Genomic DNA, 269,807 nt, shown 5'->3' on the forward strand with positions numbered 1-269,807 from the left:
TCTCGAATACATTCAAAACATCCGTAAATGTATATCGTAGAACCTGAGAAAAAAAACGATAAACAGCTACCGCTGTTCAGTTGTTCATTACGCCCTTGTTGGTGCGTCGTTTACTCCCTGGCTCTCGGATTCAGGCACTTGCTGCACCATGGCGCAAATGACTCCTGGACGACCAGTAGTTGTAGTACCATTTTTACTGGTCCTCTTCTCGCCAGTTCCACCACTGCTCCACTCTCATTGCCTGCAAGAAAGGAAAGCACACAGTTTCCCTTTCCCACTACATTTATCCTTATTCAATTTATTCAAGAGCATCTCTTGTCGACGGCTTTCCAATGGTGTTTTGGGATGTTTACAAATATCCCGAAACACTACAGCCTCCAGCTTTTATTTTTCTAAGAATTAGGTATAAAGATTTCTTTTTAAAGGGTGTTCCTTCAGGAAGTCTTGCATTAACTAGCAGGACAGGTTGGATGTCCAGTGTACTTTTCAAGCAGTGTTTAGAGCACATAATTGACCATACGGTACCAAGTGCAGCAAGAGCCAACCTATACTGCCAATTTTGGATAATCCCGAGAGCCTTGTAGCAGTAGATATTATCATTACAGCAAAGGAAAATGGAGTTATTTTGTTAACCTTTCCACCACATTGTAGCCATCAACTTCAACCTCTTGATGTGTCAGTGTTTGCTCCATTTAAAAGCCATTACAACAGAATTTGTAATGACTGGTTACTAAATCACCCAGGAAAACTATTTCCATCTATTGCATAGGTGAGCTGGTTGGACAAGCATATCCTTTAGCTGTCACACAGAATACTATTCTTTCTGGCTTTAGGAAATTTGGCATATATCCATATAACAGTGAGCCCTTCACTGAGGCACTGATCGCCCTCTTCCATTTATGCGAGTTTCCCTCAAATAGCATGGACAAGAACCTACTGCATCTAAAGAATCCATTCAATCAAGTGTTTCTTCACAAGTTCCTTCTTTGTAGTTGAAAAAGAATACACAGTGGGCAAGCAATAAGTCTTGAACAGGTTCGTCCTTTCGGGAAAGCAGAACCACGAAAAGAAGCTAAAAGAGGAAGGAAGGAGGGTAAAAGTCAGATTTTAACTAGCACCCCGGAAAAGGCAGAGGCAGGAGGATTAGCATGAGAAAGGAAAACCAAGAAATCAGAAAAATCAAGTAGGCCTAGGCCTAAAGTGGCTAAAGTTGGAAGAAATCTTTCAAAAAAATAAGCACTTGATGACAATTCTGAATCATCAGAGGATGTCAAGCATGAAGACACTGATGATGATCTTTACAAGTTCCTGAGCTCTGAGGAAGATGAAATGGAAGAAATAGACTGGGAAGGCAATCCGATGAAGATTAAGGAAGAAGACTTAGTTCTCACAAAATTTTCTACAAAAAAGCCTGTGGTTTATTATGTTGGGAGAATAATTAAGTGTGATCCAACCGATGAAGTCGAAATTACATTCATGCGAAAAGAAAAGTGGAGTTTCCAAATTCTGTTTGCCAGTTGAAAAAGATGTGTGTTTTATGGAAAAAATGGACATTTTGATGAAGTTACCAGCATTATAATGTACAGTAGTGCTGTAGACCAATAATAGTTATATGTTCAACGGAATCTTGACAAACTAGCACTGTATGATATCATCCCATATCCCCCTTGTTCTGTCCCATTCCTCCCTCAAGTGTGGGGAGGTCTGGGACATTTGCACCAACTTACAGCACACTTCATAAATCATTGTTGAGGTGAATTATGCTGTCCATTATCTATCATCATCTTTGTTGTAGAGTCTATTGGAACTGAATGAGACTGAATAATTTAAATAATGTCCCATTCCTCCCCTACTTTTAAGGATCACTTCTGTTACACTTCTTGTGAATGGTTTTCAGCTGGGCCTTTTATTCAAAGGATCTGCAGTATATTTTGGTTAAGATAGAAACCAACTCAGCTGCATGTTCTGTATAGAATCTGACATTGGTCCCATCAGGCTCTGTAACTTTATTTAATTTCAGAAATTTAGGCTGTTTCTCTACGCCACTGAAGTTAACACCTACATCACTGACCTTTGCAATGGCATGAGAAGTAAACTGAAGCAACACATCTGTATCTTCCTTGCGAACGAACATTTGAAAATGGAGTTCAGTATTTTGTTTTTGCTTTGTTACAATCAGTTTCAGTTCCTGTGTCATCCAAAAGTGTCTGGACGCTAACTTTGTTGCCACTGACCAGAATTTCTTTCGGTATTGTGAGACATCTTTCAATTAGATTCTGCTACGGTGGTCACTGAAAACCTCACCCATTGCCCTCTTGATGGCGTTTCATTCGCTTTTCTCTATCTACAGCTCTGCTTTGTTTTACATCTATGGTGCAGATGTCGCTGTTTAGAAGTTTCTTCACAGTAATGCCCCTTCAATCACAAGTGTTCTGCTACATACGTATCTATTCAGTATATGGCCAACTATTCTTTTAAGCTTTAGCCAAGTTGTTCTGCTTGCTTCTGCCCAGAGATAAATGTTTTGAGTTATTCTTTGAGGTGTGACAGGACTGTTTTTTATCTGACTTACTAAATATGTAAGCTGTCCTTTGTACTTTATTAAATGTTGCTAGAGCTGCCTTATGGTCATTCATACCAGTTTCAATTTGGACATCCTCAAAGCGATCAGGTCTACTTCTTATTATTAAGTCTAATATATTTCCATCATGACTGGGCTTTCAAACTACCCAGGCTTTACCCAGGAAATTATTAGTCTTTAACAAAAGTAAGGAGAGGTAGCATAGAAGCCACCGTAGTGTTGCACTAACAGCGGCAGGTCATTAGCCACCAGTGTGGCAACATGGATCACAGTAACAGATGTGCCAGTGGACTGCGAAGCACAGCTAGTTGAACTGAGCCGTAAATGATACTACACAGCAGTAACCATGTTGCAGGTGGGGTGGTGTCACGACACTAGGGTGAGTCTCTTGTTACTGCAACGTGACTAGGTGCCAGGTCCTAGTAAAACAAATAAGCACCAGACACAAATAAATAAGTCTGGATTTTAATGCAGGGATCAGTTCTCATCGCCAGAAACAAATCAGCACCACGACAATGCCAGCGCGATGCCGGGCAGTGAAACAGCTAGGCTCTGCCAGCAGCACTCGTGTTCGAGACTGGGCTGCGCCAGCCTTCTGCATTTGGTGCCACAGCCCCACTGACCTGCTATCAGTGCCTCATACCACTGATGCTGAATTCCTAGAGGGACCTTGAGCCACAGCACCAGCCACAGTTCAACTGCTGTCTGTGGGCAGTGGTGCGAACCCTGTGCACAGCAGGCTCCACACGCCGCCACCACAGCTGCACGGGCACCCATTTCCCGAGTGGAACACCACAACAGCATGAAATGTAGTGCCACTAAAGCCAGTAGCCGGGGGCCCAAAAGGCTGACAGTCTCAGCAGCGCACAATGCTGGCTCAGCAGCTCCGGACAGAAGTTGCCACCTGTTCGTCAGCCCTAGCAAGAGACAATGAGGAGATGCATGCCTGCCTCTAGCTCATATAATGAAGTCAATAAATGTCATTTTTCAACTGTCAACTGTGTATGCTCTGGGCTCCATAGCCCGTCTCCACCACTCACACATTCCCACTCTTCTTCAGTAGAGAAGGCATTTAGTAATGTTTCATGGGATGTCTTGCCATGCCCTCCACTTATTAAATTGTAATTTTCCCAGTTGATTGATAGAATATTAAAATCCCCTCCAATAATAAAGAGACATACGTACAGGTGAAATGAGGTTCTCTCGATAGAAAGATCCATTCAAAGTCTGTGCTCACCCTTTGATATTGAGTCTTGCCCAAACATTATCACATATATCATCAATTTATAACACAAAGGATTTGAGTGTCATATCTACTGCGACAAATACACCACCACCGTTTCTCATTAGCTTCTCCTTGCAATGTACACCCCAAAAATCTCACTGCTGATTATCTTGGTTTTGAGTCAACCTGTACAAGTTGATGTAATAACTCCACTATTTTTTTGGACTGCTTCAAACTCTGGGACTTTGTTGCGAATGCTTTTGCAGCTGATCACTAGGATTTTAATCATTTTACCTGTGGGAGTAATTTCTTTGAATCGTACTTTGGGATCTACTACAGCTATCATTATCTGGAGTGGATGGAGTCATCTAAGCTAAATAGCCCTCGTGTGAATTCCACATATATTCAGCCACCCAAGTAGCACCCTCTGACATGTAGTGCACCTCTGACCCATTTAGGGAGTTTCTACAATTCTCAGTCCAATAGCGCAATTTCAAGAAGTCATAGCCCTGTTGTCACAAACTATTCAAAGTCTCTGTATCAAGCTTTTGAATCACCTCACAACTACCACTTACAGATAAGTTATGAGGACACTGCTGCAGATTGTGAGCTTCATTGAAAATTTGTAAGCACAACTGGTCTTCTAGCCCCCTCCCTTGCTGCCATTTCCCTGAGGGTACTATTATTCACCCTCTGTTTGTATTGCCCATCATTAACAGCCTCCTACACTTTTGTATTTCCCTATTCTTGACACATGACTTGGCAGGCTTCAAAACAGACGGCATGTGTCTGAGCACTTCAATTAAAGTGTCAGGGGAAGACAACATCTCAAACTTTTGCATGCCACTCATAGTCAAGTTCACGAGTGATGACAGTTCTGCACTTGCTGCAGAGGAAAAGTAGCCATTGGCGAGGATAGCACTTGAGATACCTTTGGTATCTCTAGTATACATCTCTCACCACTTGCCCAACTCTTCGATTCAAAGCTGCTTCAAATTACTTGACAGCAGTCAGAATTAAGTCAATTGTCCAAGTACAGCTTTACAGTATGTCTGCATTCTTACTGGTTTATCTGAACTTCATTAGTCTTGCTAATATTGTTATAATTTTAAGACCTATTATGTTGAAAGTATTACCAGTTCCCTTTAAGATCAGAAGCTACAAATCTAAGGAATTGGTTTACATAAATAATGAAAGAAAAGCCTGGGATAAAAGATACATTGTAACAAACTTTTTTTTGAGAATACGCTCACTAACAAACTCATGTCATGATTTCAAAAACAGTGTGATGGCTGAACATGACCAAAAGTGTCTTCAGCTATTAATGAACTGCAGCCAGCTGCTCCTGCATCCACACATCCTAGAACTACTAACTTAAGTATTAACTATAAAAGAACACAGAGAAAGCAAAATACATAACTTGCTGCTCTCCTCATGTACCAGCAACAGACTCTAGACTGCTTACTGAGCTGTGTAGCTGACCGTCAAAAGAAATGACAGCTGCACTGCAGACTGCACGAATCTGCACTTTTAGTTAGTGAAATGTGAGACTACATCTCTTAAATACAAATACATGCCAGAAATATAAGAATTAAACTACAGAAACACAGAGAAAAAATTAAATAAGCTATTTACTACTCTCCTGGTGTTTCAGAGGCAGCAGCTGGAGCTCGCATCGAGGGCATCCCATTCTCCTCTTCTTCCACCTGCTGGTTTTCAGTTAGTTTCCACGATTAAGTGTTTTCTGAGTATAGCAATTCCTTAAAGTACTCTGCCTGGCAATGTAATATTCCCTCCAGTGATGCTATTAGTTCATGACTTTTCCCTTTATGTTGTGTTGTTTCAGTTCGAAGTCTCTTCTAAGGTTATTGGCATTCCTATAGCATTTTCTGCTTTCATTAGTGTTATTCAGTTTCCTTCAACTGCCTTTTTAAAAAGCTTCTCTTCTTTGTCTTCAGAACTCAATTTCTTGCACTCTTCTTTCCTCATAGTCACCCACCAGCATTCTTGTTTTTCTCATCTCCATCTTTTTGTATGATTCAATGAAAATAATCAATTTTTTTAAACATAATGTAACTGGATAGATACCAATCTACTCACCAAGCGGAGGCATGAAAACACACATACAGAAGATATTACATATGCTTTTATGTGTGCATTTTCCTGCTGCCACTTGGTGAGTAGATCTTTATCTATCAAATTACATTATTTTAGTATGATTTGTTCATCCCTGTTACCTCCTCACACTCTTCACACCATTAATTTCTTCTTGTCTGTTGTTCCATACCAATCACTTCCTCTGCAGCAGTCTGTATTTCATGCCAGATTTTATTCCCTTGCTCATTTATGTCATGAGTATATTCCTAAAGGACTTGCATCAATCTATTTTCCAAATTAATAGCTAGGTGTTCAAGCCTTCCTTGGGCATATTATACTTATGTTGTCTTTCTCCATTAACTTTATGTACATTTGAAGTTCCTCTTATTTGTCACTGAATGTTGCTGTTGAAAGTACCCTTGGTCATCTTGGAGAAAATGTGCTTCAGGTATGGATGCCTGCAACATCTGTGTTGCTGGTGCTGGACTCGACTGTAATAGATGAACCTGATCTACTTTTTGCAAAGTCGCCTAACCTCAAACTTCCGGATCACTTTCAGTAAGGATACTTACAACTCGTTTATAACACCTACCTAGTAGATATGTGATTAGTTGCTAGAGTTGCACTCTTTTGGCTTTTTCATACTCACTATGTGTATTTGGGAGGCTGAAGAAGAATCTCGTTTCACACATTCTGCAAGGGGTGATGTTGGTGGTCACTATTGCTGCCAGATCATTGTAAATAAAACATGGCATGCATTGTCTCAGGCCTACAAATGATGATGTGTCGATTTACAATGTAAACACATATGTACCATTAATGCAATAACTTTTAAGTGCCTCAAATATCTCAGTATGTTTGTTACTGTTCATTCCATAGACACCCTTCACATACCTAATGGCATGCAGGACCTGCTTTTGCTACTATTATGACACTACTCTTTGGGGAAGACTTAACAATAACTACCGGTACACTTACAGTGCAATTTATAAACAGTCTTCCTCGAACAAAAATGCTATGGACTGATTTATGTAGCTTGCAACCAACATCAATTCATCCCAGAATAATTTGATAGGATTCTTATCACATATTCGAGCAGGCCACTGCACCAAATTTGCCTCAGTTTCTATTAAATACAATGCAACAGTCCTTGTTTTGTTGACACAAGCATTATCATGGAGATACTGGTAAGTCAAGCTCCAAGGAGTTCCCACAGTGTGGAAGTACAATTTTATCTAATATGGTTTCATAAATACCAGTAATCATTTCACCATCAAACAAAATAAACTGTCTGGCACTAAACCCAAAAAGATTGCCCTAGGCCACCAGCACTGTTGAATTTCACTGTTCCCACAATATTAAGACAAACAACATGTTTAAGGTATCCCCCACATCCACAAAACCCATCCATATAATGTAAAGTGGCACATCACCACCTTTCACTGCTGCACAGACCAATGACAGCTTTGATTCATGGCATAAATATTATGTGAGGTTAAACAGTTATTCTCACGTTCAGGTTTCTGAACAGCAGCACGTTCATGAAAATAATGTCCTTTAGCCTCTCTACAAATCATTCTGTAACTAACCTATGTGACAGATGCAACAGAAATCCTCCGCAATAGCTGATTACTCTGTCTTGACAAATGGCTCACATGTTATGCTTCAGAGTGAGACAATACACATTTAATTTCTTATGCTATTGCTGTATTGTCAATCACCAAGAAAACCTAAGGGGAATCATACAGTAAGCCATCTCTGTTACTGAATCAGAACAATATAGTGATGAAACCAACTATCAAAACCAATAGCAAATACACTTGCGTCTTTCAGGCACTACAAAACTCTGCAGTCACTGTGTGCAGACCTCTCAGATGTCCAAGTGATCATGCAAAATGATGAACATGAGAACATTTGCTAGTGTTATTGTGCTATTCAGTAATCTTCTCTTGCAATGGTAGCATCTATAGTGATCATTACTCTGTGATGGCTAGAATGCCTGGACTGTCTACTTCGAAAAGGACCACACTTCACACTCTGACAGTTACACACACCACACAAAATGTAGTTTATTGAGGAAAATATGTCCACCATGCGAGTACTGTAATACTTTGTATAGTTCTTTGGCAAGCTGCTACAGGCATGATCACACTTCCAGAACAATATGAGGTGAAACAACATAGTGTTATTGTGAGAGATACACAGGAGAGCGACTGTGCTGGAACTTACTTGAGTTCACTACTACTAGCGCCACGGCATTATAATGCACCTTTACTTAACATACAAAGAATTGCAACATAATGTAAGAGTGGAATTAAAATAACTTTTCCAAACCTTGTCAGTGTATGCTTCAGTACATTAATGTTAATATTGTTAAGTCTCAGAATGATAAAATAAATATGTTTCACTAAATATATTATTTTAAGAAGAAAAAATAAGTGGTGCTAAATAATGAAACTAGACTGCTAAAAGCTGTTCAGAATATGCAAATGTATGTCACAATTAAAAGTTACAAGTCTCAACTTCATCACAGCAGTATTTTGACCATTGGCATTTTCACAAAAAATTAAGGCACTAAATATTTAGACTCAGAAAGACGAAAATTTGTATGTAGCCTCAGATTGATCTTAAAATCTCGTATCTGTGACACCAATAAGCTACCCCCATTACTTTTCAAAACCAAATTTAGAATGAGAACATCCTCTTTCATGACAGATTACCATTTGTGTTTCTGACAGAAAGCTCTAATTACAGCACTTGATTACATTCATTAAATAATACAGCAGTACCAAGTTACAAGGTTTGATTGTAAATAACAATCATTACAAGGGATCTTAAAGAGGCAGTTCAGAGGTTTGATCTACTGTCAGATCTCTTCTAATTCTAGCTGGCAAACTTTAAATGCAGTTTGAACCACGATTTTTTCAGTAAATAAAGTCAAGTTAACTGTAATGATACAAAAATTAAAGAGATTGTAAATCATTAACTGACAGAGAGATTAATTAACATATGTCTGTAAAAGGGGCCATTTAGAGTCTGCTACCTGTGCCTCGAGTGGTAGATAGCAGATGTTCCGTTCAGTGGTCTGTTGCACCCATATATAAATAGAGCCAGAGAGGCGTGAGAAGAGACACTCCACACCGAGATATCAATCTGTTCGCATCAGTCAAATGCCTTGGATGACGTCAGCTAGGCACTTACCAAAAGCGTTCTCGATAAAGTAGGAAGGGAGCTCATGAGGACTGTAAACCATCCTGGATTGCTTAAATTTCACAGAAGTAACAGCTTGCGTGCTGCTCCTAATGTTGGCAAAACCACACGGCAAGCGGCAAGATTATTTTCCACTTTTAAGGCAAGCAATTAAATTCAGTGATTGCAAGTCAGGGCAATAGATCTATTTACTTGGAACTTCCTGTAGATGTTGCCTTTTAACTGTTAATGGAGCTGTTTCTGATTGGAATATTAGTTACAATAGAATATTTTGTGCTTGTGAACTTTTTACTGAATACATCAATCAGTTAAAAATCGAAACTTTTAATTACAGTCACTGTTCCTGATCCTGCTGAGTAAACAGCAAGTAGGAACTTTTTCTTTCATTGAGCACAATGAATAATGTGGAAATTATGGTCAGTATGTTCTCCATCTCTTTCTGGCTGACTGCAAAAATAGTTTTCAGGCTCTCGTAAACGGCGAAGGTAGGTGTAAAGCATACTCAGACAATTTAAGTAAGTTTTCATATTAGCGACATAACAAAATGCAAAGACCAATTACTTTGTTTACTTGACACCCCACAAGTATACTCACTGTAAATTGATTCCGTTTCCCAAGTGTGATTCTGTTTATTGTGATCTGTTCTGGATCTGCAGTCAGATGCATGATGCTTCACGCAATGCATTTAATGAGCAACAAAAGCCTTGCAATACACTGAGTTACAAATAACATGTAGCAGTCATTAATAAGCCAGCTACAGTTTTTTTTCTACTTGCCCTCAATGAGCTCATCTTAGCTATTCCTACTCGATGCACATTCTTATCAAAATTAATATAATATTACAGATCTTCGAGAGTGAATACTGCTTGGCTGTTTCCAGTTTTTCTATGAAATGCAACATGATGGTTTATTGAAATTAAGAATCATACAACTACCAAGATTTGTAGCTAATACAGGACTGAAATGGCACAATTTCAGAGACTTGTTACATACAGATATGATTTTATATATAGACTGAAGCAGTGAGTGAAAATCTGTACCAAAACACACACAAAATCGTATCTGTATGAGACTAGTGAAGTCTCTGAAACTGTGTCATTTCATTTGTATAAGTACCTCCACCTGGGTTTCAGGCTAGATCCCCCACTTACGTTTAATGCTGAGGTGCTACTCCAGAACATGGAGAGCCTCGGCAATTCTTTTGTGAGTAAGGGGGAACCTAATACACACTGGGGTGCCAGTCAGAACTGAGGAGGGAGGCATGCCAGGGTACTCCGTGCAGTTGTGTGAACCGCTGTGCCCAAGTGGCTTAGAGGCTAAAGCCCCTGCTCAGTAAGCAGGAGAGCCAGATTCGATTCCTGGCCTTGGTACAGATTTTCACTTGCCATTTCAACACATGACTAGCATGCAATTCCTTAGATATCGTTTCTTTTTCTTGTATATTTGTAAAGTTCTTTCTTTACACTTTAATATAATTTGTGAGTGTGTAAATAAAGTAAGAATTATGTATTATTTTCCCCTTTTCTACCACCATGTCAAGAGACTTGTTTCCAGAGCACACTTTGTTAAGTGGTTGCTTGATACTTTTCATCACTGATTACAAACCCATGTGCTACTGTTTCTTGAGCAGATAATCGATTTCTTTGAGCAGATAATCGATTTCTATCTTGTGTACAGCCATGGAAGGATAAGAAATCTTTTCAGCTAGTTTCCAGCTACAACAGTCCCATGGCATCACGCAGTGTTTAGACTCTGATCACAGACTGGACTGTGCCTACAACCTTTTGTAATTTATTATTTCACAACACAGCCTAGTGTAGTTTCAGTTACAACAAAGTTAAAATAATATTCATGGAATTCCAATGTGACATTAGTGAAAGGATAAACTAGTATTGAATTCATTGTTTTTTTCCTTTATGTCGTAGTTGCATTCCCGTCACACACAGCCCCCACAACAATGAGAAATTCATTACAATGAAGTATTTTGGACACATCTAAAAAACGACTTGTTCTAATATTTCTGACAGCATGGCAATCAAGATTTAAGCTTGGACACAAAATTGTAAAGCATTGAAAAAAAACTTAAAATATGAGGCAACTAGTGCATACAGACTCCAGTGTGGATAATGCAATCATTTTTGTGCTGGTCAAAAGAGATTGTAATATAAAGAACATATCAAGCACAATGGTATAGTGGCATCTGGTCAACATATACAAAGTACAGAACAGACAGTTGGTAGCATCAAAAACACTATTAATATTCTGCACGTTGGACCTAGGGGAATGTAATTGGACATGTTCGTGGAATGAGAGAGACTCAAATGTAAGATAAAGGAAACAGCAAATTAATCAATGAACATACTGAATTTAAATCCAGAAGCTTTTTTTCTCATTATTTAAATAAACAATAGCTTGATATATTATAGCACATTCAGCTGTTGACTTAAGTTGAAAGCAGCACACTGGAGGTTGTAAACACAACCATTACACATATACGAAAGTAACTCGTTACAGAATACGGTTTATAGACACAATTTTACAACTAATAAATACTGTCAAAACACTTTTATGAATTTTGTAATGTTTAAACAACCCAAGCTGTAACACATTCAAAAGAAATTGAACAGTAATTCTATTAACCTAAAGTTACACTCATGTACAGGCACACATTAGTTAATTAAATGAACTATTCAAACACACTAGGTATACAAATGAATTAAAGCTAGTCTCATAATGCTGTATTCACAAAAATTATGCTACAAAATGTCTTTTACACTATTGACAAATTATATACAAGGAAACATAATGTTATGAATTATACAATGACACTCAGGTAACTACGTTTTGCATCCTCAAATTATTCAGACAATATTAAGATGAATCAGCAAAAAACTTGTTCCCTACATCAAAACAAGTTTCTTTTTCATGTATCACAAGGCGGCTATTCCAATACATTCAATCCAATACATTCAATATATACTAAATATCACAAAGAAATAATGTTCTAAAAATCAAGCACACATTTTGTAAAGCAAATGTATTACCTAAGTCTTCACATTAGGTAAAGAACAAAAAATGGAGGACTAACACTCTGTTGATTATTATCTGAGTACAATATCCTTACTCCCTTCTTTAAAATTCTCAGGACTATATTTCAAGGCAAGAAAAATATTCAACCTTCAGTTCCTATTGCAACAATAATGTTTCAATTCAGTAGACCCAGAAAGCCTTCTACATTCTGAACCTTAATATGCCACAGTTTCCATTTTGTGTTCGATATGCTGTATACATGTTACCTGAAACAAAATTAATGGCATGCATTACACAGTGAGAAGCATTATTAAATATGGGTGTTAAATATCCAGCACTAATTCATTTAATTTTGAGGATAATCTCCAAAGGCATTTGGCAAATGGCATAATCAAAATATTTTACCCATGACAGTCTGTGTAGTGCTGCCGAGTGCCTTTTTGGCACATTTAACTAGCAAGTTTTGTGACACACTGCCTGCTTTGCTGTACCCAGGACTAATAGAGTTTCTTGAACTTCAATTAAAATCCAGCTGACAAGATCTACAAGTGTTTTTGAGTATCTGATAAACAAAACCTCAGTCAAGCAACAGAGAACAGTTTAAACTGGAAAGTCTGGTTTTCTAGGAACAAAACTATCACAAACTATCCACCAAAGCCAATACCAACCCCATAATCCAGTTAATAGGGGGAAGAGATTTAACATCTTCTCTCTTTAAGTAATATGGAGACAAACTCAGAGAGTGGTGGTGATATTATTTGTGATGCAGATAGCTTCACTTCAGTGGCTATGACCAGAGGTTGTGGCAAACACGTCATATGGTGAAGGTCACTGGCCTACAACAGGAAATAAATACTGGGCCCAAAGGGTGAACTGGCAATTTGTATCCTGTCACTGAAGACTTCATATTATGCTAACTCACGAATACAATTGTTACCTCCTCAAGTTACTGCATCTCGACTTTGATTTTGAGCTCTACTGATCACATGGTCTTCAAAACAATTCTGGCTTTGTTTATTGGGTCTGATTTTGTCTGATGTTACTTGCAACTGTAACATTCACTCTCTATGGTGTTTTCACCCAACAAATTATTGACAGTCGTCATATTCACACACAACGTGGCTCGTAGCAGCAACATTTTTTTCAGCATTTCTCTTTGATGCTCAGCATTTTATTAATTTTATCATAGACTGCTACATGGGCTTAATTTTCACCAGTATGGATTTAGAGGAGACACATCAACTGAAGGAGCTATAAATAAGGTGTTGGCAGACATTCATTCTATGTATGCTCTACCAATTACAATCGATATTACTGGCACTTTCGGTAACCTATGGCGGCCATCTCTCTTTGGACATCTTAGGAGTCAAAGTGTTCAGAGTCACCATACATCTAACTGAGAGACTTTTACCACAGGAGATACCTATCTTCAATATGCCTAGGAAAGGTAATAACAAACACCCTAATGAAAGGCTGTCCCCAGAGATCAGTGTGTGGTCCCTAGTTTTAGGATGTAGTGTTGGATCCCATATTACAGCAGTAACTTGAGAGCAGTAAAATAAGCAGACTGGTAGCATTTGCAGGCGACTTCTTGTTCACTATAAGTGGTGACTCGAGAAGAATTACATCAGACAAATGAAATGCTGGGCTGTATGAACTTGAAGGATGGTGCCAAAGCATCAAATTATCACTAGCACCTCACAAAACCACACACCTCCTCCTGAAAGGGAACTTAGTGAGAACCCTAAAATAACAGTACATGATGTAACAATTAGATGAAGTGTGGTAACGAGATGTCTAGGGAGTATTTCTGGATGAATGTCAATATTTCAAACATTACTTAGAGGAGGCAGGCAGAAAAGGCTCAAATGTGAAGCACAAATTACAACCATCACAAATAAGTAATTTAAAATTCTTGAAAAAAATTAGGGCATACCACTAATCTTCATTAGTGCCAGTTACAGGATGTAGTGCAGGTGTTGGGCTCATAGATTACAGCATGTCAAGCCAGTTTCCTTAGTCATAAAAGTGAAACAAGGCATGCTACTGAGACTAACAGGCACCTATTGTAGAATTCCAAATGATGCATTGTTGCCAATTCTAGAAATATCCCCACTGGAAGTGCAAGGAATACTTAGAACTGAGGCCAAGAGGAAGAGACTAAAAATGATATTTCCTCACCTGTCAAGTGGAGTGATACATTACCTGACAGGTCATGGCCAGTATGCAAAATAACTGCACAAAGTCAAAAGACAGATGAAAAATAGTTGAGTCTCAACAGTGTACGCACTCTACAACTCTACTGTGGTCTGGAATAACTAGTTGTTCCACCTTTTCCTCACAGTCAGATGAAAGATGTTCTTGTAAAACATTGTTTAGGTAGTTAGCATCTAGAGAATCTCCAATGTGCACACTCTGCATTGACGTATGTGCACAGATGATAAAGGAAGCATAGGCACAGGACATCGGCAAAGAGTGACAGTGATCTAGCATCCCCATCTGCTACGAGGGGGTCACTTATGCTTTGACATTGTGGCTTGGTGGCGTTTTGGAAGGCAGAGAGAAAGTGGTGTGCCTACAGTGTCAACATCCAGAAACAGATGAATGAAGCTGAAGAGAAATGTCTCTTCTGTGATGTTACAATATTCACTTTGAAAATGTTCTAGTTAATGATATCTGTTCATCGAATTTATATGAATGTTACACAAGTGCAACAAAATGTGGAAGAGTTCTTTAAAAGACAGCTACAATTTTTTATAGCTTGAAGATTACAGAGCTTCCTTACAGCCCTCAGCCCTCTGCAAATGGAAACAAAGTCACACAGCAAGAGTTGGTAGCACTGCAGAGCAGGTCCGCAGCATCAAGAAACTATGAGAAGGCGACCATAAGAAAATAGTCATGGTAAAAGCTCATGAACAACAATCAAGGAGACATATCATTAGTGAAGTATTTGATTCAGTTACAACACATAACTGGAGTCTTTCAGCACTTCAGTAGAACTATGCACATTACAAAATGTGACAGGTAATAGTGGTCAGGCATTAAGGACACAAGATACCAAGGCAACACTGAGGAACAAATCAACCTGGCGCATCTTGGCCAATACTGCAGCTGCCATATCCAGGAAGGCTAAGAAGGGAAGTGTATCGCTTTGGTGCAAATGATAACCAACAAGTGGATTCTAAGATGTTAGAGTGAATCATGGAATTAACTGTCACAGAGGGAACACTGCTGATGTGCTGCCCCATGCCCAAGAAATCCAGTAAATAACAGCTGCTGACCAGGGTAGTGTGAGGGTGGATGCAGCAGAGGAGACAATCTTCTAGTGTTTGGGTGTACCCTGAAGAATGAACAAAAAAAAGATAACTGTACCAATTTTATACATATAATCAGCAGCACCAAAAGTAGTATTAATAGTTGGGTAACTGGTTAAGGGGTTAATAGTAGTTTTGTACCAGTATAAAGTAATTTTTCTGTTTTTCCTTTTTTGCAGTATTAGTCTCTTTTGAGCAGGTAGTATTATTTTTTTCTCTTTTTTTAGTATTTGTAAGAAACTGGTAGGAATAATTATTACAAAAAAAAAAAGAGAGTTGTCTGGCCCACTTTAATTGTTCAGAGACCATGCTGTTTTTGTGAAGAATGAAGGAAGGAATGAATGAATAAACAAACAAAACTGTCCTTCCACAATGACTTTTTCTCTCCTCCATTACTGAAGAGCAAAAACTCTCCATCATTTGGAAGAGTACTACATTGCTTATTTTATGTTACCAAGATATCACGAGAATTCTTCTCCAACAACGTGCCTCAAAGTCTATATCCTTTTTTGTTCTTGATTCTCTGCAATCCATGTCTGAACCACAGAGGGTAACATTCCAAACTAAATATTTTCTTTGTGTTCAAACCAACATACTCCAATGTTTGTAGCAACTCCTTTTTGTAGCATGGTGTTTCAGCTTGTTCAACCATCACTGACTATTCTGCTACCAAGTTACTTAAAGCTTGTGGCCTCTTTCAGATTCTCTCCATCAAGATTTAAAAATGAACAATGGAAAATCCAAGATGGAATGTAACAATATGTTGAAAAGGATAGTTGCTACTCACCGAACAGCAGCGATGCTGAGTCACAGGTAATCACAACAGGAAGACTGTAAAAAAAAAAAAAACACACACACACACAGATGACGAGTTTCTGGCTGCTGAGGCGACACTGTGAACAGCAGTGCTTGATGGAGGAAGCAGCCGGGTGGTGCAGCTAAGGAGGAGGCTGGGGCAAGGAGAGGGAGAGATAAAGTAGGTGAGAGGGACAATAAAGAGCTGCTTGTGGGAGCATACAGGGATGACGTGCGGAGAGGATAAGGCAGCTAGCTGCTTTCAGGAGGTTAGACAGGGAGCAGGGGAATAGCAGAAAAGGAGAGAAATAAAAAGACTGAGTGTCTTGGCGGTACAGAGGGCTGTGTAGTGCTGGAATGGCGACGGGGAAGGAGCTAGATGGGTAAGGAAAATGACTAATGCAGGTTGAGGCCAGGAGGGTTATGGGAATGTAGGACACATTGCAGGGAGAGTTCCCACCTGTGCAATTTTGAAAAGCTGGCGCTGGTGGGAAGGAGCCAGGTGGCATAGGCTGTGAAGCATTCATTTAAATGAAGAATGTCCTGTAGGGTGGCGTGCTCAGCAATGGGGTGGTCCAGCTGTTTCTTGGCCACAGTTTGTCGGTGCTTATTCATGCGGCCAGACACCTAGTTGATCGTTATGCCCATGTAGAATGCAGCACAGTGGTTGCAGCATAGCTTGTAGATCACATGACTGGTTTCACAGGTAGCCCTGCCTTGGATGGGATAGATGAAGCTCGTGATCAGACTGATTAGATGGTGGTGGGAGGATGATATAGGACAGGTCTTGCATCTAAGTCTATTAGAGGGATATAAGCCACGGGGTTGGGAGCAGCAGTTTTGTAGGGATGGACAAGGATATCGTATAGGTTCAGTGGGCAGCGGACTACCACTGTGGGAAGGTTGGGAAGGACAGTGGGTAGGACATCCCGTACTTTAGGGCACAACAAGAGGCAGAGAGTGGTGAATTTGATTTAATTGCCCCAGTCCTGTGTGATACTGAGTCGCGAGGGACATGATCCTCTGTGGCCGGATGCTGGGACTTTGGGAGGTGGTGGGTGACTGGTGTCCCTCTGTCTAGCCACAGAGGAGCATTTCCCTCATGACTGAGTACCACACGGGACTGGAGCAACTGAATCACATTCTCCGCCAGGGTTTCAACTACCTCTTGCCATGCCCTGAAATGAGGAATGTCCTACACACTATCCTTCCTACCTCTCCCACAGTGGTATTCCACCACCCACTGAACCCACACAAATCCTCATCCATCCCTACACAACCCTTCTCCCAACCCGTTGCCTTGTGGTTCACATCCCTGTAATATACCTAGATGCAAGACCTGTCCAATACATCCTCCCAACACCACCTAATCCAGCCCGATCACAAGCACCACCTACCCACCAAAGGCAAGGCTACCTATGAAACCAGTCATCTGATCTACAAGCTAAGCTGCAACCATTGTGCTGCATTCTACGTGGGCATGACAACCAACAAGGTGTCTGTGCACATGCATGGACACCGACAATTTGTGGCCAAGAAACAGCTGGACCACCCCACTGTTAAGCACGCTGCCCAAAACAACGTTCCCCATTTCAATGACTGCTTCAGAGCCTGTGCCATCTGAATCTTTCTCACCATCGGCAGCTTTTCTGAATTGTGCAGGTGGGAACTCTCTCTGAAATATATGCTACATTCCCATAACCCTCCTGGCTTCAACCTCTGTTAGTCATTGTCCTTACTCATCTAGCCCCTTCCCAGCCTCCTCCTTACCATGTCCACCTGGCTGCTTCTCCCATAATGTGCTGCTGCTTGCAGTCTGGCCTCAGAAGCCAGAGACTGTTGTGTGTGTGTGTGTGTGTGTGTGTGTGTGTGTGTGTGTGTGTGTGTTGTCTATTTCCGATGAAGGCCTTTTCGGCTGAAAGCTCACTTTCTGACATTCTTTTTATTGTGCCTATCTGCGACTCAGCATCTCTGCTATATAATGAGTGGCAACTATCCTTTTCATCAGATTTAAATTAAGATTATTATTTGCACTTCCCTATTGCTTATTTACTCCCAAATTACATGTTTCTGAAAGAGTTTGTAGTTTATTTCTGTAGCCTTTTGAAGGGTGTGTTCAGGTTCAGCTGAACTGGTGGATCATTTGTAAATCTAAAGCATTGTTTTTTATTTTCTTTCCTTTGTATAAATATTCCCTCAATATATGTATCTTTACTATTGTTTATTGCATCTTCAATGCAAATATTGAACAGTAAGGAAAAAGGGCTGCTCTCTTGCTGAATATTTTTATTCACTCTTGTAAGTTTTCCTTCAATGCTGTTTTTGGCAACTGCTATCTGCTCCCTGTAAAGTTCGTGAACAGTTATCCTGTCTTGCTGATCTAACTTAATGTACCCAAGAATTTCTACCATTTAGGGTCAGTCTACAATGTAAAAAGCCTTTACCTAATATATTTTCTATTAATTCTGAGCATTTTTTACATAGTATCATTACACTACTTAGTGTTTCACTAGTTTTTCTATCCTTCCTAATTCCAAATTGCTCTTCCATGAGGTTTTGATTAATTTTGGTGGATTCTGTTGCTTATGACTTTTCTCAGAATCTTGGAGGCAATGGTCAGTAAACAGTTAGTGTACAATAGTCTTCCCATTTGTCTACTGTGATCTCTCTAGAGTCTAGATGTTGGTATGAGGGTTATTCTTTTGGAAAATGTTGGAGATTTCTCCTTTTTCATACACGTCACTGATGATATCATAGATAAATAGAGGGTGCTTGGGAAATAGGGATGAATATTAAAATGCTATAGAACGTACAAAATTTATTGAAAATGTATTTTTTTTTTTACAAACACATTAAGTAGCTTTTATGTATGAAAAATTATATCCTCCATATGACCACCCACGGCCACGCGGGAACTAACAATGCGTTCATTGACGTTCTCGATGTCGCACGCACAAATATCTGGTGGGTTGCCGTGAATAACCCCTCTTAATTTCATCCTTTAATTAATGTATTATTTGTGGTTTGTTCACATACACTTTTGATTTCACAAATCCCCAAAAAAAGTCTAGGCATAAGATTGCATGATCTGGCACACCGTTCCTGGTTACCACGTAAAGAGAGAAGTTTTTGAGGCAATTCTTTCACGGGATGTGTGACATGCTGCACCATCTTGTTGAAGCAAAAAATCATAATTTTCATCCATAAGAGGGAAAAACTAATCAGAAAGCATATTTCAGTAATGGTTGCTGTTCTCAGTAACAGCAGCTCCCTCATCATTTTCAAAAAGGTATGGGCCGATCACTACTCCTGACCAAAACACATACCACACTGTCATGCACTGTGAATGCATCTCATCTTCCACACTCACTTGGCAGATTTTTGCTATCCCAAATTCTGCTGTTCTGTTTATTGACATTCCCACTGAGGTGGAACACCTCATCTGAGAAAATTATTCTTTTTGTGAAGTTCTCATTCTTTGCTTGTCAATCCAAGACCCATTGAGCAAATCGATGTCTCTTTCCAAGATCTGCAACCTTCGCCTCTTATGTAAGTTGAATCATGCGCATGCATTTTCAGATCTTTTGAAAGGATGTCATGAAGTGAACTAGGTGATAAATTCAATTGTTGAGCTTATCAGAGAACCGATTTTCTGGGGCTTACAGTCACATTGTCATGCACAACAGCAATGCTTTCTTGTGTTCAAGTAGAAAGAGGTCATACTGTTTTCTTAACATTTGAAACAGAACCCGTGGTCTCAAACTTTTGAATCAACTTCTGAACTGATGATTTGGTTGTAGCAGCATTACCTCCGAGTGTCACACACAATTCACAAATGGTTGCCATGGGTCTCTCATTGCTTTTAATAACCTTTTTAACTTGGATATACTGCTAAGTTTCCATCTGCTCCATGATGAAAATAAACATCAAACAACAATGCTTACCACACTAAAGCTATCAGCTACTAATGGGAAGGATCACAGATAACAAACATGAAAAAACCACGGCTGCAAACGGTCACATGACAAAATGGCACAAAATTCAAATTTGTCTTAACTTCCTTCATTATTGTTTTGATATCACACGTAAATACTATTGTTTTATCATCTAATGCTTTGAACATTTCTCCAGTTATTTCATCGTGCCCAAGAGGCTGTTTAAAGTAATCGTTATTTAACCGCTTTATCAAACTCCTCTCCAAGTAATCAGCCCTGGATCTATGATATTTCGTAATTGGGGCAAAAACTTCATAGTGCCCCCCCCCCCCCCCCCCCACAAGCATTTGAGATAGGACCTAAAAAAAATTTAAAAATCAATTTTTCAAAAATATGTTTATTTTATACTGCATGTCTTTCTTAAGAGTTTGACATGTAAAACATGTTTGAGGAACTGTAAGACATGTTATTTGGTCTTAAGTGTGCCAAAGTGCAATGCCAAGCCTCTTCCCGCAGCATTCTTCTATCACACATCACTGTACTTTGCTCTGTAGAATTCAAATGTGTATTTTGTAATGGAAGCAATCAAACCTATATCCAGGACAGTGGAAATTAAAATGTCCTGTGATGCCTCTCTTGCTCCCAGTCAATAGGTTCAACATCCTACCCCCCCTCCCCCCTTAAAATAAACCCACAATTAATGCTGCATCTGTAACTGAGAGGATAAGAACTCTTCAGAAAATTTGCACTCTTTATTGCCTCTTAACTAATAACTTTCTCTTTTGTGTGACATAAAATTAAAAGTAGGAAACATAAAACCCGTAAAGACAAGAGAGAAGCAAGACAGTACACATTTTTTCAATCCTTAGGTTCCAGCATTTCTTTTTTCTCTAATCTTGCTACAGCTTTATATAGCGTGCTTTCCTTTCTGTGAAAGAATCTATTACCTCGTCAAACGTTTTGCTACATGTAAAATCAAAATGTCGTTGTCTAATACTGAAAATCCTGTTAACGTGTAGTATCCAAGACTGGTGTGGTTTCTCGATTTGATTATGTCTATTTCATCACTGTCTGCTAGATAAAACAAAATAGGCCTTTCTGATATTGCAGCAATTGTAACATTCGCCAAGTAAGCAAGACTGTTTTGTCACAAATGGTTATTTTTACCTACCTCATTTACATAAGTAAAATGAGAGAATATAATTCATCAAGTACTAATATGAAATGCTTATTAGGCCTACAACAAGAAAAACATTTTTGTTAGGAAATAGTAGAAACTTATTACTTCACTAACCCTGCCACAATCACCAGTTTAGTTTAGTTATCCCATGTTTATTCTCCAGTTAGGCACTATTAAGTGTTTGTACAATGCGTTTTCCATGCTGTTCCAAGAATAGAACTTAAGCAGCTGCTAACTGGGGACTGTACAACTGGCCCTTAGGTTTATTTTGCCCAGCTTGTGTAGCTCCATCCCCTTTCGTCTGCAGAAAATTTTTGTATTTCTAGATGCAATGGGGATTCCCCCGGCAGAGACATCATGTACACATTCAAAAATCAACTTATGATTCATTCAGAAATCAACTTAGAATGTGTTCAAAAATCAACAGGGATGCATTTCAAAATCATATGAATAATCATTAGACCAATGTGCGCTAGATGCTAGGCACTTTGTGAAACAAGGTTTTCTCCTTCAAGAACATGAATCTGGTGCCCCATGAAATTGATGAAATTGCTGCCCGGGTCATATATCCCCAGTTTGTTGCCCCCCCCCCCCCCCCCCCCATAGATCCAGGCCTGCAAGTAATGGTGGTCCATGGCCATCCTGTGCTACATCTGTTACATCTTCTATATATTCTTTTCAATAAACTGATAGTTCATTACTGTGAGGGATTAAACCTTATGAGGCTGGTCATATACATCTTTCACTATACACATACTGATTTGTTATTCCATTGTCTCTCTACCTCCTCAGCTTCATGACCGGCTTCTTAAACAAATAACCCCTCGTGCAGCAGACAAAAGTCAAACCAAATAATTTTCATTGACAATTATTCCCATTTCACAGAATTTTGGCAACACTAGAAATGATTCTAACTAGTGGGCCCATCTCTCATAGACACTACTGGAGGAGTCCGAGTCTTACATGGATCCACTTGGCAGAACAAACGACCTCCAGTATTAAGCAACTATGGTCTCATTATCTATGATAAATGCCACCAAGTAAACTTTGGTGAATTTTTCATTGCATTCTGTTGTCAGGAAATTCACATTGGAGCTACATAGAGCATTTCTGTGAGGGTTTACTTTTTTATGTTTATGTTTCTCAATATTATGCCACATATCAAAAGTTTTGATTTAGTTCCATATTAATGGATATCTATCATAAATACATCTTATTTCCTTTCCAAAATGACCGTAATGGTTGAATTTCATGACCAATGCTGAAGACCATCTCCCTTCCTCCCATGATAGCTGTTAAAGTAGCTTTTGGTGAAACACAGATATACTTTTAAATCTGTATTTTATTAATGGTCTCCTCTTTACATTCTGTTCAGGCCACTCAGCAGAAAAGGAATGAAGTCAAGTCTTATTCTACTGGCATTTTGTGAACTTGACAAGAGTTTCAATTGAGTACATCTTAAAATGCTACTTGGGAAACTAAAATGTTTATTATAATGGTAGCATCTCACATGTGTTGACTCTTATCTCTATAACTGAAAACTGAAACCCACACTCATGCCACAAGAATAAAATTAAATTCAAATGAGTTAGAACTGATTTAGCCATATCTCAATAAGAAATTGCCTAAAATACAAACTGAAATATTTATTAATAATGGAACCGGAACAACTTCTTTGGACTCACATTTGGGAGGATGAAGGTTCAAACCAGCGTCCGGCCATCCTGATTTAGGTTTTCCGCGATTTAAGGAAATCGCTTCAGGCAAATGCCAGATTGGTTCCTTTGCAAGGACATGGCCGACTTCCTTCCCCATCCTTCCCTAACACAATGGGACTGATGACCTCACTGTTTGGTCCCCTCCCCCCAAATCAACCAACCAATAACTTCTTTAAAGAGAGAATTCTGTATTGATGTTTACAACACTGCATATTAACAGGTTTGTTGCATTACCTTTTTGTTTTGCAAGCTTTTGTTGTCCTGTCCTGTCTGTACATGCAACATTGTTGTTCTTGAATTAGTTCAAGTCTGAGGGAGAAGAGGCAAGATTTAGCTGTGTTTTCAAAAGTGAGTACCATAAGCCTATGAAACCCTTTTTCTTTACAAACACAATACACTTTTGAAATCATATGCATTTCCACTGGTATGTATGTGTATTCTATGAGGTGCAGTTGCAAAGGTAATTTGTAAAAATCTACTAATTTCCCCTTGTGATTTCTTCAGGCAGAAGAAAAGTAACAACAAATGTGAGATACTCACAATTTTGCTCGTAGCAACTCTGTACCAAAAACACTCATGCGATTTTTCACTGGGTTTGGTGAGACAAGTTGACCTGAAAAAAGACAACAGCAAATATAATATACTTTGATATGCAACATTTCCAGTGCCTAAAAAAATTATAATATAACAGTACTATGAAGTAATTTGCAAATTTATCAAAAAATGTCACCAAGAGACATTGTTGCAGAAATGATGGGTTCTTGAGCAGAAAATTACTGATCAGCTAAAATAATTTATTTGATTACTCATACTTTCTTCAGAAAAAACAGCAACCATATCGTCATTTTTTTAATTATACATTTCAGCCTAAGGTCACACATCTGCTATCATTACCAGTTTCAACTTATCAAGTCATCATCAGACAATGGGAATACATTACATAGTAACTCATCAACTGAACGGGCTTGGAGAGGCACTCATAATTATTTTGGTAATAAGTTACACTGGTAATGAGACCACTCGTGTGACCTGAGACTGATATACACATAATTATATTAAAAATACCAACAAATATAAAATAATTTATCCTGGCTCATGTGACATGTCCCAAGTTTGAAGTTCATCGTACTTTTCATTTTTGCAATTATGAATTAACATCGTAACTAGTCAAAGACGATATCCACATGCAAAACAATCTTAACTGGATCTGACAATGGAAAATCAGGATGGAATGTAACAATATTATGAGAAGGAAAGTTGATACTCACCATACAGTGTGTGTGAGTTGCATTTGTGTGTGTGTGTGTGTGTGTGTGTGTGTGTGTGTGTGTGTGTGTGTGTGGGTGGCTGTGCGCGCACGCGCGCGCGCGCGTGTATGTGTGTCTATTGTTGACAAAGGCCATCGGCCAAAAGTTTTAAGTGTGGAAATCTTTTGTTGTGCCTATCTCCAACTCAGCACCTCCACTATATGGTGAGTGGCAACTTTCCTTCTCATAATATTGTAAATTGAATCTGAGTACTATATTATGAATAGTTTACCAGTTAAGTTCGACTGTAATAAAATGTTCTCCAAGTGATTTTCTCCCTTCCTCATCCATTTACACACAGGTGCCTGGAGCGATTTAGGGAAATCACGGAAAACCTAAATCAGGATGGTCGGACGCAGGATTGAACCGTCGTCCTCCCGAATGTGAGTCCAGTGTGCTAACACACTGCGCCACCTCAACAATGGGTACAGATATGCTAAACATATACATGTAGGACAGCACACAAAATCATCAAAAAGAACTAATTTTATTGCATGATGTTCCATTGTTGGTACTTGTGGGACTCTCAGTGTCACAAATTAAATAAATAAAAAACCATTTTGCAACTGAGACTGTCGATTCTTTCCTGAAATCAGTCATAAGTATTACGGTACACTAAAGTAGGCAGCCGGCATTGCTCATGAAGACAGTCAGCAGGCAGTGGCGGCATATTTAAGCCCCTGCACTTGTCTTTGAACTGATCCATGTAACTGTCTTCTGCGGGCATGAATGTGCAATGTGGGACCAACTGATAGACCAGCTAGTAGACTAGATTGTTTTTGCATTGTAGAAAAAGACTTACCATAGATCTTTCTGTTATGAACTGTTTCTCAAGTTCATTATTCACACAGGTATGTGCAAAGTACCAAACACATGTCTGACACAGTTATATGTTCAAGCACGTTGCAATCAGCAGTTGTTTTAAGTTGATATGTTCTATAATTACTGTGTCCATGGAAACCATTATCACTGACATTATAAAACCCAGAATCATTAACTTCAATACATTATCCTTTGAAATTATTGTCCCTTTTGAAACTCTTGTTAGTCTCAAAATATCACTCAATGAGAAAGAAATACTACCAAGTCTCTGCCACACATGAACTTCATCATATCTTCTGGGAAGTGAGCTTTATGTCTGTATTGGAAAGTAAGAAAATCATGGGTAGGTGGCACATTCTGCTAGGTAAGCAGTTTTTAAGAAGTGCACACCAATCACAGGATTGCCATCGCCGTACACTGCCTACTTTTGATATTACTGTTCACTACTGGCTGTTTTACAGTTTTTGTTTTCTTGTAGAGAAGATATAAAATGTAGATTGGCAATGGCAAGGAAAGTGTTTCTGAAGTAGAGAAATTTGTTAACATCGAGTATAGATTTAGGTGTCAGGAAATCGTTTCTGAAAGTATTTGTATGGACTGTAGCCACGTATGGAAGTGAAACATGGACGATAAATAGTTTGGACAAGAAGAGAAAAGAATCTTTCGAAATGTGGTGCTACAGAAGAATGCTGAAGATTAGATGGGTAGATCACATAACTAATGAGGAGATATCGAATAGAATTGGGAGGTGTTTGTGGCACAACTTGACAAGAAGAAGGGACCGGCTGGTAGGACATGTTCTGAGGCATCAAGGGATCACCAATTTAGCATTGGAGGGCAGTGTGGAGGGTAAAAATCGTAGAGGGAGACCAAGAGATGAATACACTAAACAGATTCAGAAGGATGTAGGTTGCAGTAAGTACTGGGAGATGAAGAAGCTTGCACAGGATAGGGTAGCATGGAGAGCTGCATCAAACCAGTCTCAGGACTGAAGACCACAGCAACAACAACAACAACAGTTTTGCCTCACTCTTAAAATACTATTTATCTCTTATGAATGTTAATTTCTTTTAAGTGTTGGTGTATTACTCTAATCATCCATTTTCCAAGATAGCATTAGGCACCCCCACCGCTTCCTTTCCCCTGCAAGAACCAGTATGTGTCCTTGTGTCTTGCTGATGCCCACTCACTCCAAAGTTCTTGATCTTCTGGATGTTCACTTCTGAGAATCTGCATGTCCAGACACTCACTCATGGATGACATAGGAACTGAAACTGAGGGGAGCAGTGCAAATGCACAAACACTGAATTCCGTTACAAAAGAAAATCCAGGAGTTCTGTGCAAGTTTAATTGTTATGCCACCATAACAATGAGTTACATGGATATTAGTGTCGTTAAGAGACAGCTGACACCATTAAAATTTAATAAAGCTCCAGGACTTATTGGAATACATATTAGAGTCTATACAGGATTTGCACTTGAGTTAGATCTTCATTTAACTATACTGTAGATCCCTCAAACAAAAAACTGTGCCCATTAGTTGGAAGAAAGCACAGTACACGTCTATTTGCACACAGAATAGCTGAAGTGATCCGCGAAACTACGATTCAGTATCTTACACATCAACTTTTCGTGGAATCTGAGAGCATACTTTGAACTCAAATATAATGAGATATCTCGAACAGAATGATCTCCCCTGTTGCAATCAACATAGATTCCAGAAACACTGGTAATGTGAACGCCAACTCACACTTTTCTCACTTGACATCATGAAAGTCATGGATCAAGGTAGTCTAGCTAGATGTAGTATTTCTTGACTTCCAAAAAGCATTTGACTAAAAATCACAACAACACTTATTAAAGAAACATAGGGTATCAAATGAAATTTGTGACCGGACTAGTTTCTTGGTAGGGTGGATGTTATCTTTGATTTAGATTCATTTATAGATGGGGAAGCAACTTCAGGCTTCTCCAGGAAAGTGTTTTCAGACTTTTCCTGTCCACATAGTATATTAATAACTTGGCACACAGTATTAGTACTAACCTCAGACTTTCAGTAGACAGTGAGAGATTTTGCAGTTTTCTTTAAATATTCAAAAATGAAAAATTCTATACTTCGAAAACCGAACAAACACAGTGTCCTATGACTACAAAATTTATGAGTCCTAACTGGAAGCAGTCAGCTCATAAATACCAGGGCCCAAAAATTGGTAGGGATATGAAATGGAATGATCAGATAGTCTCATTCATACACACAGCAGGTGGTAGACTTCCAGCTTTAAATGAGAAATCTAGTAATACACTACAACAACAAACAAATCACTCCTGCAGGACTAGTCAAGACAAAATTAGAGTAACTATAATGTGCACACAGGCCTTTGAGGAATCATTCTTGCAGCACTGCCTACGTGAATTGAACAGGAAGTAGTCCTAGCAACTGGTACAGAGGATAGTACTATCTGCCATGCACTTCACAGTGATTTTTAGAGTATGTATGAACATTTAGAATGTGTTGCCACAAGAACCAAACAATGAACAAACAACAAGGCATGCTCAATAGCAAAACGATGATGTGAAAACAGCAAGTGCGCCAAATAAACCAACTGATTTATCTTTTTGACATTCAATAATGTTGAAGAAATATGGGTAAAATTATGTGACTGATCTGAACACAACAACATATAATTTTGAAACATGGTAACTGAAAACTTTTTCAAGTCAAGTATCAGTCAACCTCAATATTATTATACCTTAGAGTGAGGGCACTTTGGTTGGCTTATTGTGAATTTTTATCGTCATATTTCACAAGAACATGTGGAACCAATTGTTAGTATATGAACAACTATCTTGAAATCATTCACTGTGTGACATGCTTTCCTTAGTCACCAATGCACTTGTTTCCAATCACAGCCATGGGAGGTCAAAGTGCGGTAATATCACGGCTCAGTGGTATGACAAAAAGACATTAGCACACATGTGGCTAGGTTGCAGAAATTATTTGTAAACCTAAATGAGGATTTAGTGAAACTAAAGAGAAAAAGTTCTCTGAAAAAAAACAGGAATTGGTCAAATTTTGTCCATGATCAGAAAGATGTGATAATTTTGAAGATTGTTGGAACAAATACCATGAGAAAATCAGAGTTTGAATTTAACAATACTGGGAAAATGATAAGAGTGCTCCTCACTGAAAAGATTACCCTTTGAGTTGTAGACGGAGCTGCCCATGGTAGCAGTCATGTGTGCACGAGGTGTGTTTTCTTTGGGGAAAAAGGCTTTGGCTGAAAGCTATAATTTGTAACAGCCTCTTCATTATGCCTGTCTGCAATGCAATGAGTAATCTTTACGGCGAGTAGCACTCTGTCCTTTGCCTAATATTGTTGATATACCAACGTGGAGTTTACATTGTTAGAGTTTGAATTTACTTACTGTAAAACACTGTACTATTGCAATGTGTGGAAAACAAGGGAAAAAACATTTGTAACATCTGACACATATAATAGGGAAAGTCAATTACAGATCTCAAATGAATGTAAAAAGAAAAACTTTCCTTATAATAAATCCAAATAAGTAGGTTACTGGGCAGTAGAGTATATTAATTTATAGCGAAAAAGTGTGGGCTCAAACACTGTATTAATTTCTTATATAATCAAGGATGGGATTACTAGAAATCACACTGACACAAATAAATGTTACTGACACACCAGTGTTACAAAGTATTCCATTCCAAATCAACAATACTTGCCATCAATAAAGAGTGTTGCAAGGTTTAATTTTGTGACAGCTGTGTTATGGGAAAAACACTTATAATGTCATTCAGATAATGAGTAAACCACTCTACAGATCAATCAATGCAGATATCAATGGACCAGTGAGCACAGAGTAGTTTGGAGGGAGTAGTCTGGAGATGCAAGAAGGTATGTATCTTTTCAAGATGGTTTCTGAAAATTTCATAGAATTTTCTTATTAAATTTGACGTATGTGATGCATTAAATAAAATTTAATTGAAACTCAAAACAATGTCATTAACCAACCAGAGGCATAGAATTTTAATACTAGATAGTCTATTAATTGCTCATAGGTAATGCAACAGACTTACTAATTCCTCCATCCTATACCCCTGAACAAAAAGGTTGTCATCTCAGGGTCTTTGGTTGACACTTGTTTGCTAATTTTTCTGCCATTTTGCCAGCACAAGTCACTGGCACTGTCAAAGATTCAACTTACACTGCTGGTCTGCCACCATTGTATTCTGTTTGCTGAGCCTGTTAATACCTGCATGAATAAGTTGTATTCGTCTCTCACTGTATCTGTTTATCTGTTTTGTTGTTGAGATCCACTGGTTGGCTTTTTCTGTCAGATATTGCAGGGGCCTTGAGTCCATTGCCCTCATAGTGTGAGGGATGATAGCAGCTGAAAGCATGCAGATAAAAATCAGCATGGGTGGCTTTCCTGTACATACCACAATGCTGTCTACTTTGTGCTCAACCAGGATATTCAGAAAGGGGATCTTGGTTAATTATTGGTGGAGTGCAGAGTTCATGTATTGGAGGAGCTACTAAAGCCTCTCATGCCCATGTGGCCCCACAAGAAATATGTCATCAATATATCTGAAGAAGCATGTGGTCTTCAACGAAGCTTTTTCCATATCTTTCTCATCGAAGTCCTCTATAAATAAGTTAATCAGTATGGGTGAGAGAGGGTACCCTTTGGCGATGCCGTATGTTTGTTAATAATAATTGCCATTGAATAGAAAGGATGCAGTCTTTGAATGAAATGTAGTGAGTTTCTGATGAAGCACTGACATTTACCAATGAAGGGACTTCATACTGCCATGAGGTATTTGGCCAGCTGGTATGCAGGTGTGCCTATGTTGCTTACAATAGGCCATCAAGGAATATTTTCTTTATATACTTTAGGTAGGCAATAGAGCCTTGGTTTCCTTCAGCAAGAGCTGGCACAAAAAGTCAATGGTCTTCCTTTTTACCCTGTTGGTCATTTCTTTTATTTTCCTGTACTCTGTATCACTGAGTAAGATCTATATTTTTCAATTTTACTCCGACGGTGGAAATAGCACAGTACAATTCCAGTTTTACACAGGCAAAATGACTATTTCAGGATTGTTCTGTTCTTCCCAAATGGCAGCTCTTTCTGCTGTTTGCCTAAGGTTGAATGGCTCTTATTTTCGTCAATGGCTGCTCGGAGGTGAACACCCAAGAGCAATACAAAAAGGGCCAAATTGTTTCTTAAGTATTGGAGTCACTGAAAAGGAAAATGGATGCCTGCTATTGGTGAAGTTAACTCAATTGCTAAAGAGGATACGTGCATATCCGATGAGTGTTCCATGAATGCTAAAGTACTGCATAAACACATAAGCAGTTGATCAAAACTCTTGTTTTAAAACATGGTTGGTTGCAAAAGGTCATATTTTAGAAGCAAGAATTGATTATAAATAACATGTAGTCCTGCTGCAAGTTGTGGTAACATCCAGTCTTTATTAACTGCAACTGCTTACCATAAGATGTTGGCAAAATAATTTTATGTGAAGACAGCTTTCTTGAATCGAATATGTGACGCAAGAGTACATCTGGAACAACCAGGATGTTCTGCAGACAATACAGATTGACTGTGTCTCTTAAAATTGAGTCTTTGTGGGCTCAAGGAAGTACTGCACTGTTGGAACAAATGTTCTAATTAAGTCATAAATAAGGCAACTGTGCAAAACAGTGTTCCAGATCTAAACACAATTAAAATATACTTGATATAGCCATATTTGACTGTTGGAAGTGACAAGGATGAAACTACTCTTTATCAGAGTACTTTACAACACGAGTTTGACAATAACAATAGATAATAAAGCGTTATGAAGATGGAATTGTTATGATAAGTTGAGACACGAAAGAAATATTGGAGTGATTTCTTATAGATAAATCCTGTATGACCTCAACTATCATTGAGCATCAAAAGAACGATCAAAAAGAAAACAGTTTCACCTTCTGTCCACTAAAGTAAGGCAACTGGATGTCTTATGTATCTTCCATTGTGAATAAATCTGCTTGAGCTGTGGAAAAATGAACTACTGGTTATTTGAATCCAGAGAAATGCATATTCTAGTACCTGAAATATTTGTGAATTTTCAGTGATGCTCATTTTGCCACTGACAACCACCATTGTGTCAAAGTATTTTGATGTGGCAATATAAATCAGTTGCAGGTGGTGGTAGCCACCTCGACTGATGTAGTAATAATTTCAACTTGTGAAGGACACAAGTAATTAATTTGGTTACAATGCTTACTATCTGAATTACCTGAAAAGCCAGAAGAGACTCAACACGGCAGACTGAGTGATACAAGATTAGTAGGAAACCTTGAATTTCATTAGTTGTCAAAACATACACAGGTCTAAAATTTCCACAAGCATTCAGGAAGTCTTGTAATAAAAGGACACTTGGTTAAAGATTTAGTGTAATCTGAGTTCTATTTCCATGTTATTCTGAAGTATCTGCTTATTTTATAAAAAATTTTGTAATTTAATTATGTTCCGTTTCCTTGCATCCACAATCCTCCAGTACTGTATTTAAGTAAGACATGTGCCAAATGGGGTATTATTAAATTTATTTATTTATGATCTTATTTTTGGCTGTTGTGCCATTTTCAAATAACAGCTCATCAACAAGGACACCAATGCATACCATACTCCAACTGTTAAGAGGAGAGTATCCTCGTGTCAAGCATATTTACATCATATGCATAAGAAAACAGGATTCCTCATGTATACCAAAGGCAATATCAATGGTGCACACACAGTGTATCCTTTCTTTCAGGAGTGCTAGTTCTGCAAGGTTCGCAGGAGAGCTTCTGTAAAGTTTGGAAGGTAGGAGACGAGGTACTGGCAGAAGTAAAGCTGTGAGTACCGGTCGTGAGTCGTGCTTCGGTAGCTCAGTTGGTAGAGCACTTGCCCGCGAAAGGCAAAGGTCCCGAGTTCGAGTCTCGGTCGGGCACACAGTTTTAATCTGCCAGGAAGTTTCATATCAGCGCACACTCCGCTGCAGAGTGAAAATCTCATTCTGGAAACATCCCCCAGGCTGTGGCTAAGCCATGTCTCCGCAATATCCTTTCTTTCAGGAGTGCTAGTTCTGCAAGGTTCGCAGGAGAGCTTCTGTAAAGTTTGGAAGGTAGAAGACGAGGTACTGGCAGAAGTAAAGCTGTGAGTACCGGTCGTGAGTCGTGCTTCGGTAGCTCAGTTGGTAGAGCACTTGCCCGCGAAAGGCAAAGGTCCCGAGTTCGAGTCTCGGTCGGGCACACAGTTTTAATCTGCCAGGAAGTTTCATATCAGCGCACACTCCGCTGCAGAGTGAAAATCTCATTCTGGAACAGTGCAGTATTTACTTGAATTCTGTAGAAATTACTATGTAACACCAGGATGGTGACTTTGCTCCACTGAAGATTTGCCTGAAATTTCCAGGTTTTTCAAATTCTAAATTCCGAATCAACCTACAACAATTTTTGCTGTATATGAAAGCAACTTTACTAGTTTTCACTGCCTCAAATGGTACTACTTTTTTTTTTTTGTCTAAGACTTAGTTTCATTGACAACTCTGTAAATTATAAGATCTTGGTGTCCCTTCAAATTTCTTTATCACTTGCGTTCATCACCATTCCAAGTCACTGCGCAATGATCTCAACCGCATGAGTAACACACCACAGCTGTTACTTCTGGAATGTAATATCGACAGCCATTATAGAAATAGTGCACAATGTTTCATAGCTCTTCATCTACATCTAAACTCTGCAAACTACTGTGAAGTGCATGGCAGATGTATGTCCTGTTCTATCAGTTATTAGGGTTTATTCCCATTCCATTCACATATGAAGTGACTATTTGAATATTATCCTCATGATCCCTATGTGAGTGATATGTAGGGGGTTGTAGTATATTCCTAGAGTCATAATTTAAAGCTGGCTCTTGGTACTTCATTAATAGACTTTCTCAGGACAGTTTATGTCTATCTTCAAGAGTCTTCCAGTTCTGTCCATTCAGTATCTCTGTCACACTCTCCCATGGATCAAACAAACCTGTGACCATTCACACTGCTCTTCTCTATACATGTACAATATTTCCTGTTAGTCCTACTTGGTACATATCCCACACACTTTAGAAATATTCTAGAATCAATCTTCTTTATAGACTGATTGCACTTCCCCAGTATTTTAGCAATAAACTAAAGTCTACCACCAGCCTTATCTACAACTGAGCCTATGTGTGAACATTCCGCTTCATATCCCTACAAAGTGTGACACCCAGGTATTTGTATATGCTAACCAATTCCAACAGTAACTCACCGATATTATAGAGATAGGATACTCAGTTTTTCGTTTTGTGAAGTGCACAATTTTAAATTTCCAAACATTTAAAGCAAGCTGCCAATTGTTGCACCACTTTGACATCTTATCAAAATCTGACTGAATATTTATGCAGTATCATTACTGATAACTGCATCATCTGTAAAAAGCCTAAGGTTACTATTAATATTGTCTGCCAGGTCATTAATATACAACATAAACAGTAAGGGTCCCAATACACTTACCTGGGTTACATCAGAAGTTACTTCTACATCCAAAATATATCACCCTCCCTATCAAGAAGTCCTCAATCCAATCACAAATTTCACTTGATACCCCATATGATCATTCTTTTTACAATAAGCTTATGTGTGGTAATGAGTCAAATGCTTTTCGGAAATCATGGTCACTAGTACCAGTTTCGATGTGTATATCCTCAAAGAGATCAGGCATATTTATTGCTATTATGTTTCCATTATGAGTGGGGTTCCTAACTATCTGCTCTAGATAGTTTTCATAGAAGGCATTTAGTAGAGGTTCACAGGATGTCTTCTCACACCCAGTTAATTGTAGTGACTAAAGTCTCCATTGACGATTATAGTATGATTGGGGAACTTACATACAAGTGAACTTATGTTTTCTATAAAGTTTTTGTTTGCATCGGAGATGCAATAGAAGGACCCATTTATCATTTTATGCCCAGCCCTGATACTGAGTCTTGCCCAAACAATCTCACATGCGGTTTCAATTTCCATCTTGATGGATATGAGTTTCTTATCTACTGTGACAAATACTCTACCTCCATTTCCCATTTGCCTATCCTCTCAATATACACTTAAAATTTCCCTAAAATCTCTCTGCTATAAATGTAACAATATTATGAATAGGAAGTTGCACTCACCATATAGCGGTGATGGTGAGTCACAGATAAGAACAACAAAAAGACTGTCACAAATAAGGGCTTTCGGCCAGTAAGGCCTTCGTCAAAAGTAGACAATACACACACACTACTGCAATCTCAGGTAACTATAAGCACCAGCAGCACCACCAGTGCATGATGGGAGTGGTGACTGGGTGGGAGTAAGGAGGAGGCTGGGACAGGGAGGTGGAATGATAGTAAGGTAGGGGTGGTAGACAGTGCAGTGCTGCTGGGAAGCATGCAGGGACGAGATGGAGAGAGGATAGGGCAGTTATGTGCAGTGGGAGGTTAGACGGAGGGCAGGGGAGAGGTGGGGGTGGGGGGGGGGGGGTGGGGGGGAGTGGACAAGGAGAGAAATAAAAAGACTGGATGCAATGGTGGAATGAGGGCATGAGGGCTGTGTAGTGCTGGAATGGGAACAGGGAAAGGGCTGGAGGTTTCAACCAGATTTCTGTACCTATTATTATGTGAGCTTCACAGCTTTTCAGGAGCACTTCAAACTCTGGCACTTGGTTGCAAATGCTTCGGCAGGTAACAATTAGGATTTTAATACTCTCATCTGTGGAGGCATGTCTTCGGATCTTATACTGATACTTCTAGGTGTCCTACAGCTATCATTACCTGAACTGGATGGAGAGTCACCTAATTTAAAAGACCCCTGTGTGCACCCCACACACAGTCAGCTACCTGATTAGCAGCCTCTGATATGTAGTGCACCTAGCTTGTCACAGAATCTTTGAAGTCTCTGGTTCAGTCTTTCCACTTGACTCAGAACCAAAGGGCCACAATCAGTTCTGGGGACAATTCTGCGAATTGTGAGCTTTGTTGAAACTCTGTGTGCAATGCTGGTTCTAAACATTCTCTGCCAGTTGCTGGAATGACCCAAAAAATACCTTGGAGCCAAGACGACAAACATCATTTGTTCCAAAGTGCACCACAATCTGCAGTTGCTTGCACCCTGTTCCCTCAATGGCTGCTGGAACAGCCTCTTCAACATGTTGAATGAGACCTCCAGGCATACACACTGAATGCACCTGGTGTCCCTTCCTGTCACTTGCTGCCATCTCCTTACAGAGTGTGATCATTCGCCGTATATTTGAACTGCGAATGATTAATGACCCTACCCTTGTGTGTTTGCTCCCTCTTCACACCAGACAAAACAAGTTCCCCCAAAACAGGAGAAGTAAGTCCCATTGGTTTGATTTCAGTTTCAGTGCAACTTGTTGGTTAGGAGGATTGCTACAACACCCTGAGTCTTACATGGTCCCCATTCAACCTGTATAGGACACACAGATCTACTATCGATACGCTTCTCGCAGTCAAGTGGACGAATAATGAAAGATTGTGTAGCTTCAACTAAGGAGACAGGATTCACAGGAGAGGATAGTACTTGAGGTAAATTTGGTACCAGTATCAAAGGTACACAGCTTTCGAGAGCTCTTCCAAGACACCAATTCACAGAAGCTGCCCATCATTTGACAGTAGTCATGGCAATTTCCAATGAACTTGTTCGAGAACAGTGTTCACTCTGGGACTGCAGTTTGGCTGGTGCAATGTATTACACGGCAGTGAACAAGTAACTTTAAATTAAGCCTGCTTATTACCTTTTAATCTCTTGAGCTTGGAAGCTGCTAATTCCTTATACAAATTGAAGTAAATACACAAAACAAGATTTCTATTGAGGCAATACAAAAACCTGTGACATAAATTACTAGTTTCCTAAAAGATTTTGAGGTTGATTGTAGTTGGTAGCAAATTTGAAAACGAAGTTAATTCACAATAAATGCCAATAATAAATAGGGCTACTCCTCTCTAAGGAGAAACTATCTGTAACACAATATGTTTTAATATTTGATACAGTAATTAAATCACAAACTCCTGTTTTCTACAGATTACTTGTAGATCATGCAAAGAATAATGGTAGCTTCCAAAAATTCTCAAAAATGCATGTTTATTTGTGTTGATATACAGTGAAATTTAAGGGTGATGTATTACTCTACAAATGACTGTTTCCAAATCATAATCTCAGAGCACTTCGTAACAAAATTACTCAGAATGTTTATTTACGTTACAATTCAACTCTCCTTGGAGTCTCTCAGAATTCCTTCAAAATTTTTGTTCACTAGATCCTCTAAATTCCTTCAAAATTTTTGTACACTAGATCAACTGCCATGTCTGAATTTAATTTTAAGAGCTGGAACTGAGAGCATGGTCGGAACGCAAAAAACATTGGATTATAAGAGGAACACTTTTATTGACTCGTAACATCACAATACAGTACAGTGAAACTGTACTAATTTTCAACTGGAAATACTGTCTGAAATATTGTTCCATGCTGAAGCAGAAACAAAATGAAAAGAAAACATCGATACACTAAAAAATCTTATACGAAAGTGTACTGTTGTGTTTGTACTCTAAAATATGTCTGTGTTGTACAGTAAGATATTGGTGCTGTGAGTGAAAGTTGTATGACTCCCCACAATAGGTCAGGTGTGCACTACACAGAGAAAGCAGCTATCCGGATAGCAGAGTACTTATGGAGTGCACATGAAGCTTTTTTAGGCTATGCAGTAGTTTTAGGTACCATGATGAACATTCACCAATCAATATGCAGCAAGGGAAGTCAGACCACATTCTGAATAAACACACATATGCTGTCAAAATTTTATCAGTAAATAGTCGAAGTATTTGTAACAAATTCCTGAATCTACTGCCCTCCAGGAAAATTCTCATGCTCAAATTATTCTCAGGACTGAGACCTGTCTGAAACCTGAAGTGGGAAGCTCTGAGATATTTAACAAATCATGGAATATATATCAGAAATGCAGGTTAGAGGCCATAGGAGGGGGAATGTTCATTGCAGTTGGCAAAAATGTTGTTTCTGTTGAGTTTGAAGTTGAGTGTGACAGTAGAGTTACCTGGTGACATATAACAGGTAGGCGATAAGTTAATTGTTGGACATTTTCACCAGCCACCAAAATCCACTGTGACAGTTCCAGAATAATTCAAAGAAAGTCTACAGTCAGTAGCATGTAATACCCAGATTATGCAATACTATTTGGAGGAGGCTGTAACCTATCAAGTATAGACTGGGATGTCTTTGGATTCATTGCAGAGAGACACTCATGCAAAGTACTTTTGAACACTTTTCATGAAGACTGTTCTGAGCAGTTAGTTTGGCAGTCCAGGTGCAATGGAAATATCTTAGACCTTGTAGCCACAAATAGGCCAGACCTTATCAACAACGTAAGTATAGAAATGGGGTTAGCACTCATGATGTCATTATAGCAGCTATGGTTATGAAAGTTAATAAATCAATTAAGAACAGTATGAGAATGTTTCTGATAGAAAGAGCAGATAAGCAGTTACTAGCATCTCACTTAGACAGTGAATTGACATCACTTAGTTCCAGTAAGGTAGACACAGAGAAATTAGGTCAAAGTTTAAGCAGATTGTAAATCATAGTCCTGAGAAGTATGTGCCTAGTAAAGTGGATTAAGGACAGGAAAGACCTACCATGGTTTAATAACAAGATTCAGAAAATTCTGTGGAAGTGGAGGTTATTGCACTCTCGGTTCAAAAGAGAAAGAGCAAAAGATGACAAGCAAAGGTCAATTGAGACCTGTGCGTCTGTAGAAAGATCTATGCACGAAGCATAGAACCACTGCCACCACCATGCCTTAGCAAAAGATCTGGCAAAGAAGCAGAGGAAATTCTGCTTCTATGTAAAATCCCTAAGTGGTTCTAAGGCTTCCATCCTGTCACTTGTTGACTTATCTGGAGTGGCAGTTGAAGAAAGCAAAACAAAAGCCAAAGTTTTAAATTTCCCATTCAAGAAATCATTCACACAAGAGAATCACACAAACATACTGTTGTTCAACAATCAAACAGACTCTCGTGTGGAAGACATAGCAATAAGCACCCCTGGCATAGAGAAACACCTGAAAGAATTGGAAACAAATAAGTCACCATGTCCGGATAGAATCCCAATTTGATTTTACAGAAAGTACTCTACAGCACTGACCCCTAACTTAGCTCGCATTTATTGTGAATCTCTTGCCCAGCAGAATTCCTGAACATATTCTCAGTTCGAGTCTAATGAATTTTCTTGAGACCAAGAAGCTTAATGTCCACAAATGAGCATAGTTTTAGAAAGTATTGGTCATGCAAAACTCGGTTTTCTCTTCTCTCACAAGATATACTGTGAACTATGGATGATGGGCAGACAGACAGATTCCATATTTCTAGACTTCCGGAAAGCATTTGACAAGGTGTCCCATTGCATGCTGTTAAAGAAGGTTCGAGCATATAGAATATGTTCACAGATATGTGAGTGGTTTGCAGACTTTTTAAGTTATAGAACCCAGGACTGTTGTCATTCTCTATACACGTAAATGATTTGGCGGGCAGAGTGCGTAGCAATCTGCGATTGTTTGCTCATGATGCTGTGGTTTATAGTAAGGTGTTGAAGTTGAGTGACTTTAGGAGGATACGAGATGACTTAGACAAAATTTCTAGTTGGTGTGATGTTCTAAATGTAGAAAAATGTAAGTTAATGGGGGTGAGTAGGAAAAACAAAGCCATAATGTTCTGATACAACATTAGTAGTGTCCTGCTTGACACTGTCACGTCATTTAAATATCTGGGCATAACATTGCAAAGTGATATGAAATGGAACAGACATCTGAGGATTGTGGTAGGGAAGATGGATAATTGACTTCAGTTTATCAGGAGAATTCTAAGAAAAAGTGGTTCATCTGTAAAGCAGACCACATATAGGATGCTACTGCAACTTATTCTTGACAACTGCTCAAGTGATTGGAATCCATACCAGGTCAGATTAAAGGAAGACATCAAAGCAATTCAGAGGCAGGCTGCTAGATTTGTTTCTAGTAGGTTCGAACAACACCCAAGTGTTATGGAGATGCTTCGGGAAGTCAAATGGGAATCCCTGTAGGGAAGGCAACATTATTTTCCAGGAACCCTATTGAGAAAATTTAGAGAACTGACATTTGAAGCTCATTGTAGAATGATTCTGCTGCCTCCAACAGATATTGTGCATACACACCACAAAGATAAGATACGAGTAATTAGGGCTCATACGGAGGCATATAGACAGTCATTTTTCCCTCGCTCTTTTTGTGAGTGAAACAGGAAAGGAAATGACTAGTACTGGTATGGGGGTACCCTCTGCCATGCACCACGTGGTGGATTGCAGAGTATCTATGTAGATGTATATGTATATGTAGGTCAGCTGTACATACCTTATTACAGTATTGCAGTGCCACAGAACTGATTTGCAATTAACTGTTTAAAACATGAGGTCACACAGTAAAAAAAATTTCTGTTCTTAAGGAGGATGAGAAAATCTGTATTGAGATTTTGCCCAGCAGCTAACCACCTTGATTTTGTCGTTATGTACTGCCATTATCTATCCACAATATGTCTTTTTGGGTAGACACAAAACTTTGTTATATGTATTAAAAGGCTACATGAAATGCATTTTCTCCATTTACATGGTGTACATAAAGTCTGGGAAAACTTTCAATTATTTATTGCACAAGAACCAAACATTGTACAGATGTCATACATATGTCATTTTGAAGAGAAACCCTGAAAGTTTTTTTTCCCCATGTATACCGCCACAGCGTAGTTTGGTAATTTGCCGATAGTCAGCGCTAGTCGCAAACGTGGCGAGTTCAGGAACGGAGTGAGCTTTCTGTGTGTTGTAGAGCACTTGTTTTTGTTGAACTCTAGCTGTTCAACGGATGTTTAGAACCAAGTATGGTAAGAAGCCAACAACAAGGAAAGCCATTTACCATTGGCACAACAAATTCGTTACAATGGGTTGCTTGTGCCCAGCAAAGGGAAGCAGACTTCTCAGTGCTGGTGAAGTGAATGTGGAGCATGTATGAGAGACATTCATAAGGAGTCCAAAGAAATTGGTGCATCATGTATCACGTGAACTCAAAATGGCTCCAATGCCTCTCCGTTCATCTTTCAGCAGGATGGGCCCACCCAGTTTTCATCGTGAAGTTCGTGGGTACCTGAACAGCTGCATCGATGGATCAGCTGTGCTACAGAAGGGGACTGCTGTTTCATGAAATGGCCTCCCTGATCACCAGATCTCACTCCGTGTGACTTTTTTCGATGGGGACACATTAAAGATCTGATGTATGCACCGCCTCTACCATGTGATGCAGCAGAGCTCTGGGGGAGAATATGGGAAGTGACTGCCACAGTCAACGATGCCATGCTGGGACAGGTATAGCAAGAATTCAATTACTGTATTGATGTCTGCTGGGTCACTCATGGTTAGCATATCGAATGTTTGTAAAAAAACTTTCAGAGTTTCTCTTCAAAATGCAATATGTACTGACATCTGTACAGTGTTTAGTTCTTGTGTAACAAATACTTGAAAGTGTTCCCGGACTTTATGTACATCCTGTCCCTGTGCTACTTGAGCTGCAGGTTCATTGTCTTTGTTGCCCATCATCACATTTCTCATTCTATCAGTTCCTTCACTTACAACATCAACAATTTGATCATCAGTTAATTCTTCTTCTATTGTGCAGTCAATGTCAGCCATACTGATCCACTTACAGATGTCACTGGGCTCAGTGTACGGTTTTAAGGTTTACAAATGCCTCAAAACTGCTGAAGTGTCTGTATCTTCACTTTCATCACTTGTCGCGTGGTCTGTTTCATCTTGATTCCTGTCACTTGTTTGTTTTGAGGTCTCATCTTTAGTCTCATTCATTTCTGGCCACAGTTTGTATCAAGAATTTTCAAGCATTTATGCAGACATTTCATCCCAAACTTTGGCAATTGTATAAAAACATTTTTTACATTTATTGGTTTCATCAGTTGAAGCAAGCTGTTGTCTTTTTGTGTCCTCTCCAATACCGATCAGAGTATTTTCGACAATATCACCTCAGCCACTCAATGAGCTCCTGGTCCATGGGCTGGGTTAGACATGTTGTGTCGGGAGGAAGACATACAGCTTTTATTTCACCATTTGAAGTTGTTCTTCAGATGGATGAGATGTCGCATTGTCGAGTATCAATATGGCATGTTTAGAGAGTTTCTCCCCCCCACCTTCCCTCTTAGGTATTTTGAATGGCAGTGACTAATTGGTCATGAAACCATTTGTTAAAGAGATTGGATTCCCACAAACATTGGCCATCTTCTGACTGCTATTAGCAGTACTACAGACAACAATAGTAATTCTATCTTTGGCAAGTTTTGTACCTGTTATAGACTGACTCTGCATTGCAAGAATTCCTGTACAGAGCATTTTGCAGTTTAAGAGACTGATCAATTTCATATGCCTGATCAGGCATCAGGTCAAGCTTTTTGACTATGCTTTCAAATTTCAGAATAAATTCATTGGCAGCTGTTTCATCAGCACACAGCTTCTCACCCAAAATGATTACATTTTGAATGGCGTGTAATTTTTTTCACTCACTGTGAACTTTCCATTTTCACATCATTTTTCATACAAAATCAGTGCCTTTTTTTTACTGACTGATCCACTCAACAGAGATCCTTTTCTCCTGTCCTGCTCAAACCACACACACAAAACAATGTCTAGAATTCTTCAAAATATTGCATATTTTCAGTCCTTTCACATCATCAATTGTCATTGTATGGCTTTCAAGAGTTTTCAACGAAAATAATCAATTATTGGTAACATAAAGTAAATGGATAGATAAAAAATCTACTCACCTAGGGACAGCAGGGGAACAGACACACAAAAGGCTTTAACTTTTACAAGCTTCTGGCAGAAGAGTTGAAAGGAGAGCAAGATGGGTGGAGGAAAAGGACTGGAGAGGTTCAGGGAAAGGGGTATGGTTCAGAAAAGTCACCCACAACCCTGGGTCAGGGAAGACTTACCACACGAGATGAGAAGGAAAGACTGATTCTTTCTTTCCTTCTCATCCTGTCCGGTAAGTCTCAACTGGCCTGGTTTCTGTGTGACTTTTCTGAACCATACCCCTTTCCCTGAACCTCTCCAGTCCTTTTGCTTCAACTCTCTTCCTTCCCCTTGAACTCTTCTGCTAGGAGGAGGAGGAGGAGGAGGAGGAGGAGGAGGAGTAGGAGAAGGAGGAGGAGGAGTGCACGCACGCACGGCTGCTTGAGTCCGCATCTGACATGAGCAGCAATCCGGGGTGGGAGGTGGAAGTAAGGAGGTGGCAACAGACAAGAAGAGGGGAAGATACAGGATAGGGTTGGAAGACGATGTGGTGTTGCAGTGGGGGCAAGCAGGCACGTGGTGGAGATAGGATAGGGCTGATAGGTGCAGAGTTGGAAGGCTGTGCTGGGGGGGAGGGCGGAAAGGAGGAGAGAGATATAGAGAAGGGGAAAAGACTATACTCTGATGGAAATTAGTTTGTGACTGACAGATTGCAGTGGCAGGCAATGGTGTTGCCAGCATACAGCCAGCCAAGCTTCAAGACGTGCTGAACATACCTACAAAACAAGCAGCACACAAGCACATTGAATTTCAGAAAGGATTGGACAACGGCTGGCCCCTAGCACTGGACTCACTGAAATCTAAATTACAAAGTAATTTTCATCAGAGTACTATAGGTACACTGGTGGAATAGAAGGTGCACATAGGACTGGAGTGAGAGGATGGAAGGTGGTAGAGGGCAGAAACCAGCAAAGGCTGAAGCCAAGGAGGTTATGAGAATGAAGGATACGTTGCGGGGAGAATTCCCACTTGCAAATTCAGGAAAGCTGGTGTTGGTAGGAAGGATACTGATGGCACATGCTGTGGAGCAGTCATTAAAATGAAGCAAATTGTGTTGGACAGCACATTCAGCAACTGGATGGTCCATCTGTCTCTTGGGCAATCTGGCAGAGGCCATTCATATGGATGGACAGCTTGTTAGTTATTATGCCCACATAGAAAGTAACGTAGTGGTTGCAATTTAGTTTGTAGATAACACAGCCACTTTCACAGGTAGCTCTGCCTTTGATGGGATGGGAGATGCCTGTGACAGGACTGGAGTAAGTGGTAGTGGACGAATGTACAAGATAGGTCGTACATCTAGGTCTGTTGCAGAGGTATTAGTAATGAGGGAAGGAGTTGAGAGCAGGGGTGGAGTAGGGATGGACAGGGATATTGTACTGGTTCGGTGTGCGGCAGAGAGGGGTGGTGAGGGTAGTGCGTAGGATATTCCTCATTTCAGGGCACGAAGAGAGGTAATTAAAATCCTGGCACAGAATGTGATTCAATTGCTCCTGCATTGGGTGGTACTGAGTCATAAGAGGAGTGCTCCTTTGTGACCAGACAGTGGGCATGTGGGAAATGGTAAGTGACTGGAGAGACAAGGGGCAGGATAATTTCGGTCTGCAAAGGCCTCAGTGAAATCTTACACAACCCGGGACAGGAACAATTGAATTACATTTTCCATTCTACTACCTCTCATCATGCCTGAAATGATGAATATCTTATCCACTATCCTCCCTACCTATCCCACAGTGGTATTCCGCCACCCACCAAACCTACACAATATCTTTGTCCATCCCTACTCTGTCCCTGCTCCCAGTCCCTTGGTTCAGGGCTCATATCCCTAAAAACTGACCTAGATGCAAAATATTATTAAAACAAAAGCTTTTTCGTTGCAGCGGACTCTTCTCAAGAAATTTCGGTCGTCAACTTTCTCCTCTGAATGCGAGAATATTTTGTTGATGCCAACCTAGATCACCGTAGAGAAATGATCACCATAATAAAATAAGGGAAATCAGAGCTCGCACCAAAAGATTCAGGTGTTCATTTTCTCTGTGCACTTACAAGATTGGAATAATAAAGAATTATTGAGAAGATGGTTTGATGAATCCTCTGCCAGGCACTTAAACAGGTTTTTTTTTTTTTTAATTTTTTTTTAGGGCGCAAAACTGCTATGGTCATTACCGCCCGGTCCGCGACAAGAAAAGGTAAAACATGAAAATGGAAACCAGCAGCAATGGGAACGAAACAAAAAATTGGAGAAACTAAAAGCAGAAGGAAAGCTTAAAAAACCACTACAGAAAGGGATTGGTTGTCCCCAAAAAAGCTTCAAATGACTGACGTCATCTCACTGTCACTAATAAAGTCGAGAACGCGAACGCCTGAGCGCGTGTCATCAGCTAAAATGGATGATATTTCAGGTGACAACTGTAGACGGGCGCGTAACGGAGTAAAATAGGGGCACTCAAGTAAAAGGTGTCTTAACGCCCACAGCTGAGAGCAGTGGGGACAGAGTGGGGGAGGATCGCTGCTTAAAAGATGTCGATGGCTAAAAAGACAGTGCCCTATCAGGAGTCTAGTTAAAATTACCTCCTCCCGACGATGCGTTCGAGAGGAAGAGGTCCAAGCACAGGGAAGAGCTTTCATGTCCCGCAATTTATTATGGGGAAGTGTCGACCAATGTGCATGCCATAAAAGAACAACACGACGACATAAAACACTCCGTGGATCGGCGAAGGGAATCGGGCAAATAGCTGGCCGAAGAAGAGAGACTGCAGCCTTGGCCGCTATATCGGCCGTCTCATTTCCACAGGTACCAACATGTCCTGGGATCCAGAGGAACACCACCGAGACGGCCCCCAAGTGGAGCAAGCGTAGGCAGTCCTGAATCCGGTGGACCAGAGGGTGGACAGGGTAGAGAGCTTGGAGACTGAGGAGAGAGCTGAGACAATCTGAACAGATGACATACTGTATCCGCTGATGAAGATGGATGTATTGGACAGCCTGGAGAACAGCGTAAAGCTCCTCAGTATAAACCGAACACTGGTCAGGAAGCCGAAATCGATTTGGGGCGTCGCCAACAATATAGGCACTCCCTACACCAAATGATGTTTTTCAGCCATCAGTGTAAATAAATGTGGCATCCTTCATTTGTGCGCACAGAGCAGAAAATGCCCGATGATAAACAAGTGAAGGGGTACCATCCTTGGGAAACTGACAAAGATCACAGAGCAGGCAGGTCCGGGGACGGAGCCAAGGTGGTGCTGTACCCCAAGTTGTCAAGAAAGTTTTAGGAAAGCGGAAGGAAAGAGAATGGAGCAGTTGACGGAAGCGGACTCCCAGTGGTAGTAGGGAGGAAGGGCGGCCTGCATACCCTAAATCCAAGGAGGCGTCGAAAAAAATGTCATGGGCCGGATTAGTGGGCATGGAAGACAAACGGCTAGCATAACGACTTAGAAGGACAGCTCGCCGATTGGACAGCGGAGGCTCAGCAGTCTCAGCATAAAGGCTTTCCACAGGGCTGGTGTAAAAAGCTCCAGACACTAAACGTAATCCACGATGGTGGATAGAGTCGAGGCGCCGAAGAATAGACGGTCGAGCAGAGGAGTAAACTATGCTTCCATAGTCCAATTTCGATCACACTAAGGCGCAATAGAGGCAGAGAAGGACCACTACTCGGTCCGCTCCCCAGGAGGTACCATTCAGGACACGGAGGGTGTTGAGGGATCGCAGACAGCGAGCTGAAAGATAGGAAACGTGGGAGGACCAGCACAGTTTTCTGTCAAACATAAGACCCAAGAATTTAGCGATGTCCGAAAACGGAAGGTTGACAGGTCCAAGATGTAAGGAAGGTGGAAGAAACTCCGTACGATGCCAAAAATTAACACAAATGGTCTTACTGGGAGAAAAGCGGAAGCCTGTTTCAATGCTCCAAGAGTGGAGGCGATCGAGACAGCCTTGAAGACGTCGTTTGAGAAGGCTGGTCCGTTGAGAGCTGTAGTAGATCGCAAAATCGTCCACAAAGATGGAGCCCGAGACATCAGGAAGGAGACAATCCATAATTGGATTTATGGCACTGGCAAACAGTACAACACTTAGCACAGAGCCCTGGGGTACCCCGTTTTCTTGGGAGAAAGTACGGGAGAGAGTAGTGTTCACCCGCACTCTAAATGTGCGCTGTGCCATAAATTTGCGAAGAAAAAGGGGCAACCGACCGCAAAAGCCCCAAGAGAACAGTGTACGGAGGATGCCTGTCCTCCAACAGGTATCGTATGCTCTCTACAGATCAAAAAATATTGCTACTGTTTGGCGTTTCCGGAGAAAATTGTTCATGATATAAGTGGAGAGAGCAACAAGATGATCAACTGCAGAACGATGCTTTTGGAAACCGCATTGGGCAGGTGTTAAAAGACTGCGGGACTCCAGCCACCAAGCTAAACGGCAATTCACCATACGCTCCAAAACTTTACATACACTACTCGTGAGAGAAATGGGGCGATAGCTAGAGGGGAGATGTTTGTCCTTTCCAGGTTTCAGAACAGGAACGACGATAGCTTCCTGCCATCGTCTGGGAAAAGTACTGTCGGTCCAAATTCGATTATAAAGGCGAAGGAGGTAACGCAGACTATGGTATGATAAATGCAGCAACATTTGGATGTGGATACCATCCGGTCCTGGGGCGGAGGAGCGAGAAGAAGAGAGTGCATGTTGAAGTTCCTGCATGGAGAAAACAGTATTGTAGCTTTCGCGGTTTTGAGAGGAGAAAGCAAGAGGTCGCACTTCCACTGCACGTTTCTTCGGGAGAAACGCTGGCAGGTAATTTGAAGAGCTCTAAATCTCAGCAAAGTGTTGACCCAGTGAGTTAGAAATTGCGACGGGGTCCACTAATGTATCGTATGCGACAGTGAGCCCAGAGAGCGGGGAGAAAGTAGGCGCGCCTGATAACTGTCGAATCCGACTCCAAACTTCCGAGGAGGGAGTGAAGGTGTTAAATGAGCTAGTAAAGAAGTCCCAGCTTGCCTTCTTGCTATCGCAGATGACGCGACGGCACCGCGCATGGAACTGCTTATAGCGGATACAGTTGACCAATGTAGGATGGTGTCTGAAAATGCGAAGAGCACGTAGCCTCTCACGTATTGCGTCACAGCATGCCTCATTCCACCAAGGAACTGGGGGTCGCCGGGGCAATTAGGAGGTGCGAGGTATTGAACATTCCGCAGCTGTAAGAATAACGTCTGTAATACGAGTGACCTCATCGTCGACGCTAGAAAAGTGACGGTCATCGAATGTCGCTAGAGACGAAAAAAGTGTCCAATCGGCTTGGGCAAACTTTCAGCATCTCGGGTGCATTTATGGCAGTTGTGGCTGAAATCTAAGGACACATGGAAAGTGGTCACTTGAGTGTGTATCAGCAAGGGCGAACCATTCGAAGCGCCGAGCTAGCGGAACAGTACCGACCAAAAGGTCCAAATGAGAGAAATTTGTCGTGGAGGCAGACAAAAATGTGGGGTCCCCAGTGCTGAGGCAAAAAAGATCCACTTGGTGGAAGACGTCTAGCAATAGTGAGCCACGCGGACAAGGATGTGGAGATCCCCAAAGCAGGTGGTGGGCATTGAAGTCCCCAACCAGCAAATAGGGGGGTGGAAGGTGACCAAGAAGTGACTGTGGACGTTGGAATGTATACAGTACAAAGAGAGAAGGTGTATCCAGAAAGGGAAAGATGGACAGCGACTGCTTGGAAGGAAGTGTTTAAGGGGATTGTGTGATAATGGAGAGTATTATGGAGGAGAATCATGAGTCCTCCATGGACTGGAGTGCCTTCAACAGAGGGGAGATCAAATCGGACTGACTGAAAATGGGGGAAAACAAAGCTGTCGTAGGGACGCAGCTTTGTTTCCTGAAGACAGAAGATGACCGGCGAGTAGGATCGTAAGAGGATCGTCAATTCATCCCGATTGGCTTGAATGCCGCGGATATTCCAATGGATAATGGACATAGGGTGGACAGAAAATGGAAGAATAGGACCAAGGTTGCTGTCAACTCAACGACTGATCAGAGCTTGCGACCGACAGCGTGGAACGTCACTCAGCCAAAGGCAGAAGATCCTGATCCATAGGTTGTTCAGGAGCAGCTCCTGCCACCAGTGATCGGCCGGTTGATCGGCCGCCAGCAGTGCGCCTCGGTGACACAGAAGACGGTCGAGGACGGTTACCACCAGGTGGTGCTGAAGATGAGACACGCGTGATGGAGAAGGAGAGGAACTGGGTTTCTTATTAGCCTTCTTGGAAACATGATGTTTAGATGAAGGAGGAACCGATGGTTGTAGAGTTGGGGTACGTAAAAAATCTTCACGAGTATGCTCTTTTTTGGAAGTCCGGGTGTCTGATTTTTGGGATCGAGATTTAGCAGAACCCGATGAAGGGTGAGCCATAGAGTGAGCAGGCGAAAGTGGGGAGGTGGAACGGGCGATCTTTGCGCTGGACGATCTGACGACCGTGTCACTAAAGGTGAGATCACAAGACTGCGTGGCCGCCTCCTTTGTTGGCCGAGGAGAGGCAAGGACAGTGCTGTATTTTCCTGTCTGAGGCACAGTGGGCTTTTGACTGGCGAATAATTTTCGAGCAGCAAAGGTAGACACCTTTTCCTTCACTCTGATTTCCTGAATGAGCTTTTCGTCTTTAAAAATGGGGCAATCTCGAGAGGAAGGAGTGTGGTCACCCATAGAGTTGATGCAACGAGGGGACGGAGGTGGACAAGCACCCTCATGGGCATCCTTACCACACGTAACACATTTGGCCGGGTTGGAACAGGACTGGCTGGTATGATTGAACCGCTGGCACTGATAGCAACGCGTAGGGTTTGGGACGTAGGGGTGAACGGAAATTATCTCATAGCCCGCTTTGTTTTTCGATGGGAGTTGAACTCTGTCAAATGTCAAGAAGACAGTACGGGTTGGAACGATGTTCGTGTCAGCCCTTTTCATAACTCTATGAACAGCCGTTACGCCCTGGTCAGACAGGTAGTGTTGAATTTCCTCGTCAGACAATCCGTCGAGGGAGCATGTATAAATGACTCCACGTGAGGAATTTAAAGTGCGGTGCGCTTCCACCCGGACAGGGAAGATGTGGAGCAGTGAAGTACACAGCAATTTTTGTGCCTGGAGGGCACTGACTGTTTCTAACAAGAAGGTGCCATTCCGTAATCTGGAACAAGACTTTACAGGACCTGCAATTGCATCGATACCTTACTGTATAATGAAAGGGTTGACCGCGGAGAAGTCGTGACCTTCGTCAGACCGAGAAACAAGGAACTGTGGCAACGATGGAAGAACTGTCTGTGGCTGAGACTCAGTGAACCTACACTTGTGAGCAGACATAGTGGAAGATGAGGAAACCATTGCGGAAGAATCCCCCATGATTACCGGCGTCTCCGGTGGCGCGCTCCTCCCTTGTGGGGGCCCTCTCTGAGGGCACTCCCGCCTTAGGTGATTGTTCACACCTCCCAAGAAACGGACGGAGGGACCAATCGTAAACATGATTTGCAGAGTATCCATGTAGACGTAGATGGACACCTGTCCCACACATCCTCCTACTACCATCTACTGTAGCTCCGTCACAGGCATCTCCTATCCCATCAACGGCAGTGCTACCTGTGAAAGCAACCAAGTAATCTACAAACTATGCTGCAACCATTGTGCTGCTTTCTAAGTCAGCATGACAACTAACAAGCTATCTGTCCATATGAATGGCCACCACCAAATTAGCCAAGTGACAGCTGGATCACCCAGATGATGAACATGCTGCCCGACAAGATGTGCTTCCTAAAGTGACTGCTTCACAGCCTGCACCATCTGAATCCTTCCTACCAACACCAACTTTTCTCTCCCTACAGCATATCCTTCATTCTCATAATACCCATGGCCTCAGTCTTTGCTAGTCACTGTCCAATCACCTTTCCCCTTTCCTGCTCCCACTTCAGCCCAACATAAGCCTTCTATTCCATTAGCACACCTACTACTAGGCGTTTCCCCTTGTCTTGTCCTCTCTCTCTCTCTCTCTCTCTCTAACCCAACCCTCTCCCTTCCCCCTCTCCCAGCACAGCCTGCTGACTCTGCACCTAGCTACTCTACCCTGTCTCCACCACATCCCTGCTCACTCACACTGCAGCACTTCATCTTCCCCACACCTACCCTGCTGTCCCTCCCGTTTCCCACCCTATGCCAACACCTTACCCTCACTACCTGAACATTGTTGCCCTACTCAGAAACAGGTGCACCCTGGAGTTGGGCCTGAGAGGCTGTAGCCAGTAGTCATGTGTGTGTGTGTGTGTGTGTGTGTGTGTGTGTGTGTGTGTGTGTGTGTGTGTGTGTGTGTGTGTGTTCAAAAGCTAAAAGTTTAGCAACGTTTTCATCATGTCTGACTTATTTTACTAATAATTTTTCAATGAAAAATGATATTCCCAAGCTGTTCATGTTTGTATTTTCAGTGACAATATCCTCTGATAATAAGCAATGTTATACATATTTCTTATTTTTTGAATTTATTCACTTAACTGGCACTGTTGCAGATAAAGTATAAAATTCACTCTGATTGATAAAATTTATAACTTGATTCATCACAGATTTGGGTGATTGTCAGGAGAGTGCCAAACCAACTATCGGTGGGGCAGTTTGTGTTAGGAAGCATCCATGTGATAATTGATGTGAGCAATAGGACTGTGGATTCATGATGAGACAATCGAAGAAATGACTGCTTCACAGTCGTAAATTCTTTTATAGTCGGTAACCTACTGGCTGGGGCTGTGACACTCCAATCTCTTTTCCATGCTGCTAAGGATCAGTGATGTAATGTCACCTGCCTGTCAGACTCCAGTATCTTTATTTCCAAGAGCATCATTTCCAGTAACCTCTTGGGGGGAAAAGATCCACAATTTCATTCTCCAGTACCCCAACATGACTGGGGAGCACTGGAATACTACCTTCTTCTCACTGCCATGAGGTTCTAGGAGGAGATTTTATATGTGTGTTATCAATAGACGTCAGAAATAGTAAAGGCCTATAGGCTGCTCATGGAGTCATGCTGATTAGGAAAAATTTGTGATTGGGTGTGGATGTAATGAAGAGCCTGCAAGATGGCCACCAATTCCACTGTAAAACAGTGCATGCACTAGACTAGGAGTGTCACTGCTCCTATTGTACATAAATACATAACCTGTCCGGTCTTCAATTCTTGAGCCAACCACATAAGTACACTACTGGCCTTCAAAATTGCTACACCAAGAAGAAATGCAGATGATAAAAGGGTATTCATTGGACAAATATATTATAGTAGAACTGACATGTGATTACATTTTCACGTAATTTGGGTCCATAGATCCTGAGAAATCAGTAGCCAGAACAACCACCTCCAGCCGTAATAACAGCCTTGATACGCCTGGGCATTGAGTCAAACAGAGCTTGGATGGCGTGTACAGGTACAGCTGCCCATGCAACTTCAACACGATACCACAGTTCATCCAGAGTAGTGACTGGCGTATTGTGAGGAGCCAGTTGCTCGGCCACCACTGACCAGACTTTTAATTGGTGAGAGATCCGGAGAATGTGCTGGCCAGGGCAGCAGTCGAACATTTTCCGTATCCACAAAGGTCCGTACAGGACCTGCAACATGCAGTTGTGCATTATCTTGCTGAAATGTAGGGTTTTGCAGGGATCGAATTAAGGGTAGAGCCACGGGTTGTAACACATCTGAAATGTAACACCCACTGTTCAAAGTGCCGTCAGTGAACAAGAGGTGACCGACACGTGTAACCAATGGCACCCCGTACCATCACGCCGGGTGACACACCAGTATGGCGATGACGAATACACGCTTCCAATGTGCGTTCACCGCGATGTTGCTGAACACGAATGCAACCATCATGATGCTATAAACAGAACCTGGATTCATCCGAAAAAAATGACGTTTTGCGATTCGTGCACCCAGGTTTGTTGTTGAGTACACCATCGCAGGCGCTCCTGTCTGTGATGCAGCGTCAAGGGTAACCGCAGCCATGGTCTCCGAGCCGATAGTCCATGCTGCTGCAAACATCGTCGAACTGTTCGTGCAGATGGTTGTTGCCTTGCAAACGTCCCCATCTGTTGACTCAGAGATCGAGACGTGGCAGTACGATCCGTTACATCGATGCGGATAAGATGCCTGTCATCTCGACTGCTAGTGATACGAGGCCGTTGGGATCCAGCACAGCTTTCCGTATTACCCTCCTGAACCCACCGATTCCATATTCTGCTAACAGTCATTGGATCTCGACCAACACGAGCAGCAATGTCGCGATACGATAAACCACGAGCAGCAATGTCGCGATACGATAAACCGCGAGCAGCAATGTCGCGATACGATAAACCGCGAGCAGCAATGTCGCGATACGATAAACCGCAATCACGATAGGCTACAATTCGACCTTTATCAAAGCCGGAAACGTGATGGTATGCATTTCTCCCCATTACATGAGGCATCACAACAACGTTTCACCAGGCAACGCCGGTCAACTGCTGTTTTTGTATGAGAAATCGGAGTGATCCTCTCTGCAACTGGCGCAGTAATACAGCTGTACACAGGAGTACCTGTGTGCAATGGTTGGTTGTAATATCCACAGGTCGATTCATGTCTACACCTAGACAAGATGGCCATATTTCACACACTTTAAACATTTCATGACAGGTGGCACAGAGTTTTCCATCACAACTGTAAACTATAACTCAACTTTATCTAGTAAAGTGACCCACAAATGCTTCAGTGTCTACTTTGTCTACCTGATGCCGCCCCCCCCCCCCCCCCCCCTCCAAATGGACTGGCTATGATGTTGGGAACTTAATGACCTACCTGCAGTCATTACTGCTCAAATTTTTGAAAATAAAGTGGAGGTCCAAGCCAGTATGCATGCCATTTGTGGATAAACCAAAAAGCGTGTAGGATTTAACAGAAAAACTGAAAGTGGAAATCAAAAGAATGACTGAGTCAACATCAACCAGGGCATCCACTGGAGGTGAAACCAAAGGGAAATAGTCAGAAAATAAATGCTGCAATGACTTGGGGACCCAAGCTCACCTCATAAGTACCCATAAATGAGTTGGGAGCTATAGAGAGTGAGGGGGAGGGGAGTAAAAGATGGGCAATGGCATCAAAGGAGACAATCAAGATTTTAAAAAAATGAAGTCTGTACCCATTTTCAATTTGCAAGAATAGCAGAAATTTTTGAAGAAAAATATATTTTGAGTGAGAATAAGTGTGAATAATTTTTGTACAAAAGTGCTAATACCTACAATTTCCTGTATTACTCTTCTTTATTACTTTATATTGGTGCTTGCTGCAGATGCTAAATATTATTGAAGTATGGACTTCAGTAACTGGAGAAAAAGTAAGATAAGACTGAAGGTGCCATAGTGATGTAGCTATTAGAGGCTGAGCACAGCTAGTAGAGACCGAGCACAAAGTCAGATTAGGGAAGGATATGGTAGGAAATAGGCCATATTTGTTTCACAGACATCACTCAGCATTTAAGAAAACAATATAAAACTTAATCTGAATGATCAGATGAAGATGGAGATTCCGCTGCCCTTCAGTAATTGGAAGCTAGCAACTGAAGTTGAATTTTCGAACAAAATCAATAAGCATTTTCCACATAACTGAGTGCAACATTGTTGACTATTATGTTGTTTATATTATTAGTCCTATGACTATGATTTTCATTTATCATTGATGTGCAACTGATAACATAAAACTATGCAAGCAGATGACTAAGAACAACAATGAGGGATAGGTAGATGACAGGTACACACTGCGACATGTAGAGTAACAGCCATGCCCAAGCACAACAAAATCATTTACGTGGTGGTAGCAATAATGAGGAGCTGTATTTAGCACAAATCAATTTCATCTTAAATTAATGATGAAGCTTTTCCTACTACATTATAAACTGACAATTTTTAAACGATTTTTTGAGACTAATTGTTGCAGAATTTTCCAATTGTGATTCCAGCATTTACCTTATTAATTTAAATGTTCTATAGGTCTTTTTACACAACAGATTGACTATTGAAAGTGCTTACCTAACTCATGTATAATACTTGACAATGTACTTTCATTCTTCTGATACTTTATTTCTTCGCTGCTAAAACAAATGAAAAAGAAATGTAGGTTAGTGGTTTTACAGGTGTAAACAAGGTAAGTGTTGTGTAAGTTTGGATCACACAAACCTCTTTAGTTTTGTCACTGCCTGAAGTAATACCAGTGATTTCAGTGCTGAAGCCAGCATATCTAATGAGAGAGAATAAGGGTGGCTAATTTCTCCTTTGAGTAGAAGTTCCTCCAGTTCCTTCTGAGCTTGTTGTAATAGCACTTTCTCTGTGCAGGGAACTGCAGCATGCTTGAAAACAGGAGTACATCTATTAATCACCGACAGTGACACCGTATGGTAAAGCACAACCATAGATAAAAATTTACTGTGCAGAAAAACTGAAAGTACATATCACACACCTAAGTATCCATCTGATCAAATATCACAAACATTGAATTGCCTTCCTTATTTTTTACAGAAACATTTTTTTAGCTTTTTGGCTGAAAATTTTACTGACTGTAATTGTCTGACAATTTTATTTCATGGGAATTTAACACCACTACTACTTCTAGTAAAAACACAAACATCACAACCGAAAAGTTTACCTATCAAAATATTCACTAATTATCATTCACAGGCAAATATCTGCAACATAGTCACACTCAGAATAAATTCTAAAACACACATATTCAAAAGTCTAAATACATCATATATTTAGAGACAGTACTGGAAAAATACTTTTCTTTTTTTCAAAACAGATAGAGATAATGAAAAATTAAAAACACTCAGTGAACTAACCTTTCGCACAACATGAAAAAATATGAAATACCCTTCAAGGAAAGGTTGCAGTAAATTGCAGAAGATCTCTCTCAGTTTACGATGATTACCCAGTGCCAAGTTTCCTAATGCCGATGTCTCAATAATATTCAGAAGATCTAGTTGTTTCAATGCGTCTTCAAATTCCTGAAAAACAGGCATTTAAATCATATGGTAAGGAAAGTCCTGACTGAATGTCAATAATTTAAGAGTAAGGGAGATAACTTACTCAATAGCAGAAGTATTGAGTCATCGACAGGGTGCACCCCCCCCCCCCCCCCCACACACACACACACAAGGGGAAGGGTAGCTGGTGGCTCAGTGGGGGACAGCAGGTACCTGGGATAGAAACGTGTGATGGAGAGAGAACAGGTGCAACAGATAGGAATGTGGCACAAGAGCCAAGGAGTTCATACAGCGCACAATGATGATGCTATGGAGGAGTGGATTGAGGGGTAGAGTTGACCATCCAGTGGTGCAATGTGTTGATAAGCACAACATGCTTGAGTTCGACGGCTGCATCACCACCCATGCCAGCTAGGTCTGCCTTCAGCAACAGCTTTTCTAACCTACATAGATTAGAGTTATCTTTGCAAAACATCCTTCATTCCTGTGGACCATCTGGCTTTAATCTTTGCTAAGTAACTGCACCCACACCCTCTACCCAAGTCTCCTCTTCCTCTGTCCTGTGACCACCTCAGAATCCTATGCAACAAGTCATCAGCAGCTTGTGCCACACAAACTCCACCAGCTTTGGTGCCTGTGTGCTGCATTTCTATCCCGCACACCTGCTGCCTCCTTCCAGATCATCAGCCACCTGTTCCCACCCCTCCTCCCACTCACCGACTATTTTCTACCTCTACCCACACACATGACAACCCCAGTCCCAGTGCAGCTGCCAGCACAATGTAGGTGCACATATGTTTGTGTATTCTAGTTTATTAAAGGACTGGTCCAAAACCTAGGAAAGTTTCCATTACTTTTTTTTGTGTGCCTGTTGATGACTCAACACTTGTACTACTATTTTTCTTCCCAACATTTAAACCCAATTTTTGGTACTCTTTCTTTTTAGAGGTTTCACTGTTGAGTGCCCATAAAGAAAAAGAAACAAAGAAAAATCTGTTGAAATTATCTACACAGGAGGCTATATCACTCTAAAGTCTTAACAGATACACGTAATACTGAATATCATCTAGAACACTAGTCTATGGCAACTTTGTTTACAAGCTAAGTTAATATAGAATATGTATGACCTACTTTTTACAGTAACAGTATACAGTCCTTTAAATTGTCTTTACAATGAGCATATACAGATATGAGATTATTAAAAGAAGCAACTGTGCATTTTGCATTACTGAGAGAACAGTGACCAACAACTGACAGTCTGTTAATGTTTTAAATAACTCTATATGAATCAAAAACAGGCCAAAATCCAATGAAAATTATTAACATGTACAGTATCAAGTATGTGGTATCAGAATATAATTCTGATTCACTGTCAGTGTGCAAGAAAAGTGTGAAAACTATCTCCTGCCATATCCCTGAACACTGACAATTATTCCTGGGACGGCCTGTATATATTCAACAATGACCACAAAAAACAGTAGTTAAGGATTGACTACATAGGAAGGGTTTCATATGGTTTTTAATTTTAATATGTCTGTCACAGGGAAGAAGTAAATATGTTCACACTCATGCTTGCGCGCGCGCGTGTGTGTGTGTGTGTGTGTGTGTGTGTGTGTGTGTGTGTGTGTGTGTGTATGGGAGGACGGGGGGGGGGGGGGGGGGGTGGGGGCACTAATAATTATTGACAGACTCCCTCTTTTTCTGTTAGACGCAATCTCTTGTTTTTCAACAGCTTTAGGAACATGGAAGATATATTCTTGGGCTCTCACTAATGAGTTACGATTTGCTGAAAAGACACAGAGGCAGACATCTACTTGATCAAAGCAACAGGTAAAATGTGCATATGTTTGAGAAATGACAAAGTCATCACTGAGATTCAAAATTCAGAACTCAGCGTGGTACCAATTTTGAGAGGGGGAAAATGCCAATCTCTATATGGCAATTCTGATTTACTAAATCACCACCCATTTTCTTTCCATCCTTGCACAGCCAAGTAAGTGCTCAGTCTTTAATGGTTATAAAACAAACAGGCTATAAACTTAACTTTTCTTTCTAACAGAATATCAACAACGAGCTGCCTGTAATCATCAGATTCAGGATGGAAACCAAGCTCAAAAGCAACCATAGAGTGCTAAAAATTAATATGTAAACTGGGGAAACAGGAGTAGCGCCGCAGGGAGAGGAGAGACAGAAACGGACAGAAACAACAGGAAAATTATAAGAAGGGACAAAGAGGTCGGTGTAGAGAGAGAGAGAGAGAGGGGGGGGGGGGGGGGGGGGGCAGCGCGGAGGGGGCGACGACGCGGAGGGGGGCGACGACGCGGAGGGGGGCGACGACGCGGAGGGGGCGACGACGCGGAGGGGGCGACGACGCGGAGGGGGCGACGACGCGGAGGGGGCGACGACGCGGAGGGGGCGACGACGCGGAGGGGGCGACGACGCGGAGGGGGCGACGACGCGGAGGGGGCGACGACGCGGAGGGGGCGACGACGCGGAGGGGGCGACGACGCGGAGGGGGCGACGACGCGGAGGGGGCGACGACGCGGAGGGGGAGACGACGCGGAGGGGGAGACGACGCGGAGGGGACACGGAGGGGGAGATGGGGAGGGGGGAGAGGGGGAGATGGGGAGGGGGAGATGGGGAGGGGGAGGGGGGAGAGGGGGAGATGGGGAGGGGGAGATGGGGAGGGGGAGGGGGAGGGGGGGGAGAGGGGGAGGGGGAGGAGGAGATGGGGAGGGGGAGTTAGTGAGGGGGAGGGAGGAGGGAGGGGGAGAGAGATTTTTAAATGAAGTAGAGAAATAATGAAGGTCGTGGAAGAGAACAAATAAAGATGAAAGTTGGCCAAGAAACTACCACAATGAAAATCAGACAAGTAGGAAAAGAAAAGTGGAGTGACAATGATTATCTGTATGGAAGATCTGGTGTTAAAAGTGTTCTCCAACTGGATCAAGCTTCTAAAACAAAATATCTGTTATGTTATGTGCACAGATCTCTTCTCTGTTATATGCATTCTGTGCTACGTGCCTTTGTGTATGCCTTTGTATACTGCTGGGAACGTGTTAAATAAACATAGTAAAATATATGTTCCTAAATCTGATAATGTTTCTCCATCAAAATTAGTTTACTGTGAAAATACATTGCCAGAGGAAAAAATTAGTGCACTCTTTTAGAGGTTTGCAGTTCATACAAGATCTATTGTTTCAACAGTGCATATGGAAAACATGAAACAATTACATTTACAGATCAACAGCACAAGTGTTTCTGAGGTACCACACGACGATCCATGCTGAAACATACATATTACAATAGGGTGTATCTTCCTTGGGCAGATGCAGGCAATGACTCTGGCAGCCAGTTGATTGTACAGATAGCGAGTACTGTCCTGGGATATGTTATGCCATGCCTGCTTGACCTGTTCATGCAATTCTGTAAGAGTTGTTGGTTGTCAAGCCACACAAGTCTCTTCTTCTCATATTATATCCCTCACTTGCTTGACTGAAGGCAAGTCCAGAGATCATGCTGGCCAGGGAAGTTTATGTATGTCTCACAGAGCATATGAGAGTTTCACAGGCAGTGTGTGGATGAGTATTATCCTGTTGGAACAACACATCACCTTCCTGTTGCAAGAACACCAAAAGAACAGGTCTAACAACATTCCGCACTCACTGAGTGTTGGTTAATGAGCCACCCAGAAACATCAAAGGTGAACAAGAGTTATAGCTCATCACATCCAAGACCATAAGGCCAGGGATGGAGCCAGTGTGTCTTGGATGAATGCACTCTGTGAGACAGCACTCAGCAGCTCTACATCACATGCGCAAACAACCATCACTTGCATGTAGGCAGAATCTGCTTCAATCGCTGAAGACAACAGTGCTTTGAAGTGATCCTCTGACCACACCAGTCAGGATGTGCACATCAATGCACTGGCATGTGTGGAAGAACACTAGAGCTGTGTGTGCCTGTTGTCCCATTGCTAATACCTGGTTTGCAACAATTTGTGTTGACATGTCCAGGCTCATAAGCTCTCTTATCTGTGCTGTGGCAGCTGTCCAATCTGCCATCGCTACCCTTATAATACCCCGATGCTGGCACGCTTCTGTGCTGTGTGGACATCCAGAAACTCATCTACTGGTGGGAGAATGTTCACATAACCACTGACATCAGCAATATTGCCCAACTGACACAGCACCTCCACGTTGTGTGGCAGTTCTCCAAAAGGACCATGTCGCCACTTCGAAGGCCACTGTTTGACCCCTTTTAAACTAGTTAAGCTGGCTGTAGGAAGCCCAACTGCATGTCTGTGGCATGGTTGTCTGCTTGCTTCAGTCCAGGGTTGCTCCAGGTTTCCCCAAGTGAAATTCATTGATATTTCCCTAATTTCGAGACAAGTTTTAGCATTTTACCCTGACAAACTTAGGGATCTCAAGGGTAAATTATGACGTAAGTTGACAATCTGTCATTGCTGCTACAGTGCAAAAAACAATAGTGCAAACAAATATCTAAAAAAACTTGCAAGCGGAAGGTGTTTCCTGATGTGAGCAAAAATCTTAAGTACTAATATCAACATCCTTTGTAATGAACCATTTTTAGATGGAGAAGGCACCCCAAATGGTAAGTGTGTTTCATTAAGACCACTGATATTTTATTTCAATAACACGAAACACATTTGATGATAAAAATATACATTTCCTTGAAGTCACATGACAGATTTAAAATACCTTCACTGAATTCAGAAATAACCTCAGAAGGAAGTAGGCCTCTTGAAAGATGTGTATAAGGCGGGGAAGAATTGACTGCCAATAAAATGTTGGTTCTATGTTCGTTATTGTTGGATATTACCTACTGTGTTATATCCATTGCAGCTGAGTGCATATGCTGCTTCCCTACTCTCTCATTAATACTGCTTCTCCCCATCCTACCACTCCCTTCAGCTTGCAGTCAGCGCTGGCACCAATTCTTGCTGCTAGCCTAGCAGCTGCCGACGAGAGATTAGGCAGGCATGAGGAGTGGTTTGTTTGGATCTGATTCTCAGAGACTTTAAACGCAATGGCCAGAGACAGTGGTCAAGTGTGCATAGGTTGTGTCTGAGTGATTATGTGAATGTGTGTGTACTCTTGTTTTCTGGCAAAAGCTATGGGTGAATATTTAGTTGTGAGAGTGTGGTTGTCTTTTCTAAGTGCCTGTCTGCGGCTCAGTAATCATCATTGGGGTGGGATGTCTCCTTACACATGTACAACTCCACATGAGCACACCAACGGTAAAATCTGTCCAATACACCCAACCAATTCCACAGACTGCTCCTACCTTGCCATTAGCGAAAGTGTAGGTCTATCAACTAAACTGCAAACTTTCTCCAGCATTTTAAATTGGTATGAGTCAAACCAAGCTTTTCATGAAAACGAATGGCAACAGAGAAATTGTTTACAACAGACCATTGGCTTTGTAGCCTAAATAAAAGCTAGTGTTGTTAGTATCATTCTCATCCCCATCCCTCATATTTGGAGCCACGAGTTTCTTCAGAAATAGAAACGAACCTGACAGCATACAACTTTTACATCTGCTCTGCCTTTATTTTATGACACTCTGCTTCCCCATTATCGTCCACTCCATCCCTTCCCTCCTTTCTCATTTACATCCTCTGTTTACTGCCACTGCCTTTCTACATGTTCAATAATTTCTTTTCATTCTTTATTTCTAGTTCTTCATTTTCTTCCCACTTCCTCATTTTCTTTACCTTTCTTTCCATTTGAATTTGATGGTTTTCTTTGAACCTAACACTTATCTTTATCAAACAATGGAAAATTCAGGATGGAATAACAAAATAGTGTGTGTGTGTGTGTGTGTGTGTGTGTGTGTGTGTGTGTGTGTGTGTGTGCGCGCGCGCGCGCGCACGTGCGGCATGCGCACACTTATTTGTGGATTATTACCAGTTCACAGTTATTGCCCTGGAATTCTAACCTCAAATGTGAACACAGTATTATTTCTACATCTATATTCTGAACTTCAGATTAAAACTAAAGAAACTGCAAGAGCATAGGAATTTAAGGAGATGGGACCTGGGTAAACTGAAAGAACCAGAGATTGTAGAGCATTTCAGAGAGGGCATTAGGGAATGACTGACAAGAACAGGGGAAGGAAATACAACAGAAGAAGAATAGGTAGCTTTGAGAGATGAAATGGTGAAGGCAGCAGAGGATCACCTAAGTAAAAACCATGAGGACTGGTAGAAATTCTTGGGTAACGGAAGAGACATTGAATTTAACTGATGAAAGGAGAAAATATTAAAATGCAGTAAACGAAGCAGTTGAAAGCAATATAAATGTCTAAAAAAATGAGATCGGCAGGAAGTGCAAAATGGCAAAGCAGGGCTGGCTAGAGGACGAATGTAAGGACGTAGAAGCATATATCACTAGGGGTAATATAGATACTGCCTACAGGAAAATTAAAGAGATCTATGGAGAAAAGAGAACCACATGTATATACATCAAGAGCTCAGATGGAAAACTCATCCTAAGCAAAGAAGGGAAAACAGAAAGGTGGAAGGAGCATACAGAGAGTCTATACAAGGGTGATGTACTTGAGGACAATATTATGGAAATGGAAGAGGATGTAGATGAAGATGAAATAGGAGATATGATACTGAGTGAAGAATTTGACAGGGTACTGAAATACCCAACTCGAAACAAGGTCCCAGGAGTAGACAACATTCCATTAGCACTATAGATAGCTATGGGAGAGACAGTCATGACAGAACTCTTCCATCTGGTGAGCAAGATGTTGAGACAGGCGAAATACTGCCAGACTTCAAGAATATAATAATTCCAATCCCAAAGAAAGCAGGTGTTCACATGTGTGAAAACTATCGGACTATCAGTTTAACATGAATTCTTTACAGATGAACAGAAAAACTGGTGGATGTCGACCTCAGGGAAGATCAGTTTGGATTCTGTAGAAATGTTGGGACACGCGAGGCCTTACTGACCCTACGACTTATCCTAGAAGATAGGTTAAAGAAAGGCAAACCTATGTTTCTAGCATTTGTAGACTTAGAGAAAGCCTTTGACAATGTTGACTGGAATATTCTCTTTCAAATTCTGATGGTGGCAGGGTAAAATACACGATAGAAGATGTAAATCAACAAAAGTGAAATGAGGATATGGAATGCAGTCGAATTAAATTAACTAAAGCTGAAGGTATTAGAATAGGAAATGAGACACTTAAAGTAGTAAATGAGTTTTGCTATTTGGGCAGCAAAACAACTGATGATGGTTGAAGTAGAGAGGATATAAAATGTAGACTGGCTATGGCAAAGAAAGCGTTTCTGAAGAAGAGAAATTTATTAACATCGAGTATAGATTTAAGTGTCAGGAACTCTTTTTCTGAAAATATTTGTAGGGAGTGTATGTAAGTGAAACATGGAAGATAAACAGTTTATACAAGAAGATAAAAGAAGCTTTCGACATGTGGCGCTACAGTATAATGGTGAAGATTAGATGAGGAGGTACTGAACAAAACTGCAAAACTGGGGAGAAGAGGAACTTGTGGTACAGCTTGACTAGAAGAAGGAATCAGTTGGTAGGACACATTCTGAGGTATCAAGGGACCACCAATTTAGTACTGGTGGGAAGTGTGGATGGTAAAAATCGCAGAGGCAGACCAAGAGATGAATACTCTAAGCAGATTCAGAAGGATGTAAGTTGCAATAGTTATTCAGAGATGAAAAGGCTTGCACAGAATAGAGTAGCATGGAGAGCTGCATCAAACCAGTCTCTGGACTGAAGACCACAACAACAACATTGTGGAAACCACCATGAAGTGCATGGTAATGGGTATTATTAGGGTTTCTTTCCATTCCATTCACATATGCAGTGCAGGAAGAATGATTGTTTGAACGCCTCTGTGCATCCAGTCGTCATTCTAATCTTATCCTCGTGATCCCTACGTGAGCAATATATACAGGTTGTAGTATATTCCTTGAGTGGTCATTTAAAGCCGGTTCTTCAAATTTTGTTAAAAGACTTTCTCAGTATAGTTTACATCATTCTTCAAGAGTCTTCCAATTCAGTTCCTTCAGTACCTCAGTCACTCTCTCCCATGGATTAAACAAACCTGTGACCATTTGTGCGTCCTTATCTGCATACGTTCAATATCCCCTGTTAGTCCTATCTGTTACGGGTTCCACACACTTGAGCAATATTTTAGAACCAGTCGCACAAGTGATTTATAAACAATCTCCTTTGTAGACTGATTACACTTCCCCTGGTATTCTACCAATCAGCTGAAGTCTGACACCTGCTTTATACACAACTGAGCCTATGTGAACATTCAATTTCCCATCCCTACAAAGTGTGACACAGAGGTATGAGTTGGCCGATTCCAACAGTAACTGAATGATATTATAGCCATAGGATACTATTTTTCTTTTCTTTTTGTGAAGTGCACAATTTTACATTTATGAGCATTTAAGGCAAACTGCCAATCTTTGCACCACTTTGAAGTCTCATCAAAATCTGACAAAATTTATGCAGTTTCTTTCAGACATACTTCATTGAAGATAACTGCATCATCTGCAAAAAAAGCCTTATTTTACTACTAACATTGTCTGCAAGGTCATTAATATACAACATGAACCACAAAGGTCCCAGCACACTTCCCTGGGGCACACCTGAAGTTACTTCTACATCCAAGGTAACATGCATCCTCTCTACCAAAAATACTCAATCCAATCACAAATTTCACTTCATACCCCATCTATGATCATACTTTTGACAAGAAGCACAGATTTTTAGAAATAAAGAAATACTCCATCAACCTGCCTGCCTCGATGCACAACTTTCAGTATGTAATGTGAGAAAAGTGCAGGCTGGGTTTCACGCAATCAATGTTTCTGGAATCCAAGCTGGTTGGCATAGAAGAGGTCATTCTGTTCAAGATATCTCATTATGTTTGAGCTCAGAATATGTTCTAACATTCCACAAGAAATCGATGTCAAGGATAATAGACATCAGTTTTGTGGATCACTTCTTGTCACTGGGCCTGACCTGTGCTTTTCTCCAAAAACTGAGGACAGATTTTTGTTCAATGGACTAACTCAGCCACAAATTAAGTATATAATCTGATAGGGATTCCATCAGGCCCTGGAGCTTTGTTCAATTTTAATGGTTTCTGTTCCCTTGTCAGAGCTTGTGTCAATCGACCTAGTGCTGGAACTACTTTTAATACCAATGATCAAACTCTGCCCTTCAACCTCTGATTCGAAAAAGTATACTGAGTAGTAGAGCAGTGTAATAACATGTCATGAGAAAAGGAAAAACACACACTGGGAATAAAGCCTAAAACATGTGCTAACATGTCTGGAATTAAAGTATAAATTGGTTTCAAACTTTCTGACTTGAGAATTCATTCATACCAGCAAAATATTGAAAAGGGACACTTGATAAGGGGAGTAAACTGCAATGGACTGTATAATATGGACACAAAGTGAGAGAAAGACAGTCCACTTCATCAAATGGAAATTACGAATTGTGTAGAACAGATGATATTTGAAAATACAAAACCAAACACTTACACGGAAAAACAAAAGAAGTCACATACAATGAAGGAGAGGAATGGGCTGGTGGTGGTGTGGAGGGGATTAGAACAGAGGAAGAGGTAAATAGGGAAGAAAACTGTGTGAATGTAGATTAATCAATCGATGGATCAAGCTCAAGTGCAAAATGGAGAGGAGAGAGGTGGAAGCAATGGCTCACAGAGATGGTGGTAGGGGTTGGACAGGAGCTAGTAGAATTTGAGGCCAGGAGGACTGCAGGATCATAGGATGTGTCATAAACACATTTCAATTTACACAGTTCAGACACACTTGTGGGATGGGCACATACGGCATGTGTAGTGCAGCAGCCACTGAAGTCATAACATGTTGTTCACAATGGCATGTTCTGCCCTCTTCTATTACCGTTTCTTCTATTTCATTCAAACCTGATCCAACTAATCATTTAATCATGCTCACACCATTATCTCTGTGATTTCCCTCACCCTGTGTTCTATCTTGTTCCCCACACACTTATCCACTTCACTTCACCAAGTGCCACAGACAGCTTCTCTTGCCTGTGCCACGGTGGGCTCACTGATGCCACATTCATATCTTGTTCCTCTCTCCCTCCCCAAATGGTATTCTCTCTTTCCTTCATTCCATCTCTTTCTCCTTATTCCTCTCAACCACTTCAACTGACATAATACAGGTGTGTGTGTGTGTGTGTGTGTGTGTGTGTGTGTGTGTGTGTGTGTGTGTGTGTGTGTGTCATACCATTCAACACTTCACATATATGGTGAGTAGTTACAACACCTCCTCCTATTGCTTTTATTCCCTCAGCACTCTCCAATATTGTATCAACATCAGAAAACAGACATAAACGTAGTTTTAACCAATACTTCTGCAGTGTACTGGACATATTGATAACTAACATAAGAAAGAATGCATAATCTTATTGCAGCACCAAACAGAAACCTAACATATGCTAATCAGCCAGAAAGATTTCATACTCAGTAACTTTTATTTACCTCTTATAGCACTAAACATAGCAAAAGTAGCTAATTCAGAAGCTGGCACACAATTAGTACCTCCATTTATTCACGAATTGTGTTTCTATTTTATAACTTCTAATAAAATAATTTTCAAAGACAAACGTGTCACTAATGATGATTATCTCTAGATCAAGTAAATGTTGTACAGTTAGCTAAACACCATGTACCAATGTTTAATAGCAAAAAGTACAAAAACGGTATTTTAATCAATGTGTGGGATAAAGTCAGCAATTATAGAAAAGTCAGGACAGAGAATGAACGGGAAATAGCCATATAGGCTGGTGTCAGATAAATGGTGTGGTCTAGAGATGACGCAGAAGCTCAAGGAAACCAAAAGTTCATGGTACATAGCAGCATACACACAGTAAAATCTCTTAGTGCCACAGAGCCTGTAGCAAACTGAGGCAGAGACAGCTGCTGGGTTGCCTTATATTAGGCCTTCTACAGACACTCAACGTGACCAGCCTGCAATACTGGCCTTGTTCCACTGCAGACACCCTTGCTGGACATGTGCAGTGTCACACATATCAATATGTTCATTTCTCCACCTGTACATCCAGCAGTGTCACTAAAGCGTCCCCCTAAAGTCATTTCGTTTAACGATATAAAAGTTAAATTGGAGAAGGCAAACAGGACTCGAATCTTCATTCTCCTGGCTCTTATAAAAAGTGTCACCTTCCTCAGAAAGACAGAAGGAAGAAAGATACATAAAGGAAAGCTATGCTGAAGTAGAATATGAGGAAAACATACCTTCCACTCTACTGCATTCTCAGTAGTGAGAAAACACTTTACTTAAATATGAACTTAATTACACCTAAACCACAAAGATAATTATAATTAATATGAACATAGTGGTTTCATATGTCCCACTATGCTAACAAAGAAATGACAATCTTCTAGTAATATAGTAAATTATTTATTCAGTCGATCCTATTAATGAATTACAAAATGGGCACTCCCATCTGTAAGTGAAATACTTACTCCAAAAATGTAAAGAGTAGGGGCGAAGGTGGTGGGAGGCAGGGGGAGACGGAGATGGGGACTGGGAGGGGCAGGAGAAAGAAGGCGAGGGGATAGAGAGCGGGAGGGTTTAGGGACAGAGGGAGGGTGTGGATACAGGGGGCAGAGGGGGCTAGGGGAGTGCGCGAGGCCGAGGAAAGGGGAGGGGAGGGGAGCGCGCGAGGCCGAGGAAAGGGGAGGGGAGGGGAGCGCGCGAGGCCGAGGAAAGGGGAGGGGAGGGGAGCGCGCGACGCCGAGGAGAGGGGAGGGGAGGGGAGCGCGCGACGCCGAGGAGAGGGGAGGGGTGGGGAGCGCGCGACGCCGAGGGGAGGGGAGGCGAGGGGAGCGCGCGAGCCCGAGGGGAGGGGAGGCGAGGGGAGCGCGCGAGGCCGAGGGGAGGGGAGGCGAGGCGAGGGGAGCGCGCGAGGCCGAGGGGAGGGGAGGCGAGGCGAGGGGAGCGCGCGAGGCCGAGGGGAGGGGAGGCGAGGCGAGGGGAGCGCGCGAGGCCGAGGGGAGGGGAGGCGAGGCGAGGGGAGCGCGCGAGGCCGAGGGGAGGGGAGGCGAGGCGAGGGGAGCGCGCGAGGCCGAGGGGAGGGGAGGCGAGGCGAGGGGAGCGCGCGAGGCCGAGGGGAGGGGAGGCGAGGCGAGGGGAGCGCGCGAGGCCGAGGGGAGGGGAGGCGAGGCGAGGGGAGCGCGCGAGGCCGAGGGGAGGGGAGGCGAGGCGAGGGGAGCGCGCGAGGCCGAGGGGAGGGGAGGCGAGGGGAGCGCGCGAGGCCGAGGGGAGGGGAGGCGAGGGGAGCGCGCGAGGCCGAGGGGAGGGGAGGCGAGGGGAGCGCGCGAGGCCGAGGGGAGGGGAGGCGAGGGGAGCGCGCGAGGCCGAGGGGAGGGGAGGCGAGGGGAGCGCGCGAGGCCGAGGGGAGGGGAGGCGAGGGGAGCGCGCGAGGCCGAGGGGAGGGGAGGCGAGGGGAGCGCGCGAGGCCGAGGGGAGGGGAGGGGAGGCGAGGGTAGCGCGCGAGGCCGAGGGGAGGGGAGGGGAGGCGAGGGGAGCGCGCGAGGCCGAGGGGAGGGGAGGCGAGGAGAGGAGAGCGCGCGAGGCCGAGGGGAGGGGAGGCGAGGAGAGGAGAGCGCGCGAGGCCGAGGGGAGGGGAGGCGAGGAGAGGAGAGCGCGCGAGGCCGAGGGGAGGGGAGGCGAGGAGAGGAGAGCGCGCGAGGCCGAGGGGAGGGGAGGCGAGGAGAGGAGAGCGCGCGAGGCCGAGGGGAGGGGAGGCGAGGAGAGGAGAGCGCGCGAGGCCGAGGGGAGGGGAGGCGAGGAGAGGAGAGCGCGCGAGGCCGAGGGGAGGGGAGGCGAGGAGAGGAGAGCGCGCGAGGCCGAGGGGAGGGGAGGCGAGGAGAGGAGAGCGCGCGAGGCCGAGGGGAGGGGAGGCGAGGAGAGGAGAGCGCGCGAGGCCGAGGGGAGGGGAGGCGAGGAGAGGAGAGCGCGCGACGCCGAGGGGAGGGGAGGCGAGGAGAGGAGAGCGCGCGACGCCGAGGGGAGGGGAGGCGAGGGGAACGCGCGACGCCGAGGGGAGGGGAGGCGAGGGGAACGCGCGACGCCGAGGGGAGGGGAGGCGAGGGGAGCGCGCGACGCCGAGGGGAGGGGAGGGGAGGCGAGGGGAGCGCGCGACGCCGAGGGGAGGGGAGGGGAGGCGAGGGGAGCGCGCGACGCCGAGGGGAGGGGAGGGGAGGCGAGGGGAGCGCGCGACGCCGAGGGGAGGGGAGGCGAGGCGAGGGGAGCGCGCGACGCCGAGGGGAGCGCGCGACGCCGAGGGGAGCGGAGGCGAGGGGAGGGGTGCGCCCGAGGTCGCGGCGAGGGGAGGGGTGCGCCCGAGGTCGCGGCGAGGGGAGGGGTGCGCCCGAGGTCGCGGCGAGGGGAGGGGTGCGCCCGAGGTCGCGGCGAGGGGAGGGGTGCGCCCGAGGTCGAGGGGAGGGGAGGGGTGCGCCCGAGGTCGAGGGGAGGGGAGGGGTGCGCCCGAGGTCGAGGGGAGGGGAGGGGTGCGCCCGAGGTCGAGGGGAGGGAAGGGGAGGGGTGCGCCCGAGGTCGACGGGAGCGCCCGAGGTCGACGGGAGCGCCCGAGGTCGACGGGAGCGCCCGAGGTCGAGGGGAGGGGAGCGCCCGAGGTCGAGGGGAGGGGAGGGGAGCGCCCGAGGTCGAGGGGTGGGGAGGGGAGCGCCCGAGGTCGAGGGGTGGGGAGGGGAGCGCGCTATGTCAAGGGGAGGGGAGCGCGCTATGTCAAGGGGAGGGGAGCGCGCGAGGTCGTGGGGAGGGGAGGGGATCGCCCGTGGTCGAGGGGAGGGGAGGGGATCGCCCGTGGTCGAGGGGAGGGGAGGGGAGCGCGCGAGGTCGTGGGGAGGGGAGGGGATCGCCCGTGGTCGAGGGGAGGGGAGGGGAGCGCGCGAGGTCGAGGGGAGGGGAGGCGAGCGCGCGAGGTCGAGGGGAGGGGAGGCGAGCGCGCGAGGTCGAGGGGAGGGGAGGCGAGCGCGCGAGGTCGAGGGGAGGGGAGGCGAGCGCGCGAGGTCGAGGGGAGGGGAGGCGAGCGCGCGAGGTCGAGGGGAGGGGAGGGTGCGCGCGAGGTCGAGGGGAGGGGAGGGTGCGCGCGAGGTCGAGGGGAGGGGAGGGTGCGCGCGAGGTCGAGGGGAGGGGAGGGGTGCGCGCGAGGTCGAGGGGACGGGAGTGCGGGAGGACGGGAGTGCGGGAGGACAGGAGTGCGGGAGGACGGGAGTGCGCGAGGTCGAGGGGACGGGAGTGCGGCAGGACGGGAGTGCGGGAGGTCGAGGGGACGGGAGTGCGGGAGGTCGAGGGGACGGGAGTGCGGGAGGTCGAGGGGACGGGAGTGCGGCAGGACGGGAGTGCGGGAGGTCGAGGGGACGGGAGTGCGGGAGGACGGGAGTGCGGGAGGTCGAGGGGACGGGAGGTCGAGGGGACGGGAGTGCGCGAGGTCGAGGGGACGGGAGTGCGGGAGTACGAGCGGAGGGGGAGTCGAGGGGAGGGGGAGACGAGGGGAGGGGGGGAGTCGAGGGGAGGGGGGGAGTCGAGGGGAGGGGGAGTCGAGGGGAGGGGGAGTCGAGGGGAGGGGGAGTCGAGGGGAGGGGGAGTCGAGGGGAGGGGGAGTCGAGGGGAGGGGGAGTCGAGGGGAGGGAGAGTCGAGGGGAGGGGGAGTCGAGGGGAGGGGGAGGTCGGGGGGATGGGAGTGGGGGAGGGAGAGGTCGGGGGGATGGGAGTGGGGGAGGGAGAGGTCGGGGGGATGGGAGTGGGGGAGGGAGAGGTCGGGGGGATGGGAGTGGGGGAGGGAGAGGTCGGGGGGATGGGAGTGGGGGAGGGAGAGGTCGGGGGGATGGGAGTGGGGGAGGGAGAGGTCGGGGGGATGGGAGTGGGGGAGGGAGATGTCGGGGGGATGGGAGTGGGGGAGGGAGATGTCGGGGGGATGGGAGTGGGGGAGGGAGATGTCGGGGGGATGGGAGTGGGGGAGGGAGATGTCGGGGGGATGGGAGTGGGGGAGGGAGATGTCGGGGGGATGGGAGTGGGGGAGGGAGATGTCGGGGGGATGGGAGTGGGGGAGGGAGATGTCGGGGGGATGGGAGTGGGGGAGGGAGATGTCGGGGGGATGGGAGTGGGGGAGGGAGATGTCGGGGGGATGGGAGTGGGGGAGGGAGATGTCGGGGGGATGGGAGTGGGGGAGGGAGATGTCGGGGGGATGGGAGTGGGGGAGGGAGATGTCGGGGGGATGGGAGTGGGGGAGGGAGATGTCGGGGGGAGGGAGAGGTCGGGGGGATGGGAGTGGGGGAGGGAGAGGTCGGGGGGATGGGAGTGGGGGAGGGAGAGGTCGGAGGATGGGAGTGGGGGAGGGAGAGGTCGGGGGATGGGAGTGGGGGAGGGAGAGGTCGGGGGAGGGAAGTGGGGGAGGGAGAGGTCGGGGGAGGGGAGTGGGGGAGGGAGAGGTCGGGGGGATTGGAGTCGGGGAGGGAGAGGTCGGGGGGATTGGAGTGGGGGAGGGAGAGGTCGGGGGGATTGGAGTGGGGGAGGGAGAGGTCGGGGGGATTGGAGTGGGGGAGGGAGAGGTCGGGGGGATTGGAGTGGGGGAGGGAGAGGTCGGGGGGATTGGACTGGGGGAGGGAGAGGTCGGGGGGATTGGAGTGAGGGAGGGAGAGGTCGGGGGGATTGGAGTGGGGGAGGGAGAGGTCGGGGGGATTGGACTGGGGGAGGGAGAGGTCGGGGGGATTGGAGTGAGGGAGGGAGAGGTCGGGGGGATTGGAGTGGGGGAGGGAGAGGTCGGGGGGATTGGAGTGGGGGAGGGAGAGGTCGGTGGTATGGGAGTGGGAGTGGGGGAGGTGGAGGGGAGGGGAGTGGGGGAGTTGGAGGGGAGGGGCGTGGGGAAGGTAGAGGGGGGAAGTGGGGGAGAGGGTAGAGGGTTGGTTGGTTTAAAATAGGGGGGAGGGGCCAAACTGCTAGGTCATCGGTCCCGATTAAAATAATTCCACTATAGTGATAGTAAAATAATCGAGACATACTAAACACAGCTCGAAGAAAGGAGAAAACCACACGAATGACAGAAGGACCACAAACTCTATAATGGACAAAATCAGACAAGATAACCACAGAGAGGTGCAAGAAACATGTAGAAGAGATCAATGGAAGAGAGCAGATTAGCGTGGCTGGCTGACCATGAGAATAAAAAGGAGAAGCCAGCCACTCTGCACTTGGGTGGAGGACGCCGAGGGAGAAAGGACATGTGCTAAAACTTAGATCAAAGGATAAAACCTACCCTCACGAATAAAATGTAAAACTAGAGCTGTTGTTGAGGCACTGTCACCCAACACCGAAGGTAAGGTGTTAGGAAAGTTAAAAGTAGGCAGTCCAGCAAGAGATGAGGACCGTCCTTTGTGAGTCACAGCGACACTGAGGTGGGTCCTCACGATGGAGGATGTAACCACGCGTTAGCCACATATGGCCAATGCAGAGCCAGCAGAGGACAACAGATTCCCTGTGAGAGGACCGCATGGAAGACTTCCACATATTCATATTCTCCTTAACGACACACAGTTTGTTGTGCCTACTGTTATGCCATTCCATCTCTCAAAGCCATAAAAACCTGCAGCATAAATCAGAAAGCAGGTCAGTTTCGAAAATGCATATCTCCAGAAGCGAATTCCGCTTAGCCTGTTTGGCCAGCCTGTCGGCTAATTCATTGCCTGGGATTCTGATGTGTCCTGGGGTCCACACAAATACCATTCCAGGGCGTAGATGGACTCCTGAATGGACGCTACCAAAGGATGACGAGGGTAGCACTGGTCAATAGCTCAAGGAGTCAGTACACAGGAAAAATGACTCGTCAGGGCATGAGTGGATGTGCTCAAGATCACGAGATATGGCCGCCAGCTCTGCAGTGAAAACACTGCAGCCATTTGGCAAGGAGTGCTGTTCAATATGGCCTCCAGCCAGCGAGCCACTAGAGTAAACCAATTCATGGCCACGGTAGATGTCGAGAATTGAGAGGAAGTGATAGCGGAGAGCCGCAGGGTTAACAGAGTCCTTAGGGCCATGCAAAAGGTCCAGAAGAATCTGCGGTCTAGGTGTATGTGAATGGACCTCGAGGAGAGGAGGTAACAGGAAGGACTCCAGTTCAGACAGAAGTGGCCAGGTGTGAACTGCAATCTTAAGCCCTGATCTGGGCCGCCAATGCGGGAGATGAAGCACCGTGATTGGGAAAAGGAGACGGTAATGTGGATGCGCAGGAGAACTACGAATGAGTGCAACGTAACTGGCAAGCAGTTGTGCATGTCTAACCTTCAATGGAGCGACTCTGGCCTCCACCAGGGCACTGGTCACTGGACTCATTCCAAAAGCTCCTGTCGCTAGGTGAACGCCACAGTGGTGCCCTGGGTTGAGTAAATGCAACATTGAGGGCACCGCCGAATGATAAACCGGACTCAAATAGTCAAGGCAGGATTGACCAAGATGGTGTTGCTCAGGCAGTGGAGGGCATTGAGGTGCTGATAGCACTTCTGCTTTAAGCTGACTAAGGTATGGTAACCAAGTCAATTGGGCATCAAAAACCAGTCCTAACAATCGATATGTCTCCACTACAGTGAGTGGATCGTCATTAAGGTAAAGTTCTGGTTCTGGATGAACGGTGTGACGCCGACATAAATGCATGACACACGACTTCACGGCTGAAAACTGGAAGCCGTGGGCTAGAGCCCATTACTGCGCCTTGTAAATGGCTCCCTGCAGGTGCCGCTCAGCAACACCAGTACTGGTGGAGCAGTACGAAATGCAGTAGTCATCCGCATACAGGGAAGGTGAGACCAACGGCCCTACAGCTGCTAATAGACCGTTAATATCCACTAAAAATAGAGACACACTCAATACGGAACCCTGCGGAATGCCATTTTCCTAAATACTGGGGGGGAGAGGGGGGGTGGGGGGGGGGTGGTACTATGGGAGGCATCAACTTGAACACGGAAAGTACGGAGTGACAGAAAGGTTTGGATGAAAATCGGGAGCGGGCCCCAGAGACCCCACTCATACAATACGGCAAGGATATGACCTCACCAGGTCGTGTCATATGCTTTATGTATGTCGGGGGAGAAGAGGAGGGGGCAAGAGATTTAATGTTAAGAAATGTAGTTACACCAAGGAAGTGCTGAAATGAGAAAAAGGCCTCACACACAATTGCAGTTTGGGGGGGGGGGGGGGGGGTAGGTCTTGCTGCTAGGAAGATGAGGTCAAAGGTTTTTGGTTTAACACAGGCCAGCAGCCATTGGTACAGCCATTCAAATATCTGTCTTACTGTAGCTATGTTACAGTATGTTAAGCAATGTCTGAGCAACAAACTGGAGCTGGCACCTTGGCAAATTGTGCAAATCAATTAATTCCTTTTGCAAAAGATTTTCATTGGGCTGAAATTAATGTTCATGTAATGGCACCATTCAGATTTTATGTGCAAAAACAGTCACCCTCAATCGTATTTTATGTGCCAAAACCATCACCCTTCAATAACTCTGGACTGGAATCAGACTGATGGTTCAAATTTGGCCCACTGCTGTGTCGGAGTTTGGTCTAAGGTCTTGCTTCGTTTGAATTTTACATGCACAAACACATTTTGCTGGGAGGTTTTTGAAGCACACACTCTATACCTGGGCAAATCAGTTCAAACTTTGCACAGAAAGATGAATGGATAAAGTCAAAACAATTTTTTAAATCCCATAATCTACATCCGTTGTTGAGATATGATGGTTGAAACTCAAGCCAAAGATAACATGTAAAATTCGTTCTTACATGAACTGAATACACAAAAACAGCTTAAAGTGAATCAAACAAACAAAAAATGCATTTTCACAATGAAATTGAAAACTTGCTTTCAAAAATCTAGCTTCATTTGGATTTTATGTGAAAAACATGTTTTTTTTTATACTTTTTACACATGCCACTTATATGTTTTGAACTTGGGTGAATCAGTTCAAATTTTCTAAGAAGGTAGGCAAATACATGTAATTAATGGTCATCCTGTTGTTCTGTGAAAGTTTTATCTTTTGCCATGATATAGCTGTCTACAGTTGCACATAAAATGCATGTAAAATCTAGTTTTATGCAAATCACATGGGCTGAGACAGTTTAAAGTGGCACAGATTGCAAAAAAAAAAAAAAAAAAAATTATATACAGTAGCTGTAGGAAGTACCTGTACAATTTTTTCATAATTTGGGTTTCATGTGCAAAAGATCATGCCTGCACATGAAACTGTCTCTCACAGAGTTGTTATCATGTGACCAGCTATTGTTTCTAAGTGAGTGTGTTTGAATATCCACGCAATTATTGGTGATTAAAGGTTATAACACTTTTTGGTAACGAGGTCGGATATTTTCACTGCGTTGTGGTTTTGTGTGATCGTGACGGGGCAGACATGGAACAGCTTATGCAAGCGCTCATTGAACAACAAACACAGCTGACGGTTGCTATTCAGGCGTTGTCGACGTTGCTTACTCATCGTCTGTCTTCCTCTTCTCTGCCTCCATTCCCTCCTTACGACGAGGCTGCTGAAGACTGGGAGGATTCTGAGAAGCATTTGCGGCAACACTTCTTGGCTTTCGGCGTTGTTGACGCTCCTATGTGTAAGTCGTTATTTTTATCTTGGATTTCCCCACGGATCTATCAGCTGCTATCTCAGTTAGCCCCTCTGCGGGAACCTGCCTCTCTGTCCTTCCAAGAAATGTGTGACTTATTGTCTAACTATTACCAAAAAAACACCCACGTCGTTGCTGCCCACGTGGCGTTCTACCGGTGTCATAAACAGCCCCATCAATCTTACCAGGCTTGGGCGGCGGAGCTACACGGTCGAGTAGGAAATGTCAGTTTGTAACGGACACTCATCATGAGTCTTATGCTGATTCAATGGTTAGGGATGCTATTCTACGGCTTGCTCCTGATAAAGAAGTTTGGCAACGTGCCCTACAACTGCCAAATCCGTCGTTGTCGGAAGCTATAAGCATCGCTCAATCCTTTGAAGTCTCACACACTGCTGGCTCGCAAATAGACGCGTGGTGTGATGTAGGCACTGTACAGTCAACTTTCGACACAGACAATTTGCCTGTTTCACAGGAGAACGAAGATGTGGCGGCGGTTCACTCGCGTAAACAACATCGCGTTGGGCCGCAACGCTCGCAGCGAAAACAGCAACCCCAGAAGCAGGTTCGTTCCGCACTTCCTTCGTGTCCACATTGTTTCGTACAGCATGACAGGGCCACGTGTCCAAAATGTTGGGCCACGTGTAATTTACGTAGGAAAAAAGGCCACATTGCTTCTGTGTGTCAGTCCCCTAAAGTTCCCGTCGACGAGGACGAGGCATCGGACATGGATGTTAACTGTGTGCTTTCTCAGCCAAATAAGTTGTTTGTTACTGTTCGTGTTCTGGATAAAGACATTCGCATGCAAGTGGACACTGGCTCTGCAGTAACTCTCATTAATTCTCGCACATATTTGGAGTTGGGCTCCCCTCCCTTGTCTCCAGTTACGCGACATCTGAGAACTTATAATAAACAGAAAATTCCTATCATTGGCCAGTTTGATGCTTCCACTGCCTACAAGTCTGTTGTTAGGCCCCTCACGTTTTATGTGGTGGATCATGCGGGCACTGAAAACCTGTTCGGTTATGATGCTTTCCAGTTGTTCGGGTTCTCCATTGATGATGATGTGCACCTCATATCTGAGGATATTCCGTATCAACAGCTGGATGGATTGTGTTCTGAATTTTCGTCCGTGTTCTCTGCTGGTCTGATATTCCGTATCAACAGCTGGATGGATTGTGTTCTGAATTTTCGTCCGTGTTCTCTGCTGGTCTGGGTCATGCCAAGGATTTTGAAGCCCACATTACTCTTAAACCTACAGCTCGCCCTAAGATTTTCCGGGTACGCCCTATTCCGGTGGTGTTGCGTGCACCTGTCAAGGCTGAGATAGGCAGGTTAATGGCTTCCGGGATTCTCCTTCCTGTTACCTCCAGCGAATGGGCATCGCCAATCGTGGTGGTTTCTAAACCAAATGGAAGTGTGTGGTGATTTTAAAGCCACTGTCAACGCTCAGAGCCTCATTGACACTTATCCTCTTCCCCGTCCTGAGGAGTTATTTACCAAGCTCGCTGGGGGCCAGTTCTTTTCCAAATTTGACTTATCGGAGGCGTACCATCAGTTGCCGTTGGATGCTTCTTCCAAGGAATTTCTCGTCATCAACACTCCTTGTGGGTTGTATCAGTACCAGCGGTTACCATTTGGCGTCGCTAGCGCGCCGGCCATTTTTCAGCGGTTTTTGGAACAGCTCACGGCTTCCGTTCCCGGCTGCATAAACTATCTGGATGACATTGTTGTCACGGGGGCCTCCACTGAGGAGCACCTTCGCAATTTGCGTTCACTGTTTCGGGTTTTGCATTCAGCTGGGTTGAGGTGCAATCTGGACAAGTCACAGTTCTTCCAACCCTTCATTGTGTATCTTGGTTTGCACTTGTGGTGGTGGTGGTGGTTAGTGTTTAACGTCCCGTCGACAACGAGGTCATTAGAGACGGAGCGCAAGCTCGGGTTAGGGAAGGATTGGGAAGGAAATCGGCCGTGCCCTTTCAAAGGAACCATCCCGGCATTTGCCTGAAACGATTTAGGGAAATCACGGAAAACCTAAATCAGGATGGCCGGAGACGGGATTGAACCGTCGTCCTCCCGAATGCGAGTCCAGTGTGCTAACCACTGCGCCACCTCGCTCGGTGGTTTCCACTTGTCCCGTGAGGGTATATGTCCTCTACGTCAGCACGTTGCGGCCATTAAGGCTCTACCCCAGCCGTCTACGGTCAAAGAACTTCAGGCGTTTCTAGGCAAGATTGTTTATTATCACAAATTCATTCCATCCACGGCAGCGGTAGCTCATCCTCTGCATCAGCTGTTATGCAAAAAAGTCCCTTTCTGTTGGTCCGACGAGTGTGAGCAGGCTTTTGTCCGCCTGAAGGCTCATTTGCAGTCGGCGCCTTGTCTTGCCACATTCCGTCCGGGTCAGCACTTGGTTCTGGCGACTGACGTGTCACAGTATGGCCTAGGGGCTGTTCTTGCCCATCGGTATGAGGATGGGTCGGAACGACCCATCTCCTATGCTTCCAAGACCCTCAACGATGCGCAACAGCGTTACTCTCAAATCGAAAAGGAGGCGCTTGCTATCATTTATGCTCTAAAAAAGTTCAGCGTTTTTTTTTGTATGGTTCTAAGTTTCACCTAATCACCGACCACAAGCTGCTGGTCTCTCTGTTCAGCCCATCGGATAAGGTAGTCCACCGCCTGCAACGTTGGGCCTTATACTTGTCTCGTTTTCACTATGAGATTCACTATCGCCCCACGGCCCAGCACGCCAACGCTGACGCATTGTCGTGATTGCCGTTGGGCCCCGACCCGGTTTTTGATCGTGATGAACTACTCTGTTTCCACATTGATGAGGAAGAACGTCGTGCAGTCGAGGGTTTTCCACTTACAGGTTGGCAGGTCGCATCGGCTACTGCGCGGGACCCGGTCCTGCGTCAGGTGATCGGTTTTGTTCAATGGGGTTGGCCGGACAGGACCAAGGGCCGGGCATCATATCCCCTTCGCAACTACCATGCCTTGCGCCTTCGTCTGTCTGTTCGTGATGGTGTTGTTCTTCTGGCCACGGATGGCGCATCTCCACGGGTCGTGGTGCCAGCCTCTCTTCGCAAAGATGTTCTCAAACTGTTGCATGAAGGCCATTGGGGTATTTCTCGGACAAAGTCCCTGGCCCGCAGGCACATTTATTGGCCGGGTATTGATTCGGACATCGCCCACATGGTTGTTGCGTGTGGTCAGTGTGCTCAACAACTGACTGCACCTCGTACAATGCCCTCTCCGTGGCCTGATCCGACGCAGCCATGGGAACAGGTGCACGCTGACTTTGCCGGCCCCTTCCTCGGTACTCATTGGCTACTGTTGATTGACGCCTTCTCGAAGTTTCTGTTTGTTGTTAGATGTCCGTCGCCCACCACTGCAGCGACGACACTGGCTTTGTCCAAAATCTTTGCACTAGAAGGTCTTCCATCCACGATCGTCACAGACAATGGTCCTCAGTTCTCTTCGCAGGCCTTCCATGATTTTTGTACTGGACAAGGGATTCATCATGTTACAGCACCGCCCTTCCATCCGCAATCGAATGGGGAGGTCGAGCGCCTTGTCCGCACTTTCAAAGGCCAGATGAAAAAATTCCTTAGTGATTTTTCCACAGATGACGCTCTGCTGCAATTTCTGAGTTCTTATCGCTTCACGCCTCTGGGTGATCGCAGCCCTGCTGAACTCTTGCATGGCCACCAACCGCGCACTCTACTGCACCTGCTTCACCCTGTCAGTCCTTGTGCTGTGTCCCCTAGTGCGGGAAAATACTCGATGGGCGCCGACATGTGGGCACGAGGGTATGGATCTCGCCCTAAATGGATTCCAGGGGTGGTCAAGGCTCTTCGCGGCCGCCGGCTTTGTGAAATACGTATGGACGACGGCATGGTTGTTCGCCGTTACGACCAGATGCGACCACGAGTGGTGGCCACGCCGGTGCCACCGCCCCTTCCTTCGCCTCCACCAACCCGAGAAGCCAGTCCTGTCGCTGCTGTCGATCTACTGTACGTGTTGATGCAGCCGGCATCGCTACCGCTTCCGAGTACGCCGGAACCGGCCCCAGTCGCGACGCCGCCTTCTCTAGGACCCATCTCGCTGGAGCACACCCCCAGGTCCACGACACCTATGGATGCTGCTCCGGAGTTTTCACCCATCATCTCGTCCAGGAGGCACGTTCCACGCACGAGCTTCCGTCCTGGACATTTTCGACCATACTCTCGTGACTCTCGTGTCTCTCCGCGGGACCTTCTCGGGGCCTCACAAGAGGCCATGGATGTCTCCGCACTGTCCATGTCTCCAAGGAAGTGAGTGTTTTTTTTTTTTTTCAAGGGAGGAAAAGTGTTGTGACAGTGCCACGACATTTAACAGTGCCGCCACGACAGTACGTGCAAATGGCGATAGAGGCACTCCGCAACTCGGCTGAGCACGGAAGCGCCACCTAGCTACGAACGGCGCCGGCCGCATGTCACGGCACGGCAGTTGAATAAGAGATACTGAGTTGTTATCATGTGACCAGCTATTGTTTCTAAGTGAGTGTGTTTGAATATCCACACAATTATTGGTGATTAAAGGTTATAACAATTACTAGGTGTATACTTCACTTAGTCATACTTTACAGGCTATACTGTACAGGTTTATTATTAAGCAGATCACCTGATTAGTGTCAGTAACATGCATCAGAAAAATTGACATAAAATTACATTTGTTTCATTGCTCATTGATGAATTTGTAATATTAATACACTATATATAATTTTCTGTAACACAGGGAAAAATAAGGAGATTCCACAACCCTGGAATCAGGCAAGCAAATGAGTATATTAACGGAATTATGAACATCTTTCTGTAGTCTTAAAAAAGAAACAATACATCACAGAATATGACCATGTGTTAGTCTTAGCACTAGATTAACATTAAAGCTGACAAAAATACTTTCCCAAAGCAAAGGAGGCAGACAAGCAGTATGAAAAAAACAAAAGTTGTTAATTACGCAATGCAACAGAAACACCGTATTATCTGAAGGGGGGAAAAAAAACCTGTAACAAGAAACTGCCCAGTACAGTCTTACTTGCACTTTGTACTTGACAAGTGTGTTGATTTAACATTCATCTGTTATTTCCCATTCAGATTGATCTTTATTCTGCACAAGCATTTCTCTAACATCATAGATTTTTTTAATAATATGATAGTATGAGTGGCAGCAATGTTATCATCAATCATTCACAATGTAGATTAAAGAGACCTCAAATCTACAATTATTGATCTTCTCTAAATCTGTTTATAAACACATGGTAAAGAATTCTATGCATCCCAGTGTAACTACTTAACAGATCTGCGAGCAAAACTGAATATCAGTATGTTTTTAACACTTTCTTTTCAATTTCTCAAGAAAAGTGAGACATACCAATATTGTATTAATTAGTGTCAAATCCCAAGATCTACTACTGGCAGAACATCTCATAACAGCTAAACTTCATGTGTCACATATATGAGAGAGAGAGAAGATGTCAGCATGCCAGTTCAAAGATTTAAACATTTTAACATCATATATTTTTGTCAATTTTAAGAATGGTACAGAAATCCAATTGTATTGATTGTTCCAAACTCACTCAAGTAAATTTAGATTATTTACTCTTATCTTAGATCCAACTGTGAAAAACACTTTTTCTCTGTATGACATCTGCTTCAAAGCCACAATCATATAGGAACAGTAAGAAAATAGACTTATCACATCCTTTTCTTCTGGTTGTGTAGATGATAGCCCATACAACAGATGTATTCTGTTATTAACTGATATATGATCATCAGCATCCTCGTCAGCAGAAGCAACAATTTTACATTAACTGCATGATAAAGGCCTCCTCCAGACTTCTCCATACCCTAATGGCTTCAGCTATATGCATTCATGTAGCTCCAGTATGATTTGTAATGACCTTAACAAATAGTTCATCTCAGTTCTGTCTTATTTCTTTCAGTCCAGCAAACAATCTCCTCAGTCCACCTACCAAGTGTTCACTGGGCAGTAAGTCGAACTCACTTTCATTTGATTTTCATGAGAGCCATAATTGCATCTTCCATTCCAGACTGTTTCCAGATAAATTTCTTTGTTTTGTTCTCTTAAAAAATCCTGATAAACATCTCTCCAGTGATCACTAAACAACCCTCAACATTTATATCGTTTTTTCATTGTAAGTCCACATTCACAACCTTAAGTCAAAACTGCTACTTCACTCTGACTGTAGACTTCCCTTGTAAGTGATAACAGAAACTTGCTTCAGGGCCCCTAATTAGTTTACCAAAAGCACGCCAGGCCAGTTTTACTCTGTCTTATTCTGCCCATCCAACTTTTGTTCCCAATAACCATAAATAAATAAACTCTACTGGTTCAGGGTCAACTTTCATATTTTCTTTTCTGTATGTTTCTGCGCATTATTTTAGCCTTATTACAACTACTTTTCAGGTCTGCCTCCACACTTACTCTATTGGATGGTTCAAGAAAGTTCCATTAATACACATTCCTTCTGTTTTACTGTCTTAAGGGTTCTCTAGTGTTGCAGAGAAAAGCCTTGGTTACACAAAATACCCTCCTCCCTGACTCCTCTTTCAATTGTACATTTCTTACTATCTTGATCAAATTTAAAGTACGCTGTAGCACTGATGAATTTATTTTATAGTATAGTAGCTCTGGTTCAATCGATATCTTGTTTCTGAATACTAGTGCAGATTTTCTTGGAACTTGTCAATAGACAAAATGGTAATTCACACTCATTGCTTTACACTATAATTTTGTTAGCAACATGCAAATAGTCCACTGTGCCACATCCCCTTTGAAAGCCAGCTCATTACTTTGCATGCTTAAAAAGCAATGGTTTTTCTATTTAGTAGGTTATAATTTTAGTGAATACATTACACAGGAATGTGAAAGATATGGTTCATTAAATGCTGTCTTTAAATATCTAACAATCATCTTTTTCTTTGTTTGCACCTATTTCTCATCTACATTCAGTCAGAGCAATGTCCTGAAAGCTCAAACATTTAGAAGTAGTTATCCACATCAGATAAATTTTTGCTCCTATAAGCTTGGCCAAAGTCTCTCCCTCCTCCCCTCCCCCTCCCCCAACATAGGTACTCTATCTGCAGGACAGTTTTACAAAAATGTTGCTGCAATACAGAACTTTATTTACCTTAACCAGAAATTGGTCTGCTACCAAATGTAGCAAGCATCTGCAAAAATTACTGCCAACAAATTCTAATTCATGGATATGAGGTTCAGATTATAAAAAGTTATTTTGACAATTATGTTCTTAGAATTGCGTATAATGCTCCTACAGTCGCGTTACCAATAACTTAATAAATTTATTAATAATCTGTGATACTATGTACAGATTGTACAGTTCCATCCATTTACATGTTAGCTACTGTTAGATTTAGTTACCACTTATCAAAACTACTACTACTGCTACTACTACTACTACTACTACTACTACTACTACAACAGTACAAGTAGCATGCACTCAATTAACAGGCTAAACAAATTCTGCAGTGCTAAGTTCTTTGTTCTAAGATATACAGCAAAACTTTCAAGAAGCAGTCAAGTGAAAATTCCAACATACCTTTACTTCCCATGCACCATTAAAGACAAAGTCATGTGACAGAAGTAACCGTATGAAGTGGTACTTCCTAAATAGTTTATCTGAAGAATAAAAACAAACAAATGTGCATTCTGCAGGCTATTGAAGACAAATGTTATAATCACACCTGAAAATAGTTCTTAATATTAAATTGCAAGAGATTTATGTACATTTATACACATAACTCAAAACAACTGCTCACTCCATGGTGAAATAGAAAACGCCAAGGATACTATAGCAATCACATAGTCTGCGTGGTAACACAAAAAGTTTAGTGTCAAAATTCAGACGGAAAAACTAAGTGTGTTGTTGTTGTTGTTGTTGTTGTTGTTGTTGTTATCACACATTACCCTATAATACTATTCAACAAAAATGCTTTCTGTAGTTTACAGACAAAATTTTCTCAATTGTCGAATACTTGGAATTATTAAGCATATCTTGACAATTTCAGTGCTCTTGATACATTTACCTGTCAATTAACATTTTATTAAAGTTAACTACATTTTCATTGGTACACAGATAAATGAAAACTTCTATATAGGATCAAGGGTCATGCAAATAAATTTATATGCATATGGCTGGGAAGTACATACAAGTAGTAAAAGAATTCTTAGTTCAAGCTAACAATATCTAGCATCATTTGAGACCAAGAGGCATCTTGCTTCGAAACAACAGAAATACTGAAAACTATAGCAACAAGACTTTTATGCATTATGACAGTCAAACACTGCGGCAGATTGATACAGGTTTTCAGAAATAACTGCAACCTTTTGCCTTTTGTGAGGGTTCAACTTTTATTTTACTATGATCAGCTTCAAGTAACCTAGGGCTCATCATCAGGCAGTATAAAGGCATCTTGAAACAAGTCATTGTAAAATAAAAATTGAGCCACCACAAAAGACGAGTGGTTGTAGTTATTTCTGAAAACCTTTAACCCCAGTAATGTTAATAGCCCCCCTCTCTCTCGCCCTCCCTCTCCCTCTCCTCCTCCCCCCCCCCCCTCCAAGGTGAAAGGAAAAGAGAAACTGGTGTTATATTTAAGAGCTTTCCCATTAACGTAAATGGGGGACAATTTCACACGCTGATGACCTATTGTGTTATTTCTTCTCTTTTCAACATGTTATTCATCAGTTGTGCCAGGAATAAAAAAGCTTAGGTTGTAGAAGCAGTTATTTCACTTGAACCCAGTGCCATCAGAGACATGTGTCACTTTTATTCATGTAGACACGAAGTGCAATTAGTTTAGATTTTAAATTGGCAGAATGTACTGGATGCACCTTACTTGCAAACAGTTTCATCCTCAGAATTTTGTTGACTGCTGATAGCAAAGCACAAGGGCACGCCTCTGAGTTACCATTTCCTTGCAGTAGTTACATTTTATACTGTAGAAACATGGTTCAGAAGAACTGCTTTTGGATCAGTGTTTTTCAACAAATGTCAAACAATTCCAGTCAGATAACCATCCAAAAGGTGTGTGTTCTGTGAATAAGTAAATGGGCATGATATGACATGCCAACCATATTTAGAGCCACATGAAAAAATTTCCTAAGCAGTCACCTACCCATCACTGCCTTATGGTAATCAGGGAAAGCAGCAGACAATTTCCATCACCTAAATAAAGTTATTAGAGGAAATTACAGGAGGGTGTTATTTAGTCAAGGCAAACCATGAGGTTGCAATGGTTTACCAAGAAGTATATGAAGAAGATGACAAACTCCTGCTCCACAAGATTATTGATGGCTTTTTCCCAAAAGAGAGAGATCACGAAAATGGTTACTTCCTTTGATAACTGCACTCATGTGCTTTCAATTATATTCACTTCACACAAAATATCTGAGAGTCACATATTGAATACCGAGTAACGTAATGCTCGGTTATTAGTGTTGACAGCTTTGATAATGATTTGCACTTAGATGAAAATGTTATGTCCAGCACTATCTTTGAGCACTCCTTTGCCAACCCACAGGGTCACTTTCTCGTCTCATTAGCTTACAGTCATTGCCACTGCAACAACATGATTGATAGGGGCACAACATTTTAACACTGGCTGGTATATATATATATATATATATATATATATATATATATATATATATATATATATATATATATATATATATATATATAGTTTCGTTTCCCACTATTGGGACTTTTAAAAATGGTAATTGTAGGTGTTTGTTCTACATCTACATTTACAGCTACATTTATACTCCGCAAGCCACCCAATGGTGTGTGGCGGAGGGCACTTTACGTGCCACTGTCATTACCTCCCTTTTCTATTCCAGTTGCGTATGGTTCGCGGGAAGAACGACTGTCTGAAAGCCTCCGTGCGCGCTCGAATATCTCTAATTTTACATTCATGATCTCCTCGGGAGGTATAAGTAGGGGGAAGCAATATATTCGATACCTCATCCAGAAACGCACCCTCTCGAAACCTGGCGAGCAAGCTACACCACGATGCAGAGCGCCTCTCTTGCGGAGTCTGCCACTTGAGTTTGCTAAACATCTCCGTAACGCTATCACGGTTACCAAATAACCCTGTGACGAAACGCGCCACTCTTCTTTGGATCTTCTCTATCTCCTCTGTCAACCTGATCTGGTACGGATCCCACACTGATGAGCAATACTCAAGTATAGGTCGAACGAGTGTTTTGTAAGCCACCTCCTTTGTTGATGGACTACATTTTCTAAGGACTCTCCCAATGAATCTCAACCTGGTACCCACCTTACCAACAATTAATTTTATATGATCATTCCACTTCAAATCGTTCCGCACGCATACTCCCAGATATTTTACAGAAGTAACTGCTACCAGTGTTTGTTCCGCTATCGTATAATCATACAGTAAAGGATCCTTCTTTCTATGTATTCGCAATACATTACATTTGTCTATGTTAAGGGTCAGTTGCCACTCCCTGCACCAAGTGCCTATCCGCTGCAGATCTTCCTGCATTTTGCTACAGTTTTCTAATGCTGCAACTTCTCTGTATACTACAGCATCATCCGCGAAAAGCCGCATCGAACTTCCGACACTATCTACTAGGTCATTTATATATATTGTGAAAAGCAATGGTCCCATAACACTTCCCTGTGGCACGCCAGTCTGTAGATGTCTCTCCATTGATAACAACATGCTCTTACTTTGTTTATAAGGCGACAGTGCGGAACTGTATCGAACGCCTTCTGGCAGTCAAGGAAAACAGCATCTACCTGGGAGCCTGTATCTAATATTTTCTGGGTCTCGTGAACAAATTAAGCGAGTTGGGTCTCACACGATCGGCTGTTTCCGGAATCCATGTTGATTCCTACAGAGTAGATTCTGGGTTTCCAAAAACGACATGATACTCGAGCAAAAAACATGTTCTAAAATTCTACAACAGATCGATGTCAGAGATATAGGTCTATAGTTTTGTGCATCTGCTCGATGACCCTTCTTGAAGACTGGGACTACCTGTGCTCTTTTCCAATCATTTGGAACCTTCCGTTCCTCTAGAGACTTGCGGTACATGGCTGTTAGAAGGGGGCCAGTTCTTTCGCGTACTCTGTGTAGAATCGAATTGGTATCCCATCAGGTCCAGTGGACTTTCCTCTGTTGAGTGATTCCAGTTGCTTTTCTATTCCTTGGACACTTATTTCGATGTCAGCCATTTTTTCATTTGTGCGAGGATTTAGAGAAGGAACTGCAGTGCGGTCTTCCTCTGTGAAACAGCTTTGGAAAAAGGTGTTTAGTATTTCAGCTTTACGTGTGTCATCCTCTGTTTCAATGGCATCATCATCCCGGAGTGTCTGGATATGCTGTTTCGAGCCACTTACTGATTTAACGTAAGACCAGAACTTCCTAGGATTTTCTGTCAAGTCGGTACATAGAATTTTACTTTCGAATTCACTGAACGCTTCACGCATAGCCCTCCTTACACCAACTTTGACATCGTTTAGCTTCTGTTTGTCTGAGAGGTTTTGGCTGTGTTTAAACTTGGAGTGGAGGTCTCTTTGCTTTCGCAGTAGTTTCCTAACTTTGTTGTTGAACCACAGTGGGTTTTTCCCATCCCTCACAGTTTTACTCGGCACGTACCTGTCTAAAACGCATTTTACAATTGCCTTAAACTTTTTCCATAAACACTTAACATTGTCAGTGTCAGAACAGAAATTTTCATTTTGATCTGTTAGGTAGTCTGAAATCTGCCTTCTATTACTCTTGCTAAACAGATAAACCTTCCTCCCTTTTTTTATATTCCTATTAACTTCCATATTCAGGGATGCTGCAACGGCCTTATGATCACTGATTCCCTATTCTGCACATACAGAGTCGAAAAGTTCGGGTCTGTTTGTTATCAGTAGGTCCAAGATGTTATCTTCTCGAGTCGGTTCTCTGTTTAATTGCTCGAGGTAATTTTCGGATACTGCACTTAGTAAAATGTCACTCAAAGCTCTGTCCCTACCACCCGTCCTAAACATCTGAGTGTCCCAGTCTATATCTGGTAAATAGAAATCTCCACCTAAGACTATAATATGCTGAGAAAATTTATGTGAAATGTATTCCAAATTTTCTCTCGGTTGTTCTGCCACTAATGCTGCTGAGTCGGGAGGTTGGTAAAAGGAACCAATTATTAACCTAGCTCGGTTGTTGAGTGTAACCTCCACCCATAATATTTCACAGGAACTATCCACTTCTACTTCACTACATGATTATTGTTATAGTGTTCATTCTGGCTTCAAATCGTTTATTGACCCTTACTGCTTTCTTTCAATAATTCAAGTCTATATTACGGCATTCTAACAATTGTATCACCACTACAAATGTCCAGCTGGATAAAAATTAAGTAATCAATAACAGAGTCTGCTTCACTGAGTTGATTACATCATCCCCCTTTGTCACATGAGTAAACTCAGTTTGAATATGGGATTTCTTCAGAATTGTCAGTAAGATGACCATCAGTGGTTCCACATATACAAAACAGATCTGCTTATTTTTCTCCGGGTTTTCTTTGTTAAAGGTGTCTTTTCATTGCAACCAGGCATAAGCTGATGTTTACATGGATGATCCAAACTATCAGAATACATCATGCTTTGTGAATACTGGATTATCCTCAATTTATTGATCATTTAGATTTAAACCAATTTTTCACAATTCCATTTAAGTATGCACAACAGCCTGGGCACTGAAGAGCATACTGAAGAAAATAAATTATATAAAACAATAAACTAATCAAAATAGTACAATAATAATACAGGGGTAACATATTCAAATGGCTGAGTGCACAAAAAGCTGTTTCACATATTTTAAAACTTAGCTACTATTTCCACCTAAGTGTTATTTCAAAAAGCTTTTGGGAGGAGCTTGGAAGAGAAGAAAATGTTCTACAGCTGCTTAACATTTCAAAGTCAAAATTCAAAAACAGAAGGTCATTCAAACCTTGTGCTGCACTCTCATTAGAAGACTTGTCACAGCCAAGCAGCTAGCTTAACTAGCCGTAACTTGTTCATGCCTTCCAGTCCCCCTCCCTCCCACCTCCTATAGCACTGTATGAGGATGAGGTTTACTGCCTGCAGATTGCTTTACATTGTGACCCCGTGGGGATGTTGCATACTTTCACTGCTGCTGTTTCTGCCAGTTTGTTGTTGCGGTCTCTGCCAGTTTGTTGTTCATAATTGTCACATGACTTGATACCAAGAAGAATAACCTATCCCAACATTGAGGTTACACGTTTGGGATGGTTCTTCTGCTGGGTAAATGCAATAATTGGATTATGCGTATGCAGGGACTCTCTGACTATGTGAGGAATTTTGTAGCCTGAGTACAAGTCACCAGCTTCATTAACATAAAGATTACTTGCCCCTCAGCTCCTTAGTACACAACTGGGGCAAGCTGCAAAGCAGCCAATAGTGTCCCTCATCTGAGACCCTTCAGTGTAAACTGGTATGTAATTTCAGTATTAGCATAAGCAAGGTACCCTTGACATTAAGTTTTCATTGGAAGAGGAGGGGGTGAGAGAAGGGGCAACTATTAGGAACATTGTGAGCACACATAGCACATGCACTACTGCAGAAACTGCTAGAGTGGGATGGGGCAGATACGGGAAACATTGTGAACTAGGTAAAGGGGCTACACAGTTCCCTAAGGAACACCTCCAAATCCATCCGCTCTGAACCAGACCTGATGGCTTTGATGGCATTTTTGAAGAATTTTTATTTCTTCGTTCATTTTGCCCTATATGACAGTGATCATTCTTGTGGTCAAGGATGCAAATACTTTTCTAGTTGGCAATTTCACTATTGATTCTTACTTCTTGTTTAGCAAGTGCCTTGACAGGAATGCAAGTAACACATGGAGTAACATTAAATGGCATTCTATTTTTGCACTTGCAAATGCTAGGACTTGTGCTGTTTCTTCTGACAGTCCGTGTTGCAGATTTCACTTTGGAAACTTGTTTCTTTATGGCTGATGCAAATTGTAGAGTAAAAGCCTGAGACTGTATGGCTTCATACAACTTTTGCATCACCACATGAAACGTGTTTACCAACTCTCAGACTGCTTTCACAGTGCCACTGATGTCGAAGGATTCCACCGACGGCCAACACCGTCCGAACATGACCGATCTTTTCAAATCAGTATGTCACTACATGCACGATCACAATGTAACCAATTTCTTCACCAGAACGTACAGACTTTGGACAACAATCAGCGAAATTCAAATCACTTTGTTTTTTCGGTCATAATGGCTGACATGACATGCAACACGGTCTGTGGGAAACTGATACGTTTACTTAAAGGAGTAGTTCGGGATAAACTGAGGATGAAAAACATCAAATCAAGATGTAGCTCAGAATCTATGGACTGTAATCGCAGGTTTATTGGAAACCAATAGTAGACAAAATCTCTGTCGGGAATTTTAGTGTAGATTATAACCTTGAAAAATAATTTAAGTGACAAGGATGGTGTATTTTATGATTAAAGTTACTGTAGTGACATTTTTTGGTTGTGATAGGTGGACATTAGCTGTCTACAAACTTTTGTTATTGCTTACTGGCATTTTTATGCCAGTAGCCTGGTTATTCTGTTCCATGAAATAGTTTGCAAATGTGGTACAGAAGTTTTTCGACTTTACAGTGCTTTAGGTGTTCTTCAGGGTATCTTATTCCAAACTTTGTGCTTGTCTTTCACATGTAGGCTGAATGACAGTCATTGAAGGTTAACCGAAATTTGTCTACACCACTTCAAATAAATTAAAGAAAACAGATTTCTAGTGGTTGCCTAGAGCTGTGATTTGAGCTCTATCAAAACATCCGATACTCACATTAAAGATGCAATTCTGGTTCAAGTAAAACAAGAAGTGACATGGTGATTACATCTTTCCAATGATTAGGCCTCTGCTACATTCTGAAAAGTTTTTGTGTGATATTTTGGATGTTATTTGCCATGCCCTAAATACCAATTTAATAGCTAATAATTTCACTCCTGCACCCCCAAATATTGCGAAGTTTTAAATTTATTCTGTATCAAATTTTGGAGCTATGCTTCATGCAAATGTCCTAAGACAATGTAATATGGCTGACTCTCTTTATTAAGAACTACACCGAATCTGAAATAATACTGCCACCAGAAATCTTGTTATGTCCTTTCTCAAATCCAATGGGCAAGTGGTCGAAAAGCAGTGTAGTTTCCAGTGCTAGAATTAGATTATCTGAATATACCTACTGCCAGTGGCATGAATGTACATCGTTTTTAGAATAAAGTGAACTGGGTGTGACACCGCAAATCTACTTTTCATTAATTAAATAATGCTTGCTTACTCGCCCACAAATTTTACCCATTCAGCATATAATGGAAAATCTACTTTTTACCACGTGAATTAATCATTATGTGCACATGACCTCATTAGCACAGGCTTCATACTCTGAAGTTGCCACTACAGCATAATAAACCACACTCTGAATAATGTGTTTTGGAGAGATCCTTAGAGTGGTGTATCATTGAAACTACATATTTTCATAATACATGGGTATTTTGTAAAACTTTTTTCTTAATTCCGATAACTGAAGACAGAGTGTACAGTAGCCGAAACATTCTTTTTAAGACAGTTATAGCTGATTCGGCATCTTTTTAATAGATCCTACCCTTCGAGGTTAAAATCTAACCTAACCAGCTCAATCCTGCCAAAAACTGATGAATGAGATCTGATGATCGGGTCGGGGAAGAATGCCAGTGTGCACTCGGTGTGCTTGCCGGGGGGTCTCGTCCGTAATGTGGAGGAGGCCCTTCCGGCAGCTATTGAACGCACTGGGTGTGACCGGCTGCAGATAGTAGCACATGTCGGAACGAATGACGCCTGCCGCTTGGGTTCTGAGGCCATCCTTGGTTCCTTCCGGCGGCTGGCTGATTTGGTGAAGACAACCAGCATCGCACGCGGAGTGCAAGCTGAGCTTAATATCTGCAGCATAGTGCCCAGAGTCGATCGCGGTCCTCTGGTTTGGAGCCGTGTGGAGGGTCTAAACCAGAGGCTCAGACGACTCTGCGACTATAATGGTTGCAAATTCATCGACCTCCGTTATGGGGTGGAGAACTGTAGGGCCCCCCTAGACAGGTCAGGCGTGCACTACACACCGGAAGCAGCTACTAGGGTAGCAGAGTACGTGTGGCGTGCACACGGGGGTTTTTTAGGTTAGAGGGACCCCCCCCTTGGGCGAAACGATAAAATACCTGACGGCTTACCAGAGAGGACATTATCATCGTTGATAAAGAACGTCCGTCCTCAGAGACCAAAAACAGGAAAAGTTAACGTAATATTGGTAAACTGCAGGAGTATCCAGGGCAAGGTTCCTGAATTAGTATCTCTTATTGAAGGAAATAGTGCGCATATAGTATTAGGAACGGAAAGTTGGTTAAAACCGGAAGTGAACAGTAACGAAATCCTAGACACAGAATGGAATATATACCGCAAGGATAGGATAAACGCCAATGGTGGAGGAGTATTTATAGCAGTAAAGAATTCAATAATATCCAGTGAAGTTATTAGCGAATGTGAAATAATCTGGGTTAAGTTAAGTATCAAAGGTGGGTCAGATATGATAGTCGGATGCTTCTATAGACCACCTGCATCAGCAACCGTAGTAGTTGAGCGCCTCAGAGAGAACCTGCAGAACGTCGTGAAGAAGTTTCATGATCATACTATTGTAATAGGGGGAGACTTCAATCTACCAGGTATAGAATGGGATAGTCACACAATCAGAACTGGAGCCAGGGACAGAGACTCTTGTGACATTATCCTGACTGCCTTGTCCGAGAATTACTTCGAGCAGATAGTTAGAGAACCAACTCGTGAAGCTAACGTTTTAGACCTCATAGCAACAAATAGACTGGAACTTTTCGACTCAGTGAATGTAGAAGAGGGTATCAGTGATCATAAGTCAGTGGTTGCATCAATGACTACAAGTGTAATAAGAAATGCCAAGAAAGGAAGGAAAATATATTTGCTTAACAAGAGTGATAGGGCACAAATCGCAGAATATCTGAGTGACCACCATCAAACGTTCATTTCTGAGGAAGAGGATGTGGAACAAAAATGGAAAAAATTCAGAAACATCGTCCAGTACGCCTTAGATAAGTTCGTACCGACTAAGGTCCAAAGCGAGGGGAAAGATCCACCGTGGTATAACAATCATGTACGAAAGGTACTACGGAAACAAAGAAAGCTTCATCATAGGTTTAAGAGTAGTCGAATCATAGCTGATAAGGAAACGCTGAACGAAGCGAAAAAGAGCGTAAAGAGAGCAATGAGAGAAGCATTCAACGAATTCGAACATAAAACATTGGCAAACAATCTAAACAAGAACCCTAAAAAGTTTTGGTCATATGTAAAATCGGTAAGCGGATCTAAATCCCCTATTCAGTCACTCGTTGACCACGATGGCACCGAAACAGAGGACGACTGAAGAAAGGCAGAAATACTGAATTCAGTGTTCCGAAACTGTTTCACTGCGGAAAATCGTAACACGGTCCCTGACTTCAGCCGTCGCACGGACGCCAAAATGGAAAATATTGAAATAAACGATATCGGAATTGAAAAACAACTGCTATCACTTAGTAGCGGAAAAGCATCCGGACCAGACGAGATACCCTTAAGATTCTACAGTGATTATGCTAAAGAACTTGCCCCCTTTCTATCAGCAATTTATCGTAGATCGCTGGAAGAACGTAAAGTACCTAGCGACTGGAAGAAAGCGCAGGTCGTTCCCATTTTCAAGAAGGGTCATAAATCAGATGCGAATAATTATAGGCCTATTTCGCTTACGTCAATCTGTTGTAGAATAATGGAACATGTTTTGTGTTCTCGTATTATGACGTTCTTAGATAATACAAATCTCCTTCATCATAACCAACATGGATTCCGCAAACAGAGATCATGTGAAACTCAGCTCGCCCTATTTGCCCAAGAAATTCACAGTGCCGTGGACACTGGCGAGCAGATTGATGCCGTATTCCTGGACTTCAGGAAGGCATTTGATACGGTTCCGCACTTACGTTTAGTGAAAAAAATACGAGCTTACGGAATATCGGACCAGGTTTGTGATTGGATTCAGGATTTCCTAGAAGAAAGAACACAACATGTCATTCTTAACGGTTCAAAATCTGCAGATGTAGAGGTAATTTCGGGAGTACCGCAGGGAAGCGTGATAGGACCTTTATTGTTTACAATATACATAAATGACTTAGTTGACAACATCGGTAGCTCCGTGAGGCTATTTGCAGATGACACGGTTGTCTACAAGAAAGTAGCAACATCAGAAGACTCGTACGTACTCCAGGAGGACCTGCAGAGGATTAATGCATGGTGCGACAGCTGGCAGCTTTCCCTAAACGTAGATAAATGTAATATAATGCGCATACATAGGGGCAGAAATCCATTCCAGTACGATTATGCCATAGGTGGTAAATCATTGGAAGCAGTAACGACCGTAAAATACTTAGGAGTTACTATCCGGAGCGATCTGAAGTGGAGTGATCACATAAAACAAATAGTGGGAAAAGCAGGCGCCAGGTTGAGATTCATAGGAAGAATTCTAAGAAAATGTGACTCATCGACGAAAGAAGTAGCTTACAAAACGCTTGTTCGTCCGATTCTTGAGTATTGCTCATCAGTATGGGACCCTTACCAGGTTGGATTAATAGAAGAGATAGACATGATCCAGCGAAAAGCAGCGCGATTCGTCATGGGGACATTTAGTCAGCGCGAGAGCGTTACGGAGATGCTGAACAAGCTCCAGTGGCGGACACTTCAAGAAAGGCGTTACGCAATACGGAGAGGTTTATTATCGAAATTACGAGAGAGCACATTCCGGGAAGAGATGGGCAACATATTACTACCGCCCACATATATCTCGCGTAATGATCACAACGAAAAGATCCGAGAAATTAGAGCAAATACGGAGACTTACAAGCAGTCGTTCTTCCCACGCACAATTCGTGAATGGAACAGGGAAGGGGGGATCAGATAGTGGTACAATAAGTACCCTCCGCCACACACCGTAAGGTGGCTCGCGGAGTATAGATGTAGATGTAGATGATGCACCATGACCAAGATGTCATTGGACAATGCTGTTGGGCGATCTCTGGCAACAGCAGCTGATGGCTGTTGTCGGTGCTACTATAAACAAAGCCTTAGCCCTTTCTACTTTCTTCTCTTCAATGAATACTGAATATTCTCTATCCCATATCTGATGATGCTTTGAGAAACCTAAACATCCTCATGGATCCAAGCATTACGCTACTGGGTTTTGAACAGATGGCCCATAATTGCCAGAAGTTCCTTGCATTCTGCATTCCAATAAAACTTATGAAATTTGAAGCAACTGGTTTTGTGACAAATCAGCAGACCCTCAGCCATACTTAGTGTGAGTTAAGCATGGTTTTCTTTGTGCTTCACCACCAACTAATACAGTGGTGTAAAAAGCTTAAAGAAGAAAATAACTTTTGTATCATTGTCACTGCCAAGCAACACAACTTGATGAAATTTGAACCATACAAAGAAAGAAGTGCTGCAGCAGAGTAAAGCAGGTAACTAAGAAATGCACTGAGGTAAACAGAAATGGCACTTTTATTCAAAGACAATAATTACACTGAAGGGGTCCCCCAGACATTACAAATTGCAAGACACGGTTTTTAATAATGTACGTGATCACCACAAATGGCAATTCATGTTCTACAACATGACCCATGCTGGTTCGTAAGCATTTTTTGAGGTAGAGTGTCCCATAGCTCCACCAGCACAGTTGACAACTGCTCGACAGTCATTGGTGATGTGCGTCAATACGTCTCCTAAACACATCCTGCATTTAAGCTGGGAGGAACAGGCACGGCAGTCCATTCACTAAATATCTTTTCATTCAAAGAGCTCCTCCACCAGCTCAGTTCGATACGGCTGCACTTTGTAATCCATAATAATGAAGTCAGGGCTAAATGCACCCTTGACACGGTGCACGTGAGGAACGAGTAGTGTCACAAGGGCATTAACTGGTGAGTGTACCGTGTTCAAATATTGTGAGGGCAGTATGCCCATGCAATACTATTTCTGCACACACCGTAATACCTGGACCACCAAACAATCATGGCAACACGTAATGTTGCAGGGGTGGAAGGACCTCCAAATCTTTGAACAAGATGCAATCATCGGTTAACACCCTTGTGCCCCTACTCCTTCCCCACGGGCATCTTTTCAGATGTGTCTTTGGCCTTCTTTCATTTTTGTGGAAGCTAATGTGTGATCTCGTTGAACAGAATAGGTGATGGATCTCTTCATATGACAGGATATTCGGCAAATGCACAAGAGACACATTAAACAAAGAGAGCTCAAGAAGTCAGCCATAGCTGAGCATTGCCTAAGTGGGCATAAAATACAGTTTGAGAACATGAGAGTCTTGGCCTGTGCGTCAACATACTGGGATTCCACTATAAAAGAGGCGGCTGGGTTTAAATGGAACATTAAAATTTTTAAACAGGGACCAGGGGTACACACTGAGTAGGGCCTGGGGGCAAGTTTTAGATGCTGAAAGGAAACAACGAAGGATGTTTAACACTTACAGGGAGGCAGAAGTGACAGTTTCAACCATGGCACCAGTCCCTTACGCCACCTGACGTCACTCTGTGCTGCAGCACACTGGAGCTGCTATGAGCTGCCCATCTCACCTTCCGCGCATGCATTGTTTTGGCCCTCTCTGATTGGTGCCAGTGACTGTAATCGTGGATATAAAAGAAGAAAATCATGCCAGCCCTGGCAGACAGTAGTTTTACTCCTGACAATGATGTGGAGGTAACCATCGAAAGCTCGAGAATTTTATTCAAATTGTTGGGGTTTGAAAACCAAGAAGATTTTATATAGACGTGCCACCATGAAAGACTGAGGGCACATTTTACAGCTTCAATTTAAACGTCACAGTGCCTGCAATAGCAATTAATGGGATAATCTCCACAGCAAGGAGTCCTATACAGTGTGTACTATTTATGGACAGATTTTGCTATTTTCTGTTCCACTTCTAGCTCTGTGACCACTACTCAACAGTTGTAGCTCACTATTAAGATGTTGGAGGAGTGGGTGGACATTAACATTCTTGTCAAATTCTTAAACTGATTGAACTTGTAATGTGGCACACTGTTCTGATACTAAAAATAATCATCACTTTCAAGCATAGACTAATGTGGCTTCTACATGTAATGGAATCTAAAGACAATAAACTTATGGATATTGATTTTATAGTTCTTTGGCTGTAGATCATGTGGAGCAGACATAGCCCTTCAGATCGAAGTTCTAAAAGGCTTTAGTGTTGTCACTGATTATGGGTTAATAAGATCATCATGTTTCAAAATTATTAACGTATTTCATCATGAGGGCCAGACAAGTCAAACAGTTGCAGAACATCGTACAGAGCACAAGAGACATATTAAATAAAGGGAGCTTGACAAATTGGCTTTAACTGAGCACTGCCTGGTAAATGGACACAAAATACAGTCTGAGAACACGAGAGTCTTGACTCATGAATCAACATACTGGGATTCCGTTATAAAAGGGGTGGCTGAGATTAGAATGAACAGCAACAATTTTAACAAAAACCAGGGGTACACACTGAGTACAGCATGGGGGCAGGCTTTGGATGTTGAAAGGATGCCACAAAGGATGCTCAATACTTGTAGGGAGGCAGGAGCAGCAGTTTCTAACATGGCACTGGCCCCTTGCTCCATCTGACGTTGCTCAGTAACGCGGTGGGCTGAAGCTGCTATGAGTTGCCTGACTCACCTTTGTGCACACTTTGTTTTGGCCTCTCTGATTGGTGCCCGCAATTGTTATGATGGGTATATAAGAGGAAAATCATACCAGCCCCAGTAGTCAACAGTTATACTCCTGACGACGATGGTAGAGATAGCTGTCATAAGCTCGAGAATTTTATTCGAAGTGATGTGGTTTGAAAACCGAGAAGATTTTATACATGGAGTCATAACAGATATATCTTAATGCTGCTCAAAAGGGTCATACAAAATGTGACTGATGCACTGATTTAAAAGCATCCAACATCTCTCTCCTTTTCAGTAACTCTTATTTCTTGTGAGGTGGATAGTTTATTTCTAGATCGATATACACTGTTAATTTTGGACTTTTGAATTTCCAACTCCTCAACATAAACTGCACAGTCCATTCCACACTGTATGCTTATTTAATCACTTTACCCAACACAGGTAAGCTGCATTCCATATTAGATTTATCTGTGGATTTAACACACTTTCCACTAGCTACCTTTAATTGCATGGTAATATCGTGGGGCCAAATTAGAGCATTGGGTTTCCACAGTGCTTATAAACTTATTCAGACATATTTGATGAAAACGCTCTCATTTGAAAAATTTATTAGCACAGCAGCAAAAAAACACAGGAAACTAAAAATCCCTGCCTTCTTACATTCCAGCAGCATAGTCAAACTGAATACAAGTATAAAGATAACTTTTTTTCATTCATTCATTTTATTATATTCTTGACACGCGGTACTCTTTCATTTTTCCATTTTTCTGTCAATTCATTAATGTTAACTGACACTGGGAACCTCTGGTGCAGCAAACTTAGTGTGACTGCCTCTTTCTCCAAACAAGATAATTTGGTAGAGCAAAATATAAATAATATATTTTCACACTGCGACATTATATGAGCCTTACTGTAACTACTCTTTGCATTTTAGTTTTCTACATCTTTCATTGTCTTTCCCGTCTGTTTCTCACCCCCCCCCCCCCCCCCCACCTCTGTTACGTACAATGCACTTAGCTTTTCGCTCTTATTAACTCATGCACGATGTTTTAGTAGTAATCTCTGTCTTGCATATTACCCTGTCTTCCACCTTTAAGCTCTCAGGTTGTCAAATCTCATCCGACGCAGTCCCCAACAATCAGTCTTTCCTTCTCATCCCACATGTTAAGTCTCCCCTGACCCGAGTTTTGGGTGACTTTTCCTAAATCTATCCCTTTTCCTAGACCTCTCCGGTCCTTTTCCTTTGCCCTTCTTCCTCCCCCTTCAAGCCTTCTGCCTGAAGAAGGAACCACTGGCTCCGAAAGCTTGCCAATTACAACAGTCTTATGTGTGTGACTTGTGGTCGCTTGGTGAGGAGATTTTTGATCTATCCAATTAAATAATTTTATAATACATTTTGATACTGCTGTTTATTTTGTTTGTTCTATTTTGTTGGAGGCCTTAGGTACCACTTGTCAGAGATCAAGGGAACAAAACCTGTACACGCATTCACTATATAATAAAGTGTTCATAACCTGTTTCTGGTCAGTGTAAAAACTGCTGTGCACATGTAAACATAGTCATTCTGGATTCTCCCTCCCCCTCCCTTTACAGTTGGACTTTATTGAGATTTCATAGCAATCAGTCATGGACAATCAGTTTAACTGGCCTGGCACTGCTTTCAGAATTGCAGGTGTTAATTTGTAAAAAAAAAAAAAAATATACATACAACCGTAATTTTAAATAAGGCAAACGAAAATAATCACACAGGGCCAGAGTCATCTTACGGGGGTATAGCTGACAGTCAGCATTATGTTTTGTCCAATAACGAATAACATTATTGACAATACGTTGTTATGTAGTCTATGCATTAAGGATATGCATGCAATTCAGGGCATTCTCGTGTGACATGAGTAGGTGTGATTCTTGAGGTTTTTCCTATGAATCAATAACTGACTTATTTTCAGGCATAATGCTGGAACACTATTTCTTGAATCATGCCACATAAGAGAGCTGTCAACACATTTTCAATGTGAGTCACAGGCAGCAAGCTGGATGTAATTCAAACTTATTATACCTCTAGATGTCAGTGCACATTTCCCCAATGATCTATTGTGTTCAACCATGATCACCAAAACTGATATGTAAGAGGGTCCATCAAAGAAGGAAATCACTTCAAACTTTTTCACATACTGAACCGTCTTTGCACTTTTTAATGTCGATGAATTTAGTAATTTAAAGACTACTTACAAATCAATTTTTCAGAACAACGATGCAATTAAGTTCAATTAGAAACAGAGACAGAATTGGGACAGTCCTCCCCAGGATGTGTTAGGCTATGCCATGAGTAGCTGAAGCTCACTACAAACTAGCTTCCTTTCACATTTGCTTTTGTTCAGCTGTTAGCAGTCTTTGACACCTATTGCATGCAGCAGCAAATATGTGAAAGCAATCATGCATAATAATAGTGGATGCACTATCCAAGGAAACATTAAATCCCTCTCCCTTAATAATATTGGCAGCCATGTTGTTCACAAACATTTTCACAGGAGTCAAGGCTATTTGAATGCCCTATTTTGAACTGAAGCCAAAGTATCTTTAAGGTGTTTGGTTCACTAAAATATGGTCAATTGCACGACACCATCTTTCTCATATGTCTGTTGTAACATTTAACAAGTATCTGTAGTATATTTCAAGAGATGGAGTAAAATTTCAATTGATTCAACCCCATTTTTTGTAGATGACTGTTTACCTCATTGTACTGTTATTTGGCCTCAATCAGATCTGTGCAGGCAGTTGCTCACAGTGCATGAACAGTGCATATAAGCTCTGTATTTTTAGATAAGTTTGATACATTGCTACATAAATTAAAATGTGAGAAACTGTACAAGAAAGTGGTTATATGTGCTGACTTCAACATAGATGTAAGGACTGATGACAAATTTTCTTCACACTTAAAGAACCTGGTAGCCACAAACGGTCTAAATCTCAATTTCGATCAGTATACAAGAATTACAGCAAGCTCTGCAACATGTATTGACAATATTGTAAGTAGTTATAATTATTATGTAAAAGAAAAGTTTCTTCTAGATTTAGGAGTATCAGACCATAAAGCACTATTTGTATCACTACCGAAGCAAAATTCAGTCTGCACAACAAAAAGATGTAGGAATTTCAGTCAAGAAAATGTGGAAGTATTTTGCAAAAAACTAAGCCAAACCAAGTGGACAGTCAGCAAACACACTTCCACAAGTGACAATTACAATAACTTTTTAACTGAATTCTTGGGTATATTCAATGAATGCTTCCCTTTTGTAACAGTGAGGACCAGGTCCCAAAAAAGTAGATCCTGGGTAACAAAAGGAATTAGAGTGTCTAGTACTACTAAGAGGAAACTGCATATGGAGGCAAAAGTAAATCAAAGCCCTCAATTTCTTAAGTATGTAGGCACATACAAAAAAACATTTGACAAAATAGTTAAACTAGCAAAACGTACTGCAAATAACGACTTCATTTCAAATGCAAAAAACAAATCAAAAGCTGTTTGGTCTGTTATAAGAAGTGAAGTTGGCAGTGAGGCAGAGAGAAAATGCCCTTCTAAAATAGTGATAAATGGTAGAGCTGTTACAGAACCCAGTGCCATTTGTGAATCATTCAATGACTTTTTCATAAACTGTAACAAATTTGGTGACTGTTCACCACCAAATACAAAGCCCAATATGACAGATAGCAATTGCACATGTTTTAAGTTTTCTCATGTTTCCATCTCAGATGTCATCAAAATCAATGTCCCTAAAAAATTCAAAATCTGCGGGGTGGGATGAGGTCCCCACTGAAATAATAAAAATAGTCCATCACAGTATTGCATATCCACTCTCTTTCATAATCAACCAATCATTTGATGAGGGATGTTTCCCAGATCGATTAAAATATGCAGAAGTTCGGCCCATACACAAAAAAGGCAAACAAGATGAATTGGGCAACTATAGGCCAATCTCACTGTTACCAATTTTCTCAAAAATTTTTGAAAGAGCTGCATGTGATCAGATTGAAAATCACAATTCATCTAACAGCATTATCTTAGGCAATCAATATGGTTTCAGAAAAGGCCGCAGCACAATCCATGCAATAAATGAATTAGTCACAAAAGTCAGCAGATGTCTTGATAATAGAATGTGTGTGTCAGGCATCTTTTGTGACCTGTCCAAAGCCTTCGACACAGTAAATCATGACCTGCTTCTCCAAAAATTGGCACGCTATGGTTTTCAAGGCAAATCTCTTAGCTGGATGTCATCATACTTGGCAAACAGAAAACAAAGAGTACTTATTAACATCAACGGCAAGAAATTTCTCTCTGGCTGGAAAAACACTCAATTAGGTGTTCCACAAGGCTCAATATTAGGGCCACTGCTTTTTCTATATTATATTAATGATATGCCATGTCAGGTCCAGTCTGATACTATCCTCTATGTAGATGACTCAACAGCCATAGTCTGTTGTAAAAATGAGGTAGACCTAATTCGTCATATTGAACAAACACTTGGGTCAAAAACAATAACTTAACATTAAACTTTACAAAAACAGAAAGTGTTCATTTTACCACAAAACAATCTGCACAGTCTATAAGTGAAATAAGGTATATGGACAAAAAATTAGAGACTGCAGACTGTGTCAAATTCCTTGGCGTGTTAGTCAATAAAAACCTGTTATGGAGTCGCCATGTGGACAACATACTGGGTCGACTGAATAGCCTTGTATATATTATGAATATCTTGTATAGTATTACTGATTTAGCTGTAAGAAAAACTGTATATAATGCATATTTTGTTTCAGTCATTAGGTATAGTATAATTTTCTGGGGGTCTGAAAAAACAAATTTACTTAGAGCTTTTAGACTACAAAAAAGAATCATCCGGGCAATGGTGGGAGCAAAACCAAAGCAACACTGCAAACCTTTATTTGTAAAACTGGATCTAATGAGCATTCCAAGCATATACATATATGAAACTCTCACTTTCACGAAAAGAAACCCACAAAACCCACAACTTTTTGAGGGCAACTTCTTCTTGCATCAATGTGATACAAGACATAGAACGAGCTACATGTTACCTACCCACCGTTTAAAATCATATAAAAAACCCCATACTACATGGGCATGAAATTTGTAAATAAAATATGGAAAGATATGGATGACCCAAATGTAAAAGGCACCAAAAGAGACCTGGAAAAATATCTGAAAGATAAATGTTACTATAGTGTAGAAGATTTCATGAATGGTAACAATGCATTATAATTGTAATTAAAATACCTCTTTGAAGATGTTACACCATGTATATTATTAGTTTGTTGTATTTTTAGTATTGTTATATATAGTGTAAAAACTGACAAGTCACCTATGTCACAATCTTTGATTGTATAAGGCATGTTATGTGATAATAAAAATTGAATTGAATTGAATTGAATTGAACACTTCTCCTCAACAAAATGTTAATGCCTTTTGTATGATGCACCAGATAATAAAAAATTAATACCACTCTTTAATGACTTGTACTCTTAATTAGCAAAGTGGACTAGCATACCTGAATGACAAATCTGTATGCCTCTAATATCTGATTGGAAAAATGTCTACATTCACCAACAGATTAGGTTACAGTTGGGCCAGAAACAACGCGAAAAATTATGTGTTACAGGATTCAAGTTGTCATTTTACACCACTCTATTCATTTTCTGATATATTCTGATTTTGTTTTTTTGTTAGTCTGAGCATAAGTATTAAATATTTAGAACTCAGTATTTCACGTTGTAGTTGACCCAGCCAGAATCTGTTGCTCCTCTCACTTTTGTCCACATTTAACACAATTTAGATTTTCACATTTTTACTTTGTGTTACACATCTCAACTGTCTGTAGTTTTACTGAATAAGCAGGACACCAGAAAGTAATTAATTTGTCTCATTAAAAGAACTCACCTTTTTGTATCTCTGCTTCAGGCATAGCTTGCATAGCAACTGTAACCACAGCTGGACCAATAATGTAGTGCATCACAGGATTGACATAATGCTGAAGCATTATCAGTGGCACTGCTATTCCCATAGTTTTGTGTGATAGTGAATGTGCTGTTCAAAACAATTATTTACAATAGCAACAATTGGTAATAAAGCATTTTTTCAAAAAAAATTAAATTTTGCTCGATAAAAAATGATTACACACATTACCTTTCAAATTAGCAGTATTAATTTCACGAGGAGAAATACTTATATCTGTTAAAACCAGATCATCAAATGGGGTTAATGTTATCAGGGATTTATGAACTGTCAGTGACTCTCTAAGGACCTCCTCTGTACTTGCTGGACCTGTAAAACGGAAATTGATAATGTTTTAACAACACTACATGTGATTTGTCCACTTTAATAAATACTGCTGATACTGGCAGCACAAGAATTTCCATCAAGTCTCATTATTACAACGATACATTTTCTTCAGCAACTGATCACTATAGTGTGCAATTTGTTAACTTCAAATATATTAGCTGCTTTTCACATGAAATCAAATGAATGATTTTTCTCTATTATAGCACCAGTTAATATACCTTTTGTACCCTGCCACTAACTTGCATATGACTCATACATACTTGTTCTCACCACAGGAAGTACCTCATAATGTCCTGGCTGAAAAGTGTAACTTATCCACATACAACATCTCTCTTTTAGAACTGTGATGTTAGTTGATAACCCCTAATCAAGGGCCTGAGAAACACTAGACATGGTCAAGCAATAGGTGAGGCAATTAAGATACCACATACCAAACACTCTAACTTATAAAACAATTCCAAAAAGACAACATACTGAAATGGAGGAACACATTCATTAAATTACCAAAGAATGCAGAAAGGAAAATATCAGCCTGAACTATGACAACAACAGAATTACTGGCCCACAATATGTTGCGAGTATCTTCAGGCAGTATTAAACAGGCAACACAAAAATCTAATAATCAGTAATAAGAGAGGCAGATCAAACAATCACCAGAGTAACGTAAAGGAATGAATTATAAATACTGTAACACATCTTGCAGAGATAATCAACCCACCCTTTTTGACAAGAACCTTTCCTGGCTGTCTTAAAATTGCCAAATGATCCATACTCATAAAAATGGTGTCAAGGGTAACCGCAGCCATGGTCTCCGAGCTGATAGTCCATGCTGCTGCAGACATCATCGAACTGTTCGTGCAGATGGTTTTTGTCTTGCAAACATCCCGATCTGCTGACTCAGGGATCAAGACATGGCTGCACGATCTGTTAAAGCCATGCGGATAAGACACCTGTCATCTCAACTGCTAGTGATACGAGGCCTTTGGGCTCCAGCACTGCATTCCGTATTACCCTCCTGAACTCACTGGTTCCATATTCTGCTAACAGTCATTGGATCTCGACCAACGCGAGCAGCAATGTCGCGATACGATACATCGTAATCGCGATAGGCTACAATCCGACCTTTATCAAAGTCGGAAACGTGATGGTACGCATTTCTCCTCCTTACACGATACATCACAACAACGTTTCACCAGGCAACGCTGGTCAACTGCTGTTTGTGTATGAGGAATCGGTTGGAAACTTTCCTCATGTCAGCACGTTGTAGGTGTCGCCACTGGCGCCAACCTTGTGTGGATGCTCTGAAAAGCTAATCATTTGCATATCACAGCATCTTCTTCCTGTCGGTTAAATTTTGCGTCTGTAGCACGTCATCTTTGTGGTGTAGCAATTTTAATGCCCAGTAGTGTATAACAAATTAATGAAATTCCTGGACAGGAACAAAATCCTCACTAATGCCCAGCTTGGTTTCTGGAAAAAGAAGTCCATGACTAGCATCATGTATAATTTTTTATGAAATGTTCTAGAAGCAATGGACAATAAACAAAATGCTGTTGCTATTTTCTTACAGCTAAGCAAAGCTTTTGACATCTTGGACCTCAAAATAGTGTTCGTAAAATTTCAAAAGTGTGGCATTAGAGGCACTGCATTAAAAAAGTTTTCCTCGTACTTAACAATCTGGAAGTAGGAAGCAATACTTACACATGAACTAAATAATAGCACTAGATTATATTGCTTGGATGCAGGTGTAATAAAAAGTGGAGTCCCTCAATGATCCATTTTTGGGCCTATGTTTTTCTTTCTGTACATAAACAACCTAACCTAAGCACTAAATCACAATTAAATACCTTGTTTGCAGATGACACTAGTATCCTTCTTAAAGAGAAAATCCCAAGACAACTACAAAAAGCCGTGAATAAAGCTAAAGACCAGCTGAATGCCTTGTTTGAAGGAAATGAGCTAATAACGAATACATCCAAAACAACTTTTCTGAACTTTTGTTTAAAGGGGGATGCCTCCAACACCTCTGTGACAAACTTCAGCAGAATTACATCCTCAAAGGAAATAAAATTGCTCAGTTTATGGCTTCAACATGATTTTAAATGGCAGACACACAAACAAAAACAAATGTGACACTGAAAAAATTATCCTACAGCCTATGTTTACTTGTATACAGAGCAAGCTTCCATTCTGTTTGAATTGCATACTTTGTCTAATTCCACAGCATTATACAGTATCAGACTGTATTTTGGTGTAACACAACCATTATTTCAGTCATCATCTTGACCCAAAAAAGAGCAATACACCACGCATGAAAGATTCCTGCACACCCTATAGCAGAAGTCTTCAATCCACCCACTCCCCTACATTTTTATTCTAGAAATATGTAAATAAGTGGGAAAGAATTTAAAAAGATAGGAATAAAAATTTTATTTGCATGAACACGATACCAGATAAAAAGACAAAACTCCATCTCCAGTCAGGAAGGACATCAGCCTGTAAAACACCCACTATAAATAGTGCTACACAAATGCACAAATATCTGTCACATAAAAGTTATTTCCTAATTATCACCATTTTATAAATCCTTAACAACATCCTTATTAGATAACTCCTTACATTCAGAAGCAGAATTTTTAGACCATGTTAAGTGCAGCAGACTTGAAGCAAGAACATGGAATAACTGCTGCTGCTCTAAATGCATAATCTAATAGAATTAATTTACTGCACTATTGCAATATATTTTGATGTTATACATAGAGAGAGAGAGAGAGAGAGAGAGAGAGAGAGAGAGAGAGAGAGAGCGCACCCATGCTCGGGGGGAAGGAGGGGGCGGAAGGGGGAGAGGGGTGGGGGGCAGCGCATGGGTGTACATGTGCAAATGGCATACAGCAATCTGTAGAGATTTACTGAATGAATAAAGAACTTGAGTTTCAATCTGTTTGCCAGATGGAAATACTTTTAAATGCTTTGACTTGCAAGTAAAAATGTTACTCTTTGTTCTGTAACATTAAACTTTTAGGGAATGCAACAACTGTCCTTGAATGATCCTACAGTTGTTTTAGTGGCAAGAGATTGTAATAAAAATGTTAAAAATTATCTGGCAGGCACACTAAGAAAGGAGCTTTACATGTTGCAAGGACCTGTTTGGAAAACTGCAAGTATCACCTCTGAAGTCAGCAGTTTTGAATATTCCTCAGTCTTTTGTGAGTCTATCTCACAGAGTTCACACACATGAAGTTAGGAAAATAACAGCCCACATGAAGGTGTAAAAGTGTTGTTCTTCCTGTGTGCTATCTATGAATGGAACAATAAGAAACCTTTAAATGAAATAACCCCTGTCATAAACCTCTTGGTGATGACTGAGTGGGGCGTACATAATCAGAAGATACAACATAAAATAATTTACTCACAGACTTTATACTCTGCAAAATGGAGACAGAGTTTCTGCAACATGAAGATGAATTTGTTGATACTTTCTGCAACTGTCATTACATGCAACAGCAAAAGTAAGAGGGAAATAATTTACTCATGTGTGTAAAGACTGGCACAGCAAATCTCAACAAATTCAAGTGTCCCAGAAAAGTATTGTCCAAATAACGGGATTGTGTGCCTGCAAATCCCTCATATTGCACAAAAAATATAAACAGTAAATTCATCCACCATGTTAATGATGAGTACATATAGTTTCCCATCAATAAGCGTAAGTGCATCTATGAACAGTTCAGTGGAGTAAAGTATCTCCCCAGAGTAACAACCATGTATTTTACAACTAAATGTTGGAGTGTGGTCAAATGTAGTCAGTTGTACTGAAAATTTAGAAACAATGTAAGAAGCAACAAGCATGCACTGGTTCATTTTAATGCTGTAGTACAAATATTTTTTTCTCACTTTTGTCTACAAACTATAGCCCATATGCAACAATTCTTTTGAAAGAGACTATTACTGGCTTAGAGGGGCTATTATTACTCTTCATTTTTCACTTTCACTGAAGCCTTCTCACTCACACCACGTCATAATATGGCACAGTGCCACCTTCACCATTTCATCATGCAAGACGCTCAATATGTGCTTCAAGTCCACTCCCTTCACTCTTGGTGTTCCAAAAAAACTCTTTGCTCTGGAGACTGTGCACAAAAATGAACAGGCAACTCATGGAGCTAAGGAACAGCCAGACAAAAGAGGGAGAAAAGTGCATGTCAAAGCAAATAGTAATCAGAAGGTTACACTGACCAAGAGAGTCATTCAATTAGGGAACAGTCATTCAATTAGGGAACAGTCATAGGTAGCCAATGCCCAACTCAGTACAAAACTCCCAGGGTAGTAAATACCAAGTAACTAAAATTTTCAGTAAGAAAATAAAACAATCTAGGCTGCAAAGACAGCAGAAGTTTTACTAACACATTTCGCCTCTTTGAGGCATCTTCAGAATTTTTTTCAGAACTGCGAGTAACACATTAGTTATAAGTAGCCATAATTTCTAAATAATTTCTGAAAATGGCTCGAAAATGCATAATGCATCAATAAAGTTGCTTCTGTCATTGCAACCTTGACTATTTTTTCCACTGAAAATGTATCACAGTTGCTGCACCATGGCTATAGAGTGGGAGGATCTATACAACTAATACTTTTAAGCCAAGTGCATAACTCCATGATGTTACCTATGATTAAAGCTCACTGAGAAAAATTCTTGGTAAAAAAGATCATATAGTCATTACTGGAGGGAGTGGTAACAGTTTGGGCCATAACCTGAACTATGCAACTGAGGACGAAGGACACATTGCCAACAATGCTCACTGATCAGTTAGAGAGAGAATATTAATAAGACTTAGTAGAGGCATGCACCTCTTTGCCCAGAGCAGGTCTACAAAAATATGGAAATTGCATAGGGAGAGATCAGGAGTCTATAAAGGATGTGTAAGGGCCTCCCAGCAAAACTTCTGCAACCTTGACGACATGTGGGCGTGAATTATCCTGCAACAGAATGATGTCATCCATCAAGATTCCTGGCCGTTCGGACCTGATGGAGAACTTCTAGATCTGCAAAGTGTCATGCATTAATTGTGGCTCCGTGTTCCGGAAAAAAAAGGGGGGGGGGGGGGTGAATCCACCTACTTCCATTGCATAGTTGGCTCTGACACTTGTTCTACGGCTCAAAATGATGACGCCATCTTTCATCTTCCATGGTAATATGGGACAGGAAATGATATTCTTCTTTGTTATATTTTTTTCTAATGCTGCAGTGATGTCAACATTTCGTTCAGTTTCTCCTCCTCCGTCACATTGTGGGGAACCCTCTGCACACAAATTTTCTGAAACTTTGGAAGCTCTGTCCTGACAGCATGACCAGTACTATGGGCGATGCCCAACATGAGATGAATGTCTTCCACCACACATCATTGGTCACTTCTGAAGGCAGCATCCACCACAGTAATGATAGACGGGGTAATGACACAAGGAGCTTGTCCTGCAGACTCCTCACACAAGACCTACTCGATAACATTTATTCCATGCAAACACATGTGCACATGGCATACTGTGTTCGCCATAAACAGCAGACATTTGGGCATGAATTTCATTTCCAGACACTCCTTCTGCAGTCAAAAGCCACATTACATGTCACTATTCTTGTTTTCCAGCTTAAATAGTAAAGTGAGATGCACACATAACTCGCTGACCTAACACAGAACACATCTAATAGATAAATGGCACAATGGTGAACATTCGCACTGTTCCTTCCCAATTCCCACAAGAGGGCACCCTCCAAACACACCTACTTGTGTTACCAAACGCCCCACCATGCTCATCACATAGTGTTTGTCATTTAGATTTGACTGCCCCTTATGCATTGCTCAAAAAATTCAGAGTATTGTCCACTGCAGGCAAAGTTCCTGTTCGAGTTCAAGTACAGCATGCAGTTTTATCTATCAAAAAATTTCAAAGTAGTACTCATTCCACTGCAGACTAAAAGATTCAGTCTGGAAACAAACTATCCTTAGGCTGTGGCTAAGCCATCTGCCTTCTTCCAGGAGAAATCTAGGAGCTACACAATTAAGCAAGTAAGAAAGAGGTACTGGCAGAACTGAGGCACATGAGGGTGGACTGTGAGTCACACCTGTATAGCTCAGATAGTAAAGGTCACTGCCATGAATGTCTAGGTTCTGGGTTCAAGTCCCAGTCCGGGTGACATTTTTAACACATCAGAAGTTTTGCAAGCAGCGAACATTATATAGTCAAACGAGAGACACATTCTTATCTAAGCTGATAACCAAACATCATTGATCATGTTGTTAATAATAATCCTACTATTCACATCTGAGTGAATTTAGAATGATCTGTGAAAGTAAGAACTAAAATATCAGAAAAAAAAGATTATTTCCATTTAGATTATATGTCCCTGTCTAGGATTCAGGACTAATGTATAACTGGTTAATGATAGATACCAGACAGGAAATTGGCCCCAAATGTTCAAAAACACAGTAAAAGATTACCTGTTAGATATTTCTTCAATTTATCAGAATATCTGGAATATGAGACATAAATTTTGATTAACAAAATGCCCATAGTAGCAACTGAGTAGCAGAAGAGGAGTTGTAGCACTTATCAGTGTAAGCACTAACCATAATGTTACTATACCAATGAAAATAATCAGTGTCTGAAAACATAATATAATTGGACAATTAAAAAAAAAAAGCTCCTACTCACCAAGCAGCAGCACAAGCAAACACATACAAAAGTTAAGGAAATGCACAAATTTTGGAGCCATCTTCTGTAGGAGGAGGAGTTAGTATTTACCATCCCGTCGACAACGAGGTCATTAGAGATGGAGCACAGGCTTGGATTAGGGAAGGATGGGATAGAAAATCGGCCATACCCTTTCACAGGAACCATCCCGGCATTCGCCAGAGTTATTTAGGGAAATCACGGAAAACCTAAATCAGGATGTCCGGATGCGGGTTTGAACTGTTGCCCTCCTGAATGCAAGTCCTTCTTCTGGCAGAAGGATTGAAGGAGAAGGAGAAGGAAGAGGGATGAAGCAAAAGGACTGGTGGGATTAGGCGATGGAGAGAATTATGGAAAAGTCACCCGAAACCCCAGATCTCTCCTTCACCAGATGGGAAGAGAAGGATCCCATCCTGTAAGTCTCTCCCGACCAGGGGTTCATGGTGACTTTGCCATTGTTCTCTCCATCTCTTACACCTCGCCAGTTCTATTTCTTCTTCCCTCTTCCTTCCCCTTCTATCCTTCTGCCCATAAATGGATTACTGCCTCAGAAAGTCTGTACATTTCCTTAACTTTTATATGTTTTTGCTCCTGCTGCCACTCGGTGAGTAGACTTTTTTTTTTTAATCTATCCAACTATATCGCACAATGTTAGTGTATTGTATGCTAGCAACCTGCAGTGGATGCTTTTGCCTGCTAATGTATAACTTGACTCATTTCACTTCCCTGAAGGATCTGCTTAATCATGATATTTACAAAACACAATGAATAAATGAATCACAAGGCACACATTCTGCTTTCTCACATTATAAATATGGTGTAACTGCCATAAACAAATATCTTCATGAGATGTTGAATGACAGCAATGCCACCATTTTCTTTCACAGTAGCACCATTAATGTTAGTTATTATGTTTACTTACAACATTTAAGTAGAAATATCCTGTTCTTCTTAACAAGAACAATATTTAAGGATTACATTTCATTGTTCACTTACACACTACAATTTCTCACAAACATAATGAACTGTTCGGACTTAGAGAGAGGAACAAAAAATGTAAACTAATAACATATTTCTTTTATTTAGGGATATCAGAACACAAAAATCAAAATATCGTATGAAATACAAGGAAATGACTACTAAAAGGGTCTTGGATTGCGACAATGTCCAGCAACATGAGAGAGAAGGCTAGTTCATGTTAAAACATTGACCGAAAAGAGAAAAAAAAGGAGAGGATCAAACTATTAAATTGCACAGTTGTGACAATGGCAGAGGGCAATAAACTGCAACAAATTTTCAAACAAAGAATTTGAACAACTGAAGTCTGCTACAAACCAAATCATAACTAACAAAGTTATTTCCTTGTCTATGCTACTTCTTTTTGTAATGGTTCTATACTACATTATTTATTAATTACAAAATAATGTGTTGGTTACTGCACTGCACATTTATGTACACTAGTCAAATTACACTACTTTTATCAAATATACAGAATGTTGTGGCAAGTCTGTTGGTCTCAATTCAATAAGAATTCCATCAATCAAGCATTCAAAGTATACCAGTTAAGCATCAAAGTTACTGTACCTTTGCAGTCTACCAGAGCACCAAGTGTTTCAAGCACAGAGCACAGCCATGTAACCTCCCTCGCAATGTGGGTCAGGGAAGGTGCAGCATCTGCCTTCCACATGAGGCTGCCACTCAGAGCTATAGCCAGTACGTTAAAGGGTGTTAACACAGTCGAAGCCATTTGAGCATGTACAACTTTATAGGCCAACTCCTGAACAGTTGCTGCTTCCAAATGCACGGCAGCTGGCACCTCTCTCGGTACAGCCTGACGCCAGAGGCGAGGATCAGAGTGCCCATTTTCTTGGCAGAAGGATTTCACAGATATTGGTTCTCCAAATTCGACATAAATGTTTCCATAGTGCTCATTCACCAGCTTTAGTGCCTTCACAAAACCCTGCACATAATTCAATTATTTTAACAGTAAGTATTGACTTAATCAAAACAAATAAAAGATACATGGAGCAAAAAATAGTTGTACCCATTATGCCTGCAAACATTATGTTAATATGAATAGTACATGTAATGGAAATGAAATGAGCGTTTGGCGTCATTGGCCGGGAGGCCCCTCGCGGGGCAGGTCCGGCCGCCATAGCGCAGGTCTTATTACATTCGGCGCCACATTGGGCGACCTGCACGCCGGATGGGGATGAAATGATGATGAACACAACACAACACCCAGTCCCTGAGCGGAGAAAATCTCCGACCCAGCCGGGAATCGAACCCGGGCCCAGAGGACGGCAATCCGTCACGCTGACCACTCAGCTACTGGGGCGGACAGTACATGTAATAATCTTTAATGAATGGGACTAATGAATCAGTGAACTTATGTTTAATTAATCATTTTTAATAATTAAATATCTTTAATTCGAATAACAAATCTGTTATTACATACAACAGTTTCAAAATGACAACAGAAACTTCAGTTTAATGCATAGGATGATTGTAGGAACACCTTGAGGATAGGAACTTGTGCAGATTTCTCAAGAAACACTGCTATAAAGCAGGAGTGGGCAACCAGTGGCCAGCATGCTTGATCTGGCCCATGATGTGTTTCAATTCGGCTCACAGAAAAATATTCTTAAAAAAAAGAGAATAAGGCATTAAATAATTATACCATGTAAGTTTCTAAGACAGCTACTGGAAAATGTTGTAAGTAAAGAAACAAAATTCATGAAACATAAATGAATGGTAAGGATAGGAACATAAGGTGAACATTAAATGAATGTACTCTCACAAACGCATGTCAGGAGGCACAACTTGCTGGTGTAAGGTGTTGGGAAAGGGGTGCCATTTGTATTGGTGCATTATTCCATAAGCATTAACGTCACGACTGCTACAATTCTGACTTCATGTGCTGTCGCCTTGCATGTCTAGATGGCCCACGAGCTTAAGCATATGAATGAGGGCTGCAAGTCACCGAAGGCTGTCCATGCCTGCTATAAAGCACTGAAAATGTGATGACTGCTGAACTGCATCACCTGACTTGACAGCACTTTTCAACAGTGTGATTTATTAAACCTCAATGGAGTCCTCCATGGAGTTAGTTAACAGGATATTTGCAGTGTTTGAGGAGATGTGAATACATCAGCCATCTTAGTGTGAATGTGTCAGATGTGCTGATAACTTTAAACATTTCTGTAATTTTTGCTCTCTTTAATTAACCTACTTCTTCAGATTTGTTTAGAATTTTTTAATAAACACAGTTCATAGTTTGTTTTTCTTTATGCTATGTTGATAATTGTGTCCAGTACTTTAAATATGTATTGTTCCACTCACACCATTTAAATAAAAATAGTGTGTACCACCCTCACGATACACATAGTTTGTGCTTCTTGGTCACAAACCTCTGTCTCAATATCCTTTTGACTGTGAGAAATTGCTGCATATAGCTACATGTGTGACTGAGGTAAAAGTAAATCTGCATTCTCAGCACAGTTCAGAGGTAAAGTACACGTCACCAATCATTAACATCACACTTCAGCTTGCGTACACAGTTCAATCTCTCAGTGTGCCTCTAATAGCCATCGCAACAGTAAATCATGCATACATTATCATCAAGGATCATCAGCGGTGGTGGTATCCCTCCAAATTAGCATACACCACATTTGAAGATTCAAACACTATCATGAAACATAAAAACATTAGAGATCTGTTACACTGATGGCCAATACCTTCAAATTATGACTTGCAGGTACATCCAAGAAAATACAACAGAATGGCCTGCTGTCTTTCTGGAGGCAACTGGGAGGGCTGTGCCACGCCAGACAGTGCACAAAAATATCCACACTATAAATCTCCCCCCCTAGGCATCCAATAATAACAACAACATTACACAACCCCAGCATCTTGGGGTGCTCACAGATACACATGGGGACATGTGGAATGGAATCTGGATAAGTGACACTGGGGTCCCTTTATCAACAACTGCAAGATTTGTCTCACTCTTGATAAGAGGGTGGAGGTGACTAGCTATCATGCATGCACCCAAGCTCAACATAATAGTAGTCATCACTTATTCTTCTGGGCCGGTATCATGTACAGACGTTGAATGTCTCCCATTTTTATTAAACGTAATTTAGAGGCTGTGCAGTATTTGGACAAGACCCTTCAGTGACCTACTGTCCAGTTCAGTCAACATTTTGGCAGTGCTTCACCTTTCAAGATAATATTGCCCAAGTATATCACATCCACCTCATTAGCGTCTACCTCCAGGAGGAAAGAATCAACCAAATAGAATGGCTTATAGTATCCTGTTGACACAAACCCAAATAAGCATGCTTGTGACCAACTGAAACTTACAGAGTACTGCCACAGGAACCATCCTCACATATAGGTTGTCCTTAGGAGGTCATTGGTCCCATCGGATTAGGGAAGGAAATCGGTCGTGCCCTTCCAAAGAAACCATCCCGGAATTTGCCCGAGGTGATATAGGGAAATCAGAATGGCCGGACGCAAGTTTGAACCATCATCCTCCTGAATGCGAGTCCAGAGTGCTAACCACCGAGTACTATTAAGATCTACTCTGTTAACAAAACAGCTCCTTGTGAAACAACTCCTGTTGCACACCCATTTATGTGCAACCACTACATAGATGTCGATATTGGTATTGTAACCACAAAGCTGTCAATGCTGATGAACAGCCATAGACAGAGAGAACACGAGCAACAGCTCTGTGATACAATGTTTGTGACCTTGGAACCTGTTTCAGTAAATGGGTCATGTGGACTGATCACCTAGTTTTTCCTGTTCCCCAAAACTTTATGGATGAGAATTTACTCTAAATGTGCTATTTTTCAAAACCTAAAATTATAGCAATTTTTTTAGTCTTGTCCTTTTGTTCTCCCTTTTCTTTCTTTGTCTTTCCTACTAATTTCATTTATTTTTTCTGTTTCTCTATAATCCTTCAGACTTATTATTAAAGTTATATTTCTGTTCATAAAAACTGTTTCTATTTCAAACTTATGATCAAAATTTTTAATCAGTAATGGAAAAACTAATGTTAGATCACTGAACAGAAATCATAATCAGATATAAAAAATACATATCCTTAATACATCAAAAAATATATATTCTTAATACCGATGTAGACTCCTTTGGTTTGGGAATTCCAAGCAGTTCGTATGCAAACAGTGACTCCTCTAAAGTTCTATCATAGCTTATGTTAACAGGAACAATACTGATGTCAGGAACACGCCCGTCAAAGTATGGTGCTAGTGCCATTGTCAGGAAACCTGGAAGTTAAAAGTGATGTAAGTCCATGCAAAGCACTCATTTTAATGATTTAATAATAAGTGGACATATTCTTCCCAAAACGTTGCTTACCAAATTTTGGTGGCAGTGACTTTGCAGTTCTACTTCTAGTCCCTTCTATGAAGAATTCTATTGCTGCATCACCATCAGTAACTAATTTCTGAACATACTCACTGAAGACAGTCCAGTAAAGTTTATCCTTTCCAAATGAACGCCGCATGAAAAACGCACAACTTTCTCGAAGTAAACGACCCATAAGCCACATTGAGTGGAAGTCTGAAAGTAAAATCTTATATCACATGTATAGCAGCAGATGAATTCTGATAAGGCAATTCAAAAAAAAGTCAGCAGTTTTACGCTTTACACAGCTAGCAACTAACTAACACTGAGTAATCAATATGAGGTCAGCTTGAAATACTTTGCAGACTGCCACACTATGTTTTCTTATGACAACAAGAAAGATCATTTTTAACATACTGTACAAGTTGTATACTTGACTCAAGGAATTTTTAATTTAGTTTTGTTTTTGTCTGAAAAGGAAATAGTGGTAGTTGTTTCAATGAGATTCTAATCTGAAGCACCTTTCTTCCAAGTCAAACAAATTAATAAGTTAAGAAATGAAAAAGTGTGTGGAGCCATAGGCAAGGAACCTGACAACAAAAGAGCACACACACACACACACACACACACACACACACACACACAAAATTTTCTATAGCAATGGAACAAAAGCCATTTTTTCTTAAAAAAAAAAAAAACCTGCACGGCAAATATTTAAAAGGGATGATAAATATCAAACAGCCAAATTCTATAAAGGATTACTAATTTCTCTCTCTCTCTCTCTCTCTCTCTCTCTCTCTCTCACCCCCCCCCCCCCCTCCCCCCGTAGACCACAGTAAACAGCACTGTATTTGTGGGGGACCTACTCAAATATGTTCGATCTTGTGTCCACATGACTGCACGCCTGTGTTCCCCCATGTGAGTCCTCAGGTCATTGCTGACCCTCTCGACAGCCAGTTTAACTCCGGCATCCAGACAGATTGCCAGCCACGCTGTGAGGCTGCACTACAGACCGCAGTGCCTGCTAGCACTGCAACCCAACTGACAGTGCCGTCCCATACTTTTGCCAGGTTCCCAGTTGCTTCTCACCTCTCCTGACAACTGGAACTTCATCTATGTGCGCACCAGCTATGTATCACACCCAGAGGGTCACTCTGTTGTATTCTTCAATGGTCACTGAAGGATATTTTCAGTTTATTTCATGCATGAACTTTTGCCCTCTAACTGTACTGGCTTAGTTCCTGTTCAGTAAACAGTGTTACATCAAGCATGCCAATCAGTCACTAACTTAGTCCACCACTCAGCATGTCACTATAGTGAGGAAACAAATATATGGAAAATACCAAACAGAAGATGGGATATGATGACAGAACATTGTTAATACATCAGGGAATAACTTCCACGGTACTAGAGAGAACCACAGAGAGCAAATGAGTTGCCCAAATTATGTTTCATACATTGAAATCTTAAGTGAAACACTGACTTAGCACTTTTTGCACCCGATTTATGTAATTAGCAGTTTTTGCAAATGTATCACTTCAATTACAAAACAAACATTCAGTTGCAAAATCCAATATTCGGTGATATGTTAGAAATGACAGAAATGTGGAGTTTAATTATTGTGAATATAAACAGAATATGTTTTATTTCAAAGACAAGTCAGAAAATTCTACACATCTGCCATATAAAAATACAAAGGTGACATTATTTCACCAGGAAAATCTGACTTCCTTAAAGTCAAAAAGATAACAAATGTGAATGTTCAACATTAGATTCTTTTTTTTTTAACTACATCATCACTTTCTGACATCACAAGATATTGTAGAAAATTTGTATCTGTACATGGCACGGTCACCGCCATGCCTGTTGAACTTGACAGGTTTTGCGAATTTTGGATATTTTGCAGGCTTTGCACCCAAAGACAACATTCAGTCAGTGGCTTTTGCAACTGATCACAATTTTCTAAAGCCATTTTCAATAGCTTATAGTTGGTTTTGCACCCTAAAACTTATTTGATCATGTAGTTGCTGAAAAAAGTCTCTATGGTAGCACGCTCATCTCAAAATTGACAAAAAATGCATTTAGCGGCTTTTGCATCTGGGCTACTCAAATATAGTAGGGGAAGTTATAAGAATATATACTACAAATGACTGAGGATACTAGGTGTAGGTGCTACTCAGAGATGAAGAATGGTGATGAAAAGAAAGATGGTAGATGTGACAGTGTATTCACTAAAGACATTGGCAGAACTGCCAAAGGACAAAACTCTCCTTCACACACACACACACACACACACACACACACACACACACACACCCTCCTCCTCACACACTGTCTCATCTAGTAAAATGAATTGGTGTGTGATACCCAAGAGAGTAGAGTGCCAGAGTTTGGCCCTGAAAATCCCAGGTTCAATCCTGGGCCAGAACAGATCTTTTCTCATTCCAGTCCTTCCAGGATGGGCCCAAGTATACTCAGCCTGCTATCAAATTGAGTTTTGTGGAGCTATTTGTGGATCTATCCTGACAGTAAAAGGCAGTCATGGCAATGGCTCCCCACTCTCCCCGTTCTAGTGCTCATACAAATGCAGTGGCTGAATATGTAGCAGTCCATCCCTGCACATACTGCTCACTGCAATGCTGCTGAGAACTTCCCCATTGTTTATCAGACCCTGCCATACTGAATTTATCTTCTTCGCTACAAATGCTGCTGATGTCTTTAAAGTTAATCCCAAGCTGAGAACAAACCTGATACTTTAGTTACAAATGAGTACTAACATACAGATGAATTATGAGGTGTGTGTCACCAATACTCCACAATCTTTTGCACTGCTTTAAGCAGAAAACAGAGAGGTGGTGGTAGGGTAGCAATCTTTGTTGTGAGAGGAAGCACTCATTATGTAAGAAATGTAAGCATTTTAAGAACAGACATAATACAGAATTTGTAGCAGTTACCAACAAGTGGGGGAAAGAGAACTTAATCATCATAGGTCTCTACAGACATCCCCATGGTAGCCTACATATTATCTGTGAAAATTTTGATGACCCACTTTTTGAAACACACCAAAAACATTGCAAATAATATGGCCGGTTAAATGTTAAATTAACTGGAGATAAAAAAAACATGGCATGCTGTCTACTGACTAAAGCTAAAAATATTGTTAGTATAGATCATTTTAATTTAAATTTCCTGATAAATGGACCCACTAGAGACTTTATAAGGATGAAATCATGCTCTGACAACATTACAATAATGTGGCTCACTACATATCCAATGCATCAGTTCTGAAGCATGCCATGTTTGACCACCATGGAGTTCCAGTACATATGGAAGCTGAAAATCATCATGTCAACAGGAAAAAAAGTACCACCCATGATGGCAATGTTGAAAATTATGTTCAAAAGCTTATAATGGCAAGAAAAGAACTGCAATACTTTCAATCAATTTGCATCTGGCTTACTATTGCTTCAATACCTTGTGCCTTGAAGTTAAGGACATTCACAAAATACAAAAACATAACTGGATAAATCATGAAGTGAAATAGCCAGAAAAAAATTAAAAATATGCAATACTGAAGGTAGAATTTAAGAAACTGTCATCATATTACGAAGATCAACTATTACAAACGTAGGTACAATCTTAAGAAAATGAAATAACACAATAACATATTTTGAATGTAGAGCAACCACAGCCAAAGTATTCCATGTTGAATAAGAAGGGCCACTATGACTGTTTAAAATCCTTATTCACAGACACGACTGGCTTTGAAAACTGTATTTGCATCATCATATGTTTGTAGTCCATCCATAACAACAATCTGTTTCAAAGCAGGTAAAAGCACATTCCCTAATATTCTCTTCACAGTATTTAAAGTTTCTAACTCACAAGTGTGCGAATGTCCATAAACAAAGAATGGGGACCATTTGTGAGTTAGAAATTTTAAATACCTTGATGAGAATGTTTGGGTATGTGCTTTTACTAACTTGTAAACAGATTGTTTTCGTGGACTGACTATAAACACCTGATGATGCAATATAATTTGCAACACCTGACAAGTCCTTATTATTTGAAACAGCTGCTGTGGCCCTTCTTATTCAACTAGCATAGCTGTTTAAAAAGTTCTAGATAGCTTTAGAGATTCTAAGTACGTATGACTTTGTGACCTTACCATGAAATTTAAAGTGTGTATTGAAAAATGCCAGTATCAGTTTGAACATTTTTAATGAGGATTTTTCCATCATTGGAAAAAACAACAATGACAACATTCAGTATCAACTGCATAGGTACAAGGGCATTCCATTTGAAGGAAGTTTGTGGAATGAAGTTCCACGTCTGTTGCACTTGGTCGGTCGATACAGGGTCTCTGTAGGGCAAGTCCGATTACAACAGTGGTTTGTGGGAGAGCATTATCCTGTGGAGAACACCTCCTGGAATGCTGTTCATGGCAGCACAACAGGTCAAATAACCACAATGACGTACACATTTGCAGACAGAGTGCATAGGATAACCATAATAGTGCTCTTGCTGTCATAAGGAATTGCACCCCAGACCACAAATCCAGATGTAGGTCCAGTGCGTCTAGCTTTCAGACACGACTGATTGGAGGCCCTCGACTGGTCTCCTCCTAACCAAATCACAGCCATCACTGGCATTGAGAAAGAATCAGCGTTCAACAGAAAAAACAACAGATCTCCAACCTGCTCTCCAATGAGCACTCATCTGATACCACTGAAGTGGCAAATGGTGGTGGTTTGGGGCCAGTGGAATACAAGCTACAGGGCACTTGGCTCTGAGCTGTCATTGAAGTAACCAATTTACTACAGTTCATTGTCTCACTGTGGTGCCAACTACTGCTCAAATTGCTTCTGCAGATGCAGTGCAATGTGCCAGAGCAATATGCCAAACAAGATGGTCTTCCCTCTTGGTAATGCCAAGTGGTCGTCCGGAGCCCAGTTATCTTGCGACCATACATTCTCGTGAATACCACTGCCAACAATCATGTACGGTAGCTACGTTCCTGCCATGTTTTTCTGCAATATAACAGAAGGAACATTCAACTTCTTGTAGCCCTATTACACGACCTAGTTCAAACTCAGTGAGGTGTTGATACTGGCGTCTTTGTCACCTTATAGGCATTCATGACTAACATCAATTCTCCATTTTCAGTCTTGAAAAACACTCACTACCATTACAGCATGTATTTAAAGCAAGCCTGATTTGAATCCTCATAGTGGCACTAATTTCACCACTCTTGTGGAATTTGAATGATCATCTCCCAGATGGAGAAATATGCCTACCAACTTTCGTTTATGTCACACAACTCCTCCTTGACTTTGCAATACTTTTCTATCATGTACACAGGTCTAAAAAAAAAAAAAAAAAAAAAAAAAAAACTTGAACTTGCAAGGCTATCATAAGCTGTCTAATAGCATATTAAAATGGTTAGGAACAACTAGTTTTTTGCCTTGTTAAGCAGTGAATGATATAATTCTGAGGTAGTTACCACTCAATCTAAAAATATCACAACACAAATTGAAAACTACTGATCACTCTCCGTGTTCCGAAGGCAACTGAGAAAGTTATCTGTACTAGGCAAATGACATCTCAGCACTAACACATATTCAAAAATTAAAATAGCTTCATGCAGAATAAGTTAATATCTGTACCTGTAGCACTTCTAATTGATAGTAATAGTCACAGATAGCACATCTTGAAAAACCACTTAACATTATCAACACCAGTCAGTGCACAGTATCCATATGTCCCATAAAACTGCACGATATTGTGTCTTGCAGGGGGTCATGTCTCAGGTTACAGTGATCACAGAGATAAGGGGCAAGCCTTTTGGATAGTCCTCGGCCTAGCGACCACTTGCTTAACTACCAGAAGAAAGGGTATACCGTAGCTACCCCACAGTACAGGGTCAAGACTTACATATTACACACTTCCTCCAGCCTATGCAAATTGAGAAATTTGGTTGGTTCTTTTGCATTAGGTGTGGTCTATGGTGGACCTTCGGCTGCTTATAAAAGCACCATCTGTCCACGGGCAGTTCCTGAGGAAACCACACAAAAAAATAAATTTGGGTGTGAAATATACCAATTTTGGGGGGCGGGGGAGGGGGGATGGCTACTCCTATGATTTCTACTCACAGCAAATCATCAAAACTTTTACCAAGTGTCCTTAAGATGTTATTGTCGGGGAACGCTGAAACTTTTCCAGTATCATCAATGTCACCGAGATACAGGGGTTCAAATTTATCATACTTATGGATGTAATATCCGGTCCGAGGCATAAATGTAATTTTAAGTGACATGTGAACACAAGGCAAGGGTTCTAGGGTCATCGCAAGAGTTCTGAGGTCATCAAACTGTGTTTTTAGTCAGCAATTTTTCCAGCAATAAAATTTTATGACATGCTGCCTCTGTATAATGGGCACTTGATACCTAGACAAATATGCCCAAAGCAGTATTGCAGTGACAAAGTTCTTAACATTTCTGAAAAGAACTTAAAATGACTACCAAAAATTATGCAGACCTGGGTGGAGTGCAAACTCAATAGAATATATCTAATAACATTTCTACTCTTAATATACAAATCATAAGCTGGGCATTTTTAAAGAATTGTGATCAATGAGAAAACTATTCAGCCAAAATATAAAGCATATGATTCTGTGTTAACCTTACATTATGCGTACTTATTTGTTGTTCATATGTGTCGAAGTACATAAGTGTGTCAAAGTAGATAAACTGTCAAAACATTACTGACCTACAGAATTAATTTTATATATGCAGCACATCCTGGTGTAAAAGGGAAAAAGAAGGAAACTGGCAGAATAATGCTGGTGTTGGAGCACAGAAAAAGATAAATATGCTGCTCTTAAAGACTCTGACAGGAAAAGGGGGAGAGCCAGCTGCCTCAATCCTCATTCCATCTTCATTACCAAACATTTTCGCGTGTAAACATATTCACACTTTCTTGTGCTGAAAGAGAGTAGCAGAGAAACAGTAGCGGTGTATGAGAATTGAAACAGTGCCAGTGGGAAAGAAAAGGAGAGGATGCAGTGATGGAGGGGTAGTCAAAGTGGCAGTAAAAGAGAAAGAGAGGTGGATGGAGACAGAAGCAGTGGGAGAAAAAGATAGTGTAGACAGTGGAAATGAAAAATACATATGAGCAGAGACCATACATAGGCTTGGAGAGACTGGACTTTCCCAGACCAGCAAACATGTAGGTATGGGGATGGCTGCAGTTTGCACTAAAATTTTAAACATGTGAGTATAGGGGAAAAAATAAGTAGGCGCATCTATAATTTTTGAGCTACCAAGTATCATGGAGACAGTGGCAGTAGGAATGAAAGAAAAAAGAAGACAGTGAAAGTGAGAGAAGAGACAATGGCAGTGAGGTATACTCTAACTCAATGTGAGGAAAAGGAGAAATCAGTGTGAGATCAACATATACAGACAGTGGCAGTGAGAGGGAGGTTCCGAGTATGAAGGTTTAGCTACAAAGAAAGACTGGGTAAAAGCATTTAGAATGTTCTGTGTTAAAAGGGCGTGAATGCCAAAATTTATGGTGAGGAACGTGGAATGAGGCAGCTGGTTCCCAACTTTTCTGTCAAAGTCTTTTGAAGAGGAACATATCCATCTTCCTTGTGTTCCAACAGGAGCATTTTTCACTGATCATCATATTACTCGACAGGCTATGGATCCTGAGGATCAAGTGTTTCAGACAAGTCTAACAGGTAATACTGAGCGCATACACTTCAGGGAAGAACAAATGGTGAGAGGCTTGTTTCACTGACAAAAATGACAAAATACCCAAACAGGCAGACACTTCAACACAGATGCCAACTATCCTTCAAAGTATCCTTACAAAGTGTCAAGGATCAATATTAAATGAGAAATCTAGGAATATACTTCAGCCTCACAACTGTCTCTCCCGTAGAGACCCCCAACACAAAATTAGTCTAATTACCAGCAACATAGAAGCCTTTAAGGAGTCATTTTGCAGCATTCCATACACAAATGCAATGGGGAAAATCCCTAATACATACGTGGTATGGTGGTAAATAACCCCTCCCGTGCACTTCACAGTGGTCTGCAGTATATGGATATGGATTACAGGAACTGCCTATGACTTGATAAAGTTGTCTACGAGCAACAGGAAACAACAACACAAAAAATTACATCATATATAAACATTGGCCACAAGCGAATAGAGCTCGTGCAATGACGGTTCCACGCATTCCATGACACACAGCTCATCCTTCACAATATTCAGATTTTCTCCATTACTTGTGCTGTGAAGCCCTACTTCTTGACACATTTCATGATTCTAGGTCAATGGGAAGTACCCTACAGGTTGTAAAGAGCGAGTTTGAATGTATCAAATTATGTGACATAAATGGCTGTATCTTATGATTGCTTTGACTTAGAAACTTCAATATTCTACACCATCAAAGGTCCACAGATCTCAGTGGACAACATAAAATTTTACTTAATACATCGAGACATTCATGAGAAAAAGGGGTCTTCACAGACAGGCAGACTAAGTCTGAGAACAAATAACAAACAGAATATTTTTTTCGTTTGATATACCTACAAGATTACACTATTCAGATTTTTCTTTACTTGTACTGAGAAACCTTGCTTCTTGCAAATTTCATGATTCTAAGTGAACAGGAAGTATGCTATAGGCTTCAACGAGTCAGTTTGCAAGTATCACAATATGTGACAAAAATAGTCATATCTTTTGATTGCACTGACTTACAAGCTTCAATTTTTTTATGCTGCCAAGGGACAATAGATCTTAGTATGTGACTTACATTTCAACTTGATACATCAACCCACTCCTGTAAAAATGGGTTTTCAACAGACAGACATACAGACAGGCGGCCGGACAAAAAGAGAGACCCTATAAGGGTTACATTTTTACCAACTGAGATACGGAACCCTAAAATGGTGAAAACTGGACAACTCATAAGAATCATAATCCACAACCACTTCAGGCAGGACATGTTTACACATTCCTTTGTCTGTTAGTTAACAAAGCATATATGCCATGAACATGGTTAGCTAACCCCAAGGACAGATACTGAAGGAGTTCTTTGTTTTCATCCAAAATGACTTGTGGTCTAAGCTGCTGGAGATGACAGTTGAGAGAGAGAGAGAGAGAGAGAGAGAGAGAGAGAGAGAGAGAGAGAGTTGAAGAAGGCTTAGGCCACTTAGGCCAAAAACTAACTGTGTAACAGTCTTTTTGTTGTGCCTATCTGCAACACAATGTATCATCTTCATGGTGAATAGCACTTTATCCTTTTCTTAATACTGTTGAAATGAACAGAAAATTTATGTTAGTAAATATTCCATTTTTGTAATGTTACATAATATACTATGGGAAGAAAAAAATTACTATAATACTGTCCTTAAGGTAATGTTATCATCAACCTGTAAGTTGGTTTGAACACCATACCCATGGCCACAATGTAGTGGCTATGCCCTTGCCTTACTCCAACCTCTGAACTGACTGACTCACCTAGTTACAGGGGGGCCTACAGCTTCAAGTGAAATCCAAATCATGTTGCAACTTGACTTTTTTCACATTAACGAACAAAGTCAAAGTTGAAATAAGTGATAACTGGCAGATAAAATTCATAGGACCGACTGTGGGTCAAACCTTTGGATTTGTAGTATAGCTGCTTATCGCTGAGTCACAAGCATTTTAACAAATGTTAAATATGTAGCAACCTCAAAATGATGTGTATTACTATTATTATTATTAATTATTAAACATGTTTGCTTTGAGGACAGTGATTAATTTGAATGTTGCATGATTAATCAAATGTTTCTTATTTCTTCTTCTTTTTCTGTTTTCAGAGGCTCTTAACTCTTTGGCTGTGTTTCTGTTTCCTTTGCTTTGTCCATATTTTTCCTCTTTTCTTCCTTTCTTTTACTTCAAATTTCGTGTTCATATGTTTGTTTCTGTACTTTCATTTATCATTTCAGTACTGATACCTGCTTGTATTAACTCTTCTACTTCTAGTCGACATTTCCTGATCATGTCTCAGTCTGTCTCCACATTCATATAATTCTTTGGTTGGTCTCTTCATCCGTATGCCACCTCTAAGTATAGCTCCAGAAATTTTTCCGAGGTGTTTTTTGTCTCTGCAATGTGGTCATTTCTGACGCATAGAGTGCTTCTGGTAGAACAACTGCATTGTAGCACCTAGTTTGACCTGTCTCAAAATATCTTTTCTTTCTTTTTACTGTAGTGTACCCACGTGCATTGTAGCACCTAGTTTGACCTGTCTCAAAATATCTTTTCTTTCTTTTTACTGTAATGTACCCACGTCAGTTTGTGTGCTTTCTGAAATTTTTCTGTTATTTCTACATTGGATGCCTTGTTTGATCCTCTTATTTGTATTTATTATCCAAGATATTTTAATTTTTCCACTCTGTTGACCTTTCTGTATTTTGTGTACATGACTTGGTGGTAGTTGTTCTTTCTTTCCGTGTATTGTGTTTTTTCGTGTGGTATCTGTAGACCTATTTTTGGCACAGACTTCAAGTACATATTCCAGTAATTCTTGTCTTTTTGTTGTTGCATACTGCCAGGTCATCTGCAAATATCACACATTTTATGATGATCTTGTTTGCACATGTTCTTCCTAACTGGATTCCTTTTACTTTTTCTTTCCACTGTTTGATAAATTTGTCCAAGCTGATGTTCAATAAAAGTGGTGAGAGACCATTTTCTTGTCGGACCCCTGCACATATCTCAAATGGGTCTGAGATCTCTCCCATAAATTTTATTTTGGATATGGTGTCTGTACAAGTCTGTTGTCTGAGTGTTCTTCAAGTCCACAGATGTGACTACAGTGGTGTTGTCCGACCTTCAGGAGCATTCACAGGTTCCAAATCTGTTCAATACAGGGCCTTCCTTTCCTGAAGTCTCCTTGATATTCGCTTGTCTTTGTGTTAGCTTGTGGTACTGGTATGTTGACTAATGTCTTGGAAAGAATTTCGTAGGTTACCTCTTTAGTTATTAGAGTCTGTCTAGTCACACCTTTCTGTGAAGCAGGTGAATCAACATACATTTCCATTCCTGTGGATTTTCTCTGTATTCCATATTTCTGTGAAAATTTTATGGAGTTCCTTTGTGATGTTTTGGTCTCTGAATTTCCAAATCTCAGAGATAATGCTGTCTTCTCCTGGGGCTCTGTCGGTTTTTAGTTGTTTTATTATCTCATTTACCTGTGTTATTGCAGGTGGTTTTGAACCTGGGTCTGGTACCATTTTCATGAAGTGTAATTTTTCCTCAGGAATTTATCGGAATAGTTTTTTTTAAGAATTTTGCAGTATTCTTTAGTATTTGTTTAAAGAGATCCATCTGTTCTTTTGAAACATATTTGAAGGCTGATAACCCTTTATATATTCCCTGAAAATTCATTTAGTCTTCTTTTGTCATGTGTCCTTTTCACTCTTGTAACATTTTTCAAGGACTGTTTCTGCAATTTGAGAAACCCCACCATGTCTCTGCTGTTCTGCTGCTACTAAACTTCTTCCAGGCCTGGAGTCAATATTCAGTGGCCTGATCAGAAACAGCGTTCCACCATCTATGTTCCATTTCCTAGGTGGTTGACCCCAATGAATTGCCTTCTGAACTGTCTTCACAAGGTCTGTAAAATTTTTTGTTAACTTTGATTAATTTCTTCAATAATTTTGTTTTTGTTTACCTAAAAAAAAGGGAACCCTGCATTCATGTAGGCTGTTTTGCCAACAATAATGCACTATCTGATCAGTTTGAGGAAGTACCTCTTGGAATAAATTAAAAACAAATGACACATACTCAATCTCACTACTAATCAATGAATCACTGCAGTCCAAGTGGTGCTGAAACAGAATACAGACCGATATAGATTATTTAACACTGGCAGAATATACACCAATCCAAGACAATAACATCTATAATTATTGAGCTCCAACAATTAAATGACAAGGGAACCCATCCAAAACTTCAGTAGAATATCTGGAATAGGTCCAGTCAGGATAAGGGTAATTGTGGGAATGAAGAGAAAACATCTTTAAAAATTAACAGAACAGTGTGAAATAACAATCATGAATTTATGATACATCCTTGTACATCCATTCATATAAATTTGAACAAAATTCTTTACAGAGCATTATGACTTTTGTCATAATATGTAACCTTCACATACTTTTTGTTTTTCATTTTCTTTAAGGGATAGGGGTAGAAATAATGGACTAACACAGTAATCACAGAAACTTTCTACGACATTGCTATGTACAAATTATACAGTTAGTAAGTACTTTAAGGCTAATAAAGTGGTATTTGTAACAATAGTATGTGAAAAGGGAGTCTCTTATTTGGAATTAAGAAGATAGCTTTATAAAATATAGATACAAAGCTGGGCATCCATGATGCACTTTCATCTCCTGATAGTTAAAAGTCTCTCTTTTGTTAAAATTTTACACAAATAGCAAGCCTTAGTGCACAATCAGTACACAATGTCAAAAGTCAGTTAACAAACATTTGTGACCATACCTCAATCATCCCTGTACAATTAGTGTAAGTTGAGAAAAAGGAATGTTGACTTGAGAAATACGAGGTGTGTTTTTTAAGTGAGTACCATTTTGAAATTAAAAAAAAGAAAGATATGCTAAGATATCTCAATAATTTTATTTTTACAAGAAAGCCTGTACCTTAATCCACTTTTCTACATAATTTGCATCAATATTGAGGCAATTGTCATAACATTGTACCAGTTTTTGAATACCCTCCTCATAGAAGTCTGCCGCCTGACTTGTTAACTACTGCATCACCACTGTTTTGACTTTGTCATCGTCTTCAAGACGCTGGCCGCCCAGGTGTTTCTTCAAGTGCAGGAACAGATGGTAGTCACTGGGCACAAGATCGGGGCTGTACAGAGTATGATCTACAGTTTCCCATCGAAAAGATGTGACGAGATCTTTGGTCTGATTCACCACACATGCGAACGGGCATTGTCTTGCACCAAAATGATGCCCTTGCTCAACTTGCCACATCTTTTGTTCTGAATTGAACAGCGCAGATTGTACAATGTCCTACAGTAAGCTGCTGCACTGATTGTCTCATTACGAAGCAGAAATTCCACAAGCAATACTCCTTTTCTGTCCCAAAAAACTGCGCACGTTTTTCCGGTCAGAAATTGTTTGCTTAAACTTCACTTTTCTGGGCGAATCTGAATGCCACAATTCCATGGACTGTTGCTTTGATTCTGGTGTGATGTAGGTCACCCATGTTTCATCGCCCGTAACAATTTGGCTTAAGAAATCATCACCGTCGTCGTGGTACCGCTCAAGGAAAGTCAATCCACTGTCTAAATGTTTGGTTTTGTGCACATCCATCAACATTTTCGGTACCCAACGTGCACACAATTTTCAGTAATTCAAGTGATTGGTCACAATGTCAAACAAAACACTACGACAAACATTAGGAAAGTCTTCCCGCAAGGGCGAAATCGTAAAGTGTCTGTTTTCTCTCACCTTATTGTCCACTTCCTGTACCAAACTTTCATTAACAAACAAAGGACGCCCACTACGTTGTTCATCATGCACATTTGTGCGGCCATCTTTAAATGCTCTCACCCACTTTTTACCATTCCATTACTCAATGTTTTCTCCATAAACTGCACAGATCTCACGATGAATATGATCGCTTTTAGGCCTTTAGCACTAAGACATCTTATAACAGCCCGTACTTCACAGTCAGCGGGACACACGATTATCGGAGGCATCTTAAACACTCAGTACACAACATAAACAAGGAAGAATTGACTGTAATGGCATCAGTGCGTAGACAACAGTTGTAGGTACCCAGTGCGCATGCGCAGAACGCCGACCGCAGCGCTGCGGCCGCAGTGTGACAAAATGGTAATTACTTAAAAAACATGCCTCGTAATATGTATGATAATGTTATGCAAAACCCTACAAACCATACCGAAACCATTTAATAATGTGTAATTGATACTGGCCTTTGTCTTAGTATTGGAAAGGCCATGGTCTTATTCCAATGTCAAGTCAACTCCACTCCACTACTAGGCATTCTACAAATCTGTATGCGACTTGCAATTTAAATTTAGGTTTATATAATTCGCTTATTAACATATTTTTCATTTATTACAGTATGGTTTAAATTTAAATTGTTCAGTTTGAGTCTCTGTTACATTTCTGTATGAAACCATGTTGTACGGTCTTCTACATTATTTAGTATGCTGTTTGGAATTTTTCAAGTCTTAATTTCAAACTAAGAGAAAGTCACCTGTGTGTGTGTGTGTGTGTGTGTGTGTGTGTGTGAGAGAGAGAGAGAGAGAGAGAGAGAGAGAGAGAGAGATTTAATGCACATCAATATTTAAAGGTAAGTTATTTACAAACAACAGGATATGGATCCAGCACCAGACCTTTCAAGTCTCCAAAAGAAAATAAATTGACTGCATCTGATATTATTATTCTTCATTTCTTTCTGGCGAATATACAACTTGTCACAGTGCAAGGACACATCCAAAGATCAAATAACAGGCACACACTAATAAGTCAGAACAAACAGTTCTTTAGAAGTCTTTGTTTTGTTTGTCAAGGTAGTGTACTGTTATCATTTTGTCAAAGTTAGTTTGAGATTATAGTTATCTTTTACACTGCACAATGTGTTTAAAAAAACTGAATTCATCAAACAGAAACTGCCTCAATCCACAACAACATGTTTAGTCTTGTAACAATCTTTCTCAGTTAATACTAAGAAGTGCTCATCAACCTGAAAGTTTGCGTAATGACATTTCCACTCTGCAGCGGAGTGTGCACTGATATGAAACTTCCTGGCAGATTAAAACTGTGTGTGGACTGAAACTTGAACTGAGGATCTTTGTTTTCCCCATACAAGTGTTCTACTGACTGAGCTACCCAAGCACGACTCACGACATGTCCTCACAGCTTTACTTCCGCCAGTACTTGATCTCCTACCTACAAAACTTCATAGAAGTTTTCCTGTTAAACTTGCAAGACTTCCCCTCGAAAGGTAAAGGTCCTGAGTTTGAGTCTTGGTGTGGCACACAGTTTTAATGTGCCAGGAAATTTCAACCAGAAAGCCAGTTTGAACACTGCAGTACTTTACTATGCATGTTCCTAGTATTGGAGGTAGTGTGCTATTGCCTTCCTCCAATCTTCAAATTGACTTTGCCCAGCCAGACAGAGATGCTCTGTTTAACAAAGGTTCCAAAACCATGCTGCAATTCTATATCTTTTCCACTGAAAAAAAACAGTAAGTGACAGAGAAAAATCCCAGGATTGACAGGGGATGAAACACAGGACCTTCTGATCTGTAGTCTAGCACTTTACCACTAAGCCACTGAGCCCCACTATGAGTAAGAACAATAAAAAAAGATTTCAAAAACATAGTAGCAAATTTGTGAAGTCAATAAATATAAAATAAAGGTAAATTCCAAGTACATTTCAAAAGCACACATACAAGAATCTTTTAAAAGTTACAGGTTTTCTTCCAATATTAGGTAACTGAGGATGTAAAATCACTTACCCATTCCTGCTGCTATTACTGGGATATCTATGTCATAGTGAAAGCACAGATATGACATCAAAATAAAATCAGCATAGCTGCGATGACTGGGAGCAAAAATAACTGGATTCTTTCCCATCACAGACTTCACCTTTTAAACACAAAAATTAATTTCAGTACTGAAATTGCAAATAACGTACAATATGTAATAACACAAATGGACATATAGGAACCACAAGAAAATCATGTGTTGTAATTACTTTCTCTATACTGCTTTCATTCACGAGCAATGCAGAATAACTCTGTTTTAGAATTCTCAGCAGCAGCACACCAAGCCAACGAATGACAGGCATACTCTTGTCATAGCCAATTTCATTTAGGATGTTGTTGACAGTCTTATACACTTCCTCTTTGGTTGTACTCTGTTCATTTGCAACCTGGACAACATAAAAAATTTATCTTTTTTAATGAGGCTTTTCTTCTCACCATTCATCTAAAATGACATTTCTGGTGTACACCATCTGCCCCTCATATGTAGACAACAATACAAATTTTTTGAGTGTACAAATATACCTACCACTTTGCACCTGAGAAAGTAGAAGCAAACTTCTTTCCATTCTCTTGGAACAAAAAACTACTCATTTCTTGAATACAATGGGATTCCATTCATGGAGTAGCAATATAAGAAACATATCTGACAAACTTTCCTTACGTTTGTGAGGAATGTATGAGAACTAATGTTAGATAACAAAAAATGCTGGCTGAAAAATAAACACTGGTATAAGGAAAGATAATTGCTTACCAAAAACACAACACTATGTACCAATCTGAAGGGAAAACACGAAATCAACAAAGATTCTCAACAGGTTCCAGGACACAGCTATTTAGCTCACAATATCTCTCACAGTGATCATCTCAACATGCACATCACTTGCATACATAAGAGTACATTATTTACAGGAAAGGACAAAGAGAGGTGGTTTTCCACTCCTACATCACCAAGTTTGAAAGTCTGTAGCAAATACTTAAAGGTAGTCTGCACTCCATGCTGTGATGCAATATTTATATGCAGGTTTTGCCAATGTGTGCATGGCAATGACCATTGCAATGGAAATGTGAGGGCTTCTGTTTCACAATATCAGCAACAATTCCCTGAATGACTAATATTGTCACCCCCCTCCCCCCCCCCCCTTTTCCTGAGAACAATATTTCCACGGGATTTGTCACCATGTGAATGTTCTCTCTTCCCAGTGACCTTGTTGCATAATAAATTGCATTTGTTGACCTTCTTACCGAGTAGAAAACATTCTTCATGGAGTGCAACATTTCTCACTAACTATCTGAAGAAGAATTTTAGTGCGACTGAAAATCTCATATGCATGAGGTGCATAATACATGAGTGGGGGCTTACAATCCTACCACCACCAACAAGTAGCATTTTGAGAAAAGAAAGAGTGCCAGGTGACAAGAAATTTGTGTGTAAGTGCTACTGATGGTCTGTCTGGTTTCACAAAGTGTTAACTGCCGACTCAAAGTTTATTCAGGAAAGAATCTATAAAAGTCACAGTCTTGCATATATTTGGTCGACATCGTAAAACTACTGTGAAAAGACCATTTTTGCGTCATTTCTAAGTTAACTAGTGATAATGTAGCAATGATAGGCCACTAGTTTGTTCTGTTATTGCAGATAATTACTATCTGAACATGTTATTTGCAACTTGCTTGAATATACGAGGGATTTATTAGGCAACACGAGAGGAAGAAACCCTGCATATTTATCACAGCTAATGGCACAGTGCCTTAATTAAACCTACTTAGGTCTTTTGTTAGATCAGTCACAGCAGTATTGTCGATCAGCCACAAAAATCATTCAACATTTATCTATTATATTATCATGGGTTTATTTAAGGACTGAAGGGTATGGATGAAAAGTGTAAACAAAGGATGAATTGGTTTTGTTCATTGTTACCAAGACTCTCCAAGTGCTAAGGAATATTTTTAACAAGACTTGTTCATTGAAAATTACAATGAAAGACAACAAGCAATTATCTTTTCATTTAATATCAACAGCACCATACTCTTTCCAAACATAGCATCCTGGGAATCATTTTACTGATTTTCCATCAGACTAACTCATGCTCTCTCTTTTAACATTTATCTGTTTTCTCCTGGAACACCACGTAATTATAGTGAAAATCTTCAACTACAGAAAATATCTGGAAAGTTAGTCTCTCTTCCATTTATGTTTACAGATTTGCTATGAAAGGATATATAGGCAGGGTGAGTTGAATGAGCCATATGAGGGTATCCAATAAGAACATATTTATCTGAATAGGTATTTAATAATAATAATAATAATAATAATAATAACAATAATAATAATAATAAAATGATAAGTTTTAGGTTCTGTAGGAATTTGTCTACCAAACTAGCTTTCATATCAAACTGTGAAGATGACAGGCCTACACAGCAATTCATCACAACATGTGACAATTACAAATAGTTTAACTGACTGATTCATTTTGCATAATTTCATAGAATTCTCAGAAATTATATACAGAACACAAAATTAACAAACACAAGAAAAACAAGAATCGCATAAAAGACAACAGATACATACCAGTGAACAGGAGAGACAATGATATTAAAGACTGTACGTCACTGCCACACATAAAGGATATTATTAGTAACGTCTAAACTAAAGCTATAACAACAACATCAAAAGGTTTAACAAAGGAAAATCAAGGAAGGAATAACAACAATATGGACAGTATATATTGCTACTCACTATATATAGGAGGCATTGAGTCACAGACTGACACAATGAAAAAGAATGCTAAACATACTCAGCTATCGGACTATGTCCTCCATCAGATGCAGAAAGCTCGTACGTGTAAGTCTGATGAACGTCTTAGTCCAATAGCTGAATACATCTAGCATTCTCTTTCATTGAGCTTGTCTGTGACCAAAAAACATTTTTATGTGGTGAGTAGCAATCTATCCTTTCCAAATTGTTTGTGATGCTTTTCATATTATTGTTATTCCATCCTAGATTTTCTATATTCCCAAACCAAAGTCCCTATTGAAAGTTTCAGTTCCATTGCCTTTCTCCAAACTGAAAACTGGTACTGCCAGCCAGTTCTAGGAGGTCCTACAATTTAAATGAAATACACATCACACTGCATGAGGTCCAGACATTTGGATTTGTAGTTAACAACTTAGCCCGAATGTAGACAAACCCCATAATCCATTAACACGGAAATATATTTATGAAATATGTAAATGGCTCCAGAAACTGCAATGAAATACAAAGTTGAAACAAGTCATGTGTATTGAGCAGGTGTTCTCTTTGTATCTCATTTTACCTTGCCTTTTGATGGTGTCTTTCTTTCTTGAAACTTATGCTATTTGGATCACAAACCCCACCCTGTCACCAGTTAGCCTGAATTTATGAGAATGTCCCTGACTTCTCCTGATCTAAGACTCTACTATTCTCCTTTCCCTGCCAGTCCTTCTCAACACCTTTACCACTTTTTCCTCCAATGCCCTCAGAAGTTTTTAACTTCTTGTTTCCAACCCCAATTCTCTCCTGTCATAACAATGAACTACTGTTTTTCTTGTTGCTATATAATACATACACTACCTCCTCAGTTGTTACCACTAGAGTCTGCATTTCACTACAGCTGACGGCAAACTTGTCTTCAATTCACCTGCCTCCCAATACTTCACTCATCACACCTTGCTGTGGATATCTCCCAGCCACCGTGCTGACACAATTTCTTTTAATAATCCTCAACGCACACTTTCAAACCAATGATTTTTTTTTTATACACTTACTTCATCTATGACTTGCTGTACTTGAGCAGTACGTAGGACATCATCCTTAATCTTCTGCGGGCTTGTTTTGCATTTGTGTTGATAGGCTACTAAGGGATTAAATTTTTTTGACATGAACATAAAATCACTTCCCTTCCTCCGTTCCTCCAAAATGTCTTTAAATGCAGTTAATGTTCTGCATGTTGTATCCATTATAGAACTTATTTGGAACTGTCTGGACCTGTAAAATAAGAATTACAAAATATGAGCTTTTAAAGAAAGGATATTCAAATAAACAATTCTCATATTTACTACTTACAAGATAAACAGAACTGCAGGCACAACTATTACATTTTAGAAACCTGTAACTGAAGTTAATAGGATGGTACAAAGCAATGAAACATGAGTAAACAGTATTAGCTGCAAAAAATTACTCCTGCAGAAGAAGTTGCACTTTTTTCTATTAATTTCGGCATAATGTCAGAAAGTTGCAGTTGTTTTCCTGTAAATCAGTAATTTTTTTTTTTTTTTTAGGGGATGGCAGATCAAATTTTGTGATACATAATGTTTACTGCACATATTTCATTACATTCAAATGGACCACATTTGCATAACTGAAGGGTTTGAATGCTTATGGAGCGACAGAAAAGATGGAAAACAACACTGTTAATAAGAAGTGTTAACTGGCTATTCAACACCATAATTGGTGGTGGTGGTGGTCAATTCACGTTTGTCTGTACTGGTATGACATGGGTAGAGCTTGAATAAGAGTTGTTACAACAATGAATACAGATTTTTCTGCAACTGCTTGAGAAGATACCATTTGTGTATCAGAATGAAAGATATCAGTTCTATAACGCCAATACAATCTCCTAAACGGTGGAATTTCACTTTGTTCAGTAAAATTGCTACAGTGAGTCTTTATAGGCAGCTTTTCCACCCGATTTCAAAATCAAACAACAGCAGGGTTTCAGTTCACAAAAGCATCCAGTGACAGCTCATCCCCAGTTTGTCACTTCTCTCATAACCACGCCCATCTTCGCCACCACCATCACAGTTCAAAGTAAAACTATTTGCTGATAATAGTAAATCTGAAATAAACGGGAACAAAATAATATTCGTTGGAGGCCTCGTCTAAGAACTTGTCAATTACGCTATAGTATTAGCGTTCTTATAATAAGGGTAATCTAATTAGCACAAGAATTGCAGCCAGTGTATCTTCAAAATTCATGGCACACACAAAAATATTTTCCACATGGAGGCACATAAGCAGCGATCTTCAAACACAGATTTGTTGACTACAACACTGTCTAATTTTACACTGTACTAGGGAATTGCGTACAGGAAATGATTATTTAAAAAAAATCAAACTTCCATTGATTCTGACATTCAATATTTATTGTGCGAGTCCCAACCAATGCTTGATCCCATACTTGCAACAATCATCAATTACAAATAATATCCTGCGCGCTTTAAATCCTTATTACTGGCATTAGGCCTATTCCTCTTCGAAAGTTTCGGCCAGTCCTGCTATCATACGAATAATGACAACAAAATCAAAGTTCTGTTAACAATCTTTCGTTCACGTTCCTTTAATATTATGATCTCTGTATAAAGAAACCATTCATTTTCTTAGATATTCTGGTGCTGAGTTACAAAACGCTACAAATCATTCCGAAAGCTTCTCCATAAAATAAATCAAAATCAACACTCCAAAGTGGCGAAGAAATTTACGATACCCACCTTCCTATGATTTTTGAAGTAGCGACAAACTGTTTGCCACTTGAGGTCAGCTTCTCATGGTGTGAGAGCACTTACCGCTCATTACCCGGCTTCTTTCTCACTGCTGTTTGCTTACCATAAAGTACAGTCATCGTGATGGTGTTACAGCTTTTCGTACTTTTTCAAGTTTCAATTATACAAACAAGCAAATACAAATTTTACTGACGTATCTCCGCTTATTACAAGTTTCGGGTACATAAAATTGCTTCCTACTGAGAGAACAAGCCCCTCTTCAACCTCTCATTCAAAGTTCCCACGATGTTATACGTAAAACATTCGCAGCAGCATAATGTACACACCGGCTACGGCAGCGCTACGACTGCCAACATACAAACCGCGCAAGGCCGCTGCCAACACCCAATATCCGGCCGGCACGCACAGCCGTAGTTACATCACATCTTGGTGTATTTACGATGTCAGTGGTACTCTGCAGCAAAATTGCTAGGTACTATACGCGTTACTTGCATTGTAACTTCTTGCTCTTCTTACCTAGTATGCAGTCGTACTGCGCGACGACAGTTGTATGCAGAATCATATAAAATGGGCAGTAGAACCTTGTTAAGTGAAAGCACGCTCGTGTTTACCTAACAAGTTGGAAAACAAATCATTTCACAAGAAGGCGGCAACGGCAGTGCGTCAGGCTTCGTTTAGTGTGGTTTTCTCTGACCACGAGAAACGCCATAAAGAGGAAGAAAATGCATCCGTATTCAATGCCGTATGATAATTCTCCTCGTTTCGTCTGAAAGTTCATACGTTACGAAGAAGTAAAAGGCTGAAAATCTTTCGTACAATGGCATGTCGTTAAAACTAAAAATACTCCCACTCAGTCAACGAACAGGCAAGGGCAAAAACGATTATTCCGGCATTTCTTCAAGCTTACAGAAACATGCTTTAGCCCACGGCCTTTGGAGATCACTGCCTAGTGCCCATATATCAAATATCATCACAGATTTATACGTCTGTCTGTTTTGGCAGGGAAGGATGCGTGTTTAGGCAGTGGACCATGAGAAGACTTATCTCTGTTTTACAATTTTACTAATTCGTCGGTATGCAATATTCATTGCATGTACGTCGTCGTTACACAAACGCATTACACAGAACTTTTACGTAATTTATAACAGAATTACATAACATCAGAATTAAAATAAAAACAGGCACACAGGTGCTACATATCAACTGCCCGTCACTTGGCACGCCCTTGATGTAAGCTGGTATTATGCCGTCAAACATCTTCTGCAAAGCTACTTTGTGAAATATGTTTGATGTTGTGTAATAGGCAGATTTTGTCAAATGTCAAATTTATTTGATCAAATAAGCCGCCATCTTATGTTAACTGCAAGCGGCTGACATGTGTAAACACACTGTGAAACAACTGAGTGTTGTGTATTAGATGATGCATAAGCTCGTGGCGTTATCCCATAATAATAAACACGAAAGATACACATAACAAAGACTTTAGTTATCAATATTATGTTCTCCTTCACTATTTACAACAGACTGCCAAGGCTGCGGTAACTTTACGATTTCGCGACTATGTATAAATGACATGGTTTTGAGGCGAAGAACTCGTCGAGCCATATTCGGAGCGCATTTTCATCCGGGAAGGAAGTTCGTTGAAAGTTGTTCCATAGAGAGCGGAAAAGGCGAAAAGCTGAGGGTGCACTATCAGGTGAATAAGGTGAGTGCTGAATGACTTCCCAACCCAACTCATGTACTGTGTTTTTTGTCAGTCTACCCAGGCCCTTTTCTGCCTTTTGGCAAGATTAGGCGGCCGCCTAGGGTGGCGAAATTTTAGATGCGGCAAAGGGCGGAAAAAATAACTTCAAATCAAGCGGGGGGGGGGGATTGAGGAGAAAAAATTAAAAAGAGGAAAAATCAAAACACCGATTTGTTTTCAATATTGTGCCAAACAAATACTTAATAAGTCTTTGCTTACTCTGACAACAGTAAACACATTGCCTCTATCTACCTCAAAACTAAAACAGCCACTACTGAATACAAAACTGAAAACCAACAAGACTTTGATTTATCTATGTCGACGGCTGGAGCAGGACTCATACGCTAGTTCGTGATCATGTTGCTACTTACTTAGTGGAGGAGAAGAGGGGGGGGGGGGTGAGGATAAGAGGGGGCGTCATTTTTCAGTTCTCACCTAGGGCGGCAAAACACCTAGCAACGGCCTTGAGTCGAGCAGAATGGGAACGAGCGTTATCTTGGAGTGCCATCACTTCACGGAGTCTTCCCCGTCGTTGCTCTGGACTGCGACTGCAACACGTCTCAGCTGTTGACAAAGAATGTCATAAAATATCTTTACACCTCTGGGTGGCAATTCTTCGTACACCATACCGTCGCTGTTCGACCAGACACATAACATCTTTTATGAGTGTTCGCAGAACTTTGTATGGGGGAGCTGCTGCTTTGTTTGGGCTCAACCATTCCTTTCTTTTCCTTATGTTAGCATAAAGACACCATTTCTCGTCACCAGTGACGAAAGAGGATAGGAATGGTCGGTGTTATTCACGAACCAGTTGATGACGAACAAGCAGAGATGCTGATTTTTGTGATTTTTGGCTTAGAGCGTACCTTCACCATTGCACGCAAATATTGCACGATGGTTGAATGAGCACCAGCGGATTTGCCAGGAACATTGTGGAGTAATGCGTTTAAGTGATCTTCATCAAATACCCAAGGTCTTAGGTTTTCCTGAATGTGGAGAGACTATCGTCAAAACAGTCCTCCTTGAAACGAGGAAACAATTTTCTTGCCGTGTGCTGTACAGTGGCATTATCGCCAAACGTCCACAGATCCACTCACTACCTCCAAACGACGACATAACAATATGTAAACTCAAAAAGCAACAGAGAACTACAAATAGTAACAATCGATAAATAAACCCTTAGCAACCGAAATACCAACATGCAAAACAAAAACGCTACGAACCTAGTATATGGAGCGGAGAAGCACATTGAATATGCAAAGTAGATCTATTTCGGAGCTTATTGTGACGCTATAAATATCGAAAGGCATATTATAATCTGGGATGAAATAAAATGTTTTTCCTTTTTTTAGGCAGATAGACGGAAATCCACTCTCTTTCTTCAAAGTGAATTAGAATATTCTGCACTGACGTACTTGTATAAGAACTTGAAGCCAGGAAAGATGTAAGGTAAGTTTATTGTCATCACTGGTGTTTATCTGTTTACTGAAAAGGGAATTATACAACTGTTGCTCTTTGTGAAGGACAGAAAATTAGCCCAACACGATTCACTGATGAAGTGGCATTGATGGCTGAAAGTGAATAGGAATTGAGTAGGAATTGAGATTTGTAAGAAATGTAATGGAACATGTGCAAGCTGTCTATTCAAATATGCATATAAAGAAGAAAGCATGATAGGCGGATATGCTAGACGATTACGTTGTAGCCGCGAAAGAAAAACTTGGTAAGTACACTAAAGGACAAGGCCAAAACGTCTTTAATGTAGATAAATCGCTGCTAATGTCCAAAAATGTTAAAATCGTGCCTAGTTTGAAATGTATTACAATCTACGTAAAGCATAAGTAATTACTTGGCCAGCACTCATATATACTCATAATTCACGTTAAATTTATTCGCAGTTGCAAATATGGACAACCAGCAGTGCCAGACCGGGACACGAAGCCGCATTTCCCGCTTATAGAGAGCGGACGTCTTACTTTTTTTTTCTTTTTTTTTTTTTTTTTTAAAAAAAAAAGGGCAGGGGTCGCAACCCGAGGCTTGGCCACGATGCCCCGTTCCCATCTTCCAGAAACTAAGAAAAGCGTAGGGAACGTGGAGTAGAGGTACAATGAACGTCGTTTATTAATTTATTTTTCTTTTTATTTATTTATTTAGTTTTGGCGTTAATACCACCTAGAATATCAGGAAACCGGCGACATGCGAGGAGGAAGGCGTGGCAAGACGTCAGTCTAAGAAGAACATTCTGATTACCAGTGAATATATCGGTACTAAGTGTGGAAGAGACAGGGATCAACTCTTCATGACAGGAACACCCCAGCTCTGGGGTGGGTTAAGGAAGACATTGCAGAGGAAATTGGAGAAAAATTGTCTATATTTTGGATTACGGACAACTGCACAGTGGCGTTCATTAAAGAAAAAGAACTGCCAAAAGTAGAGGACACATTTCTCGCCATCAGTAAACAGGTAATGTGCTGCGTGTCCACAAATCCACCTCACAGAGTTCGTCTTTGCTTGCGAGAAGCATCTCGCGTCCGGAAAGAGGAGCAGTTCAATAGGTATCTGATGAAGAGTCGTACAGGTAATTAGGGACAACATCTGTCGCACCAAGAACGAGACAGCTCTCGCCTATCTGCACACCAGGCGGTGCTCGTCTGTGTCCGTATCACAGTCGACACACAACAGGATGTCTGCGAGGTGAATCCTGTGAAGGCGTGATCGGCGCACTTGCTTCCCATTGACAGTAAGGTACCACGCAGACTGGACGTCAGTGTCAAGATAAGGAGAGCACACCGATCGCCAAATGGCACGCCAGTCGACGTGGGGAAGCTTCCGCTCAACTACATTTGGTGACCTGTGCTACTGAAGGAAACCATAAATCACCTTCGTGGCTGTCAATTGCGCCAACAGTATCACAGTACGGACGTAGCTCAATTCAACAAAAATATGGCGGAAGTAAAAGAAGGGCGGCAGGACTTTAGAAAGTTGGACAGGTGCTGCGACCGAGTGTGGTGCAAGGGCCTCCAGCAATAGGGTGGTAAGGCACGTAGGACTACGGAGCCACAATGACATGTGAGAGCCAATAAAAGGACTACCGCTCTGTCAGGCACATGATACAGACCTAAACCACCCCTGCATCGCGGGAGGGTGAGGGTTTCGTTCCTTATATTGAATATCAAGCCGTGGCAAACGAAAGAACCAAATGCCACTAGTATGCAGTGGGCCATGGATGGCGGAATAGGAAGTGTCTGTGCCACGTGGGGGATACGTGACGCCAAATATACATTTACGTATTGTGTGCATCACAGAAGTTCGAGTGCTCGTAAACGGTGATCTAAGAACCCAGATCGTAGTTGGGAAAGTAGACGTCTGCAGTTGTGGGCAATTGTCCGCCGCAGATCACTCGCGAAATCGAGTCCTAAGCATCGGAGAGTATCAGCTGCATGCAAAGGAGCAGCACTGTCAGCAGAAAGTCCCACACCTACAGCCATGGCGCTCGATTTGCGGATATAACGCAGCTACCAGAAGCTTCACCGTAGGTGGTAACCTATGCCAGTGACTCCCTGACCTCAGCACCGCTACGAATAACGATGACGAGATCGTCTGCGTATGCAGTGCTGTTGAATACATGATCACCGAGAGACATCCCAGAGAGGCATTGTCGGAGGCAGCAAAGCAAGGTTCCATGGCGAATGCATACGACAGTGCAGGGAACGGGCAGCCTTGACACACTGATCGACAGATCGAAATGGAAGCAGTAAAATGGTCATTGCAGAGTACACGAGACGTAGCTCGAGAGGAGACGCATTACGACGTCGACGGTGGTATCAGGGTAGCCCATATAGGGGAGCAACCCTTCCAGGAAGTCGTGATGGACGCGATCGAACTCCCAGCTGAGGTCAAGAGCTGCCAAAAGCCTATGCACACAACGTGCGTGGGCAAGAGTGATTATGCCCGATAGTGCAGAGGGCAGTGTGGATGTTATTGGTACCTCCCAAACAAGTTTGATCGAGGGAAACCACGTACCGCCGGCCGGGGTGGCCGAGCGGTTCTAGGCGCTACAGTCTGGAACCGAGCGACCGCTAGGTCGCAGGTTCGCATCCTGCCACGGGCATGGATGTGTGTGATGTCCTTAGGTTGGTTAGGTTTAAGTAGTTCTAAGTTCTAGGGGACTGATGACCTCAGAAGTTAAATCCCACAGTGCTCAGAGCCATTTGAAGCAAACCACATACCGAGCTGTCCGTTTAAGCCACGTAGCCAACAGCCGGGTAAAGATTTATGTGTATCTGTTGAGTAACGTCAAGAGGCAGTAATCACATATCCGTGACGTAGCCCGAGGCTTGTGGATGGAAATGAGCAAACTATCAAGGAAACCGTCTGGAATTGGCACGAACGGTGACATAAGGTCCTGACAAACTTCCGTCCACACTGGCGGCAGAAGGGGTCGAAGTGTCCGATAAAACTCCAGTGGGAGGCCGTCAGGACCAGGTAACCTGTTCGTAGAAGCCGCCTGGATAGCGTCATGGACTCATCCTCTGTGACGTTAGCAATCAGATCCATCGTCGCATCCATGGGAACCAAGCCAAAGGAGAGTTTGGAGACCGCCGTAATGTTAGTGGGGCGGTGACGATGTTCAGAGTACAGCATAACATTATGTTCATGGAGGGCAGACCCGATACCCCTTTGGGTATCAAAACACTGCCAGTCATCAGTCATAAGAACATTAATCAAATTCCTCCGACGGTGGTGTCGTTCCACTATTTCATGATACATAGATGGGTGCTCTTGCACTAACCTATCGTGTGTGTGCTCCCTCGATGTGGCGGTGAGAGAAGGATGTGAGCTGTGCCTTGGCACGATTCGCTATCTCCTGGCGCTCTGGCGAATACAGCATCATAGTACATTCCTGGAGAATGGTGACATAGAATTCCTGTGTCCGTCGCCGACACGCCGCAACCTCCCTCCCGTAACCAATCAAGGCCTTGCACAGAGCAGGCTTTGCACAGAGCATCCACCATGACAAGGCAGACTCATATACATCATAGCGCCGATGACAAGCTGCCCACATGGTCTCGATGAGCTGCCGGCAGCCGCGTGAAGTAAAGTGGATTGTGCTCCGTTTCCATGGTCCACAGCTGCACCACACTCTTTGGCAGCAGAGATTGATGGCGTAGATACATGTGTCATGGTCAGAAAACACAATGGGTCAGACTTCAGCAGCCTGCACCCCACTGACAATACCGCAGGTGATGTAAACACGATCCAGTCGGCTGGAAGGATAGCTTGTGAAATTTGTGAGCCCCGGGCGATCGCCATGAATATGTTCCAGACTGTAGCGTCTAGAACCGCACGGCCACTCCTGTGCACACATCCGATGGACGCAGTCATCAGAAGGGGTATGACGTTGACTCTTCCGTTTCCTCTGCAAGCATTGCTTCCTAACATGCTGTTCCGTGTCGGATGGCGGACGGCTATCGTCCCGACATGTGGCCAGGTGGCAGAAAGGCAGAGGCAGGTACAGCTCCATTATCAACAACCATGGGGACGGGACAGACAGCTTGTGCCTGCTGACGGTCGTCGTTCATTTGCACTGCCCCCAGCAGGGGTGTAGGAGAGACAAGCGAAACGTCCATCGCGTCGTCGAGAGGAGCTGACAGGAGTACCGACTGATTCGAGAGGGGGCGTAGCAGGCAGCACCGCCGCAGACGCGTAAGATAGAGGGAACATAGCGGGCGCTACAGGAGTGAGGTCTCCGATCGGCGTCTGAACCAGTCTACGTTGGAGGCGTTCAGAACGGACGTGGCCTTCCTGGCCACAACCTGAACAAGTGCGCGGCTGGACATCGTACGTAACGACAACCCTGCAGCCGGCGATAACCAAGTAGGAAGGCACGTGTTCCCGTAGTTCAATTTTCATCTGACGGACACCACTTAGGGCATGGTACGCTTCGAAAGTCTTTCACTTTTCAGCCACGTGACTGACGACGTTGCCGTTTTAAAGCGGCCACCAAAGAGTCCGACGGTACTTCAAACTGGAGTTCGAAAACTTACAACGTACGGAGGCCAAATCCAGCGTGATCAACCACTTCGGTCCCCATATGTCCGTCAGAGTATCGAAACTTCAGGCCGCACAAGGTCGACGCACAGCTCGTCATTCGCTAGCTTTATGTACACAGTAGTACTAAGGATTGTAATATGTATTCTAAGGTCGTCTTGTGGCGGGAGACGCATTTTATCCCGTTTAAAGCGTTCAACTTCATACGCCTTCGGTCAGTTCGTTATCTAATGGAAAAGTTAATTTAATTATGGCATGGCAGTTAAGAACTAGCCACTGCAATGTCCCTTCGCAATGTAATATTATTGTAATATTCCGGCTGCGAGTACCAGGGATGACGCGCTACCATAATTGAAACAACGCTCTTTGCTGTGACGACTCCGCTCTTTGTTGTGGAAAAGAAGCATCTAACTTCTTTTTTTGCAATTGTTGGAGATAAGGAATAGCTATTGGAGATTTTTTTTGGGGGGGAGGGGGGTAGATAAGTTTGCGTATAGACGTAATTTGAAGTGCAGAGGAGATACAACTTGTAATCGCAATTATCAAGAATAAAAAGTTTCTCTTATGAAAGAGAAGGTAAATATCGTTTACGAACTTTTATTCGATGTTGGATCCCCGGACCTTCACAAAGGCTATTAGTGGGTTTAGCAATACAGTGCATAGTGATTTTTTCGCAAATTAACTATACTGGACGAATCTGCTACTGTCGCAGTCCGAGCGACGCGCAATATTTCGCCGTCAGCTTGTGCGGTCAAGACGTTCCCTAAGCGACCAGTTTGTTAGTCAGAAGATACCACACTGCCACTGTTGTTCAACCTTCTCATTCTAAAAGTGTTTCCAGAAAATCTTCGGCGACTGTGAGTACTTTAGCTGCCAACAGAGACGGCGTCTTCACCGCGGGTAGTAGCAGTTTTCTCTACCTTTGCCTGGCATTCTCTGAGAACCGGAGAAACGGAAACCTCCGACCGCCAACTCATCCTGTACCTAACCCGTTCTCTCCTTACAGCAGCCACAAAGAAAACATAATCATCTAGAGTCAATTTTTTTTACAGATTTTTATCTTAGACAGGTGAAAAATTTTAAAATGTATGCATCTAGGCAAAAAAATCAAAAGCGAGTTTAAATGCAGTACATATTTTGTCTGTGTCAAGGTAAATGGTCAAACTAGTCAATTACTTAATTTTTTTCTTACGACGTAGCAGTTCATTTTACCATGATGGCCAATGCAGTCGGGCTCTGGAACAGGCTGCTACACGTAAGTACACAAACGCGCGCTCGCAAGCAGCACATTTTACTTGAAAATCAGTTTCCCGGTTCCGGCGGATGTGTTATCCCGATTTACAACGCAAGGTTCCTTCGGACACACGTGCACTTCATAAATTACATCTCACTCAGATTTTATTATATGTTAACATTAACAGGAGGGGGGGATATTAATTCAATTACATTTCGTATTCGTATCGATAAACTCACATTCTCGTTTAGTGACTGGGAACAATAAAACCAGTAGCATCAAAAATAGCAGTTTCTCGTTTGATATGCGGTTCTACTGTTGTTACAAGCTACCCATTCAGAGGGATCTATGATGAAATATTTGATGACAGCACTGACAGTGTAATACCACAATTTAACATACACTCAAGTGATAAAAATCATGGGATAGTGATATGCACATATATGGGTGGCGGCAGTATCACGCATTCAAGGTATAAAAACGCAGTGCATTGGCGGAGCTGTCATTTGTACTCAGGTGATCCATGTGAAAAGTTTCCGACGTGGTTATGGCCGCGCGACTAGAATTAACAGACTTTGAAAGCGCAATAGTAGCTGGAGCTACACGCATGGGACATTTCATTTCGGAAATCATTAGGGAACTCAATATTCCGAGACCCACGGCGTCAAGAGTGTACCGAGAATACCAGTTTCAGTCATTGCCTCTCACCACGGACAACGCAGTGTCCGACGGCCTTTACTTAACAACCGAGAACAGCGGCGTTTGCGTAGAGTTGTCAGTGCTAACAGATAACAACAGCCCGTGAAATAACCGCAGAGATCAGTATGTGACGTACGCCGAACGTATCCGTTAGGACAGTGAGCGAAATTTGCCGTTAATGGGATATGGCAGCAGACGACCAAAGTGAGTGCCTTTGTTAATAGCAAGACTTGGCTTGCAGCATCTCTCCTGGGCTCGTGGACATATCGGTTGGGCCGGCCGAAGTGGCTGTATGGTTAAAGGCGCTGCAGTCTGGAACCGCAAGACCGCTACGGTCGCAGGTTCGAATCCTGCCTCGGGCATGGATGTGTGTGATGTCCTTAGGCTAGTTAGGTTTAACTAGTTCTAAGTTCTAGGGGACTAATGACCTCAGCAGTTGAGTCCCATAGTGCTCAGAGCCATTTGAACCATATCGGTTGGACCCTCGACGACTGGAAAAACGTGGCCTGGTCAGACGAGTCCCGATTTCAGTTGGTAAGGGCTGATGGTAGGATTCGAGTCCGACGCAGATCCCACGAAGCCAGGGACCCAAGTTGTCAACAAGTATTGTCAACACTAGTGGTGCCTCCATAATGGTCTAGGATGTGTTTACGTGGAATGGACTGGGTCCTCTTGTCCAACTAAACCAATAATTGATTGGAAATGATTATGTTCGGCTACTTGGATATCACTTGCAGCCATTCATGGGCTTCATATTCCTCAAAAAATGGTTCAAACGGCTCTAAGCACTATGGGACTTAACATCTGAGGTCATCAGTCCGCTAGACTTAGAACTACTTAAGCCTAACTAACCTAAGGACATCACACACATCCATGCCCGAGGCAGGATTCGAACTTGCGACTGTAGCAGCAGCACGGTTCCGGACTGAAGCGCCTAGAATCGCTCGACCACAACGGTCGGCTTCATATTCCTAAACAACGATGGAATTCTTATGGATGACAATGCGCCATGTCACCGAGTCACAATTGTTCGCGACTAGTTAGAAGAACATTGCGGACAATTCGAGGGAATAATTTGGCCACCCATCGAACATGTATAGGACATAATCGAGAGGTCAGTTACCATATAAAATCCTGCATCGGCAACTCTTTCGCAATTACGGACGACTATATAGGCAGCGTGGCTCGGTATTTCCGCAGGTGGATTTCCAGCGACTTTAGTTCATGTTACACCGAGCTGCTGCACTACTCCAGACAAAAGGAGGTCCGACACGATATTAGGAGGTATCTCATGACTTTTGTCACCTCATTGTATATCGGCTGCCGTTAATATCCCTTCTTGCGCCCCGACGAAGATTTTTGTCAAAGAAATATGATGAATATTTGTTCAATAAATTTTAAAGTGTAACAACCGCCGATCTTAACTGGTTTTTATCTTCTCTCACTGTCATTGTTTTATTTCGTGGGGAAAAAGAAATCTGCGCATATATCTGTTTTTTATCCATGATTTGTGCATCCAAAAATTAACAGGAACTCTGAGCCGAGAGAAGTGGAAAGTGGCGTACTAGTATTTGTGGATTCGTATTCTGGAAGAGATTTTCAAATTCCGTCCGACATTTACGTGGTTTCGCGAAATCATTTGTGGTGAGTACTGGAATGGTACTTAAACCGTGCAATGACCTATTTCTTTGGTCAAATATGTTTTCTGTGTCTTTAATCTTTTAATGACTTGGTCGCCAAAAAGGCATTACACTCTGATCGTCTTGTATTTTTAATAGATAAAGCCCAAGTTAGTTTCGACTCGTGAAATGTTTGGAGAGAAAACTGTGCGAATAATTTCCTTACGCGTGCCATGGCCTTTGCTGAGGAAGCTGGTCCCCTTACAGTGACATCACTGCGGCTGAGAAAACGCGCAGGTAAGTGATTGTATAAATATTACAAGGTCAACACAGTACGGCACGCAACACCTGCCTGAACGTCAGGCAAAGGCGTCGTACTTGGCGAAACACAATGCGCCAAACTTGAATAATGTTGAGTAAAAAGATAAATATTTTTCCTACGAAATCCTTCGTCAGCTCTAGCATTGTACAAACACACACACACACACACACACACAAAAACATTGTTATTACATCAGAGTACCGACAACTCACGAAATTAGAGTTGGTCACAGTGCAGTAGCACTTTTGTCATAAGTGACTGACTTCAGTATGAAGAAGGGAAGTATGACCGGTGCAACTAGTCAGACACGGTTCTCAACGCAAGCGATGCTGATACGCGTTACGATGCGCTACGCGATTCGCGATGCAGAGCAACCCGCACTGGTGGAGCGCGTGGAAAACTACGTAGTTGAAGAAACTTCACTGTTCACACTCGCCGGATGACACTAGCACCTATCTCTACCGTATCGCCCGGCGCAGCAGGGAATAGTCGTTGCTCCACGCAACTTTGTCATACGGTTCAAATTTCGAGTCATCAGATGCGCCTCAGAAAACTCTTTTATGTAGATAAAGTAAAGCTGCATCCGTCTCTCTACTTGGTTTCTCAGTAAAGCTTTTACTTTTTGCGTAAAAAATTAAAAACCGCGGTATTTAGATTTGCATGTGTTTTCCGCTATGCAGTCTTTCTCATACGATTCAACGGGAACTAATACACTACTGGCCATTAAAATTGCTACACCACGAAGATGACGTGCTACAGACGCGAAATTTAACCGACAGGAAGAAGATATTGTGATATGCAAATGATTAGCTTTTCAGAGCATTCACACAAGGATGGCTCCGGTGGTGACACCTACAACATGCTGACATGAGGGAAGTTTCCTACCGATTTCTCATACACAAACAGCAGTTGACCGGCGTTGCCTGGCGAAACGTTGTTGTGATGCCTCGTGTAAGGAGGAGAAATGCGTACCATCACGTTTCCGACTTTGATAAAGGTCGGATTGTAGCCTATCGCGCTTGCGGTTTTTCGTATCGCGACATTGCTGCTCGCGTTGATCGAGATCCAATGAATGTTAGCAGAATATGGAATCGGTAGGTTCAGGAGGAACGCCGTGCTGGATCCCAACGGTCTCGTATCACTATCAGTCGAGATGACAGGCATCTTATCCGAATGGCTGTAACGGATCGTGCAGCCACGTCTCGACCCCTGAGTTAACAGATGGGGACGTTTGCAAGACAACAACCATCTGCACGAACAGTTCGACGACGTTTGCAGCAGCATGGACTATCAGATCAGAGACCATGGATGCTGTTACTCTTGACACTGCATCACAGACAGGAGCGCCTGCGATGCTGTACTCAACGACGAACCTGGGTGCACGAATGTCAAAATGTCATTTTTTCGTGTGAATCCAGGATCTGTTTACAGCATCATTATGGTCGCATCTGTGTTTGGCGACATCGCGGTGAACGCACATTGGAAGCGTGTATTTGTCATCGCCATACTGACGTATCACCCGGCGTGATGGTATGGGGTGCCATTGGTTACGCGTCTCGGTCACCTCTTGTACTTATTGACGGCACATTGAACAGTGGATGTTACTTTTCAGATGTGTTACGACCCGTGCCTCTACCCTTCATTCGATCCCTGCGAAACCCTACATTTCAGCAGGATAATGCACGACCGCATGTTGCAGGTCCTGTACGGGCCTTTCTGGATACAGAAAATTTTCGACTGCTGCCCTGGCCAGCACAATCTCCGGATCTCTCACCAATTGGAAACGTCTGGTCAATGGAGCCCGAGTAACTGGCTCGCCACAATATGCCAGTCACTACTCTTGGTGAACTGTGGTATCGTGTTGAAGCTGCATGGGCAGCTGTACCTGTACACGCCATCCAAGCTCTGTTTGACTCAATGCCCAGGCATATCAAGGCCGTTATTACACTTACTTCATCTATGACATTATGTCATTATTCGTATGATAGCAGGACTGGCCGAAACTTTCGAAGAGGAATAGGCCTAATGCCAGTAATAAGGATTTAAAGCGCGCAGGATATTATTTGTAATTGATGATTGTTGCAAGTATGGGATCAAGCATTGGTTGGGACTCGCACAATAAATATTGAATGTCAGAATCAATGGAAGTTTGATTTTTTTAAATAATCATTTCCTGTACGCAATTCCCTAGTACAGTGTAAAATTAGACAGTGTTGTAGTCAACAAATCTGTGTTTGAAGATCGCTGCTTATGTGCCTCCATGTGGAAAATATTTTTGTGTGTTCCATGAATTTTGAAGATACACTGGCTGCAATTCTTGTGCTAATTAGATTACCCTTATTATAAGAACGCTAATACTATAGCGTAATTGACAAGTTCTTAGACGAGGCCTCCAACGAATATTATTTTGTTCCCGTTTATTTCAGATTTACTATTATCAGCAAATAGTTTTACTTTGAACTGTGATGGTGGTGGCGAAGATGGGCGTGGTTATGAGAGAAGTGACAAACTGGGGATGAGCTGTCACTGGATGCTTTTGTGAACTGAAACCCTGCTGTTGTTTGATTTTGAAATCGGGTGGAAAAGCTGCCTATAAAGACTCACTGTAGTAATTTTACTGAACAAAGTGAAATTCCACCGTTTAGGAGATTGTATTGGCGTTATAGAACTGATATCTTTCATTCTGATACACAAATGGTATCTTCTCAAGCAGTTGCAGAAAAATCTGTATTCATTGTTGTAACAACTCTTATTCAAGCTCTACCCATGTCATACCAGTACAGACAAACGTAAATTGACCACCACCACCAATTATGGTGTTGAATAGCCAGTTAACACTTTTTATTAACAGTGTTGTTTTCCATCTTTTCTGTCGCTCCATAAGCCTTCAAACGCTTCAGTTATGCAAGTGTGGTCCATTTGAATGTAATGAAATATGTGCAGTAAACATTACGTATCACAAAATTTGATCTGCCATCCCCTAAAAAAAAAAAAAAAAAAAAAAAAATTACTGATTTACAGGAAAACAACTGCAACTTTCTGACATTATGCCGAAATTAATAGAAAAAAGTGCAACTTCTTCTGCAGGAGTAATTTTTTGCAGCTAATACTGTTTACTCATGTTTCATTGCTTTGTACCATCCTATTAACTTCAGTTACAGGTTTCTAAAATGTAATAGTTGTGCCTGCAGTTCTGTTTATCTTGTAAGTAGTAAATATGAGAATTGTTTATTTGAATATCCTTTCTTTAAAAGCTCATATTTTGTAATTCTTATTTTACAGGTCCAGACAGTTCCAAATAAGTTCTATAATGGATACAACATGCAGAACATTAACTGCATTTAAAGACATTTTGGAGGAACGGAGGAAGGGAAGTGATTTTATGTTCATGTCAAAAAAATTTAATCCCTTAGTAGCCTATCAACACAAATGCAAAACAAGCCCGCAGAAGATTAAGGATGATGTCCTACGTACTGCTCAAGTACAGCAAGTCATAGATGAAGTAAGTGTAATAACGGCCTTGATATGCCTGGGCATTGAGTCAAACAGAGCTTGGATGGCGTGTACAGGTACAGCTGCCCATGCAGCTTCAACACGATACCACAGTTCACCAAGAGTAGTGACTGGCATATTGTGGCGAGCCAGTTGCTCGGTCACCATTGACCAGACGTTTCCAATTGGTGAGAGATCCGGAGATTGTGCTGGCCAGGCCAGCATTGCACGAAGCTGTGTCGATAGATAAGAGCAGATATAGTTGCAGTTTTTATTGAGGTAAGAATTTTGCTTTTGTTATTCAGAATACAGGGCCGAAGGTCAGCGCTGCTGTCCTTATAAAATTTACCAGATATTATTATTTCTTTTGGGAGGTTACATTTCGTTCATGCTTCATTATTTCATTAATATTATTGTGTGGGTTCATGGCTTCATTATCATTCTTTTAATTTTTGTGTGAGGAGGTTACGCATGGTTCCATTTCACATTTTTTATTAAACATTATTTTGTTGGGAGGTTACATTTGGCACCATTTCACAAATTCTCATTTATTAAAATTTCTGCAGGGAGGTTACACTTGGCGACATCCGGACCAGGATCGTATTTCTTTGTGAATCTTCTGAGAAGTAGTCATATATCTGCTCTTAATTACTTAAATGTAGTTAGCATTTGGCGCAACGCATTTACTAATTTGTCACTCTTTCTTCCACAGATCTTCGGCAATTTGTTGCTCTTTGTTATTATAGTGTTTGTTGGATTTTTCATTGTCTTTGTTTCATTTGTGAATTATTTTGATTTGTGTAAAAATGCCGCAAAAAACTGTTAACAGTACATCGCGATGTACAATGAGTGAAATAGCCGATTCTAATAATTTGAGCGATAGTACTTGCGACGCGCAGTGTAATAATGACAGTTCCCCATTTACAGACAATCAATGCGTACTGATCACCGGTAATGATTTTATTGCTAATGATTAACAAATAAATTCACCTGTGTCCTCTGTTAATTTTACGACAATTGATGACGCGGGGCGTTCTGTTGCAATGAGCGCTGCCCAGCTTGACACACCCGGTTTGCAGGTTTTACGTGACGAACAGACAAATTTTTCTAATGAAAATGAACAGAGTAATCAGAGTACGACAGATTTATTTAATTCCGGTGTAGTGACTAACAGTGCTCATCTGGTTGGCAAACATTTTCTAGAATCACAGAATAACCAAGTGGTTACACAAAACGTGACAATTGCAGGTACAACATCAAATAGCACAGAGAATAGAGCCGATAACTTTGGCTGGGATCAAGTTATGGCATTTTTACGACAAATGGATGAAAAACAAAACAACAATCTCAAACAACAGAGTGAAAAATATGACAACTATGACAACCATAGTGAAAAATTAGACAACAATTCCAAACAACAGAATGGAAGACAAGACTACAATCACAAACAACTTATTCATGAAATTAATGAAAAACTAGACAACAATTCCAAACAACTTAATGAAAAATTAGACAACAATTCCAGACAGCTTAGTGAACAGATTACAGCCGTTGCCGCGCAATGTCGTGATACTAAAGAACAATTACGTGAGGAAATTGAGGCTTGCGCTAGGAAAAGTAGTGAAGAAATTAGATCTGTTGCGCAAGAATTAAGGGATATGCAAACAGCTGCAACAGAATCACTTAGAGACGAAATTAGTGCAGTCGGTAAACAATGCTCTGAAAAAGCAACACAGTTACACGACGAGTTTAAATTAATGACAGCAGAACTTTCGCGCACGCTGGATGCAAAAGTAGACACGAAATTCGACCAACAAAACAGTCAAATTGACCAACGTTTTAATCACCACCTACAAAACAGTGAAACGCTTTTCCGTAAATTTATACAGGAACAGAATAAAGTAAAACGACAAGTTATGGAAACAATTACCGCACAAAGACAGGAAGATAAACGTAAATTGTTTACGAAAGCAAAAACATACGTAGACAACAATATTGCTACAGTATTGGACGAAATTAATACAATCAAGCAGTTGAACACAGAATTGCGTGATGAAATTTCTGATCTTAAATCAAAAACAGATACACACACAGTAGATTTTCAAACAGTGACCGACAGACTCGAACAATTAGAACTAACACAAGATTCCGATGTCATCAAAGCTGACGTTAAAAAATTGAACGAAACCACACGTAAAATACAAAAACAAATTAATGCTTCTACCACTAAAAACGATGATCAGGTAAAAATACTTACTGAAAAATATGATGAATTGGCCAGTTGTATTGACGTTATTGAAAGTAATAATGACAACAAATCAGACGATTCTTCACCGATTTCGTTTAATCAAACACCTGAATTCCAAAATTTACAGCAGACGATCAGTGAGATAGATTCTTCTAATAATACATTACGCAGAAAATTGTCAACTTTACAGGAAGAGGTAACACAGATGAAAAATGTTTCAGCGTTTGATACATCACAGCAGACGCCACTTTGCGAACATTTGTCAGACTTACACAGCCAGTATAATTTAGGTAATTTACAGAGAGTACGTGACCTAGATTTCGAACAGTCACAGACAAATAGGTTCTCATACAATCCTGAACCTGTTCAGACGTACAGAGATGATAATTTTGATTACAAGCATTTTCTATCCGTGAGAAAATTTAAAGTATTTGAAAATGACAGAACACAGATTCACCCCTTGGATTGGATACAACAATTTAGCTTTGCTTTTCCACCGACTTGGCCTGTAACGCACAAACTTGAATTTATTTGCAGTTTTTTGGAAGGCGAACCGGCAACTCGTATGAGACCGATTGCGAGGCAATGCTACTCGGTAGAAGAATTTCAGAATGCTTTTCTGTCAGCGTATTGGTCGAAGACGACACAGCGCGGAATTAAAGATCAACTAATTAGTTTACCGAATTATGAAAACTCAAATTTTCCCAGTGACACACAATTTTTTGAATACATGGTCCAACAAAACCAGTACTTAAGTGAACCATACAGTGAATCTGCACTTATTCAATTATGTATTTCTAAATTGCCACGATCATTAAGAGTGTCACTTTTAACGGGTCAGCAAAAAGAAAATATTTCGGCATTCAGAGATCTGTTACAGCTTTTGGAAGTGCAGCAATCGGATTATTCCTTTATAAACAAAAGTTTTTCATATAATAACCAAGGTCAACAAATATACAGCAATTGCGATCAGCCACGCAATTTCAATAGCAAAGGTAATAGATACTTCAGGAACGAAAACTACCAGAACTTTAATAACAGACCAAATTTTAATTATCAGTATCGTCAAAATTATCAGCAACAGGAACCAAGTTTAGATAACGATAGAGGTTTTTCACAGCAACAAAACCAACCGGTTAGCATACCTAAGCAACAATGTAATGCACCAGGTCAACCAAGCTTTAATGTTTCGCCGCGTACGCACATAGCGTCCGCCCCAACAAATAGTAACGCACAGCAACAAGGAAATCGGTACGTACAGAAAACACACTATTTCATTTCCTATCGCAATGCGCCGTATAGAAATGACTATCACGACAGACGTAAAAGTAATGAGCACAATTCTCAGCGTACATTTAATAACAGTAGATCTTGTCAGCAGCAAGAACATCAGCAACAACATATAATCATGAATGAACCAGACAGTAGGTATCATCCAGAGCGTAATACGTCTGGAAGAAATAACAGAACAGTTCAAATAGTCGAAATGCCACAGCATCCTTCTGAAAATAATAACGTCAGATAGAATTTGACCAGATACAGTACAGGTTGCATCTTCCAGTAACGCAAGCAATACTTTTGACACGCAGAATCTTGTTCACGAGAATGTTTTTTGAAACATGCTTTGTTGAATGCACCACTTTTATCGGACCCAGATCTTACCAGAAATTTTTCCATTGCTACCGACAGTTCGTCACAGCTTTAGACGTACACATTTTTCAGGAAATTGAAGAAGATGGTTGTGCAGTAATTAAAAACATCGCTTTTGCAAGTCGCATTCTGTCGCCTGCTGAACGCAATTATTCTGTTACAGAACTTGAAACATTATGTGTTGTATGGGCTTTTACCAGATTTCGGCATTTTCTTTATGGAAGACATACCACCGTTTACACAGACCACAGAGCGATACAGTTTTTACTTTCGGCTAAATTTACACACGACAGATTAAGCAGATGGAAACTTTATCTACAGGAATTTAATTTTACAATTGTTCACATTTCCGGCACACAAAATATTGTAGCAGATGCACTATCCCGTTCTCTCAGCAACAATCAGCAAGACATCGCAACCAACTTCTGCAAAGCAAATTTCAGCGTCATGTACATTCAACAAGTTGCATTTGAAAATTTCATTTCGTCGTCATTACAAGACATAGCACAAGAGCAGAATAAAGACAACGTATGGAAAGAAATTAAACACCTTTGGCAAGATAGGAATAATGTAACCATTAGAAACCATTACACTACGCAATGACATTCTGTTTCGCCGCTCTCATCCTGACAGCAACAATTGGTTATTATGCATTCCTGACGAACTTGTTAACAAATTAATCTGGTATACTCATTTAAGTTACGCACATTACGGAGCTAGAAAATGTTTTCTTATACTGAGACAGAACTGTTCTTTTACCAACATGGAGAAACGTATACGACGAGTTTTAGCGTCATGTAAAATCTGCCAGAAAGCTAAATCAGATACTTCACATATTCCTCCATTGCATCCCATTGTACTTGTTAAATTGCGACATATGGCCGCTGTAGACATTGTTGGTCCGATTCCCAGAACTAATAGAGGTTTTTGCTACATCTTTGTCGCTGTTGAACTCACTTCAAAATTTGTTACCTTCACTCCGTTACGCAAAGCTACTGCTGAAACTGTTTCGAAAGCATTTGTAAAACATTTCCTATTTCATGTAAGGCATGTGTTGAAAGTAATTTCCGACAATGGACCACAGTTTCGATCTGCTATATGGAGATGTATGTTACGAGCTAGAAACATTTCTCCGATATATATATCCAGGTACCATGCTTCTTCGAACCCTTGTGAACGATTAATGAAAGAAATTGGTAAACTGTGTAGAATTTACTGCCATAAAAAACATATTGATTGGGACACACACATACTCTCATTCCAAGATGTAATTAATTCCATACCGAATGAATCTACTATGCTATCTCCGTCTGTTACACTGAAAAATGTTGAACCACCTAACAAAATTAAAGAATTAGTAACATTTCCTACATCTCGTCGACTACGACACCATGAAATAATTGACATTGCGCTGAACAACATCAAACGTGCCGGAGAAGACAGCAAAAACAGGTTTGTACACGCCGTGAATTTCACATTGGACAGAAGATATTAGTACATACACACTATTTATCGAATAGAGGAAAAGGTACGTGCAGTAAATTTGAACTTCTATACGCTGGTCCATATCGGATTCGCAGCATTCCTCACCCCAATGTAGTACACGTCGAAACTTTGAGAACCAGAAAAACCAAAGGGAACCACCACGTGTCGAACGTCAAACCTTTTATTGAATGAAGATACTTTATGATTTATCACACTGTAATGCCATTTCCTAATTTTTTTATGACCGCTTATGCAATTATATTCACATGAACACCTACTGATGATTATCGTAATTTTTTCTTGGCAAGTGCCCGACAAGGTAAGGTTAACAGGTCACTTTTCTTGTTATTACACATCAGACCGTGCATATTTTTCCAGATGAACTTATACATTTTATGACCACTTATGCAATTATATTTATGTGACTACTTACTGATGATTATCGCATTTTTTTTTTTTTTTTTTTTTTTTTTTTTGGGAAGTGCCCGGCAAGGTAAGGTTAGCAGGTCGCTTTTGTTGTCGTTACACATCAGACCGTGCATATTTTCCATTTTTTATATATGTATGATTGTTTTCCTGTTTTGTTTGTATGTACTATGAAATATTTGAGATATAACAAACACCAGTTGACTTTAACATTTTGCCTTAAGATAGCTAAACGTCGTGACTATTTTACTTTTTTTTTGCTGCTACATTGTGATACACTGTGTACATTTTTGCTTCTGAACACTGTCAATGTTTTTCACATATTACGTTTTCTGTCATGCTATGCTGTATGCTGAATTATGTTACTATAAACCAGTTTTTATCTAATGGGTATATGAATTAAATGTAAGACATTAATCTTTGTTCATCATTTTCAGGAAGAAATAACGTATAAACGAAATAAATTAAACAGAAATGGGAATTTCACCTTCGGAATGAACGAAAGAGGATGCAGTACCTCGTGCTGAAGAGTAAATGGATCAGAATTAACAAGCATTAACAAGAATATACTATACACATCGTAGAAAAGCAGTCTTAACTAATTTTTTCTTTCAGAATACGAGGCGATTGATGCAGGCTGTCAGACAGAACTACACATCTTAGTTTTAGTGATGAAATATGATAGAAATAAGGAATAGTTGTATAATGAATAATGAAGTGACTCTTTTGCAGATGATAATGGTGATGAATAATGATGAAGAATATGCTACTATGGATAATGAAGTTTTTCTTTACAGGTGATGATAATAATGGAGTTATGGTGATATGGATAATGAAGTTTTTCTTTGCAGATAAAAATAATGATGAAGTTTATACATTTATTGTTAGTTAAGAGATGTTATGTAGTTATTTAAGTATTTGTTGCAGTTCGTTTTGACAGTATGTCGTATATCGCATGGTATGATGACTGAAGGTTTTGGAAAGGACAGCTAGAGAACATATATAATTTTTTATACACATTTCACTACCTGTTAATTCGAAGTTCACTACTTTTCAGCATAATATGCGTTTCTTCTTTCAGTTTCATAATCCATTTTGTATATTTTGCAGGAGAAATTATTCATGAAATTAATGTGGTATAAATAGTTGTTTATTAAACCTATGTTGTTTATGAATGTGATCACATACACTCTACTTGTTTAATAACCTTGCTACAGCTGACTCATGACGAATGACATTACATATCTTCATTTGCAGCAATAACTCAAAAGCAAACAAAGTAATTACCAGTCCCAAGTAATGCTACTAGTTTAAGAGAGTTCTGAATAATACTGATCAGCTCTGAATAGTATGTCACTTCAATAATGACTTCTGAATAATACAAAAAAAAATGCTTTGTAACTGGCCAATGAATGCCACTGTTTATTGTAATAAGATTACCTATGATGCCAATGATTACTATAATTAGACTAATTATGTATAAATGCTATGCCAATAATTAACTCATTTTGAGTAATGACTTCTGAATAATACAAAAAAATTCTTTGTAGCTGGCCAATGATTGCCACTGTTTATTGTAATAAGATTACCTATGATGCCAATGATTACTATAATTAAGTGAATTACGTTAATACTATGCCATTCACTAACTTCTGTTTTGAATGATGACTTCTGATGGTTTGTAACTGGGCAATGAGTGCCAATAATTACTATATTCAGTTAATTTTATGAACATTATTCTGTAATACTACATACATGGTACAGAAATGTTCAGTAACTGGGCGATGAGTGCCACCAATTACTCAAATCAGTTGTTAGACTAGTGTAATTCTCAATGAAGACTATTATGTGACTTAATGTCCTTCACCTTCTTACCTAATTACCAGAAATTACTGCAATATCCATTTGTCCTGTCTATCCTGTCTATCATGATCATGGAGCACTATATTTGGTTTTTGCACTAATTCTACGTTGGTCTACTTTACAAGAACATGGCGTTGACACGACATGCTGTCCACCACCTTGAGCGATGGAGATGTTATTATGGTCCCATTGTTTGGTGTACCTAGTGTACTACCAAAATGATAGCATGGAATATTATTACGACATTTCAGTGTCTTGGCTACACTGATTAATACTTCAAGGAAAAGAGCTTCAGATTGTCTCACTTGGTGTTGTGCTTCTGTAGAAAGATATGGACTTTCAGTGCAGCTGCGTGCAACCTAAAGTGCTACAACCATGACGCAATCCTTTCCATTCCTTTCCTAATTTTTGTAAAATGAAAAAGACATATACAGTGCGTGTGCACTTCATTTCATTTCTTAACAAGATCAGTTGTCCTAAAAATACTAAAGACTTCTATAGTGCATGTGCACTTTATTTCACTCCTTGATATGTTTATTTGTTGTAAAATATTAGAGAGTTTTACAGTGCGTATGCACTTTATGCCATTTGTACTCATTACGTATACATTTTTTTTTGTGATTCCCAGATATGTTCTGTATTACAGTGCGTGTGCACTTTCGTCATTTTGTTAACATGATTTGTATTCATTGTATATACATTTTGTGATTTGCTGATATATTCTGAACTACAGTGTGTGTGCACTTTATGTCATTTCATTTGTACTCATTGTGAATACATTTTGTCATTGCCTGATATGTTCTGTACTCAGAGCGTGTGCACTATATTTTATTTCATGTTCTGCACCTATATATATATGTATATATTCTGTGATTGTAAAGTTAATTAATTAAGAAATTGACTCACCATCACTGCCACATTTTTGCTCCCCCCCCCCCCCCCCCCCCAGTGGAGGGTTATGTAAGGTGTATGCTTCGCCGGCGATGGGCGAGGCATGACAGAATCTCTGACCAGAGAGTAGTTTATCGTTAGTTGTTGCTTGTCACGAGTCTCCGCTTGTCTGCGCGAGTCTGCAGGAGTAGTCAGTCGGATACAGTAGTAGTCAGTCGGCTTTAGTAGCGAGTGGACAGGAGTAGTCTGCGGGAGTCGGCATGCGTCGGCTGTGTGCTCTGGTCGCGACTCTGGTCAGGACTCTGGAGGATGAGTATTGTTGCAGAAGGTAAAGAAGCAGCCTTGCGCAGATTTAATAATGTATGTTAATTGTAATTTAATTTGTTCAGAAAAAATGCCCCAATAGTAATTTTTTTATAAAGTAACTCTTTTAAAGAAAAGTATTCATTTCAATTTAAAGAATTTTTCCACTCTTTTGAAGAAAAAGCATTCATTCCAATTTAAAGAATATTTCCTATGCATTCCTTCCAAGAATTTACCAGATATTATTATTTCTTTTGGGAGGTTACATTTCGTTCATGGTTCATTATTTAATTAATATTATTGTGTGGGTTCATGGCTCCATTATCATTCTTTTAATTTTTGTGTGAGGAGGTTACGCATGGTTCCATTTCACATTTTTATTAAAAACATTATTTTGTTGGGAGGTTACATTTGGATACATTTCACAAATTCTCATTTAATAATTCTGCTGGGAGGTTACAACACACAAACACACACACACACACATTCTCTCTCTCTCTATCATAGTCCCCCACCTTTCCTCTTGCTACAAGTGAATAGTGTCAGTATGGGTAAGTTCCAATCCAATCATCCCGAATGACCCTTTTACCATCATGAGGCGACAGGCCGATTGTAGACTGCAGCACAGTGAACAACTCATGTCCTCCAAGGTCAAATGCTAGTTTGCCATACCATATGCAGTAGCTGCACTGGAACACCACTAACACCACTGTACAGGCACTGCAAATACCTTTGATAGAGAGGGCTCTCAAAGCCTTATGATGCACACCCTTATCGCATCTCTGGGTGGCATCTTCCAACGTGTGATATGCACACATTTTTGATCACAGACATATAAATTTCACAACTGGCAATCCATTCGCCTCGTCTTTCGTAAGGCTGATAACCGTCTTGTTCTCTGGAACAATATCATACAGATTATCAGCTGTGTATGAGGACACATCGAATTTACTTACGTTGGTACCTCATTACTTTACATGGATTGCAGTTCTTCACCCAATAAATGGAGCTATCTGTATCCAAATAAAACATTGGAAAATCCAGGATGGGATATAACAATATTAGAGAAGGAAAGTTGTTAGCTGCATGGAGTGGGCGCGCGGTTTGAGGTGCCATGCCACGGATTGAGCTGCCCCTCCCACTGGAGATTCGAGTCCTCCCTCGGGCATGGGTATGTGTGTCACTCTTAACAGAAGTTAGTTTAAGTAGTGTGTAAGTCTAGGGACCAATGACCTCAGCAGTTTTCTCCCTTAGGAGTTCACACACATTTGAACATTTTTGAAAGTTGCTACTGACCACATAGTGGAGATGATGAGTCGCGGCGCAACAAAAAGATTCACACAATTACAGCTTTCGGCCATTAAGGCCTTTGTCAGCAATAGAGACACATACACACATGCACATACACACAAGGACATACACAAACTGGTTTCAGTTGTCTGAGACAGCAAACTTGTGTGTAAGTTGCGTTTGTGTGAGTGTGTGTGTGAATGTGTGTATGTGTGTCTGTTGCTGACAAAGGCCTTAATGCTGAAAGCTATAATTGTGTGAATCTTTCTGTTGTGCCTATTGCGACTCAGCATCTCTGCTATATAGTGAGTAGCAACTTTCCTTCTCTAATATTGTATCCCAATAAAGTAATTTAGGATCTTCGAAATGGGCTTTTGAAAACTCATAATGAAAGTGGTACACGTGGAGTTTGGATAGGTCTAGTATAGACACTCCCACATAATAGGCTTCATAAACTCTACTGCAGTCTTTGCCATCTCTACAGCAACAAAGTTCTCACAGAATATGGTGACCTGCTCAAAATTTGGTCTGGCGAAGCATTTTATTATGCCGTAACGCACATCCCATTCAGTTCTAATCAACATTTCACGCCATTCCCTGAAATTCTCCATTGTTTTGCCGAAAATTGAATTAGTCACTAATTTTAAAAAATCTTTCTCAAAGTCACTCGTTGTGGAAGCCGTCAGTATCATATTCAAATCAATATACTACTCCAACCAGGGAGACTCCTTGAGGGAGACAATCTGAGTGATTCTAACCAACTCCATCCCCAACCTGAGACCCTGGTGGAGATTATGATAATGAACAATATATCTCCGCTTATTCTCCAGCATTGCCATTAGTTATGGGATGGAGCCTCCTCATGGAACTAGTTGCTCTGGACACAGAAACAAATCGGCATGTGTATCATGCAAACTAACAGGGAATGCCTCCACCACATTCCCCACATCAGACTCAGCTTCCATGTCCCCTTGGCTTTCCCATTTAATCCCCTAACTTTGTCTATGGGCACCCATCGAAATTCGCCAATCAGCAGTGATTGTTGCACGGCGTGCCTGTGTAAGTTATTTACTTCCAGGTACATGATCTCTCACCCATCTGTAAGTTGTTTGCCTTCTCATGCTTATGGGCACATTGGTGAATTCCCCCATGGATCCCTTGCTCAGAGAAAAGAAGCATCTTAGGATCAGTAAGTAATTCGATGCTGCAGTTTGTTTTATTGAGCAGTGAGTCCCAAGTCAACCCAGCTGCTGTCTAATGAAAGGTGGTATCCGAGAATATGTGGTCATGCATAGACTCCAGAATTTCCCGATAACATCCGCAAGCAACCAGGCGTCTGTGGCCAGTAAAGCTGTACATATGCTCCTAAAGTGGAGATACTGAATTCTAGCCAGAGAATAACAGCATGTTTACATGCATCTTACTCTCAGCATCAAAATTTTGAGATATGGAGGGAGCTGACAAGTATATCCATATTCTACTCATCTGACTAGCATTCCTCAAGGCCACAAGCATTAAATGATGTTCCAGTATTCTGTGCCTCAAATTTAGGTACGTCCTGGATCTTGACAGGAAATTTGATACCGTCAAAGTTATATCCCATGGGTATATTATCTTTAGGCATGTGGTATGTAACAGGATGCTCAGAATGATCTCTGTAATAAATTTCTCTCGCAAGCAACGATTGATCATGCAAGACAGACCTGATCCTTTCTATTTTCGACATTAATGCATGCCTTCTTATTAGTTATGCCTTGAGGGAACTCGTTATAGCTGGACCCTCCATTTACTGGATCAAAGTCATGTGTATGGATGTCCAGGTGTAGTATTCGGCTGAGTGCTTTAGCCGACCCTCTCACTCCAATCTCGTAAAATTGGTCCATTACAGCACTCAAGGTGGATTCATAAACGCACTTGGCAGTTGGATGTGCTCTGCGTTGCCACGCCATTATCCCCCCAGACATAATGAAGTCTTGGCTCTTCAATACCTCAGCATGTTTTGGGAGAGTGGGACAGTTCAATGCACAGCACTGCACTGCACTTAATGGCAGGGTATTGGAGATCACTAAGCCCCTTGAGGAGCTCATTTCCACGACAGGAAGGCATGCTCTTAGAAACCCAGCAGGATCGTGGTATCCCGCTGCCAGTTTGTCGATTCCAGTGAACGAGATTCACTGCTCAAAGGCGTCCGCAATTACTGGGTATTCTAACTGTCATAAGGTGTCACTTATCTGATGTCCTTCACGGACAGGATGGAAGAGGGAATTGCCACCAGCCACTGGATCACCGCTGTCAGTAATACTATAACTGCAACTATTTGATGACGATGATGAAGGTGCATGCGGAGCGGAGCAGAGAGGTACCTTGTGTTCCTGCCGATTGTGACAAGGACAAGAAGTTGGAGGAGGTGGTGACACTGCAGTATTGGGCGAATGTGAGCAGCCTGACTGCGGCTACTGCTGTGACTGCAGCCCTGGCCTGTTTGCCAGAGGGAGGGAAGGTGGCCCATGAACGCCAGAGCGGCGGCAGTGAGGGTGGCAGCAGGGACATCAGCGGGAGGGGCGACTTACGAGGATACTACTGCTGCTGTTGCTGCCACTGATGCGTCTCACCACTTTGTTCGTAGCGGTAGATATATGCTGAAACAATAACACTCGAACAATAACACACATGTATTCAGTACTACAAAAGTATTAATGAAAAACAAAATTGCAGTTACTGAATCTGAACTTACCAAGTAACTCTCAATCCTCCTCTAATGGTCTCTGCCGCTTGCCACCAATGGCACTGCTACTGCTTGATGCCATAATCGCTTCATGTTAGATCAGAGGTGAACCAAACTAACAATTAATGCACACGAGCGAGAGCAAGTCAATCGACCTTACAAAGTGACAGCAGATGAAGGCAGAATAAGGCTGCGAGTGAAGGGGCAAGCTCTGTATACCTTCACTGATTGAGTTTCAGCCAATAGGAACACAGAATTCTGGAAAACCTAACTCAGCATTAGCCAGTAGGAGTAAAGTATTCTGGGACACATTCATCTCCTACTTTGAGGTGCAGGTACTGCAAGCAGAAGTATGAGGTGCATTCAAGTTCTAAGGCCTCCGATTTTTTTTCTCCGGACTGGAAAGAGATAGGAACATGCGCATTGTTTTAAAATGAGGGCGCGTTCATTGTCAATACGTCCCAGAGATGGCAGCACCGTACAGCAGATGGAATTTTACCGCCAGAGGCGAGAATGAGAACTGTTTTAAATACTTAAAATGGCGACATTTTCCTTACTTGAACAGCATGCAATCATTCGTTTTCTGAATTTGCGTGGTGTGAAACCAATTGAAATTCATCGACAGTTGAAGGAGACATGTGGTGATGGAGTTATGGATGTGTCGAAAGTGCATTCGTGGGTGCGACAGTTTAATGAAGGCAGAACATCGTGTGAAAACAAACCGAAACAACCTCGGGCTCGCATAAGCCCGTCTGACGACATGATCGAAAAAGTGGAGAGAATCGTTTTGGGGGATCGCCGAATTACCGTTGAACAGATCGCCTCCAGAGTTGGCATTTCTGTGGGTTCTGTGTACACAATCCTGCATGACGACCTGAAAATGCGAAAAGTGTCATCCAGGTGGGTGCCACGAATGGTGACGGACGACCACATGGCTGCCCGTGTGGCATGTTGCCAACCAATGTTGACGTGCAACGACAGCATGAATGGGACTTTCTTTTCGTCGGTTGTGACAATGGATGAGACTTGGATGTTATTTTTCAATCCAGAAACAAAGCGCCAGTCAGCTCAATGGAAGCACACAGATTCACCGCCACCAAAAAAATTTCGGGTAACCGCCAGTGCTGAAAAAATGATGGTGTCCATGTTCTGGGACAGCGAGGGCGTAATCCCTACCCATTGCGTTCCAAAGGGCACTACGGTAACAGGTGCATCCTACGAAAATGTTTTGAAGAACAAATTCCTTCCTGCACTGCAACAAAACCGTCTGGGAAGGGCTGAGCGTGTGCTGTTTCACCAAGACAACGCACCCGCACATCGAGCTAACGTTACGCAACAGTTTCTTCGTGTTAACAACTTTGAAGTCATTCCTCATGCTCCCTACTCACCTGACCTGGCTCCTAGTGACTTTTGGCTTTTTCCAACAATGAAAGACACTCCGTGGCCGCACATTCACCAGCCGTGCTGCTATTGCCTCAGCGATTTTCCAGTGGTCAAAACAGACTCCTAAAGATGCCTTCGCCGCTGCCATGGAATCATGGTGTCAACGTTGTGAAAAATGTGTACGTCTGCAGGGCGATTACGTCGAGAAGTAACGCCAGTTTCATTGATTTCGGGCGAGTAGTTAATTAGAAAAAAAATCGGAGGCCTTAGAACTTGAATGCACCTCGTAGTAACTTGAGGTGACAAACGACAGTGCCACGAACAAAGGAGACCATGGCTGGGGGTGACTTGTGGCTGGACAGCCATAAAAATTGTGGCTTGCGTCAGCTGTCATGGACAGTGAAATGTTTTGGGCGGTGAATATGCATCGTGTAATTTCAATATTGATCAAAGTCATTGTATTCTCACACATGTAACAAACAAAATCTTTCTATGACGCTCTAGCAGGTTCCTTTTTTAACTCAGTTTGCCAGAAGCAACAGATCTGTCTTGTGATGATCCCCCTCCAAAGTGTTAAACAGGCACTGTGCTTAGCAAGAGCAACTTAAAATATTCTTAGACCTCATACAGAACAGTTTTGTGATAACGTTATGGTATGCAAATATTTCTCTATCCGTTTAGCTGGGCCTCGAAAATTATCCGCGAATGGACGTACTCTAGTATTTTGCACTCGCAATGAGTGATGTCTGAGTCGAGAAATTTATATGATCTTGGTGTTAGATCTACGACAGTTATGCATGTAAACATGGCATAAAGGTCACATGCACTAACACAAACTCCAACTTGGCGGTCCGATTATATATGGCGTCACTGTGTTAGCTGGATTTACAAGTATCAAAAATAAGAAAAGTTTTCGTGGAAGTAGCGAAATCGAGAAAATAAAAGAGATGCTAAGGCTTTTTTAATTGTAATTACACCCTTCATTCCTTGACAAATATGTGATGATTTGGCTGTAGGGTTTTGCTACCGGACAGTAGGAAACGATACCCATCTGGCATGAGTGTGGACAAATCATAAATTTTTTTCAGGCGCTTTACATCTATAAATGATAATCGGAAATGTTATGCTACTTGAAAGTAAAAGTTACTGTGGATTATGTTCTGACATGTGCAAAGAAAATTACTATGTACAGTTGTAAGGGAGGTATGGAATGACGTAGGACATTGGCTGCATCAATAGCTGCAAGGGCATGAGAGATTGTACATGGAAAATTAGGACCAGTCATAATATTTAATTATAATTACACTGATAACTATGCAGCTGGTTTCCCAGTATGGTCCTACCTGGAGTACGGGTGCATGGTGGAGGTAGCCCGAAGCCAGAACGAATAGGATTTCTGGATTAAGGCATGATCCTCCCAAACCGATAAGACAGGGAACGCAGATGCAGCTGACATCACTGCATCGCCCTCTGGGCAGGTGAATAGCGAACTAATACGCAGTGATAGCTGAGACACGCATCCACGGCGGCAACTTGCACTGGCCATGTCTGGTCTGAGGACATTGGGACATGGGCACGTGGGATGTGTTAGTGTTTCAACACTCTCCGACGTCTAGTTGTGACAACTACTACTGCAGAATTGAATATGATTTAAATGTGTGGTGTTTACTGCTACTCAGTGAAGTCCAGTTAACGCTGTCTAGCAACAGAAAGGTGGAAGTGGTCTTCGTTGTTGTTACTATTTTATCGAACGGTACACCCTTTCTACTCATCCTCCTAATTCTTCATCCTGGTGTAGCTGAGAGAACCAACTAAGGGATTATACTGTGCTTTAAAAAACCAGTCGCAATATCAGATTCCCGATTGATCAATTTATTGTTTCCAGAAGTGGTACTGCGTGGACATACACCAATTCAACCACTTTGCACATTATTTAAGGGCATATCTTGCAACTGAGCTGAAATTTGAAATTCTCTGTTACCTTCATTGTAATGGACTTCCTACCAAATGACCTAACTAAGCCAATATCCACCAATAGCAGGCAAGAGAAAAATAAACATCCAGAAGTGTTTGGAAACTGGGTGGTTGCAGGATCGAATCTCATCAAATGTACCAGCCCTATTATACACCAATAGGATGCAAGGAAAAACTGCCACACACAAAAGATATCTATTTAGTTAATTAAGTAGTCAATCAGTCTGATAGACTGGGTAATATTTCCAAAAAATGCACAGCCTAGCATTTTCTGGAGGCCTGGGGATTTCCCAGGTATTTGCTACTTTGTTCAGGACAAAGGAGGAGTTAGTGTGGCACATGACAGATGCTACCTACGTCCTCTTGAATGACTTTGTTTCATCCGCTGCAGTTTTCCATAGCAATGGGTAGTGTGGGAGCAAACAGGGATACACCGGTTGCCAGCGCCAGGTCTGCATGAATGACGAAGGTGGCACAGGAGGAGTGTGGAAGGGAGGAGGAATGTGAAGGACATCTTAATCTGTGTGTGTTTGGATACGTCTGTGCACACAAACAGGAAGTAACCACTTGAGACAGGGGGAAATAGAGGGAGAGAGAGAGAGGCAGGAAGTGAGTCTGGTATCAAATTTCAAAGGGATGCTGCTACCTGATGATTTTTTTGCGGAGGACTAGCACGGTCCAGCAGCTGAGATGGTCCCTGACCGAAGGCGTGCAGTTTGGTTCGATTGACTGGCCGTCATCGATGTGATGAGTAGTTCTTTTTCGCCAGATATGTTTAGCGCGATATGTGACATCGTAATTACGTATGGTGAGAGTTTTTCATGATGGTATTCCTTTCGTGATTGTAATAAAAAAGTGCTGAAACGTTTCTTGCTTACTAAGCAGATACTCTGACCACTATCCCACCTATATATATATATATATATATATATATATATATATATATATATATATATATATATACTTGATCCAGGTGGGATATATATATATCTGCTTAGTAAGCAAGAAACAGCGATCAGGATCCCGATACAGCACAAATTTTCAGCTTTCCCCACTGATTTCAGTCAATGCCCACTTGCAGCCAATGTCTATAATATTCCTTTGTGTCTTAATTAGTGACTGCTGCTGGATAAAAAAGGTTTCTGTTCTTTTGGACATGTCTGAAAGAACACTCATCACATATAAATGACGTAACTAATGCCTGATATATAACAACTTGCTAAATGATGTAAGCCTGTACTTGCTTACGTTTTGTTCATCAGTGTGATGCAGCTGCCACAGAAGTTCAGGAACTAGTTCGATAGTTCACAAATTAATGTATGTTGTTTAGTTACTTCCGCTAGAGTCGAGAGAGCATATTTGTAAGAGATGTTAAGTCATTATTGGCTGCAGTCAATATCAACATGCTAACTGTTCATGGCGAGAATTTTGCGTTTTCCTTTCTTACTCAAACACTGAGTGTCTATAAAACGCCTTTTAAATTAATCACATAAATTGAGAGACGTTTCAAGGTATTGTTGTGAGATCAGTTATTATCTACACTCATTAAATACATAGCTAATAACTTCCTTAACCTAATATCATAGATCGAAAAAAATATTTCGAACTTCAGCAGTGTGGAAGTGGTGTAGTTACATATTTACATTTTAATAACAACTACACTATTATTTCACTTTGTGTTTGCGGAAAACACAAGTGTTGTTTTTAAACGTCACTACACTGTAAACTGATTACATCTGAACCTCACTTTGGTCTGTGAATTTTCGCCAGTCAAAGTTGATCCTACCTCACGGCGACATAATCTGGGATTGACGTTTATAGAACGCGGATTTCTGAGCTAAGCTTGACCTTAAGTAATTTTCTGTGTTAATCTAAGATCTGATGCTATATAAAATCGACCCATAATATGTTGGTTTGTTACCTAGCACGCAAACTACACTCTTAAGAAGCTCTTGACTTTTTGGATGTGAGTGTTACCTGCTAGATGGATATTGTTACAAACTACCACCAAGCACAGCTGATTGCACGAATACTTGATTCCAGATGCATGAGGCCTGTGACAATTGTTTGACGACCACTGTGCTATACTATACATAGACACAGATTGTGTGCCTTCCTGTAGATATTTTTGAGAAATTCCAGAGTGTATGCATGGACACACACACGCTGGAGACTGCTTTCTGTTACGCAGTGCCAGGGTTCAGTGGGATGCAGTGGTAAAAATGACACTTGTTAGCATCAAACTATTGACTGACATTGATGTACTGTACTTTCTAACAGGGGACTTTGCCTGCTCGTACCTAGGTACGAATGTGTGAGGGGTACACAGCATTGATTTGAGTTACACCCCTACATGGATGCAAACAACTTATATGGTCACACCATGCAACAGTCTCTGCAAATTAGAGAGTTTCGATAGATGTATGATGAAGAAATGTCAGGCTGGATAAGTTCCAAGATGTGGCGGCTGATCCTGGTGTAGGATATGTTGTGGAGGCATATCCTACTACTTTGCATGACATAACAAGCTTGCTGCTAAATCTGGAACAGTTACTTTCATGCAGTGGCTTCACCCACAAGATGATGATAACAGCTGGCCGACGTGGGCGAGCGGTTCTAGGCACTACAGTCTGGAACCGCACGACCTCTACGGTCGCAGGTTTGAATCCTGCCTCGTGCGTGGATGTGTGTGATGTACTTAGGTTAGTTAGGTTTAAGTAGCTCTAAGTTCTAGAGGACTGATGACCACAGCAGTTAAGTCCCGTAGTGCTCAGAGCCATTTGAACTACTTTTTTTGATGATAACACTGGGGAATAAACAGAGATATGTTATGCATTACAGAAACCTCAAGCAGTGCCTCAGTCTGGGGATGAAACTCATTAGAGTCATCTGCTTTAATCAATCACACTGCTCGATAAAGTGTTAATATCGAAAAGATGACTCTTGCGATGTGTGATTCTCACTAATAATTGAAATAACCACGAAAAATTTGAGGAACCACTGAGAAAATCACTTAGTTTGTCACTGGGATTGTTGTTATGGTGCAAGGGATTATATTACCAGGCCAGTGGGCCACAATCTTCAATCAAGGTGGCTATGGTTATGCTGGAGTTCACACAGACCATATATATTAGTATATGTATGTTGGCCCTCCCCAGACTCCACACATACCAGTGTCAGTATGAGATGGCAAAACCTAACTTTGGTGATCCGAAGTTGCTTTCTATGGATACAGACAGTTTCATATACTGGGTGAAAGGCTGCAATCCAAATGAAGTAATAAGGTGCCACCAAGATGCATTCAACATGACTATTATTGTTATGCCATAATGCTACAAAACAAGAAGCTTATTGGTCTGATGAAAGATGAAACGTATGGGTCACAGGTTGTGGAGTTTGTGCATCTCAGATCGAAAATGTATGCATACCATACAGATACAGGTGCCAACCAAAGGCAGGCTGTGAACATGTGTCATGTGGCCTCAATGGCTGTAATGATTGATGATTACTAGGAGCGCCTAATTGATGGTGTGCCAGATTATCATGCAATCATGAAATCATGTGGTACACAGAGTATTGAAACTAAACATTGGTCTGTCATGCCATGATGGCAAGTAGTTCATCTGCTTGGATGAGATTGCAATCCTCCTATTTTTAAACTACTCACTTGAGTGACTGAGAATGGATGAGTATTTATTTGTAAGTAGTGTATGTGTGGGTATATGTGGAATGATAGTGTAGACCATTTGTTATAGGTGTATGTGCAGTTGAGTTGATTGATTGCACACTCTGTGTATACATATATGTATAAGTGTACTACATACACATATCATTTTCTTTTATCTGTATGTGTATGTGTGTTTGGTTTTTTCTCGGCCTGCTAATAGTCATACAAATCAGTATTTTTAACTTCTCATTTCCTATGTCTAAGCCTCTGTATATTCAAACATTTAGTATAAAAGAATAACATTTGTATCAGAAAGAGGAATTAGTGAAGCAAAAAGAAAATGTAAGTATTTATTATGTAAAACAACCTATCAGATAAAGAATAATTACAATTTTTTGTCATGGGAAGCATAGTACATAGATTCTTTCTTTTCTAGTATCACTATAAATAAATCATATGTATTTGTATGTATGTGTATAAGAAGTATCTCTGTACAAAAATTGTTAATATTAGTGTAAATAAATAGTATCACTGTGCATATGTGGAAATAAGTTTCCTAGTCATCATTAAAGAATCATGTTAACAAAAACAAAATTTATTGCAAAAACATTGCTGGCAAAGAAAAAACATTGTTAATACATTAGGTTTTGCTAACTCAGAACAAATATTGTTAACAAAACAGAAATTTAAAAAGTACACTATATTGTAAAACTTTGTTAACAAAAAGGAAGTTATTGTTAATGAACTAGAAATTAATTTGTTACATCCTTGTTCTTATTTACAAAAGAAAATCCCATAACATGGTCCCAACTATATCTGGCAGAAGGTCATTTAACTACAGTGATCATCTAAGAATGGTGAAGCACATGCAATTGCTCAAGAGAGAAAAGAGGAAGGGCACAGTGGAAAACCCATCATTTAAGTCATGCTATTGGCATAGACCAGTGGAAGGAGAGGAATGGGTTTCCCATCATTTTAACGTCTGCCTGTGGCCTAGAGCGATGGGACAGTTGTCGGGGTGGGGGTGGGGGGGGGGGGTGACTGTGAATTTGGTCCCAGAAACTGCACAGTGAATGGGTGACCATCATTTTTAAATCACACAAATGGCCAAGATGTGTGGCCTGGGTGGTTACATTAAGGCCTTGAAAGTACCACATACAAGTGCCCAATAGGTGCAGTTGTCAGAAAGGACTTGGAAGAGCAGTTGAACGGAATGGACAGCGTCTTGAAAGGAGAATATAAGATGAACATCAACAAAAGCAAAACGAGGATAATGGAATGTAGTCGAATTAAGTCGTGTGATGCTGAGGGAATTAGATTAGGAAATGAGACACTTAAAGTAGTAAAGGAGTTTTGCTATTTGGGGAGCAAAATAACTGATGATGGTCGAAGTAGAGAGGATATAAAATGTAGACTGGCAATGGCAAGGAAAGCATTTCTGAAGAAGAGAAATTTGTTAACATCGAGTTTAGATTTAAGTGTCGGGAAGTCGTTTCTGAAAGTATTTGTATGGAGTGTAGCCATGTATGGAAGTGAAACATGGACGATAAATAGTTTGGACAAGAAGAGAATAGAAGCTTTTGAAATGTGGTGTTAAAGAAGAATGCTGAAGATTAGATGGGTAGATCACATAACTAATGTGGAAGTATTGAATAGCTTGGGGAGAAGTTTGTGGCACAATTTGACTAGAAGAAGAGATTGGTTGGTAGGACATGTGTTGAGGCATCAAGGGATCACCAATTTAGTATTGGAGGGCAGCGTGGAGGGTAAAAATCGTAGAGGGAGACCAAGAGACGAATACACTAAGCAGATTTAAAGGATGTAGGTTGCAGTAGGTACTGGGAGATGAAGAAGCTTGCACAGGATAGAGTAGCATGGAAAGCTGCATCAAACCAGTCTCAGGACTGAAGACCACAACAACAACATGGTGACAGTAGCGTCCAAACATAAGCTGCTGATTTTCCTGAACAATTGCAAGCACCTGACATTCAGAATGCTATGCTGGACATTAGCATTACAGGAATTAAATTGCTCTGTGTCGACCATGTGGGTCCAGACACTTTACCCCTTTTGCTTGTTGGTATGCATACTGTGGGTCTGGACTACCCAGACAGGAAGGAATTAGGCATCCAAATGAAGAGAAATATGTCCAGAAATTAAAAGAAAGTTACAACAGATCGCTTCTGTTCAAGAACTAGACTCGAGGCTCGTTAAAATGGAGACAAGGTTGCTAGGGGTTGTGCAAAATGGAGGGGAAGTGCTGTATCACAGAATACATCGATTGGAAATGCGTGTTCCACAGCAGTAACAAGAGGAACTTGTTGACTAGATCAACCTCCTCTTCAGCCACTATCAAGTTGCTAAGTGCTTAGGAATATCAAGAGGAACACTTGTTTCAAGGGCATGGAACGGAAATCAACCATGCTTCTCTCACAGTGTGAGCTCTGCCAGAAAGCTAAGCCTGCAAAGTGCACCATTTACAGTGAAATGCAAAATGCTCTGCTACTGAATCAGGAGAACTGGTGTTGGTGGTCATTATGGGCAGCCTGTCGACCGGCAAGGGCTGAGTCAGATATACAGGTTGTCCCAAGAAGAATGACCCAATTTTAAATATAATTATTTATTAGGAAGACGGGCTTTACACCAACAAATTGCATACTAACTTGCTCAGAAAAGACAGAAGTTTATAAAAAATCTATCATAAATGTTCAATATGTCCTCCAATGGCTGCACGGACGACATCCGCTCAAATGCTCGTCGGATTTGTTCCACTGTTTGTTCAGGAATGCGTGGCCAGCCAGGACTGTTGCCTTTACAGAGGCACCCTGTTTCATCAAACTGTTTATACCAACGTTGAATGTTCTTTGGTGACGGTGGTTTAGCGCGAAATCGAATATGAAACACCCAATGAACTGCGATCACTGACTGAGTACGACTAAATTCAATAACACAACTGCCTGCTGTTGCGCGGACGACATATTGCACGAGACTGGCTGCACGCTCCAGGTCAGCGCTCGTAGCGACATCTAGCGGATTTTTTCTGAAACTCTGGACCATGCCGATTACATCTAGCGCTGTTTCAGTTACCTAGTGAGATTTGTCTCAATATTATTACAAGTTAAAAACGAATCATTCTTTTTGGGACACCTTGCATTTTTTCAGTGTTAGAGGCGTTCTCGAATTTAATTCAGTTCTACCTACTCTGGACTACTTCTGCAATCATGCTAGCTCATGTTATGCAGAGGTAAGTAGATGAACAGGGTTGCCCGAATGGATTACAGTCCAACAATGGTAGGCAGTTAATATTTCGCAGATGGGTGCAGGAAATGGAGAAAATAGACATAGCCATACACCACACTATTTATTAGCATGCAGCTGGAAGCCTGGTAGAAAAACCTTTCTGGAGGTAGGAAAACTCCCGAGAATCTACTGCTTCGAAAAGCATATGAAATGGGTAGAGTACCTGCAGCAATTTGAGGAAATTTTAAACACTGGCATTCACAGTTCTATTGGCTATCTTTCTATTGAATTGGCCACATGAAAAAGACTAGATATGCTATCGAATGTGAACCTCCCAGCGCCACCAGAGGAATCCTACCAAGATAACATTAGTTCCACATCGAGATAACTGCATAAGCAAGAGGCAAAGCATAAGACTAAAGCGACATAGCCAAAGACTGCCGCTTTCAAGGAGAATGATGTAGTTCTAGTTTATCAACATCCCAACTTGAAACTTCTAGGGAAAAAAAAATTGTGGAGTTCTGCTTGCTATATAAAGGTCAATATGGTATTAAAACAGAGATTGACAATCACACGTTTTGGTTGAGCCTGACACTAGGCACACAAAAGGTCTATCAGCAACACAATGCAAAAAGTTTGTACAGTAAATGATTATCAAAAACGGTCCGCTAGCCAGATGAATGCATTTCTTCTCAGCATATAGGTTTCCTGGAAGCAGAGGACAGAAACAGGCATGATTTATTCAGTGTTTGTGTTACTGTGTTATCTTACTTATGTTTTTCTTACTGTACGTTTCGTTTTGTGTTTTACTAAATATTGAGTGACAGCAGCTCTATTTCAGTAAATATCTAGTAGAGTAACCTTTTGTTAAATAAAATGCCAGAAAAAAGTAGGACACCCTTTTAGAGGTTTCCAAGTTGCTCAAGATTTACTACTGCAGCAGTACATATAGAGTATATGAAGTGATTACATTTATAGATCAATATCACAAGCGGATCAGAGGTACCCATGCTGAAACACACACATTAGTACATGGTGTAGCCTCTGTAGGTGGCAATGCAATCGCTGACTCTGGCATCGGCTCAAGTGTACAGATGGCGAATAGTGGTCTCGGATATGTTATGCCGTGCCTGCTCGACCTGCTGACATAGTTCTACAAGCATTGTTGGTTGACAAGTCGCACCTAACTTCTCATCCCGTCATACCACACACATGCTCAATTGGAGACAAGTCCAGGGATCGTGACGCCCAGGGAAGTTGCTGCATGTCTTGCAGAGCATGTTGAGTTTCACAGGCAGTGCGTGGGGAGCCTTATCCCGCTGGAACGATACATAACCTCCCTGTTGCAAGAACGTCAAAATAATAGGTGTAACAACCATCTGCACATTCCAAGCACTGATTAGCGTCCCCTCCAGAAACTCCAAAGATGAACAAGAGCTGTAGCTTATCGCACCCCAGACCATAAGTCCTGAGATGGGGCCAGTGTGCATTCTAAGAATAATGTTCTTTTTGTGTGGGTGACCAAGTAATTGAGACAGTGGAGTCAGGTGTCTACCATCACTCATGAAAGACTGTGACTGTCCTGGTTGACAATCTCAAGTGTAAATGTTTATACTGTTCGCCTGAGATATGGGTATGAGTGACTGTCTGACAGCATGAAAGAACGAGATTAATTTCTCCTGTCAGTTAGTGCCTGATTGTGCGACATTTGTTCTCTAATTTAATTTCAAATGACAAGTTGTATGGTGTCTTCGATAGTCTGGTGATGCCTGCAGTACCCATGGAGCCTGAAATGACGTATAGATGTGGTTTAACGTAATACTCAATGTAATATATTGATGGCTGCTGGCCGTCTGACATAACTGATTACTTGCAAAACGGTATTAGAAAAAGGTAATGTACCTGAGGGTGGAGTGTTGTAAGAATCTTAAGTTTGTAATTATTGCTGTTATTTGTGGAATTAATGTGCCTAAATAAGTAGTTTTACAGTTGCTGCCAGGAGTCAATGCCTTGGTAGATAATGTTCGTTAGGCTTGGCTATTGTAACTAGGATCAGATGGGCAACATACTTGGTGGAGATCCCATCTGTCAGCAGTCGGATGTTGCTCCACTTTCACCATCAGTGGATGGCAGCCCCAAACCAAACCACCACCTCATTGGCTCTTTCTCGTGACAGCAATAGGGAATGTTGTTTGTGTAGCGCAGTGTAAGCCAGGGAGCCTTACATAGCAGTCCCATAGTTATCTAACATTTTTGTTGTTGTTCCTCAGCGCTACGTATGGAGCAATACTCTGACACAAGAGTCTCAAAACAGCAATTCATGAAAAAACAACGTTCATTTTTTTTCGACTGAGCAACCATGATGGTAGGACAGTAAAATAGTAAATGCATTATGCTTAATGGTTAACAAACAATAAAATAATGTTAATGAATGGCTACCAGAAACCATAATTATATTGTATGTAATCTTACATTCTACCATGTGCTAGTTTAGGGAGAATTATGATTTGTTTTTGATATGTACCTTCGGCGACAAATCATTTACGTTTTTTGTTGCTTATCTGTTTGTTTGTTTGCATAGCCAAAGTTGAAGGCATATGCCTGCATTTAACGGTGACCAGTGACGATGAAGGGCCTCAGGAACCGGCGTACAGCAGCAGAGAGACTGGACAGCCCCTAGTCCAGGCTTGAACATGCGACCTACCAGGAAGGTGGTCGCTGACAGAAGATAATCACCTGAGAGGTGACCCAGCGGTGCAATGGGACCAAGAGGCCAGTTCAGGCAGTTGCCTGCTGCTACTGGAGGCAAAGTCCTTGGAAGGTGACTGGATGCTTAATCAGGCACTGATGTGGTCTTCACCTCAAAGTTAATAGTTGATGAAGATAGTATCGTCCAGCATCAAGCAGATATCCCAAAACGGTTATGAACAGAGAAAGTTGGTGAGCATCTGAGAGCGAGGGTTTCATTTTGGTACACTCTATTGAGCTAACCCCTAAAGAATTTGGCACTATTCTGTTGACAGTAGCACTGAATGAGTACGTTTCTGAGAAGTATTTGTCTTCCTCAAAGACTGATGGTACATTACATACATCTTTTCCTCGCTTGTTAACTGTAAATTGGTCATGTGCAGACGTACTTCATCTAAGCAGCCACCCAGACTCACAGCAGCTTCCAAATTATCAATAAATGCAAATACATCTTCTCTTGTTTTACCCTCAAAACGGGTCACTAGACCATCTGCAACCGAATTCGGGGAAGGAGTGGGTACACTGAATGGCAGTTTTGTTTCTACTGACCCAGCTAATTCATGCTGTCTACCTGCGCTGCCTGCTGTCAAAGTATCCTCTTGCCCTTGCAAAGCAGCATTATTTTCCTCCAGTTTTGTTACTTTGAGAGGTTCCATGTCTTTCGTTTGCATATCGTCGCTCATTTTCATCAATTTTATTAATGCTTTATTTGATTTCACGGTGAGAACGGGCCGAATAAGGTTATTCTGATGAGAATATTCGTACTGAGAGCTTAAATTACTTTTCACTTGATTACTATGCATTTTGGGAACTGTATATGGTCTTGCTTTTAGTTTTCTCTATTAGTTCCCTGTATGGCTTATTGCGAGGCGAGCACCGGAGGATGTGACACACTGCATTTTAAAGGGGGGTTCTGCACTTCCGCGAACACAGAGAGGCTCGTACACAATGGGCTTGAGCGAGTGGTGGAGCGACTGACCTCGCTCGAGTTTCGCATATTCTATGGAGGGCGAAACGACCTGCGAGCCATCTGAGTGGTGCCACAGTTTATGTATTTACCGATCCATTGCCACGACAGTATAACGTTGCTCAAGTGTCTAGAGTAACATCACCAATTGGTGAAGACGGGCCTAGTCAGCCAACGATTTATTATTAGAGATTTTGGGGGTGGTTAAGGACACAAAGCAGAACCTAGAAAAGAAAATGGACGAAGTAGAGACTAAGATACTTGCAAATGTGGACGAAGTCAAGAGTGAAATTGCAGTGGTCAGTAAGACGAATGTCGAAGCAAAGAAAAGGGCTGTCGAAGTCGAGAGAGATCCAGAGTAGATGCAGGGGTAGAGGCAGCTGGCTCCAAAAAATTGGCAAAAGTCGCAAATAACAGTGCAAGAGTCGCTTGGCGAAATGCGGTAGAAATTGCTGTAATAAAAGCCCGGGGGAAGAAAGCACTTGTGAATACGACGCAAAGAATGGAAAGTGTTGAAGAACGTGTTGCAGGTACCACCCAAAGATGCAAAAGCGTAGAAGAACGTGTAGCGCACCTGGAACGCCAAGTCCAAATTGGTATATCGCGTCCAGAAGCGACGACTGGCGGACATGAAACCGTGGCGCCGGAAGGCGCCCCAACGTGCACCGGCTTGGCGCAAGGTAGTGGACCAGCGGACTACCAAGCTCGCACAGCAGCCCACGGAGTGAACAGACGCAAAATTACAGCCCAACTGGAACAACTAACGCTCAGTTCCAGCACCATTATGGGGCAGGACTATGTGGTCACAGCACACACCAGGAGGTGTCAGCTAGCGTCAAACACACAGGCTCTTTTGATACTAGAACCAATGGAAATGTGCAAGGGGGACCAGAGTTTGATTAAAAACACTTTTTATCGGTCGTCAAAAAATCTTCGGAGAAGCGTCCGGTGTTAGCAGAAGACATCGGCGCTGCAAGAAAGCAGAACCAGCATTCTTCAACAAGTAAGTCCACGAAAACGCTTAAGCTGTATAGAGAGAGCTTAACATTACACCGGGCCATCGCAAGAACGTGGCGACCGTAAAAAAAGGACCTGAGAAAGAAGGGGAAACATTAAAGAAGAAGCTATAAGAAAAATAAAGAAAAAAAAAAAACCAGTTGGGAGTTGCCAAAGCAACCAATAACAGCGAGGCTGAAGAGCGATTCCACGATACTTATCCAGAAATATCGTGTTGATAAATGGTGAAATGATTAAGAGAATCAAGAAAATCGCACAACGCAGCAATTAGTCTCAAATCGCCGACGCCGCCGTCTACAAACGCTGACGCCGCTGCACACCAACGCCAACGCCGCCGTACACCAACGCCGACGCCGCCGTACACCAACGCCGACGTCGCAACACACCAACGCCGACGCAGCCGTCCACAAAAGCCGACGCCGTCGTCCACCTACTCCGACGTCGCCGTCCATCGACGCTGACGCCACAGTACACCGGTGCCGACGCCGCCTTCCACCGACGCCGGGTGAGCTACTACTGACCTTTGATTGTTTGTGAAGTGTGGGGGGTTGTGGAAACAAGCGACTGTACTTTTAATTGAGAGGCACCCACATGCCTTGCTCGTACTGTGGCATCAAGCAGTCAGGCCTACAAGATGAGGACGCCCGTAGTAGCCATGCGGTTCTAGGCGCTACAGTCTGGAACCGCGCGACCGGAGGTTCGAATCCTGCCTCAGGCATGGATGTGTGTGATGTCCTTAGGTTAGTTAGCTTTAAGTAGTTCTGAGTTCTAGGGGACTGTTGACCTCAGAAGTTGAGTCCCATAGTGCTCAGAGCCATTTGAACCATTTTTGTAAGATGAGTGGTCTGCCAAGCTAGTGGATTTATTCTTATTTCTCGCAAAAACATCAATGACTGTTTATGAGCTCTAGCTACAGTGAAGCTTCAAATTATTCTCCTGTTTGAATAATACGCAACGGAAACGGATAACATCTGACTATTAGTATTTTACACAACTCTTGATTGTTCACTACGCACTGGCAATACCACATTTTCTTTCTTACCCAACGGCTTTGATCAACACGTGGCCATCGCACAGAATATGAATGGCGCACACATTATAAATTCTGGATATCATGACTACACACTATTCGAAGAACAAGGCCACCAATCTTTTTCTTTTCACTATCTTTTTTATTCCCATAAATTCTATTATGATTCAAAGATAACCTAAACACACCATTAAATTTTGTACAACAATTACAAATGAGAAACTCCGCCCAGTAGGCATGGCTTTACATTGGTGATTCTCTATCTTATGGTCTCGTAATTATCTAACGATACAGCGCACTTTCAGGATAGGATGGTGGATCTTTTGCTACATCTCACACTTCGACTCTCACACCCATCATCACGAAAATTTCCTCCACACCGGGCGGTACAAAAAGGAGCATGCATAACCCATTGCCTCTGAACCTATCTTGCTACTCTCCCGTGCAAACCACACATAATTAAGTTACGTGAAATACATCACACTGGCAACATAGAATACAATCACAAAGAATAGTCACAACGTTAGAATCACTTCAATTTCAGCTTCCCCACTTCAATTACTATTCATCCCAGTTTCACACGACACTGCCCCACTTCGTAACTTGTCTTTCCTACTACGAACTCTGGAGGATATATGCACGTCGTCATGAGCAATGTAAGCCAAGTGGCATTGCTGGATAGACGGCTGACTCACCTTGCTTCTCTCTCAGAGTATTAGAGTTTGAATCTAGCATCACACGGAAACATAACACGCAAAGTAATATTAAGATCATATTCATCACACACGCGAGTCCTCAACTGATACCTTGGACGAGTACTTCTCTTTATCCTTTGTCTCACACACAGATTGAGACTCACACAGTACTTACCACGTGGAAGTGCTCGTCCCTAATTTCAAGTCCTGCACACGCCATTTCTTAAATATTTACGACTTACAGTACACACGCCAGTAATTCAGCTTAACTTTAGCACTCGGAAGTATTTCAACTCAGTACTAGCACTCGCAAGTATTTCAACTTATTGCAACACGTCGTTTCATTGTGACCGTTGGTCACTTCCGAAGATTACTACGATCCCCTTAATATTACCTGCCTGACATTTAATTCTCCCCACAAAAGTTCCTGAAATAGAGAAATAATTATTCCAAACTACTCTTAAGTATTTCACATGCATACCATTGTCTCCACTCTTTTGTCTTTACGGAGCACACCTAAGACAAGTCTTACCAACAGAAGATCCAGCGCCAGAGTGCTGAAACATGGCTGTTCTTCAGGCCATCTCACACCTCCGCCGAGGTGGGGGAGCACCACGCTACTGTATTGGTCATCCACATTTCAGGCGCTCAAAGCTCAGGTAAATTTCATCTCTTTGGTTCCACCAAAGGACCGTTTCAAATATGATCATATATTGCACATTCACTATCTGCGGTTAGCAGACGACCATACATTCATTCATTTCACAGATCTCACCAAATTGGATGTAGGGATTTGTTTTGTGGGAGTGCACATGTGATCAATTAAATAAATAAATTGTCATTCTTTCCTACACTGGTATCCGGCTTTAGTGTATTAAGTGAAATTGAGTTATTATTACAGAAAATATGTTGTTCTGACAAGAATAATGAAGAATGTTGTACCTATTTTCAATGTCGGGCAATACTGTACCCTTTCATAATGATAAATAGATTAAAGGCAAAACAAAACACAATGGAAAAAGAACTTCAGTCCGTAGAGTCTATTGGGGCTATGGGCATTGAAAAACAGGGGCCAGATTTAGGTGAATTAATGAGGTTTATCAAAGCGCAGCTTGAATCACAGAACACAAAACAGCACGAACTGAAGGCAGAATTAAACTCTAAGTTAGATTTGCAAAACACAAAACTAGAGGCTCAAGTGAATATCCTAAGTAATCAGATGCAAGAATGGAAAAAAGATTTGAAAAAAGAACTGTCCGATTCCCTTAGTGAACAGACAAATATTTTATTTAAGGATTTAGAACAGAGAAATTAAGCTAATCTAAAAGGTTTAGTTCAAAAATTAGAATATGATGTAGACTGTAAATGTAGTAATTTGGAAACACAATTTAACGAAAAATACGACTCTTTGAAAAATGTATGTAATGTTACATTTGAGGTGGTCGAACGAGAATTAACTACACTAAAAACCAATGTCCAGAAACAAGATAAGCTGCTCCTCCTAGTACAGGCGCAAATTGCAGGGGTCAAATCACGGGTGGAAACCGTAGAACAGAACTTCAAAGAAAAGTTAATGACTGCAGAGCTTATAAATTTGAATGGCTTAGAAGAATTAACAGGACGAAAGGTTGAAGAGAAACTAAGTGTTGATATCTCTTCGCCTATAGTAACTTCCGATTTAAATAACACCAAGAAAGGCTTAGAAACGTTGAGGAAAGAATTCAAGCTTATGCAGGAGAAACTATAGAAAGGCACAGTTTCCCAAAATATTATGTTAAATAAGGACATGATAACTGATTTGCAATGGGGATCAAATTCAGGCTTGTCGAGACAGTTTCCTAAATTCAAACCAGATGGGAAGGTACACCCCACCCATTTCTTAAAATGGTTTAACCAAGCCACAGCACTGAAAAAAGAAACACACAATTTTTTTCTGAAATACGTAGAACCTTATCGTATTCAACCAATAGTACACAAAAAAAACCTATATTTAGTAGATCCTGTGACGGGAGAGGAAAAGGGAATGTATAATGTTAAGGATATAAAACGATATGTACAAAACCCCAGGGACGTTGACGTTCTGTGTCAACGGGCGGAGTGACGTCCGTCGGTTCCCGAGTTGGGTTCGGTGTTACTTCCACATTAGTTTCCCTACACCGAACTCCCTTCAAATCTTCGCCTATCCTGTAATCTACACTCCTGGAAATTGAAATAAGAACACCGTGAATTCATTGTCCCAGGAAGGGGAAACTTTATTGACACATTCCTGGGGTCAGATACATCACATGATCACACTGACAGAACCACAGGCACATAGACACAGACAACAGAGCATGCACAATGTCGGCACTAGTACAGTGTATATCCACCTTTCGCAGCAATGCAGGCTGCTATTCTCCCATGGAGACGATCGTAGAGATGCTGGATGTAGTCCTGTGGAACGGCTTGCCATGCCATTTCCACCTGGCGCCTCAGTTGGACCAACGTTCGTGCTGGACGTGCAGACCGCGTGAGACGACGCTTCATCCAGTCCCAAACATGCTCAATGGGGGACAGATCCGGAGATCTTGCTGGCCAGGGTAGTTGACTTACACCTTCTAGAGCATGTTGGGTGGCACGGGATACATGCGGACGTGCATTGTCCTGTTGGAACAGCAAGTTCCCTTGCCGGTCTAGGAATGGTAGAACGATGGGTTCGATGACGGTTTGGATGTACCGTGCACTATTCAGTGTCCCCTCGACGATCACTAGTGGTGTACGGCCAGTGTAGGAGATCGCTCCCCACACCATGATGCCGAGTGTTGGCCCTGTGTGCCTCGGTCGTATGCAGTCCTGATTGTGGCGCTCACCTGCACGGCGCCAAACACGCATACGACCATCATTGGCACCAAGGCAGAAGCGACTCTCATCGCTGAAGACGACACGTCTCCATTCGTCCCTCCATTCACGCTTGTCGCGACACCACTGGAGGCGGGCTGCACGATGTTGGGGCGTGAGCGGAAGACGGCCTAACGGTGTGCGGGACCGTAGCCCAGCTTCATGGAGACGGTTGCGAATGGTCCTCGCCGATACCCCAGGAGCAACAGTGTCCCTAATTTGCTGGGAAGTGGCGGTGCGGTCCCCTACGGCACTGAGTAGGATCCTATGGTCTTGGCGCGCATCCGTGCGTCGCTGCGGTCCGGTCCCAGGTCGACGGGCACGTGCACCTTCCGCCGACCACTGGCGACAACATCGATGTACTGTGGAGATCTCACGCCCCACGTGTTGAGCAATTCGGCGGTACGTCCACCCGGCCTCCCGCATGCTCACTATACGCCCTCGCTCAAAGTCCGTCAACTGCACATACGGTTCACGTCCACGCTGTCGCGGCATGCTACCAGTGTTAAAGACTGCGATGGAGCTCCGTATGCCACGGCAAACTGGCTGACACTGACGGCGGCGGTGCACAAATGCTGCGCAGCTAGCGCCATCCGACGGCCAACACCGCGGTTCCTGGTGTGTCCGCTGTGCCGTGCGTGTGATCATTGCTTGTACAGCCCTCTCGCAGTGTCCGGAGCAAGTATGGTGGGTCTGACACACCGGTGTCAATGTGTTCTTTTTTCCATTTCCAGGAGTGTATTTATAGCCCTTAAGCTATCCTATCATATTAGTATTAAAAGAGACCAATTATGACTGCACGATTATGACTAATTTAAGGAGTCACAATAAACAGTAATCTCTAAGCACGAGATAAAACTAACAGGGTAAAATTCTAACAGGAGATATAATATGATGGTACTGTTCAGGAAGGATGATACCTAGATGACATAAACTGAACATGTGTATGAAATATAAAGTGAAGTGACTAACTGGATAACTATTTGATTACAGTGTATATAATTTCTATTTTTATAGAATTTTTTATATTTTTTGTAAAGTATGATGTGATAGCATAGGCACAGACACGACCTACACACCACGCCCTTCATACAACCGTCGCAAACAAGTGTGACTGGTTCTTCATCATCTGCCGTTCAATAGGAGTTGCTAAGATCTTTTCTTCCGGGACTTCAAAGGTCACGGTGAGAATGTCCGATCTGCAGGAGACGCCGAACGACATACCTCCTCCGGCTTCTCACTTAAGTACCGGCGAAGTAGGGATCCTGGGGAAGGGGGGTGGGGCGGGTCTCCTGTCTTTGAAGGTGTCTTCTTTCTTTCTTCGATCTTAGCAACCAATTCTTTTATTTCCTTTCTTACTTCTCTTAATGGGTACCAATCTATCCTTCCCTCTGTCCACATTCATAACTTCTATCGCTGAAGTACTTCTCTTTTCTGTGATTTCTAAAAATCGGCAACGAAGAACCTTAGTGGGTCGAAGAATCAGGATGCACGATCACACTTCCACACTCAAACAATTAAATACAAAGACGCAGTCAAGTAATACACAGGGAGATGTAACAACCATCACAGATGAGGGGGGAGGTAGTGCTCAGGAAGGGCTCGAGCACATGTGCTAAGTAATGACAGTTGCACATCTCAAGTGAAATGGTATAGTAAGCTTAGCTAAAGGAACATAGCTATAGTAGTACAAAGTAATATGAATGGAGATAAAAAGAAATAGATATTAAGCCAGAGGTATCGAGTCAAATAAGTTTCTGATGAATAATAGGATTGTGCAGACCGAATAGCCCGAAGAAAAGAAATAAAGTTACAACCATGGACGAAACATATTTAGTTATTAAGGTTATGCAGGGTGTTACAAAAAGAAACGGCCAAAGTTTCAGGAGACATTCCTCACACACAAATAGAGAAAAGATATTATGTGGACATGTGTCCGGAAACGCTTAATTTCCATGTTAGAGCTCATTTTAGTTTCGTCAGTATGTACTGTATTTCCTCGATTCACCGCCAGTTGGCCCAATTGAAGGAAGGTAATGTTGACTTCTGTGCTTGTGTTGACATGCGACTCATTGCTCTACAGTACTAGCATCAAGCACATCAGTACGTAGCATCAACAGGTTAGTGTTCATCACGAACGTGGTTTTGCAGTCAGTGCAATGTTTACAAATGCGGAGTTGGCAGATGCCCATTTGATGTATGGATTAGCACGGGGCAATAGCCGTGGCGCGGTACGTTTCTATCGAGACAGATTTCCAGAACGAAGGTGTCCCGGCAGTAAGACGTTCGAAGCAATTGATCGGCGCCTTAGGGAGCACGGAACATTCCAGCCTAAGACTCGTGACTGGGGAAGACCTAGAACGACGGGGACACCTGCAATGGACGAGGCAATTCTTCGTGCAGTTGACGATAACCCTAATGTCAGCGTCAGACAAGTTGCTGCTGTACAAGGTAACGTTGTGAGCACGTCACTGTATAGAGAGTGCTACGGGAGAACCAGTTGTTTCCGTACCATGTACAGCGTGTGCAGGCACTATCAGCAGCTGATTGGCCTCCACGGGTACACTTCTGCGAATGGTTCATCCAACAATGTGTCAATCCTCATTTCAGTGCAAATGTTCTCTTTACGGATGAGGCTTCATTCCGACGTGATCAAATTGTAAATTTTCACAATCAACATGTGTGGGCTGACGAGAATCCGCACGCAATTGTGCAATCACGTCACCAACACAGATTTTCTGTGAAAGTTTGGGCAGGCATTGTTGGTGATGTCTTGATTGGGCCCCATGTTCTTCCACCTACGCTCAACGGAGCACGTTATCATGATTTCATAGGGGATACTCTACCTGTGCTGCTGGACCATGTGCCTTTACAAGTACAACACAACATGCGGTTCATGCACGATGGAGCTCCTGCACATTTCAGTCGAAGTGTCCGTACGCTTCTCAACAACAGTTTTGATGACCAATGGATTGGTAGAGGCGGACCAATTCCATGGCCTCCACGCTCTCCTGACCTCAACCCTCTTGACTTTCATTTATGGGGGCATTTGAAAGCTCTTGTCTACGCAACCCTGGTACCAAATGTAGAGACTCTTCGTGCTCGTATTGTGGACGGCTGTGATACAATACGCCATTCTCCAGGGCTGCATCAGCGCATCAGGGATTCCATGCGACAGAGGGTGGATGCATGCATCCTCGCTAACGGAGGACATTTTGAACATTTCCTGTAACAAAGTGTTTGAAGTCACGCTGGTACGTTCTGTTGCTGTGTGTTTCCATTCCATGATTAATGTGATTTAAAGAGAAGTAATAAAATGAGCTCTAACATGGAAAGTAAGCGTTTCCGGACACATGTCCACGTAACATATTTTCTTTCTTTGTGTGTGAGGAATGTTTCCTGAAAGTTTGGCCGTACCTTTTTGTAACACCCTGTATAAGTGAGCTGCAAGCAATGAACAAGCGAAGAATTTAAGCAGGTAGGCTGAAGGTCTCAGGAGGTGGAAAGGAGAGGTAGATAGAGATTTTACCAGGAAATTTTAAATAAAATAGTGTGCAGAGGAGTACGAAAGAGGCAAGACTATGAATCACTGTTAGAGAAGATAGGGAGGGCGCATCCAATATAGATGAAATGAGAGAAAGAGAGGCAGGTAGGCAGACCCATAGGAGGCTGACCTATACTGTGCGGGCAGGGGCACCAAACAGGGGATTGACCTGTACCATAGTTTAGTATAAATGGACGGGGCGTACCTACACAAGGATGAGGAAGAAGATGTTTTCACAGTATCAACCCTTACGTAGATTGGAACCCAAAGGGAAAGGGTGGTATAGTGACCTGAGATTGTAGTGGAAAGTTTCTCCTGGTAAATTTGAATTCTAAAATTTTTTAAATAGAAAAGACGAGTCCTGCGCGAGGAGATAGAAAAACGAGAAAACCCCCAGTACAACTAATTTCTTTCAGACCCGGAAAACCGGTGGTTATCATTGCAACAGCTTCTTAAAAACAAGTAAAGACTCTACTCAGAATAACGCCTGAACTTTGAAACTGGCTAAGGGGAGGGATTTATTTTGGCTCAATCCTGGAAGCAAGAGTAGATAAATCTACTGGAAATAGCTAATACTTGTTGTACTATTAGTTTATCGCACTACTATGTCTATGAAAGATATTACCAACAGCTTAACGAAATAGCGGAGATGGAAGAGGGTTTTTGTACCTAATGTTTTTGTGTAGTACAAAGTAACAAGATAAGTGTTAAGAAAAAAATTATTAAAATATATGTTGTGCGCAAAATAACGAGTGTTCGAGCTAAAGGGAGAGATATGCAGTGCCCCCAGAATTTTACGAAACTCTGGAGACACTTGTGTTCCAGCCGTTTCGAACACGCGTTATTTTAAAGCAGGGCGTAAGGATGAGCATGGGATATTGCACCCATTTATTGTTTGTGCAGGCGAAACTGGAAGGGAGATAATTCGTCGGCGCTGGCAAGTGTTCAGCGCGACCTGCCAAGAATAAACAAATACGGCCCGGAAGCTCATTGGCCGGCTGCAAAGAGTAATGTAGCATTTTATTGTTAAAAAACAAACGGAGAGACTCGAAATAGTGACTGTTTATTAGACGTTGAACTGCTGTTGAGAGTACGTGGACTGGACGTGGAAAGTCATCCACGCTAAAAGCTTATGTATTAATTGTGTTCAAAAATGTGTAATTAACTGATTCTGGGTGCTCGGTAATGTGTGGGCTTACGTCATAAAGTTTAGTTGTTTTTTTGCACAAAGTGGAAATAAATATGTTCCGGTGCATTGAATGATATTCCAAGAGTAGCGTATTTTTTAAATAAGAAGAGAGAGAGAGAGAGAGAGAAAATGAGAGAGTGAAAATTTCCCCTTCGTAGCAGTGAAATCTTCGTAGAAGCGTCCGGTGCTAGCAGAAGACATCGGCGCTGCAAGAAAGCAGAACCAGCATTCTTCAACAAGTAAGTCCACGAAAACGCTTAAGCTGTATAGAGAGAGCTTAACATTACACCGGGCCACCGCAAGAACGAACTATGAATCACTGTTAGAGAAGATAGGGAGGGCGCATCCGATATAGATGAAATGAGAGAAAGAGAGGCACGTAGGCAGACCCAGAGGAGGCTGACCTATACTGTGCGGGCAGGGGCACCAAACAGGGATTGACCTGTACCATAGTTACGTATAAATTGACGGGGCGTACCTACCCAAGGATGAGGAAGAAGATGTTTTCATAGTATCAACCCTTACGTAGATTGGAACCCAAAGGGAAAGGGTGGTATAGTAACCAGAGATTGTAGTGGTCTCTCGTTCTCTCACTCTCTTCTTATTTAAAAAATACGCTACTATTGGAATATCATTCAATTCCCCAGAACATATTTATTTCCACCTTGTACAAAATAATAACTAAACTTTATGACGTAAGCCCACACATTACCGAGCACCCAGAATCAGTCAATTACACATTTTTGAACACAATTAATACATAAGCTTTTATCGTGGCTGACTATCCACGTCCAGTCCATACTCTCAACAGCAGTTCAACGTCTAATAAACAGTCACTATTTCGAGTCTCTCCGCTACATTACTCTTTGCAGCCGGCCACGGAGCTTCCGGGCAGTATTTGTTTATTGGCTCAAATGGCTCTGAGCACTATAGGACTTAACACCTGAGGTCATCAGTCACCTAGAACTTAGAACTACTTAAACCTAACTAACCTAAGGACATCACACACATCCATGCCCGAGATTTGTTTACTCTTGGCAGGTCACGCTGAACACTTACCAGCGCCGACGAATTATCTCCCTTCCAGTTTCGCCTGCACAAACAATAAATGGTTGCAGTATTCCATGCTCACAAGTGTCTCCAGACTTTCGTAAAATTCTGGGGGCACTACAAAGGACAATCAAATTTGAAGAACACACGATCCAAGCGCAACTTCCCACCAATTGTGTTAGACTCAATTACACAAACAATAGTTACGAAGGTAGGAAATGTGTCTGACCAGCCCGAGAGAGAGGAGGAAGAAGACAGAACTGAAGTGGTGACACAAGAAATTAAAGCAGTCATCGAGAGAAAAGGCAAAGAGATACAGAATATAGAGCTTACCGGGCACAAGGGGTTATGCGATATGTTATTCGAAAATATGGAAGTATTCCTTCCAAAAACTGGATCCATAAAGAATTTTGGGTGTGAGTTCAAGGTGCACCTGCACAAGAAGTTCTTTGTGCCACCTTATGCCAGACCAATGTCTTACAGGGAGAGAGTACAAAAAGAAATTACCCACATGTTAAGGGAGGGAATAATAGAGGTTGAAATACATCAATCCTTTGAGAATTTTCGACAAAGTGGATGGCGGAATTCGTCTCGAGCTAGACTCTCGGCAAATAAACACGATCATTGATCCTGAGGCAAACTGTGCTGAAAGATTATAGGAACTACTACAAAACTTTGATGGGGTATCCATATTCACCTCTGTGGATCTGAGTTTAAGCTTTTAGCAAATTATATAACATCGCAGATGCAGGAAATACACTGCATTCCTGGCATTTGGGATGTGTTACCAATTTTGTCGACAGCCATTCAGCCTAAACATTTCATCTGTAGAGTTTTCTAACGCAAGGAAGCAAAGGAGAGGATGATGTTATGGGTGGCCGGTATTGTCTATCTACAAGACAAATACACACATGGATTAATACGGTTCTTTATTTACATGCACTGGAAATACTTAACTTGAATAGAGCCCATATTTTGTGGTAAAATCGCATCAGTAATAGTCCCCTTGCAGACTAATTTACTGTCAATATCGATAGTCTTGCTATTATAAACTTTAGTTCTGAGTGCTAGAAAAGTACAACTCCAGTTGAGGTAAACTAGACCCACTACAGTCACTAATCTGGACGCTATGTACTGTCATAGCCTGTGAGGAACTAAACCCGCTCTGCACGTAAATTGACAAATGCCAAGCTGAATGAATGAGTGAGGCACTCTGGTCAACTGCAGCGGCTTAAATACATGCTTTCGAGAGGGCGTTGACGACTTGTTGCTTGTGGGCGTCTCTCTGGCCTCCCTCACGATAGGCACGCTTGATTCAGCACCTACTAATCGATCTTCGTGCTGCATCTTGGTGGCCAGTGTGCTGGTGACAGCTTATGCCACCACACATTCTACATAGTATACAAGTGCCAGATGTTCAGATAATTGAAAATCTTAACTAAGCTTTTCACTTCTTAAATTCATTATTCAATTACAACTTTTCCAATGTGCCAAGTTTAATGCTATATTTAGTTTTACTGGGAAATCCATTAATCAGGAGAAATGACTGATCGAAAATACTATAATGAGTTTTTCACTCTGCAGTGGAGTGTGTGCTGATATGAAACTTCCTGGCAAATTAAAACTGTGTGCCGGACCGAGACTCGAACTCGGAACCTTTGCCTTTCGCGGGCAAGTGCTCTACCAACTGAGCTACCCAAGCACGACTCACGCCCCGTTCTCACAGCTGTACTTCTGCCAGTACCTCGTCCCTACCTTCCAAACTTTACAGAAGGTCTCCTGCGAACCTTGCAGCACTAACACTCCTGAAAGAAAGGATATTATGGAGACATGGCTTAGCCACAGCCTGGGGGATGTTTCCAGAAGGAGATTTTCACTCTGCAGCAGAGTGTGGCTGTTATGAAACTTCCTGGCAGATTAAAACATGTGCCAGACCGAGACTCGAACTCGGTTCAAATCTCGATACGGCACACATTTTTAATCTGCCAGGAAGTTTAGAAAATACTATAGTTCATCATGAGAAATTTCTAGTGAGCAAATCCACACATTTAGACAAATTAACATATAACTTTAGAAAGTTTGCAGTAACAATTTCAATTTTCACAATACAAATTAACTCGTGAAATAACTTTCATTAGAATGTTGCCTGCCGAATGCTTAATGATGGCTGTTTCACTACCAAGCCAACTGAGGCTCTGCTGTAGCTGCTGGCAGTCACATGATGTCAGGCATGCGAATCTGCTGTGGCTAGTGCCTCTTGGCAGTCAGTGTGTTAAAGGTCAGTACTATTCTAATTTTTCACTGCAGATTTTGCACCTTGGGTTGATATATGCTGAATTTTGACAGACTTCTGTTGCCGTAATTTTTATGAAGATTTTATACTTCATACTTCACTAACTGAAGTCATGAAGTAAGATTTTGCATAACTTATTGTAATGTAAAACATTTTACAAAATTACAACAATACTTGTTACGTAGGGTATTCCCAGCGCATGTGCACGAAGTGGTTTCATGAACTTTTCTAAATTCAGAAACGCTCAAATATTTTACAAACCAAATTGCTACCAATACTTGTTGTCCACCATGGGTAACAAAATCTAAACATGCCATTTTTCAAATGTGTTTGTACTTCCTGAAATAATAATCTGTTTATATGAGAATCTTTTTAAAGAGTTGGATGCCACTCAGAATGCTGTCTGACTTTGGTAATGACCAAACATTAAGACTATGTAGCATAAAGTCAATGCTCGAGTGTGAACATGCTGACATCCATGTAGAGTCTGGCTCAATATCACAGAAGTAACAACTACGTCAGCTTGCGGTCCGTGGTCCAAAAGCTCACAAGTAACAGCATTGTCAAAGAGTTTCCACCTAACTATTCTATTGCCAACATCTTTTTGCAAAAAGTACATATGATAGTCTGCAGTTGGGAAGTAAGTGCATAACATATGCCATGTAACATTCATGTGACAATACCACATATTCACAAAAGTATGTCCAAATAATTACCACCTGACATCTGGATTTCTACAGTGATTGGTTTGTCATTTGATTCTTTCATCAATGTAACTTTATTTATTTTTATTATTCTGTCACCATGCCATGCTGTTATTGTGTTCACTGATTCTGTCACTTCACTAATGCTGATTTATCAGTTTTACATATAGAAACGTGAATATCCGAGTCTGTGTAAGACATGTGAATCTGACACTGAATGTGGTAATTACATTGTTTACAGCACAAATAAACGAAATAGTACCACATAACATTATAAGCTGAGTAGTGTACACTTGCATGATGCTTCAAAATAGTTTACAACTCTTTCATCAAGACATAGAGGTACAAAACACAAGGAATTGTCAGGATGACTGTTCCACAATATGTAGAAGTTTCACTGGTCTCATCTATATACATCTAATTGGCCTGCCAGAAATTTGTCTTGTAAATCAAATTATTTGCCAACATATTTCACAGCTGCTGAGCGAAGTCTTCTTTTCCCCACATTAAAAGCAACATTTTTCTAAAAACATCTCTGTGTAATCTTTGTTTAGTTTTACTTTTATCAGCAAAAGCTTGTAATGTTGATTCATAAATATTTTCAGGTCTCTCTGTCCCTACATTGTACCATTACAGACAGTCAACGAACAGGACCACAGGCCTTCTGTTGAGTCCCCAGTGTACGTGCCAACAAACTTTCAAGAAGGTATCTGCAGTAATCAGTCGAGAGTATGAATGCTTTCCATGCCTAATGCCAAGAAGTTTGGGATCCAATCATACAGACCCATTACTAGTATCAAATTATCAGCACTGGAGCTGTAAGACTACCGGTAATGGTGGGGAGTAATATTTTTCAAGTTTTAAGGTTCTTTACTTGGTTATCCTGCTCTATTAAAGAACATATTAAACATATGACAATTTTACAACTATCTGCGTGTGCCTGTGTGTTTCCTACACTAGATTGCAAGAAACATTAATACTTGAATACAGAAAGAAGCTTGTAACATGATCTCATGAAGCAAGAGTTAAAAACTGAACTTGAGCAAACTTCTCATCAGTTCCAGCATCAAAAATGTGAACTATAAATTTCATGCTATAGTCATGCTCTTCATTAATATTTCTTATGCAAGTGAATGTATTCAGACCTTCATTTAGCAATTTATTTTTAATAAAATATGGAAGCTGGTGTTATTCTTTCAGTCTGCACCCTCATGCAGACTTACCTACTAGTTATATGCACGGTCCAGTCACAGCACGATCATCTGTCACAAGCCCGACAAGATCACCCAGGGAAACACATTCGCCAGCCTATACTCACTCTGGCCTGGACCCTTTGCTTTCAGGCATTACATGTTGTACATGCCAACAGCTATCTGTGCAATGAAGAGTAAAACGTGATACACCTAAAAGGCCACCTGTCTCCACTCAGTGGACATCCATTTGTGGTACTGGTGTGCAAATTCCAGTCTTGGTCACCACTGAGCAGCAGTCAGCACAGACGCATAAACCAGATGCCTGCTGCGAACACCCACATGCAGCAATGCATGACGAACATTTGTTGAGGAGACACTGTTGGCAGTCATTTGGTTTATCTGGGCAGTCAGTTGCTTAACAATTGCATGTCTATTTGACTGTACACATCTCCAGAGAGGTTCACCTGACATCTATGGCTCATAGTGCACCACACTTCTCTTGGCGCCAGTTTTGGATCAGTGCCATTTGCCACGCACAATATACTTTAAACCATGGTGGCACATAAACAGTTTACAAACTTAGCTGTTTCAGAAATGCTCTCACCCTTGGCCCAAAAGCCAATGATCATGCCATTCTGGACATAAGATAAATCATCCCGTTTCCGCATTACAACAACTGCACTGTTTCTCGTGGCCCTCTGGCATGCTTTCCTATGCTCTCCACTGCAAGTACTGCCACCCGACGTCTAAGTGGTTATTAGACACTGTCGATGAACATTGGCAGTGGTTACATTAATGTGATTGGACCATGTATAATGTTACTATTAATAGTTAAGCAGTGTACTCACATTATGTTTGTGTGTTTGATGCAGAACTTCAAATTAAAAAAGGATCAAACATTAAAAATAACCACAGAATGTGCTCCTTTGTATTTATTTCCTTTTCTCCTCTAGCGAACTGCTATCTCATCCACATCTACTTCCACATCAGAATCTGTACTCTGTGAATAACTTTTGAAATAAAGTTACTGACTTTTTTCCAACCCCAAGGACAAAGCGACATCTCCAAGTCAATGTGTCATTATCTGGATACACTGTGGAGAGGACCTGTGGGTCAGCACACTTCTCTCCCAGTTACACAGATACCCCAGTCAACAAAACATAAGAAGATCAATCAGCGAGGGGGGGGAGATATCATGTAACCCCAGATATTTGTGCAGTGCTATGAGGGAGTGTTCTGAACAACATACTAAAAATCCTGACTGGTGGAGTGTGGCTTGGAAGGGGCTTTTGAAGGTCACTTTATATTTTTCTTAAATAACCTGAAAACTGCAGCTTCTTGCAAAAAAGGTTCCCAGTAAAAAATTAAACTACATTAAATTTCCTATTAATAAGGTCCTATTACGTTTTTATCAAGGACTAATAGTTTTCACATTTCGGGGGATGGAAATTGCAAATTATTAGAAATTGGTGTTTATTTTTAAGAAAAGTGGGACAAAAACAAACATCAAATGTGTGTATCACATCTAAGTGCAATAAAGTCTAACTAAGGGATATGTTGTGTACTGTGGGTGTAACATGTTGGTGGGAAGGGGTATGGGGGACGTGTGGTGTAGAAATGCAAAGAAAGGTCAGTTGTCGGTCTGTGTTCAGGCACTTCCCTTCTCCATAGGTCTGAAACAAGATTGAGCAGGTGATTCCTCCCTCCATCTATCTGACTGCATCACAAGAAGCAACTACAGGGCATTTCACAAAGTTATACTGATCCTCCACAGTGTGCCTTATGAAGCAATGACAACAAAGTGCAAAATCATGCCTGGAGGTGTTTATTTCCCACAATATGCATTAATACTAAATGGAACACAGATGCATACTAATAATGCTAACACAAGTAATGCATATGGACAGAATCTGTGTAAAATACACATGTACTACTTGATTCAATTTTGTTTGTATACGTGCAATTGTTTGTAGTAACGACAATAAATTAGTGCCCATTTCATTGTACTTTTTTCTAGTTTCTCGTGCTAACCTGAGTGTTGTATTTAGTGCTTTATTCTATTTACTCCTGCTAGTCCGAATGTTGCATTTCAAAAATAGATGGCAAAAAGTGATGAACTGATGGCCCTGGAACATCTGTCTTGACAGTGAAGATGGTTTAGATTTTTACAACTAAGATGAGGACCCTATAATAACTGTAAGTGACCTGGAATCTACAGAGAGGACTAATAGTTTTCACATTGCAGGGGATGGAAATTATTTGAAACGGGTGTTTATTTTTAAGTCAGGTGGGAAAAAAACAAACATTACAGGGACTACACATAATTAAAATAATTTTTGGAGGATGATAATGAACTTGTTGCTGATATATCAGTGCTACAAGTTTATGAGAAAAATCCAAAGATATGTACAAAATCAAATTATTTGGCAAAATGAAAGTGCTTCATTTGTAAATGACCTTTCTGGATTCAAAGGAAATAGCACACTGCCCCAAACAATGCTCAAGTTGTCTACACTGTATCAGCATTTTAAATATTTTTTACTAACTACTGGCAAGAATTTCAGATGAAACTAATCTACAACACAAAAAACCTAGACAAAACATTCAGTTTCAACATCCATGACATTCGGAGATTTATAGGCAGATGTGTTACTAGGTTAGTGCTAGCTGCTTCACTCACACAGACTGTGTGGTCTGCACAGATTTTTGTTATTACTTAATCAAATTTTTATTTTTTTCACAAACTGCAACAAATTTTAAACTTTTCACAATAATTAAGGCCATAGAAACACAGCATTTTCCGATGTACTTCTGACCATAAAGCAATTCTGGTAGCTGGAGTTCAAAGTTTTTGTTAAACGTGCTCTTTGCATTTTTGTGGTATGTCCGTAGAAACTTTCGTTCCCAACACATACTCCTTTATACCTAGCCAAGAAGTGAAATACCAGTTCTCATATATTTAGCTCACAATTTTCTTTAATACTGTCACAGAAGAAGCTGAGTAGCACAGTTGCCGTAGTGTAGTGGGTATGATAGTAGACTATCGCCTGGAGGGTTGTGAGTTCAAAACTCACCTGAACTGTAAATTTTAATTACTATATTTGGTTTGAGTATATTCTAGAAGTATACACAAATGGTAAGAATCATTGTACTGGAATGTTCTGTAGCTGTAATATGGCGTATGTGCTCTGGCCGGAGGCAGTTTGTTCCAAGCTGTTGTTATGTACAAGTGCTGAATAAACATTCATTAAGAGAAGTTAGTGTTCGTCATTCATCTACTTAAACCTTCTTCTACGTGGCATTATTATGGTGGAGACACTGGGTATTGGAACTTGTAATGCCGCACATTATCGACGACAGTGGCTCCCATCAGGCCACGACGGAGCCGCCGTTTACGTGGCGAGAAACCAGAGTTCGAGCCATATTCAACAGATCGGAGACAGAAGAAGAAGACGTCATGATGACAGCAACTGTGTGCCACCACATGAAACATCCTTCCGGGTTCTTTGGCGACGATGGCCAAGATCCAAACAAGTGGCAAGGTATATGAGCATATAGCCAAATTTAACAAATGGGATGACACCGTGTGTTTGGCTAATGCATTTTTCTATTTGAAGGGCACTGCCAAGACATTATATGACAACAACAAGGAGAAGTTCACAGGCGGGGAAGTATTCCAGGTGGAATTGCACAAGTATTTCAGCGACACACAATGACACAAGTGCAAGGCTGAAGATAAATTAAAGTGCAGGGCACAGCATCCAGGAGAAACTACAGCATCCTACATTCAAGACATCTTGGAGCTGAGTAAAATAGTGGATCCTAGAATAAAGGAGGAAGATAAGGTTGCACATCTCATGATGGGTGTTGCTGAGGACATGTATCAAGCCCTGAGGACATGTATCAAGCCCTACTCCTGAAGAAGGTTTCAACAGCAGACGACTTCGTAAAACGGTGCCACTATATCGAGACAATGCATCATAAAAGAATTACATGCAAGAACTTTGAACAGCTTCCAAACGTCTTATCGATGTCTTCTGTGATGGAGGAAGAAACTGATTTCACATGTGTTCTTCATCATATAGTGAGAGAGGAAGTTCAGAAGGCACTTGGATTGCACAGAGAGCGAAAAACCGAGACGTTTCAAGAGGTCATAAGGGAGGAAGTGGAACAGACATTGAACCCAATCTCTCGTCCTTCATTTCCCTTTAAAACCATAAAAAAGTCAAGACCCAGGCAAAGTTACGTTCCTACAACGCCGCACGAGGAACCTGTTTGGGCACCAAGGAAGACTAACATCTGGAGGACCCAGGATAACCAACCAGTATGTTTCCACTGCGGATGTCCGGACATGTGGTGCACTATTGTCGAGAAAGGCGGCACTTGTTTGATGACACCTGCGCCAGAAAACAGCAGACCGATCTTGGCCAACACCAACTCCAGAAGGATGAAGATGAACAAGATGTGGGTGCAGGATGACGTAAGTCACCATTGCCAAAATCTAGCTGCTGGAGAGGAAACTCCCCCAACACACGAATCAAGTTCTCCATTTAGCAGCTCCAGCCGATCACCTAGCCGCCATAACCTGGAAAACTAAAGGGTTTGAACTTCCTTGGAGATGAGGCTGTCGAAGAGAAAAATCCCCACCATTGATCACGACAAAAATGATAGGAAACTACATCAATATCCTTATGGGTGGCCGACCAGCCCAAGCTCTTGTGGACTCTGGAGCATCATATTCATTCATTTGAGAGAAGTACCGTCGCCAGTTGCAGAAAACTGTATTCATCGACAACAAAACATCTCTGCTGAAGGTGGCTAATGGGAAATATGTAAAACATACAGCAAGATGTATCATTCGTGTGGGTATAAGTGGCCATACGCAGCCCTTAGAATTCATCGTCTTACAAGAATGTAGTCATGACGTCATTCTTGGATGGGACTTTGTGAAAGCTTCTCAAGTAATTATAGATTGTGGTCACTCGAAGAGTATGCTAGATGAGATACTGTGAACAGGACAATACGCATCCGAGTCTGTTGAGACTAAGAGAGCTGGATGAAGTGATCATTCCTGCAGTCAGCGCTAGAAAGGTAACTGTCATGTGTCATGCAATGCATCAACCCATAGATCTTGTAGTGGAATGTAAGAAAAGCATACCACTGAAGAATAACTGTCATCCCAGCCTCTGTCAACTCGTTTAAGAAAGGATTCAGTGAATTGTGGACAGTTAACTGTCGCCAAGAACCGCAGATACTTCCAAGATGCATGTGCGTAGTAAACGCTGAGCCATTAATTGCAGAACAGCTGAACATCATAGAAACCTCCCACGCTGAGTCTGTGGGCGTAATTAGCGCTACCACTACGAGACAGGATCTTCTAGCTCGACTATCACCAGATCTCACTAAGAAACAACAGAAGAACTTACATGCCATTCGTCAAGAGTTCTCTGAATGCTTCAATCCACAGGTGAAGAGCAAATTAGACAAATTGACGGTGAGGCACCAGATTAGCACTGGAGGCCATCAACCAATAAGGCAGAAAGCATACCGTGTGTCAGCAACAGAACGTTGAATAATTTGTGATGAGGTAGAGAAAATGATGAAGTATGACATCATTCAGCCTTTACAGAGCCCATGGTCGTCACCAGTGGTTCTCGTCAGGAAGAAGGATGGCAGTTGGCGCTTTTGTGTTGACTACAGGAAGCTTAATAAGATAACTAAAAAGGACATTTACCCTCTTCCACGAATTGACAATACACTAGATTGTCTGAAGGCGGCTAAGTTTTTCTCAACCATGGACATGTACTCGGGATACTGGCAAGTCGAAGTAGATGAGGCTGATTGTGAGAAAACTGCATTGATCACCCTTGAGCACCTGTATGAGTTTAAGGTAATGCCGTTTGGTTTGTGTAATGCACCAGCAACTTTTGAATGGATGATGGGTAATCTTCTAAGTCACCTGAAGTGGATGATGTATCTCTGTTATTTAGATGACATTATAGTGTTCTCAGAGACATTTGATGAACACACAAAAAGACTGAGGGCCATTCTTAAGTGTCTCCAACGAGCCGGACTGAAACTTAATCCAAGAAAGTGTCTCTTTGGAGCAAAAGAAAATCAAAATACTTGGACACCTTGTGTGCAGCCAGACCCAGAAAAGCTGATACCTATAACGAAATTTCCTATTCCTGAAAGTATTAGAGCCTATGGAATATCAGACCATCTGTGTGGCTGGATTGAAGAGTTTTTAGCAAACAGAACACAGCATGTTGTTCTCAACGGAGATATGTCTACAGACGTTAAAGTAACCTCTGGCGTGCCAGAGAGGAGTGTTATGGGACCATTGCTTTTCACAATATATATAAATGACCTAGTAGTGTCGGAAGTTCCATGCGGCTTTTCGCGGATGATGCTCTAGTTTACAGAGAAGTTGCAGCATTAGAAAATTGCAGTGAAATGCAGGAAGATCTGCAGCGGATAGGCACTTGGTGCACGGAGTGGCAACTGACCCCTAACATAGACAAATGTAATGTATTGCGAATACATAGAAAGAAGGATCCTTTATTGTATGATTATATGATAGCAGAACAAACACTGGTAGCAGTTACTTCTATAAAATATCTGGGAGTATGCGTACGGAACGATTTGAAGTGGAATGACCATATAAAATTAATTGTTGGTAAGGCGGGTGCCAGGTTGAGATTCATTGGGAGAGTCCTTAGAAAATGTTGTCCATCAACAAAGGAGGTGGCTTACAAAACACTCGTTCGACCTATACTTGAGTATTGCTCATCAGTGTGGGATCCGTACTAGGTCGGGTTGACAGAGGAGATAGAGAAGATCCAAAGAAGAGTGGCGCATTTCATCACAGGGTTATTTGGTAACCGTGATAGAGTTACAGAGATGTTTAGCAAACTCAAGTGGCAGACTCTGCAAGAGAGCCGCTGGGCATCACGGTGTAGCTTGCTGTTCAGGTTTCGAGAGGGTACGTTTCTGCATGAGGTATAGAATATATTGCTTCCCCCCACTTACACCTCCCGAGGAGGTCACGAATGTAAAATCAGAGAGATTCGAGCGCGCACAGAGGCTTTCTGGCAGTCGTTCTTCCCGCGAACCATACGCGACTGGAACAGGAAAGAGAGGTAATGACAGTGGCACGTAAAGTGCCCTCCGCCACACACCGTTGGGTGGCTTGCAGAGTATAAATGTAGATGTAGATCCTCGGAGTACGTTCTTATTACCGTTGTTTTACCAAAGACTTTCATATCAAAGCCAGGCCTCTCCAAAAGTTGTTAAAAGCCAATGCTAAATTTATCTGGGGTGGTGCTCAACAAGATTCTTTCGATGTGCTGCAAAAAGCTCTGACAACTGACCCTGTACTTGGTCTGTATGATGAGAGAGCACCTACACAACTACACACAGATGCCAGTGGGTATGGGATCAGTGCTGTTCTGGTGCAGATTTCAGATGGAAAAGAGAAGGTTATAGCCTATGCTTCTAGGACACTTAGAAAAGCTGAGAGAAACTACTCAACTACAGAAAGAGAATGTCTTGCTGTGACCTGGGCCATGTGCAAATTTCGATAGTATCTCTATGGAATGCCATTCACAGATGTTACAGACCATCATTCACTTTGTTGGTTGACAGGTCTTAAGGATCCAACAGGACGACTCGCCAGGTGGGCATTACATCTTCAAGAGTATGACATTACCATAGGGTACAAAAGTGGAAGAAAATACCAAGATGCCATCTGTCTCTCAAGAAACCCTGTACAAGACCATCAAGACTTTGATGAAGATAGTGACTGTCTTGCTACACTCCAGGAACCCTCTGTTGAGCAGAAGGATGCCAAGATATTCCAAATTATGCTTGCCTTAAATCGGTCAGAGGATGTGAAAAGACAATTTATGGTAGTTAATGGATTACTTTGCAAGAAAAACTTTGATCCGTTTGGAAAGAGGTGGCTACCAGTGATTCTTAAACACATGCACTTAGATGTTCTACAGAAATTCCATGACACACCTGAGGCCGACATTTAGGATTTATTAAGACATATAATAGGATCCGCAACAGATTTTTCTGGCCGGTTTTATTTAGGAGTATCCGTCACTGTGTGTCGCACTGTTGAGAGCGCCAGAGGAGAAGGCAGTTCCTCAAAAACCACCTGGCCGACTCATACCAATTCCACGAGCTGAAACGCCTTTCCAGCGTGCTGGGATTGACCTCCTCAGACAATTTCCAACGTCTGCTAGTGACAATAGATGGATTATTGTTTGCACTGATTATCTGAATCACTATGCCATTACAAAAGGAGTAAAAACGGCCGAAGAATTCGAGGTAGCCAAATTCATCGTAGAAGACAATGTATTAAGACACGGTGCCCCAAGGTCGTTAATTACGGATCGAGGGAAAGTTTTCCCATCAAATCTTGTGACAGAGATAAACTGTCAGTGCAACTTTACTCATCACATGATGACTGCCTACCATCAGCAAACTAACGGGCTTACTGAACGCCTTAATGAGACCTTGGCCAAGATGCTATCAATGTTCGTCACTGTTGAGCAGAGCAACTGGGATGAGATGCTACCTTTCGTGACGTTTGCCTACAACACTGCCAAACAAGACACCACAGGATTTACGCCATTTTTCCTGGTGCATGGACGTGAGGCGACGAAGACAATGGACACTGTTTTTCCATTATATCCTGATGACGTGGACAACGACTACATCGGCCAAGTGTTAACCAGAGCTGAGGAAGCTAAGCAGTTAGCTCGACTCCGCATGCTGCAGGCTCAAGAAAACAATCGCCGAAGGTATGACGTGAGACACCGCCCCGTTGTTTACCAGCCTGATGGCCTCGTCTGGATCTTCACTCCTGTCCGGAAGGTTGGTCTCTCTGAAGAGCTCCTCAGGCACTACTTTGGACCTTATAAGGTTGTAAGACAGTTGTCTCATGTTACTTATGAATTTGAAGATTTCGACCCCGACACAAGGCGATGAAAGATCAGAGATACAGTCCACATCCTTCAAACGAAGCCCTATAAAGATCCTGCAACCCAGGTTAAATTCGAAGCTCCAGCGATTGGCAACAAGCGGAAAGGTGATGAAGAATGTGGCGGCAAGGGAAGTTCTAAGAAGATCACCGCCAGGGCGAACATCAATCATCGGTAGTCAGAGTATGCAGGATCGATGACTCGTTCCCAGACTAGGAGGACATTAACACCAAGATTCTGTTCCCTTAAGGAAAGAGCAATGTCGCACAAGAAGCTGAGCAGCACAGTCGCCGTAGTGTAATTCAAAACTCACCTGAACTTTAAAACTTTAATTTCTATGTTTGTTTCGAGTACATTCTAGAAGTATCCACAAATGTCAAGAATCATTGTACTGGAATGTTCTGTAGCTCTATATACAGGGTTATTACAAATGATTGAAGCAATTTCACAGCTCTACAATAACTTTATTATTCGAGATATTTTCACAATGCTTTGCACACACATACAAAAACTCAAAAAGTTTTTTTAGGCATTCACAAATGTTCGATATGTGCCCCTTTAGTGATTCGGCAGACATCAAGCCGATAATCAAATTCCTCCCACACTCGGCGCAGCATGTCCCCATCAATGAGTTCGAAAGCATCGTAGATGCGACCTCGCAGTTCTGGCACGTTTCTTGGTAGAGGAGGTTTAAACACTGAATCTTTCACATAACCCCACAGAAAGAAATCGCATGGGGTTAAGTCGGGAGAGCGTGGAGGCCTTGACATGAATTGCTGATCATGATCTCCACCACAACCGATCCATCGGTTTTCCAATCTCCTGTTTAAGAAATGCCGAACATCATGATGGAAGTGCGGTGGAGCACCATCTTGTTGAAAGATGAAGTCGGCGCTGTCGGTCTCCAGTTGTGGCATGAGCCAATTTTCCAGCATGTCCAGATACACGTGTCCTGTAACGTTATTTTCGCAGAAGAAAAAGGGGCCGTAAACTTTAAACCGTGAGATTGCACAAAACACGTTAACTTTTGGTGAATTGCGAATTTGCTGCACAAATGCGTGAGGATTCTCTACCGCCCAGATTCGCACGTTGTGTCTGTTCACTTCACCCTTAAAAAAAATGTTGCTTCATCACTGAAAACAAGTTTCGCACTGAACGCATCCTCTTCCATGAGCTGTTGCAACCGCGCCGAAAATTCAAAGCGTTTGACTTTGTCATCGGGTGTCAGGGCTTGTAGCAATTGTAAACGGTAAGGCTTCTGCTTTAGCCTTTTCCGTAAGATTTTCCAAACCGTCGGCTGTGGTACGTTTAGCTCTCTGCTTGCTTTATTCGTCGACTTCCACGGGCTACGCGTGAAACTTGCCCGCACGCGTTCAACCGTTTCTTCGCTCACTACAGGCCGACCCGTTGATTTCCCCTTACAGAGGCATCCAGAAGCTTTAAACTGCGAATACCATCGCCGAATGGAGTTAGCAGTTGGTGGATCTTTGTTGAACTTCGTCCTGAAGTGTCGTTGCACTGTTATGACTGACTGATGTGAGTGCATTTCCAGCACGACATACGCTTTCTCGGCTCCTGTCGCCATTTTGTCTCACTGCGCTCTCAAGCGCTCTGGCGGCAGAAACCTGAAGTGCGGCTTCAGCCGAACAAAACTTTATGAGTTTTTCTGTGTATCTGTAGTGTGTCGTGACCATATGTCAATGAATGGAGCTACAGTGAATTTATGAAATCGCTTCAATCATTTGTAATAGCCCTGTATATCGTATGTGTTCTGGCCGGAGGCAGTTCGCGCTCTTGTATGTGCAAGTGCTGAATAAACCTTTGTTAAGTGAAATTAGTGTTGTCATTCATCTACTTACACCTTCTTCAACGTGACAATATATCAAAATATGTTCTTATATATAAAAACAAAGATGAGGTGACTTACCGAACAAAAGCGCTGGCAGGTCGATAGACACACAAACAAACACAAACATACACACAAAAAATTCAAGCTTTCGCAACAAACTGTTGCCTCATCAGGAAAGAGGGAAGGAGAGGGGAAGACGAAAGGAAGTGGGTTTTAAAGGAGAGGGTAAGGAGTCATTCCAATCCCGGGAGCGGAAAGACTTACCTTAGGGGGAAAAAAGGACAGGTATACACTCGCACATATCCATCCACACATACAGACACAAGCAGACATATATGTCTGCTTGTGTCTGTATGTGTGGATGGATATGTGCGTGTGTGCGAGTGTATACCTGTCCTTTTTTCCCCCTAAGGTAAGTCTTTCCGCTCCCGGGATTGGAATGACTCCTTACCCTCTCCTTTAAAACCCACTTCCTTTCGTCTTCCCCTCTCCTTCCCTCTTTCCTGATGAGGCAACAGTTTGTTGCGAAAGCTTGAATTTTTTGTGTGTATGTGTTTGTTTGTGTGTCTATCGACCTGCCAGCGCTTTTGTTCGGTAAGTCACCTCATCTTTGTTTTTATATATAATTTTTCCCACGTGGAATGTTTCCTTCCATTATATTGATATCAAAATATGTTCTTAAAAATTTTCATCCCCTTAGCGGTTGAATTTCTGAAAACAGCGAAATGCGTTTTTTTCTTTTTTTTTTTTTTTTTTTTTTTAACCAGATGCCAAATACAAATTTCCATTATTTAGTTTCAAACAGGCTTGCGTAATAAAATATACCATAAAACCTTTCGTCTCATACTTCACCCGTATTGGGGTTGAATTTCCAAATACAGCGAAAAACATATCATTTTATTTGTAACAGAGCAGTCTACCAATTTTCATAGACGTAGCTTTGAAAATGCTTTAGTAGTACTTTAATAATGATTTATTTAAAAAAAATTATTTCAGTCACTATTTTACCCCTTAGTGGTTGAATTTCCAAAAATGCTAAAATACTTATAACTGAGAAACTAAGGACCAGTTTTCCTGGTTCTAGCTTCAAAATTGCCTTAATAGCAACAATTTTAAAAACCTGTCATTCCCTATGTTGCATGTTCTTGGTGTTGAGCTAGTAAAACAACACCTCAGAGATAATTTGAATGTCTGATGACCATTTTACATTTTAATGATAATACATGCAACCTGAAAGTCGAGATCACGATAAAGTGTACAAAATTAGGCTTATAATTCATCATGTGATTAACAAAATGCCTTTCAATTGCAATGAGTGAGCATCTGTCAATTGATGAACAAATATGTGCAACCAAAGCAAGGCACTACATGAAGATGAAAATGTCAGACAAACCTCATAAATGGGGATATAAACTTTTCATTTTGTATGGAGAAATGAGGTTTGCACACAAAACTGAAATCTACACTGTTGTCGTAAGTCCTAAGACTGGATGCTGCAACTCTCCATGCTATTCTACCCTCTGCAAGCCTCATCATCTCCGAGTAACTACTGCAATCTACATCTTTCTCAATCTGCTTACTGTGTATTCATCTCTTGGTTTCCCTCTACGATTTTTACCCACACACTTCCCTCCAGTATTATATCGGTGCTCTCTTGACATACCATAATGTGTCCTATCAACCTATCCCTTCTCCTAGGCAGGTTGTGCCACAAATTTCTCCCCATTCAATGCAGTATCTTCTAATTAGTTACGTTACCTACTCACTAATCTTCAGCATTCCTCTGTAGCACCACATTTCAAAAATATTCTATTTTCTTTTCATCCAAACCGTTGGTTGTCCATGTTTCACTTCCATACAAATACATCCAGAAACAGTTAAATGTATATTTGATGTCAAAAAATTTCTCTCCTTCAAAAAGCCTTTACCAGCCATTGCCAGTTGACATTTTTTAGCCTCTCTACTTCACATGTTATTTTGCTACCCAATAGCAAAACTCATCTACTACTTTTAAGTGTCTCATTTCCTTATCTCATTCCCTCAGCTTCTCTTGAATTAATTCAACTACAATGTCCATTCCGTTCAACTGCTCTTCCAAGTCCTTTGCCATCTCTGACAGAATTACAATGCCATTGGCAAAACTCAAATGTTTCCTACTCCAAATTTTTCTTTGGTTTCCTTTACTGCTTGCTCAATATACAGATTGAATTACATTAGAGACAGGCTAACTCTGTCTTATTCCCTTTTCAACCACTGATACCCTTTCATGATCCTTGGCACTTGTAACTGCTGTCCCCGATTTCTGTATAAGTTGTAAATAGCCTGTCACTCCATGTATTCCAGTCAATATTCTCAAAGCATTCACAAAATCTGTAACACCATAAACATAGGTTTGCCTTTCCTTAACCTATCTTCCAAGAGAAGTTGTGGGGTTGTGTGTTCCTACATTTCTCCGGAATTCCCTGAGGTTGACTTATACCAGTTTTTCCATCCTTCTTCAAGGAATCCATGTTAGTATTTTGCAACCATTACCAAACTGATGATTTGGCAATCTTCACACCTGGCAGCACCTTTCTTTGGAATTGGAATTACATTCTTCTTGAACACTGCGGGTACTTTGCCTGTCTGATAGATTTTGCACACCAGATGGGAGAGTTTTATTATGGCTGGTTCTACCAAAGCTATCAGTATTTCTGATGGAATGTCTACTCCTGGGGTCAAGTTTCAACTTGCGTCTTTCTGTGCTGTCAAATTCTTCTCGCTGTATCATTTCTCCCACCTCATCTATGTCCTCTTCCCTTTCTATAGTACTTCTTTAAAGTTCCTCTCCCTTGTATAAACCCTCCATATACTACCACTGTGATACTAATTCCACCTTTCCCTTCTATGCTTAGGACATGTTTTCCAACGAAGTTCTTAATGTTCATAGAGCTGCTTCTCTTTTCTCGAAAGGGCGCTCTAATTTTCCTGCAAGCAGTATCTCTTTTTCTCCTAGTAATATATGCTTCTACATTATTACATTTGTTCTCTAGCCATTCCTGCTTGGCCAATTTGCAGTTCCTTCCAATCACTTTCAGACATTTCTATTCCCTTTCGCCTACTTTTTAATGCATTTTTATATTTCCTCCTTTTATCATGTAACTTCAATATCTCCATGTTATCCAAGTGTTTCTACTTGTCCTAGTATTTTTTTACCTGTTTGATCTTCTGATGCCTTCTTTATTTCATTTTCCAAAGCTACCACTCATCTTCTCCTGTATTCCTTTCCCCTGTTCTTTTCAGATGTTGGCCAACACCCCCTTTGAAATTCTCAACGTCTGTTTCTTTCAACTTATCCATGTCCAATCTCCGTAATTTTAATTAATCCAGTAGCATTCCACCCTTTTCATAATATAGTGAAGCTGTAAATTTTAGAACAAAAAGAAGCTGAAAAAGAAGTTCTTGGCTATTCTGAGGAACACTTTACTACCACTGACAAAATAGACATTTCCTCAGTTTTGTATAAAGACAATAGTGTTTCCTGTATACTGTATGCCCAGGATAAGTTGACAAGCGACGGGAGTGAAGAGGTGAGGGGAAGGCAGTGCGACTGCTTGCAGCAGTGCAGGCACTACTACCTGTGTTTTGTGCTCAACATGAAATCAGAGATTACACTGGCAGAAATATTGTCCACTTAAGGGACACTTCCATCAGATTAAAGATCACCTAATTTGTTGATATATTCATGCTCGAATAGTTTTACCTATTTACGTATCACTTATTTATCAAAAACAATGAAAATGAAAGCAGCTGAATGTATGACAAAGTCAAAAACAGAGTTTTGGAATCTCTTTGCACATTGCATTTATTAACACAGCACAGCAGTAATGTTTACAAAGTGTGATTGTGCCTTAAAGAACTGTCAAAACGATGTTCACTACTATCAGTATCGTTTGTGTTTGATGCAAGATGATCATCATCATCGTCGTCATCACCGCTGCTCAAGGGCATGGTACTGATAACTTCATTGATGTCCATTTCCATTATTCCATCTTCTGACCAATATTCTTGCTCTAGTTGCTGAACATTCCTGCAGCAAGCTTGCAAGTCCTGCGCTGTAACTAAAAAGAAAGTAGCTTAAACAAGACTCTGCACTCTTTCCTTTGGCATGTCATTGTGTTCTATTTTGGTCCATGCCAGTTCTATCAGGTTTAGATCACAGTTTTAGGGCAGTAAACACTTTTCTTTGTGGCCACTGCTCTCAGCGATTTTATATACGATGTACACTCCCATGGATGGTTTGTTATCCTTTATTGTAGATAACAAGTTCAGCCCTTCCCATTGAGTCATCATTGCACTTCATTTGCCCGTCTTGTGACCACTTTTTAACATCATAATCCTGAAATTGTATTTACTACACATTCTGACACCCTCCCTGCTATGGTATAGTGCATTATTCACACAATCACAGAATTGGGTGGAATTTACGAAATCACCTTATCTGCATCTCCCGACCCCCCCCCCCCCTTACTTCCAGCAGACGCTAGTTCTGTCAAATTCAAGAAGTTCACAAGTTAGTAGAAACATTTCTTGCATGAAACTTCATGATAAATTAAAAACAGTGTGCCAGATCGAGTTCCCAAGTTTGAGTCTCGGTCTGCCACACAGTCTTAATTTGTCAGAAATTTTGAAATCAATACACAACCACTGCAGGGTGAAAATTCGTTCCTAGTTTCTTGCATCTTGCTGTAAATACTTGCTCAATTTGTCTTTTTGTGGAAGTTGTACTATAACTTACAAAAGTTTTGTGTGTTCAGTACTGGTGCGAAAATATCACAAGAAATGAAAGTAGAATGGCAGTACAGAAGTCTAAATTTTAGTAAATTTTTCAATGTTATTGTAAACACAAATGCATTACATTTGTGACAAAAGCAGTACATATTGCTTGCAAAACTCAAAGAGTAATTAAAACATGGTCTTTTTGTGAGGTACTGCTATGCATTTTTGTTTCCTGTTATTGAATATTGGATTATACAACAGACAAGATATGTTCAAAATTTGCATACATCCATCATCTAAGTTATTCATCTAAATGAAGTCATCTGATTTTAATTAGCTAAATTGTTTCCCGGTATCATTACGCACTGTAATATTTTCTTTCTATTTTAGTGCTTCATCAAGATTTTTATTCATTAATAATAATACAACAGTGGCAACTGCTCTGGTTTTTTTTTTTTTTTTTTTTTTTTTTTTTTAGAATAACTACATTGCAGTAACAAGTACTTGCAGTGAATTCCATAAATTTGCTTGACGAAGTAAACTTTGAGTTAGTTTTGTTCTGGTGTCGAGAGACAAATGAATATCTTTCAAGTAGTGCTGATTTTATTCATTCCTGACAGCACTAGCGAAATTGTAACGTTATAATGGCCAAACAGTACTTTTGTCAGCAAAATCTGAAGTGAAAAGGATTGACAGGGTGATAATGCTATAAGGGTCCTGTTTCTATTAACTCATAGATGGGAAATTATGTTTATTATTAGAAACATTGGCAAATGTCATACAAAAGATTAGATCCAAATCGAGGGAAATCTGTTAGTTTTCCCATCCAATATAATTGTAATAAATTCATGGAATACCTACTGAAGGGTATTCACTGAGAATGAACACCAGACACCCTGGTGAACCAGTAGTTTAGAATTGAATTGGCTCAAACTGATTGCCACGTTGGCCCTGGACCAAAAGACTAAGGCAGACCAGCAAGCAAAGAAACAGGCTTAAACACGAGGGATCATTGCTACCTCTAGATCCCTTTAATCACTGGCCAGTGCAGAATAAGAGAAACGTGGAAATTCCATAACTACAAAGGCTATACCTTTGTTGTGAGAAGTGGACTTGTTTAAACAAATATAAATTTTTTTGCAGTCCATAGTACATTCACACACATGCCATCCATGCATTTTTGATAGCATTATTAATTCTATTATTACTGTTGTTCATTTGGTATTTAAAACCATGTTTTTATACTTTAAAATGTTTATTAATGGGGGAAATTTCATACAGCTTTGCATTAAGTGCAGTGTCATGTATAAGAATATGGTAAATTTCACACAAATGCAAAATATTTCTCCAGTAATCAGAATGTATTTTTTTTTCAACATTTCTCCTGACATCCATGAGTAATTTATTTTTTATAAGTGTTCTAAAAAGTGGAGAATGACTTGGTAATGCACTTGGTGGAAAATGCCCACCGCATTGGATTGATCAATAAGATGCACTGTGAAGGGTCAGTATAACTTCTGAAACACACTCTTAGTTCAAATGCGTATCAATTCCTAAGGGACCAAATTGCTGAGGTCAGTGGCCCCTAGACTTACACACTACTTTAACTTATGCTCAACACCACACACACACACACACACACACACACACACACACACACACACACACACGAACACATGCCCACCCGCCCGAGAGATGACTCGACCCCTAGCAGGAGGGGCCGCGTAATCCATGACATAGTGCCTCAAAATATCCAGCCACACCCTCCTAGTTGTTTCCTGTTATGTGGTGGGGTAGACAGTGGGGAATCACCTGCTCTCTCTTTAGTTTGCACTTATGAAGGAATGCACGACCATGATCCAGCAACCTACCTTCCCTCGTGCTTCTACACCACACCCTCAACCCTGTTACTCCACAGTTCACAATCTATCCTGTAATACAGCTTGTTTTTAACTTACTTCATTACCACATAATATTTTTACCATTAAAAAAACATCTTTAATAATCTGCAATTCTTCCATACCGTCCAACATTGATATCCGTCCTAGACAAAAATGAACAGGACCTTTTTGTAGGAAATTTAATTTTGTACTAGGAAATGTTTCCCTTGGGGGTCCACGGTTTTCATATTATTCAAGAAAACCGTAAGAAAGTGAACTTTTAAATACTCACCCCACCCCAACACTCCCCACCCACTGGTCACGATTTTTTTTTAGTACATCACTCATGGCACTCCCTCCTACCATGGTACAAAGTTTGCAACTACAAAACTTTCCCTACTTTTCCTTTGTTCACAGGGCTAAAATATTTAAATACCTCTCATTTAAGTAGCTCCTGATGTGGCATCACAGGACAGTTATCTCCCATTCCAGTACTACCTCCAAGGAAAGATCCGTGGCAGTACTAAGAATTGCACCAGGTTCCTCCACTTGGCAGTTATACACACTGACCACACAGCTACAAAGGGGAACATGAGCTGTTTATTGTACTAATGAAAATGTATCCCCTTTCCACAAAAAGTATGGGGTGATGAGAGAGCTTTTATGCCACAGAATACAAATATCTAGTAGATAAATCTGTAATCTCTCTTATTCAGTTGCAAGAATAACCACTATTTCCATTTGGTTTACTGTACAAGATCTCTCCTAAAATGTTAAGTGCAAGTTAACACACATAACCAAGACAAAACAATGGAGGTCTCAAATTTTAGCATCAGCAATTAATCTCCTGATATAATCGCATGATTTACATACAGAAATACACTATGAATAAACATTAAATTATGTAAAATCAACACGGAGTTATGCAAAGTCCATCTATAAAGAAAAATGGCATACAAGGCTAGTGTGATCTAGCATGCTGATAACTGCCAAAAATTAAGACCCAAGGAATTTGAAAGGTAAATCCCAACTTATGTAAAGAGCCTGAGAATGCAAATGAGAAAATTGCAAGAAATTGTGAAAAAATGTAAGTAACACAAAACTTCTTTTTTTAAGTTGAATCTTTTAAAGGAACATACACACAATGTGGGTGGACAGTAGTGAAAGGTATTACATCATGGGACCGAAGCCAACAGAATCACAGTGACATCAGTAGCTCTACACGACTACTCTGCAATTCATGCTGAAATGTCAGGCAGAGTGTTGAGCAAAGCACCTTCACACTATCTCTTTACCATTCCACTCTCAAAAAAGCACATAGGAAAAATGAACTTTTAAATCTTTCAGTACAACCTGCAATTTCTCTCATTTTGAGGATCATTTTTCCCTATGCAGATTGACGCAGTAAAATGTTTTCACATTCAGAGCATAGTTGGTGATCTCACCGCATTGAACATGTGTGCGCACAGCCATCTTTAAATGGGACAATGTAAATATACTGTAGACAGGATTTGTAGCATTCCAATTTGGAATTTCACAATGCCAAGCATTTTTAAGAGTGAATAAAAATTAACTATGTTGGACTTTTGCAGTATGCTACCAAACTCCAATCAATGCAAAATAAGATTTACTTCTACATCAAAGGCTTGACAGAGCAGATGCCTGTTGTACTACAGCTTTTTGAAGCAGAAGCACTACACAAGATGTTTCTTGTACCAAACCTTGTGAGCTAATAAAATATGCGGTTGTGAAACACTAATCCATTACAAGGGGTTTAAAAATGTCATGTTTTGTTGATAAGATTTGTCATATCAAAATATCTGGGTAACTGTACTTTGTGATTTGAAAGTACAAAAGAAAGAAGAGGATTATAAGTCTTCCCCAAAACTTTGCTCCAATTCAAATCAAAATCTAAGTACGAAGATGAATTTAGAAGGTATAGTGACAAACTACACGAAACTACAAACTTGAGTGATGTCCGTAAGTTGCTATTTGGTTGTATATTGGTTCTGAAACTGGACCTATGTTCAGTTCCTCAAGTGGCAATTTTTTTTCTCATAAGTATTCAAACAGTTTCAACAAAATTCAACTTAAGAGCAAATTCAATATTTTTAAAATTCTCTTTTCAACTGTGACATCTTCACAATCTTCTTTTGTATTACCTCTACCCATTGATAAAGTTAATCATGTCAGGTGTGTATATTTCCATGTGTACCAGACCCAAAACAGCTGGTGCTGGAAAGCACTGCCGTCACAGATTGGCAACCACATACTACGCAATTCTTTCTGAGCACTTGCAGAAATCTCCCATGACGACTCCGTCAGTGATAACTTTTGATAAATTGTGCAGCCAGCAAAAAGCTGAATAGGTCATGGACTGGATGCATCCTGACTTTATTACACCAATATTACACGTTTTGAACATTGCCATCATATACTTTGAACATCATATTGTACACTGATACAAAAGTTAAACTGTAGTAGTAACAAGACTAATTATGATCATTACTATTACAATATGTAAACTTTGTATCATGTGCAACAGTATATCTGATAAAGTAATGTCCGAAACATGTAATACTGGAATAGTAAAGTCAACTTGCTTTAAGTCAATGACTTTCCTCAGCATTTTGCAGACTGTATGTTTTTCAATATGGTCATATACCTCCTTCATTAACTTGATCTCACAGCTTTAAGATAATTTTGAAGGCAGTTGCATGTATAGTGACAGCTATTGTGCCACTATGTTAATTAAGGGTAGCATAAAAGAAACCACACACACATGAACAATACAGCATTTTACATTTGAGTGTGTAAATTTTACGGGCTGATTTAAAGCAATAACCATAGAGTATGCTCTTTAATGTCATTTGTAGAGTGAGAGCAATTTGAGCATGTGGGGTGCATTTGGGTCAATTAGTTATGCAGCTACTATATTGCACTTCCAATGTTTTGTCGAAAAGGGCAGCAAGAGAAGCTAACATTAAGAATAGCAGACCTGTTGATTAATCCACATTAAAAGCTGCACATTATCGATGAAGTGCAAACCTTGCATATATCTCTCTCTCTCTCTCTCCCTCTCACACACACACACACACACACACACACACACACACACACACGACAAAAACATTTGTTTCGGTGCCAAAAGAAGTTTCAATATCTTCTGAAAAATGAACACTGAAAACTCGTTAACTACACTGTTACTCAACAAATAACCACAATACTCTCTAGGCGTACAGTATGACATTCACTTTAAAACGATTCTATCAAATGCTATTACAGTCAATCCCAGGTAATTCACGAACACTTAAAATGAATATGTACAGATGTTTAAAGCAAGATCAATGTAACAAGACATGTGAAAGTTCAAAATAGGCATATTTATTTGTTTTCTGTTCTTGTGATAAAGTCCTTGTACAAGCAACGGAAGACTACATGTCTACTTGTAATAAAACTAGAAAAAGTACAAAATCTGTTAACTTTTAAAAATTAGCCAAGACAAATTTTACACATTTGTATCACAGAATACTGTATAGTATTGTGTCACAATTGTATACCCAATGCATGCAGTTCAATTGTCATTTTTCATGTTATAAGTACAACTGTACCAGCCATATATGTAATCAATTACATAGTTGATTGTCAATTTCACAAACTGAAGCTGATGTGAGGTAAATTTCCATGTTAATCTCTGAACCACATCACATATCCATGATGATCATGAAATTTCATTACAAAAAATATTACAGTTCTCTCAAGTAGTTTCTTGGAGTAAGGAATGTTTAGTAATGGTGTGGCGGCAACTCGTGGTCAAGTGGAGCTGCAGATGGATAGCTGTAACAAAGTAATTTTTTACTGGCTCGAAACAACAAAACAACAACAATAATAACCCATCAGAAAAAAACAGATTGGACATTAACTTACCGTCTGGCTGGTGGCCCATAAGGATCCAAGCCCTCACGTTCATAACTAAAATTAAGAAAGAAAGAGAACTGCATCACACTTATCTATTACATTTTAGAACAATCTTTTAAAGTGAAAGTAAACACGAAGTGCACGACTTGCAGGTGCAAAACAAAAAGCACAAGTTACCATCATTATCATCTCAACAAGCCAGAAATTAAAAATATCATCAGATTTAAATTGACACAATTTCTAGAGGTTCTGTCTTTTAAGCCTGGCAAATAACCAAAATTACCAGCCCACCAACTAATTTATGAAAATTTTCAACAGGTTTCTGACAGGACAAGAACTATTAAGAGAAGTACATACAAAATTTGAGTGTGTGAATAAAATGAATCTTAATTCCTCAAGCTTACCTTCGAGTGGGTGGACCATACATGTCCAGTGGCTCACGTTCATACCTGTGAAACAGAAATTAATCTGAAGTCTGAATAGAAAGCTGTGCTATCTATTACAATTTCAATTATTTTGCAGCAATTAACCCCCCCCCCCCCCAAAGCAATAAGCCAAGTGTATACACGGGTGCTCCTAGAGTCCGCAATATCCCAACCAAATACTTGATAGAGGAAAAACAACTGCTCTGCCCTGTGTTGACAAGAAATAGTACTTCATCACGTAACTGTAGAAATATTTGTGCTGACATACGTTGATTTTTGTTAGGAAGGTCGCAAATATGATGAAACAGCATGCATTATCTTACAGTCTGAGCAACACACTCAAATGTGAAATGTGCAGCCATAAATCTCCCATGACTTTACAGCGGAGCAAATTACTGTGATTCTCAGTGAAGTGACGAAAGGAGCAGTATAAATGACAGTGGAATATATATTGATGAGAAGTTTCAACTGTGTAAAATAATGTAAAAATTCTGAAACTGATGTATAGCATTGCTCTCAGTAGTACGTCTAACCACATAAAAATCTTTTCTTAATTTTAATTAGTGCCAGTGTTACACTGGTTATTGAAATAGGACAAATTTTTCCATCCCAAATGTTTCCCTCCTCCATTGCGTATCTCAAAAACATGAGAATGTCTTGGTGTCTACACAAAATGAAATATATCTAAAACACAGCCTATCTTACCATAAGTAGCTGATGGGGGCTGGCTGAATAGTATTCCCAAGTCTCAACAGGGTAAAGAAATTGATCGAAATTCACAAATACTGGATGTAATTTAAGTAAGACATTAAAGTACACTTTCGCATACTAATCAGACAATGGGAAGACACAACCACTTAATTCAGTGTCATTGGGGCTATAGGTGTCACTATTTGTAGTGACTTATCATTTTAACACACCTTTATTCCATACTTCTTGCATAACTCCTTTCACGCAATCCACTACTGTTTGTCAGTCCCCTGGGAGCAGCTTTCTTTGAAAGGTGTTCCACTTTGCTCAACCTCATATTTTAATTTTCTGCAGCAAATATGACTTAACCTGAGCCCAAATCAGTTCTATTAGGTTGAAGTGGCAATGATAGGGTGACAATCTCAGCACATTAAAACCCATATTTCCTGCTCTTTCATCCACAATGTAAACTGGGTTCTTTGGCTTGTGTTGAGGCAAGTTCTAACAAGCCCACCATTGTAAAATTACTATCAATTGGCATCTTAAATTTCTCCAACCAGCAAACAACATGTATTCTTCATTGGCTTTGTGGACACCTTATTTCGTACAGCCGAATTATTTAACAATTATACAGATTTTATACAAACCATCAACAACTTGACAAATCATGCACCACAAGAGCTAACCGAACACTTCTGGGAGGTGGGGAGTGAGCTAACCACAAATTTAAAAAGAATTAACAGCGAAATGTGTAATACAGCAGGCAACAATCCTTCCCTCCCTTTGGGACAAAATGGTGGTACACAACAGACTAAACCCCTGTGTAAAAACTTGCAAACTGCTGGCCTTCCTAGAACTAGATCAAAGGAAGTTCAAACACTGACTTCTCAAGTTGCAAATCCAAATGCTATGTTAAGCACTGGAGTAACCTCTATTTAGTGAAAGATGCATGGCACGTTTTTGAAATCAGTTAATTTATAACTCATTTAATATGTTACCTTGACTTCTTCTAGAGGCAGTTACAATACAGGGCAATGTGCGTGCACTTTTCATAGAAGCTCCGGTCGTGGGAGGGGGATTAGTACAACTCGTGCACACCAAGAAGACACTGTGCAGTGGCTACTGGGAGTCATAGTATCAAAAGAAACCAAATAGCATGGACTGATTAATTGCTTTCAGATTGTTGTCAACATCAACTAGCAAATCAAGCTATGTTTTGGGGTCTACAACCATAAAAAAGTCATAAAAGAGTTAATTGCTAAATTCTGAAATCATTGACATGATAAACGCATGGAGCACTTGTTTGTTAGCTCAAGCTGACTGCCATCAGAAAGCACTCAAAACCGTCAAACAAATTTTGGTGTGCAACTCCGAACAGCCACCTTGCCAAGAGACGTTATTGACAACAAGCAGTGCATGTGTAGTACCAGTACTGTAGAAGGCCTACAACTTCTTGCTTAGCATGGCAGCATAGTGCTTGGTGGAACATGCTTGATCTGTTCTCTTACCATACCATGCTATGAGTGATGCACTCATATGAAGGGAATGTTGGGCAGTGCATAGTAACAAGGGCTGGGTACCAAATTGAGCATTATGCTAACTCAGGTATAATAATACAACCACTGTGGTGTTACAGGTGACTGGCATGAGTCAACACTTTAAATTTTATGATAAGCATACAATTTTTCTATGGAAAATCAGAAGAAAAAACGTAGGCCATTGTGGCACATTGCCCTACACTGCCAGTTACCAGGGTAGCAATGACTGGGGTGTGTAGGGTGGGTAAAACAGCACATTGCTGCAAAGTATTCTCCATCTCTTTGTGCAGAATACATCAGGCACCTGCATTCTCACTAACCACCAAGGAAAGTCCAAAATGTACGACTGATTATCAACCCATCGGCTACTTAATACAATATACAAATTAAGTAATGTATAGGAAACATTCTCTGACAAAATTATTCTACAAATAATTAACTGCCACAATTCATAGAAAATTGCAACCTAATTTATCTAGAGCAGAAAATTCTAGACAAAAAAATTTTCTAGTCAGCAATCAGGTCATTTAGAGTTGTATAATTGTTTCAGCCAACAACTGAAACTATAAAAAAAGCCATTGCCAAATTCACCAAGAGCAATTTAGAGAAGTCCAAACAATGACAACCATGCTCGGTTAGTGAAATCCGAACATTGACTACCACACTCAGAAGCCAAGACACCAAAGACTCTTAACTAATTCTTAAAACATTATCACTGTACATTTATCATCATCTTTAATGAAACAGCAAAATAATGCACTGAAACAGGACGGTACATATGGTAAGTAGGTACAAACATAATGAAGCATAGATTGAAAAAGTATTACAGTGAAAAGTCAACATAAGGAGAGGTAGGAAGAGAGGAAAGAAACAGTTTTCTCTCTTGTGCAAGAGGAACCACATAACTAACAGCATAAAATGATCAATTTATTTTCATTAAATTTGCTTGTTTTACAAGAATGTCATCTCTACTGGCATTACTTGTTACATGGGAGCAGGGGGGGGGGGGGGGGGGGGGATATAACACTGGATAAAGTAAACAGGCTCTATGTATTTCCTTGTAAATACTGTGACATGTAACACATTTTCACTATTCTGTGAAATATGACACTTCTAAGAAGTTTACCATAAAGAACTGGTAAAGAACATCCATTCAGAAGTTTGCTCTGGCCTTTAAAGTATCATAGTTCCTTAATTCTGGTACATTTTTTAAAATATTATGATTGGTATTTCATAAGCTCAGTTCCCCAATTCAGTATTGAGCTAAGCAAATTGACACCATGTTGATGTTCTGTCTCATGCGAAAAATCCACAATTTGACAGTGAAGAAAGTTCAATTATGTTTACGGGTAGCATGAATTGGCTTTAAAGCAGTGCCCTTCTAAGACAGCAATATTGCATTAGCAAGTAATTACTATCTTGCTACAAATCTAGTTGTAAATAACAGTTCAATCAAAATTAACACTCACCCTGAGGTACCAAAACTTGATGCTGGCGGTGGTGTTCTCCTCCGGTAAATATCAGAGCCAAGTCTAGCTGCACCATACTCAGTGCGACGCTCAAAAGAAGCAACAGGGGGCAAAGTTGGTCGTTCATACGGGCTACGGCCAACATCTGAGAAAGACCGACGTTCATATGGTGACCTGCCAGGTTCTGGGTAAGCAGGACGCCTTTCCACCTCCCTATAAATTATTAGTAGTATTCAAAAACTTATACATACAGCTACTTGTGCTTACTAAAGCTGAAAGTAACATACAATTACCTATCTCTAGATGCCATCATTGGATGTGGAGGCCCTCTTGATGGATAATATGAATCATAGCCACGATCAATTCCATCATAAAATCCATTTCTTATGCCCGGTGGTGGTGGCAGCCCTGGTCGTCTTTCAAAATCAGGTCTGCTGTCCCTCATATATGGGCTAGCTCTTCCAACTCCCCTGAACCCTCCTCTCCCACGGACAGGACCAAATCCACCTCTGAAGGAACTGCCTCTGCCACTCTTCTTTCCTGTTGATTGCTGGAAACATTTTCTTAAGTCAGTTCAATAAAAGAGAGAGAGAGAGAGAGAGAGAGAGAGAGAGAGAGAGAGAGAGAGAGAGAGAGAGAAATTGGTGACATACTTACCTCAACACTGATCTGTACACCCATGAATTCTGCATTATTTAGAGCTTTTATAGCTTCTGCTGCCATCTCTTCCGTCTTCATGTGCACAAAACCATAACGATTAAGAATATCACACTCAGTGACAACGCCATATTGCTCAAATAACTTCCTCAAATCTTGTTGATTGGCATTTTCTGGGAGCCGGCCAACAAATATTTTTGTTTTCTAATAAATAAAGAACCATTCAAATTGAAACATAGTGGATACTTTTACAGATGTAATAGCTGATCTGGGGGAAATGGTTATACTTACTGGTGGAGTGCTTGAAGTCCTGATATCTGAAACACGAAAGAAAATTAATTTGGAGTGAAAGTAAATGGAGTTCAAAGCAATGATTAATATATTTACAAATTCATAAGACAGGCAGTACCCAACATACAGACATGAATTTTTTCCTGTTCGCTATTCAGCTGTAACTTGTGAGAAAAATCTATCCTGCCAATCATGAAATTAGAGTGGCCTTAACAATGCCTAGTTCTACAAAACTTTTCATCACACGACCAAAACAAAGTTATATGCTGAGTTAGACTATATGGATGTATTGTTCTGTAACACTACTTCAATCAAAAAGAGACGTGGTAACACCGCAAAAACTGTCTCAAAATAATCAGTCATAAAATATTTTTCTCTCTTTGTGTGTGTGTGTGTGTGTGTGTGTGTGTGTGTGTGTGTGTGTGTGGGGGGGGGGGGGATACGCTAGACGTCACAAGGCACGAATATAACTAAATCACGTCTACTAGTTTCACTTGCCAGTGTTAATTTAGTGTTGGTTATAGAGGAACATTTTTAGCATACAAAATACACTTGTATTTATATAAATTGGGATGTACTGATTAGTTTCATTTATCAAAGTATTTTAGGTTTTTTTATCTATCAATCCTAGAGGTCCACGGAACTAAATCCAAGATGCAACATCTACCTGCTAACTTTTATTAGAAAATATATTTACACACATTCATAACAGTGCAATTATCACAAGCAAATATAGTTACTGTCTCTTAGTTTTGCTGTATAATAATTAGCTTGATAAGTTGAAATCCTTACACTACCGTGACACTTTTCCTCCTATAATGACAAGGTTCATATTGTAAATACATCACCCAAAGTGCACGAAAGATGTTTATCAGGCTATTAGCTGAACGTACCGTACACATAGCGTGGGATCTACATCGTATACAACAACACAGATACTTCAACTTATCCATTGCAAATCGATAAGTGAAACACGACGCCTATCACGCCGGTAACATAAATTTGATTAAGCCTTGAGAAAATCTCAGGCACGCTGAGAGATACATGCAATACATTTGTGTGTTATATAAAACTGTTATTTACTGGAACTCACCAGTCATTTTGCTCAGATACCACTAAAATCCTGGCATAAACTAAGAGTAGCAACAGCAAAAACCACAATGGCGTTAGCGTCCCTCGAAAAGGCGCGAAAGCTGCCCTCTATGTCGGATATCGGAAACATGCTACTTCCTGTTTCACCACCACAATATTTTAAAATTTGAGAACCCATTGCCAATGGACTGAAGTATCCAATTAAATACCATTGTGAATACTTCACTCCAAACACTTAAATTTTTTTAGCTTTTAAATTGTTACGTGTGTGTGTTTACAAACACACATTTGTTTCGCGTAGTAGAATCTGTTGTAACGGAAGGCGTGCAAAACATCTTTCAGCTTTCTTTTGTATAACATTTTTTTTTTTTTAAATGGTGAATTTATTCGGTGTACTAATTGCAGTACTTTTGAAAGTTTTTTTTTTCGGCATATAGATTCTATGTCTGGTTCTCTATGTATATAACTATATGCTTAGGTTTGCAGCTGAGCATTTAAGGAACTACGTCAACGGAATTTATTAACACCGTACTGCAATTTGCAGGAGAATGCAAACTACAGTTAAAAAAGTCTTAATGTTCCTCATCTATAACCCATTTAAAAGTAAAATAAAATAAATAATCTTCCTACAAATGTCGAATAGACCTGAACCCAATGGAAATAAAAACCCGTAGTAGATATGTATTCTTTACTTCTTTAACTACGAGCCCATACCTGGGAGCCGGTGCTGGCAATAAAAGCTGACTAAGGTTGCCTTAAAGCTGTTCTTAACTTTTATTTTTCTAGCTCCGGGTAATCTTTTACGACTGACAAATTAAAAAGGGAATACAACAGGAAGCACGATAAAGTTGGAATGATATGTTTCAGTCGCTATTTTATAAGTTTTGAGAGAGAGATATCATGGGCACCCGAATATTGCCTAAATCTCTAATATAAAAACTGACTTACTTTAACGCATTTTTCTAAAATCTTACGTATACATTGGGTGTGTTGGGAAGATATAAGACAGTAAGCTCTGCTTACTGGTTTACAGTGTTGACCACTAATACATGCAGAAATGGAAATATTATTTGAAAGCAGTAAGAGTGTATTGGAAGGAATTAATATAACTTTGCCTTTTCCACAACATTACTTTATTTTGCTTGATGCTTATATTCACACACTTAAGACTTTTGCCCTGTAACATTACAAATAAATGACAAATAAAATAGCAATGATTGCATCCTTTTGACTCCTGCTGTTCCTTGTTACATTTTAAAACTCCATGACCTGTTAACTAAACACCTATTCATGTAAGCTTCTTCAGGCATCATCACATATGAGCCACTGACAACATGCTTGGAATTTATTCATAAACTTTATGGAGGTCATTACTGTAAAAAATGAAACTGACAATATGCTTGATGCTATTCGTAAACTTTCCCTCCATCCCAGCTGCAATTTCTAGCTTGATATTCACTACTGTCATTTACTTTAACAGCAAAAAATATTTATATTATGCCCTGATATCAAATCTACTCCAAAACTGACCCAATACATAACTACTTCATTGGGAAGGCTGCATCTTGCTTTCTTCTCTCAGTCTGTCAAAACACAGATTAATATTTCGCTTTAGCGTAACTACAGAGATATGAATAGTTACAATGACTGGGGTGTGTGTACTGATTTAACAATAGTACACCTAAGGAGCCCAAACTAGCCTAACAGTAAAAATTCAAGAACTTGTTCAATCACACATGTCTGCAGTCAGGCTTAATATTTTTGTCCATCACTTAGTTCTTTTTTTATATCTGGCAATGATTTATGTAAATGGTAAATGCCAATTGTATAACGATTTATAAAGATGAGGGTGGGCATACCACTTCCAATACAATAGGGCCATATTACCATGTTATATACCTGCAGGCCAAACACACTTCTTCTGTGCAGTGTGTGTTGGTCTATCCTCATGCTGGCATTACTTGCCCACACAGTATTTCGCTGTTCTCATGCAGATGTTATTTCAATACTCAGTCACATTTTCTTTATCTCTCTCTGCATTGGTAGCTGGTTAACAGTCACGTCTGTGCCATTGTCTCACGTTCTGGTGTTTTCAGAGAGTAAAGGTTCAGAGTCACTCCTCGTTGCAACCTTCTCAGACTGTCATCTGCAGCTTCACTTCTCTTATATCTCATCCTTAGCATCTGATAATAATGGCGTCAATTCAGGGAGAAAGAGAGCCTGCAAGTTTCTGCTTGTGTGCTATATCGAGTTTATGCCACTCGTTGACTATTAAATCCAGCAGAGCAAGCAAACTGGAAGAACATTAATTACTGTTCCACCAGCTGTCCCAAATAGTCCCAGGCATTTTCTATGGAATGAAAATTGGGTGATATAGCGAGTCAGTTGAACCGGGAGTGTGGGGGTGCGTGGGTGCAGCTCAGTAAACACAGATGTGTCCACAACATAATAATTATGAAGACATACTAAAATAAAGGGCAACACTCAGTCACTGAAAACTTTGAAATAAACATTCTGGTTTAAGTTCATGGTAACCTAATTGAGTGGGCCCAAGTCATGGTACGAATATCACAATCTCTGTCCTGATCTACACCCTCGAAATATTGCACATTATCACCTTATTGGACTGTCAGTGCACTTAATGCCTTGCGTCATTTGAAAAGAAGAAAAATCATGACTCGTTAAATGAGACCGTGTCCCTCCAGTCAACTACTGTATAATGTACACCTTATTTGATTGACTAAATATATGCAGCTTTATGTGCTGCATAACAATGGCCTTTTTTAAGGTACCTGATTCCAAATGTTCAGTGCAAGCCATTCCCTTTGCAAAGTATGCTCATAAACTGTTTGAGAAGGACTTGTATTTAGTGACAGCAGCAATTCTTGTTGGGTTTGAAACAGAGTGTCATTTGACAGAAGATATGACACTTGTCTCTGGTCCCTGATGAGTAGGATCTTTCTACGACAACTGTTCTAATATTATGATACTTGGTTGCGAGCCGTGCAGCATTCCTTGTAGAAATGACTGAAACACCAATTAATTGAGCAATTGCTGCACATCCAACATAGTAGTTAGTTTGTGCCATTCTATCATGTCACGATGTTGATTGATTTTACTGCCATTAATTCCATACAACAACTGGCATACTACACCGCCCTGACTTCTGTCGGTGGCAAAGGGCCAAATGACTTCCTGTTTATCGATCTACACCATTTCCAGAATCCCAAAGTGACCAGTGTGCCCTTTTGAAACGGGACTAAAAAGCCAACATTTCGATTTGTAATCTGAGATAAATCAACTGATACATCAGCCCCACACAGGTATCGTGAAGATCGAAATCTTGATTTGATAACAGCATACAAAGCAGGAAAATCAATACATGTGAAAAAGTGTAGCTCTGAGGAACAACGTTGTCTGAAAGTGTAGCAATGATTTTAATGTTTGTTTACATAATGGTGAACTGCATCACACTTCTTCAAATAAGTGACAAATTTCCATTTATTTTAAATAAGATGAGTTGTAGGTATGTTAAAAACGTTTGTTTTTAATTTGTAGAGATTTTCAATTTGTTGTCTTATGTCTGTTGGCAACTTGACAAAGACCTATGCACTAAAATAAAGGACTTCAGTCTGAATCTAAGACAAGAAACATGTCTATAAGGAAATTATTTATGATTTTTTACAAAGTTCAGTAAATTAAAGTTTATTTTAAACTTTTTGTGCATGCCACAAGTTGTAAGAATGAGTTTTGTGAAATCAGTATAAAACAAAAAAGGAAATAAGGAAGATGTTTCCTATTACAGACCCATATAATTAATTCCCACCTTTAGATATTTGAAAGTATAACCCTGTCGCAGCTTACTGCTTTTTTTACAAAACACATCACCTTTAGATATTTGAAAGTATAACCCTGTTTCGGCTTAGTGCCTTTCTCACAAAACACAAACTGCTAGTAGATTCTCATCAAGGCTTTAGATAACAGCTAAGCATGACCACAGCAGTTTATTTTTATTAATTAATTTATTTATCACACAATTCTTCCACAAAGTATATTTTCTGTTGGACCAGAGACTACAAACTGCAGGTATATTTTTAGATCTGACAAAAGCTTTTGACTGAGAGAACTAGGGATCTGTCCTTGTAGGTTCTAACCACATATCTTTTGAGTCACAAGTAATGCACTAAATTGAAATACAAATTAAATATAAAATTATAAATTTTCAAACCAGCTATGAAACAGTCATACAAGGTGCACCTCGGGGCTTCATTCTTGGTTACTCTCTTTCTCATATGCATTAACTACGTTGCACAACCCATTAACTCCGATATAAACTTTGCAGATCGAACTTCAGTGTTATTCTATGGTAGACAATGTAAAGAGCTGAGATATTTTGCTACTAGTAGTGTAACAGCATTAACAAAATACCTCAATGATCTGGGCCTCAATGTGAAAGTTAGCAGATCTGAGTTACTTTCATTTAAAATGAGCTGTTCTCATGACACCAATTAAAAAACACGAGTAACATCAACCTGCTGTAAATTTCTGAGTGTGTATGGCATAAAAATTTGTGGTGGACAAACCACATTAATTTTGTATATGGATTCCCAGCCAAACATTAAAAATCGTATACTATGGAACGATTGTCATCTTTCTGAACTATGGGATTCCATTATGGGACTGCAGCTGATGTTTACTTATAATGAATGTAGCTGTTACAAAAACAGCAATAATACTTACATATGGGATATGCCGTATAGAATGTTTGTCCACACACAAATACTTAACAATATATTCATTATACATATTTAAATTAGTTATATATTTTTAGTCAATCAATTGAAGCTTTCAAGTGGAGTGACGTATATGATCCTACCAGAAAAAAATATAACTTCTTTAGGAAAAGAACAAGATTAATAATGACAGATCAAAGCCATTACATCAATGATTTTATTCGGTTTAATGCACTACCAATCTCTCTAAGAACATGTAAGGGAAGTGATTTTAATACAAAATTAAAAATTTTCTGTCAGAAAAAAATGTTTGCATTTATTCAGTGAATTTTACGACACTGCTTGTGATATGAACCAGTAGCATATCAGTTTGTCTCTATGCATTGAAAATGTAAATAAATAAGTAAACTGAAAAGTACATCAAATATCATCAAGAGCTTTGAAGGGATCTTCAAAAGAGTTGTTATCTACTTTACACACTGAGTCAGATAAAATATTTCACTATAAACAACGTTATATACAAAATAATTAAGCTTTTCAATAATATAATGATACAACGCCTGACCAAAAAGGTGAAGCACCCAGAAGAGGTGGAGTAACTTTACAGGTTGACAGAGTACATGACATATTTCAGATTCTCGATATCCCTGATCCTGGCACTGGGACAGAGTTAAAGCCTGAGCAGGTCCCACTCTCGGGGACAGATAAGGGGATCTTTCTGGCCATAGGAGTACCTAAGCATCATGCAGACAGTTAACAGACACATACCATTTGGGGATGAGCACATCATATTGAAAAACTGCATGATATCTTTGATTGGAAAGTAACACATAAGGACACTGGATGTTTGTGACGTACCGTCGTGCTGCCAGTTTTGCCAATGCTTACTGACCACCACCTGACATCATACTTGATGGCTCACCAAGTCATGACACCAGGGGTACGACAGCTATGCCTCTCCAAAACAATAGAAGAATGAAAACTCTTCACAGCTGCTGTCATAAGCATTGTCAATGGTCATCCAGGATAATTTGGAATTGCAGTTTATTGCTGAACACAATACAATGCCGTTCATCAGCAGACCACGCTACCCAATCACAGCAACACTTCAAAAGCAGCCATTTGTGCTGTTTTGTTAATGACAGCCTATGCAAGAGATGGTAATTCCCTAGTCTGGCTGCTGCTAGTCTCCAACAAAAAGTGTGAGATGACACAAAATGTTGCAGCAAGTCCATTACTTGTTCTTGGGTTGCTGGCACAGATACGAAGGTGGCCAGATAAGGTCGACCAAGACCTTGACGATGAATATGCATGCCCTCACATTCCAAAGCCACATTGTGCCACTGTCCCATCTGAAAACCTCACAAATGTGGATACTGTGTGATTCAACCAACCAGCCAAATGGAGATACACATGAGGCACTCTTCCAAAGCCTGGAAAGTGCTGATAATACTGCCTCACTATGAGAATGCAGCATTTCCAGGTCCTTCACAGTGATCACTCAACATCTGACATTGTACACAACCCTTATCTACCCTAACAGGCCTGGAAACAACACTAACAATTACATTGACATCTGACCATGTCTTCTGGTTGCTACACTTCTTTTGCCAAGCAGCGTATTTGTGATATATTTGACGTTCACATGTTATCAACTAATGTCTGCTGTTGAGATATGTACTATTGGCCATAGTAAACCTAATGTTATCATATTATGTTAACTAAGGCTTCCCTTGCCACTTAATAGAATAACATCATAATTAAACATGAAATGCCCAAAATTATGGATTTTCTACAATAAAGTGTAGAAAATCCATAATTCTGTGCTTTTAATTTATAACTAGTTAGCTGTACCCGCAGCTGTGGTTGCATATGATGAGAGATGGTAAGTAAGCAAGCTATTGGACAGCAACATCAGCTACCCTCATGTTTCTGCCTGTTCAGGTAAGTACAGCTGGCCCCTCCTGCAACTACCCCAATGCACACTGCTTCTACACACAGCGTTGCAGCCAAGATTTGCAGGCTGAGGGCACATGCAGGAACATGCGTCTATATGTTGTGCTATTGAAGTAGGTGTCTCTTTCTCCCCCCTTCACCTTCCACCCTTTAGTAGCCTATGTTCTTCCTTTGGGTTCAAGCTCTTTCCATGCCATGTTTCACCAGAATCAGTTCAGTAGTTTGGTTGCAAAAATGTAAACAACAGGAGTTACTTTCGCATTTAATAATATTAGTATGGGAGTATGGATTAAACATGTTGAAAATTGCGTAAGTATTATATTCATTATGTTGAATCGTGTTACAACCAATAAATGCATTTTCACAAATATGATAAAGTTAAAAAATCAAAGTGCGAATAGCTTTTTCATGGAGTAATTATTTTTTCCTAATTCACACAATATTCTTGAAATAATTAAATATCTTGTACTACAGACTTTCTATAGTAACCTATTTCATCGAAATCGGTTCAGTGGTTTAACTGTGAGAAGGTAGGAGACAGAAATTCTTTCACATTTATAATATCACTATGGATGTATCACAGTACTCTGTGTGTGTGTTGCTACTTTTGGGGGGAAAATCATTGAATATAGTGGCCAGTAATTTCAAAATATTATGATTTCCGTCTCAAGTATTGGTACGAACGGGATCTCGTGCACATGATTATTCCTGTTACTTCAGCTTTTAATATTTTAGACTGTTCTTGCTTTAATCTAGAAGTGTTTTACTATGTACTTTGCTGATAGCAGGCTCAATTCTACATTGTAGCATCCCTCTGGAAAAAAAAATGTGATTAAAATATGTAGCATACTTGCAATTAGATTATCTACACCACATTGTCCATTGATAAATTTTCTGTTTCTCACACTTAAATAACACAGAACGTTAAAACTATCAGTTGGGGAAAAAAAAAAAAGAAAAAACTGAGACAACTGACAGTTTTAACATTTTGAGACTGTCATTTAAGTGTGAGAAACTGAAAATTTATCAGGTTATGAGCCCATGTTTGTTTTAATTTGTGTTAAAATACCTGGCCACGAGGGGCTCTCACCTAAGTTTTTTGAGATGTCAACTGAAGTGGAAAAATATTGCATTCCTTTACTCGATGGAACAAATTTCAACAACTGGAAATTCAGGATGATAACTGTTATCGAGGAACTGGATCTTTCGCCACTGGCACAAGTGAATTATCTCATAAAGGTGTAATTTGTGGACAGAGAGAACCAGCAACTGAGTGACCACGGCTAACGTTAAAGAGGAAGATGATTTTTGTGTTGAAACATCAAGCGAAGTTCAATCAGTGATCAAAATAAATTGGTTCTTAGATTCTGGAGTGACAAATAGTTGATCAACAGTAAAATACCTCTCATTAATTTAAAGAAACTGGAACAATAATTTAAAGTAGCTAAGTCATGCATTTTTCTTGAGGCTAAAGTAACAGGAGAAATTAAAGTTACTAATGCTGTAAAAGGCAGTCAGATAACAATTAAAGATGTTTTTACTGTGCCGGATCTTAATTACAAGGGTTGGAACTTAAATAGTGGCAACTATTTATTTACAGTTCGTACAAAATAGATATGTGTTTCAAAGTTTTACTGACCTTCAAAGTAGTCACCTGCATTGTGTGTAACCCGTTGCCAGCGATGTGAAAGTCGTAGGATAGTCTTAGCAGTGCCAGATGTGTTGACAGTTTCAGCAGCGAGGTCTATTGCTCAACGAATTTGTAGCAGTTCTGAAGCGAATGCCGTGAAGTGTTTCCTTCAGTTTACAAATCGAGTTTAACTCACGAGGGCTTAAGTCAGGGGAGTGGAGTAGGTGGTATAGCACTTGGCAGCCCCATCAGTCAAACAAATCAGTAACAGCGAGCACTGTACAAGCTTGAGCATTGTCCTGCAAAATGACGGTCGGGTCCTGCAGAAAGTGTCATCACTTCTGTCACTATGCTGTTCACTGTTGGAACACACCCTACAACCAGCTTAGATACAAAAGTGGTGACAATTTCTGCAGGACCTGACCATCATTTTGCAGGATAATGCTTAAGCACATACAGTGCACGTTGTTACTGATTTGTTTGACTGATGGAGCTATCAAGTGCTATACCACCTACTGCACTCCCGACTTAAGCCCTTGTGAGTTCAACTCAATTTATAAACTGCATGAAACACTTCATGACATTCGCTTCAGAACTGCTACAAATCTGTCACGCAATAGACCGTGCTGCTCGAACTGTCAATGCAGTTGGCACTGCTAAGAATATCCTGCGACTTACACATCACTAGCAACGGGTTATACACAATGCAGTTGACTACTTTTAAGGTCAGTAAAACTTTGAAACACGTATCTATTTGGTATGAGCTGTAAATGAATAGCTACCACTATTAAAGTTCCAACCCTCGCGTAATCTGCTGTCAGTTAAAAAGCTGGAAATGAATGGTTTTGGAAACACATTTGAAAAAGCTCAACATTTTTCATTAAAAAAGGGAAAGAAAGGTCTGTGATTGCAAATAGGAATGAATCTCAGCTATAAGTTTTAATTTTTTTGCAGCATAAAGCCTTATCAGCTGCTTCAACTGAAACCAGTGTGAACCGATGTCAAATCAGATTATGCCTTTTGCATTATGATATCATTCAACATCTCTAGTCACAAGTTGATGGTATGGAGCTGAACACTTCAACAATGCCCACACAATTATGCTCAGGTTGCCTCAAAGGAAAACAAACACAGTCACCATATAATCACACTAGGAAACAAGCCACTAGATCTGTGTGGGCCAATCTCACTGGCATCGTTTGGCAGAAAGAAGTATGTTCTCACGTTCGTTGATGACTTTACACATTTCAAAGTGGCCTATACACTGAAATTGAAGGTAGAAGTAATGCGCTACATTGCTTAGTCGTTTCAGTTTTAAAATAAACTAATAGTTTTTTAACATTTTGTGAGAGACTGAAAATTTATCATCCATGTATAAGTACAACGATAGAACAAAAGTCATACGATAGATACCCAATATAATGTAGCAAGCTGCAGCAAGATGCAATATACCAAGATAATATAACAACAGTTCGGCAAGTGGAAACAGAGCCTTTGGATAAACACTGTGGTCATTCCACTTTAACAGGTGACCTCTGCTCAATGGTATTTGTTGCCAGATATTCTGAATATGAACAGATTTCCCTTCCTATCTCATAAAGGCTCCACTGGTTTGCTTAAGTGCTCTACAACGTTCATCAAATCAGGTACAGTTATTCATTGTCATACAATTGAGAACAATGTAACTGAAATACCCAATTGTTAGGAAAGCGCACATCGTACAAGAAGACTGGAAAGATCTTCTGAAGTGACATCAAAATTCTCCCTAGATGAACTGAACCAACAAGTGACATAAAAAATTCTCCCTAGATGTACTAAACCAACATTTCAATGCTTCACAGATAGAAAGGATTCATGGACACATTATCTTTTGTGGACACATGCAGGTCTTTTTATGGGGAATTATTGCTTTGGCCATTGTTGAACATACATATTTCAATTGAATTAAATTCATTGAAATGAAGTGAATAGAGTTTCAAATGCTTACAATGAAAACACGACATCAAATGGTATCAGTGAAAACTGTTCCAAAATGTTACACCTCCTCTTGTATCCTTATTGGACAATAATGAGGAGATGGCACATATTGATTTAACACTCAGAATCTCAACATTAAGGGTGCATTAACTACAGTAGTTGCTACAAGCACCACCAGTGACAGATATGCTGGGCATCTCCTCTGAGATAAGAGAGCTAGCACCATATAACCTTGGTCAATGGCGTGTTTACTTTGACTACTTCTCACATTAGGTTTACCTTGTACATCGGCCTCTGCTTATCGGGACTGTTTCGTGTTGGACTGCTCTACGGACTGGTTGTGATACTCTCACTTTGATCTTCGGCTATGTACACAGATTTTTGAGGTGGTTTTGGTGTATATGTATTCACTGCCTTGGAGCCAGTGCCTATTCACTGTAAAAAAGTAGAACTTGAGCAAACTCTAAGTATGAAATGTAACAAATATGTAATGTAAAGACAAATGAAAATTTTTCCCAGTCAAAATTTTTCCTACACTGAACTTGGATGTGGATTTCCTGTGACGCACTGACATACCCTACATTCACATCATTCAGGGAATCTGATGAACATACAACGGTCACACAGAATACTAAATTCACACTTCATGCTAGGCAGGTGATTCCTGTGTACAGATTGTATTCCAAAAAGTAGTTATGCTCAACTCTAGTCCTATCAATAATGATAGTTTTTCTATAATCATGGCAACTAAAGTGTCTACAAGATCTGGACAGCTTCAGAGATGGAATATTCTATCTGTCTGGCATCCACTATCATGTTGCTGTCAAAATAAATAGGTATCTTAAAAGATAGCAAGGATAACCACATAGTGTCACTACCATGAAACACAAACATATCCAAAATGATTTTAATTATCTCCAGCACATGTACACGGCATTCCAGTCAGAAGTACAGCATACTTTGCCTTAACTAATTGTAATGAGATAATGTACAGGCTTAAATCAGTATGTATATATGACAGTCTGTAGGCTATCATGGGCTCAAAATCACCATATTAAATACATGTATTATGATCATATATTTAGCCCTGCTACAAAAATAAATGTTATAAGAGTGTTAGGCATTCTTTTGCTTTGGTTAAAAATAACTCCAGAAACTCATGTATTCAAGAAAGGTGATATATTTACAAAGAAGAGTTGGACCCTATCAATTAACTACAGATCTTATCTATGATCATTTGGAAAATTATCTAAAGCAGATTATTAACACTTCAGAGAAAACACAAATTCATAATGGCTTTATAAGGAGTAAGTTAATTTTGGTTTCTGCAGTTCAGTTGATCTCACAGATAATAACTGCAGTTGAAAACAGGGAAAAGGAGATAGCAGTCGTGTGTGTGAGATGCGCCTAATTGAATTTGTGTGTGTTTTCCATTCGTTTCTGAAAAAGGTTTTCACCCAAAGCTCATTGTGTAACAGTCTTCTCATTGTGCCCATCTGCAAGTCAAATGTATCATCTTTACGGTGAGTAGCACTCTACCCTTTACTAACTGTTGAAAATGTTACATGTGATCACTAACTTTTCAAAAGTCTCTGACTGTCACAAAATCAAGAAATCTGAAATTATTGCGAATGAATGTTAGCAATACCTTGTGCTGCCTGCACAGGCTACTCTTGCAAACACACTGCATATACACTGAAGCACCCAACAAACTGGTATAGACATGCTTATTTAAATACAGGAATATGTAAACAAGCAGAATATGGCATTGCAGTTGGCAAAGCCATAGGAAGACAACAAGTGTCTGGTGGAGTTGTTAGATCAGTTACTGCTTCTACAATGACAAGTTATCAAGATTTAAGTGAGTTTGAAAATGGTTCAAATGGCTCTGAGCACTATGGGACTCAACTTCTGAGGTCATTCGTCCCCTAGAACTTAGAACTAGTTAAACCTAACTAACCTAAGGACATCACACACATCCATGCCCGAGGCAGGATTTAAACCCGCGAGCGTAGCGGTCTTGCAGTTCCAGACTGCAATGCCTAGAACCGCACGGCCATTTCGCCCGTCATTAAGTGAGTTTGAATGTGGGGTTGCAGTTGGTGCACAAATGATGGGACACAGCATCTCTGAGGTAGTGATGAAGTGGGGATTTTCCTGCATGACCATTTCACTAGTGTACCGTGAATATCAGGAATCCAATAAAACATCGAATCTTTGGCATTGCTGCAGCCTAAAAAAGATACTGCAAGAAAGGGATGACGATGACGACTGAAGTGAATTGTTCAACGTGACGGAAGTGCAACCCTCCCACAAACTGCTGCAGGTTTCAGTGCTGGATCATCAACAAGTGCCAGCGTGCAAACCATTCAACAAAATATCATTCATATGGGCTTTCGGAGCAGAAGGCCCACTTGTGTACCCTTGGTGACTGCGTGACACAAAGCTTATACACCTCACCTGGGCCCCGTCAACACCAACATTGGACTGTTGATGACTGGAAACATGTTGCCCGGTCGGATTAGTCTCATTTCAAATTGTATCAAGCGGATGGACTTGTATGGGTATGGAGACAGCCTCATGAATTTATGGACCATGCATGTCAGCAGGGGATTGTTCAAGCTGGTGGAGGCTCTTTAATGGTGTGGGGCATGTGCAGGTGGGAGTGATATGGGACCCCTGATACGTTTAGATACCACTCTCACACATGATATGTATGTAATCATCCTGTCTGATCATCTGCATCCATTCATATCCATTGTGCATTCTGATGGACTTGGGGAATTCCAGCAGGACAATGTGATACCCCACACATCCAGGATTGCAATAGAGTGGCTCCAGGAACACTCTTCTGAGTTTAAATACTTCCGCTGGCCACCAAACTCCCCATATATGAACATTATTGAGTATATATGCGATGCCCAGTAGAGATTTCCACCCGTTTGTACTCTTATAGATTTACGGACAGCTCTGCAGGATCCATGGTGTCGATTCCCGGCACTTCTGTGTGCTTGCGAGGGCCCTACACGATATCAGGCTCTTCAGTGTAAAACACACACACACACACACACACACACACACACTCACACGTGTTTAAATGAAAGCCAAGGTGACTTACGAGTAACAATTGGTTAAATTCTTTGTTAGTCAAAATGGAGATCTTCTTGCTACAAATTACCAACTAGTTCAAATGGTTCAAATGGCTCTCAGCACTATGGGACTTAACATCTATGGTCATCAGTCCCCTAGAACTTAGAACTACTTAAACCTAACTAAGCTAAGGACAGCACACAACACCCAGCCATCACGAGGCAGAGAAAATCCCTGACCCCGCCGGGAATCGAACCCGGGAACCCGGGCGTGGGAAGCGAGAACGCTACCGCACGACCACGAGATGCGGGCAACTAGTTCCTTACAACGAATCACATATAGTACTGTCTATTAATTAAGGTGCGCAGTAACTGATAGGCAACTTCTAATGATTTTTCCACTCTCATCACCCTCGTGCGAAATGCCAGGTTATGGCGAGTGTACAATACCAGTTCATTTGATGCTGAATACTTTATTATATATCTAAAAACAAAGATGATGTGACTTACCAAATGAAAGTGCTGGCAGGTCGACAGACACACAAACACAAACATACACACAAAATTCAAGCTTTCGCAACAAACTGTTGCCTCATCAGGAAAGAGGGAAGGAGAGGGAAAGACGAAAGGATGTGGGTTTTAAGGGAGAGGGTAAGGAGTCATTCCAATCCCGGGAGCGGAAAGACTTACCTTAGGGGGAAAAAAGGACGGGTATACACTCGCACACACACACATATCCATCCACACATATACAGACACAAGCAATATGTGTGGATGGATATGTGTGTGTGTGTGTGCGAGTGTATACCCGTCCTTTTTTCCCCCTAGGTAAGTCTTTCCGCTCCCGGGATTGGAATGACTCCTTACCCTCTCCCTTAAAATCCACATCCTTTCGTCTTTCCCTCTCCTTCCCTCTTTCCTGATGAGGCAACAGTTTGTTGCGAAAGCTTGAATTTTGTGTGTATGTTTGTGTTTGTTTGTGTGTCTGTCAACCTGCCAGCACTTTCATTTGGTAAGTCACATCATCTTTGTTTTTAGATATATATTTCCTACGTGGAATGTTTCCCTCTATTATAACCATATCATTAATTTGAATACTTTATTATTATTATAAAACACAGTAAGCTCACATCACATTTCTATTAGTAATCTGATCTTTATCAGCTACATGTGAAACAACTCACAGACACAGGCCTCAGTGTTCCACAGTTTTTTAAAGCAAATTAAGTGGTACCATTCACTTCAGCTACCTAATAACATTTCCTTTGAGTACGTTTAGAGTTCTGTGGAGTTATCCTGCAGAGTTGATTTTGAGCCTTACAACTGGTTTCAGCTGGGTACAAGTATTAATGTGCTCCAGAATGCACTACAACTATTCTCTATCAGCTTTTTTCACTGTAAACATCAAACAAGTGCGTTAATGCCCATCACCTCACCTGGGTTTGGTTTTTCTTTTTTTTCTGAGGTGTGTCCTACCTTTTATTTGGACTACTTAACCTGTTTCTTCAAGCAGCTGATACACATATTTACATATTTGCCATCTTTACTCCTAAGACAAGATGGATCCTGTTGTTACTTATTTTACATGTGTCTTGGCTTTTGGGAACTGCATCTCCTCAATGCAAGTACTTGCCAGCTCATCAATCTCTTCGTGAACTGAATAAATCTCTGAATGGAATTTTTCAATTATACAAATTTTATTCATATTTAGCTGAGACATGTATCTGAACATCGTTGTAATGTGAAAATGGTTATCAACAATTAAGCTTGCTAATAATTCTTGACAGTTTGCAATCTTAATGTGGTACTGAAGATTTGCGGAAAATATTAGTGCACTATATTGGAAATCTCAAAAAAATTGTCACTGTCAACATTCAACCTCCCTCCTTCTGCTCAGAAATTTGTTAAATTACAAAGGGTCAGACAATCGTCTGGTATTAACGTCCAGGTGACCTAACTCTCACTAGAGTTGGCTTAAAAATATGTAATCACAGTAGTCTTAACTTTCAGAACTTTAAATGGAGGATAAAAAGAGATAACAGTCACTGGGTAGGGGTGGCGCGGGGGGCATTTTAATATCTAGGCATCTAAACATTGCAATGAAGCCGATGTGTTTCTCTGCAACTAAGCTGAAAAGCCCATTAAAGCTTAAACTGGTAATCACCTGTACTACAGCACAACTGTGACTGACTGAAAAAAAAATCATCAGTTACAGCTTTCCAACAGTTGCTGTATTCCTCTATAGATATTAAGCCCTCCCTTACAAAATAAAGAGACTTAAAAGCAAAATGTCATAGTTAATGTGAAAATCTGAAGCTCACTGAACAGTTCACATTAAATTTCAACAGTAACATTTCCCTCGGTCATACTGTATTATTTTTTCATCCAAGAATATTAGCAGAAAATAATGAGTGAATATTAACATCCATAATAACTACAAGCAATTGACATACTCCCCTAAATCTACACAGTTCAGTGCATCCAGCACCTGTACTCCACATTGATCCCACAACAATCTAAACTTTGTTGAAGATCTGAAACTGATTTTCCTTCTTGAGGAGCTACAGAAAACATGGAGGAAAGCGTATCTATACAACAGTGGATAGCTCAGGAACAAGACAGTTATAAATAAATGGGGGACAATTGGAAACAAATTACAGAGTAAATGATACAAAACTTATATTCTGCCACTCTTCTTCCTCTCTTTCTTTTCTTTAATCAGTGGCACAGGATTTAATCAGTGACACAGGATTGCTTCATATAGAAATCTCAAGTCATTCCCCTTTAACATGTAGGGGTACCCTTCTAAAGATTTACCTTAAACTTGTTGTATAAAATAGAAATATATTAAGTTCTCGAATTGAAGTGGAAAACAGTTAAAGAAATTGAAGAAATAATTAAACAGGGAGGAGAAAGCACTATTTATCTCTCAATTTTTTTCTGCTAAAGCTGCACCATTTATTCATGCAAGCCTTTACATTGCAGAATTGAATTTGAGCAAGAACTACAAATATTTCCTTTTGCTGTAACAAGGATCGGAATTTCTGCACATACAGCTTCAGTTTCAAAACTGTCCGTTAGTAAGACATGTGAGACTTCACTATTTACCTTCTAGTCCTCCTTATCTATTGTGAGCGTGCTAAGTTTTACGCGCATTTTACATGACGATCACAGTTGGTTTTACAAAGTGGGTCACAAATTAGGAAAAGCAGTTCAAATGCAGTATCATGAAAAGAATAGATTGCTGTACACCATGTAGTGGAGACACTGAGTTGCAGGCAGGTGCAACAAAAAGATTGCTAAACAAGTCAGCTTTCGGTCAAAATGCCTTGTTCTGAAGTAGACAACGCACATACTCACATTCACACAAACGGAACTTATACGTGGTCATGTGTTGCAAGTTGTGTCTGTGTGAATGTGTGTGTGCTGTATACTTTAGAAGAAGACCTTTGGCCAAGAGCTTACTTGTTTTGCAGTCTTTTTGCTGTGCCTGTCTGTGACTGAACACCTCCACTATATAGTGAGTAGCAATCTACGCTTTTCATAATATCATCTTTATTCCATCCTGGATTTTTAACTGTTTGAAAAAGCTTGCTTGTTTTGCAATATTTTTGTTGTGCATGTCTGCGACTCAACATCTCCGCTATATGGTGAGTAGCAATCTATGGTTTTCATAATATTGTCTTTATTCCATTCTGGATTTTAAACTGTTTGAAAAGCAGTTCAAACAAATTTTTATGACAACATGTACCAAAATAAAATAATGCCCGGAGACATTATAAATACAGTTACTGGAAATTCTTCAACTGTCATGTTGCAAAAAGAAAGATGGTTCCAAGCAACAAATGAATAAACCTGTAGGGGTTGTGTCTTTACACACGCTAATCAAAGAATAATTCCCCCCCCAAGTAGAACTTGCAAGTGCAGGCAATATGTATACACATGAACCTGAACAGAACATTTTGTAGGTGATATGTATCGTCACAATACTTATTTGTGTGCTCAAGTCTTTCACTGCTGATATTTGTATTTTAATTTCTGTGACCAACGTATACTGGTGATGCCTCTCAACCAAACCTTCATGGGTCTGATAAATATGGATTGTTGGACATAAGGCTCATCATTGCTAAATTAATGTCCTGATTGTCAATACTGAGACAGACCTGTCATTCTCCACATACTACAGTAGGAAAATTTTAGTTCTGAGTGAGAAAGAAACTTAAACAGCTAGCATTTTTCACTCGCCAAAAAATCACTCTCCTTAGTGATTCTCCTAATATATCACACAATAAGGGATGTCAATTAATGTATAAATCCACCCTCTTCTGAGGACTCAGTCAATAAAGTTATCATGATAAAGATCTTACCAAAAAATGGATCATACGCGAACATAGATCACTGGTGTGAGTTGCTCAAACAGCCAAACAGTTTAAAAGGTAAAAGTGTCATTGCCAACTATTCCTGCATACCAAAACTTTACAATGGTCCTCTTGACATTGTAAGAAAATAACTGCATGACTCAGAAGATGCAAAGTAGATTTCATGTGTTTCATGTCTCATCATAGATGAAGATCATCACAGATGGAATAGTCGCTCAGTTAGTGAAAGATGAAATTGGCCATGGCCTTATCAACCAAACCATCCAGGCATCAATCTGATATAATTTACATAAATCTTGGGAGTCATAAGTCAGGATGGTCAGGCATGGTTTAGAACCCACTGTTTTTAAGTATAACGAAAAGTCAGATGAAAACTGAATACATACCACAACTGGGGATTTTGACTTTACGGTGCATTGTAGTTTCTGATAGGTATTTTTATCAGCAGAGGGATGCTGCAGTCGAAAGAGGTCACCATGACCTTACCAGAAATTGTGTGAACAGCTTTGGATTTCTGTGACAGGTGAGATGTGGGATGTTCCCACAGCTGGCTTTGCCATTCTGCCCTAAGGCTGTTGGAATGCTATTTGATGGAATCATCCTGCTGCATGATAATGCCTGCACCACACTGCCAACTGCATGAAGGCCACGCTTCAGCAATTTGGTTGGGAAACACTGCAAGATCCTCCATACAGCCCAGATCCTTCATCACATCTTTGGTGACCTGAAGAAAGACACACGTGGATGTCTGTTTCAGTTATTGTGATGATTACTTTGAATGGAACCATACGATTGTAATTTTTCGATTCTACAACTATAGAAATCATGTTGTCTAGAGGCGAAGAACTCGTCGAGCCTTTTCAGAGCACATTTCCATCGAGAAATGTGGGAAGTTTCTTGAAGGTTGTTCAATAGATAGTGGAAAGGGTGAAAATTTGAGGGTGCAAGATCAGGTGAATAAGGCGCATGAGAATTTATTGCCAACCCAACTCCTGTATAGTGTTTTTTGTCAGTCTACCAGGATGTGGGCAGGCATTATCACATTATCATGGAGTAGCATCACTTCATGCAGCCTTCCTGCCCATTGTTCTTGGACTAAATCTGCAAGACATTCCAGTTGTTGACTATAATTGCCAGCAGTGATGGTTACACCGTGGGAAATAAATTCATAGTACACCACACTGTCATTGTTCCACCAGATGTGTAACATTATCTTTTGTGGACACGTGCAGGTCTTTTTATGGGGAATTATTGCTTTGGGCTCAACCATTCCTTTCTTTTCCTTATGTTAGCATAAAGGTGCCATTTCTCATCACCAGTAACAATACAGGATAGGAATAGTCAGTGTCATTCACCAGCCAACTAATGACAAGTAAGAAGAGATGCACATATGGCCACCTGCTGATTTTGTTTTAAGTGCATGCGGTACCCACACACCCAATTTTTGAACCTTTCCCATTGCTTGTAAATGTTGCACAATGGTAGAATGATCACAGTTCATCACTAATGCGTTTAAACGATCTTCATAGAACCCCAAAGGTCTTCCCACGCAAATGATTCCTATTACTTCTGCTGCTGTCACCACTCAATTGAATTCAAACAGAAGACTATTGTCATAAATTTTCCAATTTCTCCGCGTGACACTCCAATTTCTGTGTCCACACCTATACTCACTATCTCCAAATCACAATACGTAAACTCAAATAGCGACAATGGATTATGAACAAAAATGATAATCAATAAATAAATGCATAGCATCTGGAATACCAGCATGCAAAACAAAAATGCATAAACATTATAAAATAAGCTGATAAGTTTTGTATAGGACAAATCAAAAAGAAAGTCATGACAAGGTTCAGAGAACATCCTATGACAGGAATGGTAGTGTACTGATGGTGCACTTAAAAACTCCAAAGCATAATTTAGGCCCGATACACGAATGCATCAAAGTATTGGACAGATCCTCAAAGGGACATGCTTAAACATACTGGGAAACCTACAAATTTTTATCCACAAAATTAGAGATCAACAAACAATTCTAAATGAACAGCATTTGTTTAGCCCTAACTGGTTTTTTGACATTTTTCAAGAATTAATAACAGTGGCGTGATCTCCTTTAGGTGAATGTGTCACACCTCGCCTTACACCTGCTGGGCTCGCAGTGCTCCCATTGGTGTGAACCAAACACCTTCCCAAGAGACGCAAGTTGCTGCTGCTTATGAAAGATAAAGCTGCCATCCAAAATATTTTAATTTAACAATTACAGTGTTTTATTCTGTATACAGACTTTACCTTATTTTTTGATCGTATTTTAGTTCTCAGGGTAGAGCTTTACAACTTTTATTTTTATAATCCTTTTTAACCAAGCTTTTTAGTTTTGGCCCTTTACATAACTTCCTTTTATAAGTTGTAAATTTTTTTTGAGTGTAACTTTAAAATCAACGTATTACCAGTGGGTTTCAAAACTTATTTCAGTCTGAAGCAGATACTGTCATCAAAAGACCTGTCAGTTAAGATCAAACATAAAGCCTATAATGCAGTCATATAACCAGTGTAGTTACCTGTGAGAAAAACCTTAAGCACCACAGAAAAGACAAAGAGCCTGTTGATCTTCGAACAGAAAATCACAAGGAAGATCTTTGGACCAAACCCCAAAGAGAACACCTGGAAACAGAGAAAGAACCAGGAACTCTATGACCTAATGAACAACCAAACATTGTGCAGTAGATGAAAGTGTGGAGAATAAGCCCGGCAGGGCACATTGACAGACCAGACATATGCTGGACCAGAGCTGTGCATACAGGAAAACCTTATGGAACTCGGTCAATAGGAAGACCAATGAAGCAATGGAAAGATGAACTTCGAAATGACCTTCAGCAGCTGGTTGTCCATGAGAATTGTATCCAAGTGCAGAAGATCGCCATCTGTGGAGGTACACTGAAAGTCGGTGCACGATCTACAGTGTCTGTGATCACCAATATGTACATGTATGTACTTTTAACTATTTTTTAAACTTTTAATTTATTGTATTTTGTTAGTATGTTGTTGTTATATAACAAATGCCTGTATGTTCCTTTCACCTTAGTTGCAGATTTCTGGTGATGACAGTAGTTGACACATCTCAATAATTGAAGAAATTTTAATAAGTGATTAGTTTTATTAACAAAATAACAATGATTGCAGATGGACTCATCCAGAAAATTAATTTCCTTTATCAAAAATAATGGAAATTCCTTTATTAATATTTACACACTCACTTACCAAATTTAGAAGCACTAAATAACACAATAGCGTCAGTTGGTATTTTCTGTGATGCATCTAAGGCATTTAATTGTAAACACAATATTGTCCCAGAAAACTGAGGTTTTATGGAATTGTTGGTATAAGCAAACCAATGGATAATGTCGCATCTAAATAAAAGCATGCAGAAATTAATACATAATAAATCAACCAATGTAAGTAAGGTAAAATAGTCCCCCATTCGGATCTCCGGGTGGGGACTACTCAAGAGGATGTCGTTATCAGGAGAAAGAAAACTGGCGTTCTACGGATCGGAGCATGGAATGTCAGATCACTTAGTCGGGCAGGTAGGTTAGAAAATTTAAAAAGGGAAATGGATAGGTTAAAGTTAGATATAGTGGGAATTAGTGAAGTTCGGTGGCAGGAGGAACAAGACTTCTGGTCAGGTGCCTATAGGGTTATAAACACAAAATCAGATAGGGGTAATGCAGGAGTAGGTTTAATAATGAATAGGAAAATAGGAATGCGGGTAAGCTACTACAAACAGCATAGTGAACGCATTATTGTGGCCAAGATAGATACGAAGCCCACACCTACTACAGTAGTACAAGTTTATATGCCAGCTAGCTCTGCAGATGACGAAGAAATTGAAGAAATGTATGATGAAATAAAAGAAATTATTCAGATAGTGAAGGGTGATGAAAATTTAATGGTCATGGGTGACTGGAATTCGGTAGTAGGAAAAGGGAGAGAAGGAAACGTAGTAGGTGGATATGGATTGGGGGTAAGAAATGAAAGAGAAAGGCGCCTGGTAGAATTTTGCACAGAGCACAACTTAATCATAGCTAACACTTGGTTTAAGATTCATGAAAGAAGGTTGTATACATGGAAGAACCCTGGAGATACTAAAAGGTATCAGATAGATTATATAATGGTAAGATAGAGATTTAGGAACCAGGTTTTAAATTGTAAGACATTTCCAGGGGCAGATGTGGACTCTGACCACAATCTATTGGTTATCAACTGTATATTAAAACTGAAGAAACTGCAAAAAGGTGGGAATTTATGGAGATGGGACCTGGATAAACTGACTAAACCACAGGTTGGACAGAGTTTCAGGGAGAGCATAAGGGAACAATTGACAGAAATGGGGGAAAGAAATACAGTAGAAGAAGAATGGGTAGCTTTGAGGGATGAAGTAGTGAAGGCAGCAGAGGATCAAGTAGGTAAAAAGACGAGGGCTAGAAGAAATCCTTGGGTAACAGAAGAAATATTGAATTTAATTGTGAAAGGAGAAAATATAAAAATGCAGTAAATGAAGCAGGCAAAAAGGAATACAAATGTCTCAAAAATGAGATCGACAGGAAGTGCAAAATGGCTAAGCAGGGATGGCTAGAGGACAAATGTAAGGATGTAGAGGCTTATCTCACTAGGGTTAAGATAGATACTGCCTACAGGAAAATTAAAGAGACCTTTGGAGATAAGAGAACCACTTGTATGAACATCAAGAGCTCAGATGGAAACCCAGTTCTAAGCAAAGAAGGGAAAGCAGAAAGGTGGAAGGAGTATATAGAGGGTCTATACAAGGGCGATGTACTTGAGGACAATATTATGGAAATGGAAGAGGATGTAGATGAAGATGAAAAGGGAGATACGATACTGCGTGAAGAGTTTGACAGAGCACTGAAAGACCTGAGTCGAAACAAGGCCCCCGGAGTAGACAACATTCCATTGGAACTACTGACGGCCTTGGGAGAGCCAGTCCTGACAAAACTCTACCATCTGGCGAGCAAGATGTATGAAACAGGCGAAATACCCTCAGACTTCAAGAAGAATATAATAATTCCAATCCCAAAGAAAGCAGGTGTTGACAGATGTGAACATTACCGAACAATCAGTTTAATAAGCCACAGCTGCAAAATACTAACACGAATTCTTTACAGACGAATGGAAAAACTAGTAGAAGCCGACCTCGGGGAAGATCAGTTTGAATTCCGTAGAAATACTGGAACACGTGAGGCAATACTGACCTTACAACTTATCTTAGAAGAAAGATTAAGGAAAGGCAAACCTATGTTTCTAGCGTTTGTAGACTTAGAGAAAGCTTTTGACAATGTTGACTGGAATACTCTCTTTCGATTTCTAAAGGTGGCAGGGGTAAAATACAGGGAGCAAAAGGCTATTTATAATTTGTACAGAAACCAGATGGCAGTTATAAGAGTCGAGGGACATGAAAGGGAAGCAGTTGTTGATAAGAGTCGAGGGACATGAAAGGGAAGCAGTTGTTGGGAAGGGAGTAAGACAGGGTAGTAGCCTCTCCCCGATGTTATTCAATCTGTATATTGAGCAAGCAGAAAAGGAAACAAAAGAAAAATTCGGAGTAGGTATTAAAATCCATGGAGAAGAAATAAAAACTTTGAGGTTCGCCGATGACATTGTAATTCTGTCAGAGACAGCAAAGGACTTGGAAGAGCAGTTGAATGGAATGGATAGCGTCTTGAAAGGAGGATATAAGATGAACATCAACAAAAGCGAAACAAGGATAATGGAATGTAGTCGAATTAGGTCGGGTGATGCTGAGGGAATTAGATTAGGAAATGAGACACTTAAAGTAGTAAAGGAGTTTTGCTATTTGGGGAGCAAAATAACTGATAATGGTCGAAGTAGAGAGGATATAAAATGTAGACTGGCAATGGCAAGGAAAGCGTTTCTGAAGAAGAGAAATTTGTTAACATCGAGTATAGATTTAAGTGTCAGGAAGTCATTTCTGAAAGTATTTGTATGGAGTGTAGCCAAGTATGGGAGTGAAACATGGACGATAAATAGTTTGGACAAGAAGAGAATAGAAGCTTTCGAAATGTGGTGCTACAGAATAATGCTGAAGATTAGATGGGTAGATCACATAAGTAATGAGGAAGTATTGAATAGGATTGGGGAGAAGAGAGTTTGTGGTACAACTTGACCAGAAGAAGGGATCGGTTGGTAGGTCATGTTCTAAGGCATCAAGGGATCACCAATTTAGTATTGGAGGGCAGCGTGGAGGGTAAAAATCGTAGAGGGAGACCAAGAGATGAATACACTAAGCAGATTCAGAAGGATGTAGGTTGCAGTAGGTACTGGAAGATAAAGAAGCTTGCACAGGATAGAGTAGCATGGAGAGCTGCATTAAACCAGTCTCAGGACTGAAGACCACAACAACAACATGTAAGCAGGGGAGGTTCTTCTCTCTGGGGATAAAGCACATGCGGGGTTCCACAAAGCTCAATCTAGATCCACTATAGTTTCTTGCATAGGTAAATGACCATCTGTATAACATACAAAAAGCAGAATTAGTTCTTTCTGAGGATGACACTAGCATTCTAATCAATCCAAACATACACGCAGCAACAGAAGAAATGGTAAATAATGTTTTTTAGGTGTCCACATTAATGAGAATTACTGGAAAAAACATATTTCGGAACTCCTAAAACAACTTACTTCAGTCACTTTTGCACTTCAAATCATTGCAAATATTGGGGAGAGACCTTCTGGTAAGTCTTAACTGATCTGGGGTTCTGGGCAACTTTTCCAAACTCTACCCCATTTCCTAAACCTCACCAGTCCTGCTTCATCCCCTTTCTTCCCCTTCAATCTGTCTGCCAGAAGGAGCCACTCACTCTGAAAGTTTCCAAACTGTAATACCTTTAAAATGTGTGTTCTCCTGCCATTCTTGGTGAGTAGATTTCTTTTATATCCAATAATAATTTGGTATATAATCAGCATGAAGTTGTATTGACATATCAATGTCTAATATGAATGTCTACATCTACATCTACATTTATACTCCGCAAGCCACCCGACGGAGCTTTACATGCCACTGTCATTGCCTCCCTTTTCTGTTCCAGTCGCGTATGGTTTGCGGGAAGAATGACTGTCTGAAAGCCTCCGTGTGTGCTCGAATCTCTCTAATTTTACACTCGTGATCTCCTCCGGAGGTATAAGTAGGTGGAAGCAATATATTCGATACCTCATCCAGAAACGCACCCTCTCGAAACCTGGCGAGCAAGCTACACCGCGATGCAGAGCGCCTCTCTTGCAGAGTCTGCCACTTGAGTTTGCTAAACATCTCTGTAACGCTATCACGGTTACCAAATAACCCTGTGACGAAAGGCGCCGCTCTTCTTTGGATCTTCTCTATCTCCTCCATCAACCCGATCTGGTACTGATCCCACACTGATGAACAATACTCAAGTATAGGTCGAACTAGTGTTTTGTAAGCCATCTCCTTTGTTGATGGACTACATTTTCTAAGGACTCTCCCAATGAATCTCAACCTGTTACCCGCCTTACCAACAATTAACTTTATATGATCATTCCACTTCAAATCGTTCTGCACGCATACTCCCAGATATTTTACAGAAGTAACTGCTACCAGTGTTTGATCCGCTATCATATAATCATACAATAAAGGATCCTTCTTTCTATGTATTTGCAATACATTACATTTGTCTATGTTAAGAGTCAGTTGCCACTCCCTGCACCAAGTGCCTATCCGCTGCAGATCTTCCTGCATTTCGCTACAATTTTCTAATGCTGCAACTTCTCTGTATACTACAGCATCATCAGCGAAAAGCCACATGGATCTTCCGACACTTGTTCCACATAATTACGATTAATCATGCAAATGACCCATGGAACATGACACCAAACAACTAACAAACACTGAACATCAGTACAACAGAGGAACAGAAGCACCGCCTCTAATTTGGAAAATGTACAATAATGGCCAGAAAAGTAATGTACTAACCATATGCTCCTCCATTACTGGCATTTATTGGTGTCGGATAACTAAGTTGCAATCAATCATAATCACATAGTCCCCTTAGCCAAACACTAGAGTTACTTCCTCAACAATAAAGGGGTTTTATAGTGAATCGTTCTTCCAAAATCTATTTAATTTATGGATAAAACACAATGTGACCAAAATCCAGTAAATCTATAACAATTAGTGGTTAATCAATCAATTTCTAAAATAATATGGAAATCAATCATGATTAAACTGTAACCACAAATTTTCTTCTTTTCAGTAATTTTAGATGATACTCATGTTCACAAGACTCCCTTCTGAACTTGTCTGCTCTATATCCCGTTTCTCACCTAGAAAAATACCTTAAACACAGAACTCAGCACATCTTTTTTTTTTCATTGTTGCAAATATTTAGTTGAACAAGTGATTAGGGACTCTATTCCATCTCAGTAGGCTGCTCATGTGTGTGCTTTCAGTAACTTCATTAATATTGTAATTCTTGAATACTATAAAAACCATGAAGATAACAGCTTTCAGAATTCAATCCATAACCTTCTGAAAATTGTTTGTTTTCTCCTTGGTGTTCCTTTCTTTGTGTTCTTACATAAATTATCATAAACAATGGAACTGACTTACTCAGTAATCTACCTCTAGACATTTTTTCTCCAGTCATCTAATGTATTAATGTATCTAACAGCCCTTGAGAGAGAGAGAGAGAGAGAGAGAGAGAGAGAGAGAGAGAGAGAGAGATGTCGCCTGCTTTTATACCATATATTTCAAACAATGTATCCATGTAACAAATTCAGAAAAATTATGATTATTAAGTAACCAACTGAGATAGTTACTTGGTAGCTGTGTTGCATACTTCAAAAGTTACATATTTCTAAAACTACAAGTATACTGGGTAATAATTTTAATGAGTTAATTTACATTCAGTTTCTTGGATGGTGAAAAGTCTGATGGCATCTTTCTCACTGTTTTCACTCTCATCAATGCGCACTGTTCATTTTACTTCTTCATGATACATCACATATCTAATACCATGTTCATTTGGTATAAACAAACTATTTAAATTGCCTGACTCATCATCAGCTTCCATTTAAAAAAAAAAAAACTACTACTACTGTGTTTCAAATGAACACTTGTAACATACCTTACATAATATTAACTATAATATTTTAAGAGAGTCAATAAAAATTGCATATGGACAGTGTGATTTACATCAAAGCTTTACCACAGAAAATTACATTGGTTCTACAATAAAATCTGCTGTAATTATAACTGTCTTTGAAAAAGGTGAGAAAAATAATGGCATAAACTATCACTCCATTTCCCTTTTAATTAACTTTTCAAAAATTCTTGAAAAACCCACGCACATATTGATTGTCGATCATCTCAACTTCCACAATATTCTTAACAAAAGTCAGTCTGTGTTTTGTGCTGGTCTTTCTATAGAACAAGCAATTATCTCATTTAATATTCAAGTTTTGGAAGCCATTGCAAAAAAATGTCTCTAGGAAGTATTTCTTACTATCTCTTGAAAGCTTTCGACTGTGTAAATCATGAAGTTCTTTTGAAAAAGGCAGAATATTATGGTAAAGATACTACTGTTGGTTCATGGCTTCACTATGTACAGGACTGAAAACAGATTATACTGTTGAATGGCTCATCTGGAGAATGTGCGTCATCTGAGTGAGGGACCTTACATTTTGGTGTGCCACAAGGCTCACATTTTCATTAACGACCTCCCTCTTTGTTGCAACACAAAAAGTAAATTTACCTTTTTTGCAGATGATACTACAATTCTCACTGATGGATTGTCAGATAATAATCTCAAACATACTATGAACAGTTTTCACTGAAATTTTAAACTGGGTTTCTTCACATGGTCTCTCACATAGAACCCACTATTTAAGGATCCATACAACACAAAGTAGTCCCAGAAAAATTAACATAAAGTGTACAGACCAGCCAATACAAAAAGCTGAGGATACAAAATTCCTCGGTTCAATGTAATCGGTCTTTATCTTTTTAGGAGACTTAGCTCAGGAATATTTGCACTACGAATTATTCTTTCAGTGGCTGAAGTAGATACCATTAAGGCTTCCTGCTTTGGCTACTTGCTTTCATTAATGTCTTATAGTACTATATTCTGAGGGACCTAATCTATTGGAAAAAATTAATAGTAATAATAATAATAATAATAATAATAATAATAATTTGTACGTAAAAAAAAAAAAAACAAAAAACACCAGAATATTGAATGAGTTGTGTCCAGCACGGAAAGTCTTGCAGGTGCTTGTTTCGAAAGATGGGGCTCCTTACCACTTGCTCACAATGTATTATGTCCTTGTCGACATTGGTCTGTAATAATTTATTTCTACATAAAAACAGCAGAAAACATCGTGAGTACAAAATAAGAATCAAAAACAGTCTGCACACTGAACTAAAAAGTCTAAATAGGTAAAAAAAGAAGTTTATTACTCAAGCTTTAAGCTGTTTAATGCACTCCCACCACACATCAAATGTCTCCATACAACTGCCAAAATTCTAACAAGTTCTAAAGAGACTACTTAATAAAGAAGTCTTTGTATATGGCTGATGAATTTATGAGCAAAAATAATTGCAATTTTTTTTTTTTTTGCAATACTTTTAATTTTATTGTGAACACTATCATAGACATAGAAAAATTTGGTTTTGATACTTATGTATTAATTTATTGTAATATTTAGCTTAACCTTGCTTCCTGTATATATTATTCATCCTTCCTCAGTGTAACACACATTTTCTGTTGATTTGATATATGTTCCGTATGTGATATCTTATTTACATTGTGTCTCTATCATATTGATGTAAGTTATATCAGAACTATGAACAAACGACACATTCCATATCCTTGCAATTCGCTCGCTATCTGGCTTCACGAAACATGAAATAAATAAATAAATAATAAAAATAGAATTCAATAAAGATTAACAGTGTGAATGAAGATGGCATTTTTGTACTGGATTAGAATTGTTTCAACTCATTAGTTCACCACTCAGTTCTCTTATTTCAAAATAGATTAATAGGAGTGAGATTTTCATGCAGTATGTTAAATGGTGATACAGTTACCATGTAAAGTGTTCAATTCTGGTCATTTTTGTCACAACTACAAAGGTATTAGATGTTTGGTACGTATTAACCCCACCGTAGTCACCGTATTTTTTTCTTTTCTGTCATCTCTTTGAACCTAAGAATCACAAGACTGAACTACCATTTGATTTCACCATATCAAGTAAGCATCCAGAGGGTACAAATTCGCCTTCAGAAAATCTCACACACTCCATTTACTCCTTAGAAAGGCAAAAATGTACTTGTAATCAGTCTCCACCATGATGACAGTGTTGATGAAGATATGGACAAAGCAGAAATGATAGTTACACACACAAGAAGAAAGGAGGTGTAGACGAGTGACAATTGTGTCCTGTCTACAACTGCACAAGACACTTTTTCTGATTGATTATGGTTGTATTTTATTCCCAACAGAATGTTGGAAGTGTCAATTTCTTGGTAATTCATGCTGCTAGCTGTATTTGTTACTTAATCATATGCTCACAAAGAGTGCCAGTCTTTGAAAATGGGGACATTCCCTGTATTCTTTGTGCTAGATTAGACAGGATGAAACAATCATAATTACAGATAAAAACTGTATCACGGCAAGTGTGTGTGTGTGTGTGTGTGTGTGTGTGTGTGTGTGTATAAAAACAGAAAAAAAAATTGATGACCTCAAATGTCTGTAAATTTTCAATAAACGAAACTGTTAAAAGACATAAAAAGAACATTTGTATGGAAAAAGGATATTAGTATGGAATGTGTAGCATTTGATCACCTAAGACCACCTAGATTTAACACAACTGATGCACAATTTTTCCTGTGAGATCTACAGACCTACATATCCACAAGAATGAGAAGTGTAACCCACTTAAGAGAGAAAACAGAATTAATTTACAGAAGCATTAATTGTGTATGTCACTGACGAGCTCCTGAAAATTTATATCTTACTCAAATTAGCTTATCATTTTAAGTCCTCTAACTGGATTTTTTTACTGTATCATACAGTTACACAAAACAAAAATGGTTTGGAAAAAATAACAATACTGTAAAAATTTGCCCCAATATTAATCAATAGGACAAGACTTAGTGCACTGCGAACAATATAAATTTTTTGTTTGGTTAAAGTGTAGTATTTACAATTGATAATACCTAAATAAAATATATGGAGGTTTTGTAGCCATAGTCCACTTATTTCTTATTTCATCACATTATTTCATTTAAACGGCACAGTTCCACAATGTTATATGGTCATACAACACGTATATCTGTTTTTTTACTACCAATTCCTCTGCACACTTTATTCTTCTTTTTCTGAGCTGGGGAAGTTTTTCTGGAGTATGCAATAATTTGCACATACACCGAAGAGCCAAAGAAACTGGTATACCTTCCTAATATCATGTAGGACCCCAATGAGCACAGAGAAGCGCCACAACAACATGATGTAGCGTGGACTCGACTAGTGACTGAAGTAGTGCTGTAGGGAAATGACGCCATGAATCCTGCAGGGTTGTCCATAAATCCATAAGAGCACATGGAGTGGAAATCTCTTCTGAACAGCACATTGCAATGCATCCCAGATATGCTCAATAATGTTCATGTCTGGGGAGTTTGGTGGCCAGTGAAAGTGTTTCCACTGAGACGAGAGATCCTGGAACCAATCTGTAGCAATTCTGGATGTGTGGGGATTCGCATTGTTCCGCTGGAACTGCCCAAGTGCGTCGGAATCCACAATGGACATGAATGGATACAGCTGATCAGACAGGATGCTTACAAACATGTCACCTGTCAGAGTTGTATCGAAACATATCAGAGGACCCATATCGTTCCAACTGCACATGCCTCACACCATTACAGAGCCTCCACCAGCTTGAACAGTCCCCTGCTGACATGCAGGGTTCAATGTTGGTGTTGACGGGCCCAGGTGAGGCGTAAAGCTTTGTGTCATGCAGTCATCACGGGAACACGAGTGGGCCTTCGGCTCCAGAAGCCCATATCGATGATGTTTCATTGAATTATTCTAATGCTGATACTTGTTGATGGCGAACTACTGAAATCTTCAGCAATTTGCAGAAGGGTTTCATTTCTCTCACAATGAATGATTCTCTTCAGTCATCACTTGTCTCATTCTTGCAGGATATTTTTCCGGCCGCAGCGATGTCTGAGATTTGATGTTTTATCAGATTCCCGATATTCACGGTACACTCGTGAAATGGTCATATGGGAAAATACCCACTTCATCACTACCTCGGAGATGCTATGTTCCACCGCTCGTGTGCCGACTACAACACCATGTTCAAACTCACTTAAACCTTGAAAACTTGCCATTGTAGCAGCAGTAACTGATCTAACAACTGCACCACACTTGTTTTATATAGACGTTGCCGACCACAGTGCCGTATTCTGCCTGTTTACATATCTCTGTATTTGAATACGCATGCCTGTACCCGTTTCTTTGGCACTTCAGTTTATCTTCATCTCAATAGTGGGATAAAAGAGCCCTGTGTCATTGTGTTGACATTCCTTCTACTAGGACATCAAACATCAAGAATCAAACAAACAGTTCTTCTTTATTCTCTTGTTTTATTTATACCTTCACATTTTGAAAAATGCCATTCACCAAATCTGAAAGAGTGTGACAATATGATATTTTCATAATTTCTTTATTTCCCTTTTCTTTGCGTCTGAAGCAATCACAAGATAAGTATTATCCACACTTCTTGCACTGATAATGGAGAGAGAATCAAAAATTTATTAAATATAAATCTATTAGAAGAATTACAAAACATAAAATTGTAGGTGACTCATTGTTGAGCGCTATTATTACCATGTTGTTTAGATGCTGTAGCCAACAGAGATATACTAGATAACACTATAAGAAAATAAAAACAAAATGAAGGAGAAATGAAAGAAGAAAATGCAAGGTGGAGCAACTGAGGGCTAAAGTAAAACAGTCACTGTCCAGAATGTTGGTTTTGAACACCATTTTGCTTTATTAGATATAGTCATACTAAGGTTAATAAGACCTTTCCCCTTACTCTGATTACAGAGGTGATTTGTACTGACTACTATTGCAGGACCTATAGTTTTACATAGAATAAAGGGAGAATAAACAATGAAAAACATCCCACATCAAAATCTGATGAACAGTGCTTCATCACAATGCACACATTTTCAATAACTTGCCAGCAGCTTTAAAAAGTTCAACTACCAGTAAACTTCAGTTTAGGAGAAGCCTACAAGATTTATTGGTGGCCAACTCCTTTCTACTACACTGACAAACTTCTTAGTAGGAACAACTGATGCATGTGTGTGTTACTAATAACATAAAATAATGTGAATATTTGTACAAGCTGACTTCTGTACAAATTCAGTGCAGTAATGTGGCCACTGAAACTAAGTGTTGTACGATGATTCTTCTATTCAGTGGTTATTAACTCATAAATGAAAATACGTGTAATTTTTTTTACTCATTCCACACCCATGACAATCATTCCACTTGGGATCTGTGGTAGGTATATTAGCATATTTGTTTTCATTGTAAATATTTATTGTCTATTCTCATTCTTCTGATATGTTCTACATCTTGGAGGATCTCGTCACTATGGATCAATTTGGAGCAATATATCTAATCTACTTTAATATTATGCAAACAATTCGAAGCACAATGAAGACCAATGAAATAAATGTGAAAATGTATTATTAAATTTTAGGAAAATTCAGGAATATTACAGTGAATTTTAAGATACCTCTACATGACAAACAACACTGCAAATGTCAGGAATATGCATGGTATCAAGATCAATCAAGTGGCTATGTTATATAGTGTCTTATATCACATACACAAGTGAGCCTCTAGCTTATACCAAGTGCACAATTTGGCCATGAAGAATTTTTTTTATTTTTTAAAATGAAAATAACCAGTACAGAAATTCACGCCTTCATTCATTAATTTACTGTCACTCAAAGAAAATCAGAGCATACATGAGGATATTTCATCATAAAAAATGTACAAAACTGTTGTATCCAAGAAAATGTACAGATGATTTATCAGAAAATGTATACAAAGCTGATGCAACCAAGAAAATCTGATGATCTTTACATTATAAATCAACACCAGAAGGCTGGAATCTGTCATGGGATGATGTTCAACACAAACAAAACTGGGAAAAAAACCTATTAAATTATGATGCATGTAATTTATTTCTGTTTGTGCATCATCGAAAGACAACACAGACAAGAATAGAAGCAAACACTAAATTCTTACAGATGTACTTACTTGCACCAAAATTTAAACACTAAATGGCACTAGCTACCACTATTTACAGTATAATTGTGTGCATATATGCCCAAGTAACTTCTAAACAATCACTACTATAAAATAAATTTAAAAAAAGTAATACTCAGCTGCTGCATCATATCTTATCATTTTCTGAGATAAAAATTTGTGATTAAAAAAGTAATTTACTTTGCTCTGGTCTTGTGGCTCAATAATCAGAAATTTGACTTACTTGTAACAAGAGACGTACATACAAAAGAATCTGAAGCCTACAAAATTTTATAAAGTGCAAATCAAACGGTATACAAGAATGTACATTGACAATAAAGAAGTATGTACGTTAGATTTCATCATAATACACACAGCATGGCAGATCTGTTTAACAGCCATAACACAAGTGCAAAAAGCCACCTTTCGATACTGGTATAAATGTATTGCATTTTAAGAGTGCCAATTTGACATGAAGCCCATACTTTACTGTTAAATGAAGGGAAAGGCATGGGACATCAAATAAGGCTCCAATAAATTGTATTATACTCTTATAAGTGATGTATTTTAAGATCCTGACACATAATTTCTAGGCAATTTTAATGTGTGCTGTTTCTTTTTTACACAACAAAGCAACATTGATCATGCGAAAAAACAATGTGAGATTAAGTGGCTAATTTTATGTCGGTGTGCTCTCTGATAAAAATACTTAAAAGGCTATACTTTACTGCTTCTGAGCTTCCTTCTTATGTATTGAAATATCAACAAATTCTTGCGATGATTTGTCTTAAGAAATGAAGATCATGGGCCTAGTAGGCAAAGTAACGAAAACAAACTTATTTTCTAATTTATTTTATTTTAAGGAGTGGCTGATTTGATACCTGTTTTAGTACTGATGCACAATATCAAATGAGTTGTACATCAATACAGTGCAGTGAACACGATTAACAACCATTTCTTTACGAGTCATTCAGTTACCAGTTGATAGTATTGAAATAACCTTATTACAGAAATTTTCACACTAAAAATGTTCACATAACAGTAAATGTCAAGAAATAGTTATTTTAGCATTATGAAAGATGTATAAAATAATCAAGAAAAGAAAAACTGTAATTTGTATTGGCAACAAGCCTGAGTATATGAATCACAAATTCCTAAGTGAATTAAGATCAAAATGTGACATAATTTCCTCTCTACTTGTTCTCTATTACCAAAAGCAATCAATATAAACAAGATCATTCTGTTATTAGCAGCAGTGTAAGTTACTAATCAGCATCCTCCCCTCTTTGCATTATTTTGAAAATCCATAAAACTATTATGCCAACAGCCTTGCTGCAATGGTACCACTGGTTCCCGTCATGTCACCGAAGTTAAGCACTGTCAAGCGGTCAAGCGGGGTGCACTCAGCCCTTGTGAGGTAAACTGGGGAGCTACTTGATTGAGAAGTAGTGGCCCCAGTCTCGTAAACTGACATACTACTGGGACAGTGGTGTGCTGACCACATGCCCCTCCATATCCACGTCTAGTGATGCCTGTGGGCTGAGGATGACACAGTGCCCAGTCGGTACCGTTGGGCCTTCCAAGGCCTGTTTTGATGGAGTTTAGCTGAGTATAAAACTATTAAGAATTACGTAGGAGGATATTTCAATATGTGGCTTTTGAAAAGATAAATTTGTCTAGGTTTTCAGGACTGTATGTCTGTTCTGGGACTTCCACTTCTTATACAGTTTCTTGGGCAACAAGTCAGGTGTACTCAATTTAAACATTCTATCCAGCCAGAACCAGGATAATTTATAGAGTTAAATGACTTTGCAATAAACACATATCTGAATATCTGAGAGGTAAAAAATTAAATAACCCAACTACAAGGGACCTACACCTCTCCATCGTTTGAGAACCACTCTCATTATATCTACCAAAGATTTGTGTATCAACTTACCTTCCATTATACCAATGAGTGATGATCGTATAAAAAAACTGACAACTCTTTACAGAACTAAGCAAGTAGTGGTCGCACATTGATCAACTTGAACGGTACTGATGATTTCACGGATGTTTTCTAGGAATTATACAGTAAATACGATTTGTAGCTCACACAGTAACTGTTGGAAAAAAAGAGATGTCGAGTAATGTGCAGAATCTCTGTTATTTCCGTAAGAATAATTAGTCAACATGTGACCTCATAACAAAGAAGTAAGTTTACTTTGACCAATTTAAATTCAGCTCCACAATCAGTAATCCTTTCTGAATGTTAGGACTTGAAGAGAAAGATTTTCCTCCTCATTTCTACATCAGATCAGATTCCTCCATCATATGCAAAATATACCTGAATGGAGTCAGAAGTGTCTGCATCCCTTTATTTGTAATAATATACTTGAAAATTGATTTACACCAAGTGTTAACGCATCAAAACATTTCTTGGAGAATCACATACTCAAAGCATAATACAATATTTAAAATTGTAGCTCACTGTATTATTGTACAACTACCTCATATCTTTGTCAACTGTTAAGATTTCTTTGGTGAGGCATCTGCAAAACCAATTGTGCTAACAGAGGAACAGTATATTAAAACACAATTCCATTTCATTTCTGTTCGCTATTTGTCCTCTGTACCAACAAAATTTCTGCCATCATTTCAGTGGTGTTCAACTTAAAGGACCACAAAAATATCGGTAGTGATCGAAAGAGAGAGAGAGAGAGAGAGAGAGAGAGAGAGAGAGAGAGAGAGAGAGAGAGAGAGAAGGGGTCAGGACGAGAAAGGGGAGTAAGAGCTTAGGTCAAAAGGGGATACCCTTGGCTGAGGTGGAAAGGCCTCCTCCTGTCTTTTGACAAGATGATTCTGAGTGACCTGCCCCCACCGCCGATCTTACACGCTCAATGTTTCCTCTTCTCCACCCTGGGAATCGAATCCTGGTTAACAAGAATAAGGATTGCTTGTATTTAGACTTGCGTGTGTTTATTGCCAGCACTGTGAGTTGTACTTGCTGAAAGTAAGTACTGGCCAGCACATCTGCTTCTCTATGATCTTCTTAAAGAGCAGTCACATCACTGAACCATCTCTCTTTTTTCTGCAAGACTGTATATGTAATCAAGTTTTACTTTCGTCACTTGTTACTGTTTGGTTTAACAAAAAAAGTTATTACTATGACATAAAGTATTTGTGGAATGAAGCATTACAATGAGGTAGTCAAGATATCCTTTTAAAGATAAATGAAGCAAACTGGTGTTGCACAACAACAACACAAGGTATCTGATAATGACTGTTGATTGTTACAATTTATTCTTGAAACATTTAGCTGCACAAAAATGTAGCCACTGCATTTTGGATATGATATGACTTACTTTCCAAATTATTGGCCTTGATTTGTGGGTACTGCTGAGTTTTCAGCATGTGAGCTCCGAATTTTGAACTAAAACATGTCATACAATGTAAGGTACAAATTCATGTAGCTGTGTTATCAACGTCAGACAAACAAAGTGGATTATCCTGCCTGCGGAGTATTTCATTTTCTCTGAGTACAGCATTCCTCTGTATAGTGCAACGTTACAGTGCACTTTGTAATAATTCTACAACACTGTTATCAGTAGGTAAGTCATGGCAATACATATGTTCATAAAATTCTCAACAAGACATTCCTCAGTTGGAATAAAACAAAAATAGTGCACCATTATTTATAATGACAGTGTCATAACTTAGTTACAATATATAAACTACAGTGATCTGTAAGAAAATGATTGGTGAAAGTTATGTGCTAAACGGAAAAACAAAGGGATTCTGATACTCAGCAATGGAAAAAAGAAGAAACAAGTTAACAGTCATGTACAAGGGCTGATACAATGTGACCATATATGGTGACACTCGACAGTACAGAAGTAGGATGTCAACTGTGGAACTGAAGTAAGGAAATTCATATGTTTTGCCAGTGATCAATATGCAGCACTTATCTTAAATATTTTAAGAAACCACTATAAAATATTGCACTAAAACAGGAATGCAAACAAACTGATACTGATGATTTGCTTACACAACAGTTTGTGTAATATGACATTTAAGTACAATGAAAGAATGGGTAATGTGACAAAAATGTTTTTGTTACTATTGACAGGATAGTCACTGCAGATAAGAATGCATAAGGCTAAAGGTCAAGATGCCTGGAACAATTTATGAAAGTTAAGTTATATTGATATTTTATTCAGCTGCTTCAGAATACAAACTGAAAACCTCTCCATCCAAACACAGAACATTGCCTATAATGTACGTGGAACTATCATGACACTGGAAATGCCTGTGAGCTTCTCCTGCTGTTTACTTTTGTGACTTATTGCAAGGTATTCGAGAAAGTACTGACAAGTTACTCTTATCATATTTCTCTATGAAAATTTATATAAGGAAAGAGTTCATTCTAACACACTTGGAAATTTAGAGATACATTATGAGTGAGCTAAGTAACACATAAACAGCTGTGGAAAATGGAAGGTTGGATAGACTTTAAATGTCTTATTGACACAGAGTTAACCAGAGATGGAACATTAACTCAGTTAGAAACAACTGGAAAAAGAAATTAGCTGAGATTTTCCTGAAGAATCATTTATGCATTTGCTCGAAGTGATTTTATTACACAATACATGTATATGAGCATAGTGCACGGGTATTCGAACGAAGCTCCTTCCAAAATTCGAATCCAATATCTTAAGAAATGTGCCATCTTTCTCAATTAGCCAAGTAAAACTTAATTCTGACACAAAATCTTATCAACTTTTTAATGATATTCCAAGCACGTAGAATGAAACTCCAAAAATAATGATGAAAATAGAAATTTGAAACAATACAAATTCAAAGACTGCAATCACCTACAAAAATCAGTTATATTTGGCTACTCAAGAAGTGTCTATATAAATAAGAGAGAAAAAATCACTATTACACAGACATTTTAATCACATCTAAATATAGTGGGTGTATTATGACTGGAACAGTGATCCCTTCACCATTCTTCATAACTCTACTTGCTACTTAGACATTTATTATCCATTCAAAATACAGCAATATGTGCAATTTCCACTTTTTTTTCACCACAATCAGTCCTCTCATTGGTTTGATTGGCCTGCCATGAGTTCCTCTCCCATGCCAACCTCTCCATCTCAGAGCAGCACTTGAATACAACATTTACAGTTATTCCTATATCTTTCTTTCTCTACTGTGTTTACACTCTACAACTGCCTCAAGTACCAAGGAGGTTATCCTTTGATATCTTAATACATGTCCTATCATACTGTCCCCTTCTTCTAGTCAATTCTTCACCACTTCTGCACAGAACTCTCATCTCTTATCTCATGAGTTCACTAATTTTTAACATCCTTCAGTAGCACCAAATCTCTTTGTTAAAATTGGAAATAAAAATTACAGTCTGTGATGGTTTATATCTTTGGAATGTAAGACAAGTTGAATCTGTGCTGTGTAAAACTGTGTTTTTCCTGTCTTTTATTTATGGTGGTGTTCGAGTATGTAATAAAACTATTAGCTAGTCAGAAATAAATAATCTTAACAGGTTATGGGCCCAGACCGCACATGAAAAGCCGTGAGGTGTTTGTTTTTGCTCGCCCATGAATTTATAATAAATAACGTGAATTTGCCTGTTATTTTTGTGTGTGTTCAACAGAAATGGCAGCCAGCGTTGGTGACTATAAAGTACATGTGGACAAGCTCGAAGTTCCTGAAGACTGGGCGAAACAGAAGTGGCATATATTGATGTTGTTGCGAGCATATGCACTTGAAGACATCGTCACAGGTATGAACAAGTGTCCTGAAGTGGGAGAAGATGCGACCGCGGAAAAAAGGGGGCCACATCACAAGTGGATGAAAGACAATGCAAAAGCGACTAGTTTGTTAGCAAGTGTGCTAGGGAAGTCAGTAGCCGAACTCGTTTTAACATGCACTCATTCAAGTGAAATTTGGGACAATTACATGCGCAGGAAAATGTTTTGTCTGAAAGAATCTTAAATAGTCGAATTTTATCCACGCTAGGCAAAGAATATGACAACTTTAAAGAATTGTGGGACACAATTCTGTCCAAAAATCAAAGTGTGAAGCTTCTGATTGAAAAATTGTGCACCACTGAATTGTGTGATCAAAGTACAGTTGAATCAGCTGTGTTTGTTGTACGCAATAGTCCTAAGAAGAAAATTCAGTGAAATAAATGTGATGATAGTGAAAAATACAAAAAGAATGTGGAATGTACAAAATGAAAATTTCCATGTCATAAATGTGGGCAGGTAGGGCATTGGGCAGCAGAGTGTTCACTGAAAAAGTCAGATAAAAACATTCGCATCAATCAGTCTGAAAAGAATGTTGCATTTTTGGCACATGTTTTTGGTGCCTCAGTCAATAACGGTTTTGAAATCAACAGTTGGTATTGCGATAGTGGTGCCACAAATCACATCACTGTAAATAAAAAATATTTTGTGTCTTATACAAGATTTGCTGTTCCTGAAAAGATTTCAACTGGGAAAAAGAGGTGTAAGCATGTTGGCTCATGAACAGGGAACTGCGAAAATTCAGAATCAGTTGAATAATTCCACAAAGAATGATGAACTGAGAGAAGTGTTTTATGTTCCAGAAGCAAGTGCTCACTTGTTCTCTGTAAAAGCAGCTGCACAAAAAGGTTTCTGCACAGGACTTGATGACAAAAGTGTCCACATTGAAGACAAATAGACTGGTGAAACAATGATGACTGGTCATGTCAATCATGGTCTCTATGTTCTTGACATACGTGTATTTAAACAATTCCAACCAGTTCAAGCGAACTTGGTGACATCGTCAGATACGATGCAAATTTATCATCAGAGATTTGGCCACAAACCCAAACAACATGTGAAAAATGTTTTGAAACAGATAATCATCAACATGGAAGGGTGCAAAGAAGAATTTTGTGGTGGATGTGCAGTGGGTAAAATGTATAGATCGCCATTCAGGACTCGAATGAATCATTCAATGGTTATTGGTGAACAAATCCATGCTGATGTAAATGGACCCATGACTATAGAATCTCTTGGAAAAGCTCGTTACTATGTGTGTTATAAAGATGACTTAAGCAAATTTCGAAAAATTTTCTTCCTGAAGCAGATGAGTGAAGTCAGTACTGTCTTGGAACAGTTCTTGAATGAAGCAAAGACGAATGGTCATATTGTTAAACAGTTCAGGTGTGATGGAGGAAAAGAATTTGACAACAAGGTCTCGGAATTGCTGGCAGAGGCATCAAGCACTGCATTACCCCACCTTACACACCACAGCAAAATGGTGTTGAGAACCAGAAAACTGAACGGTTGTGGAATGTGCATGTTCTACATTGAACCCCAGTAAACTGCCAAAAGAACTATGGGGCAAAGCATGCGATACTGCTACATACCTTTTGAATCGCAAAGGGAAGTGCTCTATCGAAAACAAACCTCCATATAAACTGTGGTATGGCAACCTGAATCATCTGAGAATCTTTGGAACGGAGTGTTATGTGCATGTAAAGAAGAATTTTCGCACAAAGTTTGACAACAAGGCTGTAGATGGACTTCTGGTTGGATATGTGAATGACAGAGATGGCTTCAGGGTCTGGATTCCATCTCAGGAGAAGATTGTACTAAGTCATGATGTGAAATTTAAGGCTGAAGTTGTATGTAATCTGTAAACCAATGTTACTAAATCTGAAGTTGCTCAGGATGAAACCATTAGACAAAGTGAAGCTAATGGGACTTCTGATGAGGAAAAGGAATAAGAAAGTGTCAGTCATAACAAAACGACAGAAGGATTAAGTGAGGAGGAAGAAGATTTAGACACGTCACGTTCCGGAGGAAGTAAAGGTTTAAGTGAGAAACGAAGAAGCAAACGTGAGAAGAAAAAATCAGAATGGATGACCAGTGGAGATTATGTGTACATGGCTGGAACCCCTATAATCAGAGATAAGGACCAAAGCTCTTATACTGAAGCTTTGCAGTCCAGCAATAAAGCTTAGTGGCTGGAGGCTATTCACGAAGAAGTGAAGTCCCTCAAAGAGAATAATACTTGGGTATTAGCTCAGTGCCCAAGTGATGGACAGGTTTTGCAGAATCGTTGGGGCTTGTGCAAGGAAACTGCAGAAATGTATGTTTCAAGGGTCAACTTGTGGCCAAAGGACATATACAAAGGCAGGGAACTGACTATGGAGAAACATTCAGCCCTGTTGCACGCTATGATATGATTCGAACCCTGTTGGCAGTAGCTGCTGCACAGAAAATGAAACTCGACCAGTTTGACATCAAAACAGCTTTTCTCAATGGTGTACTACAAGAAGATGTATACATGGAACAACCTGAAGTTTTTGAAGATGATACTGGACGTGTATGTTTACTGAAGAAAAGTCTATATGGTCTCAAGCAGGCACCACGTTGTTGGAACAAGCGTTTCATAGACTTCATGAACAAAGTTGGATTTGAAAACAGTAGGGCTGATCCGTGTCTCTTCTACTGTCGGAGCAACAAAAATTGTTTGTATGTTGCATCTATACTGATGATGGTTTAGTTGTGGGCAGCAATAAAGCAGATATTGAAGAGTTCATGGAAATGTTGAAGGTGGAGTTTCATACAACTGGAGGATCTCTCAACAACTTTTTATGTATGAAGATACAGCAAAATGAAGAGGGGTCAATAGCAATTAATCAAGAGGACTACACAATGGAAATTCTGAAGAGATTTGGAATGGATGAGGTTAATGGAGTTTCTACTCTAATTCGACGTGAAGAAAGTGATGTCAAGGAGATCATCACAGCCAAAGTTCCTTATCATGAAGCAGTGGGATGTCTGATGTATTTGACTACAGTCTCCCGTCCGGATATTGCTTTTGCAGTGAACAAAGAGGCTAGGGCGAAGAAAGATCCTATAGTTGAAGACTGGAATCGAGTGAAAAGAATTTTTTGATACCTGAAGAATATAACGACTTGTGGAATTATTTACAAGAACAATGCAGTTTGTTTAAAAGTCTACAGTGATGCTGATTATGCTGGTGACAAAGACACAAGGCGTTCAACAACAGGTGTTGTCGCAACACACTGCCATGGGGCTGTCTCATGGACCAGTAAATTACAAAAGACAGTGGCAACATCCACTATGGAAGCAGAAATAATATCAGCCAGTGAAGGAGCAAAGGAATTGCTCTGGGTGAACAGGTTGCTGAATGAGCTGATTGGAACATCCAAACAAGTGACACCTGCCACACTCTATGTTGACAATGCAAGTACAGTGAAGTTGTCTAAAAATCCAACGTTATCATCGAAAGTCGAAGCACATTGAAGTCCGGCACTTCTACATCAGAGAGAGATTTTTGAATGGGGTTCTTGGATTAGAACACATTGATGGGACATATCAACTAGCTGATCTACTAACCAAGCCATTGGAAAGGGTCCGATTCGAGATGCTGCGTGAAGGAATTGGGAGTGCAGAAGATTAAATCCGTGTGACATTTAGTATTTTTTCATATTTTGGAGGGAGTGTTAAAATAAAAATTACATAGTTCATCATACTTGTGATGCTTTATATCTTTGAGGCATGTGAGACAAGTTGAATCTGTGCTGTGTAAAACTGTGTTTTTCCTCTCTGTCTTTTATATGTTGGTGTTCGAGTATGTAATGAACTGTTAGCTAGTCAGAAATAAATAATCGTATCACTCTTCTTTTCCAGTTCCCCACAGTTCATGATTCACTACCATACAATGCTAAGCTCCAAACTTACCAATACAATCTCAGAAATTCCTTACTCAAATTATAGCCTGGGTTTGATACTACTACACTTGTTTGGCCGGGAATGCCATCTTTGCCTGTGTTAGTCTGCTTTTTATGTCCTTGCATTGTCTGTCACGCATTATTTTGCTTCCAACATAGCAGAATTAAGTAATTTAATCTACTTTGTTGTCACCAACTTAGATAACAAGTTTCTAGCTATTCTCATTTCTGCTACACCTCATTACTTTTGTCTTCCTTTGGTTTACTCTTGGTCTTTTTGTGCTCACTGACTGATCAATCCATCCAAGAGAACTCGTAATTCTTCTCCACTTTCACCGAGGATAGCAATTTCATCATTGCCATCGGTGAATCTTATCATTCATATCATTTCACCCTGAATTTTAATCCTAATCTTGAACATTTCTTTTATTTCTCTCATTGCTTCTTCAATGTAAATACTGAGCAGTAGTGATAAAAGACTGGTCCCCACCTTATACCCTTTTTAATCTGTGTAATTTTGTCTTCAAATCTTATTGTTCCCTCCTGGTTCCTGGACATATTGTGTATTACCTGTCAGCTGCTTACATACTGCATAACTGACGTGATGTCAGTGAGTATTATGCTCTTGACACGTCTTTTCAGGGAGCAAACATGTGGCAATTACATAGTGAAAACATTGGGATTGCAAGAGGCAATTTAAAAGATGATAAGAGAGTTTCATGGAATTTACCACTGTGTAAAGCCACTGTGTGCGCCTGTATGAGATGTGTTAGAAAAGTAACTAGAATTTTTGTTTTCCTCAAAGAATCTTTATTTATTCATAACATCAACTTCATCCCCTTCAAAGTAATCTCCTTCAGATATAATACATTTGCGCTAACATTTATCTTGGAAACACTTCCGAAACTCACTTTTCGTTCTAGTATTCAGCTCATTCAACGAATCTGTTTTTCTCTCACCAATCATGGCAAAATGACCTCCTTTCATGGGTTTTCAGCCTCAGGAATCGAAAGTTACAGGGGACCATGTCCTGTGAATATGGTTGCTGAGGCAACATAACAGACTTGTTTTAATGTCAAAAAATCACAAATAAGCATTGAGGTTTGAGTGGGAGCATTATCGTGATGCAATTTTTGCGAGTGGTTCTGCCACAATTTTGGTCGTTTTCTTCAGATTGCTTCATGCAAATGGTGCATAACTTCCAGGTAGCACTCCTTATTGATTGTAGGACCACGAGGCAGGAACTAATGATGCGCTATCCCCTTGTAATCTAGGGAGAGAGGGGGGAGAGGGACCGTGAGAAGAATCATCACATGTGACTGAACTTGCAGAATTTTTTTCAGCTGTGGTCCTTCAGGCAGTTTTTGTTAAGTTGATTGGGTTCTGGTTTTGACATCATACCCATATACCCATGTTTCATTACATGTTATAACCTATTTTAGAAGTTCTGAATCACTGCAGACTTCACTCAGCAATTCCTGAGTGATGTTATGCGACGTCATTTCTGGTTCAAATTCAACAATTTTGGAACAAACTTCGCTGCTACACATTTCACGCACAAGACATAGAAACTGCTTGGCATGAGCCACTAAATGATATGCTGGTATCGTAAGCAACCTCTCTGATGTTGATTCGGCAGTTTTTCAGAAAAAATTTTCTTTACTTGTTCCATTTTGTTATCAATAATTGATGTGCCAAAGTGTACTGTCCCAGGCAGTTGTCTTCATCATCTCCTAGATGCTCTTTGAAATATCTGTATCATCATAAACTCTTGTCTTGAATACAGTAGATTTGCCAAAAGCCACAGTCAACATTTTGATAATCCAAATTCTTAGATCCATTTTTTCGAAAGTAAAAATTTAACAAGCACTCAGAAACAAGTGTAACCTTTTTGACTGTGAACATTAAACTAAATATTCATAACAGCTGAAGATGCAAACACACATTACAGACATGTGTACCAACAGGATAAAAAAATTTGAAAATCAGATGTATAATGCCCTCAAAATTAAAAAAATTCCTGTTACTCTCTGTTCACACCTCGTATATTATCATGCAGAAACAGAACATTACAAATAGGTTGCCAGCTTCATTTCCTGAGATACGGAGGTTTCACACTGACCAAAAACTTGCAGAAATATACTGTTTTATCACCCTTCTTGCCTGAAACAAACTGATTAGTTACACATATTTTGAACCCCAAAAGACAGTCACTAACACTTTCCTCAATGACATGCAAATTCAGGCCTTGACTGGTGCCCTTTCTCTCATCTATCCCTTCACTCCATGTTCATCCTCTTGAATGATGGACTGTCTCCTCACAGTTTAAAGTTCATTATTAAAAATTCCTTTCCTTCTTCACATCTACTCAAAAAATTACCGACTGATCTGAAAGGTTGGAAATAGCAAAAATGCTGTCATTAATGACACTTGACTTTGGAAGAACTTTATTCTTAATAGTGTTACAAAGACTATAAACTTTTCTGGACCACCGAAAGGCCTTTCTTTGACTGCCTCCCTTTGCTAAAAATTATTTATAATAGGTTGCACTATGAAGATTTCTGTATCCCTCTTGCGCTTGGTTACAACTGCCAAAGAAACAGCTGTTCCAGTTTGATACAAACGCTCCAGCCTCCATACAGCCCCATGAAACTATCTCTAGTGCTCTGATTGCTTGTCAAGCATCCACAGCATGTCAGCATGGTTTTAGTTTGAACCACCTCCATGCAACTAACTCTTGTTAACCTTCACGCGCTAGCGCGGGCAGTGAAGTAACCGTCTTTTTGCAATTTCGCGCCATACTTACTCCACAAAGGTAACGAGGCGGCAGGAGGGACATGTATTCTCTAGTTGCACCTTTTTCCGACAAATGCTGCTCAAAGTTCTTCCAAGTCACACCTCTCTGCTTCTCAGGACAAGTTCAAATAGGTCCGAACATGTGCGGCGGTCAGTTTACCTCCTTGCGAGCGCTTACAGCACTTACAAACACGATCAGTTTACCGCCTTGCAAGCACTTACAGTACTTACAAAAACGGTCAGTTACTGCCTTGCGAGCGCTTACGAGACTTTGTTCTACTCGTCTACTTCAGAATGTAAGTATTTCTTTTTGTAATTCCCCTATAATTCCTCAATTTTATAGACTCTTCCAATTCTCTAGTGAATGTGCATAACTTTCTATAAATTTTGCCATTCACAAATTCTGTTTTCTTTCTACTTTAGCACTTCGGCATTCTAAGAAATTTCTGTTGGCAAAAGTAACAATTATTTTTATTTTTTAAAGGGAACGACGAAACCTTACGTCTGATGACATATATAGAATCTTGGCTGAATTGGAGAGAGAGGAAGCAGAGGGGAAAAGCCATGAGGAATCCCTAGAAGATGACGTTTCCGATGACCCAGATTATGAACAAGGAGGGATTGAAGATGATATACATCAAAGTTGGAAACTGATTCAGGAGCTACCAACAAATGACATCAGATTTTATATAGGTAAGGACATGGAAACTATTTGGGCTAGTAGTGCCAATATTACCAGCACAAAATCAAAGTTATAAAAAATATAATCAAAACTCTACCAGGTCCTACAGGACAACCCAGACAATGTGAAACTCGACTGGAAAGTTTTCAGTGAATAATAACTCCCGAAATGGTAGAAGGGATCGTAAAGTACAGGAATATTTATATTATATTGAAAGGAAAAAATTGGCACGTCAAGCACTGGCAGAAGGAAGCAGTAACTCTAAAGTACGTGAAAGGGATTATAAGCAGACAACAACCGCTGAAATGCTAGCATTGTTTGGTGCTCTGTTTTTGATTGTGGTCAAAAGAGGAAACTGTGCAAATTTCTCTGAATATTTCAATAGCAATGGAACAGGTCTGACAATTTTGCGAGCCAAATTCAGGCTAAATAGATTTAGATTTGATAGATTCAGATTTGATGACCTAAACACGGGATTGGAACGTCAAGCAACAGACAAACTTGCTCCTACACGAGAAATTTTGTCTTCTTTCATTGCTAACAGCCAAAAATCATTCAGTTTAGGGGAATTTGTCACTGTTGATGAGATGTTGGTTGCGTTTAGAGGACGATGTTCATTCATCCAGTACATGTATCAAAATCCAGCCAAATATGGGTTAAAAATGTATGCATTGTGTGATGCACGCACTTTTTATATATATAATTTAGAAGTGTACTGCGGAAAACAAGTGCCAGGCCCTAACGTACTCTCTAACAAACCATACGACTTGGCCACTAGATTGGTTGACTTCATAGAAGGAACAAATAGAAATGTAACAACTGATAATTATTTTTCAAGTTACCCATTGGCTGAATACCTCCTTAGCAAAAGGCCTCACTTTTTTAGGTACAATGAGAAAAAATAAAAAAGAAATTCTCCCAGAATTTGTGACAGTAAATGGAAATGCAGTGGCAGGAGACTACATGTTCGGTTGTCAAGATGACAAAACTTTGATTTCTTTGATTAAAAAAAAAAAAAAAAAAAAAAAAAAAAAAAAAAAAAAAAAAAAAAAAAAAGGAAAGCTGTAGTAGTGCTCTTCACAATGCATGACACCGACATCATTGATGACGATACCAAAAAACCTGTACAAATCACAGACTATAATTCAATCAAAGGTGGAGTTGATACTGTAGACCTCATGTGATACAGAATTTCAACATCAAGAAGAACACAAAGGTGGCCTGAATGTATATTTATCCGCTTACTTGACTTGGCAGGAATATATTTGTAACGCATTTTTCAATTCAACACAGGTAATATGAAAGAAAAAATGAGAAGACAATTCTTACATGTGTTATCTTTGAAACTGATGAGCGAAAACCTGAAAGAAAGAACTAAATTGAAGCGTATACCAAAAGATTTGTTAGTATTTTTGAAAAATTACAGAGAGAGTGACGTTGTTTATCCAGCTGTATCAACCCCTATAAGGAGAGGAATATGTTATTTGTGTGGCTCAAAAAAGAATATAAAAACAAAGTGAGAATGCGGTGAATGTGGAAGAAATGTCTGTCTATGACATTCAACCACGTCAGTTACATGCAATAATTGTTGTCAGCCTCAAAACGAAAATGAAATGGATACAGACCGATCAGCATTTTTCATCTGACAGAAATGTTTGTGACATTTTCAATCAAAAATTCTTTTTTCAAAGCAAAATTAGCTTTCCTTGTGAAGAGTTAAGACAGTGAATTATTCTAGTCTTAAGTATTACATT

General features: G+C 40.6%; 2 protein-coding genes across 4 annotated transcripts; both read right to left on the reverse strand.

The window, feature by feature from the left end:
* Window positions 1-11,005: 11,005 nt before the first annotated feature.
* Window positions 11,006-136,865, reverse strand: LOC124601276 (dihydroxyacetone phosphate acyltransferase). Of its 3 annotated transcripts, none has more exons than XM_047136232.1 (15): window positions 136,614-136,865; window positions 134,777-134,996; window positions 131,200-131,376; window positions 130,961-131,090; window positions 115,391-115,594; window positions 115,148-115,299; window positions 111,587-111,962; window positions 103,124-103,261; window positions 102,878-103,024; window positions 82,632-82,711; window positions 55,120-55,284; window positions 54,461-54,630; window positions 54,314-54,375; window positions 23,626-23,698; window positions 11,006-12,409 (listed from the first exon to the last, which is right to left on the reverse strand). In XM_047136232.1, exons 2-15 carry the CDS (start codon window positions 134,966-134,968, stop codon window positions 12,406-12,408), a joined length of 2,070 nt encoding a protein of 689 aa, XP_046992188.1. In that variant the 5' UTR covers window positions 134,969-134,996; window positions 136,614-136,865; the 3' UTR covers window positions 11,006-12,405. The 3 variants fall into 3 exon arrangements, with proteins under 3 accessions (XP_046992188.1, XP_046992189.1, XP_046992187.1); XM_047136233.1 differs by having other exon boundaries at window positions 54,314-54,372; window positions 136,499-136,865; XM_047136231.1 differs by having other exon boundaries at window positions 136,499-136,865.
* A 78,100-nt stretch (window positions 136,866-214,965) lies between these two features.
* LOC124601313 (RNA-binding protein lark-like) lies at window positions 214,966-221,811 on the reverse strand. Its single transcript, XM_047136234.1, has 8 exons — window positions 221,685-221,811; window positions 220,592-220,617; window positions 220,301-220,504; window positions 219,937-220,193; window positions 219,644-219,856; window positions 215,926-215,970; window positions 215,531-215,575; window positions 214,966-215,440 (listed from the first exon to the last, which is right to left on the reverse strand). The coding sequence occupies exons 1-8, from the start codon at window positions 221,689-221,691 to the stop codon at window positions 215,389-215,391; spliced, it is 849 nt and encodes a 282-aa protein (XP_046992190.1). The 5' UTR covers window positions 221,692-221,811; the 3' UTR covers window positions 214,966-215,388.
* Window positions 221,812-269,807: the final 47,996 nt, after the last annotated feature.

Source organism: Schistocerca americana, chromosome 1, assembly GCF_021461395.2.
Source record: "Schistocerca americana isolate TAMUIC-IGC-003095 chromosome 1, iqSchAmer2.1, whole genome shotgun sequence".
Lineage (NCBI taxonomy): Eukaryota > Metazoa > Arthropoda > Insecta > Orthoptera > Acrididae > Schistocerca > Schistocerca americana.

What these genes read in the sequence shown, in the direction of transcription:
- LOC124601276 (XM_047136232.1), bottom strand. Translation starts at nt 134,968, where the DNA reads ATGGATACAACATGCAGAACATTAACTGCATTTAAAGACATTTTGGAG. An exon ending in ATGAAAGCAGTATAGAGAAA is followed by an intron (nt 131,091 to 131,199) that starts GTAATTACAACA and finishes TGTGTTTAAAAG; the next exon opens with GTGAAGTCTGTGATGGGAAA. An exon ending in TTTTTCATGTTGTGCGAAAG is followed by an intron (nt 54,631 to 55,119) that starts GTTAGTTCACTG and finishes CCTGTTTTCAAG; the next exon opens with CATGCTGCAGTTCCCTGCAC.
- LOC124601313 (XM_047136234.1), bottom strand. An exon ending in TATGGTCCACCCACTCGAAG is followed by an intron (nt 215,576 to 215,925) that starts GTAAGCTTGAGG and finishes TCTTAATTTTAG; the next exon opens with TTATGAACGTGAGGGCTTGG. An exon ending in TATGGGCCACCAGCCAGACG is followed by an intron (nt 215,441 to 215,530) that starts GTAAGTTAATGT and finishes ACTTTGTTACAG; the next exon opens with CTATCCATCTGCAGCTCCAC.